Genomic DNA, 270,494 nt, shown 5'->3' with positions numbered 1-270,494 from the left:
AGAACAGCCCAAAAAAATGATCCACTACAAGAAAAAAAAGAGAACAGCCCAAAAAATTATCCACTACAAGAAAAAAAGAGAACAGCCCAAAAAATTATCCACTGAAAACGCCATCATCCACCCTTTCAATTAAGGGGGCGCTGTTTGCCCAAAAGGTCTCTTGCTTTAAAATTAAGGCCACCAGAAAAAATAAAAGCATAGGCTGAAAATTTTTAAGGCCTTGAGCTAATGTGGCTAATGCTAATGAAGTAACCCACAGGAAGTGGAGGTCAGTTTACTAAAAATAAACTTATTTTAAAAAATAGGGGATCATTTTTTGGGCTGTTCTGTTTTTTTTTCTTACAGTGGATAATTTTTTGGGCTGTTCTTTTTTTTCTTACAGTGGATAATTTTTTGGGCTGTTCTCTTTTTTTTTCTTATAGTGGATACATTTTTGGCTGTTCTTTTTTTTTTTTTTTTCGTATAGCGGATCATTTTTTGGGCTGCTCTCTTTTTTTTCCTACAATGGATACGTTTTTGGACTGTTCTCTTTTTTTTCTTATAGTGGATAATTTTTTGGGCTGTTCTCCTTTTCTTCTTATAGTGGATATTTTTTTGGGCTGTTGCACCACTGGGCCACCATAAAAAGAACATAAAACATGCAAGACAAGTCATAGTTGCGTTTGCAGTTCCATTGCATGTTTGAGATTAGTGCAAAACTGCAGCATGTTGCAAACTCATAGAACTTTACTGCCATCTCCTGGTAAAAGTTAAGAATGCAACCAGATTATTTTAATTTTATTCTATTTTTATATTATCGTCATCAAGTTTTTTCAAAGGATTCAGTGCATAAGTGAGTTTTTATAGTAAATATTCATCAGTTTTCGCTAACAGTCTCATATAGTTTGGTTGTTTTAACTGCTTTATGTACTTTTCTATGTCTCCTCAACCATAATTGTGCTAAATAGTTTGCTCATCTAGTGTTCCTCAGCTGCCAGAACATATATAAACAGGTCAGACAAAGAGGCTCAGTTATGATCCTTGAACGCAAACATCTGCTGGTCACAAGGAGGAACAATTTCATCATTTTCTGTCTGGCCAAGGCCACCAGTTGATGTCAATTAAGGCCCTCTGTGCCCAGACATTTACATAAGGTTCTGGAGAGCAGCACAGAGCACGGTTTGTTTCCCATTTTGGCAGCAGCCGTTTCCTAGATACACACAGGCCTGTTTTCAGCACCTTCAGGAGCTTTGTGTTTGACAAGCAGCAAAAAAAAAAAAAGTCTAATCCTCTTGGTTTATATTTAGTACAGTTCTCTCGTTACAAGAATCATGGGGTCGAGGGTTTGACATATTGCCAGTTATGGTTTGAATGAATGGAGGAATGAGTGGGAGAAGTGATGCTGGCCTTGAACGGGCTGAGCTCCCCCTGTGTGTGTGGATGGACTGCAGCCGACGACACCACCACTACCACCGCTACCACTGCTGCTGCTGCTGCTGCTACCGCTGCTGCTGCTGCTGCTGCTAAAATGGTTGTTTTTAACATGGGTGAATGGATTTGAGGCCTGTGACGCACAAGTGTTTCTGAAAAAACCCTGCTTTGTGATGAGAGATATCATCAGACACTTAGTTTTATTTGGTAAAACTATGACACTAATGCAGGGGTGTTAAACATACGGCCTGCGGACCAAAGCCAGGCCGGACAAAGGGTCCAATCCGGTCCGCAGGGTGAATTTATGAAATAACATTACGACCTATAAATAATGACTCCAAATTTTCTTCTTTGTTTAATGTGAAAAATAATATTACATTATGCTAATAAATAATAACAACTTCAATTTATTTCTCAGTTTTAGTGCAAAAAAAAAAACATGGAATATTTACATTAACAATAAAATGTGAACCTAATTTATTTATTTAACCTTTATTTAACTAAATAAAAAGAAAAAATGTGAACAACCTCAAATGGCTAATGAAAATTGAACAATTTTAACAGTATTCTGCCTTTTACTAAATGTTTTGTGCCTTTGTAGATCTGATCCGTAATGCCCATGTATAAATGATAAATTGATGCATAACATTGTTAAAAATTGCATTTATTTTTTTAAAGAAATTTCTGTTTTTTCAGGTTATTTACATCTTTTTTGTCTGGATAGTTTGCAATTGTAAGTATTTTCATAATTTAATGCTATTTGCTATAATCTAGTGCTGTATTCGTCTTTGTTTAATGTGAAAAAATAATATTACATTATGCCTATAAATAATAACAACTTAAATTTCTTCTGTTTTAGTGTAAAAAAAGAACATTAAATATTTACATTAACAATACATGTGAATTTTATTTATTTATTTATTTAACCTTTATTTAACTAGATAATCTGAACAAATGTGAACAACCTCAAATGTCTAATGAAAATTATACCGAATTTTAACAATATTCTGCCTGTAACTAAACGTTTTGTGCCTTTATAGATCCAATCCATAATGCACATATATAAATGATAAGTTCATGCATAATATTGTTAAAACTGCCCTCATTTTTCTTCAGAAATTTCTGTTTTTTCAGGTTATTCCCTTTTTTTTTTTTTTTTGCTTGGATAGTTTGTAAATGTAAATATTTTCATAATTTAATGCTATTTCTTTGCACTAAAACAAATAGAAACATTTGGAGTTATCATTATTTATAGGTTTTTTAATGTTTTTATTTTAACTGATCTGGCCAACGTTAGATATAATGAGTTTGACGTCCCTGCACTTATGGAAACTTCCTTGTGTACTTCATCATTTTGCCTCTAGGTGGCAGTAATGCAGGAAAACTCATCTTTTACTGGAAAATGCAGGTTTACAACATAATAGGACGTGAAATATAATATACATTATCCATATAATAGGATGTGAAAAGAGATTCAGGTAGAAGTTTGCTTAGAAATACTTACGTTTAAGGACAGTAGCTTAGAAAATTATCCCAATATTATTCGCAAAAACCACAAATAGAATGAAAAGTAAAAATAGTCATTGTTTTTCGAGATTCAAAGTGTTATTGTCATAAGAAAATGAGTAAACATGTTCCCTGTACAATGAAATTCTTGTTTTGTTATCCACAGAATGCCAAGTATTTACAAAAAACACATATAAATAGATAAAATATTTAAAAATAATAACAATAAAAAAATAGAACAAGACAGATTTTTTTTAAAATGCTGCAAAAATACACAAATGTAATGGTGCAATCCCGTCTGCCAGTGACAATGAAAACAGATAAGTGCAGTTACATGAGGCAGTGGTAATAGTGATAATTGTTCTATTATATATGACATTTTTGGGTTCATTTTACTGCTTTAGATGTTTGAGGTTGAGCTCATTTTACAGATTATTAAAAGCATCACTGTCCTCTGAGAATCACATATCACCTAAAAAAAACAGCTCTGTTCATAAACTCTCAATAAGAGGCCTGTTTGCAGCTTTGTGATGATGCGTCACAAATCCAAGAGGGAAGAAGGAGGAGGATTTCTAAACCCACATCCTTGTCACAAACATTCAAAATCAACACATTTACAGATACTTGGTTTGCACTGAACAGGAAGGAGATGAAAAACTTGTGATCTGAAAAGAAACTAAAGCTGTTCAGTAATGAAACACTCAAGGGCAGAACAAGTACCGTACCTTTATAAATGCATGTCCTTCAAAACAGTATGTTATATAACTGGACCTCAAATGCATCACTGAAGACTGAAACACGTTAAAAAAAAAAAAGTTGAAAGGAAAGTTTTCATGGTTTTTCCAGTAAATCTCTGGAAAGCTGTATACACTGTAAGACTAAAGAAGTTGAGTTTATTTAAAAAAAAAAAAAAAAAAATGAGAAGAGTGGTTGCCTTAAAGGAGTGATATTTTGCTTTTTTAAATGAAATTATGGTCTACATAAACTGTAAATGCTCTGCTTGGGTCTGAATTCTTCATTAATTCAACTCCACAGGTCCATCTTCAACCCTATTTCTGTTTAATGACACCAGAAAGGTCGTTTTGAGCGCTGGCCCTTTAAATGCACATGAGCCACTTCATGCCCCACCCCCTCCAGGTTGCTGACCGTGCTTTCTGTTCCATTCAGCTACTTGTAGGGGTGTGGGATACTGCATATATTTTGGTATCAATCCGATACCAAGTAAATCCTGGAGGATTCTGTTGGGTTTCTGTAAACTGACTTAGAGTCTGGTTTTGACCAACTCTATATATAAAATGTCAAGAGATAACTTTTTTGTGATCTGGCGCTATATAAATAAAATTTGATTGATTGAGTGATTTAATTGGTTTTCCCCTGTAAGTCGCTTTGGAAAAAAGCGTCTGCCAAATGCGTAAACATAAACATAAACATAAATACAGGGCCAGTATCATCGATATTGATACTGATACGTTTCAATAGTTAAGGTGGATACATTATTGAATTGCTAAATCTCAATTAATTTTCATGACCTTTAAGTGTTTTGTGATGTTTCCTTTTTTATTATTAAATAATTAAAACCCAGGACAGAATTAGGGGAAAGTTTATAAGTAAATACAAAATACTTTATCATCAAAATAAGTTTTTTTTTTTTTTTTCAGAAACAATAGAAAAGAAACAAAACAATTTTTCCAACAACTGAACATTTTAGGTAATTGTTTGACTCGAAGTTTGGACATATTTTCAGTTTTTACTACAACCGCTGCTGCTGACAAACAATTATGGCATACTCTAAGAAATGTTCATGAGAAGTCTTGACCTTATATGTGCAAGTGTCGTGATGTAACTTATAGACGTAAGAAATTAAGCAAGTTTTTGATTTTTGTCGGAATAGCTTTGCAGCACCTGGAGGGTTCAAATTCAAACTTTATGAACTATTAGGGTCCAAATACACAAATAAACGAACCAAAGACTAATAAAAGTGGGTTTTACTAAAATAGGACCCCTTTAGGAAAATTAAGTAATGAATACACTTTTTAAGTTTATTTAACTAACATTTGACTAAGATTTTAAGTTAACTTATCTAGGCTTACACCCCACCCACCCACCCCCACACACACCAATGGATGAAGGTTAACATACAGTAGTGGAAAAAAGTTTTTGGACATCCTTAAAATTTGATGAGGTGTGGCAAGATGAGGGAGGAGATAGCTTCAACTCAAACTATGACAGGTATTAATCCATATGCTAATGAACTTTAGCGTTAGACTAAAAAACCCTGGAAATAACAAAAAATATGAGGCCATAATGTGGATACTGAATGTTCAAGACCAAAAAGCGTGTTAGAACAGATGTAAAGTATTTGAAAGTTTATTTTTGCAATCTCAGAAAGTTTTATTATGGACATTTACAGTTTTTTACAACAACAACAACAGTAATAATAATAATAATAATAATAATAATAATAATAATAATAATAATAATAATAATAATAATAATAATAATATTAATAATAATATGCTAAAAACTTATTTTTTTACTAAAACACACTGTTTTAAGCATTTATATTTTTAATAGACAGACAGACAGACAGACAGACAGACAGACAGACAGACAGACAGACAGACAGACAGACAGACAGACAGACAGACAGACAGATAGATAGATAGATAGATAGATAGATAGATAGATAGATAGATAGATAGATAGATAGATAGATAGATAGATAGATAGATAGACAGATACTTTATTCATCCCAGAGGGAAATTTACAGGTTCCAGCAACAACAACAAACAACAAAAGTAAAAACACAACAATGATCATTAATGGCCAAATATTAAAAGTTGAATTCTTCCTGAAAACAAAGGTGCAAAACAATTGCCAAAAAAGACCTTTTCTGACACTTTTTTTGCAAAGAAAACATGAAGACACTTTGGCAGCCTGTTATAGTGGCAGTCTTAAATGGGCAAAACATTTTTTTTAAAAGCATCTATATGAGTTTTAGTTTGAAGAAAAAAACTTGATACCATAATACAGATGTGTGTAAACCATGAGCTTCATACTGTATTCAGTCACTGACATGGTCTGTGGATACATAGAGTTGATTCGTTGGTGGTTTTGGTAGAACTAAGTGTGTTCTGGTCCATGACCTCCCCCTGCTGTTGTGAATTGGGAATACTAGTTCTACATAGAGCCTATTTAGCACATTCCATTGCTCTAGATTTACAGCATTTTACATGTTCACCACTGCAAGAAATCTGTCTAAGAAATATAGATTAGGGCAATTTCAACTTTTGCATCTTGACTGAATAAAGTTTGCAGTATTTGGTTCCTCCTGAGTTGAAAATAGTTGATGCAGAGACAGTGGTAACAGCCAGACCCCTCCCCATGTGAAGTGATTTAGGTCATCGGCAGCCTCTTTCAGAAAATAACTGACCTTTATCCCAGTAGAGTAACATGCTCCAAATTAATTGGTAAGGGAGGATAAATTAGTATGGGGCGATATAATAAAGCACCCAGTGGGAGCTCCAAAATAGGCTTCCTCGCTGTGGGATGCACCACGGCCAAGCGAGAGAGGTGCAGAAATATGCCGGGGATTTGAAGGGTACGGTCCAAGAAAAAAAGGGGCAAAGTTTGAGACATGACCCAGCTGAAATACTGTGACAGACTTAACTGGAACTCCCTAGTTTGGTGAAATAGATCTTTAATGCCCCTGTATGTTCATGGTTTATGCTTTGTGATGTGTGTTTGCATGTGCAGTAGACTTTAAATGTATTAGTGTGTACATTTTACAGCTATTACAGTGAACGTTTTGGAATATAAAGAGGATTTACATGGAACAGATGATGTACAAGGTGTCCAACAAGACTTTTTTTTTTATTTTTTTCCAAGTTATTTGCATCTTTTTTGTTTGGGTAGTTTGTAAATGTAAACATTTTCATAATGTAATGCTATTTCTAAGCACCGAAATGAGAGATATCATCAGACACTTACTTTTATTTGGTAAACTATGACAGTAATGCAAGGGTGTTAAACATGCGGCTGGATGAATTTGGGAAATGCAAAATTTACACTGAAGATATTAAAAATCAAGGATGTGGAACTTGTTTTAGTTCAGCGGCCACATTCAGCCTAATGCGATCTCAAGTAAAATAATAACATAATAACCTATAAATAATGACACCAAATTTTCTTTTTTGTATAATGTCAAAAAAAATAATATTACATTATGTCTATAAATAATGACAACTTCTTTTTTTTCTATTTTAGTCCAGAAAAAAAATTACATTAACAAAGTACCCTTTAACAATACAATTAGTAATAATATATAATAAAATAGCTAGTACTGTGAACAAATGTGAACAACCTGAAATGTCTAAAGAAAATTTAACACAATTTTGACAATATTCTGCCTGTTACTAAATATTTTACACATGTGTAAATGATAAGTTCATGCATACTATTGTTAAAATTGCAGTTATTTTTCTTTAGAAATTTCATTTTTTTCAAGTTATGTTCATGGTTTGTGCTTTGTGATGTTTGTTTGCATGTGCAGTAGACTTTGAATGTGTTTGTGTGTACATTTTACAGCTATTACAGTGGTCGTTTATGAACATAAAGAGGCTTTACATGAAACAGATGATGTACAAGGTGTCCACTAGGACTACATTCAGACAGCAGGTCTTAATGCACAATTCAAATTTTTTGGTAAAATCCGATATTTTTGAGTGCTTGTTCATATTACACATTAAATGCGACTTCTGTCAGATTTGAAAATGAACTGAAGTGACCCACATGCACAAAAGAGGTCCTGATGTAATACATGACCATGCAGGCATGCACTGTGTCTACGGAAGTAAATATATTTGTCCCAGAGGTGGGAAATAACGAAGTATAAGTATAGTCAATGACGTCTTTGGCTGGATATAAACAGAGGTGAAGCTCACTTCCAAATAAAACAAACCGGCTGTGGATCAGCCAGGGTCAAATTAGATCATCATCATCATTAAATGTCCTGCAAATTATTTTCATCCATGAATTTTTGGTTATTTTTTCACTTTCTTGCCCGTTACTCGCCTACATTTTGTTAAATTTTACCCGTGCCTGTGAAAATTCTTATAATTTTTTTTTTTTTTTTTACCTGTCCCCGCATGTTTTTGCAGGTTACCTGCTGGTGCACGACTCTGGTCAGTACCATTCACTGTGGAATTAGAAAACAGAAACTTTTATGATTTTGCCTGGTTAGACAAGTGTTGCTTCTTTCATGGCAAAAAAAATGCAGTTTTACTTTTTACTTTTGTACCTTATTACAATTGAGAAGTTGTACTTTTTTACTTTCACTTAATTAAAGGAGATAAATCAGTACTTCTACTTTTACAAGAGTATTTTTTCATACAAGTAGTTGTACTTCTACTTAAGTACAGAATGTGAGTACTTTTGCCACCTCTGGTTTTTCCGGCTGCTCCTCTTCCTGCGACACAGAATTGTGGTGTTTGTCGCATTTCAACGACATAAATGTTGGATAAATGCGACCTGGCCATTCATACAGAAGTATAGAAATATATCAGATATGTATCAGATTTAGGACCACATACAAAAGTGGCCTGGGTCGGATTTGAAAAAATCGGATTTGTGCTATTCAAACTCTTGTTTCCTCTTGATTTACAATATGCTGAAAGCCACCAAATGGAGCAGCTTTAATATCTTCTTAAAAATACCAAAATGGTCACAAATATTAGCTCTTTCAAGACTTTCACATTTCTAGAATGTTTGGAATTTGCAACTTCACCACTAGACATCAGTAAATACAACACACTGAGTATTGTAAATATACTCACTTGTAGTGTGCATGTTTACTTTTCTGCTTTATAACAGACTGTACAGCTGCTGCAAGTGAACTTCTCATCTTTTCACCATCATTTTATCAACATTAGAGCTCATCTGATGGTGCTGTAATTTGCTGGTCTATGGATAAGGCACTAAACATCATCACAGCGGTCATCGAATTGTAATAAAACCAACAGTTTTCACTAAATACTTGTTTATTCAGTGAATTGAGACACTTCCCCCATTGGATCCATTCTTTTCTTCCATCTTTAGTCAGAAAACAGGGTCAGGGGCCGTTTCTCAGTATCAAGAACACAGAGTACGGTCTTGGTAAGAACAGTTCCAGAGAACTTACTTCTTAAGAACGCAAGTCCATCTGTAATTGTCTGGCTGCGTGCTTGTGAACTTTCCTCCCTGTCTCTGCTGTATTTACACCATTTGCTCCTTAACGAATTTCCCTCAAATCACCGCAGTGTCACTCGATTTGATTTCAATACATTTGTACTAGTATTTACATGTCATTTATACATTTTGTATATTTTTCGAAACTGTAATCCATTTCATTGAATCCCATATCATGATAATAAAGACCTATTTCTTGCTATTCTGCTTCTCGCTCATGTTCTAACATTATATCACATCATCTAGTGACGGTCATCTGGTCAAAAAACATTTCTGAACTAGAAAAGCACTCGGAGAGCATAGACCTTCGCAAAGGCAGATCAGCGTCTGTAGAAGTGTCATAAAAGCTGCTTTACTGTGTGTTTTAGGGTCAAAACACGGTGGAATAACAGAAAAACTAGAAAAATTTAAATATGCAGGAAAATTAACTAAAGCAAACAAAGAGTAAAACGGAGTAAAATCATCAATAAAATGAACAAAAATGAACTAAATATGCAACAAAATGAATTTAAAAAGGAGAAAAAAAAAATCAACAATTGACAAGTACAACAAAAGTGAACATAAGAAACAAATGAACAAAACCATGAGTAAAAATAATCAATAAAATGAGAAAAATGAACGAAATATGCATCAAAATCAACAAAAACTAAAAAAATGTCAAAAAAACCCAAATTACTGAATATGTAATAAAATTAACTAAAACAAATATACCCAATAAAAACAACAAAAAAACAAACAAATGAACAAAACAGTAAAATTATCAATATAACAACAAAAGCACTTGGAGAGCACAGACCTCTGCCAAGACAGATCTGCCCCCCCGATCACCACCAAAATTTAATCATTTCTTCTTTGTGCCAGTATCAACATTTCCTGAAAATTTCATGGAAATCCATCCATAACTTTTTGCGTTATCTTGCTAACAAACAAACAAACAAACAAACACGCACACACGCAAACACACAAAGCAAAGCAATCACAATACCTCCTGGCGGAGGTAACAATGAGAGGAATTGAGGTTTTCCAGGGTTTTTTTTTTTTGTAAGTGATTTAGTGATTTATTCCGAACATGCAATGAAATTTAACATATATGCACTTGCAAAACATACATAATAATACAAATATCAAGAATCATAACAATCTTGGTCAGAAGAAAAGCACAATAATTCCATTTACATGCCCGAAAAGGGGTGGGAAGAAGTATAACTTATTTAATCCCACCCCCTCTCCCTACAGTTTTCCAGGTTTTTCTAAATAAGGCGCTCAGAATGTACATCAGTAAGAGATTTACGATGTTGAACATGAACTATGAGCTGGAACACACTGAACAACAAGTAGTTTTTGTTTTGAGGCTCTCAGTAAAAACACACACACACAAAAAACGGAAAATCACCACAACGCTGAAAAGAACGGTAAAAAAAAAAAATTACAAGGAAAATGTGAGAAAAAATTTTTTTAAAGCCCAATCTGTCTATTTTTATAGCAAGTCGGTCTCACTCACTACTCTGTGTTTTGCCCCCCATTCCACTGGCAGCAGGAGTTGCACTGAGCATGCTCAGATGTCTATGGAAACAACAATGAATTTGATTTTTTTCTTATTGTGCAAACGGTTGAATTGTTTGGAATATTTAAAATAAATCACACATTCAGAACACTCACCACAGACACGTCAGGGGTTAAAGGGTTAACTGAAATCTGCAACTTCACCACTAGGTGTCACTAAATATCACACACTGGATTTTTAAGGGTGTAATAGAACTGGTCTGAACCTCCTTTATTTTTCTTCTGTAGGTTAAAGTCTCATTATCTGCTGCTTTTTTTTCCATAAAATGATGTGATGTTAAGATTAAACAGTTCATTAACACACTTTAAGTCATGAGATGTATCAACCTCATTTTCTCAAGGTTATTCAGATGATGATGTGAATGTGTCAGGCGTACAAATCTGCATCCACACACACTTTTTCTCTGTACAACATGTGCACACAGAGCTCCCCTCTGGACATGAGTCGGTGTTCTCATGCTTAATTCCCAAGCCAACAAAGCAGGCTCTCTGGGGATCCACATATGAAATCTACATGAGTGATTCTAAGCCAGAGACAGGAGCAAATCTGGTCATTTCTTAGCTACATCCCTGCTTCTTTGGAGACATGAGAAACCCTGATTATTTCCAGGTTTTCCTATTTTTAGATAAGTGAATTTAAGCAGTAGAGAGATGAGGTCAAAGGGCACATACTTTCTTGCAGTCTGGAATTCCAACATAATTTTTTCCATTACCCAGAGTGCAGAGGGAGGGGCTTCTGCTCAGTATGTAGAACTTCTTTATCAGCGCACACACACACTACACACACACACACACACACACACACACACACACACACACACTCACACACACTCTAACAAAACCTCATTACCCACCCCCCCTCCCACCCACTTTCCCCTCTGGGATATCCTGCCTTGAGCTAACGGTGTAGTATTTACTGACCCTCATGGAACAACTTCTGTTGTTATCTGCACGCTCGCAGACGTCCACACATATTTGTCCTGTTATTTTTAGGGCCATTTCCACTCGCTCTACCTTCAAGCTGTTTGATTAGCAGAAGGAAAAATGAAGGAGGCATGTACAACTTGGCAGAAGTAAATCCACACACAAAGACGATGACTGGGATACACACTGTAAAAAAAAATCTGTAATTTAACAGAATTTTTACTGTTTATTTTACAGATTTTTCCTGTATTTTTAAGATACGGGAAAATATCAATGAAATGACAAAAATAGACTGTGATTTTACACTTCAAATGTAAAATAACACGACAAAACTGTACCTGTGAATAACCAAAAAAATTCTCATTTTTAAAAAGATTTTTTTTCTTTTTTCACAGAAAAATACAGTTAAAATACATTTGCAAATGTATCGTAATTTCACAAATATTTATTTTCTATTTATGAGATTAAACTGTTAATTTAAAGTTTAATACTGTAAAAAAAAATATTAAAACCAGATAAAATTACTGACAATTAACTGTAAAAGATGTATTTGTTCTGTAAGTTTAACAAGACTTGTTTGTTAATTGACAAATATCTTGTGTAATTACGGGAGGTTTCACAACAAAAATGTTGAATAAATGTATTTTTGTGAATGTATAACATGTATAAGCACTGATAAACTGTCCAAATACAGTTTTTATCAGTGGATTGTACAACTTAGTCTCATTGAAAATGATTTATATATATATTTATAGGTAATTTGATTGTTTTAATACATGTAAATATGCTTTATTAAACATTAAAAAGTCAAAAAAATATGCAAAATGTCATGTAAAGTTAGGGCAAAAAACTGTATTTTAATTATGGAAAATTACCATATTTTTATGAGATGGTTATTTTCCGTTATTTAACAGTATTTTTTCGGCACCCCTGCTGCCGGAATAATACTGCTTTTTTACAGGGTTTTTTTTTTTTTTTTTACATTGCAGTTGGCTGAGATGATCGAGACCTGGGGTGGCCAACCCTGGTCCTGGAGAGCCACTATCCTGCATGTTTTAGATGTTTCCCTCTTCCAGCACACCTGACAGTCGTTGTCAGGCTTCTACAGAGCTTGATGATAGGCTTATCATTTGAATCAGGTGAGTTGGAAGAGGGATACATCTAAAGCATGCAGGACAGTGGCTCTCCAGGACCAGGGTTGGCCGCCCCTGATCTAGACGATTAGAAATACAGTTTTAACCCATAAAGATCCAGTGGTACTGTTGTGGAAGTTCCCAAATTAATTTATCTCTATATTTAATCTTTCTTAAGTGATTTATCACCATTTATTTTAATATTATCCTCTTTAGTTTGAGGTTTTCCAGTGTAAATCCTGTATTTTCCTATATTTAATTCACTGATCATGTAGTCATTTTAGTTCAGAGGACACATTCAGCCCAATTTGATCTCCAGTGGGCTGAACCAGTAAAATAATATACAATACAAAAACTATAAAACTATATTATGACATTTGTTGTTATTGTTTTGAATCCCAGACCCCTGTTAGAAAACAAACACCTGAATTCAACGTGTCCCAATACTTTTGTCCATGTGGTGTCAGTTTTAGTGCTGATATAGGGAACATACCACTAAAGAAACAATCAAATGGACTGTTCACACTAATATAGACAAATCCGTGACCTTGATGACCTTCTTCTAAAATATCTCTGTATGCACTAGAGCACAAAAACAGCTACAACAGCCCAGACAAACCATTGTTTCTCTTGGACTTTAACCCTCAAAGACCGACATCATCAAAACTATTCAATAACTGTCTAACCACTAATCCAACCCATATGTTTTAAAAAGTCACGTAAAGTGCAGTTTGTCAGTTTTTCAGTGGTTCTACATAAATCTTATGTGGATCTTTAAACACTAGAGTGAATGTGTTATGGCTCTGACATTACACATAATTGATTTATCGTGATTTCTTCATTTGAGCCAATAAAGGGCTGTAACTCGCTTAGGAAAGGTCAGATGTAGGCGATAATTCATTTGGAAGTCTAAAACATTACTTTCTAAGTAATTAAAAAAAAAAAAAAAACTTCCTGTAGATTCTGTTGAGCTAAAAACATTTTTAAAACAAGTGGTGTCAGGCACAACAAACCCCACCCCTCACATGTATTGTAGCTTATTTTGGTATCAATCCAGATGATGTCATCATGTCTATGCATGTGCTGATGTCATCGTATCAATTACCTCTACATATGTGTCAAGTTTGAAGTAAATTGAAACAAAATTGATCGCCCATTATAAGTAAATGGGAGAAAAAAAAGATTGTAAAAATTCATAAAAAATTGAACTTTGACCTACTTTTTCCAAAATGTTATCAGATCTATTCTGGGTCACTGGGAATCTATAAAGTAAATTAGATATTAATTCAACCCATAGTTTTGCTGCTACAGACATGTGAAATTTCGCCCATTATGAGTAAATGGGGAAAAGAAAAAAAAAGATTTGAAAAATTCATAAAAAATCTCAACTTTGACCTACTTTTCCCAACATGTAATCACATCTAGTCTGGGTCACTGGCAATCTATAAACCACATTTGGTATTAATTCAACCAATAATTTTGCAGCTAGAGTGTTAACAAACAAACAAACAAACAAACTGAACCAAAAACAATAGCCCTTGCCTCCCCTTTGGGTAAAAATCACAATTTTACACTATTATTATTTTTCACATGAATTCATCCGTTTGATGAAAAAAAAAAAAAAAACAACTCCCTTTTTCTTCAGTTTTCTCTCTTTTGATAAAATAACCTTCGAATTTCTCTCAGTTTGTATGAACACCCACATGATCCCTTAATTAAATATTGGAAAATACATGATTTACAGTGAAAAATGCAAAATACAGAAAATAATGTTATAATACAGATAAATCACTTAGAGAGAAAAATAGAAAAACAGAAAAAATCATTTGGAAGCTGCCACAAAAGTAGCACTGGGTCTGTACGGGTTCTTCTTCTTCTCATTCTTGTTCTTCTTTTTTATGTTCTTGTTCTTCCTGTTCATCTTCTTGTTCTTCTTGTACTTCTTTCAATAATTTCCTCTGGGATTAATAAAACATTCTGATTCTGATTCCTTATTAAAAAGACTACTGTGTTTTCTTTCAGCCTCCTCTTGTGCATGTTTAAACCTCACTTTTCCAAATCCAGCTTCTAAATCTCATTAACTTAATGATCAACACAACTGGTCAGAATGTTCCAGACCAGTCCACACAGTTTACATAGCTCTAATAAAACTTCATTTAATGTGGCTGCGGTGAAAATAGAATTCTCCAGAAAAGATATTATCTATGTTGGACTGTTTTCAAGGGAGGGCTGATCCATTTTTAATTACAGCTCTGTACAAGTACACACACGCCAAAATACACACACACACACACACACACTCACACATCAGAACTGGTTTCTTTCCTCTGAATGCGTCGTATTATACACACACACACACACACACACACACACACACACACACACACACACATATATATATACAGAACATGGCGAGACATCACGAAAACAAACAAACACAATCACGACGCAGTCACAAACACACACACACACACACACACACCTACACACACACACACACACACACACACACACACACACACACACACACACACACACACACACTCCCATGCCAGACACAGCTGTGAGCTCTCTCATTTTGGTGATAATCCCCAGCTCTCCTCAAAGACTCTCATTGAGCCATGACCGTCGTCCCCCTCCCCAAACACTCAACACCCTGATGCTGTTCACACAAGTTACATGTGCTGTTTTCCAGTCGTTTCCCACTGTTTCTGTCATTTCCTCACAGCTGTATACTCACTTCAACTGATGACACAGACTTTACTGATCAGATTTATATCAACAAGGGCAAAAAAAAGTGCACGGTTTACCCTGTCATGCTTCTTCAGTGCCACCGAAAGACATCAACCCACTCCATATCACTGCCTTTTTACTCCAGTTCTGTTTAGATCATGTATCCTTTTAAGAGCAGGAGCTCATTGCGCTGTGATCCAACATGTCATATGCCTGCCCTGAGCTGTTGACCTCAAACTACCTATGACTGGAGAGCGCTATTTATGGTCCAAGGCTCCCTCAAAACCATCAGGGGAGATCACATCATGCTGCGTGAAAAGCCTGTCTGTAATTAATATATGACAGTCTGTGAATTTTGCAGGAGGAGGAGGAGTCACGCTGGGGTTCTACCAGATGTTAGTTTTCAGGAGTTGAAAGGTGACATTAGGCAATATCACCAATCGTATTTCATTTGCAGTCAAACAACATGAACATGGACATTTATCACAGTACAAGGTCTTTTCTTAGTGAGATCTGACGTACTCTTTAGCCCACAGGTGTCAAACATGTGGCCCGGGGGCCAAATCTGGCCCACCAAAGGTTCCATTCCGGCCCCGCAGGATGAAAGAGCAAAAATTAACCTGAACAGTCAAGGATGTCAAAAATCATTTTGGTTCAGGTTCCACATACAGACCAATGTGATCTACAGTAAAAATAACAACACAATAACTCATAAATAATGACAACTACAAATTTTCTTTGTGAAAAATTATGTGGAAAAAATGTAAGTGAAAAAAATAACATTACACTGTGAAAATATTAACATTTACAAAACTATTCTTTCACAATAAAATGCAAATAAATACATAAATAAAAACAAAGATGAACAAGCCGGAATGTGCAATTTTAATAATATTCTGCCTGTTACTAAATGTTTTGTGCATTTATCACTGTGATCTGTAGTTGTGTTAATAATAAGAGATGTAATATTGTAGAAATTGTTCAAATTTTAGTTCCAAACTCCAAAATTTTAACAATATTCTGCTTGTTACCAAATGTTTATGTAACATTGTGTGTAAATGTACATGTATAAATAATAAGTTGAGGCATAATATTGTTAGAATTGCACTAATTTTTCAAATGAAATTTCTGTTTTTTCAGGTTATTCACATCTTTTTTGTAAAATGTAAATATTTTCATAATTTAATTGGGGTTTTTTTGTACTAAAACAAAAAGAAAGACTTGGAGTTGTCATTATTTATAGGTTATTAAGTCATTATTTTACTGGTCTGGCCCTCTTGAGATCAAATTGGGCTAAATATGGCCCCTGAACTCAAATGAGTTTGACAGCCCTGCTTTAGCACAAAGGTATGGAGAGACATTTGTTTCTTTATTCATCGATCAAAAAGAAGAGATTTGCAATTAAAAATAATAGATTTGCAACCAAAAAAGAGATTTGATAGCACAAGACAGTAAGTGGCAATAAAAAAAAAGATTGTTTTGCTAAAAAATCAGTCCTCTTTACTTGTGAGTTAAAAACTTTTGCTTGAAAATCAGTCCTCTTTGCTTGTGAGTTAAAAACTTTTGCTTGAAAATCAGTCCTCTTTGCTTGCAACTTCCAAAGTGGGCAGGGCCTAAACTGATAGATGAGAGAAGAGTTTCTATTGGTGGGTTTGACTTGGCTCCAGCACCGGTGACAGCTTCTGCGTTAAACCCAATAAAGTGCTGTTTAACTTTTGAAGTCGCAAGCAAAGAGGACTGATTTTTTTTTTTTTTTTTTTGATTGCCACTTACTGTCTTTTGCTTTCAAATCTCTTTTTTGGTTGCAAACCTATTTATTTTAATTGCAAATCCATTCTTTTTGATTGATGAATAAAGAAACAAATTTCTCTCCATACAGGGGTGTTAAACATATGGCCCGCGGCCCTTCAAATGGTCCAATCTGACCCATGGGATGATTCTGTGAAATGCAAAAATTACAGTGAGGACAGTAACAGTAAAGGATGTTGAAATCATTTTAGTTCATGTTCCACATACAGACCAATATAATGTAAAGTGGATCAGACCAGTGAAATCACTGGTTATCATAATAACCTATAAATAATGACAAATCCAAATTTTTCTCTTTGTTTTAGTGTAAAAAAAAAGCCAAATTACATGAAAATATTTACATTTACAAACTATCCTTTGGTAAAAAAAAAAAAAAAAAAAAAGAATAACCTGAACAAATATGAACAACCTGACATGTCTTAAGAGAATTAAGTGCAATTTTAACAATATTCTGCCTGTTACTGAATGTTTTTCTGCCTTTGTAGATCCAGTGTGATTTGTAAGTTGTAATGCACATGTGTAAATGTGAAGCTTAAATATAACATTGTTAAAATTGCACTTATTTTTCTTAAGAAATTTCTGGTTGTTCATGTTGTTATTCACATTTTTTATAGGATACTTTGTAGATGTAAACGTTTTCATAATGTAATTTAACTTTTTTTTTTTTTTTTTTTAACTCTTAACCTATAAAGACCCAAACTTCCACTGGAAACCAAATTCATCTGTTGATGTAAAATGATTAATACCTGTTGATCCACTAATCCTATCAATATGTAAATAATTGGTGTAAAATGTTCTGAACCACTAATTCTATCAATACTTTGAAATAATTGTTGTAAAATACAGTTTATCATCTTTTCATGGTCATCAGATATGACCCATTTGGATGTTCAGAGGCTCTGTAGTTACCATGGAAACACCATCATCTTCTACAACACTGATTCACCAGTAAAACCCATGGAGTTGGATCAATGCCAGTGGATGGACACACTTGTTTTATATTCAGTTAATGATATATTTGTTGAGAAAAGTCACTATTTCCTCAGTTTTGTCTGTTTTTGATATAATAACCCTCAACTTTAATTTGAGCTTTTACGAACATGATCAGTAAATTTTATTTCAGAAAATACCAGGTTTTCCCTGAAAAAAACACAAAATACAGAGGATAATATCATAATAAATAGTGATACATATTTGAAGAAAGGTTAAATATAGAGGAAAAGTCATTCAGGAAGTGCCACAAAAGTATCACTGGGTCTTTATGGGTTAAACATAGAGAAAAGTTTAGAGTTGACATTATTTATAGGTCATTATGTTATTATTTTACTGGTCCGGTCCACTGGAGATCATATCGGGCTGTGTGAACTAAAATGACTTTGACGCCCCTGCTTTAACCCCATGTGAGCACAGAACAGTCATTTTCAGGGGAGGTTGTGTGTGTTTACAAAGCTCAGCCTCAGGCCCTCTGTCCATAAACAGGTGAGCTAATGCTGGATGGGTTTTGTGATGCCACGGAAAGGCTGATTTAGCTTATTTTCATTAACTGTAATCCATTACACATGGGCTTGGCTGTGTCTCTAAACACTTTTAACAAAATTCTGTCATACATGCTGATTCAGTTTCCAGTCTTTAAATGATTTTTTCCAAGATATTTCTGCCAAAACTTAACAAGGAAATCTTTAGATCAAAGAGTGCGTGTCCACATTCAGCAAAGATCACACACGTAATGGAAAAGGAAATGATGACCTCTGGACCACATGTTTCAGGTCTGGACCATTTGGACATAGTTACATACATATTTCATTCATGTTTGTTCCATTTAAGATGCAACAGAGAACATTAATTAACCTGAGCATTTGTGTCCATCATGTTCTGGTCATGCAGAACTCAACCATGTAAATATGACTGCAGTACCTGGTAGATTAACCCTTTAATGCATGAATTATGAGAACATTAATTAAGACTTTTCTTTATTCCTCTTTAGGCATTTAAAAAAACAATGAGATTTTTTTTTTTAATGAAACTTTTTCACGGAGTTGCAAATATGTGCGTTGAATTTTTTAAGTAAAGAAACATGTATTTTCTGATATACTGTGTGAAAACTATTAAATAAGAACATATAATGCTGCTGATCTGATGTTTTCTCACATTTTAACATACACTACAAATAAAAAGTTATGGATATTTTTAATTTTTGGGGCTTTTTTTTTTCAGTCGGGATTTTTGCACAATGCTTTTTACTTTTTTTGTATGTGAATTAAATTGAAACAAATTTTATTAATGATCAGACATAGTTTTATTTACAAATGGCAAAAAATACCCCCCCAAAAATTACCAAACAAAAAAGAAATATCCTTATCTTTTTGTTTGTAGTGTACTCTAATACTAGTCATTACTCACTTCATGGACATAATACGCCAAAAAAATAAATAAATAAATAAAAATTGTTAATTACAGTCTAATAACAATAACAAGGAACTGATTTACACTCAAACATGTTAGATCAGGTTAATCAAGAACAGCAAAATTACAGTAATGTTTTCAATGGCAGTGTATGGGATGGTGCATAAGCGTCCACTGTGTTGGCTGATATGGAACTAAAACAACGAAATCCATGAAAATACAAGAGAACAGCTGGAGAATAACAGTCCACTGAAGTGACCACTGTGCATGAGAGGGTTAATTAGATGCATCTACTATACACACAACATAGTCTGTTAATGTAGTTTCCTCAGTTATCAGTAGTCACAATCAAAATATATTCTGTGACCACTGGCCACCAAAATCTAATGGTTCAAGTGAGCGTTTGTACCAAGTTCAGGGGAAAAAAAATCCCTTAAAGGAGTGGCATTTTGCTTTTTTTAACCAGACGAATCTGAAAGTTCATGTGTCATGTTCTCTGAGAGATGTGTCTGCCCCCCCCCCCGACAGACAAACCGATTTCCATAAGGCCTAGATCAAGACATTCCAATCGCTAGTGTTTATGTAATATGGGGTTTGGTTTGGATGATGTATTTTCTCTAAAGCAGGGGTGTCAAACTCATTTTAGTCCAAGGGCCACATAGAGGCCAATATGATCTCAAGTGGACTGGTCCAGTAAAATAAGAACAGTGAAAAAAGTCAAATTATATTATGATAATGTTTATTTCTACAAAGTTTCCTTAAAGCAGTGATATTAAAGTGATTTAGAACATTTCCCTGTGGTCTACATCAGATTCAGATTCAAGTTTATTTGTCATTCCAGCATATAAAAATACACAGAAACGAAATATTGTACTCTGGTCCCCGACTGTCAGCAGCAGTTAGTAAAAATAGTATAAGTTACTGATAAAATAATAAAAATAATAAAATACTGATATAAAAAATTGCAATAACTGTAACAATAACACCCCCCTAAAAATTACTTAGAAATAACTAAAAAACAAAACAAAACCCAAGTTGTATTTATAAAGTGCACAGCAGTAAAGTGCCAATTTAATTTAATTTACATAAACTGTAAATGCTCTGCTTGGATCTGAATTCTTCATTAATTCAATTCCACAGGTCCATCTTCAACCCTATTTCTGAGTAATAACACCAGAAAGGTCGTTTTGACCGCTGGCCCTTTAAATGCAAATGAGTCACTTCATGCCCCGCCCCCTCCAGGTTGTTGACTGTGCAGCTCTGTCCTGTTCATCCAACAACTGAACATTTTAGGTAATCGACTCAAAGTTTGGACATATTTTCTTTTCTTTCAAAGGTCTTTCTATTAATAACAAAACATGAATTAAACATTCACTATATAGGAGGGAGATTTTTGATTTTCTGAGCAACATCCATCTATGACACAACACATAACCCTACCCAAACATGAACAGATACAAACAACCACTGAAAAAAATAGGTAATTTGATTGTTTTAATACATGTAAATATTCTTTATTAAACATTGAGAAGTCAAAAAAAAAAAAAGATGCAAAATCTCATGTAAAGTTAAGGCAAAAAACTGTATTTGAATTATGGAAAATTACTGTATTTTTATGAGATGGTTATTTTCCGTTGTTTTACGGTATTTTTCCGGCACCCCTGCTGCTGGAATATTACTGTTTTTTTTTTTACAGTTTTTTTTTTTTTTATAGTGTATGTCATATTTACTCCTACAGATTAGGACAGGATGGTTCAGAGCCACTGTTTTTTATTCAGTTGTTTTGGGATGTGTTGGGCTTGGTTTTAGATATAATGTTCCAGATATATGATGTTCGATCAGCTCTGACAGATGTTTGGTTTTATATCTGCTGTGAACTGTTCATCAGATCACTTTCTTTTTGTTTGACTAGTCACACATTTGCTGAAATTGTAACATCGATATCCCATCTATGCAGCATTTCTCATCATTTCATATCTCATAAAATCATACTTCAACTTCATAACATATCTTTTCTCTATCCCAAATATTTGAGCAGAATCCACACGATGTCCTTCACAAATTGATTACAGTATGTTCTCTTTAGATTATATTTGTTTATTTGAGCGTGGATTATCCCACAGACAAACTCCACCAACTGTCGCCTTAATCTTTGCGGTACAACAGCAGATTTCTCAGCTATTTCAGTACAGATTTGTGACAGTTTTTGACATTGGTTTTGACTGTTTAAAGCGGGGGTGTCAAACATGTGGCCCAGGGGCCAAAACCGGCCTGCTAAAGGTTCCAATCTGGCCCGCAGGGTGTATTTGCAAAAATTACACTGAAGATATGAATAGTCAAGGATGTCAAACTCATTTTAGTTGAGGGGTCACAGACAGAACAGTTGTGATCTCAAGTAAAATAAATAACAAAATAATCTATAAGCAATGACAATTCCAAATTTTTCTCTTTGTTTTAGAACAAAAAATCACATTAAATTGTAAAAATATTTACGCAACAAAAAAATGTGAATAACCTGAAATGTCTAAAGATAATTAATAAGAACCTATAAATAATGATTACAAATTTTCTTCTTGGTTTAATGTGAAAAAAAATAACATCACATTATGCCTATAAATAATAGCTCCTAATTTTTCTCTTTATTTTAGTGAAAAAAACAAGAAATTAGGAAAATATTTACATTAACAAACTATCTTTACCAATAAAATGTGAATAACCTGACAAAACTGAAATTTCTTAAGAAAATTAAGTGCAATTTTAAAAATATTCTGCCTGTTATTAAATGTTTTGTGTCTTTGTAGATGTGATCCATAATGCACATGTATAAATGATAAGTTGAGGCATATTATTGTTAAATTGCACTTATTTTTCTTAAGAAATTTCAGTTTTTTCAGGTTGCTCACATCTTTGTTTGGATAGTTTGTAAATGTAAAAGTATTTTCAGTATTTTAATGCTATTTTAAGTCATAGTTTTAGTCTGTTTTTACACTAAAACAGAGAAAAGTTGTTGGGGTTGACATTATTTATAAGCTATTATGCTATTATTTTACTGGCCACTTGAGATCAAATTGGGCTGAATGTGGCCCCTGAAAGAAAATAAGTTTGACGTCTCTTGTTTAAAGGGACATAAAAGTGCATGTGTGGTCCATGAGCCAAAATAGGAGTTTCCTCATGGAACTGAGCCACCTCACAGGAGTCTGGACTCAGTTCAAAGACCCCAAAATTGTCATGTGTTTACACCCAGAGTTTGGGATCTTTCCTTTCTACTGAAATCATCTTTGACTAATCAGTGGCACAAATTAGAGGAAATATGGGTCATAATGGAAGGTTTGTTGGTGGTTTAATAAAACTGTGGGACAAGAACAGAATGAACTATTGACAGAGATCTGCTTCTCCTGATGACCTTATAGTTAGAACTAGGCTTAATTATAATTATATTCTAATATATAATTATGTGATGTAATAATATGATATTATTAAATTATGTACTAAAAAAAGAATACTTTTATTAACTTTAGTTGCAAATGAAAATATTGTGATTATATGATGATGACGATGATGATGACGATGATGATGATGACGACAATGATGACAATGATGATGACGACGATGATGATGACGACGATGATGATGATGACAATGATGACAATGATGATGACGACGATGATGATGATGACAAGTGAGGTGATGATTGAGGGAAATTTCAGTTTGGACATACAGCAGAAAATAGAAGGTATCTGCTAACAAAGAAAAGAGCAAATTGATAAAACAAGCAAAAAACGGTGGTGCAAAGTAGCAACCGGATGTGTTTAGCAGAGATGTTTGACCTTTGAAAGATAAACCAACTTATCTTTACTTTTCTTCAAAAATCTGTTTGCCGTAAAAAGACCCTGAGGGTGATTAAACTGAACAAACTTCATCTGCCCCACCCTTGTCCCCACCTCAGCTTAGGCAAAACCCAGGTAAACTGAGTTTAGCAACCTCAAAAGTGATAGTTTACTGTTTTTTATCAAACATTTTCTACTGTTTAGAGTGTGTAAAAATTGGGAGGAAGGAGATTTTGTACAATAAATTAACCATATGATAACCTCAGAATGGTTACATAAACACAACAGTATACCCTGTGTCTAAAGTGTTTAAATGTGGTCTGTGATGTTAGTCCAGTTCCATTGTTGAATCCTCAGTATGTACAAAAAAGTAAAAAGGAAAGTGTCAAACTTTTTAATGATCAGCCTGACTAACTTCTTTTCTTTTTCCCTTTTTCTTTGTTTACATTTACCTTTATAATACTATATTAACAACTGGTGCTGGGCACAACAAACCCCGCCCCTCCCGCGTATTGTAGCTTTTTTTGGCATCGATCCAGCTGATGTCATCATGTCTATGCGTGTGCTGATGTCAGCATACACATAGACAGCATAGACAAATTTCGGGCATTAGAAGTCAATGGGAAAAGAAAAAGGTTTTAAAAATTCATTAAAAAAATTTGAACTTCGACCTACTTTTCCCAAAATGTAATCACATCTATTCTGGGTCACTGGCATCTATAAACCCAATTTGGTATGAATTCAACCAATAGTTTTGCGTTAAAGTATTAATAAATAAACAAAGAAACAATACCTCTTACCTCCCCTTCGGGGGGCGGGATAATAAAAATATTATACCTGGGTTTTTCCAGTAAAATATCTTGTAACAGGGGAAAATGCCAGGATAATACACACTGTCCTTCTGCAGCTCTCTCTTCTTGGTCCAAATCACAAAACTAAATATAAATACAGACTAGAAGCACTCGGAGAGCGCAGACCTCCGCCAAGGCTGATCAGTGGCCCCCCCCGTGGGCCCCCCCACGCCAAGGAGGTTATGTTTTTGCCAGGGTTTGTTTGTCTGTCTGTTTGTTTGTTTGTCTGTCCGTTAGTGTCCAACATAACACAAAAAGTTATGGACAGATTTTGATGAAATTTTCTGGTCTGCGCCCCCCCCCGTGGGCCCCCCCACCCCCGATCACCACCAAAATTTGATCATTTCTTCCTTATCCCATTTCCAACAAACCCTGAAAATTTCATCAAAATCTGTCCATAACTTTTTGAGTTATGTTGCACACTAATGGACAGACAAACAAACAAACAAACAAACAAACAAACCCTGGCAAAAACATAACCTCCTTGGTGGAGGTAATTAAGCTGATTCCATTTTGTGCTATAATTGGAAAATTAAGGCACTACAATCACATACATTCAAGTCAGTCATGTATTCAGTTCCTACCTGTGATTAAAAACCTGCATCATGTAATAGATTTTTTTTATTTATGGGCCAAAAAAGGAGTCGATGTAGAAGTCTCACATCCTCTTAAATTACAATATGCTGAAAGGTATTTATATACAGTCGCGGAAAAGATTATTGGACCATCAAAAGTCACCAAAAACAATGGTTATGCAATCAAGTACTAACTCCTGTGTGTATCATGTGACTAAAACAGAAAAGAAAACATGGAATGCCTAAAAGCACTGTTTTTGTCAGTACAATGCCATAGATATTGATGTAAGAACTGAGTGATTTTGGTTTTTATCAGGAAAACCATGGAAAATGGATAGATATCGGCTCTGAAATTAAACTACTATGAGCTATTTTGGTTGTTATCATTATATTTGTCCAAACAAATGTACCTTTAGTTGTACCAGGCATTAACATAAACAAGAAACTGAAGAAAACAAGAATGGTCTAATAATTTTTTCCACAACTGTAGTTCTACCAAGTGTTGTTAAAAAAAAATAAGTCACTGCAATTTTAACGTGTTTTGTGGAGAAACTGAGCTGAATAGTTTGTTTAGATGGCACAACCAGTCATGTTTGTTGGAAAAAAACACCTTAATTCATCCAGTATTCAAAGCAAATTAGCTCTATTTTACAGTCAAAACAGCAAAATGTGCAGAATACACATTTAGAAAGCTGTCTGATGTCTGTCTTTTATTTTGATCTGAAAACTCAAAGGTCTATCTTTGTGAAACTGGACCCATGTAATGTTTTTCTTTGGCAGCAGAGAGAAAAAGAACATTAAGCCTGAAGGCTATTGTTTCGAAATCAAAGCATATATTTAATAGTCAGAGTCCTCACATCCTGTTTTTGTCTACGAGGTAGGCTCTCTCAGATTATTCCCACATTATAGAATATAAGGCGTATACTCTTGTCTTCAAGATGTTTATACAACGAAAAGTATTGATTTATATTCAGTAAACACACATATGTTGTGTTACTGGCTCTTGCATGACAGGATGTGTGATATGGTGGGAATCCCACATGATATTACATACAGGTTACATAAGCCACTGTTTGCTCTTACCTATAGAGTGGTAATCGTACATCTGAGTATGTGTGTGATTTATGGATGAATGAGTGTTAGGACTGCATTGGTGGAGGTGTGGCAGTATGTGTTATACACTGCAGAATAATGTTGTTGCCAGTGGTCCAGAAAGATATTCCTGCAAGCATGTGTTATATACATATATACAGCAGAGGCTTATGTGACAGAACAAAAACGTCAATAAGCAATAGGACTGTTTTTATACATAAACATGCAGTTCTTTGAAGGAATATAAGGAAGTCAAAAATTACCTCCTTTGCAAAATGTAATGTTAGAGGGGCCAAGAAAACACTGTAAATCTGTGCCCCATAGGACTTAAAGGAGTCATATTTATCTAAACCCACTTTCATTAGTCTTTGTTTCATTTATTTGTGTATTTGGACCCTAATAGTTCATAAAGTTTGGATTTGAACCCTCCAGGTGCTGCAAAGCTTTTATATTCATTTCAGCAAAAATCCAGTGGATTTCTACAACCTGTTTCTATTCCTACTTAATTTGTTATGTTTTATTACTAGTTACGTCACAACATGTGTACATATAAGGTCAAGACTTCCAATGAACATTTCTCCGAGTACGACATAATTGTTTATCAGCAGCAGCGGTAGTGGTCCATACTCAAAATATGTCCAAACTTCGAGCTGATTACATAAAATGTTCAGTTGAAATAGGGTTGAAGATGGACCTGTGGAGTTGAATTAATGAAGAATTCAGACCCAAACAAAGCATTTACAGTTTATGTAGACCACAGGGAAATGTTTTAAAATGCATAATTCCATTTTAAAAAAAAGCTAAATATCACTCCTTTAAGGAAACTTTGTAGATATAAACACTTTCATGATATAATTTGACTTTTTTTCACTGTTCTTATTTTACTGGGCCAAAAATATGACTCTTTTAACTTTGGAAAAACCATGAGCATTAGTCGATAGTGAGAGACAAAGAATTTTGAATCCCATCTGAATTGTGCCATCGTTAACACATATGATGTTTTTCAATTTAAAGTATCATTTTACAAGCCAAGAAATGTGTAGTTTGTGACAAAGATTGTAAAGAAACATTTAGTTTCATGTTAAATGGCTCAGTGGACTGCGTCTCTTGTCTCATGTCTCTGATGAATAGAGCAGTGCAATGTAATCACAGAGATTAATATTTTTTCTAGGGGGAACATAGATATTAGGGAACACAAGTACCAGGGAACATAGGTATGCTCTCACTAAAGGTCTGGTCATGGTGACGCTGCAGCGATGTCTTCAGTAACTCAAAATAGATCGTGGTCAGAGAGTAAATAAGTGTGTTGTCTTTTTACTTTTACAGTTTGATTCATCGGCAGTTTCATCACAAACTTCAGTGACTTGTAAAATTATACTTTAAATGGACAAACATAGTATATGTAAATGATGCACAATTCAAAGAGGATCAAAAAATACTTCCCTTTCATCATGAATTATGATACAATTTTTTTAAAATTTCTTTTTTCAGAAATAAGGTCCCGTGGGCCACAACTGGAGGGATCTTCTGGACTTCAGCTCTCTGTTGCCTATGTACTACTCATACTCTCTTTCTCACGGGAACAGGAAGGAACAAGAATCACCATTCTCGCTTTGGAACAGGACTGGGATTCTGATATAGGATTGAGACCAGACAAGTGTGAAAATGTACCATTGTGTCACCCTCTGATCGGCAGGTGTTGATTCTGTCCTCAGTGCTGCGATCAGGCAGTGTAGATCTTGAATAAGTTACAGATGTTTCTAACAGATTGTCGCCCACACTGAAAACCTACAACTGGAGACCTGAGTTCAGCATGTTTGGAGTGAGGGAGTGGTGGACCTCTAAGACTCTGTACCTGGGGGCTTTTGCTTTTCCTCATCTGTGTTTGCTTTGGACAAGGTTTGTTACAAGTAAAATAGGGGTGAGGAGGAGTATCCTGCAACTTTACCATGATGGCACAAACTGGATTAACCCATAAAGACCCGGTGCTACTTTTGTGGCAGTTTCCAAATGAATTTTTCTCTATTTCTACCTTTCTTAACTGATTTATTACCATTTAAAAAAAAATATTATCCTCTGTATTTTGCATTTTTTGGTGTAAATCATGTAGTTTCCTATATTTAAGTCACAGATCATGCAGATGTTCATGAAAACTCAGAGTAAATTCAAAATTGATTATATCAAAACAGAGAAAATTAAGAAAAAGTGACTTTTTCAGCAAAGAAATTACTAACTGAATGTAAAAATGAGTGTATCCATCCACTGTCATTCATCCAGTTCCATGGGTTTTACTGGTGAGTCAATGTTGTAGAAGATGACGGTGTTTCCACGGTAACTACGGAGCCTCTGATTGTCCAAATGGGTCATATCTGATGACCATGAAAAGATGACAAACTGTATTTTACAGCAATTATTGACATGGACTGATAGGATTAGTAGATCAACAGGTATTAAACAGTTTAGATCAGTAGATGGTTTGTGTCACCGGTGGCTGTTTGGGTCTTTATGGGTTAAGTTATTTATCACCATTTATTGTAATATTATCCTCGGTATTTTGTGTTTTTTCAATGAAAATCAGGTATTTTCCCATATTTCTTTCAGTGATCATGTAGGTGTTCATAAACGCTCAGATTAAAGTTGTCATGATATCAGAAACTGAGAATAAGTAAGAAAACATGACTTTTCCAAAAAAAAAAAATCAGAACCTGAGCATAAACCAAGCATCTCCATCCACTGTCATTGATCCAACTCCATGGGTTTTACTGGTGAATCAATGTTGTAGAAGATGACGGTGTTTCCACGTTCACCACAGAGCCTCTGAACGTCCAAATGGGTCATATCTGATGACCATGAAAAGATGACAAACTGTATTTTACACCAATTATTTACATGTGTTGATAGGATTAGTGGATCAACAAGTATTAAACAATTTAGATCAGTAGATAGTTTAGGACACTGGTGGCTGTTTGGGTCTTTATGGGTTATCTAACAAATGTTCTTGATACCAACCATGAATGTGCAAATTCAGTCACAGGTTTTACTCTTCATAACAAGGCTGACAAATTATTTTCCTCTGCCAACTTTCAAAGCAAGGGAATCAGTTTTACAGTCACTGCATTTAGGTTGTTTATAACTCAGCTTGGCTTCAAAAGACCTTCTGCAATTGTTTCTGCATTCAGCATCCAAATAAGCAACAAGGACAATTTTGTATTTTCATTGCCGGGTTTGTATCAGTGTAGGCTGAGTCGTCCATATTTTGAATATGACACTCTACTAAAAAGGCCTTGAGTGTTTTATTTTTCACCATGTTCCCCTCTGAGGTCCACTCACTTCTTCCCACAGAGCTGCAGTGTTTGATTCCCTTTTATATACAGCAGGAGCTTTCATCTTGAAGGATAAAAAAACTCCTCAAAGCCAGATACAACCTCGTCATCACTTCAACAATTCTGTCAAAGCAGAAATATTATGCTCTAATGTGCAAAACAACTGATCTGGCATCTGTCCTTCATAAGCGCTCAATATTTTTTTTTCATCCTTTCCTCAGTACCCGAGAATGTGAAATCAAGTTTCAGCTTTGCAGCATTTTCATACAGAGGCTTTCATATGTAAATGTCATTCAGATAGAAACAGCATGGCTTGTTACATGTACAGACTGTATGACAATATATTGAAATGTGGCAATTTTAAGTTAATGTTTGGGACTACACTGGTGGACATTCATTCATTCATTCATTCATTCATTCATTCTAAGTTTATACTTCTTCCTACTCCTTTTTGACCATGCAAAATTCAGACTTGTATGTGCTTGAAGATAGATTCTGTCCATTTAAATGTTTATTTTTGTTTTATTTTGTTTGTTGTTTTGTTTTGATTTTGTTTCTTTGCATGTTCAAAATAAATAAATAAAATAAATTCATTCATTCATTCATTTTCTATAATAGTTTAATCCTCTGAGGGATGGTATGGAGTGTGGACCAGATATGTTGGTAAGTAAGTAAGTATTTTTATTTATTTTTTTAATATACTTTATACATCACATCTAAAGGTGTACTTTTTCCTCATTTTTCATTTGTCCTCTTGCACTTCAAGGCACATAAAGCCAACCATAGCAACCAGGTTTCTCTGTATTTTTTTTTTAACTTCACTACATTTATTGGACAGACTTAGTTGTTCTTAATATGGATATTGTACACATTAGATATAATATTATGATTGGCATTTAGAAATTACAACTAAAAAATAGGCATAGTTAAATATATTTGCCTCTGATACTGCTCCATCAAACAAATGTACCTCTGTCATTGTTGTGAATGAGAAATGAAGAAAGTTTAATTAAGTAATGTGATTTTCTCCTCTTTTTCTGTTATTTATCCCAGCTGATTACTATAATTATCAATGATATACTCTATAAACTTATTTAAATGCATGTATGTTCTAGTTGGTATATTTATACAATTATGTTTGCATAAATATGTGTGCGTGCGTGTGTGTGTGATTGATGGCTGATTAATTGGTATTGATATTCTGCAGTGAGAAAGCAAGATGGAGAAGACAGCTTTTACACATGAACTATAAATGTTGTAGAATATCTCTTTGGACATTATATCAGTCAAGTGTGGCAAAAGTTGTACGTTCACATTGTTGGTATTTGTAGTTTGGATGCAATGTATTTATGAATGTACACTCGGAGTTTCCATTTTGTCGTACCCCCTATGTAAAAGTCTTCATCAAATGACTAATTAGACTTAAGACTCTTGTTACCATGGCAACAAGTTACACTAAACAGTAACTCCAACAGACAAGAAGGAAGAAAACATGTCATAATGTGGTTTAATAATATTGTGGTATGAGAAAAGGAGTAGAACATTGGCCTTGGTGGAGGTCTGCACTCTGAGTTTTTATGTACAGACTTTTAATTATTAAGTGTGTCAAGATTTAATTTACTATGTGCAAATCACTCATCATAGCAGAAAAAGCCTCAAAACCCCCTTTGTGAGCTTTGGGGGGCATCAACCTCAGGGTGGGAACTATGGCCAACAATGTAATGCATATACAGTCGTGGAAAAAATTATTAGACCACCCTTGTTTTCTTTAGTTTCTTGTTAATTTTTATGCCCAATACAACTAAAGGTACATTTATTTGGACAAATATAATGATATCAACAAAAATAACTCATAACAGAGCCATTTTCCATGTTTTCTTGATAATAACCAAAATCACTTCAGTTCTTACATCAATTGTACTGACAAAAACAGTGCTTTTAGGCATTCCATGTTTTCTTTTCTGTCTGTTTTAGTCACATGATACACACAGGAGTTAGTACTTCATTGTATTACCATTGTTTCTGATGACTGTTGATGATCTAATAATTTTTTCCGTGACTGTAGCAATGGCTTACATGGACTGGTGAAAAAATGATACTGTCTCTTTTTATGGACAATTATGATGTGCAAATGGTGTCATTAGATAAAAAGTCATAATTATGAGATAAAAGGTTGAAATTATTAGATAAAAAGTTACAATTATGAGATTAAGAGTCATAATTATGAGATAAAAAGTCGCAATTATGCTCCTGCAGCCAGGGGAAACAATTCTCATAAATATGCCTTTTTATCACATAATTTCGACTTCTTATGTCAGAATTATGACCTACCATAGGGATATTTTTTCCCCTTTTTAAAAATTTAATTAATTTACTTAGTTTTAAATTCTCATGGTAAGTCATAATTCTGACATAAAAAGTCATAATCATGAGATAAAAAGTCATAATTATGAGATAAAAAGTCGAAATTAATAGATAAAAAGTCATAATTATGAGATAAGAGTCATAATTATGAGATAAAAAGTTGCAATTATTATCCCGCAGCCAGGGGAAACAATTCTCATAATTATGACTTTTTTATGTCATAATGTCGAATTTTTATGTCATAATTATGACTTACCATGGGGATACCCCCCCCCCTTTTTTTTTATATGTCATTTTTTTTTTTTAAATTTTGATATCCCCATGGTAAGTCATAATTATGACATAAAAATTCGACATTATGAGATAAAAAGTCATAATTATTAGATAAAAAGTCATGATTATGAGATAAGAGTTGTAATATTGAGATAAAAAGTCACAATTATGCTCCTGCAGCCAGGGGAAACAATTCTCATGATTATGACTTTTTATCTCATAACATCGACTTTTTATCTCATAATTATGACTTGCCATGGGGATATTTTGTCCTCTTTTTAAATTTATTTATTTATTTATTTATTTATTTATTTGTTTGTTTGTTTTCATATCCTCATGGTAAGTCATAATTCTGACATAAAAAGTCATAATTCCGACATAACAAGTCGTAATTATGAGATAAAAAGTCATAATTATAAGATAAAAAGTCATAATTATTAGATAAAAAGTCATAATTATGAGATAAGAGTCATAATTATGAGATAGAAAGTTGCAATTATGCTCCTGCAGCCAAGGGAAACAATTCTCATAATTGTGACTTTTTATCTCATAACGTCGACTTTTTATGTCATACTTATGACTTGCCATGGGGATATTTTGTCCTCTTTTTAAATTTATTTATTTATTTATTTATTTGTTTGTTTGTTTGTTTTCATATCCTCATGGTAAGTCATAATTCCGACATAACAAGTCATAATTATGAGATAAAAAGTCATAATTATAAGATAAAAAGTCATAATTATTAGATAAAAAGTCATAATTATTAGATAAAAAGTCATAAATATGAGATAAGAGTCATAATTATGAGATAGAAAGTTGCAATTATGCTCCTGCAGCCAAGGGAAACAATTCTCATAATTGTGACTTTTTATCTCATAACGTCGACTTTTTATGTCATAATTATGACTTGCCATGGGGATATTTTGTCCTGTTTTTAAAATGATTAATTAATTAGTCAATTAATTAATTTTCATATCCCCATGGTAAGTCATAATTCTGACATAAAAAGTCATAATTCCGAGATAACAAGTCATAATTATGACATAAAAAGTCATAATTATGAGATAATAAGTCGAAATTATTAGATAAAAAGTCATAATTATTAGATAAAAAGTCATAATTATGATATAAGAGTCATAATTATGAGATTAAAAAGTCGCACTTATGCTCGTGAAGCTAGGGGAAACACTTCTGAACGGGGATACGTACCTTGGCACAACACCGGCACCGGGTCTGCTGTGTTTACGGTGCACTGGCCCTTTAAGACAGCCTCGCGTTTCCATTGGCGCGGTGACGTCAGCGCCGTGAAGCTTCCAGCCTATCGTGTCCACACGGTGAAGGCAATGGTCCGGGCTCAGAGTCCTGCTCCGGGAGGGACACTTCTACACCGCACAAATTTAGGCACAACACTCATCGCTGAAATGAACCAGAGCCGTCAGACGGTCGCCCTGGATTAAACCGGAACTTTTGTCTTTTTTTTTTTTTGAAACGATGGCTGTGAATGTGGAAAAGTAGCGGCACGAGACGCTAACCGTCAGCACCACCGCCGCCAACGGACCTTCTTCCACCGCAAAGCAACTCCCAGCAGATGCACGGCCACCGCTGAAAAATATGCCCCAGCCGAGCCGCCTCAACCCCGGCTTCAGTCGCGAATTCCCAGCGTTTTAACCAGTTTTCGTGAGAACGTTCGCCCCTTTTCTGCCCGCTCTTTTTTTTCCGCTTCTTACCCACAAACTCCGCCGTACAAGTCTCAGACCCACCTGCGCGAGACAGAATTATGGCAGGGAAGCTGACAGCAGCGCAAGGCACGGGAATACTGCTGGTGACAGCCAACGTCGGATCCCTGTTTGAGGATGTGAGTTTCCCCATTGATAAACACTGTCTGTCAACGCTTGTCTGTCTGTCTTTTCTATACCTGTTTCCTTTACTCGGTAACGTCTCAGCCGGTCACGACTCGCGCGTGTCAGGTCCCTTAAACACCTCTGCTGTCACGCATGAACACATGACCTGTCCTAACCGTGCACACACATACACATGCTAGCTCTGCTACATGTAGGAAAAACAAAAACACACACTATCTTTTCTATCAACTGCCTGTCATCACTTACACATGAGTATGACCATCATGTCGCCACTTTCACCATAATCATGACCACCCGTTATCACAGGTAAACATGGATACAGTAGCAGGTTTCCTCTCCAGTACACACCCCCCTTTTAGCCTGACAGGACTGTGCTTGAGACTATTATCTATTACAACATGTGAGGACTTGAGATTGGATGCGTTTAGGTTTTTTTTTTTTTTTTTTCGGAAGAACCATGACACAGAAGTGGTCTCACTTTGGACTCATAGATAGATAGATAGATAGATAGATAGATAGATAGATGATGGATGTGCTTGAATAGAACTGTAAAAGTTGAAATATTCCAAATGATAAAGTGCAAAATGACATTTGAGTGGAAACTGATTTATGACCAGAAAGTCTCAACATATATCTGGCTAAAATCAATCAAATGCAATTGTTCTGAAGTTGTCTCATCATCATAAGCCTGTTGACTAAATGCACACATTTCATTTTATTCTGAGACTGTTATCACAGCCTGTAAGTACTGGAGAAGTGGTCTCACCTTGGACTCATAGATAGATAGATAGATAGATAGATAGATAGATAGATGGGTGTACTTTGTCCCAATCTAGGGAACTACAGTGTAGCAGCAGGATAACACATACATTAACAATAGAGTACCACAGCAAACATGAGTAAGAAAGAAGTACAGCACAAGAGCAAACACCATACATAATAAATTAGAAGTATAAAAAGATGAGGGTAGAATCTGGATGATAACTGTAAAGTGCCAAAAGTTGAAATATTCCAAATGATAAGGTGCAAAATGACATTTTAGTGCAAATGGATTTATGACCAGAAGGTCTCAACAGTCTCAACATATTTCTGGCTGAAATCAATCAAATGTGATTGTTCTGAAGTTGTCTCATCATCATAAGCCTGTTGAGTAAATGCACACATTTAATTTTATTCTGAGATTATTATCACAGCCTATAAGTACTTGAGACGTGGTCTCACCTTGGACTCATAGATAGATAGATAGATAGATAGATAGATAGATAGATAGATAGATAGATAGGATGTACTTTATTTGTCCCAATCTAGGGAATTACAGCATAGCAGCAGGATAACACATACATTAACAATAGAGTACCACAGCAAACATGAGTAAAAAAGAAGTACAGCACAAGAGCAAACACTATACATAATAAATTAGAAGTATGAAAAGATCAGGGTAGAATCTGGATAATAACTGTAAGTGGCAAAAGTTGAAATATTCCAAATGATGCAGTGCAAAATTACATTTGAGTGGAAATGGATTTATGACCAGAAAGTCTCAACAGTCTCAACATATTTCTGGCTAAAATCAGTCACATGTGATTGTTCTGAAGTTGTCTCATCATCATAAGCCTGTTGACTAAATGCACACATTTCATTTTATTCTGAGTCTATTATCACAGCCTGTAAGTACTGGAGAAGTGGTCTCACCTTGGACTCATGGATGGATGGATGGATGGATGGATGGATGGATGGATGGATGGATGGATGGATGGATGGATGGATGGATAGATAGATAGATAGATAGATAGATAGATAGATAGATAGATAGATAGATAGATAGATAGATAGATAGATAGATAGATGTACTTTATTTATCCCAATCAGGGGAATTACAGTGTAGCAGCAGCATAACACATACATTAACAATACAGTACCACAGCAAACATGAGCAATAAAGAAGTACAGCACAAGAGCAAACATCATACATAATAAATTAGAAGTATAAAAAAGATCTGGGGAGACTCTGGATAATAAATGTAATGTGCTTAAAGTTGAAATATTCTAAATGATACGGTGCAATGTATCTTGTATCTTTATGACTAGAAAGTCTCAACATATTTCTGGCTAAAATCAATCAAATGTGTGTGTTCTAAAGTTGTCTCATTATCATAAGCTTTCTGAGTAAATGCACACATTTCATTTTATTCTGAGACTATTATCACAGCCTGTAGGTACTTGAAATTGGATGTGTTTAGGTTTGCTTTTTAGGAAGAACCATGACACATAGAAGTGGTCTCATCTTGGACTCATAGATAGATAGATATATAGATAGATGTACTTTATAAATCCCAAACTGGGAAATTACAGTGTAGCAGCAGCATGACACATACATTAAAAATAGAGTACCACAGCAAACATGAGTGAAAAAGAAGTACAGCACAAGAGCAAACACTATACATAATAAATTTGAAGTATAAAAAGATCTGGGTAGAATCTGGATAATAACTGTAATGTGCTAAAATAGAAGTGTAAGGAGCAAAACGTTGAAATATTCCAAATGAGAAGGTGCAAATGGATTTATGACCAGAAAGTGTCAACACATTTTTGGCTAAAATCAATCAAATGTGATCGTTCTAAAGTTGTCTCATCAGTAAATGGACACATTTCATTTTATTCTGAGACTATTACCACAGCCTGTGGGTACTTGAGATTATATGTATTAGGTTTTCTGTTTAAGAAACACCATGACCCATAGAAGTGGTGTCATAGATATTTAAGTCTCAACACACCTTTGGTTAAAATCAACCATATGTGCTGCTCTAAAATTGTCCCGTCACCATCATAAGGCTTCTGAGTAAATGCACACATGTAATTTTATTGTGAAGTCAGAGAATATTCCACTCATAATAACCTGAGTGTTAAAGTTTGCAGTTTCTTAAACAGCATCACTTAATAAATCTGTTTGCAAAGTACAATAAAACCACATAATGATCCTTTTATACTTAACGCTTGTTTGTGGAGGCTGTTTCCATTGTAAATGATGTTTCAGTTTTGCTCTCTTGTGCGAGTGCTTTACTTAACATCAAACACCGGGGTTTCAGTCCCTTTTTTAGCCTCACTCAGTGTGTGTAAACCCATGTTTAACAAACTCAGGGTCCTATTTGTCCTTCAGTATCTTGCTTGTGCGTGACATAAACGTAACCTTTCAATCAAATGTTTGCCTTATCATGGTAGATGGAGTTCTGCTTATCTCAACATAAGTCCAACATGAGACATGACCCATTTAGGAGATGCAACCCACTTTTTAGTCATGAACTACCAGTTTAGAAAGCTGCATGTATTGTACAATGGCTTAATATTAAAATGTTTAACAGTACAGATTAAAGAGCACATGTCTTTAATTGTAATTCATTGTGCTATACGAGATTATGGTTTAGATACCTTGTCTTATTTTGTGTCCTCAATATGATTCAGTGTAACTTTATGAATGAATGTTGCATTCATGTAACACTGACTGAACCTAAGAGTTACTCAATGTATAACATACGGTAGTAATGTAAGCTTTGTAAGGGTGAAGATGTAGTTGTTTTCTGACAGTGTCGCAGGCTACAATTCGGTGAAGACAGTTGCTCGCTAAGTTGGGAATTTCACTAAGAAGTGTTCAACTTTAGTCGGACAAAAAATAAACGCTACAGAGAGGTATTTCTTCAAGTTAGACGTTAAGTGTTCGACCTCGGAAAGCAGCTGTATGTCTTTGCTTTCTTTAAAATAATGTAAAAATAGGAATATCTTTGAGTGAATTCTTCAATTCTGCCTTCATAAATTTGTATAATTTGTCTTGTTTCTTTTCTCTTCTGTTACAGTAAACTGAATATATTTGTGTTGCGGACCAAACAAGACATTTCAGGACATTATGTTAGCTTCTTCAGACAGTTTCAAGACCAAATACTTCATTGATTATTCAAAAACTAATCAGTACTTTAACTGCGAGTGAAAATAGTTGTAGCCCTAATGCAGACTGATCCCCATATACTTGTAACTGTGAAAAAATAGAAAGATTTTCCTTTTTAGGGCTGATAGTAGGTGTAATAATTATATACTAGCAAAGGTATCTCTCTCCCTTGCCAAAGTAGCTATCTTTAAAGTCATTTAGTGTATTTGATATTAGCGTTAAAAACATACACTGATAATAATGCAAATATCTTGATTATGGGAACTGATATTCTTTCATGACTGATGGGGATAAGTGATATAACTAAAATCCATTATAGCTTTTCATATCATGGTATTTGGATATGTCGCAATAGAATAATTGTGTAAATTTAACTTTAAAGTGGCTTTAAGTAACCAAACTCTAATCTGTAGTTTTTAAATGATATTCTTACACTGCCTCACATGAAATGATGCTTCAGAAAAAAAAAAACAAAAAAACTCTCAAAACAGTAAAACTAATACTATCTGTTGGAGCCTTACAGCTTTAGTTTGGAAGAACAAGAACACTAAAAACGAACCACAGTAAACAATATGACCAGCGTTTTCAGCGTTACAGATCATGGAAAGCATTCTTTTTTGGGGGAAGGTTACAATAATTTCCAAGGTAGAAACTGTATTTCCAATCAATAAACATTTGTCTACTGTTACTCAGCATGTACGTTTGTGTTACATATTTTGTTATTCAGAACACTTAAAGGTTTATTATTCCGTCAATCCTTGACACCTGTGGTAGTTACTTGACTTGTGCTGATCACCATGAGTTTAGTTTTGCAATAATAGCAAAACTAAGGCTGACTTAGAAACACCCCAATTCTAATTTGTAACAACAGTTGTAGTTGTTTTGACACCTGATTTTCTTACTCAGCGGCGCCTCACTGAATGACAGGGTATTTCTTAAGTTGTGAACACAGGCAGTTATGAGTAACACTGCTGCTAATTTTGACGGTAGACGCGCCAACATCCTATTCCTATCATCACGAAGAAAAAGTACTTTAGGCAACCTGTTCAGCTGAGCAAAGCAAAACCATACTCGGTGTGGAAAAATAAGAATTAGGTGTGTCTAAGGAGTGCCTTTGCAGGTTGTTGAATGGTATCTGTACTTGTTATCATGCATTTGGACTCTTAACCTGTTGCTTTTTCAACCCTAGCTTGGCACCCAATTGTCACAAATTAAAGTTAAATATAACTGTTACCATTAAGCGCATTAAGTTAATTTTGTTTCAGTTTTATTGTTGTGTCAATAGTTTCCCTCTTCCTCTCTTTTTCACCCATGAGAAGTGTTGATCCCAAACATAAGGGAAGAGCAGTCGCCCTCGCTGGAGTAAGTCTATAAATAGGCTGCTTCTCACAGGCACTTAGCTTTGGGTGTCTCGTGGATTTTTTTTTTTTTTTTTTCACATCCAGACTTCCAACACACTGAGCCAAAAGGCACTTTATATCCTTTTTTTTCCCTGTTATAAGTGGTGGAGCTGGTCATATATGTTGCTATTCATAGTCCTCAGAGCGTTGGCAACCCCTGTGATGCATTTCCAAGTTGAATGAAGCATTTGTGGACTTGTTTCAAAGATGTTTCCACTTTTAGTTCTGTTGTGGATGAGAAGACGTGGTGTTATGGCGCTGTAACACAGCCTTGATCCCACAGGAGACAGTGGGTTGAATATGACCTTTTAAAGTTGGATTTATGTTCCTGTTCGACTTAATACAGTTTGATCTTGAAATGGAAAATATGCCTTTTGAAGCTCTACTCATTGTAACTCCAAGAACATGGCTGTAAATGTAAACGCACTATTAGCAGCGTCATCTGGCAGCTTTACCGTGTTGACACAAGGAAAGTCCCTCTGCAATTATTGATTAAATTCTTTATTGTAAGGCATACTCAGATTAATGTCAGACTCATATTACTGACTGAGGTTTACATTTACCTGCTGATTGATTTTGCTAATTTTAAGCAGTGCAAGCTTTTTCCAGCTCTTCGTGTTTTAGCCTAAGGGGTTAAACTGGCACTATTTCCTAAGATTAATGTGAATATGACTTTGTTCCGTAAATTTCACTTGATTCTACTGTGTGTGGTGTTCATTGCTGCCACCTTTTGACTTTGATGCCAGTTTAGGATGATTCAATGTCTAAAGTGATTAGCAAAACAAAAAGGCAAGAACACTCAAATTTACCAACTCATTTACTGATTTGGACCAGAGCAGTGACCTCTTTACACTACACAGTCATTCTGTTAGTTGTTAAAGTATAGAGGTAGACCGATATATTGGCCACCAATATATTGGCCATTTTGGGCTGATATTTTGATTTTTAGCTTACTGGCCAACAGGCCGTAAGCTATTGTCATCATGCGTCGTCGTCTGTCGTCATCTGTCGTCCTCTGTCGTCGTCTGTCGTCCATTACAAAAATTTCAATCGTCTTCTTCTCCGAAACTACAATTCTAATTGACTTCAAACTTGGTATACAGCTTCTTTATGATGATGTCAACACAAGTTAGTGAAATTATTTGGATCCGGATCTGATTCTGGATTTGGTGCGACTTAGAAAAATTTCCCCATTATGAGAGATAGGAAGTGGATCGATGCAATAACTCAGTAAATATAAATGATATCCAGTGTACATTTCTACAGTCCAGCCCTGATGGGGAGATGACCAACACATAATGTCCACATGCTGATCAGGATCTTCTTCTGGATCTGGGAATGTACGGAAAATTTAACATGGGCTCTTATGGGGAAAAAATTTCAATTGTCTTTTTCTCCGAAACTACAGTTCTGATTGACTTCAAACTTGGTATACAGCTTCTTTATGATGATGTCAACACAAGGTATTGAAATTATTTCCATCCGGATCTGATTCTGGATTTAGTGTGACTTAAAAAATGTTTCCAATTATAAGAGATAGGAAGTGAATTGATCCAATAAATCAGTAAGTATCAATGATATCAAGTTGGAATTTGAATTTTTTACAGATTTGATTGGAATATGACCAAAACATGGGCTATTTCTGTAATATAATAAATACACATAACTGGGTGATAATAAATGGCATCTGGATACATTTCCCAAAGCTTTTCATTTGGCCGGTAAGCTACAGGGCCATTGGTCCTATTTTTTTCAATATCGGCGATCGGCCTAAATTTATTATTTTTTTTGAAAGCCAATATTTGATAAGTAGTAAAAGTGTTATAAGATATTTGATCAGGCACCTGTGTGGGCAGCACTTGAAGTTCAATTGATGTTAAAAGAGTACTATGTGTATGTATAATAATAATTTCATTGATATTGCTGCATAAAAATCATAATAATTTGAGTGTTTTAATTGTTTTTTTATGGTCAATGTGCTTTTAAAAAATGCCTTAAATATTGGCCTCAAAAATCAGATATCGGCCATTGGCTGACTAAATCTTTAAAAACTGGCTTTGGCGTTAGAAAAACACATATTGGTCGACCTGTATTAAAGTATTTGAAGCATGTGTAAAATATTAACCCATTTCTAAAATTCTAAAGCAGTGGTGAGCTGTTGCTGCAAAAAATGTAAATCCTGGAATAATATTTTGGGCCACCTTATTTTGGGAAAGCGAACTTTATTTTTTTACAGTAAAAACAGTACAAACTGGAGATCTTGGGTTCAGGTACAGGCAGGTAATCCCATATTGGAATCCCATTCCCATAGTCTGTCCCATGACAGTTTCACAATAAATTTAAAGTAGCCTTTTCACAGTAACATTTCTGTGTGACAATGTTTTCTGTGGCGTTTCTTCTGCAAACTGTCTTAAATCGGACTTACTTTGGTGAGGCTGTCTAACTTGTTTTATTTCTTTATCTGCAGAAAGATGTTGTACAAACTCCTGTAGATTAAAGTGGACTAACCAAACACTTTTAGTCCTCACAAGTACTCAAGAGTCATCACAAACAGAGTTGAGTACACTTGCTAGCCTAGCAACACTGATACTGACAAATACTGCTGGACCTGAATGTTCTACTATTTGAGTACTCCTCATCAAAACATACTTGCTTTTTTTAGTTACACAGTAGTGCACAATAAGGTAATCATGTAGAAGTAAACACCAGACAATCATTCTCACACTAGATTTTAAGCACAACATCCTGTTACATATCTTTAAGACAGAGGTGTTTTCAGCCCAGGAGCTCCATTCACACGAGCTGTTTCTTAGTCAAGGATCCTTCCTTGGTAGTCATTTCCTTCCAAGTTGTTTCCTTCATAGAACAGGCAAGAGTCCTTCCTAACAATCAATGCACTCATGAAAGAGTCAAGTTCGAGTGCAGAAAAGGTTCAACTAATGCACTCACACACATAATGCAGCTTGGAATATTTACTGTTGTTGATACTGGTGAAGCTTAGGAGGCCATAAAAACCCATAATGCAGTGCCCTCGATTTTTACACTAGAAGTAGGTGCCCTTAAGATGAATATCATCACAGTAGGAAAGTTTCAACATCCTGTCAGATCAGCCTCAAGTGAATGAAACCCCTTCTGCCCACGCTTTGTTGGAAATGGTTTTGTGTCAGTCGACCATTCATTTGTCTTTTACATGTGAACGTCCGTATTTAAAGATGTCATCTATGTAAATTATCAGATGTGTACGGCTGGCCTCAATTAAATGGTGTTGCTTATTACTCTACTTTTGAATGTAGATGGTGATTACATATGCACCCTTCATTAAAAATAATGAGCTGTCTACTGTTTATTAAATATCCTAAACTATTGATGTTTTAAGTTTGTTCTATTGGTCAGATCCATCGTGTCATTAAAGCAATTTCAGTTTTCTCTGAATCCAATTATCAGTCATGTTTAAACAATGTTTAAACCCGAGGGCAAACAGTCGACCCAGGCTAAGTTATTTTCCATTGTTGGTCTGCCATGCCATCCTCAATCTAATAATGATGGCAAACATTTTCTCCAGCGTTTAAAGTGGTCATCAAGAGCTCACCATTATTAGCTTTTAGTTTAGTCTCACATGCTCAAGTTTGTGTTTCTAAGGTAACAAGAGCCCTCAAGTTGAGAGCTGAACTGTTTGTTTGCTTATGTATTTTTGCAGTAAAAATACAGCCACTCTGTCCAGATACAGCAGGGTTTAGATCTAAAGGTTTACTTACTTAATTAAATTCAGAGAAGCTGAAAGCAGTGACTCCTATGGACTGTATAGATGAGAGGGACTCTGCATCATATACTGTATGTACATACACAGTAGGGGATGAAATGAAATTGAATGAGCTGTGGGAGGATGAAGCAGTATACGGAATATTAAAATGTTCATCTCATTTCCACGCTGCTTCAGTTTGCAGCTACCAGGCAGTGAAATACTGCAGGGAGGCAGCTTCTCTGCTGACCACACAACTGTCATGACACAGGATGTGTTTCTTGATGACTCTCTGCTTTTTTATTATGTTTTTTATTATTTCAGTTCTGAGCATTGCATTGTATTTCTAATATCTTGTTGCCTGGGCTACACACTTTGCTTTACATGCAGCGGATGATGTTGATTCTTAAAGGTTGAAGGTTTCTTTATTATCCCCATACAGAAATGTGTTCTCTGCATTTTACCCATCCTAATACACACACAGTACCTAGCATTAGCATGTAGCATGGTAGAAGCAGTGAGCTGCCATTGAAGGTACTCTGGGACCAATTCTCATCTTCATCAACACTGTGGTCTGGGGCACTGACAGGAGAATTTGGTCTTAAGAATCTGGCTTAATCACATGAGGCTGTTTTGCTGAAAATGCAGGGTCAGGATCAGACATCTTTGTTACTGGAGACAAAAGAGACTGGTGCATTTTTGGGTACTCCTTGAGAAATCAAATTCTTCTTCATGGTTTTAAGTGCACACAGTTTAATTGATCCCTAACATGCAGCAAATATGAAAATATGACTCAGAAATAGAGATATAAAATTAATTTGTTATTGCCTCTGCACATATAATCACCAAGGGCATGACATGACAACCTCTTCCATCTGTGTGCAATGTGCTCATTATGTACAGCTATAATAAAGAAATGACAGGTCTGTTTAGGGTAGTGTAGCCTAAACATGATGATTACATGACAATATGACTGTTTCACCAAATGGTGCAGTCCTAGTCAGAAACAATCAGAGATAGAATGAGGATGGGCCTTTGCAGAATCCAGGTTATTTTAAAAAAGAAAAAAAAATGTAATGCATAAACACACAGACAGATCTACCAAATGTCATATCCACTGGTGTGATCAATGAAAATGTTAAGTTGCATGTGACAGTGATTGAGAGATATACCACGCATTATGAATGCCTCCCAGTCCTCAGAATATCTATACCCTAGACTTGCCTTTATCATCTGCTCACGTCTAGAGGACAGCGGGAAGGCTTAGTGACGGACCCTCGGGTGTCGATGATCCTTGATCCAAAGGCAGCCTGTAGGAGAAGCTGTTCAGCCAGCCCGCATAACTGTCAGCTGTTGGACCATGTCATTCCTCTATAGGCCATGAGCAGGTCATTATGGTAGTTACACATGCCAGTAAGTTACACAAACCAAACAGGCAAAGTTGATGATGGAGTCAGATTAATTGAAGTGTTTCTTTTCATCAGGCTTGTTTAAACAGGTGGATGGACTTGGGTGTCATCAAATAATATCATGTTTGTGTGAACATGCTGTTGTACCAACAAACTAGTTCCAAGGAAAAAGTTTATCACATCTGGAAACGTACCTTGACGCAGAGGTCTGGGTAAACTTGACGTATCTGGTCCTAAGACTAAAATACCTTAACAGACCAGAGGATACATATAACAGGTATTGATGCTCAAACAACTTATTCTCTTACGGTAAAACCTTTAGGAATGCATAAAGATATGCAGGGGCACAATAGAAATTTAACTTTTTTTCTCTGAATAAAACCATACAAAGACACAAAGAAAATGACTTCTGTGAATAAAATGATGGTGCATAAAATTGATAAGTATTTCAGCTTCAAACTCTATTTCATGGTGGTATTTAATTCCAAAGTCTTCACTGTTTAGAAAGGATTTTTAAGGGGTCATGTGTGTTGATAAAATGTAATGTGACATAGGATTAAGGAATAGCTCCATGATGAACTGCCGATGTATCCTTTGCCCATAGGTATCTGGGATAGACTCTGGCACCCCCACAACATTCACCAGGACTATGCAGTTCAGAAAATGGATGGATAAACATCCATTCTCTCTTAACATCTAATCTTCTGCCATTCTTCTGAAGCTTCAGTGGCACGGCTTGAGCTAACTTAACTTTTTCCCACTGCTCAAACTTCATCAAACCACAGCTCACTCCAATAAACTAGCCACTTACGAGTCTTTCCTCAGTGGTGTTTACTGACCTCGGTTTGCTTGCGTTTGTGCAGCTTGAACCAAAATGAACCCAAGCAAAGAACTAAACTTTTCCACTTCAGTTTGGTCCAGAGAAAACAAACCATAGGTGTGATTTGACCAGCCTCATCCTCTCTGCGCTCTATTTACGACACTGATTTGCTGGAGGTAATGGATGAATTCCATGCCTGACTTTTGGACATTTTCCAGGGCACCGCTCATTCCGATCAAGCCAAATGATTAAACGCTGACGAACTGATGCCGACTCTTGGGCTGGCTTGCATTCCTGAGGATGTCAGCTAGCGTCTGATGCTTTCGAGTGCTATGTGGGTAGACTTACTCATATTATTTTAATGATGGTTCCGATGTTCTCCTTAAGTGCTCTCCTTGCAGTAAACACTGGTCATTGGCAGCGGTTTTGATTTGATTACAACCACTCTGTTTTTGATTACATACACTTCTTATTTGCCAAGATAACCATATGGTGATGCAATGGATTACTATGAATAGCCCCCGTTGTGGGTTCAGTCTTCATCTTACTTTTCATCATGTGTCTTTTTCTCCCACTGTGACTGCCTGTGTATATCCCTCTCCAGTCCACTGACAACTCATTAGCTCTTACTATCACAGCCAGGACCCCACTGAGCTGACATATTTCCACCACTAAAGATAGAACAGAGCAGGAAAAAATACCTGCCTGAGTGTGTCCCAGCTTCCAGTATTTTGCCTTTTTTATGCAGTGGGGAAGTACTTGAGGCCTTTGTCATGACCTAAAAATATAAGCATCTGTATCTCATTTGTGTCAAAGTCAAGCGTGGTGAATTGCATTTTTCTTCGTAAACATATGAAGATGTTACTGCAGTTTACTCAGGAGGCCTTGGAAACTATATTTAGCTTGTTATCACATGTCTGATGCTTGTTACGTCCCTAACTGAATAATGTAGTTGAATATTCAGGCAGTTTATTTATAGTATTGGCAGTAGTAGCATTGTATGATACCGGTGGATGTTGTCAGGGTTTTAAGTATACAACTCGCAAACATGTGACACTGTCGTAACAAGAACCTGAAACGTAACACACTCACTACTCAACATTAGATTAATAAATTGTGTCCAGCTCTGCGTTTTCAGCTCTTTCTCAACTGGGCTTTTACGAGCAGGAACTCCACAGCGAGGTCCGCGACTAAATACTTCATCTGACAGGTTGATTTTTGCAGTGCGTTTATTCCTCTGCCAAAGACTGTTCCAGTGTGTTGCTGCAGGAGTGGAAAAGTTTATGAAAGAAAGATCAGATGATGCTATTTTGGTGTTCTCCCTGCTCTGCCCTCCTCCGTCCTGTCATAACACGGAATTAGAATATCAAAAGGAAAAGACGGCGGAAAGAGCTTAAAGTCACCACCAGCAGGCTCTGAAACAGCCGGAGTATTATCCCTGTATCATCCTACAGTCACTATTGTATAATCAATAAATGTAATGACTAATTAGAGCAGTATCTTTAATACTTCTTAGGTGGCTGCAACAAATTATTTCTTTTGTATATACAGTAGTTTCCACAGTACATGCGTTCCATTTCTCAAGATATCTTCAGTTGGTTTCAGGCGTATGAAGATAAATGTAACCCATAAAGACCCAATGCTAATTTAGTGGCAGTTCCCAAATGAATTTTTCTCCATATTTAACTTTTCTTAAGTGAGTTATCCCCATTTATTGTAATATTATCCTCTGTGTTTTAAGTTTCCATCCATCCATTATCCACCGCTTATCCGCTTTTTTTTTGTTTTGAGTTTATTTTAAGTAAATCATGTGTTTTTCTGTATTTTATTCACTGATCATTTAGATGTTTGTAAAAGCTTAGAGTAAATTCAAAGGTTATGATATCAAAAACACAGAAAACTGAAGAAAAAGTGACTTTTTCAGTAAATTATATCATTAACTGAACATAAACCAAGTGTCTCCCTTTACTGTCATGGATCCAACTCCGTGGGTTTTACTGGTGAATCAATGTTGTAGAAGATGACGGTGTTTCCACCTTCACAACGGAGCCTCTGAACGTCCAAATGGGTCATATCTGATGACCGTGAAAAGATGACAAACTGTATTTTACACCAATTATTTGCATGTTTGGATAGGATTAGTGGATCAACAGGTATTAATCGATTTAGATCAGTAGATGATTTTGGTCACCGGTGGGTGTTTGGGTCTTTATGGGTTAATTATGAGCTCCTTTTGCACATTTTTGCTTTCAAATAACATGATTTCAAGGTCTTTTCTGCTTAACTTGACTTCAATGCCTCAAGGATCCTTTTATTTTCTGCATTAGCCTTGACGTCAGACATCGTGCTCACACTGCTCTCGGTTGTTTTTGCAGAGCCTTGTGGTGGAATGCGTTCCAGATTACTGACTTGTTGCAGTAGCCTATTGCTGTAACAGCTGGACGTCAATCACTGGATAACTCATAATGTCAAGCAAAATAATTAGATCAACATAATGGGGTCATAGCGGGCTGTGTGCTGATGTCACTGCTGCCATCATTAGCTTGTTTTTATTTATTTGAAGAAATCACAAGGTTTCACTCTTAAGCTGGGTTTGTGATCTGACAAGCTTATATTATGATTGATGTTACAGATGTACATGAATTTCCCTTTCAGAGAGCCATGGTGATTTTGTTGTACTACTACTGTTTCTATACCTCACATAGAGTTAAAGAGCCTTCAATAATGTGCATCTGTGCCACATTAATGCACTGTCCACACTAGCATGGATATTATCTAAACAAATATTTTCATCTGGTTTTTTATAATTCTGAGTGCACGCTGTTCATTTTACAAAATATCTCTTGCCACACGACAATGCAAAAAAGACTACAATCTAATACAAATACTAGTACAAAAACTTTGGACGCTGTGGATACTGGACGTGGGAGATGCAGAGGCTTTGATCTGTCATGAAGTCGAATCAACAAAGATAAGTTCAGTTGTAAACGTGCGTCACCTTAAGTGTTGTTTGTGGTTGTGGAACTGTCGTTTGTTACATGACGTGGATGTGTGTCACGTATCTGTGCTGACCTCTATCTACTGCAGGTTATACACTGATTGTTTACATCCAACTGACTCTGTAAAGCCCTTTGAGATAACCTTGTTGTGATATTGGGCTATACAAATAAAATTGAATTGAATTGAGTTGAATTTCTACACCTGGATTTGATGATTCAGGTGCAGATTGATTACACAGAGCAACAGTAATTTGTGATGACATTTTAAATTTTTTTTCCAATCTCTTCATTTTCCCTGTCCAGACAAACTCAAACCAGTTTTTTTTTTTTCTTTTTTAAATCTCAGGTTTTTGTGACCAGAAATGCTCTATGTATGCGAATGAGTAGCCCAGACATAGAGGAAAAATATCTGTTTTGCAAAATATCTGCATTAATTTGGAAGGTGAATTACACAGGGCTAAATGGCATTAAATGTAGCTTTGCTAGCTAATTGACATTTGTGTGTCTTTGACTAAAGAAGCAAATGCAGGAGAGAAGTGACTTACACCCACTTTTTTATTCATCTGAAGACGTTGTCATCTGAAGATGTTGATAAAGACTAAGTTTTTAAAAATGCTAACATGGACTGTAGATCCACAAAGATATACTGACATGGAAAGACATTTTCCAATTCTGTCATTCTATACCTTTTTATCAGTCAATCAATCAATCAATCAATCAATCAATCAATCAATCAATCAATCAATCAATCAATCAATCAATCAATCAATCAATCAGTGTTTATTTATATAGCACTTTACAACAACTTCAAGAAGACCAAAGTGCTTTACATCTAAAAGCATGATTAAATTATGAGATAGAAACAGTTTAGTGAAATACCATAAATATGTTGAATGTCAAAGAAAGTTTGCTGGACAAATTTCTGAAAGTGAATGCTTAGATGTCATCATCAGATACCCTTATGAAGATGTACATTAATTAGTCTAAAATGAAAGGTCATGGCTTGTGAAATGACAATTGAAATCATCCTTGAATTCATTGTTTTCAGTTTTTTTTGCATTTTGTGTTAAAAGTGTTGAAATTTTGCTGAATGTGATTCATTCATAAACTGAATCCAAACTTGGAGGCTAAGATCAACCTCACACATCACCGCCAAAGGTTTCATCCTCTAACACATCATTTCAGAGAAGACTTTAGAAGCACCACTCTACTTTGGGACTTTGTGTTAGTTTGCATCTTCCTGGGAGCTTATCAGGCTGTTTTTGCTAAGCTGTATCTCCCAGGTGCTGAGTCAGGTCACCATGTTCCAGGAACAAAACAGAGCAGAAGAGGCTGTTCAGACCCAAGTCAGCAGAGCAGGGATGTTGAGATGATTACGACGCTCATGTAGGGAATGGAATGATCTGACCTGACCGGCCTGAGCTGTTGATCTTACCTGGTAAAATAAACTGTCACAGGAGGCTTCAGGGAGAAATGAAGCATCCACAGACATATGTACATCTACACGCACACATTAACAGTGATGTAGTGCATTGGACAGGGACTTTTCCAGAGCTCATTGACCCCACTCAGGAGGATTTGATAATGTGTGTGAGCAGGACTGGACAATGAGCAGCCAGGCCCCTTTGGACCCAGATAAGGAACTGGGATAAGGGTGGGAGTGTCGACGCGGAGCAAGGGAAGCTTGGGTTCAATCCAAGAGCCATAATTATCCAGGATGGGAAAGCCAGAGAGGCAGACACCCCCACCCCTCTACCCCATCCCGTTGATGAGGCCAAGGACTCATTCATAAGATTCTGAGACAACAGTAGGGGTTCAGTCCCCATGAAAACTGCAGTAGTACAGATGATTCCATGGAATTAGTCTGTTCAGTTAGTGACTCAGCTTGTGTCCGGTCAGATTCACTGTACTGAACTGAAAATGTAATTAGAATTTTATTTCAAAGTTGGTATACTTAACACAAAATAGATGGGAGGGGAGGAATAGGCCCAGCATTAGCATGAATGTTTTATTCTCTGTGTTTGTAAAGAATTCAGATTTATTTTGTATTCGCTGCTAAGAAAAATGTGTTTGGCATACCTAACCATGAATATGCTGCTGGTTTGGAACGCAATTCTGCATTGAGTATCAAATGCATGGAGTTACTGGAATTTTTATGAAATTATTTTTAGTAATTTTAGTGACGCAAGTATGCTGTGGAAGTAAAGCCACAATCTTCTTACACCGTACAATCATTTCTCATTGTTGCAAGTTTCCAGCAGTGTATTGACACATCAGTTCAGAAAGAAATGATGTCATTAACACAAGCAATTGACAAACTCAGAGGCATTAGATTCTGATGGATTCAACAATTTACAACCAGTTCTTAGTTCTCATCTGACTGGCTCTTTTTTTTGCCATTTAAAGTCAGATGCAAAAGACTTAATGTAACTAGTCTGATGCAAAACAGACTTAAAATTTAACTAGAATTTAGAATATTTGTTTCAATCTCTTGCTGCTAATTTATATTTATGTTCAACTAAAGGAAAAACAGTCAACATCCACAGAAATTGAAACACATTTTCAGTCCACCATTAATGTTTTATAATGATGGTAAATAAAGCAGCTCAGGAGGTTTCACATGAACTTCATCTGTGTCATTCTAATCAATTCCTGTTATTGACCTTTAAATGTAGCAACACTAAACCAGGTTACTTGTATAACCTGGTTTAAATCAGGATACATGTAAACATTCAGGACTGGAGTGGTAACAAACCTAACCTATAATGTCACCACACCCACAGCGAAACTTACAAACATGAAGAAAGGAGTTACCTTGAGACAAGTCTTTGCTAAATGTCTGAATGAACACTGGCATTCCCAAAGCATCCCCGTGTTCAGACATGCACGGCTGTTATGTCATGGAGAAGGGAGAGAGAGCTAAATGTCATATTAGATATACTGATGTGTTAAATTTATACCTGATTAGATCAGTCTTGTGTTTTGTAGCATATTGTGCAACTTTATCTTCAGTGTGTGTTTAATTCAAGCTTTAAAGGGTTGATCATTCAGAGGAGAAGATTTCAAAGCTGATACTTTAAAACATTGCCACAAAAAACAAAACTATCTGTATTGCATTTTGTTTGAGATTTTGCTGCCAATTCTTTGATTGTATTAAGATCAGCTGCAATTAGTTTGTTGAAAATAATAATACAAAGGGGTAAAAGGTGACAAATGGGGAAAGGACAGCTCTGTACGGCTGCATGGAGAATGTGGAGCCTGTTTTTAAAAGTTGTGATAAAGGTGTTGTAACAAGATGGGTGTGACTGCCATGAGATTCATAACTGAAGTTAGATTTTTTTATCTATTGATGTGGTTGGAAAGTTCAAAGCTTCATACCTCGGCTGCTGATGGTTGATGGTGACCTTGTTAGAGTCCTTCTGTATGAAACTGTTTTTTAAAAGTGCGTAATGAAATTGTTATGCTAGTTTTTGCAGGGTTGGAGCTTGCGTCAGCCATGTTTATTGAAGGAACTTGGCTGCTTCTCATGTTGTAAACATTATGTGTTTTAAGAGCTATCTTTGCCACAGCTCCGTCCTCTTTAAGGTTTTATCTATGACCCACATCCACTTAACTAACATACAGCTTGGTGTGACAATATCGGTTTTACACAGTTTACTATATTTGTCATAACCACACTTGCACATGCTATTCTCTCTGTGCTGCTGTGTTCTCTCACAGCAACTGCTAAGGAGACGCACAAACTGAATGATTACAGAAGTGGTCATACCTCCTTTATCTCCAGCAGAAGCCAAACCTCTTAAATAAAAGAGCCATGGCTTCCAGCCTGCTACTGCTGGTGCAGATGCAGGGCCTGGAGGTAGTCTTTCTGTCTGTTCCGGACCACATTCACCCAACTGGCTCCTACCACCAGCAGCTGCAGGGTTCATCTAAAAAAGGGATGCAGAAAATTGTATGTTGGTCACAGACGTCACATGTCTTTATAGATCAGATAAATAGAAAAAATATCCTCACAGACTGCAGGTTTTTTTCTGCCGTCTGTTATGATGATTCAGTTTGTTCATACAAAAATCGATTGCCGGGTCTCTCATGTGAACTATTTCTGATGTCACATTGTCGAAGGAAAACAGATCTGTAGATAACACTGCTATAATTGGAAGGGTCCAAAGTTAGGACTCACTGATGCTAGGGGTCATTGTTTGTTTGCCCTGACGACATTTCCATGTGTCAGATTGTTTTTACCCTGTGTTCTCAAACATTTAACCACTGCAGATATACTATATTATATAATAACAATCCTGTCGTGACACTGGTGAAGTGAAACTGTAATCTTTCCTATTTAAATCTGTTGACACAAACTGGCTGACATTGTAAATGTTTTATACACACCAGCATAAAAGATTTATTGTTTATTTTATATTTTTTAATATTTAATAGGCAACAGAAACGTGTTGCAGATGACACACTGAATTGTGTAAGCTGCAGTGTAATTGTTCTTTTTAGGAGTAGTAAAAAACATATGTCTGAATGTTTTACTGTAGGTTAAATTAAGGGCATATTGTATTAACTGAGTTTATCCAAATAAAACTTTCATGAAACTGTTTTGTAGCAACACTCAACAAGCAACAGGTTGTTCAACTGAGAATTGAACTTACAAATAGATCCCACTGCCACCGTCTGCTTTTCAAGAATCAGAAGTGTCCTATTATGACATTTTATTCCATATAGTAAATATATATTGGCTCTTTAATCTTTTACACTTGTTCTGCACTGGTTGGTTGGTGCTATATTGTCTGTATTGTTCTGTTTGTGACATGTCAAACTCCATTTGCACATGTGCACTTTATACAGTCCTGTGTTTGGTCCTGTGTCATTTCATTGTGTTCTTGTCTATAGTTGGAAGCAGAATAAAGCAGTTTGTTTGGACTTGAGGAACTGGGAAAGGTTGAAGCTCATCCGCATTTACTTGTAGAAACATAGTTTTGTTCCTCCAGGAATATACAGCTGTTGACAGTTAGGCTTGGTGATCATTGCACAGCATAATTTAGAACGATGTACAGGAACATCACTCTAGATCTGTGGTCTGTTTGGGTTTTAGATTTTATTGTGAAGCAGCTACAACAGAAAGTTTACAGGGCAAGTGACATCAATCATCTATAGATTGAGATATGCCAATTAATGTGTTATTTTTTACAGCATTTTCGTAACTATGCTGTTTATGTCTGCTTGAATTACACTCAGTGCCAGTTTTATTAATGTCATACTTGGGTACCTGGACTAAGAGGCTCCCGTAGACAGGAAAGTGTATTAATAAGATCAACAGCTCCTACAAAGCGGTTGGATAATGAAGTATTTCACTTTACCTTGTGACAATTTGGAGATGCATTTTGCTTTGCTTCAGAAACTTTTATCTGAAATACATTTGACCTAAAAGTAAAATAAATCAGTTTAATGTCTCAACAAAACTCTTACTAATGGATTTTTGTAAAAACTTGAGCTGACAGGCTAGAGTCTGCTCACATATCTGAAGGGTATGAAATGAAAAATCACATGTCAGGCCCTCCTCCGCAAACTTCTGTAATGAAGTTACTTTGAAAGTTAGAGAAAAAAAGTTATTTGAAAACCAGTGGAAGGTGTTTATTCACATACTTTCACCTTGAGGCTTTGTTCATGTGTTATGTGCTGGGTGATGAATCCACAGAAGAGCAGGATTTCAGTCCTCTTCTCCTCCTTACTCCGTTTATCCCCTGCAGAGTTGTCTACACTCACCAGTTCCCTTTATCTGTTTCCCATGCACACTCAGCCACACATTCCCCGTAGGACGGGTGTTTATTTAACCCTAAGCCTTTGATGGAGAGTCTTATTGTCTCTGTTCCATGTAGAGGCGCTGGGTGAATATTTCCCAGTTAAGGCCATTGTTTTTTTTCCATCATAGCCCCAGCCTGAAAAAGAAGAAGCCGGTCTGGCCAAGTCATTAGGCAGGGCCTGGTACTGACTATACTTTTCCTTCTGCCTTTTGCTTCGGCTGTTCTTAAGGGGATTCCTGCTCAAGAGTCATGTCGTTGGTCAGGGCACCTGGACAATGTGACCATATACTGTGGCTGTAAAGCATGGGATTGATTCAGTATTAATGTCATTAGTCGCTTTTCCATTGGACATTATGCACAAAACTTTACCAATATTTACTAAATGTCGAAAAAACAAGTGTGTAATGTTGGTTTTTCCATTAAATCACAAATGATTTTTTCATTTATTATCGCGAGATGACCTGAGAAGTCATTTCATAAACATGGCGACAAACGTAAATATGGTGTTGATTTACAGATATATTCATTATTATTATATATTACCCCTCTATCTCGTACTAAATTAAGAAATTATTTGTTTCCTGGTGTGTCCACACATACCGCGCCATGTTTCTTTTAAAACTCTTTTTCTTCGGTTGTAACATCCATTTTTTTTATTCACATGACTCTAGTTGTGGATAAAGGTATTTCCATTGCAGTTTTGCATGGTATGCCATTTGTGCTACATCCAAAAAAACACCCCTTGCCAGTGCAAAAACGTTTAATCGAAAAACAAGAGTATGGACACAATTGTTTTTCCATTATGTAAATTTTTATGTGCAAGTTATATTCGCATAATTTGAGGGTCAATGGAAAAGTGATTAATGATACTGAATACAGTTATTTGACTTTGTATGAGACTGTCATCCGTTCATGATATTGCACTGATGTAGTCCTAGCTCCATCACTGTTGAAATAGCTTAGAGGTGATGTATTGTCTATGAAAATCTTTGTCTTGTGTTTGATGGTGATCGGCTAATGTGCTGCATCCAGAATACACACAGTGTTTTCATCCCTGAGATGCAAATACAGGGCCAGCTGCCACAGGGTGCTGGTGGCGGGGGGTGGCTTTGAGTGTTACTCTTCAGCAGGCTGCTGTGGTGTTGGAGCTTGGCACCCGCTTTAATTACTCGAACATTAGTCCTCCCACTCTCAGTTTCACTTCTGGAGAAATTGAAGGCTCAGAACAGTTATAGACCATGAGTATGCTATATTATCAAAATACATGGACTTAAATAATTACAGCGTACCTGATATTGACTGTTAGTCTCTGTGAAAAGTCATTGCTCAAGGATAAGGTGCTGCATACTCTATTGAAGACAGCCATAGGGCAGTTGTATAGCACCATCATGTTTTCTGTAGAAATCTCCTGAGCTTTGTTTTGCTCAGTCTGAAGGTATAAAAGGAGACCCTGAAGAGAGGTTGGAGTAGGAATATATAAAGGCACTTCATGTTTTCAATGGGATACTGCAGCAGCAGTACGCATTGTGGTGCAAATGTCTGAATAATGAAGGTAAGAAGCCCACCGCATTGCCTGTTGCTGTGCACATTGCTTACGGAGCAAATAATTAGCAATATAGGGCTCCTTTTTTGGATTGCTAATGTGTATGACCTCTGATGCAGCCATATGTTGTTAAAGTAATCAGCTGGGCCTTTTGACTTTCACTTTTTGTTCTTTTTTCTTTTAGTCATTATATAGTGATTTGAGGAGAGCAAGGCTGCCCTTTTTAACCATGAATCTACTACCAGGAGGCTGTTGGGAAAGCATAAACTGTGGTGCAAGCCTGTAAGAATGTAAATAGTGCAAGTTTAATAAAATATTGTTTGCAGGAACTGACACAGATCACAAAGACTGGTTAAACAGTGTTGTTTCAAATTGCTGGGTGGGAGTTTGACCACTCCCCACTGATTTCCCCTTTGTCTCTGAAACTGTCACAGGAGTTTTGCCAGTTTTCCAGCATATACGTATAAATGTGCAGTGTGGTTTGTGTGTGGTCTCTTGTAATGCTTTAACACCCCAGTCTGTGTTGAAGGTTATCACTTGGTTTATCAGCACCGGCAGTAAAGTTTCCACTGTGGACAACTCAAACAATGCAGACCCTCCCTCGTTCCTCTGCCACTTTGGCCTCTCCAGACAGCTATATATAGAGCTCAACCACAAGTATATCTTTGTCTAAGACATCCTTTTATTTCTTTATTGTGTCATTGGGGGGCATAATGGTCCCTAGGTCCTGATTCTGGGAAACTGTGACAGTTCAGTATTGAGCCTCACCCGAATTTCCTCTTCCAATGACAAAAACAACAAGAGGACAATAAATCAAGAAGGGTGTGCGTATTTTCAAGGTTAAAGTGGTGATACTTACTCCATAAGTCACTCTATTCTTTGGGACGTGTCCCTGTGGGACATTTGACACAAAGTACATCTTGTGCATATTTTCTGTTTCTTCACCTCTCCTGTATCAGAGGCACATCAGTGATAATGATTTGTCACTTACTTTAATTTGTACATGGACTTGTAGAGCAGAAAAGTGTACTATCAGGCATTTATTTAAGTTTTCAGATTAGATAGTCTGTTCGTAAACAAAAGGTCGTGGCCCTGACCCTTTTCCTGCAGGTCCTGCATGCTATGGTGGAAGTATCTTAAAGTTTAGCATCACTAATGTCCACTGGAGGGCGGCTCCAAAAAACTCCATGAACTTCTATAAAAAAACACTACATCTGTTTTTTTTTTTTTTTTTTTCTTTTTTTTTTTCCAGGAATCCTTATGGTCTCATTTGTTTGATTTGGATTCACTAATTTCTTTGTCTATATCTCTCTGCCGAGTCTGCCGAGTCTTGAGAAGAATGACATCTCACCGGTCTGCCAAGTCAGACTTTCAGATCTTTGCTTCACTGATGCTCTACTGTATTTTTCTTCTCATGATAGACAGCTTCACTCTAGTTATAGTTAACAAGTTACACTAACAAAATCATCACATTATTTCGTTACACCTTGGTTAATGAAGTTAGCACTAGCTCATCCATCTCCACTTGCAGCTCTGTCCTGTTGTCCATATACAGTCTCTTATGACACCAACAAACCCAAGACAGCAACAGCCAAAATGCAAACTCTTCCACTAACTAATGATTGATGTCATGGAGGCTGTTCACTTCTTTTACAGTTTCTATTACAGACAAGTGTTTGTGTTTTTAGTAACTGTGGACCTGGCCAGTCCTGAGATGCCAGTCCACATACCAGCTGAGCAGATGGTCCTGCCTCTCCTTTGCCTGCTTCACAGGTTTTTTATTACCTGGTTTGGCCAGCACAAGGCCAGTTAGGACAGGAAGATAAATGTCCAGAGAAAAGAAGTACACTTATCCACCTGCTAATGCTCATCATTTAGCTTTTATAGAGATTTGCTTTGTCTGTATAGCAGATGGAAGCCCTGTAAAGTTGTGTAAGTAAAATTTAATTTATGCAAATACTGCATAAAGCAGAAACTTTCCACCTTTACTGTTCTGCTGAACTAGTGTACTAGTCAAAGAGAAGAATCATCTACTTACTCGGAAAACATATAAAACTGTTAGAACAGTGTGGTACAAGGGTTTACAAGGTTTGGCATCTGTTTTTGTTACCATCTTGTAAAATGAGAAAAAACCTATTGCTTAGCTGTTACTTTTTTATGTGGCATGTCTTTATTACAAATTCTTATTATAGCTGTAAAGGGATATGGATTATCCCATTTGAAGGGCACTGTGCCATTCAACTTTAAACCCTTTGACCTCTCAGAGCATTTAATATTGAACTGGATCTGTAATAATCACTAGACTATAAATATTTAATTCCAGTTTACAGCAAGTCCTAAAAGAATATGCAGTCAGCCTCAAAAAAACATGGATGAAGATGAAGACGACAATGAAGACGAAGATGATGGTTCGGTACGGTACTGATCCTTGCGTGCACAGTGTTAGATGAGTGATCCCCTTGCAGTTATATTTGAATTGGGAGATCTGTGCATGGACCATGGCTTACATTGGTATCACTACTGCGCGCCCATCACAGATTTAAGGTCTGTGGTCATTACACGGACTTCTGTGAAAGACTGCTCTCACGGTTATGAGGAGGAGCCTTTGGGAGCCCGGAGACACGAGAAAGATGATCTCTGTTTGACGATTTCACTTTTTAAAAAATTGTCCGAATTACAAAGTCCGATTTTGATTTTAAATTGATTAATCGCGCAGCCCTATTACAAATGATGGGCCACAGTGATATTTAATGAGCACAAATGCTGGCTCCTTTGTCCTGAACAGAAACATTTCCAGTCTAAATTCCAGCTCAAAAGCAGATCTGGTCTCAGCGCTGACTTTTATGAACCTGGGAATCAAAAAGGGGGCCGTGTCTATCACACCACATACCTGATAGTCCTCGTGGTCACAAAGGGATCCAGCATTCACTGTTAACAAATCAGTTACTCAGATGATTGTCCGTCTCAGGTACATTTATATTTTCACTATCCCTGGACAGAATGATGGTTCAGAGGATCGTGTGTCTGCCTTTTCAGTAGGAACACTTGTGTTTTACTTGTGCTTATTTAGAACATATATAGAGCCAAACACAGGAACAATGAGACTTTGGAGGCAGAGTAAGTGTCTCTTTGGCTCATGTGACTGGCTGATGACAGAGGTGAAGTGGTGGGTGAAGGGGTTCTTAAGAGGACAGGTGGCCAAGGACAAGTCTGGGTCTGGCCTTTCTTTCTTGCCTTCGTAATAGACATTGTGCTTTTGTTGACACTGGAGAAACTATCCTCCGCTCCTTCAGATTTTTTTTTTCTTTGCCTAAGATTAATTAACAAGGTGTTGATAATATGAATTGATATGAAACATTGTAGTAAATTCTTCCAAACTTAGAACCTTTGAGACGCACACCAGAAAATGCTACAGTGAACTTCAGTAGGAAGTGGTTTTGGCTGCATACGGAGATCATAGATTATAAACAGGAGATTAGAAGATATCTGGACAAAGACTTTTACTTATGAGGCTGTGTTGCTTGGGGTCTTGACAGTATAGATGCTTATATAAACACTGAATATATGAATACTAGTTGTTTTTTATAGCCTAAATGAAGACAAATGCACAGATAAACACTTGGCAGTTATGGTGACACGTTTGTCCAGTATCTTGATGCTGATCTTTAAACAGTCATGTACTATGCAAGAGCAGGTTGTGTAAGATTGTTTAAATATCTTGTCATTTATTTCTTTGTAAACCCCATTTAGGTTATGTGCATATCAGTTTGAATTATTGACAGTCATAATACAGTTTGTATGTAGATAATATCGATTCCAAGGATTTATGTTGCATGTAGCTGCAGCACATTGAATGAACGTGCTATTGTACATGTAGTAACAAACAAACTGCCAATGATATGGTAACATCATTTTTAAAAACATTTTATTTTAGTCAGTTTTATGAACAGTTTATGTGTTGACAAAGTGAACAAGACAATATATTACATGTCACAAGCAAAGTCAAACATCAAGTCATTATCAAACCATTTCCTTTGTGTTTTAAACAACAACAACAACAACAATTAATTAACCTGGTTAAATAAAGGTTAAATAAATAAACACTGATTTTTGGACCTCAGTGAAAGTACAATAAAAGAGATTGTTGTTTGTGCTGTTGAATTATTTATGTGTGGAACATCCATAAATCCAGAAGTAGGCACCTAAAAATGAGGATAAAATGTTTGTTCAGTGTTAAAATATGCATGACTTAAATGAAGTAAAACAACCCTGAAACATTTTGGAAGTGTTTTTGACAACATGTGCAACATAAAACTTAAAGGCACAATTCTTCCATTTCTAAAACTATATTGTGATTAATCATAATTTTTTTTTTGGTGGTGTTTGCGTTTCTGGCTCTTCACACTTTTATTGATTTGCTGTTTACTTTTAGTCAGTGATGAAAATCTAAGTCAAAGTTTGTCTCATATTAGTCCGCTCCATTAGATTGAAATTAAAAATGGAATTAGCTTAAATGAGTGCTATGCTAACGAAGAGGAGACAAGATGCAGCTGTTTTCTGTTTCTTTAGTCATGAGTAAGTAACCAGTGTGATTTCAGACCTTTGTTCTCTGCGATTTGTGTTACGTTTTTGTTAGAATTCTGTGTTTAGGGACGATTAGTTGCTATAAAGAGTCATTCACCTTGTGTGTGTTTGTGTTTAAAGCCTATGTGTGTCCATGTGCTACAACTTAGCATTCGTTTCACCACGATGAAAGTGAAGGAGAGTTTAGGCACACAAATCTTTGCATTTTCTTTGGCACAGGTCGTTGGTTAGTGTTGGTTTTTGTAGACGACAGCAGGGTGTGTGCATATTCAGTTTGAGTTTGTGTAAATTTTACATCTGGAGGAGAGAGATTACATAGAACTTTGTCTCTCAATTCCTGTTTGTATGTCTCATGATGACTAGTCTACACTCCTTATCCTGTATGTGTTTGTGTATGCAGTCTCTATTTTGTCCTGTCTTATTGTATGCCTTTATTCAGCTGGAAGGTCACCACAGAGTGACAGGACTGCCCCGGAGACGTGATTAGATATATCAGATGATGAATGGGAACAGACTCAAGTAAATAGGAACCTGGGTGGTTGAATCTGTATGAATGATGAGGTGTTTTGTGAGGCGGTGGCAGCAGCAGCAGCGGTCCTCTCTGAAGGAGATACAGACCGACAGACGGCAAGGACACTGCTGCACAGAGTTAATGCTTGAAAACGGTCAGGTGTTTTGAGGATAGGACTAAGACTAAAGCAGGTCAGTATTTGGTTTTTCCTGTCTGCTGTGCACACATTTTTTTCCCTCTGTTCCGGTGGAAAATGGTGTTTTCAGTGTCTGCCCACGTCCCTGCTCCCACTCATCTATGTATTATATCAGTATATGTTTCATATGGGTCATTCCAGTTTTGGACTGCACCTGCTTCTCAGTATTGGTGATGTGTGAATCAACAAATCCCATCTTAATAAGCCCAAATTAGAGTATCTTAATGCTAAACACTGCTAAACATGTAATATCAGTGTTTCCGTCAGTGTAATAATGTTTCCTCATACACAGACTTGAATCCGATGTATTAGTGGCCATCATAGGCTACGTTCAGACTGCAGGCAAATGTGGCCCAAATCCGATTTTTTTTTGCCCATATGTGGCCTGTATCCAATCTGTTAAAGACAGTTTGAACAGCACAAATCTGATTTTTTTCAAATCTGACCCAGGCCACTTTCATATGCGGTCCTAAATCTGATACATATCCGATATTTTGCAATGTGACTTCAGTCTGAATGGCCAGGTCGCGTTCATCTGAGCTTTATGTCCTTGAAATACGACAAACATCACAATTCTGCATCCCAGGAGTGGTCTGTGTGGTCATATATTATGTCAGGACCTCTTTTGCGCGTGTGGGTCACTTCAAGGTTGCATTCAGTTCATACTCAAGACTGATAGAAGTCGCATTTAATGTGTAATATGAACGAGCACACAAAAAAAATCAGATTTCACCAACAAATCCAGATTGTGCATTAAGACTTGCTGTCTGAACATAGCCATAGTGTATTTTGGAAGTAATTTTAGCATTTTTACCTTTTTTGTGGAGGACTGTAGTGTGAAGCTATGGAAGAAAGAGGTTTCTGACAAAATAGCAAAGCAGTGTGCATCCACAAAGCTTTTAGTTTATGAGCAGAGCATCAGTCTATCTGTGCTAAAATGGGGCCTCGATTCAGGATGAAGATAAACAACCTGTAACGTGACTGAAAAAGCTAATACACCAAACTGTGTTTAGCTGTTTTGCTAATTTTCATAACTTGTTGCATAAACAGTATGCCTAAGACACACCCACTCCAGACCCACCACATAGTCTCATCTCATCTCATCTCACCACATGAACATGATCTGAATTTAATTTAAGTCTGACCGCACAACTTAACAGTAGAAACAAAACTTCTTACACAAACTCCTGAATGTTAATATGGACTAAAGGTTAAAGTGGAACCAAATGAAAACTAGCAAATGATGAGTCAGGATGCCGCACTTACACACATCACATCAGATAACATCGAAGTCTGTGTGAATTACTGAATGTAACTCAGTCAAACAAGCATGCAATATAAGATCTAGAAATCAAAATGTGCAGCATCTCTATTTTTTTAGAAGGATTTTAGGTCATGTGCGGCTCTTCACTGGTGTACTGCAGCACATGTGTGTAACTGCCAGGCCTGTCAAAGACACTTCTATCCCTCATACTTGGCCACGGGGCTTATTTCAGATTCTAAAATAAGTCAAACTCCTCAAACTGCCAAATATGACACATTTAAAGTGTGTCAAACATTCCCCGAAAAGTAGGCTGCCCTCATCACTTTCCCAACTGCTGCCCTGTCATGTCAGTTAATAAGAAAGTTGCAAAAGTAGATTGTGAAATGATTCAAGTGTGTCATAAAAAACACACACACACCACATGAATTGTTTCTATGTTTCAATAAAGGAGAAGTTGATTTGGCGTGGCTCTTTCTTGTGGTAACTGTACTAGTTGACTCTAGTGTGAGCTCTTTTCTTCTTTTGGTCCAGGATGTTTTTAGACATTTCCATTTAGGGTGTATTCAGACCTGCTTCGTTTGGTCTGTTTAAAATGGGCCAGAGTCAGTTTCCCCCAAAGTCTGGACTTTCTTTTAGGTGTGAATACAAACATGTGAACTCAGATTTGCACCAAACAAGCGGACCGAGACCACCTTCCAGACGGCCTCTGGACCAGTTCACTTCTGGTGTGAATATAACCGACCTTGATTCGAAACAAACCAAGAAACCATACACCTTTTTGTGCGCGACGAGCCACTGTACCCGTGAGTAGCACACCTTCGCCGATGCAGAATGACACGTAAAACAACAAACTGACTCTGAATGAGCTGTTCTTGACAATTAACATTATTTTTTGTAAATTTGTGTTTGTAAAAAATAGAATACATATCTGAAAACAATAACTGCATATAGGACCTCCATGTTTGTTTTCATCAACACTTGCCATCTCTGATTCACCCCGCCCCTGACTTTTCTGTCCAATGCCATCGCAGTTTGTCACATGCGTGCTTCTGTTTTCAAATTTTGTTTCACTAGCAAAAAGTGTAATGAGGATGCGATCTGACCCAAACGAAAAGTAAAGTCTGCATTCGATCTGAACCAATATAAGTGGACCAAAGGACTGTCCAGAGATGAATACACCCTTACTTTCACAACATCCAAACATTCACTATTCACTCATTCATTTCTGAGCGTCTTATGTGGTCAGAGGGGAAACACCGCATCTGTACTCTTACATGCAACATCTAGATCGATACAATGCCTTCATTTGTTGTGTTCGCCACCTTAACTACACCCCTAAAGTTGGCTCGTTTATTCCAATGAAGTCTTGTATCATGATATTTGTAAAATGTTTTAATTTAATTGGATTCACTGAACAATTACTGTATTGTGATATACAGTAATTACTATGAAATTAACATTGAAGTGTTGGTTTACAGTAACCATACATGTAGTTCATCACATTTGACCATTTTCTTCTTTTCAAGTGGAATTCCCCCCTAAACGTATTGTGTCACATGTATTCTATTTTTTATGCTAATATCCCACATTTAAATGACAAATATTGAAGTAAAGAATGATTTGTGACAAAACTATGAACATGGTGGCACATAATATAAAGTTATATATTATGCGTCAATAGAAAATTGTGTATCATATTACATACACTACTGACATTGCATGATTGAACTAAAAGAAAGAGCAACATCTTTCAAGCCAACAGTAAATCTTTATTTAGCATTTTCTTTTGTGAGGATTTTGTTACTTTTGAGTAATGCTCCCCCCATGTACATGTTCCACCAAAACAAGTTGTCTTTTTCCACAAACTTGCAAGGACATTGATGCTGCATCCTTTGCACTGTGAAGGCGAGTGTGTTTGCTTTGAAATGAGAATTCCCACACTTTCCGGCTCAAGACTGATAAGAGAAATCTGGTGTCTACCTGGAATCTAAACATACAGAAGTTGTATGAATTGTGTTATGGCCTGGCTCAAAGACCGCAACCAAAAAGAAGAGAAGCAAGTGGGACTGATGCAAAAAGCGCATCTTTTATTTACAAGTGCAAGTGAGGTTTGAATAAGCTATGAGTCTATCGCAATAACCGATGGCGTAGAAGCCCCCGCAGCCACTCGGACGGAGTGCAGGCGTAGGTCTGGTGAGAGTGAGAGAGCGACATGATGGAAAGGGAGGGGCTATATGTATGAGCACTACACTAGGCCCAGGTGTAGTGCATCTGCTGAAGAACATGACAACCCATTAGATCCTGTAAGGGGAGAAACAAAAGAGACCAACACACCCCTAGTGGTGTTGAGGGATCGTCAAAAGTGCTATAACACGTTTATTTTATTTTTGAATCAAGTATTTTTGAATTGGGTTCTGGCCTGAGTTCATCCATCCATGTTCTTCTGCTTATCTGGGTCTGGGTCTCAGGGGCATCAGATAGAAATCCAGAATTTCCTACCCCCCAGCCACCTCCTCCATCTCTTCCTTAGGGGTCACTAAGGTGTTCCCAGGTCAGATGAGAGATCATTCTGGGTCTGCATGGGGTCTCCTCCCGGTTGGACACCTGCAACACTTCATCAGGGAGGCATTCAAGAGGCATCCTGAACAGGTGCATGAACCACCTGGGTCTTCTTGATACAGTTCCACTCTGAGCCCCTCCCGAACTCCTCATCCTTCACTTCATGTAGCCAGAAAACAATCCATTAACCTATAAAGACCCAGTGCTACATTTGTGTCAGTTCCCAAATTAATTTTTCTGTAGATTTAACCTTTCTTTCACCAACTATTATAATATTAGCCTCTGTATTTTGCTTTTTTTTTTTTTTAGTGTAAATCATGCATTTCCAGATATTTAACTACCGATCATGTAGATGTTTATAAGTTCAGAGTAAATTCAAAGGTTATTGTATCAGAAACACAGAAAACTGAGGAAAAAATGACTTTTTCACCAAAGATATTAATAAGTGAACGTGAAAACAAGCATCGCCATCCACTGTCATTGATCCAACTCCATGGGTTTTACTGGTGGATCAATGTTGTAGAAGATGACGGTGTTTCCACGTTCACTACAGAGCCTCTGAATGTCCAAATGGGTCATATCTGATGACCATGAAAAGATGACAAACTGTATTTTACATCAATTATTTACATGTATTGATAGAATTAGTGGATCAACAGCTATTAAACAGTTTAGATCAGTAGATGATTTTGGTCACCAGTGGCTGTTTGGGTCAAATCCATAAATGCTCCATTATACTGAAAATGAAGACTTCATTGTTTGGCCATATCACCCCACTTTACTATAACATTCATATTTTTCTAGTTCTTGACTGCTTTTATGTTTTTTGTTTCCAGTCCACATTAGAGACAACCCTTCTGGTCAGGGACAGAGTGTTTGAATCACATCACAAACAATAACACACATAACACACAGATGGTTGACTTATGTTTCTGCTTTAAAAATACTGCCTCTTAAACATCTCCTCTCTGCGCAGGAGATATTATTTTGCCTTTTCCTAATAGTTTAGAAATGTCTGCTTAATTCCAATAATGTTATGATTATGCAAGCTATTTTACACTGCCAACTTAGGACCCAATAAAAAACATTTCTGTGACCTTTAAAGGACCGGTTTAAGGAAACTCAAACTACTTTTTACTCTGACTCTAAAATGATTGTGGATTCAGCCAGATCTCTCCAAAACTGACCCAACATGAACAAACTGCGGATGTACAGTAGTTCTGGCTTTACGAGACGAACCACTAAGAGCTGTTGGGAGGTTTTTGAGGCGTGACTCTCCCACTCCTGGTCTGGGCCTAGGCACAGTGTTGTGGAAACCCAGCGCCCTCCTCACTGTTTATTTTGGAAGTCCGGTTTTCTGGCACACAGTGAAGGTCGAAGCCGAGGGGAGCCATTAAACCAGAGGACTACTTGGGAGATATATTCTTGATTTGGACATACTCTGGACATGTTTTGTGTTAGAAGAGAGGAGGAGAGTCTGGTTTGTCCCGTTTTGGACTTGCCTGATGAACTATGATGGATTTTGCCTATTTTTGCGTGACATGAATCCCCATGTTGATCTTTCTGCTCTACATAGTGCACCCTGACAGAAAGAAATGTTGAAAGGGGGGAGGTTTCATGGAGACATTTTTAACGGGGTCCTGGTGGAAATGGAAACTGACCCTTCAGCGCCCCCCTCCCTCCACCTCTGTCATTATTTTTTCTTTTTTCCCTCCTTTTTTTTTTTTTCCATTCTCACTCGCTCTCTCCAGCACTCCCACAGCAGGAAGAACCCAATTATAGAGATATCGGGCCCATGCTGAAAACGTGATAGCCTGTGAAATGTCTTCGGCGTCAAACAGAGACAATGTTTGTCCTGCCCCAGTGCAAACAGGATGCTGTGTTCAGCAGAGCGGCGCGAGATAAGAACAGACAACGGCGTGAGGGGAAAAGACTGAAAAAGTGACAACCAAAGGGGGCGGAGGACAACACGAGGAAAAACTATGATGATGCAGGGATGATTTAGCTGTACAGTAGTTTGAGTGTTTTACAGGAAGTAGTATGTGTCGCCACTTGAAGGAAATACACTTTGTACTACACATGCTGCGTTTCTCCTCCTCTTCACCATTTCCTGTTGCTTCCTCCATTAGATAAAGTTTACAATGGCTTCATTTAGAAGGGGAATCGAAAGGTTGTCTGTTTTTTTTTTTTTTTTCCAAAATAAGATAAAAGATCAGGTACAGGGCGTTAGCAAATCACAAATGCTGCACAGAGATATTAGCAACAGGGATTTGTGTTATACAGTAGGTGTAATCATGTTTCTCTGTCACACTGGAACAGATTACAGGGTGATTATGGCTTTTTTTTTTCATGCTAAACCAAAGATTACTCTCCGTTTCTATCTACTTATCCACTGAGTCCATTTCATTATTAACACAGCAGCAATGATACTAATTCAGGCCTAAAATGTCAGTTGTCTATAACTTTGAAAATAATGATAATGATAAACTTCATTTTGAACATAAGTAGGAATAAAATATAAAGGGGAACAAAAGGCAAAGAGAAATTACACATTTAAATGGAACACTCCAGAATACTGACAGCAGTAAATCAGCAAAAAAACAATGTGCGACCATTTCATTGTGGCTCTTTAACAACACTTTATATCTGAAATGGACCAGGAAAAAGCCGAGCTCATATTGTCCTACCCCAATTTTATATGACTCGGCTAATCAGCTAATGCATACAGTCCATAAAATAAAGAATAGGTCAGTTATTAAATTACTGAAAAAGAGAACAAATTATAACTTACCATCAGTAACTATTACAGTTGTACTGCCGTTCATTGTTACTATATCTCTGGAAAATAAGGTTTTTATACATCTTAAATTTTGCGATGTTTTCACACTTTTTAAGATTTATTCGAGTGAAATGTTTCATGTTTAGTCTTTCTAATGTCTGTTGGCCAGGGTAACAGTGTGGCAGCATGTCATTTTTCCTGCTCAGTTTCTATATCAGGAAGTTTTAACCCCAATATCCGTATGTTTGTTTTTCTGTGAAAAATTAGCTTTAATTTACTTGTTTGAATTCATCATTAGAGTAAATGGTAGGACTTTATATTAAATAACCACACCTGTCAGGGTTAACAATGATTTATGGATGAATAAATATTTGCAGCCACAATCTCATTTATTATTCCACTAGGCTCACCTTTGTACAACATGCACAGCTATAAAAGGCCACAGAGAAAGTAGAGGGAAGGCCAAATATTTAAGCCAGGTTGGACAAATGCAGCCACTAACAGTTATTCAATAACCAGAATAAAGTCTTTGTTTGGGTTTGATTTTTCCCTTTCACAGTGATGTTTGTTATCCCAGGTACCTCTCTTAATTAAAAGTAATCTGACTCTTTACTCACATGGAATCAGTTCACGCAATCACCCCCGCCACCAAGACACAAACTCCACAATAAATGCCTTGATCAGTTTTAGACCTAATGTCAGACATAAAAACCAGCCCCATCAAACATTCATGCTCAGATGCCTCTGGAGATGCAATGTGTCTGAGCCTCTTTTCAAAAGCTGCAGAAAGTGGAGCAGCCTTTTTATGTTGTATCTGTTACAGCCTAATTCAATCTCTCTCTATCTCGTTCTTTTCCATTATTAAATTATGCATGTAGTTCTAAATGTGTTCTTTTTGCAGATTGAATTCTCCTTTTTTTTTTTTTTTTTTTTTTAAAGTGTGCACAGAATCAGTTTGGTTGTCTCCCTCCGGATGTCCTCGGGCCATCGGAGCACTGAGCACCTCAGCAGATGTTAAGGCAGCCGTGACACTTTCTGAGTGGAATAGAATTTTCAACCAACTGTCCTATAATATATTCAAAGACCTAAAAAATACCCACATATATTCTGCAGGTAAAAGCAGTCCTAGACCCCATATACACTGATTGTGGATCAGTCTGGTTATCCTTGATGAAAACCTTTAAATGATAGATGTTTGGGTTCATTCAGCTTCAGTTTGATGTCTGACCTCAAATTTGATCTCATTAGTTGCTTTTCCATTGGACATCTGCGCAAAACTTAACCGATATTTACTAAATTTCGAAAAAACAGAAGTGTGCCATGTCGGTTTTTCCATTAAACCACAAATGCGATGATTTTCTTTATTATCGTGAGATGTCACGAGAAGTCATTCCATAAACATGGCAATGAACGTAAATGTTGTGTTGATTTGCAGATATAGTCATTATATCTCGTACTAAATTTAAAAAAATGATTTGGTTTCCTGGTGTGTCCACACATACCGCGTTATGACTCTTTTAAAACTCTTCTTTTTCGCTCGTCGTAACATCTGTCAACATCCACTTTTTTTTTAATTCATGTGACTCTAGTTGTGGAAAAAAGTCTTTCCATTGCAGTTTTGCGTGATATACCAACTGTGCTATGCCTGAAAAACCACCTCTTGCCAGCCCAAAAACTTTTAATTGAAAAACCAGAGTTTTGGCAAAATTGTCGTTTTTCCTTTAGGTTACTTTTTATGCGCGAGTTATATTCGTGCAATTTGAGGTTCAATGGAAAAGTGACTATTGTCTCAACTGATGATTCTGTTTGGACATCCTTAAATAGGGTCCGTCGTTTAATAACATCATAAAATCATATTCACGTCACTATCAGAGAAGATGCCACATTTGACAGAAGTTGAAATGGACACTGCCCTCATTCTGTTTCAGTCCGTTCAGAGCATCAGAGCCTGGATTCAGAAGCAGCTCAATGTCAGTTCAATGCAAACACAAGTGACACTGATTGACCAAGACTGTATTAACTGGTCAGTCTGACGTATCATAAACCAAACCTCAGATCCAAATCTCTCCATGAAGAAAAGGATTCTTCTTAAACTCATCACACAGCCGGCTCCAAAATGTGCCAAGGCATTTAAAAAAAAACCCATACAAACATACCACTTAACTTTGTCTTTTGTGGTTAGTGAAATAGAGTGTATTAATGATACCTTCTTTTCTGACTTTATATAAACTATTTGAATAACACTGCATATTTCTTTACTATTTCCAAGCTTCCTGTCCAATGCCCAACTAAAGAAGTTGGTGGTACATGGTTAAACACTATTAGCGCACACTGAACAATTGTAAAATTGTTACAAATATATACAAATACATCACTTTTACACATAAAGTTTACCTTTTGTAGAAATTCAACTGGGCTAATATAGCTTAATTAAAATATAACAACCCACCAAATTAGGGAGAAGTTGGAAGTCAAAATATGGGTCACGGAACATTTCTTCAACCACAACATTTAAAAGGTGTGAAGCGTAACAATCTCTATTGTGCAGAACTACAACAGATCATTTCTACTGATACACAAGTTATTTTTGGGTAATACTATTGTTTAAAATGCAAATTTGGCTGATAGTTTATGCTGTTTTTTAGTCTCCACTTTTGTGAAAGAGAAACAAGACTTCATTTTTAAAACAAGTAACTTTTAAAGTCACAAAAGTTTTTAGTTTATGAAACAACCATGAATATGACACTTCAAATGAATATCAGCCACTGCCATCTGTGAACTGTCATCTTATTTGCCTGAAGCTGGTGTCAGTCAACTTTCCCAGTGTCAGTCCGTACTGATGACAGGTTGGTTTGTCTGTATTCATAATTATTTTTATCATTTAGCCCCAGTGATGTCTTCATGGAGCTTTTTTTCACTAACCAACGAACCAAAGCGCTCTTTGTTTCTCTGGTAATGGAAAGTGATCAATTTTGACATCTAAACGCAATTATCGGCTGTGAGAAATGACCATTTATTAATTACAAAAATAATGAACACTTAATCATTAAGTTTTTGTATCTGGCCTTTTTCTGTCCACTTCCTCTTAAAACTCATTTTTACTTTTCCTCATTTTAGCCACGACCTCCTTCTATTTCAGTTGACCTTAATGTTCCCACATCTTATCCACTTATCATTTTCATCTCTGTTTTATTTTGGTTTTACTATTTCTTTTTTTTTTTTTTTTTAATAATTATACATTTTTTGTCAACCCATTTTTTAGGGAAGTCCCACAGGTTCTTGGGAAAAGCTCTGATAATGGCAACCCGGTTATTTTTATCCAACCACTGGCAGTGTTCCTGGCACCATAAATATTGTGCGGATACATACACTCCTAGTAACGTGCCTTGATAATGTGGGCTCCTGTGCAGCGTAGCTACTGTCTCCACTCCTTCTGTTGAATTGCCCTGGAGAGACCAAAGTAAACATGAGGATTAACCTTCAGCGTTGCATTGACATGGCTTTTAAATCTTAGGTAGAATGCATTTTCTGCTCAACAATAAGAAACCCTCCCGGTTGTCTGAGCTGCTGCCTGATTGATTTGTGAATGTTTAGTAAGAAAACTTGACCCGGGTCATTTTCTATTTTTGTTTTCTATACATCTCAGTCTTGGATGTACTTTTTGGTTGTGATGCTCTACAGTTGCAGCTTAAACTGAACATAAAGCTTCTGACTCAACGTGACAATGACCAGGCCTGTACAGTTTTTTATTAGACCTTTCAATTACTGATGCCATGTGGGACAGTGTTTGACTCTTCAGGACAGGGTCTGGTGCATGTTAAAGATCAGAGTTGTACATTTTTACAGATTCAGTTGAGGATGTACTGTACATTTCATTGTTTCACTACATGTTTACATTGTCTTATTTTAGGCACATTTTTACATTTTACACTGGTAAATTTTTATAGAAATGAAAACCTTTTGCTTGTTTTAGATCACAGGTGTCAAAGATGTGGCCCGGGGGCCAAATCCGGCCCGCCAAAATGTCCAGTCCGGCCCTTGGGATGAATTTGTGTAATGCAAAAATTACACTAACATCTTAACAATCCTTTTAGTTCAGGTTCCACATTCAGACCAATTCAATCTCAAGTGGGCAGGATTCAGTAAAATACTATCATAATAACATAGAAATAATGACAACTCCAAATTTTTCTCTTTGTAAACGTAAATATTTTCATGTATTTACACTAAAACAAAGTATAATTTCGTAAAAAAAATGTGAATAACCTGAACAAATATGAACAACTGGAAATGTCTTAAGAGAAGTAAGTACAATTTTAACAATTTTCTGCCTATTACTAAATGTATTGTAGATCCACTGTGATCTGTAAGTTATAATGTACATTTGTAAATGATAAACTGACGCAGAATATTGTTAGAATTACACTTATTTTTTCAGTTTGTTCATGTTATTCACATTTTTTGAAAGGATACTTTGTAGATGTAAACCTTTTCATAATGTACATTTACTTTTTTCACTCTAAAACATAGAGAAAAGTTTGGAGTTGACATTATTTATATATTATTATGTTATTATTTTACTGGTTTGGCTCACTGCAGATCAAATTTAGCTGAATGTGGCCCCTGGACTTAAATGAGTTTGACACCCCTGTTTTAGATGGTTGTGGCTGTTTTCTTGCAAGAAGGCACATATAGGAGGTGGAAATTCCTTTCTTCACATAAATTGTGATGTAGCAAACATTTAATCAGCTGTTTGTTGTGTCTTCACAGATACTCTGAAAGTGTGAAATCATGCCTGAAACAGCAAATCATGTGCACTGATGAGAAGACCAGATTATTGTTCTGTCTCATTTCCACTCATATCTTCTATGAATGCTCTGCTTCTTCTACTGTTTATTAAGGCTTTGTGTCATGTAAACTACAGCGCCACATGCAGGAACACAACTCAGCCCAGATTATTCACTCCAAACCAGTTTTTTGAAGCGTAGTTTGCATTTTAATTTTTTTTCCAATAGTTTGCATAGCTACTGTTAACAAGGTGTGTCATTAAAATTGTGAATGAACCTTGATTCTCAATTAAATATGATTAATTAATTATGATTGTGTTCGCAGTGGCAGCCTGTGATACCATATAATCACAAAAAGATGTAATTTAAAAGTCCACAGTTGATATTTTTAGGGTGATCTGATTGGATCAAAGGGTTTTATGGTATAATATTTTAGATTCAGAGACACTGAACAGAGAGAGGTACTGTGTAAAACTTGCGAAGTGAAAGTTACCAGGTGTTTTTAGGATTCTTTAATGCTGGTTTTAAGTTAGCATGTTTCAGTTGGGGGGGGAAATATCTGAAAAAAAACCCCCATCTCCAAATCAGTAATCTGTCAGTGTTCCTTGATATCCAATCTCAATGACTTTTTCACACTCATGACTCCAATCAATGTCTGGGAAAACTGACATCATATGAAGATGTTTATTTCATCACAAAATATGACAGAAATTTCAAGTCTGAGCAGTAACGGATGGAAAAATACAATTTATATATGCTAATGTTGATGCGTTACAATGAGCTCGGTGCAAATGACACTGGATTAACAACACAAATGGAACTCTAATCCAAATCCTAAAACCATTGTTACACTGACAGATAAACTTCAGGCTAATAAAGAGCAGTTCCATCTGTCATAATGCATTCTGTTCATGTTCTAAGGACCACAGCACAACTGATCTCTAATTTATTTTGGTCTTGTTTCTTAAGAAATATTTGCTCTTTGTTTCACATGATAATCATAAAATGTCAGGGCTGTAGAGTAGGGGCCTTGCCAAGAAGCTGCATTTGGCTAAATGCTAATAACAGCAGCTAAAATACTGATTGTCAGTAAGTTTATCATGTTTAGTGACTACGTTTTAGGTATAATGGCAATATTTACTTAAACAAATACACTAAAACATAAAGACTTATGCATTAAATAATGACTAAAAGTCACTCTAAAACATTTAATTAGGCTTTTAGTCTTCAAATGTTCACAAGCCACAATGACAAATGCATGTATTTGTCATTTGTCCTTTGTTAAGAACAGTTTCCTGCACAGATATTACTAACGTATCTCTATCAGGCTACATTAACTACTGCCTAAGTATATATTTGTATTTGGCAATGCATATTTTTGCATTCTCATGTATTTTCAATCTGAGAACACACTGAAATTGATAATTCTTCCCTCCTACACATCAACCATCAACCCTGAAACACTTGAAGTGATTGTCATGGTCATGTCTTAAAATACTAGGATGTGTTGCTATTACACTCGTATCTTAACACACAGGTCCTTGCAGATGCGTTTCCATGTTTAGGCACCAATATGCCGAACCAACATAGAGTTTTATGGCTACCTGCTTCTTTTCATTCTGTTCTCACTTCTAACTTTGAGTGTTTTGCTTCTAATCATATTCTTCGAACTCTTTCCATCTTTGGACAACTGGGCTTGGGTCACCCTCTGAATAGTCTTCGTTGATTATCACCAACATGGCAGGACAGTATACATACTATTACTGTCTGGTGTCAGCATTAAGTACTGTAACTAATATTTACTTCCATAACAATGTACATCCTGCACAGATAAAAAGTAATATTGCACAACATAATAAGGAACATAAATTGAAAAGGTAAACTAGGAATTGAAAAACCCACAAGCATTATATGTAATCTAAATAATGCTACAAATAGAAGTGTTTATGTATGATTAGATGGAATCAGTTTGACATTTGGATCGTGGTGACGTCACCAGAGGAGCTGTTGCTGTAAAAGCTGCAGCTCTGTCATCTGTGGCCCTTTCATTGCAGACTTTGTGAAGCATCCCTTGTGAAAATCAAATGGAAGCGCAGCGGGTCTTCACATGTACACGGTCTTTATCTTTGCTTGATCTGTGACTTGTAATTACAGTGCGGTGGGTCCACGTGGCATCTGAAAGACCAGATACAGCCCTTCTCCCTCAGAGCTGCTGTACTTCTCTGCTATTCTGTGGACCTTTATTTCAGTAAAGACACAAACACAGAACGCTTAGTAAGGGCGTATTCAGTCTTTGTGCAGATATTTGTGGAAAGAAACCACATCCAATTAAGACAATTTCTGATGTCAATCAACTTTAATAAACAGTATCATTACACTGTAAAGTGCACATTTTCCGACTGGAGTAAATGGTTTAAGATGAGATTTGACAGGATGTTGAGTGTTTGCTGAGATAATTCCTCCTACTTTTGTCAACAAGTCTGACTGGAAATACTTTATTTTTCTGGATCATACATTATATTTGGAAAATACATCAAAAAGTGTGTTCTTTAGATAATGTATTGAATCCTGGTAGCTGTGACCCTTTCATAGTTTAGTCATATGTGTACAAAAATATTTATTTGGAACATAAAAAAACACGTGGATAGAAAATATAATGTGTGATCAGGCTTCAGGAGGGTTTTCTGCTGTTGAAACCCAAAGCATACAAGATGGCATACAATTGCAGACATCCTTTACTCATTTAGACATTCAGATACATGACAAAAAAACTTGAGTGGAAAAGTTGAATCAGTACTTTTACCAAATTAAAAGTGGAAAAAGTACAGGCTGTGGCATGCATTTGAAGTATGAAAGTAAAAAGCAGGCCTTGGAAAAAAAAAAAAAAAATTCTACAGGTTGTTTGTGTGCAAAGTGAACTGAATTAATATCATGTGAAAAGTATTAAACCATTGCAACATCATTCAACGGGCAAATCAGATTTCAGTATCAGAAACAAAACTCGAAACATTAAGGTTCCATTACTATGGTACAGTCTCCCTCTCTTATCCATTGTTATATCTTTTGCTGTTTTTCCTCTTGGTAAATTCACTGGTTCTGTTAGTCATAGGCTTTTTCCCTCTTGTTTTATATGTTATCAGCCAACCCATTAATGCTGAAATCAATCTTGATGTTGAGAAAACCCAAAATGATTCACAATAACAGTAAAAGTAATAATTCCACTTAATCCATCCATCCATTTTCTGAACCACTTAGTCCTTGAGAGTTGCGGGGATAATTCCACTCAAACATTCAAACTAAACCAAGTATGAACAGATATTTGAGTATTGTTACAACCTTCTACTTTTACTCCTTACATTTTAACACTAGTACATGAAAACCCAACTAATGAAGTATCTCTCTTCCGCTCTGAATTCATATAGTTCACGTTTATAAAGACCTTCTAGGCTTATTTGGATGAATACTGCCAGACTTCGGTAGACCTTGGGTGGAGGATTGGTTTGAGTGGCTTTGCGTTGCTCCTTGGGGTTTTCATAAGCCATCAGTTGATTATTTTTAGCCGTTTTGTTTAGACATGTTTTTATGTAGCGCTGCACGTTTTGACATTTCCCCCTAATTACTTTTGTTGTACGAAAACCCAAATGTGTTTTTCACCTCCTGGAATTACTATTGATTGTTTTTTTTTTAAGCCTTTCAGTGGTTTCCTCCAGTTTGCATCACAAAGACCTTTTTGGCGAAGTAATCCATTTTTGATGCTTTTAACGATACCCCGCTGCTAATGGATCAATATCAGGCATTATGTTAGCAATCAGTTTGAGTGTTTAGTATGTAGGTCTGGCCACAAATGCTTTGTCATAACCTCTTTCATGAGTAGTTTCTCTGGAAATTGCAGTGTGTTCAAGGTTCCTGTTTATGACTTCTCGCTAAAGAGGTCTTTGAGAATAGCGCAGCGGCTTTGTGCATCATATTGTCATCAGGAGTTTGCTGTGCGAGTTGGGTAACACATGGCAGAGGTGTGAGTGGGTTCGCACTATTCAGATAGTAACACAACTCTGTCAATTGCTGAGTTCCCTGTAGGTCCTTATAGATATTGCGCAACACGAGTCTAAAACTGAAAAGCTATTTGTCAGATTATAGTACCCGACCACCATGACCCACTTAACAATGTGTTTATGCCGATTTTTGCTGGATTTATCAGAGCCACTACCTGATGTTGACTTGGCCGAGGCTTTAGTCTATACTGCATTGTGGTTTCTTTCTTTCTTTTTTTTTTTTTTTTTACACCTTCAGCCTCCAGTGTCTCCCTCTGCACCAGGATGACTTTCTCCAGAAGGTGTGTGAGCGTTGAGTGGTACTGTAAGTGTAACGCTGCAGTCTCATGCAGCGAGGAAGAGGCTCTTTGAACCACACAGCTGCGGTCGCTCTGAGTGCTGTAATTTCCTGTTTTCTGATGACACTTAATCTACACAAATCCCAGCTGATTGCAGTGTTGATTCTCACTGCAAGGGGTGGGTGTGAGTGCATTTGTATCAATACTGCTATTAGCACTTCCACTTTCACTGGAGCCATTGGTCTGTTTATGCCGATTTTATACAGTTTCTGTCTGCATACAAGGATGTTTTGCCCTAACATCTTAACATCTAATATGTTTTATGTTGTTTGCTAAAGTATCTTCTGTAATTAGAGGCTACTAAAGCTTTTAACACAACAACAGAAAACTAATAGAGTGTGATTGAGGGCATAGGAAATGGTGGTGAAACATAATTCATATTTAGTTGTGTTCTACTTATACAATTAAAAATGCATCATGAGATGAAACTTGGAACAATGAGTAAGCAGTCACATTTGTTTACATGCTTCTCATACTAGAATGGAGCAACTATTTGTGCGAGACGGGTCACATTAAAAAATAAATATATATGTTAGGAGTGTGACAAAATATCCATGTGGTGAACTATTGCGATATTTAATCTTACGATGCATTATCGATGTGCTGTCATGGCATATGTTTTTGTTTTTTATTATTAAAATATAGCCGCTGTAAATTTCTTTCATTGTTCCTCCTCAATGCGTCAAGTCACCATTTTACATGTCATCCAGGGGGCGCTACTCCTCACAGAAGAAGAAAAAAACAAACAACGGCGCTAATATGGCGGACTTGAGTGGTGAAGTTAAACTGAAAGATGCACCGGCATCGTTTATATCAGAAGTGTGGACTCACTTTGGCTTTTATAGTGTGGATGGGACAAAGCTGGATAAGGACTTTGCAGTATGTAAGAACTGTCTCACAAAAATACGAAACACGGGTGGTACGACAAACATGCACAGCCACCTTGTTATAAACACACGGATATATTGTAGGTTCTTAAGAGCAACATATCGATAATCACAGTATTGCCATAATCGAGACACTATCATGATCACAAGCCATGTGTTGCATATTGTATCGTATCATATTGCATTGCATCGAATCGTATCATATCGTGAGGTACCCTAAGATTCCCAGCCCTAACATATATATTTGAATAGTCGTTAAAATATGTTAATACAACCCTCTGTCTGTTCTTGTCTGTTTTCCTATAGCTACACTGAAAGAGGCATCATGATTTTTTAACACTGTCAGTCTTGCAGTAATTGGCGCTGTGGGAAACAAATCTATCTTTGATCTCCTCTAAGTGTTTTTTATCCGCAGTAGGATACCTCTACATTTTCCCATCATTCACCTGGGAAAGCACCAAATCACTCTGTGCCTACCCGCATTAAATAATGATATAATTTGGTTTGGTTTATAACAGTGCTTCGCAGTCCGTTGTAATAAATTTCTCCCATTGTGTGTCTGTGATTGGAGGTGCGCATGAAAATATGGCACATATGTGATCCAGGTCTGAGCTCGCTGTCTGACTGTAAGAAATTTAGTCAATGCTCGTTAACACTCCAGATTATTGCAAAAGCATCATAAAAAGGTTAAAGGTTACCTCACTTTATTATCCCCGTAGGGAAATACAGTCTCTGCATTTTACCCATTCTAATACACACACAGTATTTAGCATTAGCAATTAGCACGAACACATATAGTACACATTAGGAACAGTGAGCTGCCATTGAAGGCGCTCAGGGACCAACTCCAGATCTTCATCAGTACCGTGGTCAGGGGCATCAACAGGAGAATTAACCTTTATGTAGCTGTTTTTAACTTTCATGCATGTTCACATCTCCAACTATTGTTTTTTTTCAGGACTGAACAGTTGACATACATTTTTTTTTTCCTCGTTTATGTATTTGTATCTACTGTGTTTAAATGCAGTAGAATGGCATTTTGTTTGAAATCCCTCTTTAGTTTCTGAAAAGTAGTTGATATCACATTGAATCACATTTTTACTTTAACGTATGGAACTCTGGGACTGCAAAGTGTTGATCTTTTTGACAACAGGCTGAGAGCTCATCCCTGCTAAATGTCTATTCTCTTGATTTGACTTATGCCCACATGGGACTAAGCGTAATCCATCAATGCCTGTTAATGTTCCCATCATTTTTAATGGGGTTTCTAAACCAGCAGCATTCATGACATCCTATTGTTTGAGGAAATGATGGCAATGATGATCATGATGATTATGAAGATGATGCTTTAATGTCGGATTGCGTCTCTGTAGCAGACACAGAGTTCAAAGCCCTTCAGTCATATGTTTGACCTGGGATCAAGGTTCGTGTTTTAGGATTGATTAGAACAGTGTGAGTCAGTGTAACATCATTAAATCATGGAACCCTGTGTCTGTGGTTCTACGATAACAATTTGTATGCTGCGTTCAAAACATAAGATCAGATATTATGTTATTGGCTAGCCTTAATAAGCTTTCATGGCAGGCTGATGGATGACTCTCAAGGGGATAGTTTTACAATCTTTAAGGAAATGTTAAATTGGTGGGTTGGTGTTGGCTTGTGAAGTATTGTGTCACTCCAAAGTGAAAATTAAACACATGTGATATGTGATATTTGGAACTGCTGTACATTTGTAATAAAATGGAATTTTATAGTAACTCTAACTAGGAACTATATTGATATTCCAGAGAAATGAAGTACGTTTCATGTCTGAACTGAATGGAAACTAATATTGGTGAAATACACTAATTTCTCTTTTCATTCTTACCATTTTAATAGGATGTGAGTGGGATGTAGAGATCATAGAGTTCTGGCTCCAGACAGAGAGGCATTAGAGCCAAAAGCACATTTTTAAATTCCTTTATTTTATTAAAAAAAAAAACAAAAAACAAAAACATCCAGATAATGTAAAAACTGTCAATATTGGATCCAGAAAACATAGCTGATAATTGGTCTGTCCTCCTGACTACTAATAATGCCTGGAGTCCGTATAAGTCAGTGTAAACTTATTTCTAAAAGTAATTCCTGCAAATTAGAAGCTCAGGCTTTTTACAGTGTGTGGAAACAAAGTGTTCAATATTGCACAGATATGGAATTCCTCTGTTAGGAAAATGCTATGAATGTGTCAGAGGAGAATCTGTCCAAAACTGTGTGCAACAGCTACACAGATGAGTAGGAGCTCTGACTTCCCTTTTTCTTCCAGTTTATAACATATGGCATCTAGCGTCGAAGTACTTTAGTATCTACGCTTTGTCCGAGTACGACTCAGAGTTATCACCTTAACTAATGCCTCGCCCACACCAATGCAGACATTTTGCAAAACAGATATTTTTACCTACACATAAATGATTTAGGTCCAAAACAAAGATATCTTAAAAACTCCAGTTTGTGTGTATCTGTGTGTTCAGGGAAAATGTAGAAATTGGAAAACAACTGCGTCACATTCCATTTTCATTATTACTTTGTGTAATGAATCTGCACCTGAAACATCAAATCCAGGTGTATCAATCAGTGTATGACCTGCAGTCAATCAAAGTCATCTCGGAGACCTTTGGGAGACAGACCAAACCAGTGTTATGGACAAATCCACATCAAGTAAAGAATTCACTTTCACAACCACAGCCACCACTTAAAGTAATTTCTGTAAAAAATTGAACTTGTTGCTTCACCTTCACAACAGATTAAAGCCTCTGCATCTGCTACGTCCATTTTTATCCATGGTGTCCAAAGCTAACAATTGTATATCTGAGCATTTGGACCAGTTTGGAGTCATTTTGTGTATTTTCTAAAATGAAGGTTGTGTGGACAGAATTTATTTGCAGCGACCATAGATGAGAGTGACAGGTCTTGATTTGGTTGGAATCTACATCTTCACTCCTAGATGTTACTAAATATCACATCATCCTTTGTAACCTCACTTCCCGCCTCCATATTTTACCTCCTCCACCCTTCAGAAGTAGGAGGGACATCTCAGAGGACTTGGGTCTAATTCAGTGTTTTCTCAGAGAGGGGTTGCTCTAATTACTTCCATAATGAGCCTCTTTGATGTTGAATTACGTAAAACACTGATGGGACACACCTCCGCCTCGCTCAGCCTCCGTTGAGCAGCCGCGACACCAGAGTTGTTGTGGAAAGTGACATTGCTGGTTGACCTGCTGGAGGATGCGGGGCCAGCCAATGAGCTGGTTCCCCAGATGCTCTCCTTCTTCAGATCTCCTCCCTCAGTCAATGGCCTCCATATAGGCGTGTTTAATTATAGCCGGCCTGCTCCCCTGAAAGCCAGTAACCTCTTTTCTAATAGTCTGTCAATACAAAAGTGGCCCATAGACAGGAACTGTGCCACAAAAGTCACAAAAATGAGTTTTTCTGTCTTGTGTTAACTTATTTGGCAATCAGATTGGAAGGAACAAAATAATTTTTGAGATGTAATTGAGTGGGGAAGCTGAAGATTGTGTAGTACCATTGTGTCTGGCTGTTTTAGAATACAATAGATTTTTATTGTCACTGTGACAGGAACAATGAAAATCTGTTGAGCAGCAAACAATTAAAGTGCAAAAAGACTGTATAAAAATATCCCACAAAATACTGAAAAATAATGATAATTTATAAAAACTGCAAACATAAAATATTACATGTAAAAATACTTCTAAATACTACTAAAACATACAAAAAGCTAACTCTATACTATAAATAATGAAATGTATGTAATATATAGGCTACATTTTTGTAGTTTCTTTCCCACCTTTACAATTTTTAAATTATTTTTGGAGGTTTTATTTTTTAGTTTAGTATTTGCTCCTGGAGGATTCTGTTGGGTTTCTGTAAATTGGCTTGAGAGTCTGGTTTCGACCGGCTCTACATGTAAAATGTCGTGAGATAACTTTTGTTACGATTTGGTGCTATATAAATAAAATTTAATATGATTTGATAAAATAAATATAAACATTATATAAGGATGTAAACAGACAGAATAGAATATGCTGTGATATTTGAGGAGCAGTCCCATACGGAGCTGATTCACTCCCAGTTTTGAATGGCAAATGAAGTGGTTATGATTTGAGAAAAGCAACCATTTCCTCCTGTCATAGCTCGTTCATCGTTTGTCTAATTGAAGTGGATTGGTTTGACTGCGTACAAGGTTCAGAATCTGGTTTTCATTCGGTTCTCAGAAAAACGACGCCAAACAAAACAGTGGTAAATTCACCTAAATGAGCAGGACAGACTATTGGATTACCACTGGCCTCCCAGTTACAAAATGTATAGATGTTTAAGGCGTTATTTTCCATTATAGATGAATCTGTTTATTTCTAGATTAAACGAGAAACATTAGGTCAATCCATAGTGCATATAAACTTTTCAAATAATATTGTTATTGGAAGACAATTGAAGTCCTTTTATTGAAAGAGTCTCAAGCAAAAAAACTCTTTTAGACATAGATCTGTGTTTCAAGCAACATTCAAATGATGTTTTCTCTACATTTATCCTCTCCTGAATGTAAAGAAAATTGTCTGTGTTTTGTGTGAACTTAGTAGATGATACTAAAGTACCTTAAGGCTAGAGCCATATGCTATGAACTGGGGGAAAAAAGGAAGTCAGAGCTACTGCTGATCTGCACTGCTCTTCATCCAAGCTTTCATGCGTACAGTTTTGGACAGGCTCACCCTGGAGACATTCACAGCATTTTGGTAAGAGACATCAGAAAGGTCAGTAGCAGAAACATCAGCCATGAGGAAATGGAAAAGTAACGTTAGCTGGATTAAAACATGGTTAAGACTAGTTCAAAACAATAACTATGAGGCCTGTTGTACTGTTATTTATGTGAATATAAAGCCTTAAATATGATCAATTTTGAGGATTTTGTTGGGTTTCTGTAAATTGGTTTGAGAGTCTGGTTTTGACCAGCTCTATATGTAAAGTTTCATGAGATAACTTTTGTTATGATTTGGTGCTATATAAATAAAATTTCATTGATTGATTGATCAGATGCCTTGAAAACTGTCTGAAAAGTCATACATTTGATTTCCTAGAACCTGCCAATTCCTTGTGTTGTAGACGTGTTTGTGCCTAGTATTCGTGTCAGGTGTAACCAAGCAACCTCATCCCCACTTTATTCACCTATGAAGGTTGAAAGCTACAATTTTTCTGACCTGTATGGCTCTCACCCCATGCTGAACAGAACTGAGATGTAGAAAGCCTGGAATTCATGATGGAAATAGGAGAACAGGTCAGTGAGTAAAAAGAATCCAGCAAAATAACCTAAACTAACAGATCAGCAGAACCTTGTGAATATAACAACACTAGAGTTGAAATGGGAGCTGCGAAAAAAAACAGCATAAGATTACTCAGACTACGTGGAGAAGGAGGAAACTCATGTGGTGGCCATGTGTTCCCAGCAGATCTCCACAGGGGTCTTTAACAGTGCGGCGCTTGACGTAATATCCTTGCCGATCTCAGTAAAAATGGCCTGTTGTAATACCAAACTGGGCTGGGGAATGCTACCCCATCAGCCAAAGAATGCTTCGCTATGGATCTACAAGGAGTAGAACAGCATGCGCACTTCAGGTCGCGACCTTTGAGGTTCTGTGTCAAGCTAAATACCACAACTTGCTTAACTCTGGGAGTTTTACGTTCCTGTTTGAACCCAGTGAAAACTGTGTTAGACACCACAGTTAGTTTGCATGATAAAAGAAATGCACAGGTTCATTTTTGGAGAGTACAGAGTGAATACCAGTGGTGGGATTTTAACCCATAAGGACCCAGTGTTACTCTTGTGGCAGTTCCTAAATGAATTTTTCTTCTATATTTAACTTTCCGTAAGTGACTTATTGCCATTTATTGTAATATTATCTTCTGTGTTTTGTGTTTTTTCAGTGACAATCAGGTATTTTCCTACATTTAGTTTACTAATCATGTCGGTGTTCATAAAAGCTAAGAATAAAGTTGAGGGTTATTATATCAAAAGCAGAGAAAACTGAAGAACAAGTGACTTTTTCAGTCAAATATCTCATTAACTGAATATAAACCCAGTTTGTCCATCCACTGTCATTTGTCCAACTCTATGGCTTTTATTGGTGAATCAATGTTGTGGAAGATGACGGTGTTTCCATAGTAACTACAGAGCCTCTGAACGTCCAAACAGGTCATATCTGATGACCATGAACCGATGACAAACAGCATTTTACACCAATTATTTACATGTATTGATAGGATTAGTGGATCAGATGGGATTAAACATTTTACATCAGTTGATGGTTTTAGTCGACGGTGGATGTTTGGGTCTTTATGGGTTAAACGCAAATATGTTGGCACGGGAAGAAAGACAATAAACAAATACACTCTTTGGAAAATTGTACAACTGAACTCAAACTCGGTTCTTAATAGACAAAGAAGCAGATGAAACAAATAAATAAGCATTTCTTTCAAAGTTGAAAATCAGTGAACCTGGAACTGTACAAAATGAGGCGATTCTGGATATTGTTTTAACTGTTTGAGCTGTTGTCTTCCCCTAAAGTCACTAACTGAAGTTGAATAGACTAATATTAACTATTGATAACTATCAGAGCAAAGTTTTGCTTATTATTTATAAAACATCCTATCAATGTCAAAATCTAAACTGATCATAATCATTCCATCTCTAGTAAGTTCCAGGAAAACTCAAATGGTCTTTAGAGCAAACAGGAAGACACACAAATGGCCTTTTATGGTAACTGCATTAATGAATTAATGGTGTAACTCATGCAAAAATCATCGTAATGGTTTCCTGTTAAATTCCCATGAGTTTATAGATGGACACTGATTCTTTCCTATTGTGTATTTGTCTAGAATATTCTGACTTTATGCTTTATTCCTTGCAATAATTTACTGTGCGCAATAAATAAGTAGAAATTTAGTAAGATTAATGTGTTTGACAAGAGTTTGGCCAATACTCAGTGATAAATCGCACCCTCGCTATGGTGAATACAACATGTTATCATTAGGACGGAGGTACTTCATGGATTTAATGTACCTTTACATCTTCCAGTACATCTGTTCTGATCTGTTAACCAAATCTCAATAATGTGAGGCGTGTGTTATTTGCATTTTGTTGCACTCAATACTTGATTGTTGATGGTGCAGTGCAAGGACTTTTGTTCAGTGTTTTGCTTTTAAATACAATTTATCTTCTCTTTGGGTTGTATTATCTGTTTCTGCAGTTTCCATAGAGACAGAAATTATTTTTCAAAAGAATAAAATGTAAATCCAATTATTGTCTGTGTCAAAACCATTTTGAGTTTATGTTAGATTAATGTAAGTGCAGGTGAGGCTATATTTTTCCAGGATTCAAAAATACTTCTCGTATGTAGATTATATGTTATGTGCAATATCTAAGAGAATTGTGAAATGATGGTAGTAGAGTGTGGAATGTCTACTGTGCGTGTATGTTTCACAATTCCTTTTAGGTTTTAGTCTTGGATATTACTTCTTTATATATTTTATAGTAGTTGTTTTTGTCTTTTCACCGTTGCTTTTGACACTAATAAGCTAATAATAACTAATAGCAAACTAATAATTGTAGTTTTGTTCATGTGAAATAACAGCTGATTTTATATAATTCTATTAGTAAGGTCAGTTTTCCAATTTTGTTCTGTTCTGTGATAGTGAACGACAGTCATGTTCTTCTATGTTGCAATGTCATTCTACAACATATTTCTTCTTCTGTGCTTTGGCGCATGATTATTTGTGTCGTTGCATCTGATAGATTTCACCTAGCCCTACATCCAGTAATCCTCCTCATTGTCATTACACGTTTTGGCAAACATGCCGAGCCTTGTACTTTGCATAATATTTGTTAAATTCAAAGACTGGGTATTTGCAAATGGCAAATAAATCAGGAATTGGCACAAGATAGGCACACTGAACCAGTCCCAAAACAAAGAATTTGACCTTCTCCTAAAAGGGAAAGGTGACGATTTTACAGCCTCCTGTTAAACCAGCGTGAGCATTTTCATGTGTTTAAATCAAAGTCCATTTTATTGCCTTATTTCCATATCAGTCTTCCATGAAACACGGTGTCTTAATACTGGGAGATATGGTTTCTATTTTCCTGACGGACCATGAGCAGTTTTTTTGTTTTGTTCTGACAAAGCCTGCATACTTATGTTCCACCTTTGTGATGACTGGGATTTTAAATAGATCTCTGCTAAAAACCCAAGCAGAGGCTTTGAGTTCCCCATGCTGTCTAAAAAAGTAGGCCACGGACTGAGAATCAGAGGCACGGGAAAAGAAAAAGAGAGGAGGTGGAGAGAACTAAGCGAGTGAAAGTGCCAGTGGAGGGAGAAGAGGTGTATGTGGAGGAGAGGCTGGGGAGCGTACGGGTTTATTTTTACCGCTCTGCCAGTGTAGCCCCACTTTCTAATTAACTGCAAATTAACTTCTGATAAGCTGAGGGCGGTAGCAAAGTGCCCGGGACTACAGATATAGATCAAGAAGCATCGGTCTGTCCTGCCTTCCTCGATTAGCCCACTTTCTCTCCAGGGCCCGGGACCCCCGAGGGCCAGCTGGTCCTCCTCTGAGCCATCCTGGCAAGGCCAACATCTGTTTCCCAGAACCGCTGCACACCAGAGCTGGGTCAGACTAAATCAGAGTGCTCTAGAAAGCGCCGGATGATGCTTTTTATTTTTTACATGACAAGCCCAGTTGAACGCACATGCCCTGCTGTAGCCCTTTTCTTTCCGCTCCCTGCGCCATGTTGATCTAGGACACGTATTCCCCAGATGAGATACTTTCAGACTTGTTTATAAAACCGTCACCAGTATGGTTTTATTACCTCATTACCATGCTTAGCCCTCCGTCAAACCTGGTGTCTGCTGCGTTGTTCAATGCAGGGAGATGGAGTTTCAGAGGCTCGTGGTCTTTGCAGCAGCTAACTTGAACAGGCCACTCAGTTCATGATCGATACAGGAAAACAGTGCAACAAGGCAAAGACCATCAAACTGCAGCAGCATAATAGCATCAAATGCATCTTTTTGAGGTTATGTGTTGACAATCAGGTGGCATTTCTCTTGTTTGAACCTTTCTGTTCCTCTGTTTGCCTGTCTCCGTCTCACTTGCCTTTTCTCTTCCTCTGTCCATGTGACTAATGACAAGGTCCAGTGCTTATGTCCTTATATAGACCTATGCTCTGTCTGATCTGGCTCAGACCGGGACGATGGTACACACACACATATACACACACACACTAACCCTCTAAGTCTTAAAGTCTTGAGTTATTTAGGTGCCCCTGTTATTGCCGACATATATCATACATAAGTCCATGACTGTGTTCATTAATCAGTGTGAATGCTAGCGTTATCTCTGTGTCAAATACAACTGTTACTCTTTTAAACATAGCCATTGCATGCTGGTTTTCACACAGTCCGCTTTGGGAAATACATTCAGATTCAATTCATAGCTTTTATTATCACTTTAAAAGTTCAGTGTGTGATATTTACTGACATCAAGTGGTAAACTTCCATGTTGCAACCAACTGAATATACCTTCTCACTGCACTACAGTGGCCGCAAGAGTGTAATGTTGTCCTTTTATTATTGGAATAAAAGCGCAGAACAGACAAACCATTATTAGGTGATGCTAATGCACTTTAACACCTGGTATAAAGTAAGACTTAGAAAATAAGTTGTCTCTCTAGAACTGCTGTAGAAACTGGGGATGTCCGATCTAAAGATTGGTATCGGCTGATGATCTGGCATTTTTCAGAAGATCAGATCGGATTTAGTCACGAGATCAGGCTGATCCGAGCCTGGTTCTGGTGGGGGTAAACAAACATCCTGCTCCCTCAAATTAAAGTTTCTGAAGGTAGGAAAAGGAAAATTAGCTGGACAACAAGTGGAGGCTTAGAGGAACTAGTAAAGTGTCTATGAGTTTCACTTTCACTTTATGGTCTTGTAGTGATGCACGTATCTTTTTTTTTTTTTTTATCAACCTGTGGGGGGCTTTTGTGGAATTATTTGACTCGACCCAACCTTCCCCGCAAATAAAAAATTCTTTTGACCCAACCTGCTGATGTGCATATCACTAACGTATGGCACAGAACGCACCCCCATATGATACCTGGACGAACCTGTTCATAGACGCGCTACAGCAGTGGCAAACATACGGCCCACAGGTCGAAACTGGCCTGCTAAAAGTTCTAATTTGGCCCACAGTATGAATTTGGAAAGTGGAAAAATTATACTAAAGTTATTAAGAGTCAGTATTGGATTGGTATCAGCAAAACTAATAAAAAAAAAAAAAAAAAGATCGGCTCGGAAGCAAAAAAATCCAGATCGGGACATCACTAGTAGAAACATGGTCCATGATCTCTGCTGATATTAACTGGTGAAAACATAGTTATGAATATTACATTCCAATTCTGCAGCTAAATCCTTCCTAAATTCCCCTAAATCTTACACACTGGGCTTTTTTCTTTAAGACGGACAGTGGCCCAGTCCTATTCTCTATACTCATGGATTCACAGCTGTTAATTTGCTGTCTTGTTGTGAGTATGAAGGCTCAGGGATGTCCCTCAAGGGCTCAAGTCTAATGTAGATGTTCCCGTGTCATTCTGTACCCTTTTTGTGAGTTCATAATGAAATTGGTGTCTATAAACATCGTCGCTCCTGGTAGTTGGTCTCTACTGAACATCCGATAATGACGATGCTTAGATATGATGCCTCACGTCTTTAAATCATCCAGATTTATGATGATAATCCCATGAACTGACATAGTGATATATGCCTATGATGAAGACTACTGTGTATTCTGAACATGCCATCACTATACTCTCACAGATACATGCTCTATTAACCTGTTAAGCCCAGGGACATTTGTTTCTAGTTGGGATCATTTCAGTGTTACACAAAACAATGGATTCCCTCTTAGCAGATGCTTCATTAATGCTTCATATAAAAGAAAATTGTTGTGACAGATTTGGTAATCGTTGCTTCATTATGCAACATTTATTTTTGCACTTCTTTGGTTTGTTCATTGAGTTTTAGTGGTAGAGAAATAATACTTGTACTGTTGGATCTGCTTAGTTTTAGCATACTGGTGCAAAGGTTGTAGCACTGATCTGTTGTTTCATGAAAGTGCTTGTTCTGTTTTCTGAAAATTCCCTTTGTTGAGCTTTAAGTCAACTATCTTCTGGTTACGTGAATGTATAGAATGTGTATACACAAGTGTCACGTAGAATTACTGTGGTAACACAGATGGAGCAGTGGCTGCCCTCTGTGCTCTCAACTTGCTAGTTAAATAGTTTTTATTTGCTCAACTACAGTGTATGGTTTTTGGACAGTTTATTAGTTAATCCAAATAAAGATCAGCATTTGTTTTTTTGTTCTTAAAGCAGCGTACAATGTTCGCCACAAATTTTTCATCAGATTTGTAAAACTAGAGCGATAGCCTAAGTATCACGAATCCATTAGTGTTTCTATAATTATGCACCTGAATCACTTCACTTATGGTGAACAACTTCAAAGCTGACTCCATCACAAGTAGTGCTGCCGCGATTAGTCGACTTGGTTGACGTAATCGACCATGAATATTAGTCGATGTCTCATTTTACTATTGACCGCCAATATATTTTTGGTGTCCCTCCCGTCTCAAATGCAGTAGGAACGGGATCTCCCTGCGACCGCTGCCAGAGACGAGCCATGGGTATGGCTTTGGCTTTGTGTCATGGGTATGCTGTGATGGCATGGGTATGCCGCAGTAGAGAGAAACCCCCGTCTTATAAGCATCTTAAGTTTCACCCTGTTTTTTTTTTTTTTTTTTATTAGTCGTTTAGATTAGTTGAGTAATCGAAAAATTTGTTGAAAGATTAGTCATTACACGATTAGTCGTTAGTGGCAGTACTAATCACAAGCTGTCTGTTTACATACCGAACCGAAATCCAACCATCATTCGGGCCTTTTAAAAATTCCACCTAACCACAGCAGCAACAAACATGAAAACGGCTTCATTGCTTCCTGTTGCTGCGGCTGCGTGGAATACTTTTTATCAAATCTCCTCAAGTACCTTGATTTTCAATCCGTGGCAAATATTAACACCAGACTAAAACAGTTTTGTTGATGTTAAAGCTAAAGTATCTGTTCTCCGTATTAATGTCTGCTGTTTGTGTATATGAATGTGAACTGACAATAAGTTGAAGTAAGAGTTGTCATGGTGACCAGTTCTGGTGTGTGATGTGACCTGATGCCATCCAAGGATACCGCACCTATTTCTGTAATATATTAAGGCTTTGTTACAGATGCCAACAGAGCCTGTAGATCCCTTGAGTATTCTTATTTTAGGCTAGTCTTGTTAGGACAAACTCCCCAACACACACACACACACACACACACACACACACACGGCTGTTCATCAGACCTAGTTATCGACACAGGGAGATCTCTCCTTAAATGGTAGACTGCCCAGGGCCCTGTCTCTGTTTCCACTGCACAAATGAAATGAAGTCCAGGTCTGGGAATAGCCTTTTAAAGTGGAGGGGAGAGAGGGAGGGAATGATGGATACAGACCGAGCAAAAGAAGGTAAGAAAAAGAGAGGGGAGAGGGAGATTGCTTGTCGATAGCCTGGAGAACAACATTCATGACCCTGAGAGACAGATACTGCTGGTGGAAGGAGGTGGATCTTCTTTACCGTATATATACCTCGTAGCACATGCAGTATACCCCCATAAATCATATTTTATGCTGCAGTGGGCTGCTGTTGTGGACAATCCCAAGACAATACATTGATTTGGATGTTCTTAAACATGAATTTTGGTACCTCTGGTTTGACACTGATACAAAGTAAGCATATTAAAGCCAGTTTTCAGTTTCAGTTTGTCACTAACTGTTCTTTTTTCTTCTTCTTCCAGCCTGAGAACCTACAGAAAACATGGCTGAGGGAGTTCTACCAGGTAAGCAATACTGTAATGAATCACTGGAGCGAGTCAGAAGCATAGAAGGTTCTCTTTAATGGTTCTGCATAGATGTTCAGCAACATTTATCTCCTTACCAACCCACCTGCAGACCTCACGATACTGTGGCCAGATTATTGCTTGAAATGGAATGGAAAATGTGTTCTTTACATAATAAATGTAACCCAGGTTTAGCAGACGCAGCCCACAGACTGTAGCTGCTCTGAAACATGTCATGACAGGGTGACGTCTGGGCTTCTAGTGAAGTAACCGTCAGGGTTTTAGTGTGTTGATCACAGGTGGGGGGTTAAGTCTCCAGTCTGAACTTAAAGTCTCAAACAAGTCCTAAGTTTCAGTGGTGAAAATCAGTCAAGTCGAGTCATTGTTTAGGCCTAACATGTGGTGAAGCAAGTCATATGAACTTATAAAACCAGGGCCGGACTGAGACTCATTTTCAGCCCTGGAGTTTCATACCTCAGACCGGCCCACTTTAGATCACGACCGATTATTATGAAAATCATGCAGTTCTAACCTTACATGTTAGGTCTACACACTGTTCTGCAAAGCCTTCTAATTCAGTGTATTTTCTAAAATATTTCCAATTCAGCGCAAGTAAAGGTTGCTTCACAATGTGGATTTATTTCAACAGTGAGTGCACATTGACATCTCCAACATTATTATTCCTCACAACACAACAATAACAAAATCTATATTTTTTTTCTTATAAGTGTTAACATTTTTCAAACCTTTAAAATGTTTGAAATGAAATTAAAGTATAAAAATATTAAAAATTAAAAAAATAAATAAATAAATTAAGCTTGCTGCACTTTCTAATAACTATTATTTTGGTATCCTCTGCAACAAAAGATTTCCATCACAACTTACTTGCGGTTTGTTCCATCGATGCTATTGAAAACTTTTGGTACAGTGATATTAGGGGTTTGATGAGGATGATAAGAAAAAAATATGTGTATCCTGTGACTGAGGGTGAGCAAAGCAATCAAAGCTAACAACAGACTCCTCTTCATCTGTGTCATTTGTGACTAATGGTTCAGAGCTGTGCTGCTGAGCTGCTCCTCTGTCATCAGTAGACTCTGCTCTCCCTTTCACTCTTCCTCCAGTTTCTCTAGACTCACCTGCACCTGGATCACAATAAAAAATAATATCTACAGACATTTTGACTTACTGAACCAGTTCAGATCTTTACACTGGCTAAATATGCAGGCTTATTTAATATGACTTTATACTATTGCCTTTCAGTTGTGGGCTTTGTGTATTTACTGTCTCACTTTTAATAATAAAAATTAAAATAGGTCAGGACTATGGTTTGGGTATAGAAAGTGGTTTTACGGGAACTGATGCTTGTTCACACAGTCTGTTCCAACAGCTCACCTTTTCCTTCCATACTGACAGGAACAATCCCCTCATCACTACTGGCTCCTGGCTCTGCTTCTGACACTAAAGCACAGTTTAAAAATGCTCATAATTCTCAGCCCAAATCTTCTATTTTCAAAGCCTTGGTGTCAGTTTCATTCATGTAGTGCTGAATCCTGGAGCATCTCAGAGCACCTTTCATACTGAACAGGCCTACACCATACTCTTCATTGGAGCCTATTTCTTCTAATCCTCTTCCCTCTCTGAGCAGTCCTACCTGCCCACTCTGGACTTGTGGGCTCATGGCAGGTGCTGGATCTGGTTTCTGAATCTGAGAAGCTACAAGACAAAGTTTCCCACTTTCGTGGCGTCGCATCATACTATTATTTAAATGACATAACGTTATGTTCCACGTCACAATGCCACACAATTCACTGACTCGATAATTAACTAACTTGAAAGGTGGTTTACCCGGTTCATCGTCCTTATTAGTTGTTTCCAACCGGGAAGTCGTTTTTGTGAAAAAAGTTGCAGATTTTGTCACATTTGGCTGCGTTTGCTTCCAGAGCTTTCCTCTTTTTAATTCTTGCCTTCTCCACACCACCCTTGCTCTTTCTATTATCCATGTTTCAAACAGCAAACACAGCTGACCATCGACATAGCCTACAGAGCACAGATCGTAAAAGCTCCACAGCTACAGTATAGAGCTACTAACCGTATGCAAGGAGATGTTACGCCAGGTCATGGTGTGTCCGCAAAAAAAAAACAGGAAGAAAACAAACAGTTTACTAGTAGAGGGGGTGGGGCCCAGGAACAGCAGCTGCAGATTACGTGGTCAACTCAGTGCTATGACTGAACACCGGCCCCCAAAAAATAAATAAATAAAATATTAAATACATATTTAAAGTGAACTCCGGCCCTCGCTGCCCAAATATTATACCGGCCCACCAGGAATTGTCCCGGTCCTCCCGATTAGCCAGTCCGGGCCTGTATAAAACCATCAAGTACAAGCTGAAATGAACAACAATGGCAAGTCACACAGACACAAGTATTGCATTGAGGCTAAATTAACGGAATAGTAGCTGAAAACACTGACAAAACTTACAATAGTGGAATGTAATTAACTGTATTCACTATAGGGGTGTACTGCAGTGTAACAGTAGTGACAGTGGTACATCAAATTATGAAAATGTATTCCAACTATTCAAGTTGATTCACTTATATTACTATTTGTATTAATGATACATTAGTGTGTTACATATAGACCAACTGCATTCTTCATTCTGTCTGCACCCTGTTTTAATTGGAGTATTCTTTATGATGATTGACACACATTGATTGATTAACTCCAAATTAAATGGGACTTCTCAATATGTTTCTGAACTACAAGTCATGTCTTTTATTACCCCACCCCCCGAAGGGAATGAAATGGGTATTGTTTTTGATTCGGGTTGTTTGTTTGTTTGTTTGTTTGTTAACACTCTAGCAGCAAAACTTTTGGTTGAATTTATACCAAATTGAGTTTATAGGTTGCCAGTAGCCCAGAATAGATGTTTACATTTTGGGAAAAGTAGGTCAAAGTTCAAATTTTTAATGCATTTAAAAAAAAAAAAAAAAATTTTCCTGTTAATTTACAGTGGGTGAAATTTATCTATGTCTATGCTGACATCAGCACATGCACAGTCATGATGACATCAGCTGGATCGATGCCAAAATAAGCTACAATATGTACAAGGGGCAGGGTTTGTTGTGCCTGGCACCACTTGTTAGTGTTATAGTGTCAAGTAACTCAAGTCCTAAAAACTGGAACTCAGTCAAGTCCTCTATCTTTCATGCTGATGGATTGTTCTTCATCGATGCTTATTTGTCATGAATCACATAATGTCACACAGTTTATATTTTACTCTAAATGTTTGTTTTCCCTGATGCTATACATGGTTATTTATTATAAGCAGGGGTAGTAAAAATATTAATACTGTGAAAATACTTCATTATAAGTCCTATATTTAAAACCTTTAAGTTAAAGTATAATCAGTGAAGTGCACCTAAAAGAATGGAACACTGTGCATTAAAATGGCCCCATCAGTGCTTTACTATCACTCATTTCACTGCTTCTTTAATTTTAATTTACTACTAATCCTGTTTGTAGTTTAACCTACACCAGTCCATCATACTTTATAAGGACAGCAGATGTTTGCAGTGTCACCATCCTGTGAGAACTATGCATCTCTGAACAGTCCACATTGGATTATCTTAGAAAAACAGGTGTTTGTCAGTTTTGTGCATTTCCAGTGCATTTTTTTTTTAAAGATTTGATTTAGCACGAGAAAAGGAGCATTGTTTTTCAATCTATATAAAGGTTAAAGGGTAATTTCCTGTTATTATCACTATTGTGCCATGGACAGAGACAGTATGTCATGTAGGACCAGGGGCAGGAGGTTGAGGGGCTGGGGAGAATGGGTCATGCTTAATGCTTATAAAATTGAATGTTCAAATGTTCAGTATAACTTAAATCTGCATAAAAAAAATTATAAATAAAATGTTTAAAAAATTAAAAGGGGTAATTTGCTTTATTATCCCAATTGGGAAGTTCAGTCTCTGCATTTTACTCATTCTAATACACATACAGTATCTAACATTAGCATTAGCATTAGCAATAGCATATAGCACACATTAGGAGCAGTGAGCTGCCATTGAAGGCTCTCAGGGGACCACCTCCAGATCTTCATCAGTTGAGTTTACCAGAGAACAGGTAAACTCAGCGCAAAAAGGCTCCAGCCCGAACCCGGAACCTTTTTGCTGTGAGGTGAAAATGCTAACTGCTAAACCACCTTGGCATCCTTTATTTTGTATCAGAATCAGAATTAGCTTTATTGGCCAAATTTGTGAACACATGCAAGGAATTTGGCTTCGGTTTTTCTTAGCTCATGTCGTACATTTCCACATAAACACCCACACACACACTTAAACATAGATCTAATATAAACAAACGTTCGACTAGAAATATAAGTAAATGTGGAGAGACTTGTTTTTTACTGGACTGGAATTTCAGAACTAACTAAAACTGTCAGACATGCATAGGTGAGTAAAAGTACAAATTGCAATTGCATGAGTACATCCCACCACTTAATAGAAGAGAGCATGTTTTCTGTGGGTTTAACCAAAACCGACTACCCATCTGCATGTTTCCATAGCTGAATTTTTTTTTTTTTTTTCACACTGTCATCTCCTAATTTGCCTTTGTAGTAGCACCGTAGATGTGGCCTGGCATGTGTCTCTTTTGCCTCAAGTGCTGTCATGAGACTATGACCACACGACCCTGAAGAAAATCCACGTGATTTTCTTTTTAGATCAACTTGTGTAGATTTAGTCAAGTGAAGACATGTGTTTTCTATAGCCATTCTATCAGAGGATCAGTGTTTTTACTGTGTGTGAACCAAACGTGGTCAGTAACGTTACACAGAGCATCAGTTAGTCACGTAACTCGTTATAATCCAGTTGCTCTGTGTTGGTTTTTCTTTTAAACTTGCAGACTAATGTTTGGTTAAGCCGCCGAGAGATTATTCACCTTATTCTCACCTCTACGAACGCATTGGAAGTGAGAAACAAAAAACCTGAGCTCAGTCATGTTTCTTATCTTACCTTGTCATCTACATAGGAACCCCTGACTAACCGCAACATTTTCCACTGGGGTAAGGGAAGTGAAGCCGCCACCGATCTTAACTGCTGCTGAAAGTGAGAGACAGGTAGTGAAAGTCGGGTAAAAAGACACAGCAGCATTGAAGATTGTTGTAATAACCCCAGTATATTCTGAAAAAAAGTTAACTCACTGATGTCAAAAGATGTTACACAGCTCTCAAAGTCAAATATGGCAGGATGTGATGAATGAGACAAAAGGAAAGTACATTTATTTATTTATTTATTTGTTTGTTTATTTACCAGGAAAAAAAATCCCTTTGAGATTAAGAACCTCTTTTACAAAGGAGTCCTGGCCAAGATAGGCAGCAGCAAGTACAAAACACACTCTAAGCTTGGATAAGTTGAGTTTACTTATAAAGAACTGAGAAAAGTGGTTGCCTTAAAAAAATTAAGCAATGATTAATGAACTTTTTAAGTACATTACCTTACATTTAACTAATATTTTAAGTTCAATATACTTAAAAAGCTTATTAATCATTACTTAATTTTAAGGCAACCACTTTTCTCCTTCTCCCACTTTTTAATATAATTTTATTCTCTCTCAGGTTCATTTTGGGAATCAAACTAATTATGCAAGACAGAGTGTTTCACAAATCACTCACAATTTATTTGTGTTTAAATGGGCAGGTTCCACATGTTGTTAACTTCCTCTGTGATGTGGTGTGCTATCGCGAGAATCTGTGATCATGTGAAGGCGGAAGGATGTTGTTTGATATTATGACTGCGTGAAGGTGCAGTGATGGAGGGAAATAAAAAAAGTTTCTGAGAAAAGTAAAAACGTTGTACTTTATCGAGTTTACACGTGTAACGCCAGTGGACATGATGGGTTACACACAAAACCTGGAATGAGACTGAGATTCACGAAAAAGTCGCATTTCTGGATTATAGAAATTTAACACAATGTCTTTATTTATAGCGCTATATAAGACCATTTCAAGCCATGTTTTCAAAATAAAATGCACTGACACCTGTAGGTAGCTTTTCATGTCCCAATTTTGGTCCTATTTTTTGACCCAATATTTTATTAAAAATGTATTAATTTTGGGATGGCTCAGAGCAAAAATATAATTTTTTCTTGCATTTATCTGAGGTCATCATTAGGTACATCCTGGGGGGGAATATGTCTACATTTGTCTTTTATTATTGGGTCTAAACAGCTGGCAAAATGCCAGATACCAAAATGAACCCAGTTTCATAGATGCACCCAAATGTAAAGCAATGTTTGGACAATGAGAGGCGTTCAAGGACGAACATACAGTGAATAAAGAGAAGAAGATGCATCTCATATGATTAGCTGTACATCTCTAAATTCATTAGCAAGGACAAGCAACATTGAGAAATTCTTAAAATGCAACTCAAAATTTGTCAGGCTGAACAGCAACAGTATTGATCTGGGCATCATTGATAGTGGTGTTTCAGTGCCAAGTGTTACAGCCGTGACTGTCAGGATGATGATGATGTAGCAGCACCAGAAGCCAAACAGGAGACAAGTGAATTAACTCCAGTTATAAAGCTACAGGTGAAAGTAGAAGAAGCAGAAATGTGTCGCTCAGTGTGAAGAGTTGAAGTGAGTTTGAAGAGGCTCATTTTCAATCTCGAGACAAAACACTTAAGGCTGATTTGCGAATCAGGAAGCGGTTTGGCTCGGAGCGTTTTTCCAGTTTTAATGCGTAGAAGAATCCTGGAATAAGTGCATGAGACCCAGATGTTTGTTTTTCCGAGCGTGAAACCAAATAATGAAACCAAAAGTCACATGAAGAATAAAGTAAGAAAGAGAAAAGTAAGAAATTGTGTTACATTAACTTCTGTGTTTATGTATTTTTTAGAAATGCAATTACTTTAATTGACATTGGCAACGAGACCTTCTGTTGCAACATTCATAGTGTTATGAGGCAAATGATTTCTGTGGTTAAAACTCATTTGCATTTGTACACAGTTTTCAGTTCTCTGCACTGAATGGCGTCCTTCAGTTTTCTATGTGATGCTAAGCCTGTTTGAACATCCAGTTTGCTGTGCATGCATCAGTGACACAAAAGTGGGCAGCATGAACCATTATGTAAACTGATGACATAAATGACACCTCAAACACTAGTGTTTACTATTCCTAGGAAGCACCAGTCCACTGGTTGTGACAGAAAATATTCCAGACTCACCCTGAATGCACACATATTATCTGTCCCTTGCACAAATATTGTTGCAAGGGTTAAAACTTTGTATTTCCACTCATTAGTAAGTGAAATAATGTGGTTAAAGGTGCAGACACTACAGGGAAACAGCATCTTTTATTAAAGAAAATAAACAAATAAAAGAAATAATAAGGAAGTGTGACCAAATACAGGCAGTACAGTCAGGAATGTCCTCATCCCCTTTGTGTAAATTAATAATTACTTATGTTTAGCTGCGTATACTATCTGTCTGATCTAACAACTGCATTCCTACAGTTGACTATCATTCATTTCCAAGAATAAAGCAAATTAAGAGATCTTTGACATGAATAGATCTGGATTAAACAAACACAGAAGTCAAAATTAAGCCTTAACATGTGGACTTTGTTGCATATAATTAGGATGTAACCTCTGTATACAGTTCTTTATCTACGTACATCCTATAGTGTCCTACGCCGTAAAATGGAATGTGGAGAATGGCCGCAGGTGTCAAACATGCGGCCCATGGGCCAAAACCGGCCCACCAAAGGGTCCAGTCCAGGCCATGGGATGAATTGTGAAATGTAAAAATTACACTGACAATATTAACAATCAAAGATTTCAAAATCATTTTACTTCAAGTTCCACATTCAGACTAATATGATCTCAAGTGGATCAAAGATGTCAAAATCATTTTACTTCAAGTTCCACATTCAGACCAATATGATCTCACGTGGATCAGACCAGTAAAATAATAACACAGTAACTTATAAATAATGAAAACCCGCAATTTCCTCTTTTTGTTTTAGTGTAAAAAGGTAAAATTACATGGAAATATTTACATTTATAAACTATCCTTTTACAAAAAAAAATGTGAATAACCTGAACAAATATGAGCAACATCTAATGCTTGAAGAGAAATAAGGAAATAAGTGCAATTTTACCAATATTCTTTGTTAGTAAATGTTTTGTGTATTTGTAATTGTAATGCAAGTTCTAATACACGTGTAAACGATAAACTGAGGCAGAATATTGTTAAAATTGCTCTTATTTTTCTTAAGACATTTCAGGTTGTTCATGTTGTACAGATTTTTAAGGACAATTTGTAGTTGTAACTCTTTAACTCTTATTATTGTACTGGCCCAGCCTGTTTGAGATCATATTGGGCTGACTGTCAACTAAAATGAGTTGGACACCCCTGGTTTAGGGGATAAAATGCACTTTTTGTTAGTTATTGGTGAAACTGTCTGGGTCAGTATCGGACATTTGGATATATTTAGAGACCAGAAACCACCAACAAACTCTATTTCTGGTGCAGACTTAGATTTGGACTTCAACCACTCATGTTTATTCAGCTCTAGGCAAAATCTCAAATATGGCTTTTCATGTGACACTGAACAATAATACTTTGATACTAATTTAAAAGCTTAAAGATGCAAATATAATATCATTAACTCATAACTATCATTTAAAATGAGTTTTAAGATGATGCATACTTCAAATAATGCATTATACAGTTCTTTGGCTTGTAAAAAATGCTTTCCCAGTGTTGTTTTTTTTTGGTTTATCTGCCAAAAAGTTGATCTTGGACCCTATTTTTCAGGAGTTTCCAGCTACAGATCTAAGGCTTCTTTCTTTACTCTTCTTAGTAATTATTACTGTCATGAACTTGCTAAACATGCTCCAGTAGGTGATTCGGGCTATTTGGATATCATAAGAGTTGAGCATGTCTGTGTGTGTGTTGAAGCATGCCTTGTTAGCAACAGTTAAGGAATTCTGTTTGCACTGTCAGGCAGGCTTATGCCCCACCGAGGAAGGGATCCTGTCTGTTATTATGTGTTTGTAGTGAGTATGAAGGACAGAAAAGCAAGTAGGGAGAAAGAGGTGTGCCCCAGAGTGAAGCAGGCAGGCCTGTAGCTTCATGCCACCTCTGTGCTGCTGCCGGCTGACGTCATGGAAAGAAGCATCAGACTCTGAACTCAGCGCGACTGGGAACGACCGGCAATGACCGCGAGAGCGAGCTACAATCAGCCACGGTGCGCTAGCTCATCGCAAGCCCCCCTCACACACAATGCACTCACTCTGTCTGTTGTCGACCATGAACCTCTGAAGCTGTGATGGGTTTGTTTGATAGGAAAATATATGGTATTATTTAGTGTGGTATGAATTTCATTGACTTCTTCTTTGAGTCAACAGACTGTTTGGCCACAATCCAGCGGCAGTTTCAAACAGGAAAACTTTTTTTCTCACACCCAGTAAATTGAGTCAGCAGTAGTGGTTTAATTGTACAGAGAATATCCTACATTTGAAGAAGAGACACCTGTGTACGCTACATGTGTGCACCTGTATTCATTCCTCTTTCAGTAAACTTGTGTCAGATATGCAGGCTTTTAAGGAAAGAGCTGTCATGTGTGTCAGAAGTCATCACCTCATAGTTCTGACTCTGACATCCTGGAAAACTGTAAAAGCAGTTGAACTGGATTTAATCAGCTGAAATACCACACACTGACCGGGGATGCCTTAGTGTGGTTTGTTTATGTAGTAATTGGTATTTTAGGCGTCAGTTTCAGTTGTTCGATGTAGTACAGCTGAACAGATCATGTGCAGCTCAAGGGAATTCCTTGGCACACCTTTAGAGGAAATAAAATTCTTTATTTTTGTGACACACCTTGGTCATAGTTCATGTTTGCTGCTAAATTACAGTGCACACTTTAAGCTGATCTGCCTCATGTTCTCATATCTGATGACTAATACAGATGTTCTCTCTGACGCTGAAGCATGTTTGGAGATGTTTAGACTGGCTCAATAGTGCTAACTTGTAAAATTTGGTTTATCTGGGCAAGTGAGAACAAATTGAACTACAACAATGAAGGTATTTGTCCTTGTGTTGAAAGTACAGTATGAACACAATTTCAAGAAAAAGTCTGAATGCAAGTATTGAGGGTTGTTACTGCTTATACATTAGCTCCTTTTAGACAGCACTTCTGTTACGGGGAATGTTTCGGCCTTTATTCCAGACCGTCTGTGTGACGAAATTGTGGGGATCATTTGGTCCCACCTTTATCGGGGCTTGTAAGTAACACCGCTGGAGGTAGTAACAGATCTGTGATAAGGTGGAATCATGATTCTGGAACGCTATGTAAAAGGAACACCGCTCGTTCCGCAACCAAGGTGTGACGTTTTGATGACATAGTGCGTGTGCGACCCCCACACCAGGGGATTTAAAAATGAGTGGGGGCCATGTTCAGTAAACAAACATATCAACGCAACCAGAAAGATGTCCAACTGGGGAGACACCGAGATCCACGAGCTGTTGTCACTTTGGGGCGGAAGACTCTATCCATGCTAACATTTATTGGAATGGTGAACACCGGCCAACTCTGGAGAGGTTAGCAACACTGCTATGCTCGGGGTATTTCTGACATGAAGTGATACGTCACACTATATGCTGCGTCACCACCCCTTTGATTCCGGAACGCAGGTCCGCTGTGTAAAAGTTAGCCGGTCTCACCTCTGTTACTTCCTTTAGCTTGGCTGTGGAAATCGGTCAATGGTGGAAAAAAGATGGGATCACCGTCTTGCCTTTTGCCAGGATCTCTGTGTAAAAATGGCTAATGACTTGGTGTAGTAAACAAAAAAGTTGGCTACAAAATGCTGTAACACTTAAGCTGTATGTATGAATTTGCGGGAAGTACAATTATCCTATTCATTGTACATATCTCTTATCTGTAGTATAGAGTTAGCTTTGTATATTTCTTTTGTATATTTTGTTCATTTCAGAAGTTCTAGTAGTACTTTAGTGGCATATGTGTATTAATATTTTATTCTGAAGCCTTGCACATTCCTACTTTTTCTTAAAACTCTGGAATATTTTTCTTATACAGTCCCTTTGCACTAAGTGTTTTGCTACTAAATTGAACTGAGCTGCTAAACTGATTTTCATTGTTCCTGTGACAAGATCTATTCTATTCTATTCTATTCTGCTGTGAAGGCACCATACCTAAAGCTCTGTTGTTGTTTTCCACTTTGCATTGGCCTTCAACTTTATTATGAATAATCACACATGGATCCACAAGATTTGCATGTTCCTCTGCCCTCACCCAAGTAGACGGATCATCTATAAAACAGTATCTATACAGTGACACATCCACGATCCACACAGCGACGTACAATTTCAACCCATCTGTCACCGCAGCCTGGTAACCCGTACCCAAATTCAGGGTGTGTGTACACAGGCGGCAGGTAAGTTGAATCCTGAATGAATTAGTTTTCTGCTGTCAAAGTGTCAGGGCAGGATGACGTGAACACCTAAAAACCCAGATACACCTGCATATTAATCAGCTTCCATTATACCTGCTGAGACTGCTTGAAAACCTCAACCTCTGGGCCTTGTGTATAGTTGGTTTCGGGCTAAAATAAATGAACCACATTGTTTGTAATAAACTGGTACCTTTTTTAAAACTCACATTAGAGAAGACGCTGTTGTAACTATTACTTAAAAACCCTGAGTCCACTGTTCAGACTGTTTTAAGACTCAGGGTATCCCCAGTCAGTTCCACGTAAGCAAAGCAGTCTCATTTGCCTGCTCCACGGTTTTGCAATGCAGACGGGGAAAATGGGAAATTAAATGGGAATCCGGCAGCACATGGTATATAACAGGTGTTTGCATTTCACCACGCCGCATTGAATAATCCCACAGGCAATTTGCATTGGAAACTTTGTGTGGACTGTGACAGGTCAGTGATTCTGTCGGGTCGTTCCAGCGTCCTGTCTTGTGATGTATAAGAGCTCAAAGGATGTAGCGTTAAAGGGTCATCTGATCTTCCATTACTGGGTTTGATGTAGGTTTGAGGCTTGATTTGTGATTATTCCCTCTGTGAAACACTGGTTGCACATGATTACGGAAAAAAATAGGAATAAAAGCTATACAGTATCTAAATAACTTGTTCACCTTCTGTGTCTTTAGTGAATGAAATGCCAGATACTGAAGGAGGAGGAGGAAAAAAATCCCCCCATCATAAATCCCATTTCATTGCTTCCCACCTTTAAATAGGAACCATGAAATAGGACTCATGCTCTTCTGATTAGTCTCATCAAGTCTCCTTGTCTCCGTTTAGTGGATGACGTCGAGAGCGCTGAGTGGCTTTTGGCAGTTTGTGAAGATGAAACATTAAGACTGATATTCCAGTTTATGAATACAGGCCTGGAATAGATACCAGCATACAGAATTAACCCTTAGGGGTCTGAGCCTATTTTGGCTGGTTTTTTTTGAGTACTTTTGATTTTGCCTTTATGTACTATATAAAGAAATGTTTATTATACCCATGTTTGGTATCTTTTTTTTCCAGCACAACTTCATCTATCTCATCTGCCTACTATTTTTTCTATTTTTTCATATCAACATAAAAGGCCAAAAAACACACAAAAAATGTAAAATCCGTTTGAAAAAATGTGTATAATTAATTGCAGAAATTACACAAGCTGCTTAATGACCTTTTCAAAGACTTTTAAAAGTGAATGTTGTTCCAAATCAAAATTGTAATAAATTAAAAACTGTACTCAAATATTGTGACATAAAAGCATGTCTTTATATAGGCATTTTCTCAGTTTTTCTAACCCCCGTCCCCCACCCCCGTTCCTCCTGGTTTCCACATCCGTTTCAGGTGGGGGTCATTCGCACCCTTACCTGCAATGCTAATGCAGTCTGTGGATTAGAATCTGCAGATTTGGCCAGTTTTTTCCATTGTTGGAAAATGACAAAAAATGATGAAGATATGTTAAGAAATATAGGCCTGCCCCACCTCTTTTCATACTTTTAGTTGTACATTCGTTTGCTCCGGTTTCAAAACATCATATCTCCAGTTGTATTTGCTCTATCAACATCAAATAAAAAGTAGGAGAGTGTTTCAAGCCTGCACTTCGAATACAATTGTCCTCACTGGTTACGTGAAAGACTTCCGATGCTACGACTGCTGAAAATGCATGTGATTCAGTACGGGGCCATGACCGTGGACCCCTAAGGGTTAAAGGTGCGATATGTAAGATTTGTGTATACTTGTAGAGTTTGTTTGGCCTTTATTCCAAGCCATGCAGTGTTGCTACTCATGAGTGGGTACTAAGGATATAAGGAGTCCTCCGTACAGTAGATTAATTTATTAATGTACAGGCTGTTATCATGAGATAGTAGTTAGCTTCGAATAATGTCATCTGAAGACCAAGTCCCAGCACAAATAGATTCTGAAAAACAGCTACTTTGCTTTATTAGAAAATTGTTCTATGCATTTTAGCCATCCTAATACAAACCCAGCACCTAGCATTAGCAGACTCCAGATCTTTATCACTGACAGGACAATTAACCTACAGGGTTGGGGAAGCAAAATTTACAATGAACATTTAGTTGTTTTTTTCTCAGCAGGCACCAGGTCAATTGTTTTGAAACCAAACATATACTTGATGTATAATCATACTTAACACTATTATCCATACCTTTCAAAAATTTTTGCCCATATGAGTAATGAGGAAAGCAAACGTCAAAGAGTTGTGTGATTTGCTGAATGCACTGTCACCACCAAGGAGATTATCAAAAATAGTGTGGAGTGGTCCATAAAGACTGTTTATAAATGTAAAGAGAGAATGACTATGAGCAAATACTATTACGTGAAAGTCTGGAAGATACGATTAAAGAAGAATGGGGAGAATTTGTCACCCGAGATATTTGAGGAACACTTGCGCAAGTTTCAGGGAAGCGTGTGAAGGCGTTAATGAGAAAGAAGGAGGACACATAGAATCAAAACCATTTTCTATTATCTAATTTTCTTGTGGCAAATAAAATTCTCATGGACTTTCAATAAACAATTGGTCATACACTGTCTTTCATCCCTGCCTCAAAATATTGTAAATGTTGCTTCCCCGCCCTGTATATGTACCAGTTTAATGATACGGGAAGCCCCTGTGGCACTCAAGTCAACAGGCCCTGGTCTGACAAAGAATCAAACCTGAAACCTTTTTGCTGTGAGGTGGAAGCGCTAACCCCTATGCCACAACGCCATCCAAGTACCCTTATAGCCGTACCTACCGATTCTTGTGCAGGAGTTTAGTGTTTTTTGGGTTTTTTTTTGCCTTTTCTGTAGCTGCCTGCAGTAAAATATGTTTTTCTCATCCGTGACGTCCAAACCACATGTGTTTGACTGAAGAAACCTTTCATGTCTGAGTGTCTCGGCTACTCTGAGTCCTTATTCTGTCCAGAGTGTCAAGAGGTCTCTGTCACTTGCTACATGTTTGAGGAGTTTTCATGCAAATTTGTTCCTCTGTGTCATGTAGAAGGATGCAAAACATCATCCAAATGATGAAAAATGTTGAAAATTAGAGCCTAATGTGAAACAAACTTCACATGATATGAATAGTCATATCTCACAGCTGAATGAAACATAAAATACTGATGAGACATGAGCGGGTCAGACATGAACCAGGCACATGACATGACAAATGTATAATGAAAGCTTCCTTAGGATCCAAAAGATGTCAAAAAATCAGGTCATGCAGGATGCAGGGAAGAGAGAGAGAGAAAGGAAATGGATGAGAGGACTTTCATATCAAACACCCCCGGCATCTTGTCATCCTTGAGAGGGTTGAGAAATGGTCCCATATGGCAGCACTCTGTTAGTCATGTCACTATGGCCTGACTGGCTTTTCTCAGAAATGCTACGGCAGCTGTCACTGTCTGAGCCTTATTCAGAGAGGCCACTTCTGCTGTTGCCCGTCATAAAAGTGTTTTTTATTAAATACGATGTTTGACAAGATCAATATTTCACTTGACTCAAATGTCAACACAATTCTTGTCAGTGGCCGCAGATTTAATTAATATCTCTGGTAGCTTTGGTCTTTTGCCAGGCTAAAGTAAGGTCAGAGCGGGATGCTGGTTGGTTTTAGGCTGATAGCATTGGGTGGTTCTGGTAATGAAAATTACCACCTGGATACTTTATGTTTGCTGAAGTACCTTTACAGCCTGGAAAGATAAATAGAAATGTAGTTGAATAACCACAACATGTGCACATACACGTCTTCGTTAGTCACATGTTACCATTAGTAGCAAGCTCCTTGAGAGTGTGACCTTTTCCATAGTGACTTGATAGGTCCACTAATCTTTCCAAGTTTGAGCGCTGAGCTGCTGTAGGTCTCCTCTCCTGGGTCATGGAGCTAAGTGACAAGCCATAGGTTGATGGGAAAATCATAGTGGTTATTGCCATACATTACTTTATTTGATTTTTGCCTATGGTGAGTATAATGCAGGGCTGAGATGGGGTGCTCTGTAAGTGGCAGGACCTCCGTTTAGGTCCAGGACCATTACAGCACCTCTACCCCCCACCCCTCTTTGGTGCTGAGTGACAGTGATGTATAAGCTCTGCCTGCCATCCATAGGCCGACCCTTCCAGTGCTTGTGAGTGCTGTAAATCACTCTGTGCCTATTGATTTCCATTAGAGGTCAGCCACTCTGAACACCTCAGACAGGGTCCTCACAAACACCAGACTTTGTGCAAAGAGGGAGATTTAGATGGGGGGGGGGGGCAATGCAAGGTCATGTGAATCTTCAGGAAGTCATCCTTACACTTACACCACAGCTTTCAGATGGTTGTATGACATAACATATTGGGAAGTTTTATTAGTTTTGCAGATTGCATTTGCTGAATTTCATTGCAGTTTTGCCTTTTATTTCATTTTAGGTTTTGTTATCAGTGTAGTTTAGGTTTGAAGGTGTAAATGTAATATTTACATATAAAATCTAAAAAACAGCAAGACCTTTTGTCGTGGATTTATTGAATAATCTTTAATTTAGGGAAATTCTATACAAAAGCATTTCTCATTTCCTTTCCTGCCAATAACATCACACCCCCGTAAACACTGCATTAAATGCTACATTGACCGATTCTAGCTGCAGATGATTCATTACAATGAAATAACATGATGCAAATATGTCAGTAAATGTCATATAAATAACCTCATCTATAAACATGATGTCTGCTTGCATCATGTCTGTTTTTTATCAGGAATAGCTGTGAAAACTTACTCCCATGATGCCCACACTACTTCACGTTACTAAATGACATCTTTTATTATTGTTGAGAGACTGCTGGCAGTAGGTTTGCTGGTGTATTTGTTTTTGTTTGTTTGTTTGTTTGACCTGGGTTAGTTTCAGTTTGGGGACCCTTTCTTGTGACGCTAAGTGAGGTTTGGGTGGGTTTTTTTTTGTTTTTTTTTGAGGGAATCTTGATATTTTTTTTCCTTGCATCCTTGAAAACTTCTGCATATTTTACCAACTTTCTACTTCAAGGTAAAGCTCTTATCTAAAATATAGTCACATTAAATATAATCTGAAATAAGTGCTTTCTCCTGACTTTTGCCACTATAATACCTAGTGTGGATGTATTGCCATCTGCTGGCCTAAAAACTGGCACAGGCAAAAGTGAAGACAGATTTCATATCCACCCAAAATACTGGGCTTATCTTAAAAAAAAAAAAAAAATCTATTTTTTCAGTTACTTTTTTCTTCCCCTCTGTCTTTTTTAATTTGTTAGTTTAACTGATACTGATCTGGCTCTAATACATTTTGCAGACACATTCCTGCAGCTGTAAAGTTGATTCTGGTATTGTGAGTGATGCGTCAGCGTGAGCGGTGATGTGTGAAGATCTTCACACCCTGCTGTACATACATTCAACGCTGGCAGGCACATCCCTGATGAAGAGAGGCCAATGTTGTGCTTGTGGAACAAGCTCACTAGTGCTTTCTGCCTACATTAGCAAGGCACTTTGTCTTGTGTAAATATAGTAGCACGTCATAGAGCCCAGTTTAAAAAGAATTGTAGAGGCGTCAAATGCATGGGCTTTACGCTTGGTTAAATTCAATGTAAGTTTTGTTTATTATGGCCAACTGGCTTACTGTGTGTTCAGCTGTTAGTGACACAACTGCACAGTGATGGAAGAAGTACTATGAACCTTTTACTTAAGTACCAGTACTAATAACCACAGTGAAAATAGTTAAAACCCTTAAGTATAAGTACATATTATCAGATATGAAAATTAAAGTACATTGTGCAGTAAACTTTTGTTTCGTTATTGTATGTGTTGTTTTTTAAAATTAATTTCACTCGTGTGGTTGCCATTTTAGTGCTGTACTTTAACAATCAAAGACCCAACAGACGCCGGCATCTAAAACCATCTACTGATACTAAAATGTTTAATACCTGTTGAACCACTAATCCTATCACTACATGTAAATAAGTGAGATAAAATGCAGTTTGTCATCTTTTCATGGTCATCAGATATGACCCATTTGGATGTGCAGGGGCTCAGTAGTGAACGTGGAAACACCATCGTCTTCCACAAAACTGATTTCCCAGTAAAACCCCATGGAGTTTGACAAATGACAGTGGTTATTGGTGCTTGTTTTTTACATTCAGTTAGTGATATCTTTGTTGAAAACCTCACTTTTTCTTCCATTTTCTCTGTTTTGATGTAATAGACCCTCAGCTTAGCATAAAAGCTGAGCTTTTATGAACATCTACATGATCAGTCAATGAAATATAGGAAAATACTTTATTTTCATGGAGAAATGCAAAATACAGAGGATAATATTAGAATAAATGGTGATAAATCACTTAGAAAAGGTTAAATAGAGAGAAAAATTAATATGGGAACTGCCACAAAAGTAGCACTGGGTTAGGGTTATGTTCATTTTTACTACTTTATGTGTTGTAGGCAGTTGAATCTTCAGTAATGCATCACATTTTATAAAAAGAAACCTGTTTTTAGTCCCGTGAGAACCACTTACATGTAGAAGTCATCTTTAAATGAGCCCATGATAAAGTTTATTTAAGAAGTAAAATCGTCTCAGCCCATTAAGGAACACATCATCATTTATCACAAAAATCCAGTCAATAAATGGGCAGATGTGTAATTTTCAGTGGGCACGAAGGATACGAGAAAAATCAGAACCAGAATACTTTCATTAATCCCAGGGGGAAATTATTGAGTGTAACAGATGCTCCATTCAAGTATATAACAAAGATAAGATATTCCTTGAGTAGTCCCAAAGGGGAAATCCCAAAATTTACAGCAGCAGTAGTGGAGCACAAACAAAGCACACAATAGCAAAAAAAATCAAAATCAAAAATAAAGACAAATCAAATAAGCTATAAATACTATTTACAGTTGTACACATGCTAAACTTGCCACAGGTGAATAGGGAGAGATGGGGGAGATACTAATACATACACTTATATACACATTTACACACATAATTTGTTGGTTTCTCTTCAGTTTTCCTTGTTCATTTTAATGCCTGGTACAATTAAAGTATATTTGTTTGGACAAATATAATGATAACAACAAAAATAGCTCAGAAGAGTTTAATTTAAACAGTTGATATCTATCCATTGTCCATGTTTTCTTGATAATAACCAAAATCACGTAGTTCTTACAATCAATAGCTATGGCATTGTGCTGACAAAAGCAATGCTTTTAGACATTCTATGTTTTCTTTTCTGTCTGTTTTAGTCACATGATACACACAGGAGGTAGTACTTGATTGCATAACCATTGATTTTGATGACTTTTGCTGGTCTAATAATTTTTTCCACTACTGTATATAGACATGCATACAGATTATACATATGAATGCGGTTTATTGCACAGAATTACACGTAGAAGAAATTATCAATACAACAAAAAAGAACAAGAAAAAACATCTATCTATCTATCTATCTATCTATCTATCTATCTATCTATCTATCTATCTATCTATCTATCTATCTATCTATCTATCTATCTATCTATCTATCTATCTATCTATCTATCTATCTATCTATCTATCTATCTATCTATCTATCTATCTATCTATCTATCTATCTATATCAAATATACATATTAAGACACTCTATTAATACACAATTAGAACCACAATGTTCTACAATATGTACTAGACAATGTATCAATATGATTATTAAAGAAATTCATTCATTATCTGAACCCGCTTTACTCCTCATTAGGGTTACTGGAGCCTATCCCAGCTACTTACGGGCGAAGGCAATTATTAAAGAAATAAAATAAAATATTGTTTTATTAAAAATGAAGTGGTTATAAATGAGGACCAAAAACAGTCAAAAAGTACATTTGGCTCTCAGATGTAGTGCTTTACTTCACTTCTCTTTCCTTCAGTCCTTGAGTAATGTTCCATGACCGCTGAAAGTTGACTTGCAGCTGAAATGTTTGGCCTGTTGATTCTTGTTTTTTTTTCTGACTGGTGCTGTTTGTCGTCTTTTTCTCTTGCAGACAGTACAGTCACAGAAACCTCACTTCTTGGCAGTGCATTGTCAAGAGGTCGGTGGGAAGAATTACGAGGCCTCCATGTCACACGTGGATAGTTTTGTGAAGTAAGTGTCCTGTTCATAACCTGGTTAAAAAGCCTGATTGTCTTTGAATCTGATAGACGAAACCCAAGGGATGAGTGGAACAGGCAGGTGTAGCATGTTGTGAACTGAGTGAACAACCCCCCCTATTGGTCACGTAGAGAAACAATTCTTAATCTTTGTTTCTTGCACACATACACTAGAGATTTATCACACTTATTTACTTTGTCAGATGTATTTAACCTCTAGTTTAAGCTAAAAGGAAGCACATGTTTTGGGCTTCTGTTGACATGGTCCCTCATCCATGTGTCCACCAGAGAGCTGTTGTCCAGTGACGCCATGAAGGAGTACAGCCGAGCCCGCGTCTACCTCGATGAGAACTACAAATCCCAGGAGCATTTCACTGTAAGTGCGATTCACCAGCAGTGCATTCACTTTCTGTGGGAAAGTCGGTTCGCCCAAGGTCTGCAGCTTTTAAAGTGGTTTTCCAGTTCAGCACTTTGTGGCGAACAGCTGGTTTCAATGAGACTCTTGCATTAGTAATGTGATCTAAACTGGTTTTGTCTTTGGTTCACTTCCTTTCCATTTAGGCTGCGATGATTGGATTCAGTAATGATTAGTCAAATTCGAGTCATCAAATAAAAGTATAGTGTTATAGTTACAGAAAAGGGGTATTAACTCCTGTTACAGTCGCGGAAAAAATTATTAGACCATCAAAAGTCATCCGAAACAATGTTTATGCAATTAAGTACTAACTCCTGTATGTATCATGTGATGAAAACATGGAATGGCTAAAAGCACTGTTTTTGTTCAGTACAATGCCATAGAGACTGATGTAAGAACTTAAGTGGTTTTGGTTATATCAAGAAAACTATTGGAAATAGGTAGATATCAGCTCTTAAATTCAACTCTTATGAGCTATTTTTGTTGTTATCATTATATTTTTCCAAACAAATGTACCTTTAGTTGTACCAGGTATTAAAATGAACAAAAAACTGAAGAAAACAAGGGGTGGTCTAATAATGTTTTCCACGACTGTATATTTAATTTACTTTTGATATTAATCTTAAAGGAGGAAAAAAAGTCCAAGCTTTCTTTCTACAGTAGTCCTTAAATGTAAGACTGGTTTCTTTTATTCTTTTTTCTAACATGTGTTCTTACTCATGCCAGTATGAACTTTTTACCACAGGTCATACGATATTAGTGGCAGCTGTAGCAGAAGTACAGACTGAGTTCTTCTTCTCATAGAAACATCACTTTCACATTTGACGAGTCATTTCTGTGAAATCTGTCACTAACAAGGAAATGTCTCAAACAGTGACTGTGAACAACAGTCGTTTTGCGATCAGAGCTCTAAAATTAGGACAGTGTGATGCAATGTAAGTCTGTGGTGGAGTTGCACTGTCACCTGCAGAACACACTTGAATCAATCACTATTGACCGTGTGCATGTTGGGTGTGAAAGGCAGGGTGCTGCTGTGGAAACTAGATGTGCTCTAACGGAAAACTTCGACCTGTGTATCTAGTTTAATAGCTTCAAATACATCTCAGTGCAATGATTTTCACCTTTTTTTTCCACTGGACTTAGATTACACTGCTCTACAATGTCTTAGAAATATCTGCTTCAGACAGTAAATGTGCTGAATCTTACATACTTTAATAAGATGAATCAGAAAACAAATGTCACAAGTGCTGGTTAGCTCATGTTTTCAATACATGAATACATTTATACAATAGATTTATAAATGTTCCACTAGAAAGAACCTGAAAAATGAATGTGTTGTCATGTGCAGACACTGTTTTGAATTAGATCTGGTAGCTCTGAGACTAATATTCCTTCTGAATTCTCATTAATTGTCAGAATTTCACATTTGGCCCCAAGACTGTATCTTAGAAACTACAACCAATAAGCACATTTGACTTAATTTTTCTTTATTAAATTCAAGGTTCAAAGCGTTTATTGTCACGTATACAGTAAAGAAACAGGTTTCCCTGTACAATGAAAATCTTACTTTGCTGTCCACACTGAATACCACAAGAGATTTAAGAGAATAGACTCATTTAAATAGGAAGTTACACAACCAGAGTGGCATTTAAAAAAAAAAAAAAAAAAAAAGGTATGCAGGAGAAGAAGAGCATAAAGATATAAAATATAAACTACTACTACTAAGAGAAAAATAGATACTGACATAATGAGCAACATTTGGTAATGGTATAAATTGTCAGAGGTAAATGGCATTCAGCATGTGCAAATTAGTGACTCAAATTTGGGAAAGTTTAACTACTTTCATTCTGGAAGCATTGTACTTGTAGACCAGTGTTAGATTAGATTAGACAGACCTTTATTCATCCTTTTGGTAGAGCTGTCATAGCAGCACAACACCAAATATACACACAAGAAATACCACAAGAAAATAGCAAAACAATAACTAAACAAGTGGTGCCAGACACAACAAACCTTGCCCCATATCGCACATATTGTAGCTAATTTTGGCATTGATCCAGCTGATGTCATCATGTCTATGCATGTGCTGATGTTAGCATAGACAAATTTCACCCATTATAAGTAAATGGGGAAAAAAAAAAGATTTAAAAATTCATAAGACCATTTAACCTTGACCTATTTTTCCCAAAATGTAATTACATCTGTTCTGGATCACAACTGGCTCGTCTACAGTTTGCCCTGAACTCTGCTGCAAGGCTTCTGACCCGCACAAACAGGAGAGCCCACATCACACCCATTCTTAAATCACTCCATTGGCTCCCTATTCTATATCGTTTTCATTTTAAAATTGTGGTGCTAACTTTCTGGGCTTTACATGGCCAGGCCCCCGCATACATTGTTGCCCTGATTCAGCCCTACAGCTTGGCTCGTTGCCTGAGATCTTCAGGGCAGTGCCTGCCGCACCTGTTTTAGCACACGGGGTGACAGTTCTTTTACAGCTTTAGCACCGGGTCTTTGGAATGACCTGCCTCTACACCTACAGTCCATGGACTCTGTAGAGTTTTAAAAAACACCTCAAAACACTCATGTTCAAGCAGGCTTTTTAATTTCCCAACTGACTCAGGGCTGCTACAAACTGATTGCACTTTATGTATTTATTATATTTTAATTGTATTTTATTGTGTTTTAATGGTATTTTAATGGTATTGTATTTGTACTGTTTATTTGTACTTTGCACTGTAAAGCACTTTGTGACTCTGTCTGTGAAAAGTGCTCTATAAATCAAATTTACTTACTTGCTTACTTACTGGCAATCTATAAACCCAATTTGGTTTGAATTCAACCAATAGATTAGCTGCTAAAGCGTTAACAAACAAACCGAACCAAAAACAATACCCCTTAATACCCCAAGGTAAAAACAGTAGTGAGTGGGACTCGATGTGCAGTGGATCTTCTCACAGCTGTTTAAAGCAGATAAAACACTAGAAGCACTCGGAGAGCGCAGACCTCCGCCAAGGCAGATCAGTGGGCCCCCATGGCCCCCCCACCCCCGATCACCACCAAAATTTAATCATTTGTTCCTGTGCCAGTATCAATATTCCCTGAAATTTTCATCCAAATTCATCCATAACTTTTTGAGTTATCTTGCACATGGACAGACAGACAAACAGACAAACCATGTCGATGAAAGCATAACCTCCTTGGCGGAGGTAATAACAGATCTTTCATGGGATCTTCTCAGTTTTATTGTCTGTAATTACATCAAAAACTCTGTTACAACTTGAGGAAACTGTGCCAGTGCCTGCAGCGTTCATTCAATGTGCAGTAACAGCAGATATCCACATGGGGGCAGTAGATAGTTGGAAATAAATTCATGCTGAAAATACTCAGGTCAAATCCTGTTTTTTTTTTTTTTTAGGTTATTGCTGACCAGAGAAAAACGTTGACTGTAACACTTGAACTCATTACAATTTATTGACTGTTTAATGAAGGTTTATAGTGTGATTAAACTAGTGACTGGTACTAATTACTCTTCACTTTAAGCCAGTTTTATGTTTTCACAGGTACATAATAGACTAATAGTAGCATCAAGCTTTGACTTGTTTTGCTATTTATGGTATGTGTTTGATCAGAATGAACTTGTCAATATTTCCTGCAGATTTGATGTAAAGAATATTGTCAGATAAAATAAGATAATTGGTTAAAATAAAAATAAAAACAGCAATGTTTGCAGACTTTGAATGCTGCAAACAAAACAAACCCATATTACAATTTAAATCAGTGTACTACCAATGGAATGTTATATAATTACAAAGAAATGAGAGAGGAATATTTGCAGACTTTCTACACAGCTGTCATGCATCTACGCCAGTTTTTTTTTTTTAACGTTTTTTTTGGCTCCGGCTTATGATCATCTATGTTCCTCTTAATCACATCTAAATGGTTTTCAATGGGACTCAGGTCTGTAAACTAGGAATAGTCTTTTTTTTTTTTTTTTCCAGAGCTGTATTTAACTTTGGATCTTTGAATGACCTTTTCATTCATTCATTCATTTGTTCCTTAACAGAGGAGCTGTATTGAATGTGTCCTCTTGGTGGAGCCAGACTCTCAAACAGTAACAAGAGTCTCCATTTACAATGAAACAGCTTTATGTCAGTTGCTTCATAGACAGACTATAGTTATGTCACATGATGCTCTCAGGAGATTATTTGCAGTAAAAAAAAAACACATGAAACTGGGCCTAGATTTGGGCTGTAGGGCCAGTTTTTTGTGTGATCACAGAGCTTTGGTTCTTCTCATGTTTTCGACATTATCAGCACGCTACAATGCATCTCCACAAATGCTCATAATCACCGAGTCACATTTGCTCTTTTCAAAAAAAATATTACAAACATTGGCCTTTGCAAAATATAATTATCTGCCATTTCTTATAAGCGCGGCTAATATCCCGGCATTATGAGCTGTTTATTTAATGGAGTTTGTCTATAGATTAACCTTTTTGTTGTATTTTATTTCCATCAAATCGCAATAGCAGTTGGGCTTCTCTTTGTGAAGCAGTCAGTGGAAAGAGACACATCTGATGCGCTTTCGATGATGTTGATATGAAATCCTGGCAACAGTAAATATTGAATAGACTCTCCAGTGTTTCTCACACAGGGCTTGCCATTTAGCTTCGTGACATCACCCATATTTGTTTTCTCAATCTTCGATTTTTTTCTCCCCTCGCTCCGGGGATAATTGTTTGTTGTCTGCCCCGCCTGTCAATTTTCAGATAATGTAAGTGGAAGCCCCCTTTTTCTGGTTCCACAGCTCCCACTTTGGGTTGAACGCTCATCTGTATGTGCGTAGTTTCTTTAGAGGCGGACGAGTGAATGTTTTTGGAAGCGAGGAGTGGGGGGGGTGCAGTATGTAGCGAGTGTATGGTAAAGGCCAGTGGGATTGTTTACATGCCTGCAGTGTGAGAGTGTGTGTTGAAACTGCATTTCAGTGTCAGGGAAAGAGAGGAACAGGATTGATGAATGAATGTGTGAAGTTTTGTTGGAAGGAACCATTTTTCGAATCAGGTTTCAGCTTTAATGTCTTATTTAGAGGTTAAATTATCTTCTTCTTCTTCTCTTTATTAAGCAAACAAAAACTAGGACCATAGAATAAAATAAAAAATATTCACAATGAAAGAAATTGCATTAATCCATTTATTACTTTCACATAAAGGCTCGATCACCAGTGAGACCCACATTTTACATGTAATTCCTTACAGAAGTATTCTTGGGGACAGACCAGGACTTCTTCAATTGAAAAGAAATGATCAGAAGATTGAGTAATTTTTCTGATAATCAGTTATTTGCTTTAACAACATTCCTTCTTTTTAAATTTTCTTTTGGGCTCCATATTTCTCCTTAATATTTATTCAAAGGCCAAACTGATTTATCTTAAGATTTACTTTATATACAGGCATTTTCATGGACATAACAAATATGTGTCGAGAAAGAAGGATAATTAAGGTTAAAAAATCTTTAAAGCACTCCAATAAAACTTAATAAAATGGTAAAAACATTGTTTCACAAGTTCAGTTTCCTATGGTACATCAATAAGGAAGAAATGAATAAACCAAATACCCTCTAACTTTTTAGGAGTTTAAAATTAAGCTATATATGTAGTTGAATTGTGTGAATGAAAGGTAACCTTTGAATTAATTTAATTAAGCACTTCTGCTTCTGAAAATCTGAAGAAAAAAACAAACAAAAAATGCAACCTGTTTGCTTCTTGTAATATATTAATTGCGAATATCTTTCTCCTCTTGTATATGCAGATAGTTTTGTAAACTATTTTTGAGTCGTGTAGCTTGGAAACAGTCGATGAATGGTCATAAAAGGTCTGTAACATTGAGAGTGGAAAAAAATAAAGATTAATGTTTTGGACACAGTAATGTGGAGAAAACCCCACATATAATTTTGTCTTTTGTCATCTGTATATGATATGTTTTCAGATTTTAGCCAAATCCAACTAGAACTAAAACAAGTATCGACTAATCAACTAATCAACTAATCAATTGAAAATATCATATTGACACCTATTTCGAGCAAAAATTGCATCTTAAAAGTCCCCTTTTTGCCTGAGGAGAAGCAGTTTAATCTCTTAAGTGCTGGTTAAAGAGAAGGCTCTAAGATCTCTGAAGGAGATCTTTTTTTATATCCCTTTACGGTCGATCATTAGTCGATAATGACATTAACGTTAATTACCACCTGCTGTTACTTTTCTAAAATGAAGTGGAGGAGGCTGCCGGTGCTTTTCAGCTTTGACCTTGTTGCTTTTACGGTGTGTTAATTTCTCCACATGATATCGTGATAACGTGTCGCTGTTAAAATGCGACATGTAGCACCTTGACGATGATCTGAACAATGAGGAGTCGGGGCGAGCTCCTCCTGTCATCCCAGAGGGAGGTGGTGGTGGCGGTTGGCGGTGGCAGCGGCAGGGGAACGCTTGACTGACATGTCGCCCCTGCGGTGGAGCCTCAGCCTGGTGTTTTACAGCCCTGTTAAGGTCATACAGCAGGTAAAATGTCAATTAGGAAGGCCCGCCCTGATAACTCCAACTCCCAATCCACTTGTTCTTGGCCATTAATATTTATCGTGGGGCCTGGCCCTGGAGCTGCAGCCCGTGTCATCTGGAATGACGTGCGCTAATATTACCGCTTCATAACACCAGCCTTCTACTCATCTCAACAGAAATGGCTGCTAAACCTGCATGCACCAACACACACACACACCTACACACACACACACACACACCGCTGTCTCACTGTCTAATCAAGCTTCCACATACACCGACACACAACGGCACACACTGCCTCCTCAGCCCTCAGTTGTTCCAGGGCATTTTAATGGGAAATTAAAGGCATCCCTCATGTCTGTGGTCTGCAGGACAGGAATGAGAGCAGCGATGGAGGATAAATCAGGCTCTGTGGCTTGACAGGACACCGCTGTCTCCTTTTACCCTGCGGTTGTGTGTCTGCACGAGTGGGCCTATGTATGTGTGTGTGTGTTTGGTTTTCACATCCTGAAGTACACGTCAAAGTACACCCTCACTACTTTCTGTCTCATTTGTGTCGTGTATGTACACAAGTTTACAGCCAATTCACAGACTCCAATAAGAACACTATGGGGTCCTAAGCTATATCTTGTTTTTATTTGAATTATAAGATTCAGTTATAGATTTGTTTCCTACTATTAAAGTAGATTAAAGCATACAAGATGGAAGAATGTAGTCTACTTTTTATCTAAGCAAAACTAAGCACAAGAATGCAAATAATGTTCAGTGTTTACTTTAGAAAGTTAGATTGTACTACAACTTGTGAACAGATTATGAAATGTTAAACAAAAATGATTTAAGATGCTTTAATGGAGTGTTTTGTTTTTCTTTTAGGTGGCTACACAATATAATGCAATCTACATTATATTTCACAGTTGTTAACCTGTGAGTGTAGATTAAATAGCAGTTAAAGTCATAGGATTATCAGATGATTTTAAGAAGTCGGGATGATGTATAGGGAAGGTCTCGAGCCAAAATCCAAGGCCATTGGTTGTTAATTGTATTAGTTTAAGTGGAATAAGAGGGTGATTAGTTGCCTCTAAAGAAATTGAAAAATGCATAAGGGTTCCTAATTCAACTGAATAAGGTCAATCGCGATAAAACCAAATGATTGTTCAGTGGTGTGGATAATAGGGAGATTATCTGCAACCAAATCAGATTCAACATCAGCATTTGTCTACTCTGCTGCTTGCACATGGAATAAGTCACTAAAAGACTGGAAACGGACTGAATTGATCTCCTTGAATGCTTTTAAATCCAAACTCAAAGTGCTAGAGACTAACTCAATAACTTGCACTTGTTTTTCATCATTTGACTTGTCCTGTAATTTTTTGTGTGATGTCACTGTGTGTTGTATTTCTTGTTGCCTCTTGCCAGGACTTCCCTTGAAAAAGAAGTTCTCGATCTCATGGGATCTGTTTTTCCTGGTTAAATTTAAAAAATTAAAAATAAGCATCTCAAACTGCTAACTGACTGACTTGAGAGCACATACCAAAAGTGTATTTTAGATTAATCTAATACAAGCTAAGCACAAAATGAACACACATACTCTACTATTGTACATGTATTACTGTGGCTGACTGAAAAAACAGCACTACAGTTTTTTTGGCTTTTCCTTAATGGAAAATTCAATAAAACACTTGCTATTAAATAACTCTTTTTTTCTAATGTTTATTCCTACAGTGTGAGTAGAGTACAGTCGATGGTTATCTGACAGGGTTGACCAGCCACTTCAATATCCTACATATAAATCCAGATTTTAAGTCTAAGGCTTTAATTGATTAACAGCGTCATCTTGATGTCTTCTTCATGATTTGCCTCCGTGTCCCGTGCACGCCGCTGTCTGCTCTGTGGTCGCTGGAGCAGCTCTGTCAGCCTCACTCTGCTCCAGAGGTGAGTCCTTAATTCTCCTCCGGCAGCATGCTGTAATGCAATCATCAGTACTGCGCTGCTCGGCCAGGAATTTATGAACACTTAGTGTCCCTCTGTGCTGACAGGGCCTCAGTGTGAGTGTGTTTACGGTATTGCCCAGAAATGCGTGTCACTCGCATTTATAGCCTTTTTATTTTAAGCTGCATCCTATATCACCCCCTTGGTTCAAGTTTTTTATGATGAAACAAAACGGGGTTGCATATAGAGATTATATACGGACGGAGCTTGATGAAAGAGGGGTGACAGAGGGGGGTCTCTGTGTACAGTCTGTTGGTTTTACACACAGAGGTTAACTAGCAGGAGCAGCCCTCCTCCTCCTCGTCTTCCTCTTAGCTTGGCGTTTAAAAAGACCACAGCCGACACATAAGCAGGTTAAAATATTGCAAACTAAATCTAAGAGAGCTCTTATTTCAATATGGTGAGAAGCACGGCACGGACTGAGGCCACTTGAATGGAGTAGATGTCAGCTCGGTAATATCGCCAGGGCCATAACTCTCCACGGCCATCACTCATACTCTCAGGGCAGACATAAGTGCATACACACACACACATACACATAGTGCCAAAACGGAATAAACACCAACGCCAGTGCGCACACGCAAACACACACCCGAGACATGTGTTGAGCGACAATCAATGAATCTGCCATCAGACGTGAGTTATGAGGCAGAGAGAGTGGGCATTCCCTGTGTGAGAATATTTGGACTGAAAATGTAGATATAATTAATGGATTGTGTAAAGAGGTGGAGAAATTGATGCATTTATTACAAGGAGTCAAATCTGGGGAACTGAGCCTTTTGCCCTCCTGGATCATCATCGCAAACGGGGCTGGATTCACTTACAAGAAGCACACACACACACACACACACACAAACTAAGCTTCGAGTCATAAACAGCCCTGATAAAGTGTTTAGCAGTGTTTGGACTGGATCTATCCAGGGGAGTAAATCAGTTGTGTTAGAGGTGGAGGTGGTGTTGTCCTGCAGAGGTGGGTGTAGGATTTTATGTATGTATGTGTGTGTGTGTGTTTGCAAGGGGGTGAGGTGGGGTGGGGGTCTCCAGCCACAGATAATGATGTGATTCCAGCATGAGGCGGGCCGGGTGTACCTCGCCACCGTCCATTATGATGTGAACCCCCACCCCTACCCCCCCTCTCTGCAGCCACCACCGAGGGGGCAGAGTGAAGGTGAGCCTGTCATATCGATCTTTTTAGTGCTAAAATATGAGCCACTTTACTCTGCTCCCCGGCGCAGTGATGTGAAAAATAATAACTCGGACCCAAATTAAAAATATTGATCGCTTAGGAGGTGTTGAGAGCAAATAAACACCCTCTGAAGGATTTTTATCCCCTCCTCCCTTACCCTCCTCCGCCTTGTCTCTCCTAGCAGTGAAAGGTCCGGGTCAGGGATGCTTCTGGCTACAGCTGAACTGTAAAAACATCACAGCATCCCTTTACTCAGTAGTCTTCATAATGACCACGCTCTTGATGCTCTTTATTGTTCCCAGACACAAATCAACAAGCGACCATCTTTTCAGCTACTCCAGCCCTGATTGATCGGGTTTTGACTTCATAATCTGGCATTAGCTCGGGTCGTGTGTGTATGCGCCCCCCCCCCCCCCCCACACACACACACACACACACACCGCCGACACCTCCAACGCCATCACCACCATGGTCATAATTTTTTGCACATCCGAGCTTGACTTTTTTATTCCTTCCCACCATAACAGATGAGCTGACACGGGGCCATCAAACGGGTGGGAAAACAATTGCCACAAGGTTAATTTTATTGCCTGCTCCATGCATTTGTGAGCAGGCGGGAGGTGTCCTCTGCCCGGGTCCTGATGAATGGCTACGCCGAGCGGGCAGGAATGAAAATGAGAGGGGAGAGGCCAGGCACGGGAAGCCGGAGTCCCGCCAGCCCACCTGAAATTGAAATTTTTCTGACGTGCTCAAAATTGGTATTCTGATATATAAGAGAGGCGATGTTCCATTTAGTTTGATGATGAAGGCCGTCATGTGTCCCAGTCAATTGCGTTTTACGACACCCACTTTACCTCATGCATCCGTAGAAGGTTAATATCTGCACATCCTAAATGGCGGATGTCAGATTGTCCCAAGTCCGTAGGAAAATAAACTACTTAGTGTATCTAAATGCTGTCGTAATACTTGGCCGTCCCGGTCGCACCACTATTGATTGTCCACAAGGACGTTTGTTCTGTTTGGGGCCAGAGCTGGATGAATAGATATTTGATGGAGCGTGGAGAGCGGGGCTGGACCAGCATCTGCATCTCGCTGCTGTGTCAGTGGGGATGAGAGCCAGGCGTTGGGGAGAATCACATGCCGCCTGTTGACATCAGTGAGAAGGAGCGGGGCCAGAGCTGGCGATATCTCCGGTTCCCCACTTGAGCCGGGTCCTCCTGATGAAAGCTCACTCCGTCTGCTGGCGTCGGGCCCTCGCTGCCTGTGTGTTTGTGCCTCTACGTGCATACACACATATGTCTGTATAGCCTTACTGATATAGCCCCGTCGTTAGCCAGCACTTTCTCCATACATATCGATTCTTCCTCCGCCACCGGCTATATCCGCTTCATTTGCATGGCCCAGCTGACCCAGGCAGTCACTTGCCATTATAGTCCCATTAGCTAATCTCTCAGCTTTGATTTCCATAATCCTCTGTCTATTGAGAGCCCTCACAGCTCCCACAGTCCCACTCTCCAAGGAGGGGAAAGAGCCCCCACCCACCCCACCTCAGACACTTTACTCTCTATACTCAACTTGTATAAGTAGAATCACATATAGATTTAAACACAGTTTGACCTTTATGATCGGATGGTTCTAATCTTCTCTTGTTTTATGAATTATATTTATATAATACACTGTAATTAGAGTGCTTTTCAAGATAATTAAGGTCACTTTAGATGCAAAAATGAAAAAGAGAAAAATAATATTTTTAACCTTGATTTAGATTTTTGTGTAAATTATATATCTGCTTTTTATGTAAATCTTGTTTTTTGTGTGTGGAACCAAAGACAATTCTCTGCTTTGATCAAGTTAACCTAAGCTAACATAACCATTTGTGGGAAGAAGAGTTAAACAGGTGAGTCTGATTGTGGAGAGTGAGAATGAGTCTCTGATCATTATAATTATAAACATTACATACATTTTTGTAAAATTGGATTGTAATGTTTATACAGTTGAGGAAAAAAAATATTAGACCACCCTTGTTTTCTTCAATTTCTTGTTCATTTTAAGGCCTGGTACAACTAAAGGTACATTTATTTGGACAAATATAATGATAACAATAAAAATAGCTCATAAGAGTTTAATTTCAGAGCTGATATCTAGCCATTTTCCATGGTTTTCTTGATAATATCTATGGCATTGTACTGCCAAAATCAGTGTCGTTTTCTTTTCTGTCTGTTTTAGTCACATGATACACACAGGAGTTAGTACTTGATGGCATAACCATTGTTTTGATGACTTTTGATGGTCTAATAATTTTTTTCCATGACTGTATGAGTGACACAGTGGTGAAGTGGTGAGCACTATTGCCTCCCAGTAGAGAGGTCCTTGGTTTGATTCCAGCGTCACCGTGGAGTTTGCATGGTCTTCTGTCTAATTGTGACGGCATGGATTACAGTTTCTTCCTCATCGTCCAAAGACATGCACCTAATAGATTAATTGGTCAATCTAAATCACCATAGGTGTGAATGTGAGAGTGAATGGTTGTTTGTCTGTATATGTCAGCCCTGTGGCCTGCCCTGGTAACCCTGGTGACATGTCTAGGGTGTACCCGGCCTTCACCCATAGGATGCCAGGATAGGCTTTGGCACCAGTGCAATCCTCACAATGACCGAGCAGTTCAGAAACTGGATGGATGGACATTCATAGCAACACCTTGACTATTTAACAACTTTTAAATTGTCTCTAAACTGCTTTTTTGTTGGAAAAATGAAATCCAGTTGCAAATGACTCGTAATACATCCCACTTTATCTAACATGTTTTAGCTTCCTGAAAGACTGCAAGTGCAACAGATGTCTAATAAAACACCTCATACCATTTATTCTCGTGGAATGTTTTCTATTCATTGGGAAATTCACCAGATTAGTGATCAGCTTTGTGCTCTCACCAGGTGCTCTGAATGTGTTTTTTTCTGTTGTTTTATTTGTTGATGTATTTAGCTTAATAGGTATTACAAACAACTTTTCATGGTCACTAGAAAAGTCTTCACAGATGTTTACTTTTTTGTGTTGAATGTTGCAGGTGGTAGTTTTGCAGAAATCCCCTTGGACAGTGCTGTATTTTTAATTTGGCTTGGTGTATCTGAGGGGATACTAATCAGAAGCAAATGCAACAACAGGAAATTCTTCCTATTTTCTGAGATGTCATTTATTTTGGCCCCATTAATTGATTTATCATGAAAAAATTCAAAGTGGATATCTGAGTACAATCATTATTTCCAGCCCTATCATACTTAGTCAAACTCTAAAGTATGTACACTATCAGTCAAAAGCTTGGACTCATCTTCTCATTTAACTGGCATGAGATGGACCGCAGGTGGCCACTAAGTGCTCAGCATCACTGGGAACTCCTTCAAGGCTTTTGGAAAACATTTCAGGTGACTACCGCATGAAGCTCATCGAGAGAATGTCACGAATGTGCAAAGCAGTAATAAAAGCAAAATGTGGCTGTTTTGAAGAATCTAAAATATAAAACCTGCTTTGAGTTATGTCACTTCTTTAACTACATAATTCCATGTGTTCATTCATAGTTTTGATGCTTTCAGTGAGAATCTACAATGTAAATAGTCATGAAAATAAAGAAAAAAACAGGCGAGTCCAAACTTTTGGCTGGTAGTGTAAATCTGGTAAAGTTACAAAAAGTGTAACCACAGATGTTTGACACTTCCTTTTTCACAATTAATCCAAATTGCTGTGAAAAATGTTCTGTCACTCACAGAATCTTTAATCTTGACTTGTTGGTGTTAAAGTGCTGCCAGTGCTTTGAGGTACACCTCCTACATTTCCGTCCCTGGAGCATCCTCTCCTAAAGGAAACAGTCAGTGTGCCAGGCCAAATTGACCTTAATCACCCTCAGTAGACTCGTCTTGGAGCGATTGCTCACATTGATCAAAGAGGACAACCACCTTCCGCCCCACCTCCACCCTTGACACCCCCCCTCCTCACCAAATGAGCTGATAATTAATAAGAGCTGGCTCTGCAAACACCAGTCAACAGGCAGCATGATGGATCGGACAGCTTGGATGCAAACCAATACAATGCCAAGCTTTCTCCAGCCCCTTGAAAGGCCCCTGGGTGTCCTTTACCCTGCATGATCAGGCATGCAGGGAAGCACCCACCCTGCTAATTAAATACTCACAGGTTGTCCTTGTTTTTCAGCAGGGAAGCTTTCTATCTGTTCACTATTGGCATGTATTTAATAATTCATGGAGCTGCAGTGTTAGGGTTTATACTGCAGACTTGCTGTCTGAAAGTCCTACGAAATCTTCCAAAACCTACTCAAAGTGTTTACTTCATTACCGGGAAACAAAGTTCTGATTTAATGTCTTGAAATCTACACCTACATCTGAATGCCAATGGTGTAGGATAAATGTGGTGCGTATTAATAATAATTAGCATTCACACAGTTCCCAACAAACGGTCATAGCACCGTGAGATATTTCCAGCCGAGGTGTTAAATAACTGCAGCTAAAAACACATGCAGGCGATTTCCTCAAGCTGTCATCCACGCATCAACCAGTGCCAACAGCTTCTTGCTGAATGAGCTGACCACTGACGGACACAGCCATGACTGATCTATACCGCTGTGCTAATGGCTGCCTTTTAATCACTACACTTCCTCTGGTTTTGTCAACATGTGACTAACTGACAGATATAGACTTTTTTTTTCTCAGGGAAATTGTGTTAGCTGCTTCATTAGACTCACATTGGAAACTGAGACAGGATGTGCAATTGGGTAATAAATAACATGTATTAGGAGTAACTATTAATAATCACAGGCACTGACAACTAATATTCAGAAGCAATGCAAATTAACAAGAACAGTAAAAATCATGGTATCAAACGGAATTATCAGGATTATAAACAAGTAAGTGATTGGCTAATAAGTGATTTATTATTCTTTTCTGATTCTGATTAAGATTAAGCATGACAAGTGTCAGTCTAAAGCAGAATCTTACTCTAATTTACTATAAGAGGTATAGCTTTATATGTAATTTCATGTACAGCATCACCAGATGATTTGTTTCATCAGGAAAAAACGAAAAAAAGTTTTTATACACAAACCTATTTTGGGCTTTGGAACTTTTTGGTGTCACAGTGGATGATTTCTTAACCTCCTGAAACCCAGCAATGCATTTTTGTCCTCTTTAGTGGACAAGAGTTTCACAGCTTTACTTTAAAATAAAAACACAAAAAAAAGTATCTGGAAAACTGTTGCATCATGCTGTTTCCAATCAAGGCAATTATTTAATGCAAAAACTTTTACCTTCCTGGGTCTCAAGAGGTTAAAAAGCACTCATTTATTATGTTATGTTGAGTAGACTTTTTAATGTAGAGACGAGTTTGGCAAGATTTTTAGAAGATAATATTATGTATAATTGGAGTTTGGAATAACAAGGAGGCTGGACAGTGTACATTTGCCTGAGATGTGTTACGGAAATGCTAAAGTATAAGTACCTCAATACTATTGGATTTAATATTTCACCCCTTATGATGACATGTAACCAGATATTTGACATTGGAGGCCAAAGTAGCACAATTTCAACTGACTATGTGATCAAATATTACAAACTTTAAATATTACACTATAAAAACAGATACCTAGAACTGTCAAAACGCTTAATCAGATCAGATAATCAGGCAGGCCCAAAGGAGAAAGGAGGAGATGTTAATCAAGAGTGAATTTAAATAATGAAAGTTCAGTTCGGAGTCTTAATGATATTAGTCGCTGTCTCGCCGAGACAACCGTTGCAGTCGGACGAGCGTTTGTCGGACCCCATGAGGCCTCTAACCACCCCGACTGGGTCTAATTGGTGAGTCTGGTCTAAGAGGAGAGCAGGGTCGGCTGCTATGGCCTGTGAGCCTGTCATAATAACAACTAACAATGTGATCATTTCATTTCCTTTTCACTTACACATCACCTCAGCTCACAGGAGAGGACACACAAACACACACATGAGCACAAGGTTAACAGCGTGGCCCATTTATTTCACTCTAACCATCACAATGACTCTAAATAGCCTTTCAAAAGCCAGTGAGGAGGGAGACAAAAATAATCAAATCACACAATTACTGCTTGGCTTCATTCTATAGTTAAGTGGCATTTTATTGTGTAACGTTTCTTTTTTCCCCTGCACCCTCTCCCGCCCTTCCACCCCTCTGTTTTTCCTCCCTCTCTCGGCAAGCGTTCTCTCCCTGCCACTTCTCATCTAATATGGCTATAATTGGGTTTGGTTCTACAAATCCAATTTCAGCAATTGGGTTATCCTCCTCTGAAATTGGAGAGGTCTCTGGGCCTGCATGGCTTGGAGAGTTAATCTGCTTTTGTTAAGCCCTCCTTTTTGGTGGCTGCAGCGGCAACATCGCGACTCTGCCAGTTAGGATGCTTTAACTGTCACCGTGGACATGGTTGTAATTTACCCCCCAACCCACATACTCTTCAAAATAAAGTAAAATAAAAAAGCCCCTCCTTTCATACATACCCTCTGTATACACGTGCTGCCACCCTCTACTTCTCCTAGTGCAAATAATTACATTTGAATCGAGCATTAACAGGCTTAATTACTTTAAAATTGTCATTTTAATTTACACTGATATAGTATTGATCACACAAGCAGAGATTAAGGCCCTCAGTGGAGCGGTTGATGTGGAATTAAACAGGGCCGGGTCCTCCTGGGGCCCGCCTGGCCTGTCCTGCCACAGCCAGAAGAGGAATGACATCCTCCCCCTAATGAACTGGCAGCATGCGCAGACATGAATTTCAGGCCCCGCTGGAGAAGGAGGGAAATAATGGGGTTTGGGGAGCCATGGCGGGTTATTCATTCACTGCCATGCACCAATTCTCCTGTGATTCATCCCCAGGCCCACAGACCCCCACTGCCTGTTTGCCTACCACATTCAGCCTGCCTGACCTTTCTCCTGCCTAAGTGTATATATATCGCCACCGTCCTCCGGGAACACCTTAGCCCACACCAGGTATCATGTCCAGAGAGGAGGAGGAGGAGGTGATGGTGGTGGTGGGGGGGAGGGTTAAGGTGTAAACCTGTGCACCTACAGTGAACCACTAGTGTCTAATCCAAACACCCCCCACCGGTGGAAGTGCCGGTCCGTGATTCTCCCTCTCATCCTGGCTCACTGGTCTGTCTGAAGACGACAACGCCTTCCTAGGGTATGATCTCCTCATTCGAGCCCGGTGTCACGCACAGCTGGTTAATATCGAACGGGGGGGATCGTTACATTAAATCCAAGCAATTTCTTCCCCGGTTTGCAGAAAGCCTGTGGCTCCTTTGGTAAGCGCTGTGTTGGAGTAATTACAGCAGTAGAAACAACCTCTTGACACCTGTCTCCAATGAACACACTCAAACAATCACACTTCACACAAGGGCTTTTAAAGACTTGCTCTTAAAGTGAGAGGCCTGATAAGAATAAAACCAAGACTGTTCACACGCAGGAAAGAATCCTGTGTTTATACTGCAACACTTGCCATCCCTTATCTGTACAGTATTATTTTGGAAAAAATCCATAAAAGGTGCATTTTGACATATATCAGGTGCATCCTTAGTGATGAAGAGGTCAAGCCGCTGGATGAAAACGTGTTTCAGGGCTTCAAAACCTACATCTTTATTAATGTTTTGTATAAACAAAGTGGCAAAAAATGCTGTTATGATACTTTACTGTTACCTTTAGTAATTCACATAGATTTGGTCATTAAAGTGGCATTGGTAAAACTTCAGGTCAACTTACAGCTCCACCATCCTATAATCACTATGACTCATACTGTGGCTTTGGCATTTCACATTTTAATAGAAACTAGTGCATTGACCCATGGAGGTCCACAGGATCTAGATGTGGTAGTTTATACTGTTGTGTATTCGTGCATGCTATACCGCATTTGTCCAGCAGTCACCGCCAAAGTGCTCTGGCCATAGTAACGTGATTGTAAGGGTAGTGTATTCCAAAATTACTAATATCTCCCAAAATATTGGCCCTATCAACTTGCCGTTTTCGCTAGTCCTGTTCCTTGACCAAAAATACGTATGTATGCCAAACTGTAGCAGTCAGCTTTTCCGGATTTTTGTGAATCTCTGGACACACACACACACACACACAGAGGCCACTTGGCTTTTATAATAAAAATGTTGTAAAAAGTTTCATCTATATGAAAATGCATATTTTTCCCTTTGCAAGTGATCTACGATGGAGATTTTACTACAGCCAGTCTTTTACCTTAATGTTACAGCACAGTTTTAACATTAATTTCATGTCTCCCTTAGGACCTGTAATGTTAAAGCAACACATATAAATATACAGCAGTGGAGGAATCAGACTCTTAAAAGCTAATTCAACGTTATGAAAATGCTATTCTATAGATAATAATTTGTTTTTAGTATTTTTTCTTTTTTTTTTTACTTTGAGAACCACCTATATCTGTAAAAAGTGAAGCATTTTCCATGTAATCATCTGGATTTTTTTTTAAAGTTTTTGTTTTGCTGAAGAATGAGAATCGACACAAAGTTCATCACAAACATTTAGAAATGCATGGTTCTCACTGGATGACAGAGAATGCAATATGAAGAGAAAATAAAGCTGTCAGAGAAATGTGGTGAAGCAAAAAGTACAGCACTGCCTCTGACATTTTGTGGAGTAGAAGCAGAAGTAACCAAGAATGGAAATACTTATTTAAGTTTAAGTAGATCAAATATACATTCAATTAGGAACACTCATCCATTGTAAACATGGCAGTAAATGTATAAAGCGGGCTGTGTGATAGCATGGCATAATTGCTCGAATCATGTGTTTTCTTATTACTGCAGAAATGTGTTTTTGCTTCACTCACAACCCATGTTTTGTGCTGTTTCCCTCTGACTTCCTTGTTGCTCTCCATTGGGTTCAGCGTTAGAAATGTTTTTTGGAAACAGGTGCATGTTATCAAAACACAATGCAGCAAAAGAGAACTCAAGTCTACCTGTATTTCCACAAAAGGACTCCAAAGGTCCCGGACTGGTGCTCATGGAAAAAGGCGGTAGTGTTGTGAGGTCCTCATTTGATTGCATTAGCTACACCTGGATGTCTCGAGGTGGAAGCCATCTTGACGATGAAGATATAACAAACAACAACCAACCTCTTTCTCTGTCTTGGCTGGCAACCGAGCGTGACAGATATCAAGATGTCTCCAATACACGTAATGGACTTGGCAAGGCCTGGGGTGGCTGGGCTTAGGCCTTCTACTCCACTCTGTCATCCAATCACCTTATTCTAATGCTATTGCATTGTTTAGTCAACCAGCCGTCCATTTACATCAACCCATAACCACACAGCCACACCACAGGAGCACTTAATAGAATTAGCAGGTATTGTGCAGCACATTTTAAACACTTAGGCCATTTTAAACACACACACACTCAGTCACTCCGCCTCCCTCCTTCAGCTGATGATCCCTCGCTCGCTGTCAGAGTAATGGCATCACTGGCTTTTCTGCGGCCCCTTCCCTTTCTCCTTAACTGTAATAACTCTATAGTCTGAACACCGTGACCAGTTTATTCACATCTTTAAATTTGCAGCCAATATTGTTGTCATGTTTATGTTATGTACTACTTATTAATAGCTCATGAAGTGCATTTGTTGCATTATTAAATCATTTTTCACTTGCTCTTCATTAGGAAATAGGAAGCTCAAGCCCTCAGCTAAAACAGCCGGTTAATTATGAGGCTCATAATTTCCTAATCCGATTTTAGGGAATGTTTGCGAGTCTGTTTGGCTAGGCAGCGTATAAATAGACAAACAAAATGAAACAACCACATGCCTTGGAATTTGCAGTCATATGCCCTCTCTTGCCCTTGACTGAAGGCATTATTTTCTTTTTCAACTCCCGACACTCCAGTTCCATCTTTTCTAACAAATTAGACTCATATGCTTTTTCCGTTTTGTGCAATTAACAATGAACAAATTCACATCAAATAACCCCCATATTTGTCTTAAGGCCTCATTTTCTAATGACATTAAATGCAACATGGGTAAGTTTATTTGGAATGACTCATCTATGGGGTCAGTGGAAATGAGCAATCCCTTTGTCCCCTAGCCACCCCCCCCCCGTTAAACCGTTACCTATAAAAAGAGGCGTACACTCCCAGTCAGAGGGTGTGTCTTGCCACGGTGTAATAACAAGGGCCTTCCTCCTTGTCCCATTCCTCAGGCCGATTGATTTTTGTTTGGAAAATTAATGCAGTCTCTGTAAGGTTCTGGAGGTCAGAGGTAGACGGGCTTCAGCTGATGAGGGGCGTTGCTGGGCAAACGGAAAGGCAACAAGCAGCCGCATGCGTTCGCAGCCTGCCTGATGAAACTTAGCGTAGGCTATGTTTGAGGGCGGAACATGCAATAGCTTATGATGTATTGTCTGTGTTTTTTTTCATGCACACACCAAAATGCATCTCCTATGATTGAATAAGCATATATAGGGGATTTTATTTATTATACACTTACTGGACCCAGTGGTAGTTGGTTGCCCTTGTTTTATGTTGTTCTGCCCTGTTGCGTTGATGTCTGATTGGCAGAAGAGCAACGCGTGCACCCAAAGTAGAAGGGCAATTTATTGAAAGTCTTGTAACATTTCAAACTATCCCCCCCTCCCGTGGAGAGGCCTAGTTAGCACGACAAGCACTTAAAACCTCCATCTGACCCCCAGAAGAAACCCAGGTGGTGTCCCATGAAGGCATAAAGCAAAGCATAACCATATTTTAGTGAGTAATGCTTCCCAAGTGGGAACTAATCTAACACAAAGGGTGCTCCAGTCAGCAGGGTCCCTGCACAAGTTCAAGTCACAATGGCACCCTGTGTGCACCATGCTGTAGCTAATTACCAACTCATTAAACAGCCCTCTAATTAGATTGGATGTTATGCTCCTTTAGTTAAATTCTAGCTCTTAATTTTTACTGCCTAATTACATTTCTGCTTTACAAAAAAATAACTGGCCAAGTGGAATGAGGCATGTCTCAGAATATTGAACTACAGAGAAGTGAAGTCAGGAGTCTATACATGTAAGTTTTTAACACTATAGAGTTAAAACATGGGTGTAGAATTTGATGGGTTAATTTGATGGGTTTTGAATATTTCAGTCCAGTCTATGAAAGTCTTATTGTATGTGTTTGTTTTTCATGTAGTTTTTTTACACATTTATATCCAACACCTCCACAAGGGTAATACTGTTCTGTTTGACTTTTATTTAGTTACTTCTTTTTCCCGTCAAAATGCACCTCTTATCTCCCATAGCTCAGAATAATTCCTGTATGGCTAGTCTGCTTTTTGCACATATTTAACAAGGATTTGTAAGTAATCTGCAAAAGTCAGGACAGATGTAGAACATTCCTGTCAACGTTCAAGGCTTCTTTTACTTCTACTGCTACAGAAAAGCTACAAACATACTTTAAAGTACTGATCGTTTCCCCCCCCAAAAAAAAGAAAAAGGGAAGGGAGGAAAACAAACATGCTGGAAGTGTTCTAGTGCTAGTTCTGATGTTTAAAGTCTGGATGCATCTGTTTAAGAAATTGTCCTTTGAACATTGCCTACGTTTTGATCATTATTTAGATGATCTATACCCTTAAATCAGCATGTCCATCCTTTTTTGCGATGTTCATGCGCAGTGACTACTCTGCTAGATCTGCTCAACAGTTTCACTTGTGCTCTGTTTTAACAGATGCACTGTATATTGCATATTCTTCTCTACTTAGATGTGACCTAGTCTTCTACAATACAGTACCACCTGGTCATCTGTCAAGCACTCAAAAGAGTGACCCTGGAGACTTTCTGCAGACCTGCATGGGCCCCTGCAAATCCTCTTTTCTTCCCACGTTTCTGTGGGTGTTAAATTTACAGGAGAGCAGACGTGGGTTTGCTGCCACTCTTGCCCCTGGCACAGGACCTCTGCTCACTTCCATCCCAAAGCTGTCTTTGTACAGAGGCGACGGCAAAGGCCGGATGCTGTGATTGTACGGATAAAAAGAAACATCTGCGTAAGAAAAGTCCTCTGTTGTTCACTCTTTTTTATTTATTATTATAATAATACAATAAGAGGGAAAAAACCCATGACATAATTTCTTGTTATCTAAGAAGCTGAGGGTGCATTTACATTTGCTTTTCATGCAGCGTCCATGTGCTCTTAGGGGCGATGCACTGGAGTATAACTAAGCTAGCATGGAGGATATCCAACCATTTAAATCAAGCCTCTGGGAATTTTACATAACACATCATTGGCGAGCATTGGTTTTTACATAAAGACAAAGCAGGCCACAAAGAGCCACCGGACCGGCGTCTTAGCCTGAGACGAGCCGCTGCGTGTGTTTTTGCAGACTCTTCTAAAGCTTCACGGTCCTGTGGTCACTGTTGTGCTCAGAGAACGCCTCTGCTCATACCCAGACAGAACACAGACAGAAAGCTGCTTATTTTTTTATACATTGAGGGGAAAAATTATTTTTGTGAACACGACCTCAAAACTGAACCCGTCCCTCTGATGGGGTGACTTTGCTGGGCTTGATTTTTCAGAGGCGTGCTCTTCATTCTCCGGACCCACAGAGATACAGTAAAGCTCCATCAATTGTCCCTGTGCTGTGGAAGCTGTCATATTTTATAGATGTTTCACGAGATGCCTCGTGATCTAGAAGATGTTGCCTTCATTTAGGAAGAGTTGTGTTTGTACTAAGGGAGGAGGAAGGGCTCTTGATACAGAGAAATGAGGGCCTTCCTGCTACATTCTTCTCACAAGTGACAAAGTAATGCCACTAAGATGCAGCAGACTAATATATTTCATTATTGGTCTCCGGAATAGAGCTGTGTATCATTGGGCAGCGAAGGATGCCACTTTGTTATTACAAGGCCACATGAGCCAGTGGCAGTGTGGGACGGAATCAAAGCTGCCTCTGGACACAAACTGACTGATTACTTTTCTAGCTGACATCACATTTCTGACGGCCATCCCGACACCCTTAGGGACAGTGCAGTTTGTTTGGGACTTACTGTTTGACATTGAAAGTTACTCATGTGACCTTTAACTTTGTCCCAGATATTGAGATTTGTTATTCTAGCAATGGGGCAAGTACTCAGATCTTTTACTTAAAGGTATAATGTATAACACCGAAATTTTGAAGACATTTTCATGAATTAATAGCTTTAATTTACCTTCCTGGACTGTCTCGGCTGTCCTCGTCCATGTATAGCAACAGCCACTAACATCAACAAGTGACAAATACTTCTGAACTTTACTTGAATAAAAGTAGTTAGCTATACTGTGCTATTGTGAGTATACTGCATACGTACATGGTCAGATGCTTCTCCTCCATAGATCCTGCAGAAATGTGTAAAATGTATTAAAAGATGGTAAATACCTCCTGCTTTTTGTCACTTTGAAAAACTTCTCAAAGCCAAACTTCTTTACAGTCTTCACCCGACCACAGCCATCACTTAAAATGATATTGCTTCCATTCTCCCCACAGCATCTATGATCCTAATTCAATCAATTCCTTCACAAATGAGGCCACGTGAATAGGCGCAATATTAAATCAGATAATAATATAGATTGATGAACAGTCCATGACAACATTAGCGGCCTTCCCAAAATGCAGAGATGGAAAGAGAAAAATCAATGAGCTCAAAGACCTGTCATTTGCATGGGCCTCTTCCCCTAATGGGAATACTTTTACAGACGGGGAATTACAAGTTGAAAAATTCTTTTTGATTATTGGACATCCATAGCCAAATATGATTTACATTAATGAGCATAAGTATATTAAAGGCATTTTATCCCCCAGCATCCGAAACAATTGAATAATGGCTCTGGCAACCAAGCAGTGGCCTGAGAAAATAGAGGAGGTAATGTCACTTTAATTACTAATGGATACTTCAATTGTTCAGACTTTGATTTTTCATCTTTGGGTACAATCTAATAAGGCAAATATTCATCATCTTCATATCCCCTTTTAAAACGATGATTGTGTCAGGCCTGGGCAGCGCACTTATTTAAAGAAAGTGGCCATTTACGTTGGCCTCTAAGATCAACGGTTTATTTGAAAATTGCTTTCAAAAGATTATTTTTCTGTGAAGGAAGAAGAAAAGTCTGTTCATGCTCAATTGCAGATGTCTGATACACTTAGAGATGCTGAGTTGACCTTGTTAGCGGGAAGAGACATTGTAAAAATCCCCTTAGAACTCTAATTGTTCTGCTCTGCTCTTCACTGTTTGTCATTGGATGTACGTTACATCCTGTTCTAGTCCTAGTTGAGCTTGTGTCTTGATTAAATTGTGCAGCGCTCTGACCTGAGCTTTATTATAAGTTACAGAATTATCTTAACATAGCTGTGTGTAAATCATGGATGCGAATGACCTTAAAAGTGCTCGGCTTGCTTTGTTAAACTGCTCTAGTCAACACCAATTTACCGGAGCGCGAGATAGAACAGAGTCATCTCTGACATTGCTATCTAATTACGTTAAAACACTTTCTGTTAAACACTGAAGATCACATTTATAATGCGCATACAAGGTCTTGGTGACCTCTCAAGGCACCGGTATATTGAGCTGAATGTCTGAGTTAGGGATGGGTTGTGTTAACTAATCGCTAGTATGTAAAATAAGTGCACATCCATCAGCCAAAATGAATGGAGAAATCTTAAGTAAGCTTTATTTAAGTTTTATAAAATACAGGAATGATGACTGAAATGAATCATGCTTGAAACACATTAAATTAAAAAAAAATCTAATATAGTAAAAATAGTAAAAGAAGAATAAAAGACAAGTCAAGAAAGAAGAATGTAGATTGTATCGGCTAATCAGAGGTTATGTATAATGTATCAGTATGTAAAATGCCCTTGAAAGGTATGTTTTTTTGTTTTTATCAGGTAATGCAGCATCATTCATTGTATTCTGCAGTGGTCTGATATCATGTAAAACTCTGGTACATTGTAATTTCCATGTCTTTTAGCTACTTTAGTTGGACTTATCGAGTATGTGATTAAAATAAATACCCTATGAATTATATCACAGGTTTTGTATTATGTGTTTATTACTACTTCATGTGTCTGCCCAGGCCCTCAGTGATTGTTACAGTAATATACAGTCGCGGAAAAAATTATTAGACCATCAAAAGTCATTAAAAACAATGGTTATGCAATCAAATACTAACTCCTGTGTGTATCATGTGAGTAAAACAGAGGAAAAAAAACACGGAAGGCCTAAAAGCACTGTTTTTGTCAGTACAATGCCATTGATATTAATGTAAGAAGTGAAGTGATTTTGATTATTATCAAGAAAACCATGGAAAATGGATAGATATCAGCTCTGAAATTCAACTGTTATGAGCTATTTTTGTTGTTATCATTATATTTGTCCAAACAAATTTACCTTTAGTTGTACCATGCATTAAAATGAACAAGAAACTGAAGAAAACAAGGGGTGATCAAATCATTTTTTTCTGCGACTGTGTATATACTACAACTGACATATAGGGTTAATCTCTAAACATTGAATTCTGGATCCTAGATAAGCTCTGTCTGAACATCTTTCTTCAAACTTTATAGCAATTTCAGGTGAGTTTATTCACAGATTAACACAGTACCAAGCAAGTAACTAAAGTGCTGTGGAGATTTGTGAAATGAAAAGCTTTTTAGAGGCCCAAACACCAAGGAAAATACAATTACACATCGAGGTAACACAACTAAGATGTATTGAAATCCTTAGTGTAAAGGTAAGAAGTTTCCCAAAACCTAAACCTAAAACGTTAGATGACTATGTGGTCCAGAGATTTTGTAACTAATTGGTTGAAAAAGTCAGATACAGTAGACTTTCGTAACACATCTCAAGAGTATTTAAGATTTCTTCTGCCTTAAGACCTTGATAAAAACAGACCTGGATGATGACATTTTTTACAGTATTATCAGTCTCATTCAGTGCCTGAGGGTTTATGAGGGTTTTTTATCATTTTAGAAGATTTTTTTAATAGTCCTAAACAAAGGGAAGTTGATTGGAATACAACGCAATACAATGCATTAGAAGCACAACAAAGCTCTAAATTCTGTATGTAGATAAAGTATTTCCAAAAAGATATGTCCATGTTTGGGGTTTTTGACAATGGTGATGTCTAAAATGTCAATCCAGAATCTCCCATAGGTGTGGAGTTGGGTTGAGATCAGGTGACTGAACACCTGAGCAGGTGATCCACAACATTTTCATACCCAAAGTCATTCAGTGAGCTGTGACGGTCCATGGATGGGGTCTCTGTGGGCCCGAAAATGACCACTTCAGTCAGAGTTTTCCTTTAATTTGTCACATCAGTAGATATGAAAACAAAAAGCTCAAGCTGTAGGAGCACAGCCAGAGGCATCACTGCTTAAACCATGTGGATTGAGCTTTAACATTTCCCACAGTGCAACATTAACAAAGCCTTCCACTTAATGATAAAAGTGTAAAATAAACTGAAGTAGCTATTTCATTATCTTTTTGCAAAACTCTGGGTCATTGTCTTATAATTTACAGAAGACACATGCTGCTGACTCCTTATTGAACACCTTTTTTCCCCTTTTTTATAAACTTGATACCCAGTATTTTCACCATACATGGTAGCATTTCTGGTGGAGATCCCACAGTAAAAGCAGAGGCAAAGCAAAACGTCTTCACCATAGCTCCATTTAATTTATTTCCACCATGAATGCATTGCTGTACCATGCAAAAGACCATTTCGCCCAGCCTCATTAAGAGGTCAAGAGCAGCTCAGGCCCCACAGGTGTAATCCCATTTACTTTGATCCTCTGTTTTTATGTGCCCGTTAAAAGCTGCTGAAGTAGCAACACCGTATTAGTAAATACGCAGCTGGAATATATATGAGCATTAATCATTCTTTCTATCGAGCAGGTCACTGCCATCTTCTTATATCTGGATCTATGCAGAAATGATCCAATGAGTTTAGTTCAGATTTGTCGTTTTAAACTGCACTAGACTGATGGACATTTCCAATAATGCGCTGTGTTCTGCCTGTCCGTCTTATTGGTTTTGCTAGAAGACCCGTATTCAAACCATCTGCTCTGAAAATAGAAACTAGGTGCTATTACTGCACGTATCGAACATTTTTAACAAAGTTATCAAACTCCTCCATCTGGATTATGCTGAAGAGGCCAATGATGTGGTCTAAAGCAGTTAAAAGAACCCCGTTATTATAAAGAAGCTCTTTTAAAGTCTGAGTCATATCATGTATACGCGTATTCACTTTTCTTTTTTTTTTTTTTTGTTGAATGTCATTGCTGTGATGGTTTTATTGCTTTAGACCCCTCTGCCGGGCAGGTTAGAGGAGCGACTGCACGACTGATGAGCGTGGCAGGAAATTGGCAGATGGAAGCATCCATTTCACCGCTAATTAGGGGGTCCAGAAGCCCGCCGACTGACAGGGTTCAACTGGGCAATGTAGTGCCTGCCAGCTCCCATCCCGTGCGCTTTATAAAACGCTCTTTAATTCCCCGGCACAATATCATTAACTTTGTAAGTGGATGAACACAATGGACAAGCAATTTAATTAACTTCTACCATTGAATGTTGGAGGGGAGACTAAATGAAATTAATGCACAATATTTCCCAGGGAGGCAGCCAACCTTGGGAGTGGGTCTGGATTGTTGGCAGGTCAGGCGCTGCCGTGGGTTTGGCCAATTATGCCTTGTTTAGACCCATCCATAATATTTTCCTCAAAAGAAAATAAAATCAGTGGTTTTGAGATCAATCATGAGCGCATGTCGCTCTGCATTCTGGGAGATTTTAGAATAATGAAGTTGAAGCCCGGAAACAGCCCGCCAAACAGCCTTTAGAGGCTTCAGAGCTCCGACGCAGGTATCATTGACAGATTCCAGCTACAACTGGACCATCAGGAAATGAATGCATGCAGTTTGGGGAATCTAGCAAGCATGGTGGTTTCTTTTATGTTAAAAATGCAAACTATATTACTGGATTTAAATGAAAAAGGTCTCGTCTGTCCCTGTCTATTCCATGTAAGGATGGGTGGTTTTATGAGCTTGGATGATTTGCTTTTCAGAGGCATTGTGCCAAAAAAAATGATGGCAGTATTCAAACTTTGCTGTTCTGATATGCATTTGAAATGGCCCTGGTACAAGTGTTGGTCTGGTATTTGAGTGTGTTGAACTATACATTATATGTCACTTTAATTTTTCCAGGCTTTCAAGTGTATTTAAGTCCATTTATGATGATTTTTTTTTTTTTTTTTTTTTTTTCAGTTTTTGAGTTTTTGAGCATTAAACGTGTCAAATCAATCCACCAGCAGGACTTTATGCAAAGTTAATTTGCTTCCACAGAGCAACAACAATGTTTCAGCATGTATTTTATTGCATGGTTGTTGTTTTTGTTTTATGTTACCTTACGCAGGGATGCACAAATATACCATTGTACTGGCCAATATCAGTCAATGTGTGTGATCCGCATATAGGGTGTAGGTAATATTTATCTGTTGTTTCGCAGTATTTCATAATTTAGCTTGAATGAAATTACACTCAGTGAAAGATACGGTCCTGAATTAATGAAATCCTTGAAATATATATTAATACATTAATAGAGTAATAACAAAATGCAAATGGAAATTGTACTGATGGGCTGTTGGCCAAACCATTATGGTGCATTCCTAAATATAGGAAGCATTTTTGGTTTTTATTACGAAATCGTGATGACTGAGTTATTTTTATTAATCCATTTATCCATCAGCTACACTTCAGATTATATGGAGTAGGTTTGGTGGAGTTTGTTTTCTCATCATAAGTCATATTTCCATCACAATTGCTCAACATGGTTGTTACACATTGCAGATGTTCCTCCTGTCATGCAGTTCTATTATAAAACTGGTGGCATGAAATAGACAATGGCAGGGCAGTTGCATATATGGACATAATTGATCAGTGAGCACATTTATTTGAGGTTCCTTCAGATTAATTGTCTAAATATTGAATAATATCAGTCTAAAATGATGTAAGGATTTGGAAAACCCTGTTGCAAATTGGTTGCAAGTAGTGTATGTTTTACAACAGGTCCGAGAAATTGTGATTCAGATTCTGGATACTGATTCGACCTCATGATTGTCTTTTAGCCTCATTTCCTTGGTTCAGGTGTTCTGTGTCTGAATCAGAACACAGAATTGAGTACTTTGCTTTGCCATATAAACCAATTTTCTGGCAAGGTTTGTCGACGAGTGCAGAGGAAGAACATTAAGGAGACTAAGCTCAACTTTAATCTTAATTACTGTGAAATAAATAAGTACATCACAGTTGTTTTGAGCACTGTTGTTCCTTCTCGCTGTCCCCCAACAACACATGCACCCGTGAGACAAGGGCTCCTTCAGGACGTGACGGATTGCTCCAACACTCGGGCCGCTTTCAAATCACAGGAAGTGACAGAGGAAGTTTTAATGAGAGTTTTGTCTGTGTATCCAGTCAGGCTTTCCAGGCAGCCGATGAATAATAGACACTGTGGCTCAATACTCTGAATACTCAATCAATGGCACTGGGAGAGGGCCTTGGCAAACACATATGGCAGCCCGGGGTAGGCGGTGGGCTCAGGAGGGGTAGAAAATACTAAGGCTTCTCAATCTGTATCTCTGAGCTGAAAAAAAAAAAAAGCAAGCCATCTCTATTGATGCTGCTCACTTTTGTGCCAGAGTGTTTTCCTTGCCGGGGATGACAAACAGGCTGTTTGTGCAGTATTGGAGATTTGTGCAGAGGCTCCTGTGAAGGTGCTCTTTTAGCCCCAGATCCTGCATATCAATGGGCCCCTCACTGGGCTGATCCTTAAATAAAAATGTGAATCCTTAGACTCATGCTGTTCTGTTGTCTGCTGCAGGATTCATTTAATTTGGCGCATGTTGGGAATGTAGCCTTGTATAAATGCTGGGGTTTGGTGACTAATGTGCGTGTTTTGTACCTATTAGTCAGAGCTAATGTCTGTGCTTCCTGCTCTAAGCCTTTGTGACACAGCATGTGTTCCTGATTTATTGAAACACCATTTCTTCATGACAGCATATCTGATTGACCTTTCTGATAAAACGGTGTGTGTGTATGTGTGTGTACACATCTGTGAGTAGTGTCCGTGGTTAGATTTCTATGTGCAGGTTCATATGGAAACGTCTCTCTTGTGATTTGTCAGATGAGGAGACTCCAGGGAATTTTGAGCAATGAGATATAAACTGGAAAACATCCCATGTTGTCAGTGCTCTGTAGAAGTCAAAATACCATAGAAGCCCCGTGGGAGGTTTCTCAGTGATGGCTGGTGCAAATACAAGCATAGTAGCCTAAAGATGTGCCTGATTGCTTCAGTTAGGTCATATTTTTTGGATTTAAATCTTTGTGAGGTTTTAGAATCTTACCTTTGGAAAGATAACTGTTAAAATAAAGATAGAAATTCTGTCATTACTATTAAAGACATGATTTATGACCACAAGACAAACCCTCTAATTCTTATTTAACCCATAAAGACCCAGTGGTAATTTTGTAGCACTTCCCAAATGATTTTTTTTTCTCTAGATTTAACCTTTCTTAAATGATAAATCACCATTTTTTTTTTACCATATTATCCTCTGTATTTTGCTTTTTTTCCCAGTGAAAATCATGTATTTCCTGTATTTAATTCATTCATCATGTGGATTTTCATTAAAGCACCAGCGCAAAGTTGAGGGTTATTGTATCAAAAACAGAAAAAAATGCAGAAAAGTAACTTTTTCAGTATAATATATCATTAACTGAAAATAAACCCAGTGTGTCCAATCACTGTCATTGATCCAACTCTATAGGTTTTACTTGTGAATCAGTGTTGTAGAAGATGACGGTGTTTCCATGTTCACTACGGAGCATCTGAACATCCAAATGGGTCATATCTGATGACCATAAAAAGACGACAAACTGTATTTTACACCAATTATTTACATGTATTGATAGGATTAATAGATCACCAGGTATTAAACATTTTATATCAGTAGATGATTTTGGTCGCTGGTGGCTGTTTGGGTCTTCAATGGTTAACTCTATGCTAATGTACACTGTACTTTACATGTTGTAGCTTCGCTATTGAGTAACACTGGTCTACAAGTCAAATGCTTCCAGAATAAAAGTTGTGAAGTTTTACCACATGTGAGTCACTGAAAAAGAAAAATCAAATCAAAAATGCTGTTTGGCTGGAGTTTCTAAGATACAGTCTGGGGTCAAAATGTAAAATTTGAGAATTAATGAGAGAATGGGTTTAACTCCAAAGGAATATTTGTCTCAGAGCTACCAGATCTACTTCAAAACACTGTCTGCACATGACAACACATTCACTTTATAGGTTCTATCTAGTGGAAGATTTAGCAATCTATTTTATAAATGTACGTAAACCAATATATATGTGTAATAACACTTTATCATATACCTTAAAAACATCAGCAAACTAGCACTTTTGTCATTTGTTTTGCAATTAATCTTATTAAAATAGGTAACATTTAGCACATTTAACCTCTAAGGCAGATAATTTCTAAAAAAAAAAAAAAAATCATAGACCAGTGTAATGGGAGAAGATTCCAAACATCAAATATATTCAATAATAATAAGTCATTAATGAATACTAACAGGGTTTTTCTGACTTCTCTATGAAATGCTTGCTGTACCTAGCAGAGATTGCACCTTATTTTTTATGTGTTTCAACAGCATATTTTTACACCTGTATTAATGTTTTGCTTAGCATCTAACTTCATAGTACTGAAAACATTTTGCTCATCGATTACCAACAGTGTTCAACTTTTGCAGTTTAATGGCAACTTTTATCTGTTGCCATCACCTCCTACCAGGACCAACACAATACCTCTTCCAAACATTTCTCACTTTCTTACTATAATATGGGCCAATTGATTAGTTGGAAATGCTTAAATGAATAATTTTTGTTGACTATGAAGAGATTTTTGTATTATTATTATTATTATTATTATTATTTTTATTTTTTTTTGTTTTTTTTCAATGAACAGTTTCAAGACTTTTGGTTTCAGTTCCAAATGGTCAGTGAATTTTTGTGTGGTACTTTGAACTTAATCTGAATCTAAAATAGCGGAATTCCAAAAGTGAAATTATATAATTCAAAAGGTTTTTTTTCTGTAGCTTATATATATATAAATTCAGTCAGTCATGTTATGCAGCATTATGGGTAAAAATCTCTATTGGCTGTGTGTTTGGGAAATTTGCAATGGACATGGTCATCATAATAATCATACATTTAATAATCATACCTGCTTCAAATCTTCTCTGAAACCTTAATAAGAAAATGATGACAGAAAACCTAAAACGCATATAAAGATAAACAGTCATACTGAGCTGTGGTCAACAGTAAAAAAAAAAAAAAAAAACCTTCACCTTCTGAGTTTCTTTACAAGCGTCTTTTCTATATTTCCCATTAAAACACTCGGCCATCCCCTGTGCTCCACAATCCCATAAGCCTGCACTTTGCTGGTGGCTGTGGGACAGCAGAGCATTACCCTCTGAAGTTGTACAGTGACACTGTGATGACACCGGAGTGTGTATGTGTCAGCTCTCCTGGGACTGGCCACTCTCCCTTAGCACAGATTGGAGGTGAGACCTTGAAGAAAAATTATTACTTTTATGTTTGCTTTATGGCTCATTTTTCACATTAAACGCAGAAAATCTATTCAGAGGTCACAGAATTCCTGCTTCTCTTCATCGGCAAGAACTAATTTTTGCAGCCCTCGGTATCGATAAAGCATTCAGCGGAGCAAAGTATGCAGGCTATGTACTGCAGCTCTCAAGTCTCTATTTTCTACCAGCCAGTCTATTGGGACTTGTTCAGCCCATATCTGCTGGGGTTTTGGAAATGTCAACCACACACACACACACACACACACACACACACACACACACACACAAAGACATGCACAGCTGCCGTTGTGTCAGAGTGGCCTTATCTCTGCTCGCTGTAGCCAGTACGACTCATGATAAGAGATAGCTTTGCCAGAACGAGTCATAAAACCCCAGCTTTTATGGCACGGTTATTGTCTTTCTGTCTACAATTATGGTGATTACTCATTTCCCCTTACCTCCCCCGCGGCCCTCATGCTGCACTTAATAGACTGCATTTTACTAATGGAAAATTAAGTAGCCGCCGTGGCAGTGGGGTTTATAAATATGTAAAATATACTTTTAATTATTTCAAGTGAATCTGGCAGCTAATCAATAAAGTGGGACGTGACAAACATACGTTTGACACAGGCCATTGTAAAGCTACTGGTAAAAGATAAGCATGGCCTGTCAGCGCAGTCCAGCCCTAATGAATATTTTGAGCCTGTCATGTAAGGAGACAAATGGATTAATTGCGCCCTGCTAATATAATAGCTTCTTCATGAAGAGTGCAGGAGGGGAGGCAGAGGATGGAGCAGAGCAGCTACTGGGTTCTGAACCCTGATGTCAAATAAATATTTGTTAGGGTTGGGGGTTAAGTAGATTTTTGCGATTACACGGATAACCACTTAAGCAGAGTTGTTTATCATTTATTTGAAAATTGATTCATGCCGAATTGTTCGCTGTATCCATTTTATTTTTAGTATTCACTGCAGGCCTATAGAGGGGTCCATGTCCAAAAGAATTAAACAGAAGGCAGCATTTTTTATTTGTAGAGGAGTGACTGTCAGAAGTATAATCAGCTTTCTATGCACTAAATACAAAGAGCATGATGAAAAATGACCATAAAGGAGGCGTCTTTTTGACTATCAAGTGTGTTTTTATCAAGAAAAATCATACACGTTATTTTTCTTGTTATTTAATTGTCATTTAAATACATTAATTTTACACATTGCAGCTTTAAATATGTGGATTTTATTATTTAAGGGTAATTTCACTACATAGCTCTGGACTTTTTTTTTTTTTTTTTAATTTTCTGCTGCTTTGTTTGCTGTGTATATTATATGAACGACCATAGCTGCTCCTTTCAGCTCTACTCAGTTCACATTCAAATAAAACCATCAAATCCACACATTTAAAAAGCTGGGCCCTGTTTACTTATACTTTCTGTACCTAATAAATTACTCAAACCCTCAGCAATAATCATTCATCAAACCTGTTGTTGATTCATTTTCTGTCAGTGAAGTAAGTAATTAATTGAATAAACATTGCATCTGGAGAAGTTTAGAGAAAAAAGCCCAGTAGTGCAATTTAATTCCTTAAAAAGTGAAATACGCCGTTCTCGCCATCATTTCTCACATGTCATATTTCAACACAGTCATTTTGACTTCACTACCCGCTGAAATTTTTAAACAAACAGTTAGCACCGTGGCACGGTTTTGACAAATAGCACAGTTTTAGCACAGTCCTCCCCTGCCCTTTTTCCCTATCCATCTCTGTCTCCAAGTCTGTTGTCGGCAGTTTAAGGTGAAAGAGAACATAAAGACAAGTGAGCGCAAATAAGTGTAGGGGGCCTTCCTGGAAGCCGTCCTCTCGCAATGGGAAGCTGTGACCTTGAGTCCTGCCTTCGCCCAACGCCGTCCCCTTTCATAGGCTCCCCCCTCCCTCCCTTCTCCCTTATTTATTTTTTTTCTCTTTCCCCTGTCCTGCGAAGACGGAATGACGGCAGGAGGGGAAACGCTGGCGGGGTTCGGGTCACCAGCCGCCGTTCTCATCAATTAAATGTGCGACAGTGTTTTCCGTCGGCTGAACTTATATGTCAAGGAGATGGGCAGGACCTCATGTTTGTGCTTTTGACAAATCAGCAAATGTTTAATCTCAAGATGTGCCGGCGCTCATAAATAATGCAGAGGCCGGGCCTGGTTACAAACTCTCTCCCCTACATGTCGGAGAGAGGCGTCTGCAGGAAAAACCCTCCAGACCAAATCCTCCAGCCTTTTCTTCTCCTCATGTCTCCTCCTCCTTTTGATCACGTCTCCATCCCTTCTTCCCAAAACTCCCATCTTTCCGTTATCTGTGAACTTTCGTCACTGCATCTCGCATCTATCATCGTCTTTTGCCTTTATTCCCCCCCCCTTTCTGCTCCCTTATGATCTCATTTGGTCGCTCTGTTCTTTATATTAAAAGTTACTCGGAGCTCTATTCCTCTTTTTGAGTGGAATTATCCTGAGCCAAAGGTCTGATATCTCAAAGACACAGGGGATTGAGCTTGAGCTTTGCCTCCGTTTTTGCCCTAAATGTAAAGAGGGCAACAGAAAAGCAGTGTAGTGGACTGTGAACCGCATCAAATCCCCCTCTCCACGACTCTCGCTGCTTCCCACAGACTTTGATTGGCTTGTCCACCGACTGGGAAAGTTTCCTGATTGTTCACAGGGAAAATTAAGATTTTAAGCCTATTGAAGTTGATCTTTGCTCATTCAAAAGTCCATCTGAATGTGTCCTTTGAAAACCCAAATTGTTGACTTCGCCACATTAGAAGATTCTGAAACTGAGAATGGGGAGCAGAGAGATTTGCTGTGAGTGTACTGTACCGAGAGCACGTTGCACCTGTTGTTGTGTAGTCGATGGTGTGTAGTGTTTGTGCTGTGGGGTGAGACTTCTTACTTGGAGTTCAGTTTATCACCATTCTCAGCCTTCTCCACACTCAGTATCTCTAGAAACTATGCAAAAGGCTCACAACCGTCCACATGTTCTTACATCTATGACCTGCACAGACCTAAACCAGCCCAATATGTTTTTCCTCACCGCTGTCACCAGTCACAAGTGTTTGCTCCTGGAGGATTCTGTTGAGTTCGGTAAATTGGCTGGAGAGTCCGATTTCGACCGGCTCTATATGTGAAGTGCCATGAAATAACTTTTGTTATGATTTGGTACCATATAAATAAAATTTGATTGATTGATATGATCTGAAATAAGCCAGACCAGTAAAATAACAGGTGTATTAACCTATAAATAATGACAATTCCACGTTTTTGTCTTTGTTCTAGTGTGAAATAAGTGAAATTACATGATGAAAATGAATAAATGAATGAATGAATGAATGAATGAAAACAACCTGAACATTTCAACAATATTATGTCTCAGGTTATTATTAATACAACTTACAGGTCACAGTGGATCTCCAAAGACAGAAAACATTTAGTAACAGGCAGAATATTGGTAAAATTGCACTTACTTTTCAGGTTGTTCATATTTGTTTAGGTTTTTCCAGTTTTTTTTTAAACTCTTTTTATTGAAATTAGATCAATGACAATATCAAAAAAGTTCTATATGTAATGTCAAAACAGGAACACTACACCTGCACTCACATGTTCACACATAAAAAAAAAAAAAATGGGTGTGTGCGGGGGTCTGCCAACTTACTTAATATTAAAGTAATCTATAAAGGGCAGCCAAATTGAATAAAATAACTTTACATTATCTTTTACTGAAAATTTGATTTTCTCCAAATGTAAGTGTTGCATCATGTCTTTGAACAGAGCCCGATGAGTTGGAGGATTTTTGTTCTTCCAGTTTGACAGAATAAGGCGTCTGGCCAGTAGTGTCACAAACCTCTAAACAACACTGTTTAGTGCTAAGGTCCACTCCTGTTGGTTCCACACTGAACATTAATGTTAATGGGTCCGGAGGGATCTGTCTCTTAAAAATCTTAGAAGAAGTCTCTAAAGTTTCAGTCCAATAGGTAGAGATGTTGGAGCATTCCAGGTTATTGACGTTTTATCGTGAAATGATAGTTTGTTAATGTAAATATTTTCATGTAATTTTACTTTTTTTATATTAAACCAAGGAGAAAATTTGGAGTTGCCCATTTACTTGAGATCATATTAGTCTGCACATAGCCCCTGAACTAAAATGATTTTAACATCATCGATTGTTAATATCTTAACTGTAATTTTTTTATCTCACTGGCCAAATTGGACCCTGTGGCGAGCTGCTTGTGGCCCACGGGTCGTATTTGTGACACCCCTGACCTGAACACTCTCTTTTCCTCTTTCAGGCTCTCGGAAGTTTCTACTTTATCCATGAGTCTTTGAAAAACATCCAGCAGTTTGATTTCAAAGGTGAGTTCTGTCTTATCAACACACATACAGTACATCACCATCACCATGGTCTGGAAATGAAAACCCCACGCCGTGCCCCCTCATCCCACCCCTGCATATCACACACAACCATTTGCAGGCTATTCCCGCTTCCATCAAAACCAGCGAGCTAAGATTGGCTTTGAGGATAATGTAAAGGGAGAGGGACAGAATGGTAATGCTTATTAATATTAGGATTTAATTCATAAGATTTCGGGCCTACAGTAATGGTGTGCGGCGGGTTATTGGACAGTTACGACGGTCTCATCAGCCTGCGGTGTCAGAGGGCCCTGGGGTCCTGTGGCCGCGCTAATTAAAGAAGGGATATAGATGTGGAGGCGCCTCGCTTCCTATTAGACCCAAGTCAGCATTAGCACCAGTTACCCCAGTGAAGGACAGGGCGAAGGCAGGGGAGGGGTCGCAAGGAGAGAGGACCCATCCCCATGCGCATATACAGATCTGATGTAAAAACTACAATACCTGTTTGAGTTTCTGTTTGAACTGGGAAAAAATCATTTAGTCACTGAAGTGAAGATGGGTTTGCACAGTCCCGGAAAAAATTATTAGACCGCCCCTTGTTTTCTTCAATTTCTTGTTCATTTCGATGCCTGGTACAACTAAAGGTACATTTGTTTGGACAAATACAATGATAACAACAAAAATAGTTCATTCGAGTTTAATTTCAGAGCTGATATCTATCTATTTTCCATGGTTTTCTTGATAAAAACCAAAATCACTTCAGTTCTTACATCAATATCTATGGCATTGTACTGACAAAAACAGTGCTTTTGGGCATTCCATGTTTTCTTTTCTGTCTGTTTTAGTCACATCATACACATAGGAGTTAGTACTTGATTACATAACCATTGTTTTTGACAACTTTTGATGGTCTAATAATTTTTTCCGTGACTGTATTATCAATATTATGTCCACGATATTAGAGCAATTTTTAGCAGGAGTCATACCAATTTCAGGTTTTACTTTTGCTTCTTAAAATTATTTAGTTCACCTGTAATTGCCTGTGATAGAATTTGTTAAATGATAAGGAAAAAACTTTGAAAAGAATAAGAATCTCTTCCCAGTTTGATATGTTGCACATTTTTTATTTACATATTCATAGGTATGGAGGACTAGTTCTTTCACAAATATCTCATGATAACCTACAAAAGTTTCTATTCACCTAAATAAAATTAGCTGAGCCAATTCAACAGAAACGCCACATTTCTAAATCATTTTCCACTCTCAGGTTTGATTGCTGTTCTTAATGACATCACTTCATTGAGGTTTAATGGAATCTAAATGGGAAAAAATTTATCATAACTTCTTATATCTGACTGACTGCATCTCACTGAGCATCTGTTGACATTATCACTTTCCTACAGCAGGATTGCAGACATGTTTTGGTTTTGTTTGGCACCTACTATTATCAATATTTTGTCATTTCTGCTCTGTGAATGTTTTGGTTTCTCTTTGCTCTGAAGCTTTGTAATGTAATTTATATTCATTTTTAATGTGGATTAATAACCTCTTTTCTTCAGAAATTTTTATGTGTAAAAGCTTCAAGTAAAGCAGCATCAAATGAACAGCAAAATGACAATTACAAGTATTTCTTCAGTAGTCAACGGCTAAAATGTCATTATTTCAGCTTCCATCCTAATGCCTTAATGTACATTGTGTGAGCTTCAGTTGGTCCAGTTTTTTACAGATTAGGAGACACTCGACAAGTTCTTGCACTTCAATAACTAGTCTAACTAGAGCTCAAAGAACCTTTTGCAATTTCAATAAAGGACTTCATGTTTATGTAATTTTTCAAATAAACATACTTTTTGCATGTCACAGCATCTCAAATATGAGCATTTTAATGTTATGTCTGATAGTACATTGATTTTTTGCTGGTTGCATTAAAATAAAAAACTTTGAAATGATGGAAGTAAAGAATCAATGACTTGAGCAAAAATCAAATATATATCAATAATAATCTATAATCAACTGAAGAGTGTAGCAAAGAGAATATTATCAATCATCATGATAAACAGTCATTTAGAATCTATGGTGGTCGTTTTCGGAGATCTGCTTTTCTTAACCCCTCACACTGACTCTTCACTGTAGATGAATATGCTTGTTACTCATTTTGACCAGCAGGTGGAGCAGTTGTCTGAGAAAGCCTGGCAGTCAAATGACACTAATGAAAGTCTCCAAAATTAACCTTCTGTTTTTGTAACAATAAACTGTGTCCCCCCCCCCCCCCCCCTCTCTCCTCTGTATTTGTGCTCCGTCTCCTCCTGTAACAGCCAAGAAGTTCAGGAAGGTGGTTGGAAAGGAGACCTGCTCAGAAACACTAGAAAGCACACCTTCACTGGAGAAGGAGAAGTTTCCACAGGACTACTTTCCAGAGGTAAAAGATTAAAAAAATATATAAATAAATAGATACCACACATGACTGAATGACAGGAAATATATCTGTAAATTGACACATAACTCCTATAATACTTTCTGCTGCTTTCTCCACACTTCTGATTTTGATTAGATTTTGAATCAGGTTTATTCCTGTACAGAATCATATATATATATATATGTATAATTTATCTATGTATTTATCAGGTACGTTAATCAACATTTTAGTCTATACATCAGTGTGAATGCACCACAGTGTCTAACGTCATTAATTCAGTGCTTCAACAAGTAGATGAATACATTACACAAACACAAAGATACTGAAAAACACTGAGGAAAAGAGAGTTCCAGAGATAAGATAGAGATTAAACAAATAACCCATGAGTGTTTTAAAGTTTAGAGGTTATGTAATTAGTGCTAAGGAGGTAGTGAGTGAGTAGCTCTGACTACAAATAGTGCAGCAAATGAGTTTTTTTTACAATAATAAAATTCAATTGTTCCACTTTTTTATTAAATTTCTTCACCCACAAGCCATTTCATCCTCTATGTATCTATTTTCTTTTCCGCTTCAGCAAAAATTCAGCTGACACACGGCTGATTTGAAGGCAAATCATTCAAAAAACGAAAACCGAAACTGTGAGACGGTGAAAGTGGTCGGCGTTTCCCGTGGAGCCGATCCTGTTCTCAGTGCGCTGCGTGGGTTGTGTCTTCAGAGGGGAGCTGAGCGCTGAGCATAGCTGTTGCTGATATAGTAATAAAGAGCACGACTGCCCGTGTGTCATCCCCGCACTCCCCACTCATCTGTCAACCATGCTCCGACGGCCGCCTCCGCAAATATATGCAAAACAGATGGATACGGCCCCTTCACACACTTCCCCCCAATTTCCGTCTCTTTCACACACTGCAGGACACCCCCCCACACACACACACACTCCCCCTACCCTCAAACACCCCTCCACCCCCCACCCCCATCAGCCGGCATAGACGTACACACAAACACACCCAAACACCCTCCTGTCTCAGGTTTCCCACTTCCCCATTCCAGAGATGATCTAAAACCAATTACACTGATTGAGGTGCAAAGCCATTTAAAATGATTACAGCAAAGCATTGTTCTGCGTTTAACAGGACAAGCAAAGAAAACCACAAAACAAAGCTGGCACGGTGCAAGCACGAGAGGGATGAGGGGAGTGATGTAGAGAGAAAGGAGGTGTGTTAAAGGTGGGGGGGGGTTGGATGAGAAAAGTTTTGCCCGGTGATTTATGCCTCTTTCCCGGCTGGGATATGAATCTGAGATGATGCTCCAGAGAGCAGCACTCCAGATAATGTTAGCCCATTTAAAAAGAGCAGATTTGTGTAGTCTATCAGGGTCGCCGAGTATTTTTTTTTTTTCCTTCCCTGCCTCCCTCTTCCTCCTCCTCCGGCCCTCCGTAGTGAGAAATTGGTTGTTATCATAGATCACAGATACTGCTCAAACCTCTTATGAAAGATGAATTAATTTCACTAATGCTTTAATGCAAAGCTCTCATGAGGGAGGCAGACTGGTGATAACCCCTGCCTCGTCCCCGCTTCCTCCGCTTGTGATTTATGTCCTCTTTTAGTAGATGAAACCGCCTAGATTTGCCATCCATCTGCAGCTTTGAGGAATCCTATTACACAGGGATCTTGGACCGGACAACAGAGTCCCGAACTCTCTCCGTTTTGGGTCCCCCGGAAGTGATTTCTCTGACAGATGTGGAAGCGAGACTCATTAAATGTTTACCTAAAAGTCTCATAGCTAATTTCATATACAGATAAAATCAGGTGTGACGGGCGCGGCGGGAGAGTGACAGCAGACAGGAGACGGATGTGTGTGTTTCCTTGCTTGTGTCTTTTACCTTTACAGTCCGCCATTAATAAAGTGTCAGTGGTGATGACATCATGGTGGGAGTGTTTGGTGTGTGTGTGTCAAAAACAGAGAAACAAAATGTCATTCACTACAACTCAGTGCACTTGAGCGGCGTATTGTTTCCTTTTTTATGCAGCGATTCCCATAAAAGCCAATGTGGAGCCAATAGCTTGAAGTGTCCTCCTCGTTTTTAAAAAGATCCATTTTCATTTTCCCTAAATCATTGTTACGACTGATTACTTTTTCAGCTTTTAGAGGAGACTCCCCCAGCCGTCATAAATAAAATACTGGTAAATTGTACTTTTCATGCCGCTTTCTTCTCCTAGTCTGATTCTGATTTAAGTGACAGCCCCTCTACATATGCAAAACATCAGTTCTTTCCGTAATCCCACCTTGAGTTATGGCTGTAAGCGAAGGGGAAAGCAGCCGAGACATTAATTGAAATGCTGAATAAGAAGGAAGTGGACAAAATTGTGGGCGCATTTCTTTTGAAAGGTCGCCGTGATGGATTTGGTGGCTTGTCGTTTCCCGTTGTTCCGTCAATCTCTCCGCCTCCCCAGTGGGCATTAATATATTTATTTGTTTGGCGCAGTAATACATGCCTCCAAAACCCATTGCATCATAAGGATTTGTCATTGCCTTATATAAATAAAGTATACGACCCAGACCTTAATGTGCCCTTGCTATTGATTGTTTTACATTGCCGTAAGAAAAAAAAAAAGAAAGGGAGAAAATAGTCGACAGGCCGTAGATCAACATACATATGAGTTTGTATTTGTTGTTTGGCACCATGAGCGTGTCCATAAAAGCTCTGACTTGTCATACCCTTTTAGTGCCCTCTGTAGTACGCTCCGTTACAGGGCTGTGATTACTCTCAAGTTCTGCCCTCGATGAAAGTTAACTTCCTTCATATTCCTCGGCTGCGATTTAAACGCCGCCCGTGATTCATAGACGTGATGTTAAGGAGATGAAGTCATTTAAACTAGCATTGCTTTTTAAAGTGCTCCTTGCATTCATCACCAGACAAGACACCTGTGACACAGATGCTGTTCTGCATGACAGGCGTGATGCATGAGACTGCAACGAGCTCATAAATGAGTGCATCATGTAGAAATCAAAACCAAATGAAGGCCTTTTGCACTTATTTTTACATGGAGGAAAACCAGAAAATAAAACCCGATATTTACGGGTGAATTTTCCTGTGATTTTCTTTCCCTCTGAACTTGTCATGCTGCAGAAATATAAATAAACAAAACAAATTCTTGATGCAGACGAGATCCAAACAGTCACTGCATTCAGATAGTTGCACCTAAAAGAATTATGGCACAACCAATATTGCTCATCTGTAAGTAAAATGCAGAATAAAAGCAGTGAAAGTTTGAGTCACTAAAAAAGAAAAATCAAGTCAAAATGCTGGTTGGCTATAGTTTCCAAGATGAAGTCTTAGGTCAAAATGTAAAATTCTAAAAAATTATGAGAGAATAGATTGTACTCCATAGGAATATTTCTCTCAGAGCTACCAGATCTACTTAAAACCACTGTCCTCATGTCTCTATACATTCACTTTATAGGTCCTTTATACTGGAACATTTATAAATCTATTCTATAAATGTGAATAAACCAGTATATGTGCAATAAAACTTTGTTGTATACATTGAAAACATCAGTTAAACAGCATTTTTGTCAATTGTTTTCCATTTCATCTTATTAAAGTATGTACAATTTAGCTCAGGGGCCACATTTAGCACAGTAGGATCTGAAGTGGGCCGGACCGGTAAAATAATAACATAATAAAATATAAAAATGTCAACTTTTACGATGTATTAGAGTGAAAAAATAAAATTACAGCAAGAAAATGTTTATATTTACAAACTATCCTTGACAAAAAAAGGGGAATAACATGAACAAACTCAATTTTTTTTTTAAAAGTTAAGTGCAATTTTAACAATATTGTGCCTCAGCTTATCATTTGCACATGTTCATTACAACTTACAGATCACAGTTGATCTACAAAGGCACAAAACGTTTAGTAACAGGTGGAATAATGGTTCACATTTATTCAGGTTATTTGTAAATGTAAACCTATTCATGTAATTTTACTTTTTTTTTTAATACACTAAATCCAATTTGCAGTTGTCATGACTTAGAAGTTATTATATTATTTTACTGATATGACTAATTTGTGATTGAATTGGGTGGGATTTGGCTCCTAAACTCAAATGATTGTTAATATCTTAAGTGAAATTTTCACATTTCACTAATTCATCCCATGGGCCAGATTAGACCCTTTTTGTCAGGCTGGGTTTGGCCCATGGGCCGAATGTTTGACACCTGTGATTTAGCACATTCAGTGTCTGAGGCAGATCATTTCTTAAAAAAAACAAACATGTAGACCACTGTTTTTAGGATTTAGAAATTCCCAAAACTTCTTGAAATGTGCGCTGTATTCATGCATTGTGTTTTAATAAATTCAGATTAATTAAGAACAAATAACAGTGATGAAAGAATTGACTAGTTCGGACTGAAAAGGGTTAAATATAAATAGACATAAGGAGCTTGGGATTGAACCTTAATGTGCATGTAAAATGAACGACAAAACCATGATAATTTTACTCAATCTTCTCTCTTATGAAGACACTTCAGCCACATAAAAGACCTCTAGTCTCGGTCAGATGGGGCATTCTGCAGTGCATCCCTACATCGTGTTTACTACAGTATGAGTGGTGACACTGATAGAGTCTGCACTCTGTACATGTGGTACATCTCTATCAGAGCACATACACACTCTCATGTGTGCTGTCCACTCCCATAAACCCTATGTGTGGCCCTCTCTTATTTGATGGGCCCCCTCGGATGATGGAATAAAGATAAATGTGACTGTCTGCTGGGGCCCAAATCAATCAGCGTTTGTGTGTATTACTTATTACTCACAGTGCATTTCTGTCACAGGGCTTTTTTGTAACTCCCCTCTTTACCCCCCCCACCTCCTCCTCCTCATCCCTCTCCTGCAGCTCCACCCCCACGTAATATTATTTATGGGGGTTGGACTTTGAGCTGAAATATAAGAAAGGTCAAAGAATCAAACTGGATGGACCGGGAAACGGCTGTGGAAGGGTGTTTTGGACACCCGTGTATGTGTGTCACAGCTGACATTTTATAGTGGCGTAATTTTCTACCAGTCGCAAGTTTTATGCAGTGGCTTCCAGTTTCCAGTGAATCTGATAATTCTCCACCCATTCACCACCTCATTTTGTCTTTTTTTTTTTTCTTTTTCCTCTCGCTTGGTTTTGTTCTCGTGCCTTTCAAGTGCGTGTGTGTGTGTCACTGTCGGCCAGTATATGTATTGCCTGACACCCCTGGATGTGACCCACTGTGTAGTCGCCGTTCATCACTGTCATGGGCGGAGACGGCATCACTGACCTGTGGAAGGTCAGCCAATGTCACCCTAAGCCTCGCGACCTTTTACCGTTGGCCTTTGACTTCCACCTTCATCCCCTCCTGATGTCTGTTTATATCCAGGATACCCGATCTATTATGTGATATGATTACATGTCACATATTCATTTCATCCACCATTTAAAGCAACAGCAGAGCATTATTATAAAGAGTATATTTTAGCGCTGTCAAAAACAACATGATCTTTAGCTTGAGCTGGAGTGATGTTCTTTTATTGATCAGTCAGTTCCACTGAAGCTGCATTTGACACTTTTTGCTGGAATAAAACCAAAGATAAGAATATGATTACACTGCTCAATACAGACATATTGTCTATACATAGTGGATGGCAGCATATGTTAAAGTGCTTTTGCATTCTGTGACGTACCAGTCATTGGTCTCCTGATAATGTAAACAGACTGGTGTGTCTCAGTAAGTGACTTGGTTCTATGGAGTGAATCATTCTGAACTCAGCAAAAATCTTTCCTCGTTCTTATTCGTCATCTTTTTACTGTTTGCGGACCCATTTTAATATTCATCTGGCAGTTTAACAGTACACATTTTTTGCAGTTGTTGAAGTCAGAATTTAAGTATTTTCAAAATTAGAAAAAAAAACTGCATCAAATATAGAGTATATGATTTTTTTTTTAGTTTTTTGGAAAACTTGAAGATTATGATTCAGGCTGTTGTTTTAAGAATGTGACGATATGAGAAATATTCCCCTTCTTTAAGCTTATAACTCACTTTAATGGTTCAGTATGGGGGATTTCTGCGCAAGGTGCTCATTAGTTTTAGACTTAGACAGACTTTATTCTCATTCAGATATACAGCGTATGCAGAACAAAATGTCGTTGCATTTGCTTGCTACAGTATAAATATAGCAGAATAAAAATATAAAATATAGACAGTAAAAATGTTAAATATTTAAATATGTACATAGTGGAATATAGGCCGTGCAAAAGGCAAAATGCAGTGCAAAACGCAATAAAATATGGATTAATAGTACCAGTTATTATTAAACTCTAGACCAAATGGGTCAAGTATATTCAGCCTTTACAACCAAATTTTATGGAAGCCTGAAATGTAACTTTGACTTCACCTTATTCTCACTGTTTTTGCATTTATTACAGTCTTTAATCTCATCTAATCTCTTCTCCCTGATTCTATTCATTTTGTCAATTTGTACACATCTGCTGTCTCCCAATATTTGTAAAGTTACTGAAATTTATGAAATATGTGCATGGCAGTGGGCCCAAAACTGCTCCTGATATCATATATGCTATGCTTAGTAATATAAACTGCTATTCCAAAATAAAAAATTATTAAAGAAAAAAAAGTGCCAGGTGTGCAATAGTATTAGTACAGACTATGAATTTAAGAGTCTGATGACCTGGGGGCAAAAACTATTTCAGAACCTGGTGGTTCTGCACCAGATGCTGCGGAATCTTCTTTCAGAGGGCAGAAGTGAAAAAAGTCCATGGTGATGATGATGATGATGTTTCTGGCCCGGGACACACAGCACTGAGGAGCAATGTCCTGCACTGAAGGAAGGGAGCTCCTGATGATTTTCTCAGTTGTCCTCACCACTTTCCTCACATTAGTTACTCCGTTACTATGCTAACTTCTAGTTCCGTTGCCTTCAACTATGACAAAAGCTGCAGTCTGTAAAGAGGATTCTAGTCTCTTTTTTTTTTCCCCAAAAAAGAAAAAAATATCTCATAATCAATCAATCAGTCAATATTTATTTATATAGCACTTTTCATGCAAACAGAGTGCAATATAAAGAGCTTCACACAGATAACAACAAAACACACGCACACATAGGGAGAGACTTTGTAGTGGTAGATACTAAAATAAGAACAGCCTTCATAAGAAAAGATGGGAGCTGAGGAAGTGCTAGATAAAATAAAATAAATAAGTAATAAAATTTAAAAAAAAATATGCCAGCTAGAAAGCAGATTAATAAAAGTGAATGAATAGATTAATACACAATAAAGAGATAAAGTTTAATTAAAAGCCAGGCTAAAAAGTTAGGTCTTGAGTTTGCATTTAAAAACATCAACACTCACATCAACATCTTTTCTGCTCTTCTACAGTAGCAACATTAACTCTCATTAGTTTACTGTTGGCTTTCAGCTCAAGTCCCAGTACAATGTAGACTCCAACAAAAACTTCACCAGCACATGAATCTTCTATATTTAACCTTTTAATAGCTGACACTTTAAACCTGGGTTTTGTTATTTCTTTTTGTGCAAATGTGAAATGCGCCCTTCAAACTTTCACTTTTGAGAATGTTAATGCTGACGTTTACAAGAGAAGATGCTGTTAAATAATAGAATTTGTTCTGTAATAGACTTGATTCTTTTAATTCTGTTCTTACATTTAAATATCCACTCCTACACAGTGATTAATCATGAGTAATTACAGCCTTTTTTTAAAAAAAAAGCTGATTGATAGCTTTCCTTAATTGTTTGTCTTTGGGTTTTTGAGGAGGGGGTGATGATGATGTTTCAGCGGGACAATAAATGTGGCCAGATAGCATCTGTGTCATCATTTCCAAACCAAATCATGGTGTCGTCCAGTCCTCCACTAGAGAGTAGGGGTGTAAGAAAATGTCGTTTCTGCACTATATCGTGATATTTCATTTCACAATACTGTATCGATATTAAAAAGTACTGTGTCGATATTTTTAGATATTTATTCAAATGCACATATTGTGGAGGTTCATTTTTGGTTTTTTGTTTATAATTTATTGATTATTATTTAACACTTTTATTAAATAATGTTAGTTCCTTTGTTGGGATTGCACAAAAATAATGTTCTAATGTTAGTTCTGAACTAATAGAATATGAACATTTGAACAGGATCTTAAACTGTAATGTCTGTAAAACATAATTTAAGTTTTAACACAGGAACATTTTGTGACATAGCATTGGATCCTGTTGTGATCAAAGAAAAGAAAAAAAAAAAAAATCTTTAAGGAAATAATCATTAAAAAAAAAAAAAATTGCCTTTTTAACAGTGTCATGATATTTTGTGATATATCGTATCGTGATCCTAGTATTGTGATTTGTATCATATCGCCAGATTCTTGCCAATACACAGCCCTATTAGAGAGAGAGAGACACTTATCTGTTATATTCTGCATTTTGATTTATTACATGAGATAACCATCTTAACTGGCCTCTTATTAGAAAATATAACTACTTAGATGGAGTTAAATAGTTTGCAGAATAATTTTTTTTTTTTACCTTCTGCTTCCTAGATGCCTGGCTGTGCCACTAAACTAAGGTGATGGTTTGTGTGTGCAGCCTGTGTGCGTGTTGTGGGTGTTTATAAGCGAGCGATGAGGCAGGGGGTCAATCAGTCATACGTGGAGGAAATGGGGCAATCTGGGGCCGGGTGTCAAAGAAGTGATGGATTTTAATGCTGTGATTGTAGTTAATGGCTCTTTAAATTAAATCGAGATTAAATGTCTCTGGCTGCAGTCAGGGCTTGTATGAGCACAGAGCGAACCCCCACCACCACCACCACCCCTCCCCAAATACAAACTCACTCTTCATCTTGTCCCTACTCATCCTCCTCACTCCAAGACTTACTTTCTTCAACTTTACACGGTCCGCTTTCACATGCGCGCAACCTGCAACATAACATCCCTAAGGTTTATTGTTTGTGAAATCTCCATTTGTTGCCAGATGTGCTTTAAATCCACCTCGCTACTGTTGTGTGACACTCGCATCTAATTCCATTTGCTCCTTTCAAAGTCACAATATTGGGAGAGCGAGTTATAATTGGGCCCATACATCCTGCTGAGGCAGTATGGATTAATTCAAGTATGCTAATGTAATTCAATTTGATACAGTTAATCTTGTACTAATGCAGATTGAAGGATGTGAGGCGCAATCAAATACCTCTTAGCCCTTTAATTTGCATCTGAGTTTTTAAAAATAAAATTAGTCAATTTGTAATTATGTGACCTAGCCCATAATTAGTTTATTCATCACCGCAGTTAACTCCCTATTAGGAGTATCAGAGAGATAGACGGAAAGAGAGAGGCCGCTGGAAAAAGACTTATTTATCTATTTAGAATGAGAAAACTCGCAGCATCAATTTGTCTCTCATTTAATAACCAGCTTCATGCTAAATCATGTGCTGTTTGAGAAAGATCTTTGGACTTGTGATTGGATAATTAACTTGAGGCTGGTGGGATCTGATCAGACAGCTGCGTTATCGTGCAAGAGATTGAAGGAAATGGAAATAATTTCACCTACAAAGATGTTTGTGTTTGTGTGCACAACACTAACCCCTTTTTATCAAGAGTGACCACATTTAAGGTGTTATTCATGTTACCTTTTTGTATTGTGATATTAACCCATAAAGACCCAAACATCCACCGTCGACCAAAAGCATCTATTGATCTAAATTGCTCATCCACTAATCCTGTCAATGCATGTAGATAATTGGTGTAAAATACAGCTTTTCATCTTTTCATGGTCATCAGATATGACCCATTTGGACTTTCAGAGGCTCAGTAGTGAACATGGAAACACTGTCATCTTCTACAACATTGATTCACCAGTAAAACCCATGGAGTTGGATCAATGACAGTGGCTGGACACACTAGGTTTATGTTGAGTTAATGATATATTTTACTGAAAAAGTTACTATTTCTTCAGTTTTTTGTCTGTTTTAATACAATAATCTTTGACTTTACTCTGAGCTTTTATGAACATCTACCTGATCACTCAGTTAAACATGGGAAAATACATGGTTTTCACTGGAAAAAATGCAAAATTCAGAGGATAAATTTATGTAAAAAGAGAAAAATTTAGATAACTGCCACAAAAGTCACACTGGGTCCTTATGGGTTAAAGTCTGCATTAGGATTTATTTTATATCTTGATGCGGTAGTGAATGTGTTGTTTGGTAGAACTTTTCGAAGCATTGAACTGAAGGCGCTACTTTGTTAAAACCTGCTCAGGAACTCAGAGAAAACAAGCACTGCAGCTGACACTGATGTCTGAACTGAGATATTGATTGATTCACATTGCAGTAAATAAATAAAACAATAGTAGGGACATTTGCAAGTTCTGTGTTAAACAACTTAAATGTTTCTTAATATGTATTTCAGGGTGTGTGTGGATCCTTAAAAAGTCTTTAATTGTCCTAAATTAAGGCCTTAATTATCCTAAAAATTAATAATTAATCCTTAAATCTAACTGACTCCTGAAAATTCCACAGACACAGTAAATGTTATTACTATATTTCTATTCAGAATTAGTCAAATGTGTAATTAGTGTTGATCATTTTATCTTAACGGAGATGGGAATGAGTGAAGGGGTTCAGGTATGAGCTTTAGCAGCTTCAACATCAGTAGCAGAAACATTAGTCATGGACAAATGGAAGTGGAACGTTAGCTGAATTAATACATGGTTAAAACTGGTTCAACACAATAACTATGAGGCCTTTTGGACTGCGGGGTTTCTGTGGGTCATTAAAAAGCATTAAAAGCCATTAAATTGATTTTGTGAAATTTAGGGCCTTAAATGGCATTTAAAAGCATTAAATTCGATGTCCAGAGGCATTAAAAATATACACTTGATTGGAAAAAAAAGCATTGCTATTCACGATTTGTCTTGATTATATAAACATTTAGTAATTTTGATCGGAAGTATAGTGTGATTGACAGGCTGAACCCTTTAATAGATCATTGTTTATGGCCGATGCATGAAGTCACAACACCGGATGCTTGGAATGCAACGTGCTGTGAGCGTGCTCATGCTGTGGCGAAAGAGCAGAGGGAACATTAGCAAATGTGGGAAAAATGGGAAAATGCAAGTTTCAGCAGAAATGATTGGAGGAGGAACTGTTCAAAACCTGGTTAAAGCCTGTCGACGGTAAACTGTCATAAAACTATATATAAAACTGTATATGCAGTTGGACATGAGCATTAAATGTGTTTAAAGTGGCATTAAAAAGCATTAAATTAGACTTACTGATACCTGCAGAAACCCTGGACTGTTATTGATATGAATGCAAGCTCTGAAATTTGACCAAAGATACAGAAAAATTCCTTTAAAAGTCAGAAAATTTACTTCCTTAAACCTGTAGTTTCCATGATTTTTATTTGGTAGTAATTTTGTAGTTCATTTCTAACATGAGTTGAACATATCTACCTCCAGATAACCGTCCAGTCAAGAATTGCAAACGGAACTATGTAGAAAAAAACTTTGTAAAAAGTGCAAGAAATCTGGCAGTCGACGGAATTAGGTAAAGTGCATCCAACATTAAGAACCAACAGTAAGATGAAAAACAATAAATAAATCACTTAGAATCATTAAAACCCTAATCACATTAGGGAAAACAAATTTTAAGCAAATTGGAGGCTGAAAATGTTACTAATTTGCTGGGTTTTAATCAGCTTAATGCTCCGTGCATAGCAAAAGGAAAATGTTGTTGCCTGGAAACATCAAAAGTTGTTTGAGAAGAAGGGAAGTCCATATGGTTTAAGGGGAAACTGTTTGTTGAAAATGCAAATATTTAGAATTTAAAGCATTGCATTTGAGTAAAGAGAGTGAAATTGTGGGATAGCTGTAATGAGGTTATGAAAGCATGACGGGACAACACGTGACTTATTCTACAGGTCATGTTCTGTTGCTTTTGTGTGATTGTTTTCTGTTTTGATGTCAATGTTATAAGATGCAACACCTTTCTCTACTGTTTATATTGTATTATATTGTAACAAATGACAAATAGGAGGACTTAAAATGTTGCCTAAAAGGGACATTTTCGTAACTCGTCTTCCTTGAGAAACCCTTCGACATTACAGCTTTCATTTGCTCCATGATGACAGTTGAAGCCTTAGTGATGATATATTCCTATCATGCTAAATTGAGTCTCTCTGTTCTGCAGTCCAAGTGGTCCAGAAAAGGATTCATCAGAACTCGATGGGCCCTGGCTGACTGGTGAGTCTTTCTTACAATGACACATCCCACCTCATCTCTGCTCAACCTTGAATCATTACAGCTGTATCCTTCTGATTAGAGCTGGAGATCTAACCATGTCAGGCCCGTCTGCGTTTGCCCACGGGCAGCTGTGCGAGGTGCGTTTATAGACAGCACAGTCAGTTCGGTAGCTCAAAACCTCTCTCCGGACAGTGCGCCACACAGCCAAGCAGCGATTTGATTAGACGTAATTGCGTTAGTCAAGCAGTTGCATATGACAGATGACAAAAAACATTACATGCAATTGAACCTGTGTGGGATGAATACAAACGCTGGGTTCCAGTGTGCAGGGGGGGTGGGGTGGGGTGGCTTTGTAATCCAATAGAGGAATGACATGAGAACTAAAGAGCTGAAATGGTAAGCATTTAATAGGGGCATGACGTTTGACAAGACACTCGGGCTGGTGAAGAATGGGGGAGATGTGATCAGAGATGAGACGAGATAGCCAAGGCCGCTCGTGGATTCATTTGTTGGGGATGTTACTGTGTAGTAAAGCCCTGGAGATAAGACCAATTCCTCTGGGTCGCCCTGCTGAACAGCATGCTCACAAAACACCCCAGGATTGATTGGATCAGCAGGGAGATGTTCATCGATGTACATTGAGTTATCAGGCTTTTTCACTGACAAGACGAACTGAGAGAAAGCAGATTAGTGTGAGGTATTTGCATTGAAAAGAAATGATTGTTTAATGCTTTTAATGACAGTAAGTGAAGTCTTTTTAGATAAAGTAAAAAAAATACTTTGCTTCAAATGATTTCCCTCCACTTAAAATAGACATCAAGAAAAAAATCATTTAACTTGTTGCCAGACTTATAAGTCTATAAGAGGTTAAATCAGAGGTTAAGTCACATTTAAATCAAGAATGAAGTATAGGTAAAATATGACCCTGTGCAAGTGCTGTAGATCAGTCTAACACAGTGGTTCTCAAACTTTTTACAGTGGAGTACCCCCTGAAAAATGTATTTTTAGCAAAGTACCCCTAACTCTTGTTTCAGCATTATTGTTTTAAAAAATTAGGCTAAAATAGTTCCTGTGCCAAAGGTGTCTCTTTTCATTTTCAAAACTTTGTAAACAACATATATTTAATTTTAATATATTAAAAATAACAAATCTTTATAGCCAAATTTTGTGCGGGAAATATAATCTGAAAAGTGCCGTCTTTCATTAATAAGGAAAATCAATCAAATGGTCAATGGTGAATGAATAAACGAACCTTTCATCAACAATAATCACTTAATTACTTCAATAAACTCATCATGAATAATATAAAATAGAAATGTTCTTAAACTGTTACCAAAGCTTAAACAAGATGACAGACAATAATGATGTAAAAAATAACACTATTGAAATGAAATAAGGTCAGGAGTGTCAATTTTCTTATATGAATGTATTTAGTGTGTTTTATATTTCAGCATTAATTCTCATTATTTATTTTGTATCAGAATATGATTACTTATTTAATGTATTTTTCCCAAAAAATTTCAAGTACCCTCTGGGCTTCTTCCAAGTACCCCTGCATTTGAGAAAGACTGGTCTAGCACCATCCACTACGTCTTTAGAATAGCAGTAAAAGTTATCTGCGTTGTTTGTGTTACTGCAGGATGCAATATATTGTCAAGAGAGAAGTTTTTTGGTGAAACGTGCACATGACAAAGCATGTCCATGGTATTAAAATGACTAAATGGCACGTAAAACGATGTACCATAATGCACTGATTGCCAAAATAAAGCGTGAATATTTTTATTGGGTAGTGGCAGGATTATCATTCCTTCCTTCCCTCCTTCCTGTCATTCCTTACCTAGACCAAAACTTTGTTGCAAATTGTTAAAATCTCCTCCAATTCTATCTGAAATCTTGAGACAAACATTTACACTTAATTTTTGTTGCTCAATTCCAAATTTATAGGGTTAAAAACTACAGCTAACTTGCTTAGTTATCCCCATAGCACACACAGTATATTTTATTAGCATTAGCGATTAGCATTAGCACATAGATCACATTAAGAATATTGCGCTGCCATTGAAGGCATGCTGACAATTTACATATAATTTGATCCCAATTGGTAGCAAAATATCTCATGTCATATATCATAATATTAAATCTCTCCCTTAGACTCTTAAACAACTGTTTGCATGTGAGCTCTGAGAAAATTCACCACCTTCATGAACTGGACATTTGCAAACATCATTCTCCTCTTTGAAACTTAAGAGTTAACAGGAAAGAGACAACACAAAAACTGCCTCTTTTACCAGAACCTGTTGAATCTCTATCAGTTTATGATTATTTTCAGATGTCACTAATGTCATGTTTGTGTCTCTGTTGTTTAATCCCAGTGCCTTCGATCTGGTCAACATCCATCTTTTCCATGATGCCTCCAACCTGGTGGCCTGGGAGAAAAGCCCCTCTGTCTACTCCGGGACCAGGCAGAAGGCGCTCGGCTACGTTTTAGACAGGTACACACACAAGACTACACTCCCCTAAATCTCCTATTTCCTCACCCGTTCGAAGTATTCTTGATGAGATTATGGTGAGCACTAAAACTAGATCATGTCCGATTTCATTACATTATACACTATTTGTTGAGGTCTTCTCTGTAGAGGGTTGTCTGTTGGAATTTGATACAGATAGAAAAGGTAGTAGAAGGGCACAGTCTTAACTTTGTATAGCTTCTGTGTTGATATTGTAATAGAGGCTTAGACTGAGGCTGAGCAGGGGAGACACGGAAAGAAAAGATTGTAGTAGGATTCGCTCCTAGACCAGTGGGATTACATGTGACTGTAGAAGTTAAAGGGTCTTACTCACTACACGGTCTGGAAACTCCAAACTCCTCTTGTTCTGTTCTGTTCTGTTCTTCCTTAACCTTTTCTCTTTTTAGTTTTTTATTTGCCGTAATCCTTCAATCTCGTTTTCGCACATATCCGATAAAGAATGCAGGTATTGCCGCAAAGTGACCGATCTTTGAGTCAAAGTTTCCATTAAAAACAATTATTTTAGGGATCTGAGGAAATTGCTGCATTTACAAAGCATGAATGAATGGATCTCAATATGATTAACTCGGTTTATTCATGCTCATGAGTAGACAATTATTATATAATTCACAATCACATACAGCTGAATGAACAGGAATTTCATATATCCATCAAATATTTCATTAAGTTTTTCACATTTGAGCTCTGACTGTCACTCTTTTAATGAGACCCCTTCCCCTTTTATCTCCTGTAAGTAGAGAATTGGCACCACCAACTCTTTAACTCCTAATATTTGAGCAGAAAAATCTAAATCCGACCATGTATGTGATCTTTTTTTATTTTTTGTTCCAATATTCAGCACAATAAAAGGCTCCTCTGTTTCATAAAGTGTATGTGTATGAAATAGGGATTAGGCCCGTGATAATTAATCAGTAAAAAACAGCAAATGTAGTCGACAACTTTAGAGTCGACTAATTTTTCTTTTTTTATCTGAGGTGGGGGTGGCGGGAGGAAGTAACGTTGAGGGCATTGTTTCTGCTCAAGTGCTGCAAATGTTAAGTGTTTTAAAAAGTTAAGGATGTGCATTTGGTTCATTCATTTCTTGGTCGGTCATTTTATTTTTTATTATTATTTTAAATTTCATTTCTCACTTTTTTTGTAACTCTTTTTCTTTGCATGTGTGTTGTATGTTGCTGCTTTTAATTGTGAAAGTTCCCCATGGTGGGATCAATAAAATCTTATCTTATCTTATCTTATCTGATTTTATCTTATCTTATCTTGGTTTGGTGAAGGGCATGTGTTAATGACAATGTAATTCGCTTGATTATTTGACTAAAAAGTAAACTAAAACTCCCATCCCATGTAAAAATAAATAAATTAATAAACAAACTATTAGTGATAGTGGTATTAGTAGTAGTATTAGTGTATTAAATTTATTCATATGAGCATCATTAACCATAGTTTCAACCTCCTGACAGCTGAACTTCCCAGAGAAGGAAACCTTTCTGCTTTGGGCATTCTGCCAACAGGCCTGTTTATCAGATGTTATGTTGTGAAGCAAATGCCCTGATTTCACTTAAAGTTATTGATACATGCCATTTTATCAATTTTGTCCTCCCAAGTGGATAAACCTTGAAATTATTTTTAATTAGACGGGGGCACCTCGGAGAAGGGTTAAGATTTTTTCACTCTGCACATAGGGATCGCTATATAAACAAGCCGGGCTTATCCATTCATAGGCCGCGCTAATGTGATTTATGGGATGTCCATTTAGAGCTGATCAGAATGAATAGAGTGATAGAGTGCACAGTGTAACCCCTGATCCCTACCTGGTCATGCTAACACCGAATAAAAGCATAGTATCAGCTTCGCAGCAGGTGACCTCCCATTGAAATAGCATCAGAATGCACGACATGGCTCTGCACTGCCTCCACTTTGAATAACTACATGCATATAGGGGTGGCATACATTATCACCAGGCTTTCTGATGTGCATGAATTATGAGGCGCTCTCTAAAGTATTCTCCACGAGGTCATATTTTACCTGTACTTCATTCTTGATTTGATGAAAGAATTGTCTCTGTTTAATGGACAGGGAAGTGGGAGTGTTTTAAGAATATGGCAGCTTTTGCAATTTTTATTACGCTGTAACTTACCTGGATTTATGGGCGTAATGAAGTTCCAAAAGGACCTTTCTTGTTGCTTCCACTAAAGTGTTTTCATCTTATTTCCGCTGCTTTTGTCACGCTTGTGTAGTTGATTTAGTTTTAAGGGTCACCTTAAAAATAGCCCCTAAAAAAGGGGACTTTGTTGGCTGGCTAAGCTGATTGAATAGAAATTGGCGCTGTTTCCACACTCTGTCTAATTCCACTTGTGTTGATGATGGTAACATTCAGGTTTTGGAACTGACAGATGTGGCGAGCAGTGCGGATGTCTTGCAGGTTCTTGATATTGCCTACCGGGGGGTTCGGGGGTGGGATGGCGGGTGCATCGCGCCTCGGTCGCTCACTTTAGGGGAAACCGTCGGGCGCAGATCCGGAGCACCGGACTGAGAAAAGGCTGGTGCAGAGTGAGGAGAGGAGGAGCACAAAGGGTCCTTGGGCTCTGTAAAGGGCAGTGAATAATGGGTCGGTCCTTTCACAGAGGCTGCTAACCTTTTGGCAGCCACCAGCAAACTCCATTCTCCTCTGCCGATCTGGGAGGACAATGTGCCCGGGCCGAGCTTTGAATGAAGCGCTACCACCAACAGTGTTCCCATTCAGCGGCTGGTTGGGAACCATCTTTTTGGCCATTGTCCTTACTCTGACTCCTACCCCCAGAAACTAGAGCAGGAAAAGGGACAGGGGGAATAACTAAAGCCAGGCTCCCCCTCCTTCCCTCTTCTACTCCTCTCTCTTCTCTCTGAGCTCTAATCTCTCATTGCTGGATGGGAGAGAAGGGGAAGGTGGAGGGGGGGGAGCGCTGCTAACACACCACCAGCTGAGATCCATGAGGCAGCGGCACAGGATCGTGATCACACAGAGCAGTGCTGAGGAAAGGGCTCTGCTGCCTGCCGGGGCATCAAACTTCAGCCTCCACCTTATCTGGGGGCCAGGACTATTAATGCAGCTTACAGCCCATTGAGAACACATCTGATAAGCCTTTTCCTCTGTGGCCCTTTTAACTGCTAAACACTGTTTATCTCCAAAGTGCTTCAAGGCCTCGGGGGAACAATGCTGAGAAGGAACAGCGTTTAGCCAGCCAGACCTCGCTATTGAGTCACATCAAAAAAGCAGTGCTCTACAGCCTGCGCTGATGTGTGGGCTGCTTCCATGAGACCAAAGCAAAGCACTACTTGAAATGCATCCCCTGCTTGTTTTCCTGTCCTTTGAAAATGCACATATGTGCTCAGGACTTCATGAGGCATTATTTACCTTGTTGACTCGGCTACACCTTGATGTGGCGTGATCATTGTTTTTTAATGATATGAGGCTGTAATGGTGAAAGTTCACACAATGATAAACTGATTCAAGGCAATTGATTTCATCAGCTTTAAAGCTATAATTTCTATTTGCCTCATTAATGTGTGTAGGCCTATGCTATTTATTTTGTTGACTTTACACTCAAATTCAAAGAAATGTTAACTGTTATTATAATTCTGTCAGTGTCATATCTGTGTCCACAAGCAGAATGACATAACATGAATGAACATCAGTTAATGATAAAGTAAATAAAATTCTAATTCATCAGTATGCCATCTGAAAGTATGATGTCTGCCCAAGACATGTCAGATGGTAATGGTGTCAAAACAACAACTCCCATGATCCTGTGTTACTTCATGATGTCATCAAACTGTACTTTTTTATTAGCTTTATTCTTATTACTTTTAATGTTATGTAATCATGTTTTGTTACATTATTGAAATAGCAGCAATTTAAGTTGGCTTATGTAATGTTCAGTTCTAACATAACATTAGAGGAGTTAAGCCACTGACGACACATTGTAGTAAAATTGATCAGTTGATTAGCTTTGTACTGGATTACTGTCTTGGAAAACGCCTTTGCTTTATCCAGTGTTTACTGTTTTTTTCCCCCAAAAAACAGATATGTTCCCATTGAAAGGTGACCATTAAATGTAATTACAGATTCCTCTGAATGTCGAAAATATTTAATGATATAAGTATATGTACACAATAGGTGTTGTTGCTTCAATGTGGAAAGTTTTCATACTCCTTACAAAAAGATATGAGATGAATGGAGTCCTAAATTGTAAAAAAAAATACTAATTGTTTAATTCTACAAGTGGTAAGCCATGCTGAAACCAATGAAAGCTGTTAAAGGACCCTGTGAAATGATAGCATGAGATAAAATCCACATTTTTTTTTTCTCTTTCTTTTGTGCATTGGAGTTTGTTTTTTTCCAGCCTCCATTCAGAGTGGCTGGTCCAGTTCAGGGGAGAACAGTTTTACATTACAACTGTGAAATCCTGGCATAAAGGCGTCTTTTGTGCCGCACCATTATTTTCACACAAATATAGTCCATTGTCACAGTGCTGAAGTTAATTTGATCAACATTGGGGACATTTAACTGTTTTGTTCGCTGAAAAGACTTGTTTCATGCTCATTTTCGAGGCATTGAAAAGCAATGATTGGCAGAAAAATAATGTTGCCGTTAACAATTCAAAGCAATTAGTTTCCCATGGGGAGGCAGTGGGCCGCACTGGCCACCACACAGCGATGCTTTGTCATTTTATGGACGGTCATCAGTCAACTGTCAGAGCGTCTCAAAGAGCCCTCCAATCTAAATGTTTCCCTTTAGGCTTTTCCCAGAACAACAGGCTGAAAGAGCAGAGAAAGGCCGGGCCAGTTTCCAGCCAATAGACATGTTGATCAGCGAGAGGGAGGACTGGATAATCGCAGGGAGATCCTCCGTAAAGCCAGAATGAATTTATTATGCTAAACGCCCACATTTTCCAATCCAGCTTGCATGTCCTAACATCATCTGTGTAATTGATGTCTGCTTTATTCACAACCGGTAACCATCAGTACACACACACAGTGGCGATATATGGATTTCAGTGGTTGTGTGTGTGTGCACGTTGTGTGTTTGTGGGAGTTGCCGTGTGATTCCTGTTTGCCTCCTCACCCTGGGAGGCCATGGGAGCAGAGGTTAATCTTCCCCAGTGTCTCTGTACTCAGAGTGGACCTGTTTATTTCTCCTTTTCTTTCTCACACACACCCTGTGAGGGCGGGCATATGATAGAAAGACAAGGAAAACTCCCTTTACAACACCTGAAAAGGAATCTGTCTCCCCCACATCTTGTTTTTTTTTTTTCTACAATAGGAATGGACCATCTTTATTTAGTTAAAGCTGTGGCACCTGGTTGTCTTCTCTCTCAAAATGGGGTCTTTAGTTTGGATTGGCTTGGTGGAAACCACATGGAGTAAAATGTAGGTAAAATATTTTCATCACAACCTTTATTTAAACTCGGAGATATATTGAGGACGCAACATCATTGACAAATTAGCCGAGACAGAACAAGACATTTGAAACATCCAATGGACATATCAGATATACTGAAAAGTAAGAGTGACGGAGACGAATTAAAAACAGAGAACTCTACTTAAAAACAGGAGCAGCTAGAGGTAAAATAAGATGGAATTATGGATTTAAAACACAAAATATTTTAAACATACTGTACAGTGCCTTATTAGAAGTACCAAAAAGTAAAAATGAGAAAGATGAACTAAAAACAAAGACATCTACTTAAAAACAGGAGCAGCTGGAGGTAAAATAAGAAGTAATTAAGGATCAAAACATGGTATTCGAAATCTCTCTGGCGGGACATTTTAGAGACAATTTGACAGATTAATGTTGCTAAATGACACACATTTTTACTCTTAAATTCATGTTTGCTTTAGTTGGACCATAAGGGACTATTTAAAACAAGAAGCTACTTTATATTGAAATAACTGTTGAAATGGCAATCAGTTAAAGTTTGCTCTCTTACGGGACATTACTGTGTTTTGAGCCTTAAGGATGTAAGGATTTTGCTGAAGTTGGTCAAAAAACAAGAAATTTGGTGTCATAATTCAGCTTTTGGAAATGGGTATAATGATGCTATTGCATGGGTGCTTCGAACTTCATGCGATATTTTATAATGTAGTAATTAACCCATAAAGACCCAACATCCACCATCTACCAAAATCATCTACTGAAACTGTTTAATCCCTGTTGATCCACTAATACATGTAAATAATTGGTGTAAAATGCATATTATCATTTTTTCATGGTCATCAGATATGACCTACTTGGATGCTCAAAAGCTCCATAGTTATAGTGGAAACGCTTTCATCTTGTACAACATTGATTCACCAGTAAAACCCACAGAGTTTGAACAATGACAGTAGATCGACACACTTGGTTTATGTTCAGCTAATGAGAGATTTTACTGAAAAAGTCGGTATTTCTTCAGTTTTCTTTGTTTTTGATTAAACAACTCTTGAATTTACTCTGAGCTTTGATTAACATCTATACGATCAGTGAATTAAATATAGGAAAATGTATGATTTACACTGGAAAATACTCAAACTAAAGAGGATAATATTACAATAAATGGTAATAAATTACTTAAGAAAGGTTAAATATAGAGGAAAAAATCATTTGGGAATGGACACAAATGTCACACTGAGTCCTTATGGGTTAAAACCTCACATGGAGCCACCAACCTTTTATCACAGTTTAATTTTTCATGACAGTAATGGGGTAAATCATGGCTCAGGACGTACTCTGTCATTTTGATGAAAAAAATGAAGTTTTAAATGATTGTATTGTAAGTCTGTCTTAGTATTTAGAACTTCCATAAAAACAACAATAATTTACTCACCCGAGAAAGCAATGGAGGTTTAAGGGGCTATAAAACAATATGTGCATATATTACAAGTTTTACAATGAATAGTAAAGCCTGAATTCACTTGATGCAACATAAGAAATGATAAAAAACTATAATCATCAGGAAAAACTTGTTTTTCCAGTGCTGTCCCTCTAGAGTGAACCATGTATGAAGGTACTTATAAAAATTAACTCCCTTTATTATCCCTGTAGAGAAATCTGATCTTCATTTAATCCACTGTAATATGCACATATTATTAGCATTAGCAATTAGCATTAGCACTTAGCACTTAGGAGCTGTAGGTTAGGGTTAGGGCTGCTCCTTCTTATGTCCATTGTGTTGCAGGGGACATTATTGGACCAGTGTTCCCCTTAAACTAAGAGCCCAGAAATTACAAACTAAACATCACTCTAATGAGAGACTTTCATGTTTTTAGCAGCGGTTGAAGTGGAGGGGGACGTGATATTGCCAATCATACACCAAACCTTAAAGACATATCTTAAAGGGGTCATATTTATCTAAACCCACTTTTATTAGTCTTTGTTTCAGTTGTTTGTGTATTTGGACCCTAATAATTCATAAAGTTTGAATTTGAACCCTCCAGGTGCTGCAAAGCCATCTTTATATTAATTCCAGCAAAAATCGAGTGGATTTTTACAGCCCGTTTCAATTCCTGCTTAATTTGTTACGCTTTATAACTAGTTATGTCCCGACATTTGAACATATAAGGTCAAGACTTCCAATGAACATTTCTCAGAGTATGGCATAACTGTTTATCAGCAACAGCGGTTGTAGTAAAAACTGAAAATATGTCCAAACTTCGAGCCGATTACGAGAATTTTCAGTTGTTGGTTGTATTAACGAACACAATTGGCTGAACGAGACAGCCAACATCCTAGAGGGAGTAGGGCATGAAGTGGCTAATTTTCAATTTAAAGGGCCAGTGCTCAAAACAACCTTTCTGGCGTCATTAGTCAGAAATAGGGTTGAAGATGGACCTGTGGATTTTAATTAATGAAGAATTCAGACCTAAGCAGAGCATTTACAGTTTATGTAGATCACAGGGAAATGTTTGAAAATGCATAATTCCATTTAAATAAGGAAACTATCACTCCTTTAAGAATAATCGTTTTTTCCCAACCAGATTTGTTCATCTATAATTTGGAGCTTGCATTCTCTTGGCAGTTCATAAACCAGATGAAACATGCATGAATGACAGCAATTGTCTGTCTTATATCAAGTGATTATGTACTTAATGTCCTGCTGTCCAAATCAGGTTACTTTAGCAACCAGATTTGCTACATTGCTTGACAATCCAGCTATGACTTGGTACATAAAATGTAATGAATATACAACAGAGACAGTAAAAGATGCATTCCACAATGGAACAATACTGACAATTATTCTCTACTGTTACACTGTACATGGTAATACATAGTTCAACTCTAATTGACACAGTAATGTCTTTCAAGAAATGACCTCATAATACTGAAACAAGTTGAATTTATGGCTTGATAGTGAAAACTCTGAAAGTATATTAGAGTGTATTGGGCTGTTGAATTTCAGCTTTGTTTGTTTTTATTCTTTTAGATTTATAGGTAATAACTTGGACAGCTTTTTAGATCCATAAAGCAAAGTGGATATCTAGTACACACGTCAGACATACTGATGAAAGGCTCTCACGTCCACCTTAAATAGTCTCCTATTGCGCTCCACCTTTATTCTTCTCCCTCTCGGGTTTGTGTGCACAGAGCTGCTGTCTTGAACTGACTTATTCTCTAACCTCTGTGTGACCGCGGCCACATCCTTGCACTCCCTCAGCACCCATCACCGCTGAGTGGTGTTCTTGGTGGGGTGGGCGTTGCAGAGGAGCTGGGATACTAACAGGGAGACGAGGGGAAGGCCGTTCCGCGGTGTCAAAGGTCCTGTCAGGGTCCACCCCCGGTCCATTCAGAAAGACGTCACCCAGCACATTCTTCACAATGTTAACATTCTCCCAAATTCTCAACATTTACTTACAATGGGCGACTGCGCTCAGCCCAGCTATTGTGTGCAAAGTTGAATCTGACTGGCCAACTTATGGTAAGTCATCTTGTCAATATAATCATGACATGGCCCCCAGTTGCACCCTCATAATCCCATATAGACTGTCTATTATGGCTCAGTTTAGCTGTCAGTCACAGTGTATAATCTGACACGGAGTCAGCAAGGGATTGAGGCCAGACTGAAGGAAAAACATTGAAAAACAGGTGACTTTTTAAGTGTGTTTTTGAGGTTTACATGTGCATTTTCTTTTGGATTGAGGCACCATTACTGGAAGATCATTTTCACAGTGTCTCTACACACTTTTCTGCACATTTGTTCACTTTTTGTGTGTGAGTGAGAGAGGTAGAATCCAATGGAGAGAATGTGCTGTGGTTGCTTTGTGCTGGCGGTTTAAGGAGCCTGGGAGCAGAGTCAGGGGCCATGTTATAAATTAGCGTCTGACCCCTGTCTTTGTGTGGCCCTTAGGAAGGCCTGACGAAGGCCCCAGCCCAAACCACAGTGAGAACGGCCCCTGTGAAGAGCCTCTTTCAGGGTGTCACTGCGCGATGAATTGGCCAGGAGAAAGCATGTTTATAGACTGTGTAAAGGAGTGCGTCTTTGTGGGAGAATGTCACTGACACTGTTACAGTTTGCCTGAATGAACTGTGATGACGAGGCTAATGGGGCCCCCAGCGAGGGTGAGGGTCAGCCAGGGGGGCCCCACAAGCTCGGGACCCCCCACTTTCAGGCCCCTTTTCACGCCCAGTAGCTGTAGCTAATGTTGCAATTCTTCGTTCGCCCCACAAAGGCCAAGGAAAAAGTCAACTTTCACACCAGTGGGTCACCATGAGTGCTTTAGGAAATGATCGTGTAAACAGAGTGTTACCTTCTGACCTGTGGCTGATACCTTCGATCGGCAGACAAAACAGCCAGGCTGCGGGTATTAGACATGGCTGTTAGTGGGATAAAGCTACAGGATGTCGACGGAAAAAGACCTTTAAGATCTGCAGAAACACACATACACTTTCTTTCTCCTTTCTGTCTGTCACTATTCCCACTTATCCCCCTTCCACCTCCTTTTTTTTTTTTTTCACCCCTGGGTTTCTCATCCTCTCCTTCACATCTCAACTTTTTTAATCTATTTGCGTCATCGTGTGATCTCTACATCTTCAGATTAGCGAAGCAAATTAAGAGTTCATTTTCCTTGAAGGCAGCAGCATTAGCACAAGGAATATGTGAGTTCCCACGCTTATAACAACTGAGTTGACACTTGTGTACAGCCGTTTTACTGCCCTCCATTCAGGACAACAGGATAAACTGGCCACTAACCCTGTTTGAATAGAACTGAGTCTCTTAGCACCAGGATGCTAGGTCATTAAAGACATCAGTCGCACTTTGACCTTATTAATGAGTCACTGCACACACACAGACACGTACACATAGACTTTAATAATATTAGCCTGTGATCACTGGTGCAATTTAATTAGCTTACAGCCTCATCTAAAGTAGTGCCAGTTTGTATGCCTGTAGGTTAATAAAGTTCTACTATGAGATATGAGAATGTTATTCAGGATCAGTCTGATGTTTTTCATGACTGTCTGTATTCTAAAGAGCTAAATTATGCGCAACAGCATGTCAACAATTTGTCAAACAACTGGATTTATTGTAAAAATATAAATTACATTGTTTCTAGATATTAGTTACATTAATCTACATTGATATGAAATGATCTGCCCCAGAGATAAAATGTGCTAAATATTACATACTTGGATAAAAATTAGAAACCAATTGACAGAAGTGCTGGTTGGCTAATGTTATTGCATACAGTACATTGAGTTGTGTACATTTATACAGTCGCGGAAAAAATTACTACACCATCAAAAGTCATCATAAACAAAGGTTATACAAGCAAGTACTAGGTCGTGTGTGTATCATGTGGCTAAAACAGACAGAAAAGAAAACATGGAATGCCTAAAAGCACTGTTTTTGGCAGTACAGTGCCATAGCTATTGATGTAAGAACTGAAGTGATTTTGGTTATTATCAAGAAAACCATGGAAAATGGATAGATATCAGCTCTTAAATTCAACTCTTATGAGCTTTTTTTGTTGTTATCATTAGATTTGTTGAAACAAATGTACCTTTAGTTGTACCAGGCATTAAAAAGAACAAGAAATTGAAGAAAACAGGGGTGGGCTAATAATTTTTTCCACAACTGTATAATAAATGTATAAGTGTTATCCTAAAACAGAATCTGGAAAGTGAAGTAGATCCAGTAGCTCAAGGACAACCATTTCTTTTGAGTATTACCTCTTCTCCCTTTCATTCATTGAATTTCGCTATGACCCTATTCTGTATCTTTAAAGTATTGCCAGCTAGCAATTTTGACTTAATTTTTCATAGTGACTCAAATTTGCTTAAATGTCACTACTTTTATTCTGGAAGCATTTTTCATCTGGACCAGTGACATCAGTCTCCTTTAATTCTAGTAATTGAAATCAACCCTGAAACACGGCATTCAACTCTAAATTTAGCCCATAAAGACCCAAACATTCACTGGCGACCAAAACCATCTGCTGATGTAAACTGTTTAATACCTGTTGATCCACTAATCCTATCGATACATGTAAATAATTGGTGTAAAATGCAGTTTATCGTCTTTTCATGGTCATCAGATATGACCCATTTAGACATTCAGAGGCTCTGTAGTGAACATAGAAACACCATCATCTTTGACAACATCAATTCACCAGTAAAGCCGATGGAGTTGGATCAATGACAGTGGATGGAGATAGTTGTTTTGCTGAAAAAGTCACTTTTTCTTCAGTTTTCTCTGATTTGATGTAATAATCTTTGAATTTCCTGAGTTACCATGAGCATCTAAATTAAGTATAGAAAATTAAATATAGGAAAATACATGATTTACAGTGAAAATTGCAAAATACAGACGATAATATAATAATAAATAGTGATAAATCACTAAGGAAAGGGTAAATGGAGAGGAAAAATTCATTTGGGAACTGCCACAAAATTAGCCCTGGCTCTTTATGTGTTAAGACAATAGCAGACCTTGTGTTTACCCTTTATCTACTGTCATAAACCAGTGGATTCAGGTTAATGGTATTCATGTTGTCCACACACTGATGCACCCCCACTGTAAACTGTAACTTATATATAATGATTAGAGGTTATATTTTCATTACCTATGATGGTTTTATTTGAAAACAAGTATTTCCTGCACCTATGAAGCCCAGTCATCAGCTGCTGATGTCCTTGAATGTCCCTTCTCACTTCCTAAAGTCCTGGATCTAGAGAGCTCTGGTATTTGGCCCCTTATGTTGTTCATTATTGAGCTTTTTAAGTTTCTTTACCAATGCTTTTGTGTCAGTACAGTTGGAGACCTTGCTGCTGTCAGACTGGAGGAGTTTGTCTCTTGGCTTTTCGTTGAGAAGTTTTGATTGGGTGACTTTCTGGTGTAGGATTCTTTAAGTTAAAAATTGTCTGCACTTCTGTTGGTATCTTTTAGGTTTTGGCTGGTGAACAAAAGGGCAAAATGTTAGACATTTTAATGGACACTTATCATTACTTTTGAGCAAAAATAATGAATAGATCCATAAAGCTGAAGCCCTCATGTAGACCAAGATGAGTAATCATATCCGTCATTTTGATTTTGGATGTTTGATATTTTAGAGATTAAACTGTGGACTCTGTTCCAAAATCACGGTGACCGCTCCTCATAAATATATGGAAAAGAGATTTAGACTGTTTAATATAATGGGATGTCAAGCTTACACAGTCTATTTAATATAATAGCTGAATGCCCCGCCTCTTACACTCCAATCCCCTTCGCCTCCCTGCCCTTCTATCTCTCTGAAGAAGTGGCCATGCTTTACGACAGCCGGTCAGAGCCGAGACCCACCACCAAGAAGAGGCTTCTGTTTTTACGGCCCCATAAATATATTGTTATCTGGGCCTGGGAAGTCCACCGTGAGATTTATCCGCGCGATTAGCAGAGATGGCGAGCCAAGCATCCTGAATCATTAATTACACAAGTCCACCTTAATTTCCTATCTCTGCTCTGTAGAAGAGCCACTTTTAAGTAGGTGATGAGGCGTAGGAGTTAATTATATGTCGCTTAGGTGCGTTTTTTAAAGGAATGCTGGCGCTGTGGCGAGGTTCTGGAGATTTGGATGTAGTCCATGACAGTTAGGATCTATACTCTATGAATCCATCGATGCTATACTCTCAGGTTTAATATTGCATTGCAGGGCATTAAAGACATTAGCAAGACAAGAGACATTGAAATGTTCCGGATTAAAATACCCTTAGGAGACATCAAACGAACACAAACAAGAGGCACTTTGGTTTGGGTCCAGTTTAAGCAGAGCTCGCAGCAGAATGGTTGGATGGAGTTCTTTAATGCTGCTTCTGGACATCTTTTTAAAACTTTTTTAATGTTTAATGTCAAGTCTACATAAAAGCCAGTTTATATGATCCCAACAAGAACTATTACAGGACAGTATTAGATTTGTGTCTTTGTGGTTTAGGGAGAGTTCGCTGTCTTTTGATCGTTTCAGCAAAGTGAATTTTCCATCAAGGATACATTATTAAAGGAATACACTGATTAATTGAATTGCGGTGTCAGCTGAGTATTAATAGTTTGATTGAAAGCATGTTTACTTCAAAGCTAAAATGTGTTCACAAGAGGCAAATACAGCTGAATAAGACAGGAGACGCAGAAGAGAATCAGGATTTGGGTCTGGGAAGATGAGTGCATGGTAGAAAGATAATCTGTTACCCCTGATCCTAAGGTTTTCTTTTAATATCGTATGAAGACAATCTAGATATTAGATGTAAAAAATATATTTTGTGCATGTAGTTTATTGTCTTTATATGTTTTCAAGGATTCTTAAAAACTGTACTGCGCTTCAAGCTTCATGCATACTTGCTAATATATTTTTTTTATCTGCCTCATCTTTGTATCTATTAATCTGTAAGTAAAAGTACCAATAGCACAGTATAAAAATACTCCACTACATGGAAAAGTTCTTTAGAAAAAGTACTATCAGCAGAATGTTAGTGTCAATATAAAATGTCCACTGTGTTTTAATATTATGTAATTGGATTAATATGTGTTGTGATTAATAATGTGTCATATTTCACTGCTGTACATGTTAATGTTGAGGTCATGTGAGCTACTTTTATGTACTGTTGGCTTGTTTAATCAGCAATGTATCAGTTTTTATTTAGTTTGAGGAGAACTTTCTGAACTCATAAAGGAACACTTTGACTTTCACTTTATTAGTTGAGAGGAAAATGATGAAAAACCTTTAGGTGGAAATACAAAAACTGCCAGACAAATGTTGCGGAGTACAAAAACCCCCCTCTTTTTTTGTTCAGTGGAGTAGATGATTAAGTGGCATAAAAAAGTACAGTGTTTGTAATTTGTCCAATTTTACATACCTGCAACAGAACTGTTACATAAGTAATATAAGATTACAATCAAGATCCTTCATTGCACCACAATTTAGGGATTCTATCTATGCTGTATTCACGCAATCCAATTAAAAGACAGTCAGTACATTAAGGAGGGCAAAGTGAGACAAAATACAACAAACAAGTCACAGGTACTTTAAAACCTAAAATTACACAGAATAATATGCAATGTAATTATACACTATAAAAATACAGAAACACCCCCCAAAGATATCAACCTATTTCCAATGAAAACATTCAGTAAGGATGATATCCCTTATGTCAGAGTGTGCAGACCAGCAGGTGGTGCTGTGGGCCTCATCATCTAAATACCCTGAGGTCAGAGGAATCACTAGATTACAGTTTAAGAACCCTTTAACAACTGCTGGTAATCTGTTTGATTTACCTGGGGGTGATATGAGGTTTTTCTTTCTTACTCATGTTTTACAGGATCACGGACCAGCGGTATGAGAAGTTGCCGTATTTCGTGTTTGGGGACTTTAACTTCAGGTTGGATTCGAAGCAGGTTATTGAGGTGAGTGTGGAAAGATTAAATGTAAAGATTATTTGTGGTGAACTGGTAACGTATGCCCAGTATGTATGCTTATACACTCCACCTGTGGTTATCTACTATCAAGCTAAATTTAATAAACTGTATTGTGAGAGAGAGAGAGTGTGTGTGAGCGCGAGAGAGAGAGAGACTGCAATATAGTAAAAGTGGTTTTAGTAGCCCACTGTCTCTTAAGAGTTATGACTCATTAAACGCTTCACTGTGGCTGGCCCAGCTGTGTTTGCCAACTGAGCCTCCAAGTGCATTGTTATGTTATGGTGCCATTCACTGCTCTTTCTCTCTCCCTTCCTCTCCTGTTCCCCCCTCCCCTCTTTCTTCCTCCTCCCCCCTCCTTCTCTGGGTGCAAATGAAGCGCTTGTGAGCCAAGGTAGTGCAGTCATTCAGCATTCTCCACCAGGAGACAAGGGGGGTTAGCGGCATAACAAGTCATAAAGGCCCACCGCAGACAGTGGTGTCCTATGATAACAGAGTAGGAGAGCCACTTGTTGGCCGCTCCTCTGCCTCCTCTCGACGAACACAATGGCTCTCGAATCAGTGGGCCTGTTCAAGGTGTGGGCATTGTTCATTTCAACCAGACCCCCCATTCACAGCAGAAGGGAAGAGGAGGGAAGGCATTATGAATGGACGGGTTTTGCTTAAATGACTTAGGAAGGACTGCGCTCTGTGTGGGACAATACGCATAAAGCAGGTGTAGTTGAGTCATCCGACCAGTAGGAGGGCGGTAAATCACCATCAGCTGTCGTTGGAGCTCACTGGGATCACATGTTTCTACTCAGCGATCTATCAGCAGCATTGATTGATTTCCACAAAGTTTGTGCAGTACATTTGATTTTGGTGCTCTAATTAGATCACATTAAGCTGCTGATCATGTGAACATCTGTTGCTTTGGAGATAATAAATCTAGGTACAGAATCCACAACAGCAGATGTGCAAACACTGGGGCTATTGAGAAGTCAGCTATTGCATTTAAATGTCACCTGGTAAACATTTAGGTTGCTTCGGTGACTTTATCTGAATGATGGGTTGTTTTATACCTCGTCAGCTTCACTGTAACCAATGAAACAGTGTCCTTTACATTAAACTGTATGTAATGTTATTTATTCTCTAGCAGGTAGAATGGGTGCATTTAGATAAAAGGAAAGCATCAAATCAGATACAGTCAGCGGAGGGGATTTAGACGTGATTCGATCCTTACTGTTTATCCTCTGTGGCTAATCTAGATAACTCTCTCCTCATGTTTGCTGTTGTGTCCACGCTGCTCTGTGGTAGGTAAGCACTCACCCTCTGCGTGTCTCTACCACTGAAATGCTGTTTGAGTGCAGTAGAGGTCACGACCCCTTTTCCAGGGATGCGTTAGGCTTGCATCGGTGTGTGTCCATCTCTGCCCCCTCTCCCCTCGATGCAGCTCTTTTCTTATGCACCTCGACCCTCCATTCACATACACATTCACATCCAGAGTGAATACACACACAAATACACACACACAAACCAATTTGTTAGGCCAAATGAATCTGATTGATTCAACCCATTTAAAGGGGTGTGGTAGCAGTGCAGGGGGGCTTTTTAGACTTCCCCTCAGGAAGTTAGAGCTGTGGGCCATGCAATAAGGAGCTCACACACAGGACTACTACCGAGGTCCACAATCACAGACCTACAGACATGGAGCCACATTCCTGTAAAGTGTATGAGGTTTCTGGGCTGTTCCACTCTCAAACTGTCAAAAGTGTGAGGGATCTCATTGACATTTTGAGTCCTTTATCAACACCTTCCTGAAACATTTTGCCTGAGAGAATTCCCTTTACTTTAGTCTTATGAAGCCTAGGACAGATTTCCCAGGAGAATCTCTGAAGATTTGGAAGAAAGATGTACAAGCAAGTATACTGAGTTCTTTAAAATGCCTGAAATGACAAAGAAACACTACTTTAACATGTAATGTTTATTTACATGTAAGATTGTTTAAACTGGCACATAGAAATGAATATTTTAGACACCTGGTTTATTCATCAATCCTTTTCTTTCATTTTTGAGTCAAGGTTTGATTGGCAGATGTTGAACATACACTCCCTCCTCTAATAGCTCTAGCCACTTTGTCCTAGAGGTGCATTTTAGAGTCTTTTCAGCTGTCCATCATTTATTTATATCACTCCATTCTCTTAAAAGAGTTGTGATTTTCCGTAATGTTCTGTCACAGGTTTGATTTTCGGAAGCTCAAAGCTGTAGACACTTGAGTTACTATGTGCAATGCATTTCTTGATAATGATGCCAGTAAATGTTGTCTACAGAGTCATAAGTGATTCTGTTTTGAGAGAAGGCATCACATTTATTATTTGACAATTTCTTCATGTGCTTTCTGTAAAGGAACAGCCTGGAAGACGTTCAATTTAGGCAACAGCCCCTTAAGTGCCTTGGCTGTGAATAAAGTGAAAAATAATAAATAAACAGCCTCTAATAAACAATACTACACAACTTAATTTTGGCATTGTCAAGGTATTGTCATCCATTACAGACAGACAGACAGACAGACAGACAGACAGACAGACAGACAGATAGATAGATAGATAGATAGATAGATAGATAGATAGATAGATAGATAGATAGATAGATAGATAGATAGATAGATAGATAGATAGGTAGATAGGTAGATTTGATTGATTGATTGATTGATTTACTTTATTAATCCCCAAGGGGAAATTCAAAATATGGTCACCATTCCACAGAAACAGTCATACCACATCAACAATAAATAAATAAATACAGAGTGTAAATAGCTAAAAAAATAAGGTGGATTAAAAAGAAAGTAGAATTAAAAGGCAAAGTGTGTATTGCAGCCTCTTCTCACTTTACTTCACCTAGGTGACATAAATGAAGTCTGTGGGGGTTTAGTTTGGGTAAAGATTGGGATTTGACCACACACACATGCATGTAGACTTTTTTTCCCTCCAGCTTAATGATGGGTCCTCAAACATACTGACCATTTAATGGGGACAACAGAAAAGACTGATGATGTCATCTGTGCAAAGCACGTCGTTAAAGGGGCAGCACTGCAGCATATAAACCCGTCCAGCATGGTGGTCAACCTGTCTGATTTAACAGTGACCTGGGTGTTAGCAGCAGAGAGAGCTGTGATGTCACCATAAACAAATGGGTTGCAACCTTGGCGCGCGATGTAACTCACAGCTGGGAGGCCGTTTTAAGCCCTTTAATGACAATTAATGTCAACAGGACAATTAGTGCACAGTCCACTGAAGTGCTTAACTGTAGATGGGCTGGTGGTGGATCGATCGTCCATACTTATCTGAAGATTGATTCAGACACAGAGAGGCTGGCTCTCATTCTTATTGAGTCTCATTTCTTTCGTTTCTCCCTCTACTTTCAGCGCAGTTGCCAGAATAAAATGTTGCCATTGTATATTTCGGCAAATCACAGATACACATAATTTCGACAATTTTGAACCAAAAACAGGTTTCATGTCAGCATTTCTAGAAGTATGATGCTTCTGAACTGTGCCTCTCCGAAAAATGTATGCATTTTGATGTTTATATTTAGGAATTCTAGAAACTAGGAAAGTTTAGGGAAACATACCAGGGCTTGGTTTGATACAGATAAAAATCCATAAAGATGTGAATAAAAAAATAAACAGCTTGATCTGTTTAGTAAGGTTTAGACCAAACCATGCTTTTATTCTAACCCTAACATATCTCTTCATTGCTTGACCCTAAAAAGACAAAAGATTGCCATGCAACTTCCACTCTCTGGTTCCAAAGTCCTGGATTTTGTAAATCCACCATCCACCCAAACCACCTCTACCTACTGAAGAAAGGCAAAAGGGAGCACATCTGTAAATAACAAATTAAATAGAGATTATACATGTGTGTGATTGAGCTGCAACTTTCTCATAAGAATTTTACACATACATCACAAGAGGGAGATGATAATTTTTCTATGTTAAAGAGGCCAAATAATTGCAAAATTATACTAGTTGCATTTTGATTTGGGTACACATTGGGATCCCCCATCCCCACTTTCAGAGCCACTGAACCGGAAAATACTCCAGTACATTTCTCTACCCCTGCATGCTACACCACCTCTCTTCTTCTCTGTCTCTGTTCTATTGTGGGTGACTAGACTGTGGACAACCAGTGTCCACTCCCCTGTCACCCATCCTGCCTTTGGGGTGGGTGGGTGGGATGTATCCATGTGTGTACAGAAAAGAAGGTGGGTTTGGAAGGGGGTTGGATGTTATTGTCACAGGGCAAATTCCAGGTGGCAAATTCCTGGCATGCTTGCGCGGCAGGATCAGTAACCAAAGGCCTGCAACTGCCCCCCTTCGGCCCAGCCCGGGCAACCCCATTAATTGTGTCCGACAGAGGGAATTGGTTTCAATTGACCCCCATTCAGCGGTCCTTTGACTGGCAGACAAAAGACACAGCCACGTGGAGACTAATGCTGGAGCTGAGCAGCCTGGAGGTGGTCCGGTCCCCACCAGCCTTCTCTGTCATCTCCCATGGGTCTGATCATGCGTTTCATCGGTGCTGATAAAACAGGAAACTGCAAATGAAGGGTTTTGAAGGTTTTGTCTGGTGACTCAGATACTTCACAGTCCACTTGTAATGTCCTGCTTGTGATTTTCTTTTTGTCCTTCATCAAACACTCATGTTAACACTACTTTCAGCGCAGCAGAGATGAACTGATTAGAAATGCAGCATACTACCACAAAACAGAGGTCCATGACAATAAAAGCCAATTAATTTGTATGAAGAACCTGAGCCTGGATGGTCAAGGTGTTGAGAAAGGCCATAAGAGTCCTGTCAGATCCTATATATAATCTTCATATTGGATGTTGATAGGTGAGGTCTAACTAAAAAGATATTTAGCCAAATTTGTGGGCAGGGGTGTCCACCTATTAAATCCATGCCACATAATGTGCTGGTCACAGTGAAGCACTTAATCTGTTCTTGGTCTTTCTGGACTTGTTAACATTAATACACAAGCATGTTTTAAAGTGTCAGGAATTTGGTACTATTGCCTTCATCAGTGAGGTTATGTTTTATTTATTTATTTTACCTTTATTTAACCAGGAAGTACCATTGAGATTAGGAATATCTTTTGCAAGGGAGACCTGGCCAAGGTAGCAAGCATACAAAGTCCAAACAACATAAAACCCATACATGATACACAATTAACAATAAAACACAATAACAACTATTCAACCAAATCAAGTAAAACGGTGGCATTTCTCCTTTACTGCATTCTCCATGATACTTTTAAAATCATTAACAGAAATGAGTGTATGTATCTCTGTTCATTTGTCCAAGTGTCAGCAAAGTTCAAGATGTTTCAGGAAAATTAGTTGTGCTGAAGGGTGTGTGAGAAGGACTGAACTACTAAATTTTGGTGCAGACCCAGCAAAAGATGTTGTTCCTGAAATGGTTTTTCATTTTTTGTTGTATAAACAAGGTGTTGAATTAAATACAATTACAGGACTGTGGACCCTTGTACAGTTGAAGAGAATTTCTTAGTTTTATCTTTGGGTTGTCCTGTGAAATTGGGATGGCAGCTTCTCACCAAATTATCTAATATAACTGTATGAATTTGCTAGTAGGTAGTTTTAACATTGTCATAACGGGATGAATATGTGAAGCAATTCAAACATATATGAGAAATTACTACTTATCTACATAATCAACAGATTATATTAAACATAACTGACTTCCTTTTCCATATCTGTTGTGTACTGTATACTGTAAAAGTTACTACAGCTAATGTTTGATGGGATCCAGTTCAGTACCTCCTGATAGGGAATTGGCATCTGCATGTCATGAAAATCAAACGAACACATTATAAACTTTAGTTCCTTTTGAGTCACATTGTAGGATTTTTATTTCTCTTATAAAGACATTCATTAGACTCATTTTCTACTCATGTCACTCTTTAACTATGTGATGAAGGAAATACGTTCTCAGCAAAGAACAGCTCTGTGGGTAGATGTGGGCAAGCACCCAGGCAGGATGTCAAATCTGTTGGACTTCCAGAAACCCAGCTGTATCACGTGAATGTAAAAAAAAAAAAAAAAAAAAAAGTACTCAAAGCCTTATTTCCTTCTACACCTATAGAAAAAGATGGACTAATGATAGGACCCCTATAAAAATCCATAAGATAATCCCATTATGAAACCATGTTAATGCAACAGCTGAGCGGTGATGGTTTCCAGCATCACACAGGGAGCTCAGATCATCCCTGTTGGCAGATTCACACCTACAGTAAACACCCTTTAACATGGGTCCAGGCTTCAGTCAGAACTGATAGGTCTATGGCGCTGTGTGTGTGATGGTGTGTGTCCCCAGAGGTGGCCGGTGGCCGTGAATCAGCCGTGTCGATGACAGGCTTAGGGCTCTGTGCCTGGACTCCCTAGTATATTTAAAATCCCTCCTAATTAAACTTAATAGAATGTAAATTTAATATCTGCAGAGATTGTGTGCTGCTGGCCGGCCTGCTCCAATTTAAGGATTGATAGAGGCCAGCAGGAAGGTTAATTGCTGACTTGATCTACTGTCCCCGTGACATGGCGTTGGGCTGTTTTAATTGGGCCTGATCTGCTGCTACATGGACAGATTTCATTAGGCTCGCCGGCCTCTTACTGACTGCAGAGGTTTGGATAAGCGCCCCCTGTCTGCGTCTGCAGGAAGCGCAGAGGGCTGCACCAGGCATCAATCTTCCACCCTTTGTCCTGTGTCCTTTCTCTCGCTTGAGCAGCATGAAATTAAAGGTGGGGCCCTAGACTAGCCCCACTCCTAATGAATGCTGTAAAATGCTCAGTAATGACAGGCCAGCGTGATAGATCATTCATTTTTCACGCGGAGAAGTCGCTCAATGTGCACGCTCGTGACAGTGGAGATAGAAATGGAGATACAAAGACATATTCAAGACAAATCCTTTTATGAATGCCATTTTTCTTGTGTTTATTGCCGCATGTATATATAGGCTTTTATACATCAGGCAGGGGACAGTTTTAAGTGTATACATGATACCTGCAGATAAAAATGGGCTCAGTAGTCAAAACCAACAAGAGTTCATCACATAGTTGATGGCCATTGTCCTGGCTGCTGAACCCAAGCTGGCTCAATAATTTACCCCAGTAAAAGGTAAACAGTTTTCCCTTTTTAGCCCAATTTTTGACTAGCATGTGTGTATCAGGCCAGCTATAAATCAAAAGGCGGCCAGTGTAATTAAGTGTACACTACATTAGTCAGGCTAATTAATTTTGGGGGCCATCCATCCATTAACCAGTGGGCCAGCACTGATTGGGCCTCTGTTCTGTGGAACCTCTGACACCAGGGACTGTGACCCTCCTTGGCTGCCTGCAGATTTTCTGATAAACTCGTGCATTTACACTCAGTCACAGATGTATACACATGTCAGCCTTTATGCATTTAATTACATTTACCAAAAAAAAAAAGGACTCTTAATTGCAATAAATTTAATTTTAATGCAATATTACTCAAAGGCAGTTTTAACCACTCCTCACCTTCTTTACTTTGTCAGTTCTGTGACATTTAACCTATTGAGTGAAGATGCTAGAAGTGCTATGTTTCACTGTTTTATTGCCACGTCTCTGAATTGTATTTACCAATCCTTAACATGACTGGTCATAGCCTATTAAAACAGTTTACCTTTCTGTGGAAGATAACCTATCTGACACTAATGCCATAAACTCCACCCATTTACTGCACCAGACATGCTAAAACAAAGCTATTTGCACCTAGTATTTAACCCATGTCTGTTTATAGCCTCAAAGGTGAAGGCTGTGATGGAGATGTTTCCTTACAATACAATAAAGGCATATTATCTGCCTGGAGAAGTCCAATCTATCACAATAAGGGCCCATTATATCACAGATAACCCATCTGGATATAGAGGGAGACTATTCCCTCTAGACAACAGTGCCTTTTCTCTCTCTCTCTCCTCTCTGTTTGCTTTCGACCCTAATGAATACAGCGCTGAAGACACAGAGGAAAAAAGAGTTCAGTTATGAGGGCGTAACTTGAGAGATGCAGCTTTGATGGGAGCGCTGTCCATATAATTAAAACGCTGGCAAATGAAGAACAAGCAGTGGCTTCTGTTGGTCCTGCTCATTAACAACAGGCCGTTTGAGCCCGGCGCCAGCCATGCTACCGCCATTGTGTTCTTGGCAGCTGGGAACACCGTGCCAACGGTGGGATGGCGTGACCAACCAAGCCAAGGATGAGCGCAGAGCCTGGCACTAACAGCGCCTGGGAGGGCATGTTGCCTGGTAGGCCCCTGGGGTTGGCCCCGGTCAGGGATGTAACCTGAGTTACCCCTTAATCCTTCACTCTTTGCTGTCTACTCCAGCTGGGTCCAATGTTAGGAATTCTCTTTTGGCTTACTGCACCACTTGATAATTTCCCTCCTGTTATATGTGCAGGAGTTTTTTTTTTCTTTGTGTAAATTTTCAGTTTGACTTTTGTTTCCATTTTAGTTCTGGTTTGTTTGGAGTTGATTTGTAGTTTTAATTTGCAGAATAGTCTAGTTCTACTTCAGCTTTTTGTTTAGTAATGAGGAAAGCCTCCGTTGTAGATGCTGAAAATAACACAATGAAAGAATGCATGACCCTAAATATTATCATTGTAGTCTTGTACACCACTAACTATTTACCACACAGACTTCACTAATTAGCATCTAGAGCTACAGCAAAGGCTAAACTGATTTTTACTGCACGTGTTAAAATAATTTTTCACGTCTAGTTTTAATTTCAGTCTTAGTTTTCAGTTAATGTATTAACTCTGGAATGTCCTGCAATCAAAACTTCATTCATAGTCTTTTCTTCTTTATTTACTGCCAGTAACCCACAGACCAAATCATTAGCCTTTATAAATCTGCTCTGAACCTAGGGAAATCACATTGGATGTTTTGTATGTCAGATAGCTCAATTCTCAGAAAAAGATCTTGGATTTCATAGGATCTATAAATCAGATTAAGGGCAGTTTAATGGTTTGATTCTCAATATGTTCCAACATACCCTAAAAGAAGCTGTTCTTCTGATGATGTTTCTTCTAAACAGATGCCAAGTATGTAAATGGTTTAGTAAAATAATGATCTAAATATATTATCGTGTTACTAACTGTCACATAGTTGTCATGATTATGCACGTAATATAAAGGTTCCAAATCAAATTAATGACTAATCTGATCAGTCTGGAAATTCAAGTGGATTCACCACTCCATCTACGTCTCTCTTATTTAATCCTCCACTTTTTCTAAGCAGTCTAATCTCTCTATAAATCATGAATAATCAACTTTGGCTTCCAGCTCAGTCTCCTACTTTTTGTCTGTTGGTTTGTTTTATTGATGGTTTGTCTTCTGTTGGTCTGAGTGTCTTTGAAAGCCACAAGCAGGAATAGCAACCAGCTAACAGTGATGCTATTATTTAGTCCAGATGAAATGTGGCATAAAGTGTGAAGGATAGGCATCTCTTTGTGCCTGGTACATGGTGTCCAACTTGTATGATGTCAGTCTATTTTTGACTAATGCAGTTCTCAGCCTTTGTGAAGCACATGCTCTTTGTGAAGCATGGATGAGCTGCCAAGATAGCACTCGCTGTCTCTAGGGGCTCTGCAGAAACATCCACACACCCCATCTCCATTACAATCATTATTCTAATATATCTGCGAGAAGTTCATTCATGGTTTTGACTCCCTGATGAAGGCCCACTGTCGAAATTTGTCAGAGTTTGTTTATAGGGTTTAATGTGACAACATGACACTACCATGGTAATAAAGGAAAATAATTATTAGAAAATTAATGTCAATGTGTCCTATCCAAATAGCAACTAAAAACACTCCCACCCTAGAAAATAATGAATACAGTATTAACTCACAGTTTGCTAAAGTGCAAGTAATTTGACTCTTTTACTTCATCAAAGCAACTTAGTACATTTGATTACTTTCTTAAAATGTTTTACACAGCTCCCCAAAATAGATGTGTCTGAAAAACATTAAAATTTAACAATATAATCCTCAGTGAGCTAGTTACCATCACACTTTTATTGAAACTCCAATTGAACTTGGAGTGAGATTAAGATGCTCTGATAAAGCATAGCCACAAACAAAAAACAAAATGTTGGTTGCTGCACTCAGAGTGTGACTATCATAGAAAATTATATTCGACATGTAAGATTTTCTAGAAAGAAATCTACAATTTTTGTTTGACCCCATTTGTATTTGGCAACATTTGATTAATAACTACAGTTTAATAATCTTATTAACTGTAACAAATTATAAATGCATTCATTTTGTAGTTGGATAATGCCATTTCATCAATATAGATACTCACCAATGCTGATTAACTGATGATAAAATATTGTTACAAAAGTCACCATGACAGCAGCGGTGATGTGAATATTAAAGCATGTTGGCCAACAGGTCTCCCAGTGTGAGTCTTTACTGTCAGCAGCAGAGTGATGCTCTTACAGAATGCCTCATTGTAACACAGCTGTAAAGCCACTGTTGGCACCGTGGGCTTTTAAACAACTCTGCCCACCGACATTAAAAGTCACTAGGCTCCATTCACATCCACACACAAATATCCCATCATATTTAAGAGGGCCCATTAAGAGCCACATTGAGAATTCATGGGGCTTTCTCTCACTCCCTCTTGTGTGATTTATCTGTGACGGCCATATTGCCGGGCCCTTTCAGAAGGAGTGGCTCCAGTTTTTGTCTTAGAGGAGGCCCAAAACAATGCATTTCAGGCCCATTTCTCCTACAGGGCCTCCTCTTTCAGGGGGCAGAGAGAGCCAGGGCTGGCCTAACATCTGTTTGTGTCCAGAGCCAGGCGGGACCGGAGCACAGCGTGCCTCGGTGGTCCCCTTCTCCTCTCCCCGGGGGTCTTTGTTCCCGATTTCATGCTATCAGAGCGGCAGCATGTTTTCCTGCGCGGAGCTGTCAGGGGCATAAAAGGCCCTGAGTGGGGTCACATCAAGAGGGATGGGCATGAAAAATTGGTAAAATGTATCACAAAGCCCACCCACTAGATGGTTGCCTAGCGCCCTGCGCTGGGGTGTCAAGACCCCTCCTCCCCCCTGTACCTTCCTCTTTCCCTTTTCCTTGGCTGAATTACACCTCTCTCTCTCACCCTGGTGGACAAGCACATCATTTAGATGAAATGGTGCAAACAAATTAAAGGGTGGTGCTCCAAATGAATCAATGTGCTTTGTGTGTGGGGGGGGGGTTTGAGCCTCTCCAAGGTCTTCTCCTCCCAGTGCTCACTGGAAGGAGGACCTGTAGTCACCTGCCTGTCTGGAAAAGCCAATCAGATGCTTTGGTAACTGTTGCTGCAGAGACTGGCATTACGTAAGTGTTCAATGATTATTTAATTAAAATGCAAATTTTCAGCATGTGAATGAATTTCTGCTGCAGTGAGTACATGCATATTGAAGCATTTATCTACATATAGGGAAATGTTGGCATATATGTGTCATTTGTAAAGAGAGTAGGGCATTTGAATAATCTTATTTTAAAGTTTCACTTACACACACAGTACGATTACCTAAAGTACAATGAACCCAGGAGTCACCTATAACACTTCCTGTAGGAGTAGGAGTATAATTACTCCTATTCTAATTAAACACAAAAGCAGTGAGATGTTTTATCTGTGGGGGAAAATGGGATGAAGACCCAGTTTTTAGTTGAGAACTTATTTTTCACAGCATCAAGTTGGAGTTAAAAACAGTGAAAAAGGAATCAAACTTTGAATATACAGTTTTGTAGAAGAGCTTTTTTTTTTTTTTTTTTTTTTTTTACATTGACACTAATCCTCTTAAAATAAAAATAGTACCAGGAAAAAACAGTTTCCTTTTTTGTTTTTCCATAGTGTCAAATGTACAAAAACTGTATAGATAACAGTAATAATGCAAATTTAGTGTTTTATCAAGCATGCAATTAAAACTGTTACTAAATTCAGTCACTCATATTCTTAATACATATAATCCACATCTTCCTAATACTGTTGCTGACCGAGGTGCAGCATATTTTACACAGGACAGAATTGGAGTTTCATTAGTTGTTCGGTCCTGATCTTTATCGAACCCCAGATTAATGAACTCAACAGGATCTGCATTCCTATTGGACCAGCATCATCACTGATTGGGTCTTCGATATTCTCAAATTGACTCTGCAACAACAAATTACCTCACTGTCTGTTTCCTCTAATTGATTCCCAGCCTGAGAACTATGGAGGAAAAGGTAAATTAAATAAGAGAGCAGTGTATTTAGGTGCTTGGTAAGTGTTTCTTCTCACTCAATAGCTCCTCTGACTACGTTTAAATGCACTACAATGATTGCTTCACAGTTGGATGTGAATTTGTTTTCTCATTAACAGGATAAAAAGTCTAATGAGAATACATGAATGGCTGTAGGGCTGTAGGGCTGGTGGCAACTCCTTCACATCACAAACCTCCCTTTTGGAAAAACAGTAGCCCCAGCTCACCAACATTCAAATGAATGCCACATTAAGATGCTATTGAGCAATTTAAGCATGTATGGCCTCATTGAGAGGTTAAGAGAAGCAGTAGTGTTAAACAGTCTTGCAGACATCTGCCACGGCTGGTTTCAAAGTGCTGACTAAAAGTGGCAGGGGAGGTTTCTCAGATTAAATCTCTCATTAGGTTTTCTTTGTACAGGTGGCAGTAATGTGTCAAGAACCCTGTCTGAGACAATACCCTGCTCTTACTGGGACTAATACGCCTCAGGAGAACCCACCCTCCTTTTACTGCCACTACTTTACACAGAGACACAGTCACAATGAAGCATCTGGTGGCCTTTTCCTGTGTGTAGGGCTTTTCCCTGGCCATTGTGTCTGCTTGTGTGGAAGAGAAAGCAGCAAATAGATCAGAAGGCTTTTCTCTGCTTCAGATTGTACTAAAGTCTATGTTAAAGCTGTTTATTTCTGTTAGTATGGCTCTATACAAATATCATCTCCGAATATTTGCTCCAATCTCTGGGAGTTCGGGTGGGTGGGCGAGCAAGTCCGTGCCCGTGCATCTGTGTGTGTGTGTGTGTGTGTGTGTGTGTGTGTGTGTGTGTGTGTGTGTGTGTGTGTAAAAAACCCCCAGTTGCGGGAGGTCACAGGGGTCAAAGTGATGAATTTTTATAGGCCTGTTCCCTGTGTTTCAGCCCTGTCCCTTTCTCTGCGCGCTGCACTGCCTCTCAAAGACAACCATGCAGGGCAATTTGTCCTGCGGGGCCCTGCAGAATGGGCCAGCAGAGAAGTTAAATACCAGGGGGGAACACACACACACTCACACAAAACATACACATACATTCGCTTTCTCTCTCACGCGCACACACCCCTTCGTCCCGTTGTCCTGAATGATTTGTGGCCTGTCCATTATCCATTCCAAGGGGACAAATGCTTTTGGCCCATTTCTGAAGGTAAAGCCAGAATGGCAGCCCTCAATGCACACCATTGTTTTTAGAGAAGTTTCCCAGATGTTACAATGCGCAAGATAAATAGGACACATTATCAGCACCTCACACGCCCTCTTACCTCTCTGAGCTCGTTTTTGGCAAGGGCGGGGTCAGATAGGAGACCTCCTACGACGCAAACACTGCCATCAACCCTCAGCGTCGGCTCCTCAACGAGTTCATGGGAAGGGGTGAAGTTTCTGTGTGTGCCACTGGGTGTTAGGGTGACACAGGCCAGGTTTACAAGGGTCAACTGTTGACCAGTGGGTCACTCGCAGGCTAAATTTGTGCACAACATCCACTCTCAAATTTGAATATCGTATCTCCCCCTCTTGTGATAGCTGTTAATACACTAACATCAGAAAAGTGCCCCTAAGAAAAACTTTACCAGCATCTTGAACAGACTCCCTTCCAATCAACTAGGAAGCTCCTTTTTAGGACAACTAGGGCCCAATAGTTCACCTCTGAACTCCTACCACATTACTGAACCACAAACAACACAGGTAATACTACGTTTGCCTCCTTTTTGTCAGCTGCTTTCATAGTTTAATGTAACTGACTTTTATATTGGGAACAAATGTCTCAGCTCATTCACCAAATAGCTTAGAATTCTCAAAAGTACCCCAGTTTCATTTTTGTTGAGTGGCAACATTGGTCTATAGCAGCCAAATTAGACCTCCACCATTTAGGCTGTTGTCAGAAAGCAGTTTCAACTCTTTGCTTTAACTTTTACTATAAGTTGTTTAACTCTTAATGTAAGTTCTACGTTAAGCTGGGGCTCGTAAGTGTTAAAAAAGAAAGTATTAAAAACAGTTCCAGACTCCCTCTTTTATCAGTCTGATTGAAATTTTGCAATGCTTTTCCTTGAACCGTGACCTACACGTCAAAGTTTCATGAAAGTCTCTCCAGTGGTTATGGATAATCATACTGACAACAAAAAAAACCTTTGCACATGTGGACATGGTTGTTGTCGTTGTTTATGTGTGTTAAAGAAGTGCTAAGCTAACTTTTTTGTACATTGTTCCATCTTAACTGTCAAATTTTGTAAACTGACGCCACGATGCAGTGAATAAATACATAATTGCTTTATAATTTACTGAATTAATGCTTCTTTTTAGAGGCAGTATCAGTATATTGGGACACAAATGGCAGTGTCTTTTGATAATAACGTATCATGGCTTACTCCCACATGTTCTGTTGAATCCCCATCATGCTGTGTGTCAAATGATGAATCCACCATGTTTGAGAGGACTAAATTAGCTAGCCACGTGAAGAGAGGAGTGGATAAATCTGGCTTGCGTCCAGTCACATCGGGCTGGGAGGGTCACAGCTGATTTACTGGCTTCCTCGTGCAATGGCTGGCAGCAAAGTAAGCGGCCGAATTTGTTGTTGCCTCCTTTGGATGCCCCCTCCTCACCCCCTCGGGCAGATGTCGCAATCATGCATGCAGGATGGACATGATGAACGGTGGCGCACGGGAGAAAAGTGATCGCGGTGCTAAGCAATTCACGCCGGACCTGGCAGCCCCGCTGGCACACCTTAACTCAGCTGGCAGCTTTGCTTTGCATGGCAGTGAGAAAATAATGGCGCATTCTGACAATGCCACTGCCCCTGCTGACACAAAGGGGAGCCCCTGTCCCCTGCCTCTGGTAATGAAGAATGAATAGTTAGCTCATTGTCCACTCATCCTCTGTCCCTCACTGTGCAGAGCACCGTGTTCACTCTCTCCATTTAATTGAGGTTTAATTACAGTGCTAAATGCAAAGAGTGGATTATTACATTGATAGACGACTGTGAGTAGTTGGATTTATTTCCAAGCATTGGGCTCAGGTAGGAAGCTAAACAAATCTTTCAGTGGCAAAAAAGGTGCTTCTATGACACTGGGTACATTTTGGTACCTGGCACTTTGCCAGCTTTTTAGACCCAATAATAAAAGAGAAATTTAGACATATTTCCCTCCAGGATGTACCTAATGATGTCCTCAGATAAATACAAAAAAAATTATACTCTTGCTCTAAGCCATCCTAAAATTAATCAATTTTTAATAAAATATTGGGGCCAAAAATAAGAGCAAAATTGGGACATGAAAAACTACCTGTGTGTCAGTGCATTTGATCTGGAACACATGGCTTGAAATGGGTCACATAGTGCTTTAAATAAAGACAGTGTTAAATCTGATGATCCTAGTGTTTTTTCTAATCCAGATATGTGGGTTTTTCATGAATCCCAGTCTCATTCCAGGTTTTGTATGTAATCTATTGTGTCCACTTGCATTACATACAGAACCTGCCCATTTAAATGCATATAAATTGCGAATGATTTTGCAACAGTGGTCATTTTTGCGAAACAATCTGTCTTGCATAATCAGTTCGATTCCCAAAATGCACTTGTGAGAGAATAAAGCAATATTCAAAAAAATATTAGCGTAATTTTCGTGTCCTTTTTACCATGTTACGTGCAGATTTTTGTATTAAATATAATGTAAAATAATATAAAAATGTGTTTTATCTGAAAAATTGTTTCTCTTTTATCTCAGTATTTATTTTTAAAATAGACCCAAAGTGCTTCCAAACTTGCTTCATAACATTAGTCTACATTTAGCTTGAATTTTTAGCCCTCATGTCCTGTTTTTAGGGACCAGTTTCATAGAAACACCCAAATATTAACCTGAACTACAAAAAACTCTGGACCTATCCCAGTGTCCAGACCTGAACCAATTTGAAAACCTCTGGAACATAATCAAGAGGAAGATGGATGGTCACAAGCTATTACATAAAACCAAGTTGCTTGTATGTATGTGCCAAAAGTGGAAAAAAGTTTCAAACAGCAAGGTGAAAGACCTGAGATTAGGCCAAGATGTGTGAAAGCTGTGACTGAAAAATTGCATTATTTCACTAAATACTGAGTTATGAACCCTTTATAAGTAAAAAAAGAAGAGGAAAAGTACAAAAAAAACCCAGTTTAATCAGTTTTATTCACACATCCAAGGTCCCTTTATATTGTCTAGTTGTTGTATTCTGCAAATAAATTCTCTAAATGACAACATTGTTTGGAAGTTTGGAGAAATGTTGTCTGGGTCTAGAATGAAACAAAAAATAAATTTTACTCACAAACATCAAATAGTATAATGACTGTTGTTGTCCAGAGCTTTTTTTCTGCTATTTGTTCATACATTCATATTGTAATTAGTACTTATTGGATGCCATAGTTCACTGCTAAGATTAAATTGAAATTAAAAGGATTAAACTGGAGAAAATGGGAACCAAATTTACTTTTTGTATGATTGAAGATGTTAGAGAAGTTTGAGCAGTGGTACTAGAACTTCTTCATGTAAAAGAGCTCGGATCATAACTAAAAACTATGCAGAGGTTATTCTCTAAAGAAAAAAAATGGACTGACCAGTTTTCTGAAGTCATCCATCATTGATTGATTTTTTTTATTTTGTTTCGAACATAATATTAAAACCAAAACAAGAAAATGTAATATAAAAAGAAAACATATTCGAAAAGGAGCGAGGTGAAGTTTAACTTACACACTCCCGTCCCCCTTATCCCATCCTTCTACCTACTCTAAATTCCCATCTCAGAGTCCATAAGTAACTCAACAAATCCTACACATACCAGACTAAATTCCAACTAAGCACAAACGCAAAAATGCTATGCATATCAAAAATAGACATCCATCATTAAAGCAGAGTTAATGAAAGTAATAAGCAGGGCTGCAACTAACGATAATTTTAACAATCGATTAATTTGTAGATTATTTTAATAACTAATCAATTCATAGGATAAACACAAAAGACTCAATTCTCAAAGATTGGTACTTGACCCAAAGCAATATAGGCAGCAGACAAGTCTTCAACCAGCTCCAGTTATAGGCTATCAAACTAGTGTTGTATGTATTAGTTCCAGTCAACGATAGGTAAAGCTAGTGTAGTGGCCTGATAAACGGAGATGGATGAAAACGTTATAGTTATGACAATAGTGTCTAACTAGCTAGTGGGCTAAAGTCAATCATGATACGTAGGCTATCTTAAGCTAGGTTTTTTATTAAGTTCCCTGTGGCAACAGCAGCCCTGTTTGCCCAAAACGTAGTGTGCCGTGTGATTTTGGCCATTTTTTTCTCCATACTCAAGTTTTGTTACATAAACGGTGAACTTTGTTACTGGCAAACGGGGCTGCCGTGGCCACTGCGAACATAATGTAAACCTAGCTTTAACAGTCTGGCCCAGCATTCGAAGCCTCAGCCCATGCTGCTCTGTGTTTTCCTCTGTTACACTACACAGCATGCACATGCCTCAATACTAACGTGCTCAAGACCAAATAAACTGACTGTTGAATTCATTGCCAACTCTTTTAAGAATTGATTTGATCAATTTAATCGATTCATTGTTGCAGCACTGGTAATCAGGTAATGAAACCATACTTTTTGCTACTGCTTTTCATCATCAGCTCCATACACAAACATATAGTCAACCTAAATAAGGTATAAATTTGCTGATTGATAATGAAACCAATTTCCAACCTATTGCTTTGTATTTGGTCGAAAACCAGTATCAACAAAAATAACACTGTTTTCTGTACTTTTGCTGTCGGAGGTGGGTTGGTCTCCAGATCAGCATCCTGTTTCTATTTTTTGGGTTTTTTTTTATGTCGACCTGTTATCCAGGCATATGTTTGGTGTGCACTGTGAAGAATGCTAGTGTTGTGGGTGGGTTTGTTAATGCCTAATGTCGGGCACAGTGGATCACCTCCATCTGTTGGCAGGACCTGAGACAGAAGGCCTGTGTGTGTGTGTGTCTTTGGTCTTTGAAGTGGCACAGATTGCTTTAACCTCTCTTCTAAGGAGAGCAGCTGGAATAGAGAGCTCCTTTAAACAGCTGCTTCCTCCTTCGACAGTCATGAGATTATGCTCCATTGATGCACAAAGCAGCGCCTTTCCTCGGCAACTTCTCATCCCAGCCCCCTGGACTCTGGCCCTCTACAAACACATTCAGTGAGGACCTTTGACCCATAATGCACAGAGATAATGCTAAGTTACTTCGCAGGATCCTTTAAAGAGGCCACAGAATTGAAGATATCCTTACTGTCCCCTGCTTTTTTTCTGACAACTGTCTGTTAACATTTTCCCACTGCCCCGACTTCCGTTGTCCACCTCGGTCGAAATTGCTTGTATCGAATAAGAAGTAGGGCAATTTGCAGTCAAATGAATTATGGTAATAGCATTTGGGGTGGTCAGCAAGAGCGTGTCTGCTTTTAATGTGCTTAGAAGGCTTTGAAGGCTCACTTAAGAATGTAGTGCAGTGACTTTGTCCAAGCGGTACCAAAGGAAGGAGGCATTACTGCAGCGACATGGTCTTAACTGACAGCATGAGGTTCTCATTTTCATCATCTGTGTTTAGCGAGCTGATCTTATGACGGAAACACCAGGACGAGCAGGGACTATGACTTGGGAGAGGTGTGTGTTTGACGATGGGGTGTTTTTCACAAAGGACAGCTGTGATCAATCGGGTGCAATCAGCTGTCACTGGCAGCACTGATTGGTCAGTCGATGAACTTATGAATGGATCAATCAATCACATGTCAGCATCCAATGATAATCAAAATCCAGCTCAGCGAACCAAAACGAGTAGTCAGGACCATCCCTGAGAAATGTAGCCCAATTAAATGTCCAATAGTATTTTTTTATTTATTTATTTAACCTTTTTTTAACCAAGAAACAGCTCATTGACATTAAAAATCTCTTTTAGATCAGGTATCCTGGCCAAGATAGCAGCAGCAGAAGTTACACAAAATAGAAATCACAGCCATATATCCAAACTAAAAATATACATAAAACACAATAAAAGTCAGTTCTAAAAGCATACATAAAACACTAAACTAATGGTCCTTAAAAGTATCTCAAAGCATAGGAAAAACTGTGTATTTATATTGTTTCCATGGGTTAATAATACTGGAAAAAGTATTAAATGAAAACCTTTAGTCTGACTTTTAAGGTTCTTAATTGGTTTGGATGATTGTCTGAAAATTATGAAAGTGAAACCCATTGGAAACTGTGCAAGGAAAATGTTTAAATTAGGAGTATAGGGTATTAACCCATAAAGACCTAGTGTAACTTTTGTGTCAATTCCCAAATACATTTTTCTCTCAGTTTAACCTTTCCTAAATGATTTATCCCCATTTTATTATAATATTATCATCTGCATGTAGCATTTTTTATAGTGAAACAAATCTGTTTTCCTATATTTAATTCACTGATCATGTAGATGTTCATCAAAGCTCAGATTAAATTTGAGGGTTATTATATCAGAAACAGAAGAAAACTGAAGAAAAAAGTGACTTTTTCAGCAAAATCTATCATTAACTGAACATAAATCAAGTGTCTCCATCCAATGTCATCAATGATCCAACTCCATGGGTTTTAGTGGTGAATCAATGTTGTAGAAGATGACGGTGTTTCCATGGTAACTACGGAGCCTCTCAATGTCCAAATGGGTCATATTTGATGACCATGAAAAGATGAATAACTGTATTTTACACCAATTATTTACCTGTATTGATAGGATTAATGGAGGAACAGTTTTTAAACAGTTTAAGTCAGTAGATAATTAGGTCTCCAGTGGATGTTTGGGTCTTTATGGGTTAAACCATCAGAGGTGTGTGTGAACTCAGAAGAAACTGGAATAAAACACACCAACAAACCTTTCATCACCCAATATTATTCTGTATTTACTTTAACTTATAGGACAGAAACCTTAGAAAGTCATGCCACTGCCATTGATGCTACCACAGCTACTCATCTTACTAAGCTTTGTTGATATTTTCCATTGAAGATTACATATCCTGAAGCTGTGTGTTCTCCTTTTTAGCTCCTTTGTAAATTCCTCTATCTCGTTTTCCCATTAAGCCGAGAACAAAATGTGCGTTTGGGACGAGTATCCTTAAATCATCCGTAAATTAAGATAGTTTAATTCACCCAGGAATATAGGGTGTAATAGTTCAGGGAAAAGACATTTTTTTCCCAAAAAGAAACGGCAGCATTAGCTAATTGTCTTTTTTTCCTAATTGGACATTTGTTGCAGTTATACTTGGCACAAGCTAAACCATCGGTTAACCTGAATACAAAGCCTGTAGAGCAATTATCTTACAGAGAATGATGTCATTCTTCTATTCTCCTAAGTGGAATCCTACTGGATATTGTCTTCTATCTTCATATCCACAAACATTTGCATGTGTTTGCTTACTTATGTAGGTGCACCACTGCCAAATGTGGAGGATCTACAGTATGTGTTGTGATGTATTGCTTTCAGTATGAATGGGGAGGCTATTTCTGTCCTTTAATTATTGATGATTTTTGTGCCAGTAAGCAGTGTGAGCTGTTGGCGTTGGTGCAAACTGTGAAGTGGCCAGGGATTTCTGCCTGACTGACTCTTTGAATCTAGAAAGTAGACAACAGAAAGGAGACTGACTGGAAGGAATTACAAGAGTCCAGTGATTGTCTAATAAAGAACATAAGGTCCATGTGAAAAATACGTTTTCTTTAATTAAACTTACTTCTTTTCTGTTTTAAAAATGCTGCACCAAACAGTGGATTAGCGCCAGTTTACTGATATGACTGTTGTCTTTGTTGTTGCTGTTGTATGTTCAGTTCAGAACCACAGTCACAACATCAACTTGTGCAATTATAGAAATGCCAAATGCACTTTAAAGGTTTAGTGTTTGGTGATATTTTGGATTCAGAGAAAGGGACAATATAATAGTTTTTGTAGAAGCATGTTTAGTTTAAATTTGTGTACATTTAACAAAAACTAATTTTTAAGAGTTGTCTTAAACCCTCATTTGGGATTTTAATGATTAATTGTATTTTAAATAGTTATTTATATTGATTCGACTCTGTTTTATATATGACTTTTGATTTTATTTCTGAATTTTATGATGTATTAATGTGTGTTTTGAATTTTGTAATGTAATCTAAGCCTTTGTATTTATTTCATGCTGTTTATGTTATGAATTCATTTCTGTTCTGTAATGTATTTTCAATTGTTCTTCTAAGTGTGTGGATAAGTGCTACATAAAGAAACTATTACTTACAAATTAAACTGACAAATAATCTGTGCATTTTCCTAGGTAAAGAAGCATATAACCCAAAAGACTCAAATTGCAGGATTGCCCACAAAAATTACTGTAACTTTTTCAGTTTTGGATCAAACTGTACCCCTGTGGTTCAGTTTGTCAAAATTTCACAATAGCTTTTCCATATTTTTTGGACAAATTCTTCAATAATGTCCAACCAGTGTCCAATCACTATTTCCTTACAATTACATTCTTGATGTACTGTATATGACATATTAGGTGTACACATTTTAATTGCATTTACGGTGCTTATTGCTGTAATATCGCTTTCGTATCATTTATAATAGGAACCTCCACCTTCATCTCCAAACTGTTTCTAAGAAAATGTATCTTCCATGAAACATCCAGAGAATAACCTTTTCAATGAGATTAACTGACAGTGTAGACGCTGGGTATTTGCCACTAATCAGAGCTGATTAAATTGAGTTTCTGTGGTTGTCTGCAAGTTGTGGCTGAGATGACTTTTTGACAGGGAAAGTATCTCTTGCCCTTCTCACTAGCGCCTTCTTTGGCCTATTCATTGCACAAAGCTGCTTAAGCGCACTTAAGCGCATTAGCATTTGGCTGCCAGGGGACCATATTGACCCTGCATTTGGATGGCCTAAATGAGTGAAAGATGGAGCGATTTGTTAGGGCTTTAGAAAGTTGCTTTGGGGGGCAGGGGGGTTAGAGCATGAAGGAATGGGCTTGAGGCGGCAGTGGGGTGACTGCAGAGAGTTGTTCCACTTTCTCTCCGGGCGCGGTGTTTGTTCTAATCTGGTGTGCCGTTTCTTCACGACCGAAGCAGGACTGATTTGTGACATTTCAGTCTAAAGGACCTTTTTCTGCCCGTTATATTGGCTTGACCCGATTATCTAATCTGTGCTTTGAATTTCAATCAGGTCACCCAGTCTCTGCCGTGTGGTATGGGAACCACTGGCTGAAGGATTACCTTATTCAACTGTCTTCAAACACAGATGGTCGAATGTTTAACTAATTGTTAAAAGAGTCCACAAAGGGGAATTTAACCGTGCACACAGTCCGTGGGGTCAGTACATAGAGCCACAAAGAGTAGGGACAGTGGGTTGGTAGGTTGTGGGATGGCCCTTTAAAAATCTCTAAAATCCACCACAGTGTAATTTTGGTTAATTTAAACCACTGTGGAAAGTGTGTGTGTGTGTGTGTGTGCGTGTGTGTGTGCTGAACAACATGTAAAATCATCCAAACCCATCCTGTTTTTGCCTCTCTCATGGCCACACATTGATTCATCTACTGTATTTCTAACAGAGTTGGTCTGTTTGGTCTTATCTGCAGAGTCTCTGTTCCACTGCCACCATGCAGACAGTCAGAGCAGCCGACACCAATGAAGTCGACAAGCTAATATTCCGAGAAAGTGATAATGACCGAAAGGTAAGATCTGCAAGTAAATATGGTAGTTAATAATAAATGAAAAAACAAATGTATCTCATACAACACAGATATAGAAGATGTGCATTTCAAAGGTGTTTACATCCTGGGGACATGAAAGAATGACACAAAAATACATGCATCCAATCACATAACTTTGGTGATTTAAGTTTGTGAAAGCTAGTTGCAAATCTGTTTATTTTATATGTATTATATTTGTTTGCACTGTAAGAAAAGGCAAGAAAGGAAAAGGTTAAAATGCAATAAAATGCGCAGGTGAAACTTAACTCCTGAGAAAGTTATAAAGTTATCTCTAATCAACAAGACTGACTGAAGAACACACAAATAAGTGATTAGAAATTAAAAAAAAAAAAAAACAAGTAAAAGAGGTTGAACTGTAGTAAGTGTATGTTAAGTTTTTTGAATATGTACACTGTTGGTCCTAAAAAGTTAGTCAAGTATTTTTACCTCTTCATATATAGTGATTATGACAATGTGATTCACTCTTGGTAGATAAAGTGTAACTGGGACTAGGTATATAACCATTACACCTGTGTATAATATGTATATAGTCAGGAGAGTTGAGTCTGAAAGTAAGAAAATATTTTTGTAGGAATTGTTTGTACTCATTGTTTTACATAGATTCATTCAGTCTTACTGTACATCAGTGTTCCTCAAAATGTGGGGCGGGCCCCCCAGGGGAGGTGCAAAGGCTTGCCAGGGGGAGCATGGGGTCACTCCTGGGTGTTTTTTTTTTTTTCTTCAGGTTAGAACATGTAGCAGGTGGAACTCATGTTTTAGCATTGGAGCACCTGGGACTCATTTTAGGGATGTACAACAAACCAATCTATTGCCATGGTGATCTGTCACTAGACTAGAGAAAGAGAAACCTTAGCAAAGAGTTAAGGTTTGGAGAATGGACAAGGATTGGACTGGAAAAGAATCATGTGCATTGTTTCTGTTTTTTGCACAGTTTGAACAGTTTGCACTTTAAAGTTCTGAGATGTGCAATGTATAGGGGCTCATTGCAGCCACTGATAGTGTTAAAATGTTCATCTTTGTTACCAAAATTCATTTGTTCTAAAAAAAAAAATAAAAAAAAAAGTAACTATTTTGTCATAGTTGTAAAATAATTGCATGTTTCCTATTTTTATTTGGAAAAAGTTTTTCTTAGGGAGCAGTCATGTTGAGTTTATTTGTATTGTTCAAGCAAAAATCTGAGTTATTTTTAATTTGCACAACAAATTATTCAAGGAAAAGCAAAATGTATTGAAACAACATTGATGTTTCTTTCAATTAAAGTTATAATTTCACCACTGTTACAATGTTGTTGGGGTTGAGAGGGGCCTGGATATTTTTCGTCCTCCAAATATTGAGAACCACTGATGTACATGAATGAGGGTCAGTGTCTGTACAATTTCTGTCAAATAATATAGAGCAACTAAAAACATATACACTTGTGTTTCCCATTATTATGATGTTATGACTAAGCCTAAAAATTGTGAAGTATTTATGACAAATGGTTAAAAATATCATTTATGCCGAATGATAGCACAGGAAAAAAACTGTCCCCAGTGTGTAAAAGCCTTTACACACTTTACACATTGTAAATAAATGCAGTTTAAGTTGTATGTAAACCTGGATGAACTTTTTTTTTCTTTACATCATGTTATTTAGAGCTGTTCCATGCAATGTAATGTGATAGTTCAGAGAGACACAAGGACAATTAACACCACTCACCATCACTGCACCACTCTGCTGTTCATTAGCGCTCTAATTACAAAGTGCAGGTCACATTAGTATTGGTATTAATCAGAGCTCTGTTCTTCTCTTGCCTGCCTCTGATTCAGGTTGTTCTTCAACTTGAAAAGAAGCTTTTTAATTATGTCAACCAGGACGTTTTCCGGGAAAACAATGGGACCTCAGTAAGTCATCCCTTTGCTGTCTAACCCTTTATATATTCATCAGCTCTTTCTCATCTCTTCACTTCCAGATATTTATTATCAATTTAATTCATTTTATCGACTTTACCGACTTTCGTTCCACACTGTGTAGAAACAATGACCGCCATTTACTGAACTGGAAATGGAATCGTTTGAAATGGGACAGTGAAAATCAAATCTTCATGGCAGCTGCAAATTTGTTTCATATTTGTGTAGGGGGGCAAAGAGAGGGTAGTGTAGGATAAAATCAGCAGCTTATCATCTGACCGGAGCTACCCGGATGTTTTGGCTGAAGCCCTCGCATCTCCATGGGTTAACACACACAGTCTTTGTCCACACTGATGGGCCAAATGTCTTTGCAATAACTTCTAAATGAGCCTGAGTGTAGGGGAAGTAAGTGTTAAATGACTGCAAAGGAAAAACACCCGGAGCACACTTCCACTTTTATACGGCTGTTTATTACATTAGGTGGTTCAGAGTTGCACCTTGTTAAAACTCCCATGAAAGACACGCGCAGAGCGTGAAGCCAGTGATGTAAACACACTCCAAGAATGGAAGGGCTGGGTAGTAATTCATTATATCAGTTATTGACTTTCACTGGAATCTTATTGTTGTAACATTGAGTTTAGACTTTTTAACTTGTGCATTGATCCCAAGTCAGTCAATAATAAACGCTGCGATGCAATGAAGTATATTTACTGCTAAATATACGCAGTGCTTTGCATTAAATCTGTATATTTACTCCGCCCCCTGAAGGAGAGGCAAGGGGTATTGTTTTTGGTTTTGTTTGTTTGTTTGTTTGTTAAAGCTCTAGCAGCAAAACTATTGGTTGAACTCATACCAAATTTAGTTTATAGATTGCCAGTAGACCTCATTACATTTTGGGAACAGTAGGCCAAAGTTAAAATTTTTTTAAAGAATTTTTCAAAAAAAAAATTTCCCATTTACTTATAATGCACGAAAATTTCAAATGTATGTTGCAGCAAAACTATTGGTTGAATTCATACCAAACTGAGTTTATAGATTGCCAGTGATCCAGAATAGATGTGGTTACATTGTGGGAAAAGTAGGTCAAAGTTAAAATTTCCAATGAATATATATATATATATATATATAATATGAATTTTTTTACATCTTTTTTTTTTCGTCCCATTTACTTATAATGGGTAAGATTTCATATGTCTATAAAAACATCAATTTTGTTTCAATTTACTTCAAACTTGGCACATATATAGAGGCAATTGATATGCTGACATCAGCACACACATAGACATGATGACATCAGCTGGATCAATTCCAAAATAACCTACAGTATGTGCAAGGGGCAGGGTTTGTTGTGCCTGGCACCAGTTGTTAACATTTATAATTCCGCGATTGCTTTAACAGGTAAACCAAAATGGTGTTAAGTCATACAAAACTGATTATTGTCTAAAAGTGTCTGTTAAAGACACATTGTTTTACTTAGTGTTTTTAATGACTTGTACATGCTGAACCACTTCTTAGGGAAATGTTTCCAAAGATGATATAATAAGAGGTGGATTGTTGTAATATATTTTGGCTTGATCTCATAGTTTCAGCTGTGTCTGAGGAAGAACATATCCACTAAAACATACTCTATTTTTCCTGAAATGAACCTCAACAGTAGTTGTTAAAAATTGCAGCAAAGGATGTCAACACACAGATTCTGTCACATATTGAGCCAGACATTGTACTTTATGAAGCAGCTAATCATTGAATGTGATGAGCATAAATGTGCATAAACTGTAACAGTAGCTACTGGAGGCTAAAGCTGATGTTTTCCTCTGTTCCTCCCTGTGCCTCTGCTCCTCACCAAGCCAGACAAGATGGATGACATAATGGGGGCATCAGAGATAATCTGATGGTCATGGTCTAGTTAAATACACCATGTTATGATCCTTATAAAACAAACTACCTTTCCAAAAGGATAAATGTCCCTCCTCACACTCCTCCACTGGGGAAAGGCAGAGAAAAAAAATCCATTGCATCCTTCATCAACTGCAGGACTTGTACCAGCTTGACAGAAATTTAATTCGAGGCAGCTCTTGAAAATAATTATTGTATTTTGAGAGGAGTAATCATTGGCCGGGACATGATTGAATGTGTCCATGCCTATTGACTTTTGCTATGATTAATAGGTTTGTTTAGTCGATATTCCCATCGAAATTGTATAATTAATTATCCCCGGTGCTGTCACGGCGGGACGATGGAGAGCCCTGATGAGTATTTGGGAAGATTAAATTTTCCGGGTGCTCGTGGCGTCAGGGAGCAGAGCCGGGCCCTGCTCTGGTGGAGACATGGGAGGAGCATGCTCAGTGTGAGTGTGTGTCTATATGTGTGTGTGTTTGTGTGCACGCATGCGTACTATTGCGTGGAGATGCATTCAACACAAGTTTCTTCTTTTTTCTGATACACATATACAGACACACACACACGGGTCCGGCCCCCTCCTCCGTCCCCCATTGATTTTGTTTCAGTATCTTTTTATTGTAACTTTATCAGTGTGGTGTCGGCAGATGGGGGACCAGGAGAGGAGGGTGTGTTTGTGTACTAGCCTGTAGCAATTGATGAACCTTTCTGTCTGGCCTGCCTCTTCTTGTCATGCCGGTGGCGTAGTCCTCGGCATTACTCAAAGGACAGTCATTCCAAACATGAGAGGGGCAAAAAATAAAAAACAAATGCAGCTACATAAAATCTGACCTCGCAGGATTTATATAAACTGAACCTGGGCTGGGACTGTTTCTTGGCTCTATTTTGACTGGTTGAGGAAAGTATTGACTGTTTATTTTTCCTTCCCTCCGCATAGATAGTATACATGTAGTACTTTGTGTTACAGCAGCACAGACTTTACTTAGTTTTTTCTATGAATATTTGGCTAAAGACAAAACATAAACTCAAGCACAATATACAGTCGCGGAAAAAATTATTTGACCACCAAAAATCATCAAAAACAATGGTTATGCAATCAAGTACTAACTCCTGTGTGTGTCATGTGACTAAAACAGACAGAAAACAAAACATGGAATGCCTAAAAGCACTGTTTTTTGTCAGTACAGTGCCATAGATATTGATGTAAGAACTGAGGTGATTTTGGTCATTATCAAGGAAACCATGGAAAATGGATAGATATCAGCTCTGAAATTAAACTACTATGAGCTATTTTTGTTGTTATCATTATATTTGTCCAAACAAATGTGCCTTTAGTTGTACCAGGCATTAAAATGAACAAGAAATTGAAGAAAACAAGGGTGGTCAAAGCATCAGCAGTTGAAAAAAGCAGCATCATTTGCTTGTATTTCCATGTACATTAATAAAATAAAGCACCACTAGCAGATGATGACTGGAGAAATATATTCATAATTAACATACTGCAACAAATGAATGGGTTGTGTTTTTTTTAATTTTTGTTAAACAAGAGGAATCACTCACCCTGATTTTGCAGTATATTATTTTTTTTCTGCATTATTCAGAACAAGAACTCAAATTTATTCAGTATACATCACATGAATGCAAGCTTAATACACTCTTTCATGGCAGATTTTTGTGTTTTACTACAGAAAACTATGTTCTAATCTATAAGAAATCATATCATCTGTTCCACTCCACATTATTTTCATGATGTGTGTAATCAGAGTTCATAGGAGCAGTGCACTGTGGTATTGTTGATTTTTTTTTTTTGGGCTTGCCCCTCCCAAAACAAACCCAGTCGGCCATCCCCCCTGTCAGTGACAGTTTATCGCTTTTCCACACAAAATAATGAAGATCCCATAAAAAGAAGGAAAAATATGACCCCTGCAATGAAAGCCAAGTGTGAGGTGTAAAAATCAAATTAAATGACCTTTCACCCCAACATTTATTGATGGCTTTTAATGGCAGCAGGTGTTGTCACACAGGATATTTGACAACGCGTAAATCAAAGCACAATTACAGGTGGTGGCCAAAACGAAACAGTGCAGCGTAAGGGGATAGTCGGGGGGCCGAAGAACTCGTATACCCTCTTTTTACCCCTCTCAACTTGCCGCCTCTCAACTATCACAGCCCCTCTGATTTAGGAGAGCGCTGATCATCCAAGCAAAGTCAGAAATTTGAGCCCATGACAGGGTAGTTTTTACCCCAGACACTTCTTCATCTTTCTCTCTCTGTGATATTGCCGGAGCTGCATCATCCCGCACCGCCTCCTCCACAACTCCCAAGGTCATTTCTGGTTGACAAACTACTCCTGGCTTTATAATGTCACGAGGCCTTGGACTAATATAAGCTGTTTTTTTAAAACCACTGACCCATCAAAGCAGCAGAGCATTATGCTTAATTGACCTGGGATGAAATGTAGTGTGAAATTTGTGGCTGCAGGGTTTTCCATTCACCTGAATGAATTACTCAACATTCACAAAGGTAGACACACACTGCCATATGTTACTGACCCCCTGCTGTTTAAACTATGTCATACACAAGTAATTGGAAGTACAAACAGTGTCACATAAGGTTATGTTCACATACACGTTCGTTAAACGATTGTTTCATTGATGTGAGCACTTAGTGTTTGTATATTGATACAAATTCTCACATTGTGGTAATTGTGGGCAATAAACAAATGATATCAAAGGGAAAATGTAAAGGCTATTGATAATCTAGACATGTAATCTGTTCAAATTGGTGATCAGAATTGGAAATTTATGATATCAAATATTAATTTCAAATCAGCTGTATAATGCTGCTAGTCTAGAGAGTGTTTTTTTAGTCTTTTTAGTGTGTGCAGGAGCTTTTGTAGCATATTTGCTGCCTTCCAAGTCATATTGACTTAAAGGGGTCATATTTTGCTAAACCCACTTTTATTAGTCTTTGGTACATTTATTTGTGTATTTGAAGACCCTAAAATTTGAATTTGAACCCTCCAGCTGCTGCAGAGCTATCTTTATATTCATTTTGGCAAAAATCAAGTGGATTTCTACAACCTGTTTTAATTCCTGTTTTATTTGTTACGTCTATAACTCATTACATCACGATATTTGCACATATAAGGTCAAGATTTCGGACGAACATTTCTCCGAATACGCCATAATTGTTTTTCAGCAGCAGTGGTTGTAGTCCGTACTAAAAATATGTCCAAACTTCGAGTCGATTACCAAAAATGTTCAATTGTTGGTTGTATTAACGAACGATGAATGAGACAGAAAGCATGGTCAACAACCTGGAGGGGCTGAGGCGTGAGGTGTCTCGTGTAATTAAACGACCAGCGCTCAAAATGACCTTTCTGGTGTCGTTACTCAGAAATATTGTTGTAGATGGGCCCGTGGAGTTGAATTAATGAAGAATTCAGACCCAAGCATAGCATTTACAGTTTATGGAGACCACAAGGAAATGTCTGAAAATGCATAATTCCATTTAAAAAAGCAAAATATCACTCCTTTAAAACAAGCTCAAATTAGGACACATTTTTTGGCCACCAGTTCATTTTCACCGGGGAAAATGTAAAGGCTACTGATAAGTTAGAAATGTAATCTGTTAAAATTGGTGATCAGAATTGGAAATGTATGATATTGGACATTAATTTTATTTCAGCTGTATAATGCTGCTGGTCTAGAGAGTGTTTTTTTTTTGTCTTTTTAGTGTGTAGAGGAGCTTCTGTTGCATATTTGCTGCCGTCCAAGTCACATTGACTTAAACCATGCTCAAATTAGGACACATTTTTTGTCCACTAGTTCATTTCCACCTGCACGCAACATCATACTGGTCATGATTCATAGCCTAAACTGTGTCATATCTTTATAAGAGTTACAGAAAATGAGCACAAACACCGAGTATCCTGTCACATTCACACACATTTCTACTTAATTCAATTACAACCCTCAGCGGTTATAATCAGAGACACTGTAAATGTGATTGGATTAGATGAATCATGCAGACACCACTCTTATTTCTTAAAACCATCCTCATGTTCTGTCCTAATCCACGTCTCACACACACACACACACACACACACACACACACAAAGACAGTAGTGGAAGGTATCAGTGGGTGGGTGGGTGGTGTGATGGGGTGTACAGTGGAGCGTGGGGTTGCATCCCCTGCTCTGCCATCCCTCATCCACACTGTGTGAGTCTCTCCTGTGACCCCAGCAGTGTGATTTTGATGAATGCGGCACATCTGCCCTCCTGAACCGCTGAGACTCCGTCTGGGAGGCCCCTCTGCCTGGAAGTAATGGCCACTGTTCTACACCACTGACAAATAATCACACATACACGCAAACACAACACGACTGTCATTCACAAGACACGTCCTATTTTTTTATTTAACCTTTATTTAACCAGTAAAAGACTAATGACAAATATCTATATTTGTTACAGGCAAGGGATGCAGGAAAACAAATGAAATTATACAAACAAAAATGCTTTTCTCAGTCATTTTTTTAATTACTTTGATATCAAATGACATCAGCTCCTTCATTTTTGGAATTTTTCCAACTGATTCCCAGCAGAAACGTATATATTTTAATACTACCAATTCATTATGGGCTTATAGGACAGAAAATATTGAAGTCCCAGTGCAAAAAATGAAAATTCCTCATTCTTTTTTGGCAAATATCTTATCCAACCCAATCCAACTTTATTTATAAAGCACTTTAAAACAACCACAGTGAACCAAAGTGCTGTACAGAAGGCTAAAAACAATAAAATAAAACAAAAAAGTATAGATTAATAGATAAGACTGACTGACTGCAGTGCTCTGTGAATTAATAGAAGAAATGAACATAAATACCAAAGGAAAATATCAGCAGTAAATGCTGCATTCAGTAGGTGGGATAAATGAAAATACAGCAAAAACAGTGATTACCAGTCAGTCTTCAGAAAAGATACAGTCAGCAAAAATATCAGAGGCATTCTGGTCCAAAAGTAAAAATTATTATGTACAAAGACAGTGTTTCAGCTACAGTCTTCATCAATGCACAATACAAGAGACATGTGCTACTTTTAAACTTCATTATATTGTGTAACAATCATGTGGTACAGAAAAAAGTCTCAGAAGGACTAGGATCAAGTATGAACCAAAGAGTTAAATCAACAAAACACTAAGAAACACAATAGTAAACAAAAGGTAAAAACAAAGAAGAAAAAGAAAAGAACAAATTCAAGATACTGAAAAATAGAAAAGTAAATCAATGAAAATATGAAGAAGACAGAAAAAAACAGTTTGAAACATTGCCACGTATGAAGAGAGACCAGAAAAAAAGTTACTCAAAGACCTGTAAAACTGAGAAACGACACATCTCTGTGTGGTTCTAGAGACAAAAGTTAATTCAGCTTCAGTTTTTTTGACAAAATGTACAATGTTATTGGTGAGAAACCACCACCTCTGTCTATTAACAGCTCATTTAATAAAGTTAGTTTGAAAATCCATTTGAAATTTTATGTTGCGATCAGCTTTTTTTTCTGTATGCCATTTAGGTATGTAGAATGAATGAATGTAATGAATCAAACATAGTATTTGATATGTATTTATTATTGTTTCAGTCTTATCAACACCGTTTTCGCTCAGATATATGATTGTGATTGTAATTAGTGACTTATTCCGAACATGCCATGAAATTTAACATATGTGCGAACAACAAAACATAAATAATAACACAAATATCAACAATCATAACAATCTTAGCCAGAAGAACAGCACAATAGTTTCATTTACATGCCAGCATGCAATTACTACTAATATGTCAATGCATAATTCCAATGGAAGCCTCATTTTAAAATGTGATGAATAATGAACCTGGTTGTTTATGTCTACGTGCATTACAGGGATGAAGAGACAGCCATGCATACAGAATCCTACTTCCACAGCATAAACATGTCATTGTAGATGGAGGACAGTAGTTATCGTCCTTTCATAATAATACTCATATACCAGACAACCCCCCCACTCCCCTTCTCATGTCTGCTAGGGGACAACATCCAGACGTCCAAATATTATCAATGTACAACACGTCATTTTCATTGGTATTTCATCATGTTCCCATCAACGTATTGCTGCATGTAATACACCAATGTAATGTCATTAACATCAAGCTGCCTATACAATCTCTGTCAGACGTGGATCATCCAGGAAGCGCTCTTCATCAGGCCATGATTGTATCCCAGTGTTTGAAACATGTACAATGGCTCAATTTACCACTGAACGAACATGTCCCAGCTCCACGTTGATGCCTTCCTGTCTGAAAGGAAAGGGCGGGGCTAGCGCTAGGTCCTCCGGGGGTTGCCGGGAAACGTCGCTGTCAGTCTCTCAGGGAGGCAGTCATGCAGGTGGCCCAGCTACCTGTTCATCTCCCAGATAATTAATGTGTACAAGAAGCCGCTAATTGCACTTTTCATTAATGATTTATGGGTTTTGTGAAAGGGGGGAAATTGGGGGAAGTGTGTGTGTACACTCTGGTGAGTGAGTACAGCTGGGTGAGGAGACATGATTGATGAAGAGTTTGTGGATTCGGTGTCAGTGTGGAGAGACAGAGACCCCCAGTAGGACAGGACTCCCACACAACTGGACAACTGCTGTCAATTGTTGCCAGTGTGGGGTGTCTGGATGGAACCGAGTATCATCATCATCATCATCATCATCATCAGCTCTGAACTTCACTGAAACTGGGGTCTGTTGCAGAAAACTACATAACACAGGGTTTCTGTGGGGTCTTAAAGGGGTCATATTTTGCTAAACCCACTTTTATTAGTCTTTGGTTCATTTATTTGTGTATTTGGACCCTAATAGTTCATAAAGTTTGAAATTTGAACCCTCCAGGTGCTGTAAAGCTATCTTTATATTCATTTTGGCAAAAATCAAGTGGATTTCTACAACCTGTTTTAATTCCTTCTTAATTTGTTATGTTTTATAACTAGTTACGTCACGACATTTGCACATATAAGGTTAAGACTTCCAATGAACATTTCTCTGAGTACAACATAATTGTTTATCAGCAGCAGTGGTTGTAATAAAACTGAAAATATGTCCAAACTTCAAGCTGATTACCTAAAATGTTCAGTTGTTGGTTGTATTAAAGAACACAAGTGGCTGAACGGGACAGGAAGCACGGTCAACAACCTGGAGGGGGTGGGGTCATGTGCATTTAAAGGGCTGGCGCTAAAAACGACCTTTCTGGTGTCATTATTCAGAAATAGGGCTGAAGATGGACCTGTGGAGTTGAATTAATGAAGAATTCAGACCCAAGCAGAGCATTTACAGTTCATGTAGACCACAGGGAAATGTTTGAAAATGCATAATTCCATTTAAAAAAGCAAAATATCACTCCTTTAAGATTAAAAGTTTTTTCCAACCAGATTTGTTCATCTATAATTTGGAGCTTGCATTCTCTTGGCAGTTGACAAACCAGATGAAACATGCATAAATGACACCAATTGTCTGTCTTATAACAAGTGATTATGTACTTAGAGTCCTGCTGTCTAAATCAAGTTACTTTGCCAACAAGATTTTGCAAGATTGCATGGCAATATCACTCCTTTAAAAAGTCTTAAAGTCTTGAATTTACAAATCTGCATTTAATACCTTAAAAAAGTCTGTAAAAGCTATTAAATTTAAAATGGTAGGTCTTAAGTTATGTTTCCATAAACTTGTTGGCTGTACTCTGTTCAAATGTGTCTGCTGCTGTAAAAAAAAAAAGTAACATTAGTCAACTCAGTTTCACCCATTCCAACCTGACAATTTATATTGAAGTTAGGAATCAATTATCGCTAACTTGGCAGCCCCCGGTGAGAAACGACCTGGAACAGGGGGAATCAAGGCATTGGAATAAATAAATATATTTTCCTAAATTCTGGGAGCCACAAATTTTTGACAGTATGAAATAGGCATTCAGTTCTGTTCTAAGTAGTCTTAAAAAGGCCTTAAAAAGTCTTAAATTTAACCTGTAGGAATGCTGATAACATTTCCACATGTAATAACATTTTTAACTTTGCTCATTTATGTTTTTTGTCTTCTTTTTCTACCCACAGCTTTTAGAATTTGACAAAGAGCTTTCGGTGTTCAAGGATCGGCTGCACGAACTGGAGATCTCTTTCCCGCCCAGGTATTGATCCATCTCATGACACCTTTTACAGTCCCTTCACTAATACAATCAGCCTCAGCGATAACCTACCTGATGGTGGCAGGACTGTTTGCCAGAGCATTATATTTTGTTCTAAAATTATACTTTGAGACACCCTGAATACTGAGGATATGGGTTACTTTGTGAACAGTGATGCTAAAGATGAAGTAAAGTCCAAAAATCTGAAAAAGTCAGAATAGGCACTGGCCAATAGTTAATATTTGTCCACATTTTTTTCTTCTATTTCAGTCTAAATCCAACTTGTAGATGATTATCTCATCTCTCACACTCTGTTCATAGAGTAAAGTCTGCACCAGAAAAGGAAACTATGGTGATAATTTAAAACAATGGACAGCATACAGTTGGAAAATATTATTTCAACACCCACAGCAAAAATACAATGAACTTACTGGAGACAATGAGGCTCAGTGGATGAAAATTATCTTCCTATTTTTTGAGACCAACCCAAACTGAGTTGGCAGGAAGTTAAAGGAAATCCACAGGGTTATAATCTGAGTATTCAAGGCTCAAATGACCTGAAACTTTGACAACCTTTATCTGAAACCGAGAGATACATAAATAGTAAAAAAAAAAAAAAAAAAAAAAAACCAAGGCTGAAAAGTGGTTAAATCCAAGGGCCACATAAGGTGGACGACTAGTATGATACAGTTTTGGAAATAATAAAACTGTAAAAGGTTCTTGATAAATACATCTTACCAAATCTGGAGCAAACATACAGCCACGGAAAAAATTATTAGATCATCAAGTCATCAAAAACAATGATTATGCAATAAAGTAGTAACCCCTGTGTGTATCATGTGACTAAAACAGAGAAAAGAAAACATGGAATGTCTAAAAGCACTGTTTTTCTCAGTACAGTGCCATAGCTAATGATGTAAGAACTGAAATGATTATGGTTATTATCAAGAAAACCATGGAAAATTGATAGATATCAGCTCTGAAATTAAACTCTTATGAGCTGTTTTTGTTGTTATCATTATATTTGTCCAAACAAATGTACCTTTAGTTGTACCAGGCATTAAAATGAAGAAAACAAGAGTGGTCTAATAACTTTTTCCGTTACTTTCTGACCCCAGGGTAAGACACTCCACTCTGTGCCCCTGTTATTTATAATAGAAGGAGTCAAAATACAAGCTCCTGTGTTTCTAATACATAAAATAAGGTTTTTAATAGAGCAAGGTGTGCGTATATAAAAGTGTTAAGCAGGGGAATGACTATCAGACTGAAGCAGAATGATGTCCTACTGGAAAAGGACTATGAGTGTTGAGTGTGTACATAAGAGGTGCACTGATATATCTACTAGACAATGGACATCAGCATCAATATCAACATCAACATATAACATGTCTTCACCAAATACTAGCAGCAGATATTTATCTATTGTGTTATATTAAAGGTTTTTTCCCCCCATATATTTCTATAGTTCCATTTGAGCCTATGTTCATTTAAAGGTAATTTAATGAAGGGCTGAAACATTTTTAAATGTTGACTATTTTTGTATTTATAATGAGGCTATTGTGGTTAAGGAGGGATAAATAAAAATAAAATGAAGACACATAAAGTAATATTGGTATCAGTATCAGCATAAGAATTTTGCAAACCATGCATCCATAGTATGCACACAAAAAAAAAAAAACTCTGTAAAGTGGTTTATGTTTTATTGAATTCTGTCTATTTGACGGCATCTGTTTTAACATGTACTGTAGTTAATGTAGAAATGTAAAAGTAAAAATACATATTTTTGCTAAAATGACATTTGAAGTCATTTCTACTATTTCTATTATGAATAAAAAGCTGAAAAACATGAAATCATTATATATAAAGTACATTTGATCCATTTGCTAAAAACAGGATGAGGTCATCGTGTTCTGTCTGTCCGAACAAGAACAAAAACACTGAAATTCTCAGTATTAGAATAACCACCTTAAAATTGTCTGGTTTTTTTCAGTGTACTATTATTATTAAGTGAAGTTGATAACATGCTGATAATAATAACGATAAACTTTATTTCAAACAGGACTAGGAGTAACATACAAAGGAGAACAAAAGGCAAATAGAAACCACAAATTTAAACAAAACATTCCAGAATGTCGAAGGCAACAAGCCAACCAAAAAAGAAAAATGAGTCACACGATGTATAACTTAACACATTGGAGCTCCTCAACAACACACAGATGTCATAATAGCTTTAATAGATCTCAACAACAGTGTCATAAACAGAGGACACCCTAAGGTAAGGGTCTGAATGAATGTTACTAAATAGTGTGCGTGTATACTGACCTTATCATGGCTGTAATGACTCTTTATTAATATGTAAAATCAGAAGGCGTCAGTCACCTCCTTATTGTCCAGAATGGTTTTATGAGAGCGGCTGGATGTGTGTTTGATGGGTATCACTTGTTAAGTATGATTGGATATGGGCCCAAACTGCTCCCATGTGTACGCGTGCGTCTGCTCGTGTGTCACCGTGCAAACGCTTTGGGCAGCTTTGATATTCCGTCTCAGTGGGACTTGGGGGAGATTGGAGCGGGTGGTCTCCTCTCCTCTTCCTCAAACAAATGCATTTGCAATTAGCCCTTTCAGAGGAGAGGGAGGGCAAACACGCTGCCGGCGTGGAAATATGTTTCGGGAGCAGCGCGTTAATGGCGCTTGACCTTTGCCGTCGGTTGTGACTCAATCAGCGCAGATAATGAAACGCTGTAATCAAACAATAATTACTTGATAAACTGCTCTAGTGGCAGGCGCAGGGTGGCGGGGGATTTTAGTGTGTGTGAGAGAGAGGGCTTGAGATACATAGAGCTATCAGAGCGTTGTGTGTATGTGAGACTGGCTACGAGTGTGAGTTTGAGATTGTGCGCACACGTATCTAATACTGTGTGTGTGTGTGTGTGTGTCAAGGTTCTGCCAGTCCCTGTTTTTTAAATGACTCTGTGTCTTAATCAGGGACCCCATTTACATCACTTTGCATAAGTGACAGGTGAATTTATTGTCCTTTTACACTGGCTGACTTTTGCACCTATCCATATAATACTGAATCATCTCTCCACAGGGACGAATGAATGTGCTGCTGTGTAAGAATACAAATGATTTCTACATACTTGAGGTGATGATGAATCAAATAGATGAAACCCGGGAGCAGCATATGAAATTTGATTTCATCTACTCTGTGTGTGCGACAAACCACATTATTGTCAGCCTTGTAATGGCTAGCAGTGGCCTAGTTAAACTTAAACAACCCCCTCCTCCCACTTCTCACATACACACATATACATATACGCCGACCCCTCCCCCTGTCAGGTTCTGCCTTGTGCTCCTTGAGCAATCAAGCTTCTGCGATTGTTCTCCATCACATAGCCTGGTCCGGACCAGCCCCTCACCATCTGTGAGGTTATTACTCTTTTTAATGCAGGCCATCAGAGCACACACACACATACACACACAGCTCAGTTTTGCTCAAATCTATAAATCAATACGAGTCACAAACATTTAATCTGCAAGTTAATTCTGTCTGTTGTCTGGTGATGGATAAGAAGTTGACACAAAATGAGACATGATGTCAGGGATGAAGGAAGGCTTGGATCTGACAAAGTGATGGTATTGGGGAGAATGTATTTACATTTGATGGTGTTACATAATTAAATTGTTAATTAAATCACTGAGGGGGAAAATATGTCATTAAAGTACAGTTAGAAATCAAAACGATGGTGATTATAAAGGGGTTACATCTTAGTGTTTTTTGTTGTAAAAGGCTCGCATGTAGAATTTATACTGCTTGTTTTTTGGGGTTTTTTCCACATATTTCTGGACAAAACAGAGTAAAAATGTGTGTGTTACCATTAAGGATAGGCTGGGTCTATGTCTAGACAGGCTTCATGAATTTGGCAATATATGGAATTTCCCCACTTGCCATCTGCTTCTCAGATCAATGTGCACTCCTTAATCAAACTGACATTTACCCATTTCTTTGACCAGTGGGGTGGCCATGTGGTTGAAAACCAAGGCCTGGTTTTAATCTGTTTTTAGGATTTTTCATCCTAAAAGTAATAAAAAAATACATGTATATGTAAAGATAGATTACTTTGTTAGAGTATTTAAGAGTTTTATTACATATTTCATTTATAACTGATCTATAACTTATTGAATCCCAAAACCTTCCCAACATTCACAGGTGCTGGTCTACACATGCACAGGGTTCCTACACAAATATGGAAAAGTACAGAAAATGGAAACAAATGTATGGAAAAATATTCATATTTCCAAGACTGTTCTATTTTCTAAAACATAAAATTATGAATATCTAAAAAAAAAAAGAACATATGGGCAGATTGACAAGTTGAATTCCCCACCTTCTGCTCTTATCCTCCTCCAACCCATTTTAAGGCCCGCCCAGGTGTCGTCAAGTTTCACTGCTGTTTCGACGGACAGGTGATGTCCACACACTGTTTGGGAGCGAGCTATTCAACATGCTATATATGATTGTTGACAGAACTCATAATGGGTAGATGTAAATTCTCTGACAACTGCCTCAGACTGCCTAAAGACTGGTTGGCTGGTTGGAATTTAGGGTCTGGAAAAAGTATGGAATTTTGAAATTTCAAATTGTAGGAACCCTGCATGCAGCTTCTGTCAAATTTTATAAATGGGTTTTTATCAGGTATCTACAGCTGATGCAGCTCTGGCCAACAGCCTCCCTACGTTTGCTGGAAGCCATAGGTCTGTCTCTATACTCGAGAATTCTTTGCCTGCATAGCTGCAAAGGCTGCAGGCTGTAAAATGCATATCTCTTCACTTTCAAAAAGTCATCTGTCAAAGTTGGCCATGACAAGTCTAAGTACTTGGGCACTGGAGTGAGGAATTTGCCCAGGCCTTGTCACAGCTGGACCTGGAGCCAGTTGGCTGCCGTGCACTGATAGGCTGCGGGACAACTCATACACCCGTATACAGTCATAGACAGGAGGCCATGTATGGTTAAGAGTACACACAGAGAGAATAGATGTGTGTTTTCAGCAGAAATCAGTCATTTATGTATTTGGACACAGTTTCTCCATCATGTTTAATACAACCAGCCATTAGGTCATTATCTTTACATAGCCTGCAGTACAACCATTTGACTGAAAATAATAAGTTTTAGTATACATTATGGTTCCTTTTGATTCCATATTTGAGATGGCATAACTAAGGTAATATCCCCTAAAACATACTGAAGCACTTGTATCTTATTCATGTATTTTGATTGATTTAGGGCAAAGCTTTTAGTACTCCTCTGATCTGATTTCTTTGGCCTTTTTTGCACAAGATCGATGCAAAAATTGAATCGGGACCCCAGCTTCAGGAGGAAAAGCAGTGGACAATGAGGGAGCAGTGGAAGAAGGTATTCTCTCAGTAACATGGTTACTGGGAATGGGCTTTGAGGGAGATTTTGAGTGACATCAGACCAGCGGTACAACTCCATCAATGGACAAATCATGACTGATTTCAATGATTTCAGGGGAGGGAGATGGTGTGGAAGTGGGGTGGGTGGAAAAGATGGCTGCTATCCAATACAACTGTTTGCAAAGTAAAGAAATGGGACAGGAGATGCAAATGCATACATTGCTGTACAACAGAAACCTAGCTGATTTGTTTTGTGCCTCAAACTGTCCAGTTCATGTGATTCTTACATGTATTTTTATTTACACTAATGCTTAGTACAACCCCTCTCAATGGGAAGGTAATGGGGGAAAAAAACATGGCTCCAGTCCTGTGGGTCTGTGTTTGTCTAGTCTAGACATGGAAAAACTGAGACGATCAGAGCATGGTCCAGGGGTCACAGGGTGAGGCCAGCGAGGATGCAGAGGCTGCTGAACAGTTGTGCGTTGAACCAGGAAAACACCCTGAGATCACCTTTAGCATGTTAGTTTACATTTTCCAAATGCTGCAGCTCTGCCTGCTGGGAAAATCTGCAACATTCACAGTGTTATGTAAAAGAACATGAAGGTTTAAAAGCTGATTCTCCCAGACAGGATGACTTTGCCCTTTCCAGGAGAGGATAGTTTGGTCAAGTGGCTGCCTGCCAGTTTCTCCATAGCTGCTAATAACTACATACACCATGAGTGAATTATCAACACAGTGGAGAATTCCCTGAAGTTCTTCTTGAGCTCATAGGAAGTACTCACACAGATGGCTCTACTGTATACAGTTACTGGTCTTGTCCTGTGAATAACACTCCTCACATGATGAGTGATGTCACCTCTGCTGCATGTGTATTTGACTGTGAATACATTAGTCCTATAGCCCTGCTGCTGTTTGCATCCTATATGAAGGAGGTTTCTTGTTCTCTGCTCTGTGAACAGCCTTCCTATAGTGGAGCAATCGGTGTGACTCCATCGAGGGAGCGACACAGACGTCCTTTAACGACAATGTTTCGTTAAAGCACTGTGGCCAAACCACTTTGCACTGTAAGTGTAGGACTCATGTTGGTTTAGAGCAGCCACAGGATTCAGCGTTACTTGTCTGAACTACTGAACAGGAACATTGTTTTACATCCATTAGCACATCCATCATTCTAACTACTACTGAGCCTGTGAAAATGATGAGGAGCCATTGTGGTGATAATAGCTGAAGATTGTCCGCTGTCATGTGTCATTGCCTCTTGTCTAAGATGATGCCAGTGAGAGGGAGGCTTTGTTAAAACAATCTTACACAGAGAGGATTAAATGGATGCCATCTGTGTCTTCTTGTCTTCATTTAGAGCAACTAAACGCAAAACATGTCATAGCTGAACCCCAGCAGGCTGTGAGCCATGAGCTACTGATGGCATTTGACTCTGTTTGTACTGCACTATGCCAATGTTGTGCCTGCGAGCCTCCCAGCTCTACAAACTGAAGCAAACATTCAGCTTTATTGATAGCATTTGGCTGATCTTTTTGAATCTGTGTATGTGTGTGTGTATGTGTGTGTTGTGTTTTGCCAAGCTTCCCCTGACAACGGCAAATAAACATGGCTGTACAGGCAGCAAGTCATTCAAAAGCCAGAGGTCCCACTTTTTAGCCAATCCCAGTTAGGTAATGGCCATTCCTCCGTCCCACCATGCTGTTCAACACCCTTGACCTCTTGTCCCTGATATTGTGACTCTTATCTTTGGCTTCCTGCCCTACCTATACTCCCAAGTTTATATTGCCCTCATTAAATACCAAGTAACTGAATAGCCCACTGTTTGGCCTGTCACTTATTTATCATTATGTAAAACAAGGTAATAGAGTTTGATGGGAAGATAGGAAAATGTGGGACAAGGAAGTCTGCCCATGAGCAATCCATGCATGGTCTTCAGAGTTTGCCTGTTTCATTTGTTTTGTGGTTAAATCAGGCCAACGCTTTATTAAAGTATACATTGTCACCATTAACTAATTGCATATTAGCATGTATATTGGCAGTTTATTGGTTCTTTATTGGATTATTCCTTATTCTGAATGACAATATTCTACAACTAGTAAATTATTAACAAAGAATTTCCCGCAGTAACCACATGATTACTGTCTGTTCATAGTAAGGAAGTTGGTGTATGTGTGTTATGGTCATAATATGCTTGTCTCGGTGTGGACAGTAGAATATGGTCATGCATAATAAGGAATTAGACATCTTTTATAAGGATTAATAAAGAGCCAATACGCTACTGATAGGTATACTAATAAACAACCAGTTAAAGGGAAAGATCAGCACTAGCAAAAAAGTGTAAGCTTTTATTCAGATGGCAATTTCTTTATGAATTTCTAAAAAGTCTGGACAATGTTTGTAAGTGATTAAAACAGAATTCATATGGAACCAACTTTTCCTTTGTCAACTTGTTGTGTATTTTTTTCATTGCCTCCAGCAGGTTTATGCTAAAGAAAACCCTGCAGTGATTTTTTTGGGGGTAAAGAACAGAGCATTGGCCAAAGCAACACATGACATTTGGAGCATCCAGAAACAAAGAAAGGAGTCTGGGATTTGTTTATTGCTTTCTCTAACATTGCTAGATAGGGAGTTTGATTGAATTACAGGACTGTAGGGATTTGGTGGTGGTATTTGCTTTTGCACTGCGAGTCTAATGTTTGGGAAAGCTTTTGCATTTGGTAAATGGAGTGCATTTATACAGTAATTTTTAATCTTGCTGACAGCCAAAGCACTTTACCCCTCTTTCACCCATTCACATACACCTACACACCAATGTTGACATAGCTGCCAATTGACAGAACAAGTCCACTACGAACAACCCAGGGTTCGGTGTGTTTTCCAGTCCAGTCGCAGCTCTGCCACTTCTGTTGCCATCTTACCCACATTACCCAAACGGTAGCCTGTTTATCATAACAGTGTAATGTCTTAATGGTGGCCTCTCCCTCTGCTGGGCGAGGCCTAGTGACACGCCACAGGTAGGGCCAGTGCACCCTGCCAGTTTTACTGTTGCAAGACAAACAAGCTGACACTGGCTGGAAAACCTGTGAGTAATGTGTCGGCCGCCAAGTCAAACATTAAACCCCAAACCAAGCATGAATGAATGAGCTCTCGATGAGGGCTGGAGGGTCTCGATATGTGACCGTGCACACATGTATCATCTGAGGTATGGCCAGCAACACAAAAAAGAATGGCAAACAAGTCCCTGGTGTTACTGAGGAGTGTGACTGTTTGTGTTGGTTGTAAAAATGTATCAGCATTTGTTGACTGTACTCGCCCTTGTTTTTATTTCATGCCTTTTAATGAATGGATGTGTCTTTTATGAAGGGGCTTGAATCTGAAGCCAGAATCATTTGTCTTGTACTTTTTGTACCTAAAAAAGAATTTGTACATCATAATATTTAATGACAGAAAATGTAATTGGACAAAATGAAATGTTCATATGATGAACACTGACACAAACTAAGTAAAAAGATGATTATATGGTTTAGTTTATAATCTGCCCAAGTTTCATTTCATTTTGTAAACTTCATGAATATCAGTTATACTGTGTCACAACATTGGATTTGACTTTTTTTTTCCCACCTGACCAGAAAACCTTACTGAGATCGGCCATATGATGGCATAAAAGTATCATGTAGAAACGTGTATGTTAGTCAGAAAGATCTTGACTGACAACATGCACTATTACTTATGTTTTATCTCATTAAAATACATTCTGGCTCAGGTAGTCAGTTGGGCATATTTATTATATCCTTTAGCAGGTGAAAATTTCACTGAATTTAGGGAAATTTATTTATATAGCACCATTCAGACACACAGCAGTTAAAGGTCATCAAACAGGACATTTAAAAAGAAACAGTATTTTAAAACAAAAGTGAACCATTAAAAGCCAGTAAATTAACAGTCAAATAAAGACATTATGCAGTAGATACCAGACTGAATGAAAGTCTTCAGATTAAAATCAGCAAAATGACCATTATTGGCATTGTCAAATACAATACAGAGAATACAATACACAGTAAAAATATAACTTTAATTCACCACAAATTAATCAATACAATGTCTAGTTATATTTAATACTGTATACATGACTGTGCAAAAGTCCTAGTCCAATGTTAGGTTTGTTGATTTAGTTAAGTTCTGATGACCACACACATATTTCTGTATCCATCTCTGTATCAAAATACAATCTGATATATGTGAAGTATGTACAGCAGGAAAAACTTTACAATTAACATATTTTTAACCCTTTTTTTGAGACATATGAGATTTGTTGCATTAATTTTCTGATGTTTTACACCAGGTTTCATTCAACACATGTCAAATGTTTCTAATTCTTTGTGCTGCTTTTTGTCATGGGGTCAGGGGTCACAATAAATACTGACTTTAACCTTTAGAACACATTTAGTTCAGTTTTTTGTGTGTCTTTTATGGCTGTGCCCTAAATTCCCTTTATTTTCTTGTTGTATGTGAAGAAAAGAGAATGAGAAATAAATATGTATGATCATTTCAAACCTGCAAAAACAACAAAGATAAAGTTGGAATAAGACTTCTGCACAGTATCATATGAATGTGTAATATAGAGATGAAACCAATTGTTGTATATTCCACATTTTCATACAAAAGACACAGACTTGGTGTAGTTAAGAATAAGAGAAAAAGTCCACCACAAATACATGACATGATTTGATTGTGGTAACTCAACTCACTAAAGAAATGAGGAACTGTTCACATATGCAAAACCTATAAAAATGAATCATACATGACAGTGTACAGATCAACAGTATATGGGCTAGAACTGATGTTGGTGCAGCAGTGTGTGGAGATGTTTTGTTCATGTATGTACCTTACGGGGCAGAACCCCCTCCTATACAGGTACACAGTTGTTGGACTTATCAGCTTGACCTATTAATTAGTGTAATTAGTCTTTCTGCGGGCAATAAGGGTCTGATAGGAGCTGACGGTCTCCAGCCCACACGCCCTCTCGGACCGTTTACCTTCTCCGATAAGTTTGTGAGCTCGCTAATCGGACACATTAATCACTCCGGCCCCAGCGCGCCATTCGACTGTTTGCTGTTGCATTAAGACTTGTTATCTCTATTGGAGCCAATGAAGGGTGCGGTAAAACAGAAAGGGGAACAACCTATACTTGCACACCGGGGCGCAGAATGGCCCTTTAATGGCCACTGCGGAGTATTTTTAATCAGCTTTTACAATGGCTGGCTGTCATCAAAAATGACTGAACGATAGCGAAGTTTTGTTGTTGAAGTGCTTGAGGAAGTTTGCTATCAGGAGAGAGTTCATTGTTTGAAGGAGGTGAGGGCAAAACTTGATTTTCTCTCAATCTCTTTAACACCAAAATGGCCCCTGGCTTGTTAGTCAATAAAGCTATAAGAGATCTGCTCTCAGCCCCTGATAGGAGCATTGTTCACAGACTGTTTAAGGCTGGGGACATCCCTCAGGAAGCGGCAGTATTCAGGCCACCCTGAAGTCAACCAGCTTCACAAGCCCTTTGAAGACTTTGCTCTTTTCCACCCTCACTTTGGCTCTTTCTGTCTGATCCGTCTTTATCCCCTCTCTTTTGCCTCCCTGTCTATCTCTGTTTCACTCATCCTATTCTTCGTGCTCTCTTTTATCCCAGGATCACTTTCTTTAGCCCTTTGATTAGCATACCAAAACACCCATGCATTTCCCTATGGTTTAAGTGCCATTAATGCTAATTGGAGGCAGGGGACTTCTCTAAGTAGCTCACCACAGGTCTGTTTGTTCACCTGGAGGGGGGGGGGGGGGCTCGGTGTGTGCGCATGAGCCAGATGAAGCCACCTTGTGCCCCAGGTTTAACCTCATACAGAACACTACAAACACATACTGCGTGTTACTGGTAATTGATAAATAGTAGTTGGAAAATTGTGATGTAAGTGCAACTGCACAGAAATGTAATCTGAAGCTAAAAATTTGGAGCAGTCCAAACAAAAAATGTTAGTTAGATTCTGACAGACTAGCTAAATTTGCTAACTCAGTAGGATTTTCACCAGTTCAGAGACAAGAAACTGTTCATTCTCGCCTTCCACTTCTTCATTTCCTGGGCTGTTTCTTTGTCTTCTTGGTGATGGTTTTGTAATTTGCATATCAGAAGTCGGACCCTTCTGGTAAAGGATTGACCAGTATCAGCTTGGCCAGTTGTCAGATTTGATGTTCAGCATTTTTAGGATAAACAGTATTACTTTTCCAAATGCGTTAAAAAAAAAAATTATTAACATTAACTCATAAAGACACAGTGCTTCCTTTGTGGTAACTCCCAAAAGCATTTTCTCTGTATTTAACCTTTCTTAAGGGATTTATCACTATTTATTTCGCTTTTTTTTTTCATTTCACATGTTTATTTCAAACCTGCTACCACAGTTAAACACTTAACAGACGACAACTGACAGCTTTTTTTTCAGTGCAAATCATTTATTTTCCTATATCTGATTTCCCAATTATGTAGATGTTCATAAAAGTTCAGATTAAAGTTGAGGGTTATTATATCAGAAAAAGAAAACTTAAGAAAAAGTGATTTTTTTTTTTAGCAAATATATCAATAACTGAACATAAAAACAAGTGTCTCCATCAACTGTCATTTATCAAACTGAATGGGTTTTTACTGGTGAATCAATGTTGTAGAAGATGACAGTGTTTCTACGTTCACTACAGAGCCTCTGAACGTCCAAATGGGTCATATCTGATGACCATGAAAAGATGACAAATTGTATTTTACACCAATTATTTACATGGATTGATAAGATTAGTGGATCAACAGCTATTAAACATTTCAGATCAGTAGATACTTTTTGTGGTGGATGTTTAGGTCTTTATGGGTTAACATGTGGTACTTCCCTCTGGCCTCTCTCCGTCTGCAGTCACCATTCTGTGTTCTGGAACAATGAGTAAATGACTATTTACTCAAATGAGCAAATAGCATTTTCTCATTTTATTTACTCACCTTCTTTAACCCTCAAAGACCTGAACAGCCGGCAGCAACCAAACACATCAACTGATCTGAAATGAGTAGTAACTGTTGAACCGCTAATCCTATCAATAAATGTAAATAATCCTGGTAAAATGCAGTTTCTTAACTTAACATTATCAGATGTGACCCATTTGGACGTTCAGAGGCTCCGTAGTGGATGTGGGAACACCGTCATGTTCTACAACACTGATTCACCAGTAAAACCCACGGAGTTTGAAAAGACAGTGGTTGTAGATACTTTATTTCATGTTCAGTTAATGACATAGTTTGCTGAAAAAGTCATCTCTGTTCTGATGTAGTAATGCTTGAATTTACTCGAGCTTTTATGAACATCTACATGATCAGGGAATTCAATTAACATTAATAAAATTGAATTAAAAAGCAAAATGCGGATGATAATATAATGAACATTGATAAATGACTGGTTAAATGTGGAGGAAAAATTAATTCATAGCTGTAAGTCTTGAAGGATTAATTGAAGGTTTTTCAGTGAAGTTTTGTGTTAGTTACTTGAAACTCTAATACCATCACTTTATATTAGTTACAGTCAATCATTTATTATTCTCCTTCATTACCAGTTACTGACACGGACTCACAACTTCAGAATTATTTCACAGCTAACATCAGTTGTGCTGCACCAGTCAGAACGAATGTCCTGTTTTATATTTTTGCTTTGTTTGGCCAAACTTTCTACTTAGGAAAAGAAAAGTAACGCACTAAAAGTCTGAGACTGAGCTTGAAAATTCAGGTCAGTATCATGCACCAAATTCAGAGAATGATTAGTACATTTTTAATGTTTGTCTGTCCTAAGTAGACTATTTTTTTTCTTAGGTTAAATCAGATATTTAGTCGTTATTTAGTCAACTTCCAAAATGAATGAAAAGCTGCATCAATCTAGGTGATGTAGCCAGCTTTTTTATTTGACAGTAATGTGCTTTACAGAAAATCTTCAGATTGTTGTTTTGTCTGAAAGTGTTTAGGGTTGAGATTAGAAAGAGTTACTACAATGTTTGTGAGTCCATCAGTTGAATTTTGGATCGCAGAGTCTACACCGTAAGAATTTAGAGTCCAAAAGAAATGTGTCACTATTAAAACTTTGCTATCTCTACAATCGCTCTTCTAATGGAGCGTTGAAACCTAACCACAGTGTTGGGTTTTCCACCATTTTTGAGGTGAACTACCAAGCCTCTTCAGAAGAAAATGATGTAAAGTCCACCAGACACATAGAGGAACGGCTTACTTTCACTGGTACCGTACACCAGTTGTAGCTCACTGTGATTTAAATGTACAAAACAAAGCATCCCCAACCAAATACGTATTAAATGCATATTTCCGTCGCACAAAGTCCAATTAAGCTATCAGAGCCTGGCATGTGTGATGAATCGTAGGCATGGCGTGTGTTTATTTTATCATTAGGGTATCACCGTCCTAGCAGAAGAGGCACTATGTGTTATGCTACGGTTAGCAAGCGTGGCACTGGAGGAGCAAATTGGATTGGTATTACAGTATGTAAGCCCGGTCTTACATCCTGATGAGTGCCGACAAACAAATTGGATTGGTGGTGTGTAAATCTGAAGCAGTTTGATGAGCCGAAGGGGCAAATTGAATTCTCAACAATGTAAATCTGTATCAGCTCGATGGCTCTCTGCCCGACTCCAGCCCAGCCGCTGCTTAAATCATGCGATTGTTCCCTGCTGTTCCGAGATACAATCTCTCTTGGCCATTTGCCGCGGCTCCTAATCTGTTTTTGATGACCGCATAGGGATGTAGCTATACATATGGGCAACCGAATCTCCCTCTGGTTCTCTCCGACTAAATCCTTTTCATTCCTCCTCTTATTTTTCCCTCTCTCTTGCTCACACACAATCACAACCTGTACAGTTGGCAGAGAAAAATTGCTTTAATTGAGCCATCCGTGTGTGTTTATTCAAGAGATTACTCAGATGATTGGTCATACTAATGGACCTCCTGTTTTCTCGGGAAAACATTTTGATCTCCGTCTCTGAAATAACGCAGATGACGCGTCGTCTTGTATTTATTACTCCATCTCAGCCCTTCCGATTAACTTGCATCATTTTTATTGATTTCCTTATTGCCCTTCCTTTATTATCTTGTTCTTTGTGCATCATTTTGCACTTTTCAGGAGTGCTACATATCGTAAACCTCACTCTACTCTCTTAAATTTTCATAAATGTTTGTCATGTGAGTGTTTTTCCTGCTGAGTGATGTATTTTGTTTACTTCCCTACAGTTACCCATACAGTGAAGATTGCAGTCAGGGGAAAGAGTACATGAACACCAGATGCCCTGCCTGGTGTGACCGAATCCTCATGTCTGCCTCTGCCAGAGACCTGGTCTTAAAGGTGAGCATCATTCTTAATCCCCTTTTTAGCTCACCAGCCGATAGACCATGAGCTATTACGAAGGTGCAGGGTCCATCGGCATCGGCATCTTCACTGTCGTCGTCTTCCAATCCATTTTTATTTATAAAGCACAAATTTAAACAAACACAAAGGTTTCCAGAATGCTGTACAGTAAAATAAATGCAATAAAAACATAATAAAAAGATAAAATGCCAAGATAAAAACACAATGATACATAATAAATAAATAAAATAGCTTCAGCCTTGTTTTTGGAACCCTCAGGAGCAGCTGGTCAGCTGACCTGAGAGATTGGCTAGGTATGTAGGGGTGCAGAAGGTCAGAGAAATATGCTGGCGCAAGACCATTTAGACATTTAAAAGCAAATAAAAGAATTTTTAAATTAATTCTAAAATAGATGGGAAGCTGCTGGGGTGAAGCTAAAATCTTTGTTAGCAATTTCTTCAAATATCTTCTCTGATGAAACTTCTGGTCAGATTCATTTCAAATTTTATATGTAGGTTTCTTGGGAGAATGTCTAAAAAGTTTATTTGCATTTTTGAGAAATGATCATTTGTGGATTTTTGATGAATTTTTGAAATAGTGAAAATTTGCCTTTACTTGTAATGGTCCATATTTTGATAATAATAATAATAATAATAATAATAATTTTCTTATTATTTTAATAAGAAGAAGAATTTTTGAAATAGTAAAAATTTGCCTTTACTTGTAATGGTCCATATTTTGATGGTTTATAACCTGGAAATGGTCACAGATATCAGTTTAGTTACTAGGGGTGTAGTGGTGCACTCGTATGTACCGAACCATTTCGGTTCGAGGACTTCAGTACAATGTGGAGGTGTACCGAATGAATACATGTAGCCTGTACATGTTACACAAACACTCGGGAAGCAGGGTGGCCGCAAGCAGAACCCATGTGCAGGGTTTCCCCTATTCTGCAGTGGCGCCGCTGCTGAATTCTCAATGCCACTGTCAAAAATAACAAAAAAAATACCACTTTATTCTGAGGCTGGGGTACCAATAAGGGGTGGTAAACATGACAACAGAGAGTATTACAGGGGCACAGAAGCCAGGTTGGACGTTTGAAGCGTGTTAAGTTTCACTTTAGGTTTTCAGTAGTTATGGAGCTCACCCCCCATACCCCACCCCCCCACCCCCCTTCACTGGTCTCCTTTACTGTACCAAAAACATACTGAAAATGTATTGAACCGAAGACCCCTGTACTGAAAACATACCGAACCAAAATTTTTCTGTACTGTTACACCCCTAATAGTTACTATTGAGCACTGATAGGAAGTCATATATGGACTTTGATTTAATTAATTGAGTTCTCCTCCAGTAAAAGTACCACCCACTTCTATTGGGAGATTATTCTCCTGCATCAAGACCACAGGACGCTAACATAGTGGCAGAACCTGACAACCTCACAAATTCAACTTGTTATTGATTCTTAATGGAAGATGCCATTGAGCCACAGGGCCATTGGTCCTATTTTTTTTTTTTTTTTTGACATTCTCAGGCTTTGAGAAAGGAAAGATTTCTGTGTCAATTGTCACACTCAGTTAACATACAGGTGCCGTTATGAGCTCATCACTCTATTTCTACAACTCCATCGTCCTTGATCCGCATGGGTACCCCTGCTCTTTCCTCCCCACCCCCGTCTGTCACATCACAGATGGAAGGATGAGGTGTCTGTGAATATTAATTTGAAGCGCTAAGCCATGGGTCCACCAAGACAGTATATGCATACCAGCCCTTATAGAGTTCCAGAGGGCCCCACGTTCTTCATAAAGCCACAGATCCGTCTCTTTCCTCAAATGCACCCCCCAACTCGGCCTCAAATCCCTCCCAGTTTTGTAAACTTCAGCCAATCTGTCTTCATCCTCGCCTCTCACGCTTTCTCCTACAGCCTGTGCTGCAGTCTGTTCACTCGTTGCTTAGTATTTTGTTTGCTGAATTAATTCCAATTGAACAAGCAGCGCTGCAAAGTTTTCCCAGACTTTGGTCACCCCACTTAACACCACTGTGCATTTAATTAATTGCATTTTTATTTCATATGTAGAAAAAATAATACCCTTTCCTCATGATAACATTCTGTGGACTGATTTTGTTATGTAGAGGATGCAGGTACAGTGTTTTTGAATATTTAGGTTCGTTCCAGAGAACCACAATGCATCTGTTCAGTAACATTAGCTACAGTTAGCATAGAAACACTGCAAAAATCAAAATCTTGCCTGGTGTATTTTTGTCATTTTTAGTCAAAATATCCCCTCACACTTAAGACATAATCACCTAAATGGTGACTTTTCAGTGAAATATAAGAACTTATTTTTAGACAATAGATCTTGAAAATCTTACTTCAAGAAATCTTACCAAGATAATTTTCACTTCTTCCATTGGCAGATTTTTTTTTTTTTTTGCTTAATTCTAGATTTTTTATTTTTTTGCTTAATTCAAAACACTTGGATTGGAAAATTTAGATTTTTTTTCCAGTGAATAAGTCAACAATCACCAACTCTGCACAAAACAGACACAAATATTTAATATTCCACTTTTTTAATACAGTACCTTGGACACTAATTTGTTTTCAGGGGGCAGCAGGTGGGAAATGATGAGGTGAGGGGGGCTTTATCTACAGAGCTATATAACCCACCATCGCATTACTTTTAGAATAACGTACACCCCCCTGGTCCCAATTTTTTTTCTGGGATAGGTTGGTTAGCAAGAGGGTCAAAAAAGGTTGAGAAACAGTGTTTTAGATCATTGGATTCTTCAACATCAGTCCATTTAACAATAAATCTTGCCATTGTATGTTTCAACAAAATCTGGATGCATATAATATCAATGTTTCTGGGTCAATAATATTTTATATCAGCATTTCTAATGTAACATACAGTACAACAGCCTGAAGTCACCAAGAGGTGTGTTGTTTTAGCAAGTGTTTAATGATGTTATTATAATCTACATATGTTTGGCACAGTCTCTGCAGAACTGAAATATGAGAAAATGTATTAAAAACACAAATTTCAGGAAAAGAAATGGTATTTACTGTGACCAACATGAGACTTACTGCTCTAATATGTATGTTTCATGAAGTAGAAGTCAGTAGTTTTTGTGAGTTTTAATAGTGTTAACAGTATTTCCCTGCGTTATGTTCATGTATGTTCATAAAGAGACTGAGGAATAAATACTACGCTCATTACAACCCTGTAAAAACAAGCACAGTACTGTATATCAACTGTTTATGGCACTTTTGGCATCAGTTTAATTGTCGTTCACAGCAACAGATTTTATTTGTTTGTTTTTTTTACAGCATTACTACACTTATTAACCTTTTTATGGTTGGCTGTAGGAAGTGGTAGCACTCTAGGTTACTGAATGATAACAAAGATTTGACGGGAAAAATGACTGTGACCATTTATTTACTAATGTTTAAATCAATTGTCAGCTTTTTCCAAATCCTAAGCAAAGCACATTTATAGCCTAAACCTAAAAACTTTTAGTATTTGGAATGCAAACTCTGCTCCACCATCCACCCCACCTTCTCCGTCCCATTAATGAAAGTAACGTGTCCATGCAGAAACATACAATAGCATCATTTTTTGACTCAGTTGCTTGGACCAATAAGCTCAACTTTAACCGCAGAGGCCCAACAACATCCAGGCATTCATCTGTAAATGTGCAAATGTTTTATACAGTCTCTGCCAGAAGAATCAACTGAAATATATAGGAAGTGTGAGAAAATGAGCATTACAAACACAAATTAAAAAAAAAAAAAAAAGGTATTTAGTGTGACCAATATGAGACTTACTGCTCTAATATCTTGTGTGTTTCATCAAGTAGAAGTCAGTAGTTTTTGTGAGTTTTAATTCTGCAAACAGTATTTCTCAGTGTTATGTTCATGTATCTTCATAAAGAGACTGAGGAATAGATATTACGTCGATTACAACCCATTTAAAACAAATGCAGTATATCAGCATTGCATTTTCTGACTGTTTATGATACGTTTGGCTTAAGTTTAGTTGTTGTTCACAGAAACAGATTTTATTTATTTGAGTTTTTTTTTTTTTTTTACAGCATTACTAAACAAACTCCGCTCCACCATCCACCCCAATTTCTCCTTCCCATTAATGAAAGTAACATGTCCGTGCAGAAACATACAATGGCATCATTTTTGGACTTGGTTGCTTGGACCAATAAGCTCAACTTCAACCGCAGAGGCCCAACAACATCCAGGCATTCATCTGTAAATGTGTGTGAAACACTTGCAGCGGTGTATTGTACAGTAACCGTCGGCAGCGGGGGGCTGCTCAGGAAGTTTGGCTTTCTTTTGTGTCCACCACAAATGACAAATTCCTTCCTGATCTTTCTTCTCACTGACTGAAGCATCACAAGGAGGCCAGCTTTACAGACACAGTAGATACAACAGTAACTCAGATCAGTAGATTTTATTACAGTGGAAAATAACATAAAATTACTATAAAGCTTTTTATAAGAAAAAAAAAAAACAAACGACACCCGGTTTGCGTTCACGTATCACCCACTTAATGTGTCAGAATTATGTAGAAAGTGATTCATACACACACAGCTGGGTTGTTGTTTGCTTTTTTCTCCCTCAAGCACCAGCTAATTGCTTGTAATGCAGGGAGTCTAACAGTTAGTGTGTTCACAGATTGGCTGATGATTCACTGAGCACACACTCCGTGGCTCCGAGCATTACAGATTGTTGAGACATGGGCCCGTAAACAGCCCGGCGTGTGGCGTCATCTATCATGGCACGGTCGGTTAACTCGCCATCATGTTATTTTCTGCTTGCCGAGCCCTAACACGCCAAAGGTTGCCCGCTGGCTGTGCGGCGCAGCACCAGCTCCGGGAGTGGCGGTAATGAATGTTTAGCCGAGCGAGCGCTCCCTCTCTGCCGGAGGGCCCCGGGTAATTTGTTTATCTGTCTAAAGATTATGCAGCCCGAAAATCCACAATTTTATGCTGCCTTTGTAAATTATCAAGTGTGTGTTTGATGAATGTATCTCAGGCTTTGGGAGGCAGCGGCTCGGGGCCCGGCTGCCAGACGAATACAGAGGTGCCAGTGCGTGGCCTCCGAGAAAAAAGGTAGAGTGAGGTGGCGCCGATGAAGGCGCGGCAGAACACCGTGTTCTGACCCCTCTCCACCGCCGGATTGGTCTGAAGTTAATTTGGATTTCACTTTATGGTTCATTCTCAAGCTCTCTGTCTGTTCTGAAGCACCAGTGCAACTCAACGAATCACTGCCACCGTGTGTGTGTGTGTGTGTGTGTGTGTGTGTGTGTTCATGGGGGTTGGGCGGCTGTTTAAAAACTCTTTAGTTCAACCAGACAAGTGTGATTTATACTGGAGGCTGCAGATTCATGTCTGAGTGGGTAACAGCTTCTTTGTGTTCACAAAGTGATATTGAAACATGATTCCCTCAGATCAGCTCTTAGATTACAGTGAGAATGTGTGTGTGTGTGTGTGTGTGTGTGTAGACCAGACGCAAATGCCCACTTTGGAAATTACTCCTGACTTTCATTCATCTTCGCAGCACAAGTTTCAAAGTAAAACCACACTGACTTTCTTAAGGAGACCTCAGTTTAATGAACATATTATCTGTATCTCAGAGAGCGGGTTTCATGTAGAGTTATACGATATATTAATTATGGTATTTTATTCCCATTTTATACCCATTGTGTGTCTTTTTCGTGTGAATCACTTGGTGCAGGTTTTTTTTTTTTAATACAGCATTTTTTACTCCATTTCTTCCTCAAAAGATGCTCTTTGAATGTATATTTTATTTAATTCAGCTGTGTTTATTTTTAACATCTAAGACCAAATAAAAACTACAATGAACAGTAAAGATATGCAACAAATGCCTCATATATAAATCAGCTCCTATGTTCATATAAACCTGAATGGGCCTACCCTTCATCTACAATCACATGTGATGCATTCATTATTATGCAGGTACCTTTAAAACAACACATCAACCATAAATATAGTTATATATTGTATGGATTGACCCACATTTTAGTGCATTTTGATGTATTTTTTCACTGTTTTATTGATGTTTTATAGTATGTGTGACATTTTTTTCTCTTTTCTAGATCTACAAATGTTCTAGGTCTTACTTTTGTAGCTTTTTCATAGTTTTATAGAAGCTCTAGATCTGTTTATATTCTGTTGTTTTTTTTTTTTTTACATCTGCCCAGGGACAACAGATTAAAACTAGCCTCGTTGCTTAACTCTGGCTCGTGCAGCTTCTTATGTTTCTTTCGATTAAAAAGCACTTTCCCTGTCAAATAAAGTAATAAATAAAAACATAAATCCACTGAAATGTCACTCCTTCATCCCTGAGACACTCCATATAAAGTCTCTTTTATACACTTTAACAGACCAATATTTTTCCTTTTTTTTTCCCATAACCTTTATTTAGGCGATACCAAGTGACAAAGAAACTTATATACAATAATATACAATATTTACATTAAGTCATCATAATGTGGGGGAAGGGAGGGGGTTGGGGCTTATGATATATGACATGTAATGTACAAAAGAAACAAAATGTATGACTGACCAGGTTGTATAAATCAATGTCCTGTCTTGGTTGTGTAAATGTTTTGTGTGTGGTGAAGTGTGTAAGATGTGTATGTGGTGTGAATGTTGTGATGTGGGCTTAAAAAATCAGGGATATGACCAAAGATAATCATAAAGTAACTGAAACTAAGTGAGAGGAAGAGAAAGGAAGAAGAGAGGGAAAAAAGGAGGAAAAACAGGTATAAAAATAAAAAAGTAAATAAATAAATAAATGATAGTAACCAAATGAGATTACAAGTACAATTTATCTATTTTTTTTAATTCAATTTATCGAAAAATGATGCCATCAGTTTTAATGTCATTGCCCCCACTGCCTCACCTGGTCATCACAGCGTTGTTGCCACTTTTTTTTTTGTTTATTTGTTTTTTCTAAATTTTTACTTTGCTTGAGTTCAACTCATATTTACCCAAGAAACTGAAATACACGAGCCTTTAAGTACGGAATAAATTCTAAGTTTTTGTCAATGGTATTTTCCTCTTGAGGTTTACCTTCTTGAAAATGTTTTTATACTTTTCCAGGTGGTAAATTCTTTTTTTTTCTTTCTTTTTTTTGCACATAATTGTGATCTGTCTAGACTACATATGTGAACGTAAGTCTGTTTTAAAAACATTTATTCACTGATTATTCATCAGCCACACAATACATTTTTACTCATATAAAATGTATTTTCTGATGTGCGCGTCTAGGTTTAACAAATGGTAACGTACATAATAGTCTCACCTGTAGCCATTGTAATAATAATAACAAATAGATCATCGTTGTGTATTGAGTTAAACCCTTTACATCGTGCGTCTCCCGGTCGTTTATTACTTAAATGGACAGTTGAATGTGACAGAAGTGCAGATCCCTGTGACTTTTAGCCGGAAATCCACAATTAAACTCTGCTAATTGGACTTAATGATGCATCTGCATTGATTACTCATCCATGAATGTGTCAAAAAAACAAGACACGAGGCTGTAATGACCGTCCTGTGTAAACACAAACACTGTGCTGCTGACTTCGCAACCTGTACGAATTAAACACTGTGTGGATTCGACTAACTATTTAACCCTTGAAACATTTTGTGTCTCCGCAGCCTGAAAATGAAGAGAAGTCTATAGTGTATGATAACATTGGACCCAACGTCTGCATGGGGGACCACAAGGTAAAAAAACCAAGTATTTAACTGTATATGTGTTCTATAAATATATGGGATTCTGATAAAACTATTGAAATGTTGTTTGACCATATGCTTTATTTGCCAAGTGCTGCTTTGTTTTTCTCACAACATACAATCTTTAGGTTTTATTCTTCAAGGTTTGAGTAGAAAGTTTTTAAGTCTGATAAGTCCATAAAGTCTGACATTCCAATGTAAGGCATCAGCATTTTGTAATAATAAACATCCCGAACGCAATATGTAATGCATTTTGTAATGAATGTTACATATTGTAGTTATTACAAAATACACGAGTTGCACTTTTAGCAGCAAGAAACTTTTTCCAGGTCGAATCCGAGTTTGGCTGCATTTGTCATAAATATTAATATAAAGCTGCTCATCTTAATGCTTTTATGTGGCATTTTAGACTAATATTAGAGTCATTCCAATACCTGTATAATGTAGTGTTTAATTTAGCTTATTACACGGCTTTGTTGATTTATTGATTTATTTTATGGTGTTTATGCTACAGTCGCAGAAAAAATTATTAGACCATCAAAAGTCATCAAAAACACTGGTTATGCAATCAAGTACTAACTCCTGTGTGTATTATGTGACTAAAACAGACAGAAAAAGAAAACATGGAATGCCTAAAAGCACTTTTTTTGTCAGTATAGTTCCATAGATATTGATGTACGAACTGAAGTGATTTTGGTTATTATCAAGAAAACATGGAAAATGGATAGATTTCAGCTGTTAAATTAAACTACAATGAGCTGTTTTTGTTGTTATCACTATATTTGTCCAAACAAATGTACCTTTAGTTGTACCAGGCATTAAAATGAACAAGAAATTGAAGAAAACAAGGGGTGGTCTAATAATTTTCTGCACGACTGTATGTGATAAACCCATATAGTAGAATTGGACACTTATTTTAGAAACAATGACAATTTGAAGTGGATAAAATCCTTTTTAGTCAATATTTTTGTTAATGTTTTTTTTAAGTAAATAGCTGTGTAATAAGCCAGATAATGTACAGGGAGTTATTTTAGAGTAATGACTGTCTCTGTTCATTATCTTTTTTTGTTGAATTGTTAAGAATATGGGTCAGTGTATGTTTTGGTAATTGGATTTTCTTTTCAGAAACAAAAGAAAAACTAGTGGTTAATTGATTTTTGTATTAAAATAGAGGAATTAAAATTGATTTCAAGGCGTTTTTCTTTTTCAGTGTCAAAACAGATAAACCAAATTTAAAATATGGATTGGTTTTCGTTTTCTCTTTCTAATAGCAACAAAGAAAGTTACTACCTGACAGAAATGGAAAAAATGACCAAAAACGCCTGTTTTTTTTTCATTTTCTGAGACTGGGTGTTGTGCTTTTCAAGGAAAGACCACTATAGTTCGTAGACATTCGTGGAGGGAGCTTGTCTATAATGTCCAGAGTTTGTATAAACTGGAAGATTCGTACAAACCCATTATTCGTAAGAATCTTTGTGACCGAGACATTAGTGCTCTTTCCTTGAAAATGACAACATCCGGTCTCAGAAAATGAAAACAAAATGGACGTTTTTGGTCCGTTTTTCCATTTGTCAGGTAGTAACTTTCTTTTTGTTATTAGAAAGAGAAAACGAAAACCAATCTGTTTTTTAAATTTGGTTTATCTGTTTTGACACTGAAAAAGAAAAATGCTGAAATTCAATTTTAATTCTTCCATTTTTAAACAAAAATCAATTAAGCACTAGTGTTTCTTTTGTTTCAGAAAAGACAATCCAATTACCAAAAGATACATTGACCAATATGTCATGCATACAGTTGAATCCATCTATTTTGGTTGCTTATTGCATAATGTACCATATAGTGCATTATTACGTTTTCATTATAAAGAAAGTGCAACTCCCACATGTTGTAATAACATCACAACATGTAATGATAAACCTCAAAATGAAGGATGTTTCTCACTTATTGTGTTCAATCTGTGTACATAATAAACCTGTACTTTTTACATAATGTTCTTAAAACACATTCTAAAGAGTTGTATTTTGAAGCATAACCAATGAAATCTACCCTTAAAAACAAACAAAAAGCCAGTTCTGTTAGTGTAAAGAAGGAGCTGAAAAGTAGGCGAGAGGCCAGAGCAGCAGAGGGTTCGTTTTTTTTTTTTCCTTCTTCTTCTTTCAGACTGACTGTATAGAAAGTGTTTAACACTGTCGCTTCAGTCTGTGCGGTGTCAGACAGAAGGTCTTAACGCTGAAAGAGAGGCGCCTTAAGTCAGGTCTTTCATCATTACTTACCGTTGTGTGTACATGCGAGGTGACCTGAGCGCACTGACGGATACTGCAGCGGCGCTCACCTCACCGCCGCATGCCGCTGCTAAAATCACAGCTGGCTATGTTTAAGAAATGTCCAGTGTAGTTAGCACTGGGCTGCAAAAATGCACCGGGACGCTATGTGAGTTTAACCTGTGTGTCAGGGCTGCACAGAAAACCCAGCAGGAGCCTCGGAGCGTTAATAAAGGCTTCACCCTGATGTTTCTAACTGTGCTCTGTCTCTGTCCCCCTGCCAGCCTGTCTTCCTGTCCTTCCGAATAACAACGGGGGCAGGTAAACCTAATGCAAATAAGCACAAGTGTTGTGTGGTGCAGTGATGTCGTGGTAAATATTAATTTTCTTTACTATGATTCTTCCCATTTTTGCTCTTATTTGCTTTGATTTCCTTGACTTTTTCCATGACTGCATCTCATGGCCAACATGCCTATTTGAAGAGTTTAAGATAAGACGTCCATCAGCGGAGAAGTGACACACGCTGCATTATTGGAATGAATGAAAGAAGCGCTGCCAGTTTACTGAAAATAAGAATAAGTCTGGTATAACCCATAAAGACCCGAACCTCCACCTATGGATCTAAAATGTTTAATCCAGGGTTTAAAAGTCTTAAAGGGGTCATATTTAGCTAAACCCACTTTTATTAGTCTTTGGTTAATTTATTTGTGTATTTGAATTTGAACCCTCCAGGTGCTGCAAAGTTATCTTTATATTCATTTTGGCAAAAATTGAGTGGATTTCTACAACCTGTTTCAATTTTTGCTTGATTTGTTACATCTGTAATTAGTTTCGTCACATTTGCACATAGAAGGTCAAGACATCCAACGAACATTTCTCCGAGTACGACAAAATTGTTTGTCAGCAGCAGCGGTTGTAGTAAAAACTGAAATTAGGAAAGCATTTGGAGAGGGCAATGAGTGCCCCCCCTCCCGATCACCACCAAAATTTAATCATTTGTTCCTTGTGCCAGTATCAACATTTCCTGAAATTTTCATCCAAATCCATCCATGACTTTTTGAGTTATCTTGCACACACACAGACAGACAGACAAACAGACAGACAAACCAACGCTGGCAAAAACATAACCTCCTTGGCGGAGGTAAATATGTCCAAACTTCGAGTCGATTACCTAAAATGTTCAGTTGTTGGTTGTATTAACGAACACAACTGGTTGAATTGGACAGAAAGCACGGTCAACAACCTGGAGGGGGTGGGGTCATGTGCATTTAAAGGGCTAGCGCTCAAAACCACCTTTCTGGTGTCATTACTCAGAAATAGGGTTGAGGGTTAAGTTACTTTTCCATAAACTTATTTGCTGTGTTGTGTTTAAATGTGTCTGTTAAATGTCCAAGCTGCAAAGAAAGTGACGTTAGTCGACTCAGTTCCAACCCAACAATTTATATTGAAATTAGGAACCAATTATCATTAACTTTACAGCCCCCAGTGAGAAATGACGGAGGCGTAGGAGTGAATGAACACATTTTCCTAAATTGTAGGAGTTGCAAATTTGAAATAGGTATTAAATTCTTTTCTAAGTAGTCTTAAAAAGGTCTTAAAAAGTCTTAAATTTATCTTGTTGAAACCTGTTGATCCACTAATCCTATCAGTCCATCCTACTATAATGCACATTTTGTGTCCGCCCGGTGTCCAATCAATGTTGCAGCACAGGAGGGCGTTTGTACAGATTTTCCTCAGCCTTCACAGGACCGTTCGCTGCCAAACTCGCCAAATGAATAGAAACATTACCTGACTATCTACTAGGCACAATTTTATGTCTGTATTCAAATGTTGTGAGGTATGCTGGGCGATTTTAACCTCTCGTGCTATTGCACAATGGCACCACGGGTACAATGCTGCTAGTGTAAATAATTGGTGTAAACTGCAGTTTGTCATTTTTTCATGGTCATCAGATATGACCCATTTGGACATTCAGAGGCTCCGTAGTTACCGTGGAAACACTGTCATCTTCTACAACATTGATTCACCAGTAAAACCCATGGAGTTGGATCAATGACAGTGGATGGAAATGCTTTGTTTATGTTCAGTTAATGATAGATTTTACTGAAAAAGTCCCATTTTCTTCATTATTCTCTGTTTTGATATAACAGCCTTTGAATTAACTCTAAGTTTTCATGAACATCTAAATTAAATTTAGGAAAATATGTGATTTACAGTGAAAAATGCAAAATATAGAGGATAATATGATAATAAATGGTGATAAATCACTAAATAAAGGTTAAATAGAGAGAAAAATTAATTTAGGAACAGCTACAAAAGTGGCTCTGGGTCTTTATGGGTTAAATGACTGAAAATGGTCACTTTTTACTGCCTGAAATGAACGTGTCTTTAAAGGTAAAACTTCCCTTTCACTGTTTTTTTCTTCTGCTCCTCAGGAAAGTGTTGCCAAAGGGGGGAGAATATATTCCGTGAAGCGCCTCTGTGAGAACACACAAGAAACAAACAGGACACACACACACACATGTCTGCTCACATGTCCACTCACTGTTCACACACACACACACACACACACTTTGCACAAGCCTACACTGAAGAACCCAGTCAAACTTCTCAGCAGTGCTGACCAGTTGCAGTCGTCCTGACACCTCATCCATGCGAAAACCCGGTCGTTTTCTCTCCATAAAACACTTGTTGAGATGTGGACAAGCACCCGAGGGCCCGGCTCCAGACAAGACACACATCGCTGACCTCACCGTTGCCGTGCAACCCCATTCCCCAGAGACAAAAAAAAAAGAAAAAAAAAAGGACAGACGGACGGACGACTCTTTTCCATGCCACAGCCTCTTTGCCAAAACTCTAATTGAAATCAGTCCTACTACATACTTTTAGACACCGTACTTGCCATTTTTAGGTATGCCTCTATGTATAGAAGCTACTTTCCATACAGTATGTAAGGTGTTTTAAAAAGAAAAGTGCAATGCAAAAAAAGTTGTATATCTATATTGTTAGGTTTATTTGTACATTGGACAGTATAACATAGAGTTGTTGATGGTTTTAGTGCCGTTCTCTTTTCTGACCAAACTTTGTGGTCCTTTTTTGTTGAAATAGATAGACTTCTTTTTATTTCAACAATTTATATATATATATATATATATTTTTTTTTTTTTTTTTTTGGGGGGGTTTTTTTTTTTTTTGTGTGTTTTGTTTTGAGTTGTTGTTGTTGTTGTTGTGTGCACAACACACTGCCATGCCTGACACATCAGTTGAGTCTCATTTTATATACTGTACTTTTTAAAGAGATAATTTATAATTCTTACCAAAATGTTTATGCTGAAGCGAGAAAAGAGTGAGCGGACGCGGTGACTGTTGGAGTTTTTTCTTTTCCTGCAGCCACGGTGACCTTTGAATAGTCAGTACAAGAGGAGAGAAACAGCCGACGTGATTTATTGCCTATCCAAGAATGTTTTAAGCAGTGCCATAGACCATGCAAGTATATAAGATAAAGTCTCATATATAGCACTCTCACATTATGTCATTATTATTCTTACTCTAACTTATTTACCTATATTATGGTTCTGAATGTGATATTTTAGATAGGCTTGGGTATCCTTAAACTGTTTTTTTTTTTTTTGTCTATTTTTGTTACTGCATTATGGTGCCAAGTATCTACACAGAAATGAAGTGTGTAAGACTTATTAAATATGTCCGATGGTAAGGGTAATGACATGTTAAAAGGAAAAAAAAAAAACTAAAAAAAAACAATGTGAGATGAACTCTAAATGCTGGGGAAAAAAAGAGCAGAATTGCTTTTTGTTTTTTATGTAGCCTTCAACAGCCTTCATCGCAGATACTTCGAGCATTACAGGTCGATTCTGAATATTTGCATTTATTTTAAGTTACTACACTACAGATTTCAGACTAATTGACCCTCCGATTTTGTTTTTTATTGTTTTGTTTTTCATCTAAATCACCGCAAGTGGAGATGATTTTTGTGCCTGCCGCAGAATTTATGTTGTCTCGTGTGATTTGGTTCATAGGCGAAACAGAAAAAAAAAAAAAAAAAAGATAACCTCTCTGCTTGTTTTGTTCCTGCTGGTCATTGTGAGTATACTGTAGGAGTAAGCCGCAGTTTTTACTTCACTCCATCTTAATTAAAGCAGATAGAGATTTTATTCTAGCCCCTCTCTGGACGGCCTGGCCTCTACTGTAGGTGATGCAGTTCTCAAGCAATAAAAACCATTAGAGCTCCATGTGTTTGTCCTCATTGTGCACAGTTTACCTCCACACCACACAAACAAACAAAAAATACTGCCTTTACAACCTTATACCTGTGCTTCCCAAACTTTTTACAGTGGAGTACCCCCTGAAATATACTTTTTTAGCCAAGTTTTTTTTTTTTTTTTTTTTACTTAATGTTAGTGTTTCTATTTTTCTTTGGTTAAAGTCAAAACATTGTGAGTCACTGAGGATTTGGAGGGTTTAGATCAGTGGTTCTCAAACTTTTTACAGTGGAGTACCTCCTGAAATCTACTTTTTTAGTCAAGTTTTTTTTTTTTTTTTTTTTTTTAACTTACTGAATGTTATTGTTTCTATTTTTCTTTGGTTAAAGTCAAAACATTGTGACTTATTGAGGATTTGGATGGTTTAGACCAGTGGTTCTCAAACTTTTTACAGTGGAGTACCTCTTGAAATATACTTTTTTTTTTAGCCAAGTTTTTTTTTTTGTTTTGTTTTTACTTACTGGAAGATAGTGTTTCTATTTTTCTTAAGTTAAAGTCAAAACATTGTGACTCATTGAGGATTTGGATAGTTTAGATCAGTGGTTCTCAAACTTTTTACAGTGGAGTGCCCCCTGAAATACACTTTTTTAGCCTTTTTTTTTTTTAAACTTAATGGTAGTGTTTCTATTTTTCTTTAGTTAAAGTCAAAACATTGCGACTCATTGAGGATTTGGATAGTTTAGATCAATGGTTCTCAAACTTTTTACAGTGGCGTACCCCCTGAAATACACTTTTTTAGCCAATTTTTATTTTTTAACTTAATGTTTCTTTTTTTCTTTGGTTAAAGTCAAAACATTGTGACTCATTGAGGATTTGGATGGTTTAGATCAGTGGTTTTCAAACTTTTTACAGTGGAGTACCGCCCTGAAATATACTTTTTTTTAGCCAAGAATCCCCAACTCTCACTTCAGTATTTTTGATTGGAAAAAAAAAATGAGGCAAAATTTTTTCCTGTGCCAAAGGTGTGTTTATATTTTCCTAAATTTAACTGTAATATATATATATTTTTTAAAAAAAACAGATTTTTCACATCAAGAAAATTTTGTGTGCAAAATATTAGCTTTGAACAGAAAAATAAATAAATTGGCCATTAATTAATAAACAAATGAACCTTTCATCAACAAAAAATAATTACTTAGCTACTCAAATAAACTATTTTGAATAATATAAAATAGAAATGTTCTTAAAATGTTACCAAAGCGTAAATAAGCTGTTTGACAATAAAACTATTATATGAATGGATTTATTGTGTTTTGTATTTCAGCATTAATTCTTATTATTTATTTTGTATTTGGTAGATGATGACTTGTTTAATGTTTTTCCAAAAAAAAAAAAAAAAAAAAGTCAAATACCTTCTGGGCTACTACCACGTACCCCACTTTGGGAACCCCTGCCTTTCTAGTTTTTTAGACTCTGCATTGCCAGATTTTGCATTTTTCTCCTAAAATCCCAAAAGTCTGTCGTGCATAATTGAAAATATTTGATCCAACAGGTCGTCGAAGGAAAAAAAAAAAAATTATTTTTACTAATTAAATGAAAGGCTTTTAGAAATAAATGGTGACATACATAATATAGATATAAATTGCACAGTCATTGACACTGACAGGATTTCTGCAAAAATCTAATGATATGAAGTAAAACCAATGCGCAATTACGCACTAAATGTCCATGTTTGATCCATTAGTTCTGTGGTTTATATGTATATGAATGTGTTTCCTCCATTCAGATCCACATGAGCCATCCCAGGTATTATCCCACTGACACAGATGATTAAACCCTCCTAAGTAGGACTTGATTTCACGCCTGCTCGTTTCTGATTGGCTGAATCCAGAGGAGACGACGCAGAAAACACCTACTGATCCAACCTGCAGGGTGTAGTTCAACCAAACGGACAGAGGGGGCGCACTGCGGGGTTCAAAGGCTCCATCAGCAGGTCTGATCTGAGCACAAATCTGTAAATAATGATCTGGGAAATGTCCAAGTGACCTCAAATAAATCTATGTAGTTTCTATAAATGAATGTGGAAATAATGACAGGAAAATTAAAACTGTTTTTGTTTGGGGGTTTTTCCCTGTAAAATCAACGAGAAAGTCCTGGAAAATCCACTGATATTAGTTTGGAAACAAGAATAAAGCATTGATCTTAAAATAAAATGACAGCCATTTTCTGAAATTGTGTAAATTAATAAAATGTTTACAAAAATTATTATTATTATTATTATTATTATTATTATTATTATTATTATTATTATTATTAATAATAATAATAATAATAATAGCAAAAAGAAGAATAATTGTTGGCTATGAAAACATAATTGATGCTGAAAAGCTGATTTCAAGAAATTAGAAATATTTAATGCATTAAAAAGTTAAAATATCTGGCTTTTTGCTAAATAATGCTTATTTTCTGACAAAAAAAGTGACTACATTATTATCACTAATAGTCCCATCATTATGTATAATAAATAATAATTGTTGTTGTTATTCCCCAGACTTTTCTTCAAAACTGTCTCTTTTTTTAGGAAAGCAATAAACTCAACTGCATTGGTCTGCTTTGTCATAAATAAATGTGGGAAAAAACTCAATAATTTTAAAACATTTCTGCGTAATAATGAAATTGAGCTACTGATAGTCATCAATTTATCTTTAATTTATATTAAGCCCATACATTAAAACAAAACATAATAAAACAAAAAAAAAATGCTTGTTAAATAATTTATTCATAATACAAAGTTTTTTTTTCTTCCTATAACCTTCCCAGAAGCAATAATACTCTCTTTAATTCCAACATAAACATGGTCCAGATTTCTATTTTCTGTGATGAGGTAAAACATAAACTCTTCCAAATGACGTCAATGGAAAGTTTGCACTGTAGTTGTTGTTAAAACAAGCAGAGTGTGTGTTTTTATACAGTGATTATTTACAGCATTTATGCGTCTATACATTTGTTTGCCGGTTCTGAACTGAAAATAGTAAAAAAAATAAAAATTAAAAAAAAAATGGATGAAATAAAGGGTCGAAGTTACTGTTTTTAGGAATAAAAGTGAAGCAGCAGCAGGTTCATGATGGAGGGAATAAGCGCGTGAGTGCTGCAGGAGGGAAAAGGCTGCCACGGTTCCACAGCTGGGAACAACATAACTTATTCAGTAAAAAATATATACAATCTCACATACGTCTTCATCTTTAGGCTACAGCACAAACCACCCCACCCCCACCCCCACCCAAACCCACCCATACACCCCCCACCCTCTCCTCTCGCCTTTTAGGACAGTGGATACCCTGGTTAAACTGAGCTTTAAAAGCATCACAGGCCCCGTTTACACCTGCCATTTGTAACATGCGTCTTCTACATGTGATCCGGATCAGAGTTGGCTCCTATTCATCAAAAAAACAAACAAACAAACAAAAAAAAAACAATAATACATGACAAGTGGTGGATGAATTACCCAAAACCTGTGCATATATGTTTGATTTCTATAGATTTTTTTTTCCAGTTATTCATTAAAGGTGTTTAATTCCAATTACAAATCTCAGCTTCTTTTGCTTTTCAGTGTAAACGAAGCCATCCGTTGTAAGGAATTATAAAGACAAATAACCAGAGAAGTTGAATTTACCTCCAAAAAAAAAAAAAAAACAAACAAAACAATAATACATGACAAGTGATGGATGAATTATCCAAAACCTGTGTGTATATGTTTGATTTCTATAGATTTTTTCAGTTACTCATTAAAAGTGTTTAATTCCAATTACAAATCTCAGCTTCTTTTGCTTTTCAGTGTAAACGAAGCCACTCATTGTAAGGAATTATAAAGACAAATAACCGGATAAGATGAATTTACTTCCAAAAAAAAAAAAAAAAAAAGAAAGAAAGAGAGAGAGAGAGAGAGAGAGAGAGAAAAGTGGTTGCCTTAAAAATTAAGAACGATTCATGCACTTTTGAAACACATTTAACTTAAATTCTTTTAAAATTTTTAGTCAAATGTGGAATTTAGTGCAATGAACTTAATTATTTAAGTGTAATAACTATGCAAAAGCAGTTCATATTGCAAAAGATTTTCAGTTAAATGTCCTCAAAAGATTCATTTATCAATAGTTAATTTTTAAGGCAACCACTTGGCGCAATTCTTTTAAGTCAACTCAACTTATCGGAGCTTATAGTTTGACTCAGTTAATTAAAAGTAGCATCATTTTTGTGATTAAAAAAACAAAAACAAAAAGTCAGGCTGTTATTGCGTTGATGTCAGAGCCAACACTGACCCGGATGGCGTGTATATAATATATTGTTTACATTTACACGTGTTCAAACTCCAGTCCAGTGCGTAAAAACGGATCTGCGTGTCCAAAAGTGTCTCCTGTCTCAGTGTCTTCACTTTCACATCAGTTCCTCCGTGTTTTTTTTTCTTTCTTCCACTTCTGACAGAGCTCGTATCTCCGTGTCTGCGCGTGGCCAAGCGCGTCTTCACTGCGTCATTTACATTTTTTATTTTTGTTTGTTTTGTTTGTTTTGCGCATTTTCTTGCTCCGTTTGAGCAAAAAAAGAAAAAAAAATCACCTCCGACGCATGTTCGTAATATCAGGTGAAAATGGGGTCGACGAGTCTCTGCTGGACCCTTTGGCCCCCGCTTTTTTATTTTTTTTTTTATTTTTTTTTTTTTTTATGTATTTATTTTTTTAATTATTTTTTATGGCCCACCCCACGCCCACGCAGCTGTGGGCATCATCACAACGTGTCCGAGCTGTTGCTGCAGGGGCTGATCAGCGCCAGGTTGGTGGCCTTGTGCTTTTTTAACAGTCTTGTGATTTTCTCGTCGTCTGAGTTTGGGTCCAGTGGTTTGTTGTACTCGTCGTCGTCCTCGTTATCCGAACTCTCCTTCATCTTCTCCGTCTCTGAGTCGTGTTTCTTCTTGGCCGTCGCCATTTCTGCCGCGTGTCTCTTCCGCCACTTGGTTCTTCTGTTCTGGAACCAAACCTGTTGAAAGATGCGCAAACATGACGCATGATCAACAGGCACAAGCAGAGAAAAGAAGCAGAGATGCAACCTCACAGCAGATGAAATAATCACAAATGTGCTTTATAATAATTGAAAAATAATACAATTAAAGCCTAACAAGTGTGTATGGATCATGGCTACAGTTTATTTACAATTAAAAGAAAAAAAAATCTGGAATAAAAAACAGAAAATCCAAACTATAATAATATAAAATAATGACAGTTTACCTTGACTTGGCTCTCGGTCATTCCTAAAGAATAGGCCAGTCTGGCTCTTTCTGGACCCGCCAGGTATTTCGTCTGCTCGAAAGTTTTTTCCAGTGCAAAAATCTGCTGTCCTGAAAAAGTGGGTCTGGAGTGTTTCTTCTTTCCGTCCTTGTCCACCATTAAACTGGCCTGAGCTGCAGAAAATAAAACAAAAACAGGATGCACAAGAAGATGTGAATACACACACTTATTTAAATGAAATCTATAGACTTTTATTCAACTTCAGCCCCTAAAAATATCATTAAAATCTCCCTGATATGAGTTGGATTATAAACCTGCAACAACATAAATTTACTGGATAAGTATTTCCACTGGTGACGTCATTTTTAGTCATAATTATTATACTAATTGGAAGTTTGGCTTCCAACTAAAACTAATACTCAAGCATGAAGATCAAGTGTCTAATTTGGTGGCAAATGTCAAATCTTTGATAAAATATAAGATAAATAGACTTTTTGAATAGAATAGAATAGAATAGAATAGAATAGAATAGAATAGAATAGAAAACCTCCTATCTGAAAAAATCACTTTTTTCAGGAAACAAACAAACAAAAAGTTTAGTTTCATTATAGCATGGTCTTTGTTAAAGATATCCAAGCATATTGTACTGTTCTCAGACTCTCTTTCTATATTATGTGTTAACAATATCATCCTTGTTCTCACCATTTAATGTGAAAACTCAAAATCTAACAAAAATTGCAGATAGGATGTTTTGTTTTTTTGGCTATCGATAGGCTTTTTTAAAAAATTTTTTATCCTAAATTCCAGTTATCCTACAGCTTATAAAATCCACAAACGCAACACAATTCAACACGTGTGTACAGGTAAATATAAATACATATTAAAGTTACATACCAATATCTATATCTATATATATATGAAAAAATATGAACTTTATTTCTTGTTTTTGTTTGCTGTTTGGTATTTACTGTTGTGTTTTGTTGGTGCGTAATGACAGGCCTTTAACGCGTCAAAACAATGCGTAAAATCATCCATGAGAACCACTAAACTCCACCAAACTACTTCTCCAACACCATCAGAATAGAATAGAATAGAATAGAATAGAATAGAATAGAATAGAATAGAATTTATTTGCCATTTGCACAGATACATAGCAGTATAGGCGCAATGGAATTTTTGTGTGTTTCCCTGAGTTAGAAAAGGGAACTTGAACAAAAAGTAAAGACATGACAAAAAAACAGACATACAAAACATAAAACATACAAGAAAACAGTTATTGCACATGCAGCTCAGATACATATTTGTTTTAAAAAATAATAATAGAGTATTATATAAAAAGAGGTAATAGTAATGTTTATGTTTATGTATTTGGCAGACGCTTTTTTCCAAAGCGACTTTCAGGAGAAAACCAATCAAATCACTCAATCAATCAAATTTTATTTATATAGCACCAGATGACAACAAAAAAGTAATCTAATGACACTTTATATAGAGAGTTGGTCAAAACCAGACTCTAAGCCAATTTACAGAAACCCAACATAATAATAACAATAATAATAATAATAATAATAATAATAATAATAATAATAATAGTCATTGCACATTTAAAACTACTGTGACTCACTCCACTCAAACATAACCAGACCGTGCATGGGACTTACTGGGACACGGAACCCGGGGGTCCCTCCAGGGCGACCCCTGCATCACCCCGGGCCAGAAGATGGGCGCCCTCCCCGGCAGCTCGGCCAGGGGCTTGGGGTACCTGGACACGGCCGGGCTGAAGTACATCCCGGCGGCTGCGGCTGCGGCGGTGGTGGCCAGGCCGTTTATCCTGGGGAAGCCGGACAGCAGCTGGCCGGCAGTGGTGATGGGTCTCCCCAGGATGTCGCTTATTCCGTGCGGGGTCCCACCGGAGAGCTGGGAGTTGAGGTTGGACAGTGAAGGCGCCTTGAAGCCGGCCGGGCCCTGCTGCAGCGCGTACGGGAACAGGGACGTCTTCATCTCGGTCATGTTGTGCAACGCCGCCAGCGGGGTGCTACCCAGGACGAACGCACTCTGCCGGTTAGCCTCCATCTGCCCCACCGCTAACATTTGTGAACATGAACCACCCGAGACACACTTTGGAAAAAAAACTAATAAGAAAAACAACTAAAATGGAAAGAAAAAAACGTTAAAAGTAGGTTGTTTTGTACGCACGAGCCAGTCCAGTTCAGCGCGCGCTCCAAAAAAAAAAAAAAAAAAAAGTATCCGGATGAAAAAGGAAAAAACTGAATTAAACCAAACTTCTGCTTCTGTTTTTTCTTCAGTTTCTTCTCTTTTGGGAAGTTGAGACTCGGTATAAAAAAAATTAAAAAAAAAAAAAAAAAAAGCCCCCGGTCCTTCCGTGTGTCGCGTGGGGCTGTGTCAGTCAGCTGGGCCGTCCTCCTCGGGGCTCGTGTCGGAAGTGTTCGGCTGTGCTGGTGTTGGGACTGGTTTGGATGGGAACCATTAAAGAAAGCGCCGGCTCGTCTCTCCATAAATGGACTCACTTCTACGACTGGGACTCAAGCGGGACCTGCTGATAACAGCGCAGCCACCTGCACGCGCGCTATTCCCATTGGATGAGGCTGAGTGAAGCCGGCCGCTGATTGGACGTGACGGGACTCCGCTTCTTCACACTCGTGTCTCCGATACAGCCGTGATGCTTTCAAGTGCTGTCGGAAATTGTGGGGTTTTTTTTTATTTTTATTTTATTTTAAAGTTATGCTGCGTGGAAACGAAATTAACCCTTTCATGTAAGGATGCACCGATACCGCTTTTTTCCAGACCGAGTACGAGTACTTACATTTGAGTACTTGCCGATACCGAGTACCGATACGAGTACTTAATAATCCCATTCCAGTTCTTAGTTCCTTTTGTAAATGTGCTTTATTGTCGTTGTCATTAGTCTGACTGGAACAAAGTGCTGCTACTGACATTTAATGTGTTGGAATGAGCGTTTGTCAATTAATCCACCAGGGGGCGCTGCTCTGAATTAACCATACTGGACAAATACCATGAAGAAGAGTAAAGTTTTTTGAGAAGAAGAAAGTCAGTAATAACAAACATGGAGACGACAGAGGTAACACTAATGTGATACTAATATTGCAGCGTTTTCACTGGTAAGGTTTAAAAGTTTAGCTTCAGCAGGTAGAGAAAAGAGAAATGAGCAAGAAGTTTCGTTTTCACCTCGGTTGGCACCGCACCGCTCCGTACACCCGCTGGTATTCTCATTCTGTTTACGCATCCGCCAGCACCTGGTAAACGGATGGAATGTACGCAGAGGACGGACAGATATCCGTCTGTGTCTTTGACGTTACTTGCAGTCAGCGTTACTTTTATCACCGTCATTTATTTTGAAAAATCTCCACACTCTTCACACTCCACACACATTATTCCTCCTCCTCGTACCTGCTGCACTGAACTGTGAATGTCACACGACCATAAGTGGTATCGGTGCATTTGTATCAGATTACTTTTACGAGTACGAGTATGAGTACACACACTGAGTATCAGAGCCGATGCCGATACTCGTATCGGTATCGGTGCATCCCTACTTTCATGCATGAATTATGTGAATCTTAGTCAAGAATTTTTTCCCTGAGTGTTTGTATTCCTCTTTAAGCATGAAAACAAAACAAAACAAAAAAACCAATGTGATTGAAATTTTTTTAATGAACCTGTTTTTCATAGAGTTCCAAAAATGTCCACTCAGCTGGACTCAGCTGTGTTTAATTTTTTTGAAGCAAAGAAACATGTATTTAACCCTTTCATGCATGAATTATGAGAACCTTAATCAAGATTTTTTTTTCCTGAGTGTTTTTATTCTTTACGCATGGAAAAAAAAAAAAAAAACTGTGATTGAATGTTTTGGGTTTTTTTTTCCTGCACCTATTTTTCATGGAGTTCCAAAAATGTCCAGTCAGCTGGACACCATGTGTTTAATTTTTGACGCAAAGAAACATGCATTTACTGTCATACTGTGTGAAAACTATGAAATAAAAACATTTTTAATGCTGCTAATCTGATGTTTTCTCACATTTTAACATACTATAATACTAGTTATTACTCAGATAACATTAAAAAAAAAACTGTTCTTTTAAAAAAAAAAGTTAATTACAGTCTAATAACAATTAGCAATTGATTTACTCTTAAATATGTTACTGCAGATCAGGTTTATCAAAAACAGGAAAGTTACAGTAATGGTATGTATTGCAGTGTATGAAACTAAAACAACAAAATCCATGAATATACAAGAGAACAGCTGGAGAATAACTGTCCACTGTGATGACCAGTATGCATGAAAGGGTCAAAACACAATATCAGAAAGTGACAAACTGTATAAAAACTATGAAATAAGAACATTTTTAATGCAGCTAATCTGATGTTTTCTCACATATTAACATACTCTAATGCTAGTTATTACTCACTTCATGGCGATAATATGCAAAAAAAAAAAAAAAAAAGCATTTTGTGTAAGAAAACTGTTAATTACAGTCTAATAACAATTAGCAATCTATTTACACTGTAACATGTGACTGCAGATCAGGTTTATTAAGAACAGGAAAGTTACAGTAATTTTATGAATGTCAGTTTAATGGATGGTGCATAACTGTGTTGGCTGATATGGAACTAAAACAACAAAACCCATGAGTATGTAAGAGAACAGCTGGAGAAGAACTGTCCACTGGAGTGACCACTGTGTATGAAAGGGTTAATTAGAGTTAAACTTTATTTATGATAAATTATGATTTAAAGGAGCAGGGCAACCACATATAGCCTATTGTATGATGAGGTTTTAGAACAGATTTGTTTTGTTGGACATCTAAGGGTTTATTTGTGAGTATGTTTTACAAGCGTTAGCATTTTTTCAGGTACTAGATCAGGGGTGTCAAACTCATTTTAGTTCAGGGGCTACTTTCACCCCAATTTGATCTCCAGTGGGCCAGACCGGTAAAATAATAACAATGAAAAAAGTAAAATTATGTTATGATCAGGTTTACATCTACAAAGTTTCCTTAAAAATGTGAATAACAGGGACAACTTGAATTGTCTTAAGAAAAACAAGTGCAGTTTTAACAATATTCTGCCTCGGTTTATCAGTTTATTGTTTACACATGTGCGTTACAATCGCACAAAACATTTAGTAACAGGCAGAATATTGATAAAACTGCATTTACTTTTCTTAAGACATTTCCGTTTGTTCATATTTGTTCAGGTTATTCACGTTTTTTGTAAAAGTGTAGTTTGGTAATGTAAACATTTTCATGTAATTTTCCTTTTTTACACCAAAAAAAAAACAAAAGAAAATTTGGGGTTGTCATTATTTATAGGTTATCATGATAATATTTTACTGGTCTGACCCAGTTGAAATCTAATTGGACTGTATGTGTTTGTATGTGGAACCTGAATTAAAATGATTTTTTACACCATTGATTGTTAATATCTTCAGTGTAATTTTTGCATTTCACACATTCATCCTACAGGCCGGATTTGGCCCCCGGGCCGCATGTTTGACACCTGTGTACTAGATTGCCTATAAACATCCTAATATAGAACACACTAATGCTCATAAAGTTGGAATAAAATGTTTGATACATTTTCTCATGAAATGATTGTGACAATATGACTTTTTTCTGAATAAATCAAGTGTAACTGGGACTCAGTTTGTAATATAAACGTTGCTCCTGTTCAAAAGTAAATTGCTGATGTGTATAAATAGGAATAAAAAAAAAAAAAAAAAGGAATGTGTTTAAAAGCAATATTATTCCAACCTTCTGGGTAACAATGTATGTGAGCAACTTCAATAATAATAATAAAATAAAATAGATCAATAGAATTATCAGGTAATTACGCACCTTTTCTGAATGTTCAAACAGGCTGTGACTTTTAACACCTTCATTTTAACAAACTTTGACTTTATTCCACGTCCTAAATCGTAAATACGCCTGCGGACACCGGTCTGTCTGAGCGGACCTTGAACGCACCAGCAGCTCCACTCTATTAAGCTCTTTGGTGGTGCTGTTAATGACGCGTCCCACACCGTGGAAATCATTGTTTCCAAACCTGACAAAGAACAGACATTTACATTATAAGCTGCTGCTCCTGATGCCCACAGTGTATTAAAGTGGATCCGGACTCGGTGCTTTTTATAGAATGATGATTTTTTTGGTGAAAAGATGACAGAGTATGTTCCAGAAAATGCCTCAAAGTGCGCATAAAATAAATTCTTTCTTTATTATTATTATTATTATTATTATTATTATTATTATTATTATTATATTTTATTTGTTTGAAAATCATATTGTGCGCCTTATTGTCTAATATCTTATATATTCTGCATCATTTTATATCAGATTCTTTGGACATGACTTCTCAATTGTTCAGATATTCCTCAATAAAATGCAGCCTTTACGCAATAATTTCAGTTTAATTTGGGGGAAAACGAAAACAGATGAATTCCACCATCAGCGGCCTTCCTTGAAGCATGTCATAGTAATAAACCCCTTAAAGGACAGTGCTCTGTTTTCTATGACTGAGATAATCTGTGTTTTTTTTTTCCCAGACAAACTGCGTTATTAGGGTGAAAGTGTGTGAGAAAAGCTCCAGGCTCCAGTCATCACTCTGAGTGCAGTAATATTTTATGGAGATGTGAGAAGGTTGTAAGAGTGAAATATGGCCACGTTAGCATTTGAGAGGCTTTAGTAAATGCACCTTGCTGCCCATTTGCTCAGCAGGGAGAGATTGTGGATTTTAAAAAGGTTTTCAACGCGAGATGATTCACAATTTTGACTGTATTTCTCCAACGCGCGTTTTTCTTTTTTAATCCTGCAAATGGTCCTGCGTTTCTAATTTACAACCGCCTATCCCAGCCTCACGCACGGAGGCTTTATGATGTTGTTTTAAGGTGTTTCTAAAATGATCAGCAGCAGCAGAGCTTGAGCAAATAAACACCAGCATCTGTGGATTTTTCCTTTTCTTTCTTTTTTTTTCTGTCTTTTTTTTTTTCCTCCATCTTTTTCGTTTATGTCAAGTGTCAGAAAGTGAAATAAAGCAGCTTGTGCCAAAGACAGGAGCTGCCAAAGAGCCTGTCACTGCGAGGCCTTAATGGCAATGAAACATAATGAATGATTAGAAATTTTATCTCCTAAATTTACAGGTAATTTCAAGTTTAAACTCTTAAACTCAGATTTGTTACGGAAATAGTTGTGGCGCACATTAAAAAAAAAAAAGGAATTTAATTGATTTTGATTGGAAAAATGATTCAGCTCGCTTTATATTTTATATATTTTCACTGCTTTGGCTTTGGATTATTAGCTGAAATGTAAAAATAATAACAGGAAGGTGATAAAAATAACATGTAAAATGCGATATTTTATGCGTAAAATGGTGCCATGAGTTCTTATTCAAATATTAGGAGTGTGCGTAAACCTGTTGCGCAGCCCCATGGCTCATTAAACCGCCGTTTACATGAATAAAAGGCTGATTTATGTCTGTAAAATGCTTTTGTGGTTTTTAATAATGGCTTTTTGGCCTGCTGATGGCGCGGGCCTTTTGTCGTGCCATCGCAGAAAGATGAGTTAATAAACACGCGTTAAAGATAATCTTATCTGAGTGTAACCTCCGCACAAATGGGGATTGACAGAGCAGTGACGGGGGGAGATAAGCAGATGTCGGGACAAACAGACGCTTGTTGGAGTCGGTCCATCTGCTCCGAGTCACAGACGCGCTGAGCCGCTTCATGGAACCGCTTTTACGCGCAGTCCGACTGCGTTTGAACCAATGAACAACATGAGCATTTACATATAACACATACCATCCACGCAGGCGTATTTAAAGAAAACAAAAGAACACGCACCTTTTTAATGATTTTAAAGGGTTCCATGTGATTGGCATGTGTTTTATTAACTCTGACATCATCTACAGTCACATCAGATACTGAAGCCAACAGAAAACAGAGCAGTGGTTTGTGCAGGTTTGGATCAATCACATCACATTCACTGGAAAGAAAAGAGGAAGACACATAGTCTGACCAGGAGCGCCCTCTGCTGGAACCACAGAGACTGGCACAGGGGGTCACACGTTTAACCCACACTGTAAAAAACATCCTGCTGTTTTTACAGAAAAAAACAAAACAAAACTGGCAGCTGTGGTTTCCAGAACAATACCGTAAAAAACACATCCAACTGTAAACATATTTACAGAGTAACATGCAGACTTAACATTTTAAACATGCAGACTTAACATTTTAAACATGTAGATTTAACATTTTAAACATGTAGATTTAACATTTTAAACATGTAGATTTAACTTTGGATTTACCTGGTAAATGGACTGCACTCATTTAGCACATTTTCTACATCTTCATGGTGTCCAAAGTGCTTTCCAAAACCACCAGGTCCAACTGGGAACATTTCAGGGTTCAGTGTCTTCCATGGACACTTGGACATATGGACAGTCTGAGCCAGGGTTTAAAATGTTACATCATAAATGTTTACTTTTTTATAACTCAAATAAATAAATAAATAAATAAATAAAAATAAATGAAGAAAGAAAGAAAGAAATAATAGGCCATTATTTCAACATTATGGTCTTGCAGTTTAAACAGCACCACATTGTTTTCAATTTACAGTTTTATTTTCTAAAAACAATATCATTTCTACATACAAATGTGGTTTTGTTCACATACTCTTCCTGTAAGAACTACAGCTATATTTGATTTAATCGTTAACACACAAATCTTTTCAAATAAACAACTTTGCATTGTATGGTCACTTACTGTTTTTTATGTTGCAATTTTACAACTTTTTGGTGTTAATTCTACACTCATTTTTTTACAGTGCATAAACACCCAGAGGCAGTTCTCACATGGATAATGGCACAGGTGTCAAACATGCGGCCCATGGGCTAAATCTGGCCCACCAAAGGGTCCAGTCCGGCCCTTGGGATGAATTTGTGAAATGCAAAAATTACACTAAGATATGAACAATCCTTTTAGTTCAGGTTCCACATTCAGACCAATTCAATCTCATGTGGGCAGGAGCAGTAAAATACTATCATAATAACATAGAAATAATGACAACTCCACATTTTTTCTCTTTGTAAATGTAAATGTTTTTATGTATTTACACTAAAACAAAGTATAATTTCACAAAAAATGTGAATAACCTGAAATGTCTTAAGAGAAGTAAGTACAATTTTAACAATATTCTGCCTGATATTAAATGTTTTTGTGTATTTGTAGATCCACTGTGATCTGTAAGTTATAATGTACATGTGGAAATGATAAACTGAGGCAGAATACTGTTAAAATTACACTTATTGTTTCAGTTTGTTCATGTTATTCACATTGTGTGAAAGGATAGTTTGTAGATGTAAACATTTTCATTGTTTAATTTTACTTTTATCACACTAAAACATTGAGAAAATTTTGGAGTTGACATTGTTTATAAATTATTATGCTATTATTTTACTGGTTTGGCCCACTTCAGATCAAATTTAGCTGAATGTGGAACTGAACTAAAATCAATTTGACACCCCTGGATTATGGTCTCTGTTCATCCTTTTTATTTATTATTTTTCTTGTTTGGTTCAGTTTGTTTGTTAACCCTCTAGCAGCAAAACTATTGGTTGAATTCATACCAAATGTGGTTTATAGATCGCCAGTGACCCAGAATGGATCTCATTACATTTTGGGGGAAAAAAGGCAAAAGTTTAAATTTTTTATGATTTTTTATTTTTTTTTTAATCTTTTTTTCCCCCCATTTACTTATAACACTGGTCTACAAGGAAAATGCTTCCAGAATAAAAGTAATGAAATTTTACCACATGAGAGTCACTGATAAAGAAAAATCAAGTAAAAAAATGCTGGTTGGCTGAACTTTCCAAGGTAAAGCCTTGGGTCAAAATGTGAAATTCAAGAATTAACGAGAGAATGGGTTTGACTCAAAAGGAATGTTTGTCTCAGAGCTACAAGATCTACTTCAAAACACTGTCTGCACATTAGAATACATTCACTTTACAGGTTCTATTTAGTGGAAGATTTATAAAACTATTATATAAATGTACATAAACCAATATATATGTGTAATAACACTTAATCATATACCTTGAAAACATCAGCAAACCGGCACTTTTGTCATTTATTTTCCAATTAATCTTGTTAAAATACGTAACATTTAGCACATTTAATGTCTGAAGCAAATCATTTCTAAAAAATTGTAGACCAGTGCAATGGACGAAATGTCACATGTCTGTAGCAGCAAAACTATTGGTTAATTTCATATCAAATTTGGGTTATAAATTGCCAGTGACCCAGAACATAGGTGGTTACATTTTGGGAACAGTAGCTCAAAGTTCAAATTTGTTATGAATTTATAAAACATTTTTTCTTCTCCCATTTACTTATAATGGGTGAAATTTCAAATGTCTATAAAAACATCAATTTTGTTTCAATTTCCTTCAAACTTAGGACATATATAGAGGCAGTTGATATGATGACATCAGCTGGATCGATGCCAAAATAAGATGCAATATGTTCAAGGGGCGGGCTTTGTTGTGCCTGGCACCACGTATTTATTTATTTATTTAAGAAAAGGAGGAATAATGCATATTAATGAACATTTTTGAAAAATGTAAATATACCAGATCATAGCCTAACAGCCTAATATAGCTGTAATTTCCTAGTTTGAGATAAATAAAGTACATCCATCTAAGGCTAATTTCCATCTGTAGACCTCCTGGCAGGTTATTATTATTATTATTATTATTATTATTATTATTAAGATTTGTTTTTTATTAACGTAAGCTTTTACAGAATGTTTATGGTGTTTAGCAAACATCTACAGTTTGTAACAGTGAGATCAGGCACATTTTACAGAAGGAACACATACATGTAGAAATGTACAGATACACCGACAGGGAGGATTTCTGAACATCAGAAGAGAGACAAAAAAAAACAGATGAATAAATAAAATATATTGAAATCAAAACAAACTCCTCCTCTTCCTTCTCCTCCTCCTCTTCCTTCTCTTCCTCCTCCTCCTTCTCCTCCTCTTCTCTTCTTCCTCTTCCTCCTCCTCCTCTTTCTCCTTCTCTTCCTCTTCCTCCTTCTCATCTTCTTCCTCCTCCTCCTCTTCCTCCTCCTCCTTTCTCCTCCTTCTCCTTCTTCTCCTCCCCCTTCTCCTCCTCCCCTTCTCCTCCTCTTCTTCCTCTTCCTCCTCCTCCTCTTCCTTCTCCTCCTCCTCTTCCCCCTCCTCTTCCTCTTCTTCTTTTCTTCCTCCTCCTCCTCCTTCTTCTCCTCCTCTTCCTCTTCCTCCTCCTCCTCCTCTTTCTCCTCCTCCTCTTCTTCCTCCTCCTCCTTCTCCTCCTCTTTCTCCTCCTTCTCCTCTTCCCCCTCCTCCTTTCTTCTCCTTCTCCTCCTCCTCCTTCTCCTCCTTCTCCTCTTCTTTCTCCTCCTCCTCCTCCTCCTCCTCTTCCTTCTTCTTCCTCTTCTCTCTCCTCCTCCTCCTCCTAATTTTATATTGCCACAAATATCATCATAAATCTTTTCATTTCATATTTAGGGCTGGTTTGTTTCCACAGTCATCTCTGCTCACAACATGCTTCTATTTTTTTTTTTTTTAATTTGTTAAATTTTTTATTTATTTTTTTGTTACATACTGAATGTTGTGTTTCTTTTTTTCTTTGGTCAAAGTCCAAACATTGTGGCTCAAAAAGGATTTGGGTAGTTTAGAACCTGGAAATGACAACATAAAGAACACTCACCAAAAATCAATAAAAACAAACCAAAAAAAAATCTGTCATCTTCAGAATTGTCAAAGTGAACGACAAAAGAACCAAAGGAAAAAACTGAACTTTAATGAACTTTTCAATCGACTTTAGAATAATAATGTACTGAGTGTTTGTCGATTGGTTTATCTAATAAATTTCATTTATATATATTTTTAATCAGGTCAGCTTACTTACATTTACAACACTTTTTTACTCATCATAACTTTTTCATCTGATGTGTTTCTGTTAAATCCAGCAACATGAACTAAAGCTCTGTCCCATTGAAATCCATTAAAACCAACACACACTGCAAACTGAGGAGTAATGTTGTGTGTTCACCACTAGGGGCAGTGTTGTACAATACAGATCCATCCTGTTGAATCACTGTCACTATAAATCAGGGGTGTCAAACATGCGGCCTGGGGGCCATATGTGGCCCGCCAAAGGTTCCAGTCCGGCCCATGGGATGTTTTTGCCAAGTGCAAAAATTTCACAGTCTTCAATTAAGCAAAAAAACAATTTAGCTTGAATTAAGGAAAAAATCTTGAATTAAGCCAAAAAAAAAAAAAATCTTCAATTAAGCCAAACCCCCCCCCCCCCTCAAATTTAGCAAAAAATCTTGAATTAAGACAAAAAAAAAATTCAATTAAGTAAAAAAAAATCTTAAATCAAGCCAAAAAAAAAAAAAGTTCAATTAAGTAAAAAAAAAAACTTCAATTAAGCCAAAAAAAATCGCAAATTTAGCAAAAAATCTTGAATTAAGCAAAAAAAAATTTAATGGGGTTTTTACACTTAAACAAACACAAAAATTTGGAGTTGTCATTATTCATAGGTTATTCTGTTATTATTTTACTGGTCCGGCCCACTGCAGATCAAATCAGGCTGAATGTGGCCCCTGAAAGAAAATGAGTTTGACACCCCTGCTATAAATGATTATCTGTAAATTTTTTTCTTTTTTTAGTTAATTAGTTTAGTTGTATTTTGAGCACACAGAATAATCACATAATAAAAAACCGTACAACATGGTTAAACTAAATTTTTCTGACCCCCACCCCCTTTTTACAAACTAATAATTAAATTAATTCTGCTTCCTTTTTTCCCTCTATATATTTTTACAATAACACAAGTCATTCACATACACTTTTTTAGTCACCTCACACACAATTAGATTTACATAATCAACCATTTTTAATATAAACTATAATATTTATATACACTTTAAATATTTACAACAAATACAATCATTAATAAGTTTGATAATATCTCCCAATTATGATTGTCTGTATTGATTAATTCATTAATAACAATAATGTCTTATTTTTTGCATTTTTCTATATAAGCAGATATTCACTAATTAATAATGACTTATTTACATTACATATGTTTTATTTGAAGTATTTTCACCATTATATGAGAATTATACTTATATTTACGAGATGAAAAATGTAAAAACATGTTGAATCTGTGATAAATAACTGTGACTGAACAGACCTATTTAAAAAAATGTAATGTTTTCTTAATTTTTGCACATTTTATCAGTTGTTGAAGGTCATCCATCCATCCATCCATCCATCCATCCATCCATCCATCCATCCATCCATCCATCCATCCATCCATCCATCCATCCATCCATCCATCTCACCTGTTTAACCCTTTCATGCATACTGGTCACTCCAGTGGACAGTTATTCTCCAGCTGTTCTCTTCTATATTCATGGACTTTGTTGTTTCAGTTCCATATCAGCCAAAACAGTGGATGCTTATGCACCACTCCATACACTGCAATTGAAAACATTACTGTAACTTTGCTGTTTTTGATAAACCTGATCTAACATGTTCAAGTGTAAATCAATTCCTTGTTATTGTTATTAGACGGTAATTAACAACAAAAGTTTTTTTTTTTTTTTTGGCATATTATGTCCATGAAGTGAGTAATGACTAGTATTAGAGTACACTACAAACAAAAAGCTAAGGATATTTCTTTTTTTTTTTTTAATCTTTTTTTTTTGTCATTTTTGCCACTTGTAAATAAAACTATGTCTGGTCATGAAAAAAAAAATTTGTTTCAATTTAATTCACACACAAAAAAGTAAAAAGCATTGTGCAAGAATCCCAACTGAAAAAAAAGCCCAAAAATTAAAAATATCCATAACTTTTTGTTTGTAGTGTATGTTAAAATGTGAGAAAAAATCAAATTAGCAGCATTTAATGTTTTTATTTCATAGTTTTCACACAGTATATCAGTAAATACTTGTTAAAATGACCACCCTGCCCATATTTGATTATGGTGACACCATCTATAGGATGGCTTCTCGTTCCACCCTCAGCAGACTTGACCCTCTCCACCATTCTGCCATCCGTTTTGCCACAGGCGCTCCTTTTTCCACTCACCACTGTGACCTGTATAACTTAGCTGACTGGACCTCCCTCCACACCAGATGGCTCTGTCACTGGTTCCAGCTCATTTACAAGACCTTACTAAGAAAAACCCCTCTTTACCTCTCCTCCTTTCTTCACCTCTCCCATTCTGCACTCAATCTCAGGTCCAGTAAGCTCATCAAACTCACTATCCCCAAAGCCTGCACTGTTTTCGGTCGCAGCGCCTTCCGATTTACTGCAGCCAACGACTGGAACACTCTACAAAACACCCTCAAACTCACTGTCCTCAGTTCTCTCACTGTTTTTAAGCAAAACCTGGAACAAATTTTAGTTGACTGTTGCACCTGTTGAATATTAGTCTTTTACATGTCTCACTGTCATTGTTGTAATGTATTTATTTATTAACTATTTGCTTTTGTAATTGTTTAACCTTGTTTTTACTTTTTACTTTTAGCCTCCTCACCCCCTTCCCCTCAAGGAGTCATTGCTCTTTGATCAGGCTGCATTTGTAAATAAGAATCTGTTCTTAATTGCTTGCCTGGGTAAATAAAGGTTAAAAAAAAAAAACAACTAATAATAATACATGTTCCTTTGCTTCAAAAATTAAACATATGGTGTCCAGCTTGTTGGACATTTTTGCAACTCCATGAAAAATAGCTTTATAAAAAAAATTGTATTGTTTTATAATTCCCAAAGAGAAGTAAAGAAAAAAAAAATCTTGATTAATGTTCTCATAATTCATGCATGAAAGGGTTAAATGTGGAATTATACTGTGAAACTTATGAGATGAACCCACCAGTGAAAACCCAGTGTGACCACTAGATGGCGACCTGCATCAAGAAGAGAACATGATCTGGAAACAGTACAAACTAGGGACTGAACCTGTAACTTTTTCTTTTACATGTGAAAGATTCATGTCATAATCTATAACAGAGTGTGTGGATTTGCTGTAATTATCTGTTGTGTTAAAGGTAATAATATTTCACAGAACAGGAACATTTTAGGCTGTAGACATGCGACAAATCTGTAAATTAAAGCAGACACGATCAGTACAAATGCAAAACATGTGAGTTTAGTGATAATTTTATGAAGACACAGTAGTTCTCATTCAGTGGAAACAGAAAATATTCTGGAACAGATCATACAATTTAATATACATCCTATAATAATTTACAGGGTGTTCAATTCAATTTAATTTAACCCTTTCATGCATGAATTATGAGAACCTTAATCATGATTTTTTCCCCCCTGTTTTTATTCCTCTTTAGGCATGAAAAAACAAAAACAAAAACGTGATTGACAGCTTTTTATGAACCTATTTTTCATGGAGTTGCAAAAATGTCCACTCAAATGGATACGATGTGTTTAATTTTTGAAGCCAAGAAACGTGTATTTACTGATATACTGTGAAAACTATGAAATAAAAACACTTAATGCTGCTAATCTGATGTTTTCTAATATTTAAACATATTCTAATACTAGTTATTACTCACTTCATGGAGATAATATACAAAAAAAACCCCAAACATTTTGTTAAAGAAAAAATGATAATTACAATCTAATAACAATTGATTTATACTCAAACATGTTACTGCAGATCAGGTTTATCAAAAACAGCAAAGTTACATGATGCATAAGTGTCCACTGTGTTGGCTGATATGGAACTAAAACAACAAAATCCATGAATATACAAGAGAACAGCTATAGAATAACTGTCCACTGTAGTGACCAGTTTGCATGAAAGGGTTAATTCAATTTAATTTAACTCAATTCAGTTCAATTCAGTCTTTATTTATTAGGATTAAAGCTCATTGAGGGTCCATAAAACACTAAAACAAATCATAATTCAATATAAAAATATCAAAAACCAGTCAAATATTCCTCAGACTTTTGCATCCAGGAAAGAACAAGCTTTCCTGGGTTTTGTTTTTATGGAAATTAAATGTTATTATAATTCGACTACATTCCAGTGTTTTGCCTCTGAGCTTTGACAGATCTGAGGGTTTAAAGTTGGATCCGTTCACTATGAAGTCTTCCTGTTATTTTTTCCTTCTTCTCTTTTCTCCCACAATCTGAAACGTAAAGTGAGTGGAAACGTTCTCAGACTGAGGCTTGATCATAATAATAATAATAATAATAATAATACTAATAATAATAATAATAATAATAATAATAATACTACGTAAAAAAAACCCAACAGTTCCACCCTAATAAGCGTCGTTCTCCCCCTTACACGTCTGTCAGTTCTCCAGTTCAGCTCTGTTCCGTGGCCTTTTGCAGATCGGAGTTGGGTTCCACCTCAGATCAGGGAGCAATAACTTAAAGGACTACAGGGAAATGAAAGCTCTGATTGACTGTAACTTTGAAAAACATTGTCTTTGGCCTGAGTCTTATGTAGGGTTAGACACCGGAGAACGCTGTAGGTTCATGGATCCTTTGGGATTGTAAAATCTGATCCTCTGAAATGATCCATAAATACTGCTCTGAAATGCAGGTTGGACAAAGGCTGCAGTTTATTGCTTTAGTTTTCCGCACAAACAAGGAGGATAATGACATGACTGTTTACGGAATAATCCAAATAGGACTCAAAAGGACTGCATATGATCTGTTTATCATAACTACCAACTGGATGTAGGAGGATTTAAAAAGAGGGGGACATTGGATTAGTTCAGTTTGTGATTATTAGTGACATCTAGTGGTAAAGATGCAGACTGTGGCCAAATGAAAACAGTAACAGAAAGTCCAACCTTATGGGGCCTAATTTAAAAATAACAAAACATCAGCTGCTGTCAATACCAACCAACCAACCAACCAACCAACCAACTAACCTACATGCCAAACTACCTACCTACCAAGCAAGCAAGAGAGCATCCATCCATCCATCCATCCAACCTACCTACCTACCTACCTACCTACCTACCTACCTACCTACCTACCTACCTACCTACCTACCTACCTACCTACCAACCAACCAACCAACCAACCAACCAACCAACCAACCTACATACCAAACTACCTACCTACCAAGCAAGCAAGAGAGCATCCATCCATCCAACCAACCAACCAACCAACCAACCAACCAACCAACCAACTAACCTACATACCAAACTACCTACCTACTTACCAACCAACCAACCAACCAACCAACCAACCAACCAACCAACCAACCTACATACCAAACTACCTACCAAGCAAGCAAGCAAGAGAGCAAGCAAGCAAGCAAGCATCCATCCAACCAACCAACCAACCAACCAACCTACATACCAAACTACCTACCTACCAAGCAAGCAAGAGAGCATCCATCCATCCAACCAACCAACCAACCAACCAACCAACCAACCAACCTACATACCAAACTACCTACCTACTTACCAACCAACCAACCAACCAACCAACCAACCAACCAACCAACCAACCTACATACCAAACTACCTACCAAGCAAGCAAGCAAGAGAGCAAGCAAGCAAGCAAGCATCCATCCAACCAACCAACCAACCAACCAACCAACCAACCAACTAACCTACATACCAAACTACCTACCTACTTACCAACCAACCAACCAACCTACATACCAAACTACCTACCTACTTACCAACCAACCAACCAACCAACCAACCAACCTACATACCAAACTACCTACCAAGCAAGCAAGCAAGAGAGCAAGCAAGCAAGCAAGCAAGCATCCATCCAACCAACCAACCAACCAACCAACCAACTAACCTACATACCAAACTACCTACCTACTTACCAACCAACCATATAACCAACCAACCAACCAACCAACCAACCTACCTACCTACCTACCTACCTACCTACCTTTAATTCTGAGGCTTATGAAGGTATACATTTATTATGGGATGTTATTATCTTTGCTAAGTTTCCATTTGTTGATCCACAGTTCAGACTAAACTGTGACAGTCCTCACCTTATTTGTTCAATTCCAACTACTGACAACACAAACCGTACAGAAAACCAGAGGTGATTTATGGTTTTACTGTGGCGGTTTTCTGTCTAAAAACAGAGCTAAGCTAACAGAGCTAAGCTAACAGAGCTTTAATGTAAACTATCAGCTGATGCAACATGTGAAGATTATAAGACTCAGTGTTATTTTGAGTGACTGTTGAAATAAGCACCTATGAGTTTTGATCATTAGAAACATCAATACTTCATAAAACCACTTTCATTTTGCAGGACATTTTTTACAGTGTGGGTATCAGTGCTTTTACTTAAGTAAACAACCTAAATACTTCTTGCACTACTGTTTAGATGTCCCATTGTTGTGAACTACTCAGCAGCTGTCTGCAATGTAATATCAAACAGGAAACAGCATCAGGCTCATGGTGTCATATCGCTGAATTGGCTGCAGGCTTCATTTCATGAGCAGTAACTGATGGACATACTGAGGCTGAACTTACCGATCTGCGTTTGATTCAATGACACTAGGATAATGTAGACGCTTCCTTCAGCCTCCAGCTGCACCATGACATTAGTGTAGAAATCTAATCTGGCCATGTTATCATAAAACAGTTGTAAGCAGCTATTCATGCTATCTACATCAGAAAAAAACAACAAACACCAGCGGCACTTATAATGAAGCAGGCTGATAATAGTCCGATAACCTCTGCGTAAGAAATCTACTGAAAACATATTTTTACATGTGAGAAAGTGAAATAATCACTACTAATTTATTAAGATTAAAGTTACTTAGTAAAGGTAAAAAGGTTAACTCACTTTATTATCTCTATAGGAAAATTAGCATTAGCACATAGCCCACATTAACAGTACTGACCTGCCATTGAAGGCAACCAACTCCAGATCTACATCAGCACTGAGGCCAGGAGATACAGGAGAATTATCCTAGATGTAGCTTCTTGGTAGTTCTTCTCAGCTCAGCTGGACCGGTTTAGTCCAGTTGAACCAAGAACTGCCAAGAAAAATGATGACCTGGGCAAATGAAAACCTGCACAGACCTATATGTAGCTATACTGTGTGGAATGCTGAATGTTGTCCAGAGTATATGATGATGTTTTATGTGTCTTTTATACTTCTAGTAACACTCTTTTTTTTATGCTGCTTTTTAGATATTTATGCCGTCAGGGTTTTCTTTTCATATTTTAGTTTTTATACTCTTTTATATACATTATTTATACTTTTTTTATGGCACATAGGAGGATTACACTTTTTAATTTCGTTGTACCTGTACAATGACAATAAAGACAAAGACATTCTAGTCAATGTTTTAAAAGTTCAGTGTGTGATTCTCAGTGACATCTAGTCGTAAAGATGCAGACTGTAGCCAAACAAGTGTTATGGGACCTAATTTTGGGGCAAAAAACATCAACAGCAGTCAATATCAATCTACTGATCAACTAACTGACTGACCAACTGACCAACCAACCAACCAACCAACCAACCAACCAGCCAACCAACATCAATCAGTCAGTCAACCAACCAACCGACCTACTGACCGACCGACCAACCTACCTACCTACCTACCTACCTACCTTTAATTCTGAGCCTTATGAAAGTATACATTTATTATGGGATGTTATTATCCTCAAACCAAGCAAGCAAGCTACCTACCTACCTACCTACCTACCTTTAATTATGAGCCTTATGAAGGTATACATTTCTTATGGGATATTATTATCCACCAACCAACCAGCCAACCAACCAACCAGCCAACCAACCAACCAACCAACCAGCCAACCAACCAGCCAGCCAGCCAGCCAACCAACCAACCAACCAACCAACCAACCAACCTACCTACCTACCTACCTACCTTTAATTCTGAACCTTATGAAGGTATACATTTATTATGGGATGTTATTATCCTCAAACCAAGCAAGCAAGCAAGCAAGCAAGCTACCTACCTACCTACCAACCTACCTACCTACCAACCTGCCAACCAGTTTATATAGCATCAGGTCATCCTGTTGCATTTAGAGCTGGTCTAAACTAGAATCATAATAAACCAGTTCACAAACACCAACAGAATCCTCAGAACCCAACTGTGATAGACAAACAGTTTTTAGATTTTACAAGTCAGAACAGTCACGTTTTGTGGCAAAAATATTAAAGAAACACATCGGTTTTTGTGTTAACTATCTAAATGAACGGCATGTCTTGTTGCACGTGATAAACGCCACCAAACCAAAGTAGCTCCTGCTGTGATACTTTTTAGTCTTTGAGAGTGAGGTAAAATAAATAAATAAATAAAATACTACAGTCTGGTCATGTTGAAGCTGCAAAGACATTCTCAGTGACTGACCAGGTTTGGAGCATTTATGTGTTTTCAGTTTGCTACTTTCAAATTTTTTTTCTACAAACTCCAACTTTCTTGATTTGAATTACCGTTTAAACTGACAAATGTCATATGTGTAAATTATGCATTAATCAAATCTTTTTTTTTTTTTTTTTTCGGAAATAAGGTCCCATGGGGCATAAACGGAAAGGGGAAGAGGAAGTCCATCGTGAGATACTGTGGAAACATTGCTATGTCGTGGGTAGGTAATAAAAGCATCACAATTCTTATTTTTGTACAGTTGCACACCAATAAAAATTAGATTATGAACATTATATCCCTGCAAAAATAGATTTTTTAAGTCTTGAAAATTTTTACAGATTGAACCTTTAATTTTTTTGTGATAACGATGATAATTTGTGTTTTTTCGCTTAAAGCACCAGTGTGTAACATGTCTGCACCTTTAATGTGTCATAAAATTCTGCCAGATTATCTTTAGTTCTGGACATTGTTAACTGCTACAATCAATTTTTCATCAGAGTCGTCTGAGTCTTTGTGGTCCACTTGGTCTGTTGGAGTTAAACTAAACCCGGTCACTGCCCGAGCTCTGATTTAAAAAGCTCTGCTCGGCTTAAGAGATTTATCTCCCAACAAACCCATCTGTGGAGATTCTGGTGGGATTTGATTTATCTACCCATTCTTCAAGGTTTTTAAGGACATCTTTCCAAAGAGGTAATACCAAGGGACAATCCCATAAATCATGTAAATGTGTTCCCACTACCTGGTAACATTTTTAGCATTCATCATCTGAGGTTTGACCCATTTTACACCAGAAAATCCTTCCAGACGGGCAGAGTCTGACAAAAAAGTGGACATTTTTACAATTTCTTGTGGCTTAATCTGTGCATTTTTATTAATTTTGCTGTAAATCTCAGGTTGTTTTAGATACAAATGCCAAAGACATGTTAGAAAGACCAGAACTATATTCTTTTCTTCATTCCTTCATAACTTCCAGACAGTGTTTTCAGCTGTAAATATTTCCAAACATCCCTATTACAAATGCAAATTGTTTAATTTAGAGATATATTTGTGCAGATGATTTTACCAGAATTGAATATGGAAAATTAACATCTGGTTTGACTCGTCACTGTGAGTCTCATCTTTCAGAATTTATCAAGAGAAAATCCTTCCAGAAGGGCTGAGTCTGACAAAAAGTG

General features: G+C 37.6%; 2 protein-coding genes across 3 annotated transcripts; one reads left to right on the top strand and one right to left on the bottom strand.

Moving 5' to 3' along the window:
* The first annotated feature begins 33,353 nt into the window (after positions 1-33,353).
* inpp5a (inositol polyphosphate-5-phosphatase A) lies at positions 33,354-243,617 on the top strand. Of its 2 annotated transcripts, none has more exons than XM_030155633.1 (16): positions 33,354-33,866; positions 90,459-90,500; positions 110,042-110,142; positions 110,436-110,523; positions 147,276-147,339; positions 149,649-149,752; positions 161,987-162,039; positions 164,412-164,531; positions 179,365-179,449; positions 202,391-202,486; positions 204,334-204,408; positions 214,434-214,507; positions 229,218-229,329; positions 237,031-237,099; positions 239,654-239,690; positions 241,805-243,617. In XM_030155633.1, the coding sequence occupies exons 1-16, from the start codon at positions 33,789-33,791 to the stop codon at positions 241,852-241,854; spliced, it is 1,248 nt and encodes a 415-aa protein (XP_030011493.1). In that variant the 5' UTR covers positions 33,354-33,788; the 3' UTR covers positions 241,855-243,617. The 2 variants fall into 2 exon arrangements, with proteins under 2 accessions (XP_030011493.1, XP_030011494.1); XM_030155634.1 differs by having other exon boundaries at positions 239,654-239,741.
* Positions 243,618-247,528: 3,911 nt separating this feature from the next.
* nkx6.2 (NK6 homeobox 2) lies at positions 247,529-251,075 on the bottom strand. Its single transcript, XM_030155636.1, has 3 exons — positions 250,527-251,075; positions 248,866-249,038; positions 247,529-248,617 (listed from the first exon to the last, which is right to left on the bottom strand). The coding sequence occupies exons 1-3, from the start codon at positions 250,954-250,956 to the stop codon at positions 248,369-248,371; spliced, it is 852 nt and encodes a 283-aa protein (XP_030011496.1). The 5' UTR covers positions 250,957-251,075; the 3' UTR covers positions 247,529-248,368.
* Between the last annotated feature and the right edge of the window lie 19,419 nt (positions 251,076-270,494).

This window comes from Sphaeramia orbicularis, chromosome 15, assembly GCF_902148855.1.
Source record: "Sphaeramia orbicularis chromosome 15, fSphaOr1.1, whole genome shotgun sequence".
NCBI classification, from domain to species: domain Eukaryota; kingdom Metazoa; phylum Chordata; class Actinopteri; order Kurtiformes; family Apogonidae; genus Sphaeramia; species Sphaeramia orbicularis.
The sequence above is the reverse complement of the archived record's forward strand: the minus strand, read 5'-3'. Positions and strand labels throughout refer to the sequence as shown.

What these genes read in the sequence shown, in the direction of transcription:
- inpp5a (XM_030155633.1), top strand. Translation starts at nt 33,789, where the DNA reads ATGGCAGGGAAGCTGACAGCAGCGCAAGGCACGGGAATACTGCTGGTG. An exon ending in CACGTGGATAGTTTTGTGAA is followed by an intron (nt 110,143 to 110,435) that starts GTAAGTGTCCTG and finishes TGTGTCCACCAG; the next exon opens with AGAGCTGTTGTCCAGTGACG. An exon ending in AAAGTGATAATGACCGAAAG is followed by an intron (nt 202,487 to 204,333) that starts GTAAGATCTGCA and finishes CCTCTGATTCAG; the next exon opens with GTTGTTCTTCAACTTGAAAA.
- nkx6.2 (XM_030155636.1), bottom strand. Translation starts at nt 250,956, where the DNA reads ATGTTAGCGGTGGGGCAGATGGAGGCTAACCGGCAGAGTGCGTTCGTC. An exon ending in CCCCCGGGTTCCGTGTCCCA is followed by an intron (nt 249,039 to 250,526) that starts GTAAGTCCCATG and finishes TATTTTCTGCAG; the next exon opens with CTCAGGCCAGTTTAATGGTG. An exon ending in TGACCGAGAGCCAAGTCAAG is followed by an intron (nt 248,618 to 248,865) that starts GTAAACTGTCAT and finishes ATCTTTCAACAG; the next exon opens with GTTTGGTTCCAGAACAGAAG.